Source organism: Capra hircus, chromosome 6, assembly GCF_001704415.2.
Source record: "Capra hircus breed San Clemente chromosome 6, ASM170441v1, whole genome shotgun sequence".
Lineage (NCBI taxonomy): Eukaryota > Metazoa > Chordata > Mammalia > Artiodactyla > Bovidae > Capra > Capra hircus.
In genome coordinates this window covers 116,060,282-116,299,793 of record NC_030813.1, presented here as the reverse complement: position 1 = coordinate 116,299,793, position 239,512 = coordinate 116,060,282, and the positions used below count along the sequence as shown (strand labels likewise).

Sequence of the window (239,512 nt, the reverse complement as noted above, 5' to 3'; positions counted from 1 at the left end):
GCTCCGGAGGCAGGAACGGGTCCTGGTGGTGCCGGCAGCTAATTCCCCGGTACCCGTGGGAGATGGACAGAGAGGCCCTGCCCCCCAGCCCGGGGAGTGTGCCCAGAAAGGGGCAGGCATGGCACTGGAAAGCCGGAGGTTTTTCCAGGAAGGTGAGAGCAGGGGGCAGGCTAAGGGCCCCCTCCCTGAGCAGTTTTTCAGACGCTTTGACCCCTACCCTCACCAGGAGAGGGAGCGCAGCGCTGAGCTGCCGGGGGTCTGCACACCTGGGCCCTGCGCCACCCCACATGGAGGCCTGACTGGGCCCTTCGGCTCCTGGGGCCCGCTTTGAGGCCTGGCCCCCACCGTGCATGGACACAGAAGCTGGCTGGGGCCCGTCCCAAATGGGGCTGGAGGAAAGGCCTTGCGGGCCTTGGAAACATGCTGGAACTGGCCTGCAGCCCTGGGCCCAGGGGAGGGCCCGCCCGCCCTGGAGACCACGTCTCAGGAGGGTCAGTGGATCCAGAGACTGGTCTACCACAGCCAGGGCCAGCCGCGTGAGCAAAGGCCACGACCCACGAAGGCTCGGCGGCTGCCCGGGAGCCCCTGTCTCCACACCGGTCCTTGCAGCCAAGTGCTCCTAAGCTGCCGGAACACCAGGACCCGTCACCGCCTCAGGGCAGGGGGCGGGAGGTCTGGGAGGGGCAGCCTCCGGTCCGCAGAGTCTCCTTCCACTCCAGCCATCACTAGCACCCCCGAGTTCTCAGCGGCTGCGGGACCCGGCAGAGCCTCCTCAGCGTGCCCCTCTCCTTAGGCTGGGGTCACAGTCCCGTCCTCGCCCTGGCCCTGCCCGCTTGGGCTTCTCACTGGCTCAGAAGCCCCACCACATGTCTCTCCAGAAACCTGAACTTTCTCCTCTCCCTTATGAGCTCCTAGGCACCCCTCAGCACCCCATTCACATATCGCCACCCGTGGTGAAGATGTGCGCAAGGATCGACCGTGCTAAACGGTTCTTGGGTTTCAATCTGCTGTTTCAATCACAACAAGAGTTGTGATCCAGAGACAGACCTGCTCAAAGACCACGAAGCTTTTTAAGCCTCGGCTTCCACAGGTTCTAGAATTCAACAGAGCTCAGCTCTACTGTCTCATTCCATTGGACAGTAATAGACGCCTCAGTGGCACTCATGAGGCAGGTTACCGTGGAAGAGAGCCACCTGGGCTCGGGGAGGAGGGTCAGCCTCTTCATCCCCGAGGAGCGTTTCCCGCCTGTGGGACCCACTGAGGCCCAGGCTGGGGTCTAAAGTCCTTGACCACACACTCCACCAGACCCCGGAACTGCACGGCACCATGTCAACACAATGAGGGAAATAACAGTCGCCTCCAGGGCTCACAGGGAAGTCCTGAACCTGGGCAGAAAGTCTGTGTTTATGAAAGCAATGTCAAGTATCAGTTTTTCTCCTTCCCCCGCACTGCGGTCACATTGGGGTGCTGCCCTGGGACACACTCAGCCTGGAGGGACTTGGTAAAGGGATCCCTGCTGTGCCTGATGTGGGCACTGAGAGAGCACGTGTGGATGTGTGCGTGTGCGTGGATGTGTGTGTCTATGTATGTATGGGTGTGTGTGTGTGTGTGTGTAAGTGTGTGTGTGTGTGTGTGGGGTGCATGTGTATGTATATATGTATATGTATGTGTGTGGGTGTGTGTGTGTGGATGTGTGCATGTGCGTGGATGTGTGTGTCTATGTATGTATGGGTGTGTGTGTGTGTGGTGTGTGGGTGCATGTGTATGTATATATGTATATGTATGTGTGTGGGTGTGTATGTGTGTGGGTGTGTATGTGTGTGTGGTGTGTGGGTGCATGTGTATGTATATATGCATATGTATGTGTGGGTGTGTGTGTGTGGATGTGTGCATGTGCGTGGATGTGTGTGTCTATGTATGTATGGGTGTGTGTGTGTGTGGTGTGTGGGTGCATGTGTATGTATATATGTATATGTATGTGTGTGGGTGTGTATGTGTGTGGGTGTGGATGTGTGTGGGTATGCGTATGTATATGTATATGCGTGTGTGTGTGTTTAACGGCACCTGGGCAGGAGGGCTTTCCTCCCCTCCCCTCTCCTACTGTCCTGGAGCTGGAACATTCTGAAAACAGGATGACCTGAGGTGATGATACACGTCAAGGAGGAGCAAGAGAGCCATCCAAGGCCTCCCCGTCCAGAGAGACCTGGATGGAAGCAGTGAAGGGAGGGGCAGGGTGGAGGATACAGAGAAGAGGGTCCTGGGGTGGGGAATGGGCACCCCACACCTGCCACAGAGGGCTGCCTGTAAAGGTGGACACTGGAAGAGGCACTTGCATTCTGCATTCCAACTGAAATTAGCCTAGAATCTTAGTCAAAATAGTCACAACTTTGGGTAGGAAATAGGTTTTGAAGTTCATCCAATTCCAATGCGTGCTTTTAGCACCTCAGCTTTATTTTAATGGTGTAAAACCATACATGTGGGTAAGTGACATTTAATTCCCAAGCTTATTGTTTTTTTTAATATTGATTTTAACTCCAGTAATCAGGCCGTGACTGTCTCATTTCTCAGGGAACTTTAAAGGTGGGCTGGACCAAGTCTTTTCTCATCAAATCCTTTACAGGCAGAAATGAGATTACACGAGGAGATTCAAATTCCATAATCCCATCAGACACACACTGGTTCAACACTCTCAGTCACTAGAGTGGCTTAATTGACATAGATCCCAAATGTGTGCTAATTGAAATATATTCTTTTCCTGCCTTTAAATTCTGATTAAAGCCAGTCTCCTAAGGATTTCTGCTAAATCATGCTCAGATGGCTTTGTTTAAAGTACAGACCCATGTGGCAGGTTTTGTTGGTTGCTTTTCAATCTTCTCTATTCCTTCTTCCCTGAGTACAAAACTCTGATTTTTAGTTGGGTCCATTGTTGCCTAACTGAAAGAGGACATTTCTTAGCCTTCCTGGCATCTGGGTATGGCAAGAAGCGGAAGCATCTTGGAGACTTCCAGAAAGTCTCCTTGTAAGAGATGGGCATACACTTCCTCCCTTTTCCATCTTGCTGCCTGGACTCAGGAGGTGATGGCAGGAACTTAGGAAGCAATTCTGGACAACGAGGAAACATGCAAAGATGGCAGAAGAGCAAGTTAGAGGACCCCAGATCTCCCTGATAACTTTTGAGGGTGTCATATCTCCCATGATTTCCTCCCCATGGGCCTATTTTTGGGAAACATTAATAACCTTGTCTGGGTCACTATGACGTTTTGCATAAAGCTGAACCTAATCCTAACTATTGGGCTTCCGTGGTGGCTCATGGTAAAGAATCTACCTGCCAATGCAGGAGACTCGGGTTCGATCCCCAGGGAAGAGCACCTGGATGAGGAAATGACAATCCAGTATCCCTGCCTGGATAATCCCAAGGACAGAGGAGCTTGGCGGGCTACAGTCCGTGGGGTCACAAAGAGTCAGACATGACTGAGTGGCTAAGAGACACTAGCACTTAACAGGTTCTCAGATTTTTTTTGATTGTTTTTATGGATGCAAATTAGGGCACGTTTGGGGGAAGTAGTGAATACGGGAGAATATCTTCTTAAAAAGTATATCTTGTTGAGATTATTTAAAAAAAAGAAAGCACTGTTAACTTCAATCAAGGAGTTGGGAAGAAGAGGAAGTTAGCGAAAGCAAGACGGGAAGCAAGAAAGAACTAGCCTGCAGATCTAGGGAAGTGCAGGTGGGAGGTGCCGGTGCTGAGCGGACGCGCTTTGCCTCACTTTCATGCTGCCCTACTCCGCGTACCTGTTAGGCCCCGCCGGTGCTTTGGAACCTCCCATTTTCGCCACCGACCGCCGCACAGCGGTTGCCAGGGTCGGCGGACGCGAGGGGGCTCGGGAACAGCAGTGAGTCCCGCCGCCTGCCCTTGTGCTCCGCCTGGACCTCTCTGCAACCCCTTGGGCAGGAGCGCTGCTGGGATGCAGTTGGACCTTCGTCACCTAGCAACCACTGCACGCTTCGGAGCCGTGGGCGGGAAGACTACAACCCCCAGAATACACAGCGCGGCAGATGTCGCCCCATTCAAGGGCCCCGCCTCCTCGCAATGCCCATCGGGACTTGTAGTTCTCGGCGCCGCAGGGCGCGCCGGGTCGCCGGCGAGGGAGCGCGCCTCGGGCGGGGCGCGGCGCGGCGCGCGGATTGGGCAGCCTCCGCGGCTCTCAGCGGGGCCGGGGGCTCGCAGCGCGTCGGCGCATGTGTGGCGCGAGCGGCGGTGGCCGGTGGAGGCGCGGGGTGTCAGTGAGCGGGGAGGCACCGGCGCCCCAGTGCCCGGTCCGTCTGCGCGTCTGTCCGCGGGTCCGCGCCGCGCGCCGCTCTCCGAGCATCTTCTGGCTGCGCACCTGCCCCGCGCACCTGCCGCCCGCCCGCCCGCCCGGCGCCCCAGGGTCCGCGCGGGACTCCGGCCCGGCCCGGCCCCGCGTCCGCCCCGCGCCGTACCCGGGGCCAGGCGCAGCGCTGCGGAGGTAAGGGCCGCTGAGGTCGAGCCGGGCCGGGCCGGGCCGGGCCGGCGCGGCGATGATGAACAGGTTCCGAAAGTGGCTGTACAAACCCAAGGTGAGCGCTGCCGGGCAGACCCTCTTCCCAGTCGGGACCGGCTTCTCCGCGGTGCCGCCGACACCTCTCCCGCTACTCGGCGACTTGCAAACACGGTCGCCCTCCCCTCCCCCCGACTTGAGCGGGTCCCCCCCCTACCCCGCCTGGTGCAAACCCCTCCTGCTCTTACCCTCGAACCCGGGTGCATTCGCTGCCGCGCCTGCCGGCTGCCAGTACCGGCCCCTCGTGCTTCCCAGTCGGGTCCTGCGTGTGCCCAGCTCGCACCTCGTGGTGGCCGGCACGCAGCCCGAACAGACCCCCCCTCCTACTTCTGGGTTCCGGAAAGACCTCTCCAGCCCCCCTCGCTGCAGCGGCGATGACTCCTGCGTTCCTCTTCTGCGCCCCCTCCCCGTTATCCTGGACCCGGAATGTACCTCCCACCCGCTTCCCCCTCCGCCCCTGCCTCCCCGCAATCAGAAACGGACCCTCTCTGCGTTTCCTCCAGGTTCTAGAGCGGGCCCTCATATCTGTGTCTTTCCCGGGGCCCGGAAGGACCCCTCCTTGCCTGTGTCCGGAGCGGGTCCCCATCCCACTTCCCGAACCAGGACCGATCCGCGCCTGACCCACTTGGCGTGCGTATCCTTGTCCCGTGCCCACCCGCGTGCCCTGAACCCAGGGGATGCTCCTGCCCGCCGGCGGAGGGTGAGTGCGCCCGGGGCCGCAGGCTCGGAGGGGATGGCGACGAGCTCTTCCCGGCGCGGCGCCCCTCCCTGGTCGTGGGTCGGGGTCTGGGCAGCGTGCCCCGCGCCGCCCTCGGCGGCTGCGCCAGTCGCACTGCGGGCGCTGCGTCCCTCGCAGCTCGCCCAGGGCTCGAGTTCGCTGCGGCCGGAGCTCGTCGGAGTGCGGCGGTGCGCCCGAGCCGTGCGGAATCCTGGGCGCACCCTAGACTTCCCGGGGCCTAACGCTGGGGGACCGGTGCCGCGGTAGGGCCGGGGCGCTGGGGTCTTGGCTCGGGGGCGGGGGGGGGGCGGCTGGTTCTTGGTCGGGGTGGTGCCAGTGGTCATCTCTAGGCGCCTCGGACATCCACAGTGGGGCTGAGCGACCACAGGGACATCCTCACCCCAAGGCTGACCACTTCTCTGGATCTGGGTTTTTTGCCCCCCTCCCCCACCGGAGGTCGTATCTCAGGGTCGGGGGAGGGGGCGGTGCTGAGATCTGTGGTCTCCTGGCGCTCTTTTGGGGTCAGCCGCCGTCTGTTGGAGGATGGGCACCCGAGGTCCGGCCGCGAGTTCAGAGGCCACAGGGACTCATGCGTCATCGCCCGCGGGGTCGCCGTTGGGTTGAGAGTGCCTGGGGCCACCGCTTGCTTGGCCTTGGACTCGCCCGGCGGGAATTCAGGTTCTCTCTTGCCCGTGGCGGCTGCAGCCCTGCTCCTGCTCATCTTCCCACCTCCCTGTAGGTTCGCAGCTGTGTTGGCTGCTTGCTGGGGGCACCCTGGTGCCTCCTGGCGCTGCCCCGCCGTTTGGGGCCTCCCTGCCCTTGGCTGCCTCCCGCCTAGCCCTCTTCTTACTGCAGTCCCCCCACCCCCACCCCCAGCAGCGGCTCTGATCCTCCCGGTTGGTGCTGTGTAGGTGGCCAGGGGAGGGGAGCCGCCTCTGAACACGATTTCTGTACAAGGAGTGGCTTTCTGTTTGTGTGACTTCTGTCCCCAGTTAAGGAAAAACCAAATAGACTTTCAGAAGGTCACTTTGGGGGTGGGCCCCAGAACCGTTTTTCACTGGGCACGGGTGAGACGGGACAAGGTATGGTAGTAACATTCTGCTGTCTCTGAAAACACTTTGTCAAGGATCCTGTTCCCAGGCGGGGCGGTGGAAGAGGCCTTGTTTCCAGGGTTGCTGCTGTTGCTGTTGCCCATGGGCTGCAGCACGCCACGCTTCCCTGTCCTTCCCTACCTCCCGGGTTTTCCAGGGTTGCCTGACTGTAGCATATTGTTGGAAGAGATGGGAAAGCAATGTGGACACTCTGTTTCATCGGCAGCTGAATAATTCCAGTGGCCCTCCCTGCTTCAGTTTAGGGAAAAGTCTTTACAAGTGGGAAATGTTTCTGCCCTTGAGATTGTGCCCCAGAATTGAGAGTTGAGTCCCGAGTTTTCCCTCTCTGCAGGCAGCTCTGCCCTTCCAAAGCCAGCCCTGGGGCTGGGCAGGGTCAGGTGGAGAGTTCGTGAGTCAGCCTGCGCCCGAGGAGAAGTGGAGGGGGGTGTTTCTTCTGGTCCCGCTCCTCCCCTCAACGTGGTGTCTCAGTCTGTTGTCTGACCCTTGGACTCAAGACATACCTCCATCTGAGATCTTTGTGTTTGCCCTGAGGCTGATCAGCCTGAGCGTGGCAGTCCCTTGTTGGGCTTCTGTCCTTGGGGTTAAATATCTTGATTATTTGAAGGGTTAGAGGAGGTTAGGTCACCCCAGTAGCTTTTCATTTTTCAAACCAAAGCTATTTTGGCCTTAGACTGTGAACTGAAGTTCGTGCTTTCCCTCCCTTTGGCACAAGCAGCAGTCGGTTCTGGGAGATTTCTGGGCCTGGAAGGGTTGAAGTGTTAAATGCTAGGTGTGGGGAGGTGTGTCTGAGAGAGGTTGCTGCCTGCCGTGAGGGTTTTTTCCACCATTATATTTGGATAGATATGAGAGTTTTTTCCACCATTATATTTGGATAGATATGAGGGTTTTTTCCACCATTATATTTGGATAGATATGCAATTCAAACTGAATTCTTGATTTAATCCCTGCTTTGGTTTAAAACTGAACACTGAGCTTCTTGTTCATCACAGTGCAATGGAAAACATTCTGAAACCAAAAATACTCGTTGTTCTTGTTCCGAAAGGCATTTGGAGATGCTTTAAAATATTCTTATATGATGCTTACAATTTTTGATGTCTGAATCTTGAATAGCTACCTAAGCTGAATGACAAGTCAGACCAACCTGATGTATACGGTAGTTATTTGCAGGCTCTCATTCTTCCTTCTTTATTTTCTTTAAGGTGGTCTTTTAAGCACTACTGTGGTTTTTCTCCATGGAAGGTGTTTAGGATTTCTAAGGTCTTTGCTTTTGCTTAGGGAGAAACTTCCCAAGAAAGAGTTAACTCTAAGAGCGTGAACTGTCATGGAATACCGGGTCTTCATTTTCATCAGCAATCTGCACACTTGTGTTTCCTGCTGGGCTAGAACTTTCTCCCTGTCCCTGGTGACTGGGCGGGGGGGAGGCCCCGGCGTGGGTGCCGGGCCTGACCAGAAGACTCCTGGTCTCCTTGGCCGTCAGGGAGCGGTGCTCAGGAGGCACGATTTCCCACCCTTGGGGAAGAACAGATCAGCGGGTGGGTGGTGTTGCCAGGTGGACGGGGATTCCCACGCTCCGCTGTGTGCCCCACGAGGAGCTCTCGTCTGCACCCCCAAACCATGTCTAGGGGGTGGCGTCATTAACTTTCCTTATCCCCCCTTCTTTGTGGAGAAGCAGTCCTTGTAAATACACAGCTTTCCTGAGTGAGTTTATCTGGAAACTTCCTGTCAACATTCTGGGTTCCGTTCAGGGATGAACTGGCCTTTTCCAAGAGAAGCTGAGAAGCCTGCTGGGTGTGTGCGGTTTGTGAAGGAAGCCCTTTGCGGAGTTGCGGTCTGCCTGCTGCGGGGCTGGCGGGCAGGGCACGGGGGGTTGTGTGTGAGGCTTCCCACCGTGGCTGTTGGCCCAGCCGGGTCTCCGTGGGCAGCTGGGCATCCATGGCCCCGCCTGGGGCCCCTCCCTGTTTCCAGAGTCCGGGCCCCCCGGCTGTGGGCCTTGGGCATGGCGCTGCCCGGTAGGGGCTGTCACTCTGCCCCTTGACCCCCAGGTGGAGGGGGTCCTGCAGGTATCAAACCAGCCGGCCCCAGGGCTAGGACAGCCCTGGGCTTGCATCTGCACGGCCCCCGTTGTCCACAGACATGAGCAGCCAACTTGTCCCTGGGGGCTCACCCCCGTGGTGGCCAAGAGTGAGGGCACCCCCACTGGCAGCAAAGCCTCAGGTTCAGAAGCGTGGCGTGAGGGGTCACAGTGGAGGCGAGTGAGGTGGTGGTCTTCCCGTGGCCTGAGTCCTGCCGCCCCGGACTCTGGACAGGGACGGGAGCGTGACCATGACCGTGGCCGTGGCCGCGGCCGGGCGCCCCAGCAGCATCTCTCTGTGCCCCACTCGGAGCGCAGCGAGGCCACAGACGGGCACGGACGCAGCTCCAGGGCTCCGGACGTCAATGCTGACTTCTAGCAGTGCTGACTGCTAGCTGGTTCTTTTCTAGCTGATAAATTCTGAGCATCCAGCTGCGGCTACAGCCGTCGTTGGAGCGGCAAGTCTGTCTCCCGGGAGGTGGGGGCGGAGGGAGCTGCTGGAAGGCCAGGTGGTCTGCCCTGGGCAGTGGGGGCCGGGCCGGGAACGGGGCTCCCGAGTCCCGGAAGGATGCCCGGCGGTGCTGAGTCAGAGCGCTGGCCGGGCGCACCTGTCTCTTGTCCCTGAGTTCAGAAGGCACCAGGCCCCGCCCCCACCCCTGGCTCCGGCCGCGCCCCCCAAGAACCATCCTTCTGATGCAGGCCAGCCCAGGCACACAGGAGGGCCCGGGAGTCCGCTTGCCAAGGAGGCTTGTGGCACCCACGTCGGGTCTGGTGGGGGACTCAGTAGGAAGCTCTCGTCTACTCCCCAGGCTCTGTTGCCCTTCGTCTGTGGCTACGGGTGAGGGGGGCACGTGGGGGCCGCACACGCCCAGCCTTGTGCTGCCGGCGTTGGCGGGGGGCGGGGGGGGGGGAGAGGCTGAGCTGCGTCAATTTCTGTGCCCGCTCTGTGCCAGCTCTGAGGTCATCGCTCAGGGCTCTGCGCTTTACCATCAGTGCAGCGGCCTGTTTACGGGAAGCATATGATACGGTTTCTGTTAAATGGGCGAGTCGCAGGCAGGGAGCCTGAGGCTTCGGCTAATTGCTGTCTGGCCTCGGCGTCCAGCGGGCGGTGGTGGGGTGTGGGCAGGGGGGTGGGGTGGGGGGGCCTGGGCCTTGGTGTACTGTCCCCCGTGAATGGGAAGTGCGTCGAGTGATTCCGTTTGCCCCCTGCTGGAAGGCGGGTGACGTCAGCAGGGCCTCTCGCTCAGACTGCCTGGAATCCCCAGAGCACCAGGCAGGCTAGTCCTGGCCGCGTGCAGGTGCCCGTGCGTGACTGGGCGGTCATCTGCCGGTTTCGGAGGCAGAGTCTTGTCGGGGCTGATAAGCTCGAGCAGCCTCGGCCCTGCAGGGTTGCCATGTGGCCACAGAGGTGGGCACAGGTGAGCTGATTCCAATTCAAAGAAACATCTGCAGTGTTGTGGGTGTCGGGATCCCTCCCGTGTTTACCGCCCTCGGTCTTTGCTGCCCGCCTTGGCTTATGCGTCTCCACAGTGCTGAAGCCACAGATGGGGTGGTAGGCACCTCACTGCCCCGCCCCCCCAGCCCTGCCTGCAGTGGGGGGAAGAGACCAGATAGGTGGAGTCTGAGGGGGCCATCTCTGCCTGAGGCTCACGGTGATGGCTCAGGAAGCGACCTCTGCCATTGTAGGTGGAGCTCGCGGGCAGGGTCGGAGGTGCGGGGTTGAGACAGAGCTCTGTGTGGGGGACTTTGTCGGGTCCCAGAGGCCCGCATGGCTGCTGGGTACTGCTGCCGGGTCACTCTGAGAATGAAGCTTCTCGACAGGTGCCCCTCTTCCTTTGGGTGCTCAGCTTTGGGGAGGAGACCCTGACTTGCTCTCCGGCGTCCTGGGGTCTGGTTACCTTCACCCTCCCCGGTGGGAGAGACGCTGCCTGCTGTTTGGGTACCCCTCCCAGGTGAGAGTCCAGGGGCTTAATTTCAGCCAGTGTGGGCCTCTGTGGGGTCCACCGTATCAGGCCTGACCCCAGACCTCCTGAGCTATCATCCCGTGGAAGTGGCCCGAGTCCCCGTTCCCTTGGCTGGAGGCTCAGGACCCAGTAGAGGACCCCAGAGGCGTGGGAAAGGGAAGGAGTCCGGCCCGGGGGCTGGGCGTGAACGATGCCTTGGGGTAGGTCTCTGTTGCTGAAGGCTCCGAGGCTTTGGGGGCGCTGGTTAACAATTAGATCATCCTAATGCAGCCTTTCTTACACGTGAGGTTAACTTGCTGGAGCTATCACAGGGGCTAGGATTGAACTTAGGTCTCTCTGACCCCAGGCCTGGAGCCCATATGCACCCCATCCTGAGCGGTGCCTTTCCTGCAGGAGTGAGTTGTAACTGTCATCGGTTTTTGCGTGAGTCCCATTTGGTGAAACAATTACTTTTGTACTTTTTACACTTGGATTGCAAAGGAACTTGGGTATTGATGGGCAATTCAAGTGTTTGAAGGAGGAAAACAAAAATGAATGGATTTTTTTCCCCCAATCTGAATAGATTAAGCAAAAGTAGAATAGAGCATTTCATGTTATGGTAATTTATGTAGAGTAGTTGGTTAAGATGAATGGAATATTTTTTTCCTTTTTACAGTAAGGATTTTGAAGCTCTTCCATTTCTCATTGTCTTGTGCTGGGTGGGGACAGGGATGTTGTGGACACTTCACGGGGGGCTCCCTTTGTGGCTGAAGGGGGTCTTTTGAGCTCCGCATGTTGTTCAATCGCTAGGTCGTGTCATGTCCGACTCCTTGCAACCCCATGGACTGCAGCATGCCAGGCTTCCCTGTCCTTCACCATCTCCCGGAGCTTGCTCAAATTCGTCCACTGAGTTGGTGACACCATCCAAACATCTCATCTCCTATAGTTCCTGTCTCCTCCTGCCTTCAGTCTTTCCCAGCATCAGAGTCTTTTCCAGTGAGTTGGCTCTTTGAATCAGGTGACCGAAGTACTGGAGCTTCAGCTTCACCATCAGTCCTTCCAGTGAATATTCAGGGTTGATTTCCTGTAGGATGGACTGGTTTGATTGAGCTCTGCCTGGGGGCTCTGTAAGTCTCTGCTGTGGCGGGGTTTGTTCCAGCCAGCGCTTTCCCCTTGACAAACCAGCCCCAACCATGGGGGTATAGTGGCTGGGTTCCTGGGGGAAATGGATTAGCATGCCCACTGTGGGGGTGATGTATTTAGAACAGTCATTTTTTTTTTTCCCTTGCATTTTCAATTTTTGAGTATGTTTTCAGTTGCTTCTAGGGATATTGTAGTTAATTTTAAAAAGTCCAAGAGCAGAATCTGCTCCTCGATGTGGATACATTTAAGGATTGCACAGTGTGTTCACAGTGGCATGAGCAGCCAGAAGGTGGAAGCAGCCCAGATGTCCACCAGCAGTGAGCAGGTGAATACACTGGGGTTCGTGCCCACAGTGGAGTGCGATTCAGCCACGAAAAGGCATGAAGCACCCAGAGCAACGTGCGTGAGCCTTGAAACCCTGATGCCGAGTGTAAAGAAGCCAGGCCCAAGAGGGCGAATAGTGAGTGATTCCATGTATGTGAAATGTCCGGGAGAGGCAAGCCCACTGAGACAGGAGGTGGATCGGTGGCTGCTGGGGTGGGGGGCGGGGCGTGAGGAATGAGAGCCTGAAGGTATGGGGTTTCTCTGGGAGGCGGTGGGAAAGGTTTAAAACTGGAGCATGGGCGCACAAATGCCTCTGGATCCCACAGTTTGCGTGATTCCTTGTAGTTGTATGAATTTCACTTAAGTCGAAGGAAAGGGATTTTTGGAGTTTTTTTTTTTTTTTTTTACGAATTGTATTGAGATAATCAAGGGAAAAGGTGTTTTGCAGCTGAACAGAAAGATGCTCGGGTCCACATTTCTCAGGGGGGCTTGGTGTCCTGGGCCCCCACGGCTTCCGGGTCCCCACTGGCCAGCGCCCGTCCAGCTCTCCCTGCTGGTGGTGTCGGGGGTGGCAGCCACGTGCCCCGGGGGGTTCTCCGAGGAGGGGTGAGTGGACCAGGGGTCAGCAGGGAGGGGCAAGGAGCCTGTGGGGCCGAGGCTGGGTCAGATGCTAGGGTCATTGGTGCTCAGAGTCACCTGGGTACCCGGCGGAATAAAGCAAGTTGTCCCAGAAGGGCCTCCTGCTGCCCCGCTGAGGCGGAATTTGCTGTAAGAAGTCGCGAAACTCCTGAGAAAGTGGTTCCCCCTGAGCAAGGATCAGAAGTAGCAAAGGTGTGGAATATTACTCAGCCATAAAAAGGAACGCATTTGAGTCAGTTCCAGTGAGAACTGACGAGATGAACCTAGAGCCGATTATGCAGAGTGAAGTAAGTCAGAAGGAGAAAGACAAATATTGTGTATCAACGCATGTACGTGGAATCCAGAAAGACGGTACTGATGAACCTGTTTGCGGGGCAGCAACGGAGAGGCAGACACCCAGAACAGACTTGTGCACAAGCCGGGGAAGGAGAGGGTGGGAACAGTTAGAGAGGCGCGTTGAAACATACCCGTTACCACGTGTAGGACAGGGAGCTCATGGGAAGCTGCTGTGCGATAAAGGGAGCTCAGCTCGGTGCTCTGATGACCTGGAGTGTGGGACGGAGGTTCCGGAGGGCGGGGACACGTGTGTACATAAAGCTGAGGTGCGTCGTATGGCAGAAAGCAACACAGCACTGTAAAGCTATTATCCTCCAATTAAAAATAGATTAAAAAAAGAAGACGGAATGCCTGGGCTCACAGGACCGTCACGAGAACAGTCCAGGACCTGCGGGAGAGCACAAGGCAGCCGAGACTTTTTAATTTAAAACATTTTAATTTTTTTTTTTTTAAGCTATGTGATCCTAGTTCCCCAGCCAGGAATTGAACCTTTGCCCGCTGCAGTGGAAACACAGAGACTTAACCAGCAGACCACCAGGGAACTTCCGTGAGCCTCTTTAAACCAGAGCCAGAGGAAGCTCCCAGAATGAGAAAAGGCAGTCTTTGGGTTAAAAAGCAAAGCCGAGGCCCACCCAAGGAGTGGGTTAAAGGTTGGAGGGGGTTGGTGAGCTGGCGGGTGGTTGAGGAGGTCACCCAGCAGATGACCTGGGAAGTGGGCAGCACCCTGAGAGGCTTGGGGACGCAGAGGGCAGGGTGAGGGGTTCCAGGTGCACCTGATGGGGCTTCCGGGACGAGAGGCTGGAGAAAGGGAGGCTCTTGTCTGCCCGTGTTGGTGGCGTTCAGGCTCCGTGCTGCACGCGTCCTAAGCAGCACGGGCGGTCCTGAGTGCCGCCTGAGTGAGGAGCTGACTCACGGTGCTGAGTGCACGGCACGTGGGGGACTCCTCGAGAGGACAGTGGGCGGGGCTGGGCCCCAGGCCCAGACGCGGGGGTGGGGTTCACGGGCAGGGACCTCGTTGGGCCAAGGGAGCTGTGGGGTGCAGGCAGAGTCCCCGCAGAGTGGGGCTGCCATCCGCAGAGCAGAGTCAAAGGGACGCAGTTTTGCCCGAAGACAAAAAGGTGTCCGCCCCCCATCCTTGCTGCAGAGATGTGCTCTCCAAAAGCAAAATCAAAGTCAGCAGGAGGGAGTGGGAGGCGAGAAGCAGTCAGATGCGCCAGTGTGGGGGCAGGCGGGGGGCCCGGCTCCTGGGAGCGGCCCTGAGAACCCGTGAGGATAGATGATCTGGACTGACGCCTGCTGGCCGGCCGGACACACAGTGCAGGTCGAGGCTGCTGTTCTGGCCGCCTCTGGGCTACGAGCTGAGTGTGTGAGTAAGCTCGATAAGCCCTCCATGTTAGTCACAGACGGGGGAGCTCCAGACCCAGAGAGGGAAGAAAGAACACAGACGATGGGGCCCATCCAGCCGCAGCAGGAGAAGAGGGGAGAAGGGACATAAAAACCAAGCAGTGAAGCTGCAGCAACCGCGGCAAATTCCTCGGAGTCTGAGCTCTGTGGAGGAGCAGGTGCCTCAGGCCTGCCTGAAGGAGGGTCCAGCGGTGGGGGGCTTCTACCCCGGCTGAGAGCAGGCCCAGGGCTAAGCGGCCCGTGCAGAGGTGGGGAAGGGGGCCCCTAGAAGTCGGCTCCCGGAGCTTTGCCTGCAGGCGGGGTGTTGGGAGGCCTTAGGGAAGGGATGAGGCAGGGCGGGACTGGGCACAGAGGACACTGGGCCTAGGCGGGCTGGCCCTTCTGGACGGCTCGTCTGCCACCCTGGACAGGTGACAGGTGCCTGGGAGGGGCCTCCTCGGCGGAAGCCACCCTGGGTGCTGAGGGTAGGCCCCTCGCTCCTGGAGGTGCGTCTGGGCACGGGACGAGGCAGGCCCGTCCTCACCTCCATCCATCACCTCTTCTTCTGGAAGAAGGGCCACGCTTGCTGGGTGGACAGACCGGCTGTGTGAGCCCGGGGGCAGCTCAGGGTCCTTCTCTCCCTGTGTCTGAGGTCATCACAGGCAGCTGTGAATGTCGCAGAAGCGGTCACACGTGGTCCTGGGGCTGCTGCCCCGGTCGGGACCCGTGAACGTGGGGGATGGCTTAGCCCAGGACCTCCCACCCCACCGTCAGGAGTCTGGGGACCGTCAGGAGTCTGGGGACAGTCAGGAGTCAGGGGACCGCCAGGAGTCTGTCCCGCACTCCCCACCCTGGTGGGGACTCTGCTTTGTGGATCGGAGTGGAGACGGGCCCAGGATGTGGGCTCAGGCCCCTGGGGCCCCCTCAGGCCTCCTCGCCCGGGGGGTGACAGACGCGCTCACTGTGGGTTGTTGTTGCCAGGCTTGGTGCTCTGGCTGAAGAGGAGGCCCTCAGAAGCCCCCGGGGCCGCCTGCCTCCCAGGCCTCTTGGGCTGGGCTCCCAGGGACCTGGCCAGGTGGGGCCAGCAGAGAGGACCCTGCCAGGATGCCCACTGCTTGCGTCTCTGGTCAGGGGACACGAGGTGCCACACAGGCGCTCACGGTGGCCTGTTTCCCCGCATCAGCCAGGCTGGTGCCTCGGGCATCGCCTCCCCTGACAGGGCACCTGTGCCCGTCCAGGCAAGCAGGTTGGGGCTCCCTGGGACCGTGAGGATGCCGACCAGCTGTTCCCAGTCGGGGACACCTGGAAGGGACGGTGGGGGGCAGCCACGTGGCCGAGGCCTTCCTGGCACCCCACCCCACCTCTGCCGCCCTGGCAGCCTGTTGCCGGGTGTTTGGAAAATGCTCTGAGGGAACCAGAGGCCCCCCAAGGGACAGTGCTGGGATCACACGGCTCTGCACCCTGTGGTCTCATGGCGGCACTGCCTGGCTGCCCCTCCTTATTACCCTGCGGGTCCTGGGGCCACCCTCCTGCCCGCTGCCCTCTGCCCAAACCAGGCACAGGGCCTGGCCCACCTGCCCCCTCTGCCCCCGTGCCCCGCCATGGGCTGCTGGCCATGGTTGGCGTGTGGCCTGTCTAAGGGGCTCTGGGGGGGTCTGGTCGGTCCACGCCAGAGTGCTCCAGATCATTCTAGAGCCGGGGACTGTTGGGTCTCACCCTGCCTCCCCCTGAAGACAGCCCCAAGAAAGGAAGGCAAGTGGCGGTGTTGCCTGAGACACGTCCCCCACCTTCCCCATGCAGGACGGCCTGGAAGGGGCCGGGACATGGGGCTCGTGCCCCAGAGACCCTGACCCAAAGCTGGAGGGCCCGCGGGCTCCCCTCAGGGCTTTCCCAGCCATGCGCTTAAATCCGGCTTGTCGATGAGGCCTGCTGTTGTTTCTTGGTTTTGTTAATATGTCTTGTTTTTCTAAAAGAATGTGGTGACATTCACACAGGGTCCAGTTCAGTGCAGACTCCAGCTTCCCTGGTCTCCAGAATGTTCCCCGGAATCCCTGATGGAGGCTCTCTCCTGCCCCAGCCCCTGGTCTCCAGAATGTTCCCCGGAATCCCTGATGGAGGCCCTCTCCTGCCCCAGCTCCCCTGGTCTCCAGAATGTTCCCCGGAATCCCTGATGGAGGCCCTCTCCTGCCCCAGCTCCCCTGGTCTCCAGAATGTTCCCCGGAATCCCTGATGGAGGCCCTCTCCTGCCCCAGCTCCCCTGGTCTCCAGAATGTTCCCCGGAATCCCTGATGGAGGCCCTCTCCTGCCCCGGCCCCTGGTCTCCAGAATGTTCCCCGAATCCCTGATGGAGGCCCTCTCCTGCCCCGGCCCCCGGCAGCCTCCAGGCTGCTGTCTGTCTCATGGATTTGCCTGCTCTGGACGTTTGTATAAGAGGAGACCCGCCACCTGGGGCCTCTCGCGTCTGACTCGCTTCACGGGCGTTTCATCTGGGTTGTAGCCCTTGTGAGAATTCCCTTTGCAAGGACAGGTCACGCTCCATTGTGCGGCTGGCCCGCCGCTGTCGGTCCGTACATCCCTCCGTGGACTTCGGGCCGTCTCCAGCGTTTGCCCCTCGGAAGGCTGCCACGAACTTCCGCCGGCGTGTTTCCGTGTGGACGCGAGTTTTCGCTCTCCTGGGCAGGTCCCAGGAGCGGAGTCGCGGGTCAGGCAGCACCTCTGAGTCTGCCTCTGTGAGGAGCTCCTGGGTTCCCTTCCCCGTGTGGATCTTGGCCGGTGGAGGGTCGGGGGTGGAGGCGGGGGCAGGGCCTGGGTGAGCCCCGAGGCATCCAGACTGGGGACGGACTGTGGCAGGCCTGGAGAGCGGGCTGTCCCCACGGCGTCCCCCACCTCCCTGTGCCCGTCACCCAGGGCAGACTCCTTGAGATTGCGGGCCTGGCAGTCCTCTGAGGGGCTGTGGCCTGTCCCCCACACGGCCTGAGGCCTGCCATGAGCCGAGCCCACGTGGCGGGAACCCTCCTCGGACGCGCACAGAGGGTGCCGATGCTCCTTGGTGTGCCTAGGCCTTTCTCGCGCCGGCTGCACACCCCACGCCGGGCACAGTTACACGGGGTCCCTGGGTGGGGTGGCCATGTGCTTGGTGGGGGTCCCGGGAGCTGGTTGCAGCTGAGTTAAGAGTGGGGCTGCTCCTGAGCTGTTGTTGCCTCTGCTGGCTCTGGACACAGGGTAGTTTGGGCTCTGGTGAGGGGCGGAGACTGCAAGGAGATCCAGCCAGTCCATCCTATAGGAGATCAGTCCTGAATATTCACTGGAAGGACTGATGCTGAAGCTGAAACTCCAATCCTTTGGCCACCTGATGCGAAGAACTGACTCATTGGAAAAGACCCAGATGCTGGGAAAGATTGAAGGCGGGAGGAGAAGGGGATGACAGAGGATGAGATGGTTGGATGGCATCACTGACTCAATGGACGTGAGTTTGAGTAAACTCCAGGAGTTGGTGATGGACAGGGAGGCCTGGCGTGCTGTGGTCCATGGGGTTGCAGAGTCGAACACAACTGAGCGACTGAACTGAACTGACCTGAACTGGGGGCGGAATCCTTGCTCCGCATCTGGGTCTGGCCAGAGCGGGCTCCCTCTCAGGAGAAGCTGGGACCTTCCTGCGGGTGCCCGGTGGGGCAGAGGGCAGTGGGTGCTGGGGATCGGGGGCAGTGAGGGGCGCCGGGAGGGTGGGGGCAGGCACTCAGCACCCTCAGAAGAGAGTGCTGCACCAGCTCAAGTGCCACACAGAGTGGGTGTGTGGGGCACGGTGAGAGCCAGACGCAGTTCCCTGTCCTCAGAGGGACGGGACAGGGCTGCGGGCACGCCGGGCGGGGCAGTGCAGTGTGGGCAGGGCAGGCAGGGGCTCCTGAAGGCCGCAGAGGATGCCTGGGCAGGAGCAGGGGCCGCGGCTGGAGGCCTCAGTGTGGAGGGCCGGGCCTGAGGCCCAGACCTGCCTGGGTCCTAAGAGCAGGCTTACAATCCTCCACGTCTGGGGGCACCGGCGCCCCTGGGCATTGTGGGATCTACATGGCCAGCCCCTGCAGGTTGGACGGTGTCCCCCTCGAGACAGTTCAGGCCCTGACCCCTGCACCCGTGACCAGGATCTTATTTGGAGGCAGGGTCTTTGCAGACGATCTGGTGAAAATGTTGTCCTCAGGGTGGGGCCTGCGTCAACAGGACTGGAGTCCCTGTGAGAAGGGGACATTTGGGCGCACAGGGCACTCGGGGGTGGGGGGCATGTGAATGAAGACAGAGGCAGGGATGGGGTGATGCTTCCACATGCTAGAGATCACCAGGAGTGCCCCAGGCTCGGGGGGAGAGAGGGAAGAGTCTCCTCAGAGCCTCGGGGCTGAGCGCACCCACCTCCATCTGCACACCTGGGTTTGGTGGCCTGAGCGGGTCACAGGACCCCAACGGCGAGATTGCGCAGAACCGGCCGGGAGAGGTGGCCGAGCTCCGGGCTGGTGCACCCCGCCGTGCGTCGGGAATTCCTGCTCACGCTAGCTTCCCCAGGGCTCTGGGTTCAGCTCCTCTTCGGTCCCAGGCATCCCCATAGCCTCCAGCCTGGGGACTCCGGGATCCCCAGGCTCCCGCCCCCAGCCCTGTCCACCCCCACCCCCCATAACCAGGAGCACCCGAGCAGAATCTGAGGAGTGGTGGTTTGGGGCTGAACAGGCGTCTTCAGGGACCATTCACTGGGCATCAGCGGAGTCCTTGGCTCTGCCAGGGGCTGCCCACCCAGCCACATCGGCCAGCACGTACGTGGCCCCTGCAGCCCGGCCCACGGCGGCGGCTCCCCAGGGGGGGTCGGCTAATGCCTTCACCTCCTGTCGTCTGCCCCCTCAAGGTTCCCCCCAAACCCCTTGTGAAAAGTCCCTCTCAGTTCAGAGCTAGGATTCACCGTGGGGAGGGGGACGTGTACCTGTACACCTGCTCCCCCAGGTGGGACACACCTGGCTGTGCCTGGCCTGCCTCCCCGAGGGGACCGTCCCACCCCTGCCTCTGTGCTGGCATGTCGCGGCAGCCCCCAGGCTCTTTGGGGACAACACTGGGCATCGGTCCATCAAAACAAACAGCTCTGACGGGCTGCCCTGGGCTTGCTCCCTCCAGCCAAGCCCGGGGTGACTGGTGACCTCCGGGATGCTCCTCCAGGGCAGTTTGGGACACCCAAACGTTGCCGTGGGGTCACAGCTGCTCAAGCCCCCATGTTTGAGTAAGTGCAAAGAGATGAGTGGCATGTGAGTATTTTATCACCTGGTGAACGGAGATCATTTTGTGTCAGTCTGTGCTTCTAAATGTTCTGCAGTTGACCAACAACACCTAAACACACTTAATCCCAAGACCCTTCCAGAGAAGGCAATGGCACCCCACTCCAGTACTCCTGCCTGGAGAATCCCAGGGACGGGGGAGCCTGGTGGCTTGCCATCTATGGGGTCGCACAGAGTCGGACACAACTGAAGTGACTTAGCAGCAGCAGCAGCAGCAAGGCCCTTCTCGTGGATGAATGAATTAACCCCACAGCCCTTCACATGGATAAAGGACGTGCAATCAGGTCATCCTACCAGTGGTTCTCTGAGGCCTTTGAAGGCTCTTAAGGTCTCTGAACCGTGGCGGTGGGGGCGGAGGGGGTGGTACAGGGCTGTGTGCCCCCCTGGAGAAGCCAGCAAGCTCTTGTGGAGTGGCCAGGAACCCGAAGGCTCCAGCCCCCTCGGTTAAGCAGATGCTAAGTGATGAGGCAGAGCCCCGTGCACTGCCTGGCAACCGCCCGGGAGCACCTCCTTGGGGCTCTCTTCTGGGGAGGACGTTCCCGGCGCTGCGTCTTTGCAGGCACCGGCCTGGCCCGCTTCCTTCTACCCTGCCCCGAGAATGCCTGCACATGAGTGAGGGAGACAGGGAGCAGGGAGCCCTCTGAACCGTCTCAGGATGGTAGTTGAGGTGATCGTTGATTGACTCAGCAAACATTCCTTGGGTCGGTACTGGTCCTGGCCTTGGCCTGGGACTTTGGCGGTGACCAGGGCCACGAGGCCCCTTGTGCAGTTCTTTCCCACGGGGGATAAAGCCGGCTGCCTGGAGTGAATGGTCAGGGGTTTTGTCTGCGTCAGAGGGTGGGAGAGCTGAGCGACCTGCAGCAGGGGCCCCTCCCTGCGCTCCTGCGGGATCCCGACGGCTTGCCCTCCCGACGGCTTTGTCTCCCAGGAGGTCAGAAATCGCAAAGAGGCTCTCTGAAGCCGGTCTCCTGGCTCCCGGGCCTGCAGGGCCTGCAGGACAAGGCCGTCCAGCCTGGGCCATGGGCTTCCTGAAGCCGCCCTGCAGAGGCTGGAGGCTGAGGGCCTTCGTGGAACAGTGGCTCAGTGTGTGGGACTCTGCGGGTCTCTGCACATGACCCCACAGGTGTGACGTCCTGGAGTCTTCCTTCCAGACACCCTGACCCTGGGAGGTTGCCTCTCTGGACTGCATGCTGACCAGCAGGGGGTCTTGGGGATGACCTCAGCAAAGGGGGCACTGAGCGCCCGAGAACGGATGTGAGCCAGCAGGGGTCCCCTCCGTCCGGTGGGGCTGCAAAGAGGCTGTGACTCAAGACCCTGCGAGGAGAGTCAGCACCTGCTCCCTAAGTCCAGGCTTTGAAAAAGTTTTTTTAAACAAACAAACAGACAACTTTTAAGGGGCTTTATTGAGGCAGGCTTCCCCGGTGACTCAGTAGTGAAGAATCCACCTCCGACACAGGAGTCACAGGAGACGCGGGTTCCATCCCTGGGGCGGGAGGATCCCCGGGAGGAGGGTATGGCAGCCCACTCCAGTGTTCTTGCCTGGGAATCCGTGGACACAGGAGCCTGGCGGGCCATGGTCCACGGGGTCGCAAAGAGTCGGACACGACTGAACTGACTTGGCACACACAGTGTACTTCATGCCAATAACCTGTACTCCTAAAACGGGTTAGGGTGGTAAATTCTTTGTTATGTGCATTTTGCCGCAGCTGGTATTTCTTGAAACACTGGCGGGACGATGGAGCGGTTGTGCGTCTTGGCTGTGGGCTGGACCCACATGCGGGATGGGTGTGCACAGCCCTCGTCACACTTGCAGTGCGCGGGTGGATGGAGGGCAGCTGGGATGGGCAGCCAGCCTCTGTCAACATCCCGGTGGCTGTGGGCTCTGCGGTTCAGCCGGGGTCCCTGCCAGGGCAGGAGCAGGTGAAGGTGCGCCCGACCGTCTGTGCATGTGAGTCTGTAAGGTCCTGAGACCGAAACAGCGAATACAAATAGCGACTTTTAAGCGGCTTCTTGGAGGTGTGATTGGTGGACAGTAAACGCACGTGTTTTAAGTGGGTGTGACACCTGTGAAAGGGTCTCCACGATGAAGACGGTGTGACTATCCCCCCAGGGGTCCCCCCGCCGTCCTGCACCCCCCAACTCGGTCGCACCCCCACCTTCACCCCCTGCAGACTAATGCTGGTCTGCTTGCTGTCACTGTAGAGCAGCTCCAACTTTCTATAAGAGAGGCCCGTCTAAATAAGCACAGCTTCCAGGGCCCCGGAGCCTGCCGCGGGGTGTGTGGGGTCTTGCAAAGAGGAGCAAGAGGAGCTCCTAGAAAACCTTTTCAGTGACAGGACCTTGGTCGGGGGTGCCGCAGACTGAGGAGGGTCCCCCAAGCTCTCGAGGAGCCCTGGCCCCAAGCACGGCTGCGTTTGGAGGTGGGCCTCTTGGAGGCCATTAACGACAGATGCCGTCCCAAGGAGGGTGCCGTCCAGCCTGCCTGAGGAGCTGTCCCTGCGGGGCACACACACCGAAAGCCAGGCCGCGGGAACTGGCCGTGCTGGTGCCTTGACCCTGGACACCTGGCTTCCAGACAGTGGGAAATAAATGTCTGCCCTCCAACTGCCGGCTCTGTGGTCTTCTCTTGTGGCTGCGGGGGACTGATGGTACAGCGGCTGAGCGATCTCGCCCCACTCCGGCGCCCCCAGAAGGGAGGCAGCTCGTCTGGAACACACTCCTCGGCCCTGTGCTGGGACGGCCTCTCTCCTTGGGTCTCCCTCGTTCAGCCCCTGCGTGGGGCCGGGGGTCCAAGAGACGACCGCGTGCAGGAGGCCGCTGGGCACTCACGCAGGAGTGCTGGCTGTGTTCCCTCGGCCCCCGCGGGTCGGGTCCACCCCGGGTCCAAGGAGGAAGGCAGAGTCCACCTTCAGATACAAGCAGAGGCCTGGGCACAGGGAGGTGGGGGCCCGGAGCACTGTAGGCAGCCCGCCTCTCACACCGCCTGGACCCCACCCCCTTACACACTAGATCCGATGGCCCCAGCTTATACCCTGGGCCCAACCCTGTTACACACTGGCTCCCACCCCCTTCTACACTGGATCCCACCCCCTTACACACTGGATCCCACCCTCCTTACACACTGGATCTGACCGCCCCAGCTTATACCCTGGGCCCAACCCCGTTACACACTGGATCCCACCCCCTTCTACACTGGATCCCACCCCCTTACACACTGGATCTCACCTCCTTACACACTGGATCTGACTGCCCCAGCTTATACCCTGGATCCAACCCCCCATTATACACTGGCTCTCACGCCCTTACTCACTGGATCCCACCCTTTTCTACACTGGATCCCACCCTCCTTACACACTGGATCTGACCGCCCCAGCTTATACCCTGGGTCCAACCCCCCATTATACACTGGATCCCACCCCCTTACACACTGGCTCCCATCCCCCTTGTGTCCTGGATCTCACCCCACCCTTTGGACTGGATAGTCACCCCCTTTGCCTGTCCCAGGTTGCCCCCTGTCCTGTCCCGATCTCCCCCAGTCTTCTAGGTCATCGTCAGAGGTGACAGACGGCGGTGCCTGTCCTGGCGAGCTCAGTGAGCACCCAGGAGGCGGCGGGCGTGCCCTGCAGCCAGCCTGTCACTGCAGCTATTCCAAGCGGCCATCGATGGGCGGGTGGACGGCAGGTGTGGTAGGTACACACACGACTCAGCCTTGGCCAGGAAGCGAATCCCAGCACCTGCCACAGCGTGGGTGAATGTCTGTGTCACACTGAGCGAAGTGAGCCTGACACAAAGCCACGCCCTATACGATTCCTCTTACGAGAGGCGGTTAGAGCGGCCAGACTCCTCGAGGTGGAGGAGCAGGGTGGTTGCCAGGGTGGGGAGGGCGGGGGATAGGGGTCGCTGTGTGACCGGGACGGAGCTCCAGTTTCACAAGATGAACTGCCTGGAAGGGATGGTGGTGACGGCTGCCCAGCAAGGGGAGCGCACTTCATGCCCCTGACGTGCACTCAGAAATGGTTAGATGAAGATCTTGTGTGCATGTTGCTGCAATTTAATAAGTAATCAAAGTGTTTCTGGGGGACAACCCCTTCTGACGCCTCCCCTGTTCCTCGCAGGAGCCCCTAAGGGGCTGCAGCCTCCTCCTGCCCGTGGCCCCCACCCACCCCAAGCTGGTCTTAACACAGCAGCCAGAATCTTTTTTTTATATTATTTGTTTGGCTGCACCAGGCCTTAGTTGTGACTTGGGAACTCGTGGTTGTGGCGTGTGGGGTCCAGGTCCCTGACCAGAGATTGAACTGGGGCCCCTGCACTAGAGCATGAGGCCTTCACCACTGGACCGCCAGAGAGGCCCCTGGAATCGCCTTTTTAAAAATCACTCATTGGAAACCTGTATGCAGGTCAGGAAGCAACAGTTAGAACTGGACATGGAACAACAAACTGGTTCCAAATAGGAAAAGGAGTACATCAAGGCTGTATATTGTCACCCTGTTTATTTAACTTATATGCAGAGTACATCATGCGAAATGCCAGGGTGGATGAAGCACAAGCTGGAATCAAGATTTCTGGAAGAAATATCAATAACTTGAGATATGAAGACAATACCACCCTTATGGCAGAAAGGAAGAAGACCTAAAGAGCCTCTTGATGAAAGTGAAAGAAGAGAGTGAAAAAGTTGGCTTAAAACTCAGCATTCAGAAAACGAAGATCATGGCATCCAGTCCCATCACTTCATAGCAAATAGATGGGGAAACAATGGAAACAGTGAGAGGCTTTATTTTTGGGGGGTTCCAAAATCACTACAGTTGGTGACTGCAGCCATGAAATTAAAAGACACTTGCTCCTTGAAAGAAAAGCTATGAGAAACCTAGACAGCATATTATAAAGCAGAGACATTACTTTGCCAACAAAGGTCCGTATAGTCAAAGCTATGGTTTTTCCAGTGGTCATGTATGGGATGTGAGAGTGGGACTATAAAGAAAGCTGAGCGCAGAAGAATTGATGCTTTTGAACTGTGGTGTTGGAGAAGCCTCTCCAGAGTCCCTTGGACTGCAAGGAAATCCGACCAGTAAATCCTAAAGAAAATCAGTTCTGAATATTCATTGGAAGGACTGATGTTGAAGCTGAAGCTCCAATACTTTGGCCACCTGATGAGAAGAACCGACTCATTTGAAAAGACCCTGATGCTGGGAAAGATTGAAGGCAGGAGAAGGGAATGACAGAGGATGAGATGGTTGGATGGCATCATCTACTCAATGGACATGAGTTTGAGCAAGCTCCAGGAACTGCTGATGGCCAGGGAAGCCTGGCATGCTGCAGTGCATGGGGTCACAGAGCTGGGCATGACTGAGTGACTGAACTGAACTGATATATCTGTGAAACCATTATCGTAATCTATGATATAAATATATCTATCACCTCTAAAAAAAAAAAAATAAATAAATAAATAAAAAATAAAAATCACTCATTGTTGTGGCCGTGCAGGGTCCTCGCTGCTGCGTGTGGCCCTCCGAGTGGGCCCCTCATCACTGGCTTCTCCTGTCGCAGGCTTGGGCTCCGGGGCTCCAGGGCCGTCCCTCGGCTCAGTTGCCCTGTGACGTGTGTGGTCTTCCCGGACCAGGGATCAAGCCTGTGTGCCTTGCATTGCAAGGCAGGTTCTTAACCACTGGACCACCAGGGACGCCCCGGAATCATCTTACACACGGTTCTGATGCCGCTCTGCCCGGAACCCCTGCCACCCATCTCAGAGTAAAGCCTGCGTTCCCGGGGGGTGGGGGTCAGGAGCCCCTGAGGCCTCTGAACCCGCAGCCCCCGCAGCCCCCCGCAGCCCCTCTGGGCTCAGGCAGCTTCTCCCCTCTGCCAGGACGGCTCCTCTCTTCTCGATCCCCCCTCCCAGGTCCACCTCCCTGGAGGCCCTCTTTTCTGTCTGACCCATGGCTCTCAGTGGGGTGATCTCGACTCTTGGGGGATGGTTGGTGGTGTCTGGAGATGGGTTCTTGTGTTTACAACATGGAGGGGGCGTGTCCTGCTGGCCTCCAGTGGGCGGCAGATGGGGGCGTGGCCCAGCCTGGAGCAGTGCACAGCACGCTCCCCACCACCCCGCTCACAGCAACCCCGGCTCCCCTCCAGGGCCCCTACCCTGCCGGTCCTCTGGCACGACGCGATGGGTATGTTCCCTCCCGCGGCAGCACCTTCGCCTGGTCTGGCCTGGCGCTCACGGTGACCTTGGCTCCAGAACACCTCAGGTGGAGGTGACTCACAGGAAGGCCTTGCTTCCCGCCCCCAAGTCCACGACGAGGTGTCCAGCCCAGCGCGAGGGGCCACCGAGGCTGAGCCTTGGGCCTCAGCATGGATGCCCCTGGCCAGTCCCGCCGCTCAGCCTGAGCGCCTCAGTTGAGCTGGGAAAAGGCTTCCTTTTGGTTTTTCCCCCTTGTCACCTGTTCTTGGAAAATAAGCCATATAATTAAGCAGTCCTCATGAAGTGTTAGGTGCACTGTCTGGATTCCTCCTTTATTAGACTGTTAAAATCTGGACCAGAGGAAGTGGCGAGTGGGAGCAGCTCTTTTTGGGGTGCGCGTGACCTCAGACATTCCAGGCTGGTCAGAGAATATGGATGATTCCTTGGAAACGGGTCTTTCCAGCCCTCGGACAAAAGGGGCTTCATGCCAGGGGTCTCCACTGTACCCGCTGTGGTTTTGTTCCACTTCCAAGAGAGAAGAGAGGCCCTTCTCCCTTGGATGAGGTTGGGTTTTGATTGAAAAGGTCAGAGAGGTCAGGAGGCTGGCCTTGACCTTGGCTTTGGAGAGATCTCTGGCTCTTCCACTGCAACTATGCTGACGTCAGAGCGCAACACCTCTGACCTGGACCCTGTAATCAAAGTGTGTACACCCAGCCCGTGACTGTCCCCAGGACTGCAGACACCGTGTGCCAACGTCCGGACCCCGGGCCCCTCCATGTGAGGACTGTGAGCTGGACACACTCGCCCCTCGGGGGCACAAGCTGGAGCTCCGTTGCAGCCCCACCACCTGCTGAGGACATGCTCAGCACCCAAGGGTCCTGGGGCCAGAAGGCCCGTCCTCAGCAAGAGCCACCTCCTCCCATTCGGCTGCCACGAAGGTGTCCTCTGCAGAGGGGCTGGGCAAGGTGGTCCCCAGATCTGCGGCCTGGCTGCAGGGCGTGAATGGGGGTGACCCAGAAACGCTGCCCGTGGCAGGCAGAGTCTTGGCCCCCGCGGGCGTCCGCATCCTGGGCCCCAAGCCTGTATCTCAGGTCACGTGCCCAGGTGCAGGGAAGGCTGCAGGTGGAGCTGAGCTGCGATTGGTTGGCCTTAAAGTGGGCCCAGGGTGACTGCGGGCCCTCCTGGTGGAAGCCGACCGAGGGCCGCAGGAGCTGTGCCCACGGAAGGAGGCGAGAGACTCGTGCCGCCGGCCTCTGAGATGGAGGGATGGGCCTCGGGTCAGAGAGAGCGGGGTGTCCAGAAGCCAGGATGTGACAAGCCAACAGCCAGTCCCCAAATACCGCAGACGCGTGACGTCCTTTCTATAGAGTTAGGAACGACCGAAAATGCACTTCAGGGCAACAGATGGCAACGACAGGCTGCGCTAAAGGGGCCGTGTGAGCCGGCACCTGGGGCGCAGGTAGCTCTGTGGGGCCGTGCTGCTCCCTGCCTGTCGGGCGCTTCCTGCGCGACTCAGAGTGACTACTGGGTCACTTAACTTCTGTGCAGAGTGGAGAAGCAGCCCATTTCCAGGCCCCGTGTGGCCCGTGGCCCGCCTCCTGGAGAACTGCAGCCCGGGCGTGTCGCAGAGCAGGTTTCGGTCGGCGGTCTGTGGGGCGTGTTCTGGCCTTGAGATGGGAGGTCCAGGCGCCCGCCCTCAGCCTCCGGGGCTCTGCCGCGAGAACCCATCGACTCCTGGGGTTGGGAGGACACCTTCGGTGGCGAGAAGTGGACTGTGGTTGTTTTAGAGGGAGATGGGGAAAAGCCTGTCTGTTTTGCCTGCATCTGCAAAGGGATAATGCTTTTTCTTCCCCGGGGACTTGGGAGTGACTGTTCGCTGCACTTCTGGGATCCCTCCGGCTCAGATGTCTGCCAGGTGGTTCTCCGTACGCTTGGGCCAAAGTCGTCTCCCCTTCTGTGGCTCAGCGCCGGGTGGGGACGACTGGGTGTGAGGTTGACGGTGGAGTGAGGAGGCAGGGCCCCTTTGACGGTGTTCGCTTTGAGTCCTGTTAGGGACTGAGAGACGGGAGGAAAGGCTACCCTGGGTGCAGTAGAGCTCGGTTGCGTTTAGGGGACTTTGTAAGACGGAAGGTCATCACGATGCTTGGTGGTCCTCCTAGCAGCCCGCAGGTTACTCTCCTCTGTGAAGGCTTGCCTGTAAACCCTGGCCTTGAATAGCCCTTTCCCAAATCACACGTGGTCCACCTGATCAGGAAGAAAAATGTAAAACTGATGTACTTTTTTGAGAGTTCTGCCTATATTATACCTCTCAGTCATTGTTCCCTGATAGCTCAGCTGGTAAAGAATCTGCCTGCAATGCAGGAGACCCTCGTTCGATTCCTGGGTCAGGAAGATCCCCTGGAGAAGGGATGGGATACCCACTCCAGTATTCTTGGGCTTCCCTGGTGACTCAGTGGATAAAGAATTTGCCTGCAATGTGGAAGACCTGGGTTCCATCCCTGGGTTGGGAAGATCTGGCTACCCACTCCAGTATTCTGGCCTGGAGAATTCCATGGAAAGTATAGTCCGGTCCACTGGGTCGTAAAGAGTCGGACACGACTGAGCGACTTTCACTTTCAGTAACCTCTTATCTGCCAGGGTGCGGAGGGCCTGCCCTGGGGAGACCCCTGGCCAGGAGGCTCTGGGCTGTCACCCCCACGGGACTGCATGGGGTTTGGGAAGGAGGTTCCAGGCACATGGGGGGCTGCTCCGCTGGTTGGCCGCCCTGGGCTCCTTTTCTGCCTCTAACATTGACTTCTGTGGGGCGACTGTGCTTGGGGTCATTGTCATTAGGAGTTGACCTTGAGAAGCTAACTGGGAAATGAGCATTCTGAAAGCTTTTAATTTGCCTTTCCTGATAGGATCCGCATTTAGTGTGGTCGTAATTGCCAGTTTGTATGTGTCTGGATGTCTTAAATTTATGCTCAGGCTTTGGAGAGAGTTTCCGGGAATGGCGCTGTCAGATAAATCAGGAGGCCAGCACAGGGCCCTGCGGCGTCGACAGGGCCCCAGGCAGGTGGGCACCACGGCTTTGTCGGGTCCCATCCTGGCTGTGCTCACAGAAGTCAGCGATCTGTGTCCAGGAGGAGGGGGTCCGAGGGGCCTCTCTCCTGAGGACTTCTGCTGATGCCAACACCCCAACTCCGTTCCTGGGCAGGGGAGGTCCTGAGGGGGGAGCCAGTGACCCCGACATGACGGCACGTGCTGGACTCTCACAGAGCTGTTCTCATTACAGCAGCCATGAGAGCTGTCAGCTGGGGCCTGGGCACCCCCCTCCCCCAACAAGAAGGGGTCCCGCCTCCCCCCACACAAGAGAGGGATCCTGGCCCCGGCGCTTTGTTGTGAGGGGTTCTCTGAGGATGGCCGGCCTATCCCGACCAAGGCCCGGATGGATGCTCCCAGGATCCCAGCAGACCCCTCCCCAGGGGCGTCTGGGGAGGATGCAGGAGGCAGGCAGGGGGGCCCAGCGGAGAGCTCATCCCAGGAGGGGTGGACCCAGAGGAGGAGAGGGAGGGGGAAGGACTCAGGGGCAGAAAGGGGAGGGGGCCACAGGGGACAGAAGGGGGCGCGGAAGCGGGGCTGAGGGGCAGATCAGGGAGGAGGCGAACCCAGGAAGACCCTCAGGGAGGAAACGGGAGCAACCCTGGGGTGGGGGAGCGGAGAGTATGCTGAAGTGGGGCCCAGGGCCGTGGGGAGGGTTCAGGGAGGTGAGGCCCTTCCATCCCGCCCCACCCCCCGCCAGCCGCAAGGGCCTCCAGACGCTGCGTCTTCCTCCGGGCTAGGTCCTTCCTCTGCCTGGGCGCCGGGAGCTGTCCAGTGCCCCTGCTCTGGGTCTCCGGCCTCAGGGGACTCTGGTGGCCACCACTCCGCCGTGTCTGGTCGGGGACTCTGAGCCCCCTCCAGCCCCTGGTCCCCACAATTTCTGTTCAGATGAGCCTGGACTTTTGTGGTGCTGGGGAAGGTGGGAGGGGTCCCTGCCGGCTCCTTAAAGGAGGTTAGGAATTTATGAGACAAAGCCGTGAAGACTCAGGAGTGTGGTGGCGGTGGTTTCGTCGCCAAGTCGTGTCCGACTCTCGCGACCCTGTGGACTGCAGCCTGCCAGGCTCCTCCCTCCATGGGGTTCTCCAGGAAACAGCCCTGGAGTGGGTTGCCATTTCCTTCTCCAGGGGATCTTCCCAATCCAGGGATCGAGCCTGGGTCTCCTGCACTGTAGGCAGATTCTTTACTGACTGAGCTAGAAGGGAAGCCTTAGGAAAATAAGCCATAAAGACGCAGGGGTGTAGAGAGACGTGCCTCTGTCCTGGAGTAAGGTGTGGGGTGACAGGCCGGAGGCGGGGGAGGCTGCAGAAGTGAGATTCAGCACCACAAGAGCTCCACAGCGTTTCTCACGGAGAAGACGACCATCGAATGGAACCACGGGTGACAGAGAGCACGTGTCGGTAATGGTGGAGCAGCGAATCGCTGGCTTTAGTGATGAGCAAAAGCTCCCACCCGCGGGGACGGCAGCCACCCAAATCCAGGAAACAGCAAGTGCTGGCGAGGACGCACAGAAGCAGGAACCTGGGCCCTGTGGGCGGGGGTGTAAAACGGTGACGCCACTGTGGAAACAGTATGGAGTTTCCTTAAAAACTAAAACCAGAGGTACTGTGCGGTCCAACAATTCAAATTCTGGCATCTCTCTTAAAGAAAGCAAGGTCTTAAATGTTTGTAGATCCAGGTTGATAGCAGCATTGTTCACGACAGCTAAGATATGGAAACAACCCACGTAAGTGTCTACTGATGGGTGAAAGAATAAGCCAAATGTGACCCACCCACACAATGGAACATTGTTCAACCTTAAAAAGGAAGGGAGTTCTGACACCTGCAACAATGGGGATGAACCCTGAAGGTGTTAGGCTGAGTGAAATACGCCAGGCACAGAAAGGCAGATACTGTGGGATTCCAGTTTTGTGAGGTATTTAAACTCATAGAGACAGGAAGTCAAATGGTGGTTGCAGGGGGCTGAGTGGAAGGGGTAGTGGGGAGTTACTTACTGTTTAATAGGTATAGAGTTTAAAGGTCCGTCTAGACTGAAGTGACTTAGCAGCAGTAGCAGCAGCAGTCAAAGCTACGGCTTTTCCAGTGGTCATGTATGGATGTGAAAGTTGGACCATAAAGAAAGCTGAGCACCAAAGAATTGATGCTTTCAAACTGTGGTGTTGGAGAAGGCTCTTGAGAGTCCCTTGCACTGCAAGGAGATCCAACCAGTCCATCCTAAAGGAAATCGGTCCTGAATATTCATTGGAAGGACTGACGCTGAAGCTGAAGCTCCAGTACTTTGGCCACCTGATGGGAAGAGCTGACTCATTGGAAAAGATCCTGAGGCTGGGAAAGATTGAAGGCAGGAGGAGAAGGGGACGACAGGGGATGAGATAGATGACATCACTGACTCAACGGACATGAATTTGAGCAAGCTCCGGGAGATGGTGATGGACAGGGAAGCCCGGCATGCTGCAGTCCAAGGGGCTGCAAAGAGTTGGACACGACTGAGTGACTGAGTTGAACTGAACTTCCGTTTATGGGAAACTGTCCATTTAAACATCCGCTGGATCATGGAAAAGGCAAGAGAGTTCCAGAAAGACATCTATTTCTGCTTTATTGACTATGCCAAAGCCTTTGACTGTGTGGATCACAATAAACTGTGGAAAATTCTGAAAGAGATCGGAATACCAGAACACCTGACCTGCCTCTTGAGAAATCTGTATGCTGGCCAGGAAGCAACAGTTAAAACTGGACATGGAACAACAGACTGGCTCCAAATAGGAAAAGGAGTATGTCAAGGCTGTATATTGTCACCCTGCTTATTTAACTTCTATGCAGAGTAAATCATGAGAAACGCTGGACTGGAAGAAGCACAAGCTGGAATCAAGATTGCCGGGAGAAATATCAATAACCTCAGATATGCAGATGACACCACCCTTATGTCAGAAAGTGAAGAGGAACTCAAAAGCCTCTTGATGAAAGTGAAAGAGGAGAGTGAAAATGTTGGCTTAAAGCTCAACATTCAGAAAACGAAGATCATGGCATCCGGTCCCATCACTTCATGGGAAGTAGATGGGGAAACAGTGGAAACAGTGTCAGACTTTATTTTGGGGGGCTCCCAAATCACTGCAGATGGTGACTGCAGCCATGAAATTAAAAGATGCTTACTCCTTGGAAGAAAAGTTATGAGCAACCTAGAGAGCATATTCAAAAGCAGAGACATTACTTTGCTGACAAAGGTCCGTCTAGTCAAGGCTATGGTTTTTCCTGTGGTCATGTATGGATGTGAGAGTTGGACTATGAAGAAGGCTGAGCACTGAAGAATTGATGCATTTGAACTGTGGTGTTGGAGAAGACTCTTGAGAGTCCCTTGGACTGCAAGGAGATCCAACCAGTCCATTCTGAAGGAGATTAACCCTGGGATTTTTTTGGAAGGAATGATGCTGAAGCTGAAACTCCAGTACTTTGGCCACCTCATGTGAAGAGTTGACTCATTGGAAAAGACTCTGATGCTGGGAGGGATTGGGGGCAGGAGGAGAAGGGGACGACAGAGGATGAGATGGCTGGATGACATCACGGACTCGATGGACGTGAGTCTGAGTGAACTCCGGGAGATGGTGATGGACAGGGAGGCCTGGCGTGCTGTGATTCATGGGGTCGCAAAGAGTCGGACACGACTGAGCGACTGAACTGAACTGTCCGTATAAAATGGCTAAGATGGTACATTTTGTTTTGTGTGTTTAACCACAATGACTGCTGAGGGCCAGCCATCGCATCTGCATTCCAGTCCAAAGGGAGGAGGAGAGAGGAAGGCAGGCTTGCTCCCCCTGCTGTTGGCCCTTGGCACACACTGGGTGGAGACGGGGCAGGGGTCTCCAGGTGAGCGGGAAGGCGGTATCCGTCTCCTCTGCCTCTGTTGAATTAAAACTGTTCTTCTGGAGCTGATTCACACATCTGTTTGTTCACACATCCTGAACTGGTCTCTCCGCCCACCCTCTGTGGCCTCCCTGGCTTGGGCTCTTTCCTAGTGCACCCGCCACCCTGCTGACCTCGAGTGGTGAGCTCCGGGCCCCGTTCACGTGACCCCACCCCTGACCTCACGCTGCATTGGCTAAGGTTGTGGTGACCCCGGGCCCCACCTGTGGTCAGCCTGAGTGGCGCCCAGCGTCTGTCCACGCTTTTGGTGGGACGCTTTCTGGGTCACGCTCCATCTAGAAGGTCCAGGAGCTCAGAAACGTGCTTTTCTGCAAAGCCTGCTTCATGTTCCCTGATTAAAGTGTTTCCTTCCAGAAAGTTCCCTCCACCAGCAGGGCAGCCTGGGCCCCTCAGGGTCTCTCTGAGGACCTGCAGAAGGGCCCATCAATGAGCCACTCTGCCGGAGCGAAGCCTGCAGCCCGGGGTTCCTCCTCTGACGCAGCGAGGGCCGGACTCAGCTGGTCTCTGGTGCGAGGTTCTGGACGCAGATGTCGAGAGGGTCAGTGGGGGGCGACCAGTCGCCTGTGCGGGGGAGGTGCTGCAGAGGCCGAGCAGCCACGATGCACGTGGCCGCACCGTGACGCCGCCTGTGTGCGCTCCACACGCACAGAGAGGCCTGTCCGTGTGCCTTAGAGACGGAATGTCCAGGGCCCAGACGCCCGGAGCTGGGCCAGAGCCTCTCCCCGAACTCTGTGTGGCCGGAAGGCTCGTGCGTGTGAAGGTGACTTGTCGTCTGCAGGTTCCGGCCCTTCCTGGGTGTCAGGATGGACACCTACCTCCGGGGGGGGGGGCGGTGACCGGGACCGTGTCCTCCTGGGGACCTCGGGTTCTGCTTCCCTGGCAGCCAGAGTTCGGGCCATTCCTGCCACGGGCACCGTGCCCTTCCAGCCAGTTCTGCTCCGAGTCTTCGCTGCAGCAGAACTGAAGTTGCTCAGTCGCGTCTGACTCTTCGTGACCCGTGGACTATACCGTCCACAGAGCTCTCCAGGCCAGGGTACTGGAGTGGGTAGCCTTGCCCTTCTCCAGGGGACCTTCCCAACCCCTGGAATTGATCTGGGGTCTCCTGCGTTGCAGGCAGATTCTTTACCAGCTGAGCTATCAGGGAAGCCCTCAGCGAAACTGAAGGAGGCAGGGGCTGCGTGCAGGCTCATTTTGTCGCTAAATGTCGACAGCTGCTCTGCCAGCCACCGCACCCTGTCCTCTCGTAAACCGTAGCTTCGGACTGGAGCTGTGGACTCGGTTTTCCTGATTCTCTCAAGAGGAGGAGAGGTCTCCGAGTTTGAGGTGCTGGGATGGGGGCATGTGCCCCCAGCTCCCCCTGGTCTGGCAGGACCTGGGGCTCTGAGATAGTCTTGTTTCGGTAGTGAGGAAACTGGGGTCCCTTGTGGCTATTCTTTGACTTTCGAGGGTCCTCCCTCTTCCTGGAGGTTCCCCAGGCCCACGACCCTGTACAGCAGCTTGCTCTCTGCACCAATATGGACATTTTCACGGGTGATCGAGTGTCTGCAGCAAGGCTGTGCTTCTCCGGGCCCAGCCATCCTAAGATGCCCTCTGCCCATGTGACCAGCCCTCATCCAGCCCCTTGTCCTTGTGGGACGGCCCAGTAGCACCCCCAACGTGATCCAGAGCTTGCCGAGCCAGCTGGTCAGGTGGGGCCCGGGGGCTCTGGGGTGGCTGTCCGCCCCATGGACCCCTTCCCAGCGGCTCACCAGGACATCCTGGAGCCCACAGGTCACCAGCGCAGACCTGCCCCTGGAGGGAGAGCCCTCCACTCGGAACTCCTTGCCTGGCTCCTGGCTCCCTGCCTCCTGGGGTCCAGGGTGGGGTGGGTAGGGGTAGATGGACCCCACCGTCTGATTTGGTTCCGTGTGTCGAGTAATCAGGATCCATGGTGCTCCTGGGGATTTAGAGACTGCGGCTCTAAAGGCAGCTAGCTGGTCCACCTGGTCCTAGGAGGCAGGACGGAGGAAGGGCTGGGGCCGGGATGAGGGGGGCCGTGGGAGCTTTCTGCCATGTGCCCAGCCTCCTCAGACCTCGCGGTCACTGCGCAGAGGCCGTGTTGGAGTCAGTCCTGGGGGAGCGCAGAGGGCAGGTGGGGCTCCTGAGCACGTGCAAGGGCCGGGGGGGATGGGGCCAAGCTCTGGCAGATAGTAGAGGGCAGGGAAGCCTGGCGTGCTGCAGTCCGCGGGGTCGCAGAGTCAGCCATGACTGGGCGACTGCACAGCAACAAAAGCTGCTCTGGGTGACCTGTGGGCAGGGTGGCCCGTCACAGCCGAGTTAGAGTCACTGCCATTTTTTCGGATGAATCGAATACGTCAGTGTTTTTGAGGGGTTCTCTGGGGAACGTGAATTTCTGCCGAGCTATTAATATATGCATTTTGCATTTACCGCTGTGTGGGTTTGAGAAGTTCTGCTTGGGGTCTGGGGTGATTAAGAATTATGTTCAGTCTTGGAGATGTTTGTTTTCCTCTTTATATTTTTCAGAACATCTGTACTTTTTACAATCAATAATATTTAGAATTGTTCTGTGTCGAATACACTCTGTCAAGGGCTTCCCTGGTGGCCAAGCGGTGAAGAATCCGCTTTTGCATTTGCAGTGCAGAAGACCTGGGTTCGATCCCTGGGTCGGGAAGGTCCCCTGCAGAAGGAAGTGGCCACCCACTCCAGTGTTCTTGCCTGGAGAATCACATGGGCAGAGGAGCCTGGTGGGCTGCCGTCTGTGGGGTCACAGAGTTGGACACAACGGAGCGACTGAGGCATGCCTACTCTGTCACGGCGTGTCATTCCTTAGGCGGCTGGAGCCTGAGTTGCTGGAATTTTCTAGTTCACCTTTTGGTAAATGGAGATGCCGCCCATCAGCCACCCATCCAGGGCCTCCGGTCTCTGTTGGGGGGCTTCTCTGAGGGAGTCACTGACCGGGGGAGCCCCGAGGGTTGGCCCCAAGTGAGGGTCTTCTGTTGCCCTGGTGTGGCTCTGCCCCGCCTCCGCTGCAGGGGCCTGGGCTGCCGGGGGCGCTCCTAGAGGCCTGGCGGCCTTGGACGCTGCGTAGGTGCTGGGCCCGGGCGGCCAGGCTGGCCAGTCTCAGGGAAGAAGCTCCAGGAGGGTGGGTTTCGGGGATGGACGTGGGCTCCGCTGCCCAGCGCCCCTCCCGCAGTCACCAGAGCCTGTGCAGCCCTGGGTGGGGTGGGGGGCAGCGTGCAATGCCAGCCAGAGGCCACGCCGGCCTTCCTGAGGTTTATGTCTCAGACTCAGTCACTGGGCAGTGCCAGGCCAGCCTGCTCACGCCTGCCTCCCGGGGCACCCGTCCGCTCCTCCTTCTCACGTCTTGCCCTCAGGGACCCAGGGAGGCCTGGGGCCTTTGGGCACAGCCCTGGGGTCTGGGGCGTGAGGGCAGAGGCCTGGAGGCTTGGCCTAGCAGGGTGTGCAAGGCGGCGTGTGCAAGGCGGCGTGTGCAGAACAGCCAGGTGAGGGGAGTGGGCCGGGGCTGCGTGTGGGGGTGGGGGGCAGTGGTGTTGGCTGAGTGATGGCAAGAGGGTGGCTCAGGGTGGCCAGGGGCATTCGGGGGGCAACACGCCGAAGACACAGCCCCTCGGGCTGGCTTGGGCCGCTGTGCTGGGAGGGTGGGAAAGGGAGTCCCGGGCCCTGGGCCTTCCTCTGTCCGCGCTTCCTCTTTTTAACTGGAGTCTGCTTGGTGCCTGGTGTTGTGTAAGCCGCAGGTGCGCGGCGCAGGGCTCCCGAGCTCTACAGGGCGTGCTCCGTTTAGCCATCGCAGAGCATGGCTGTGTTCTCCGCACAATGCCTCCTCACAGCGTGTTTCACGCGTAGCCGTTTGCACCGCACCCCCACCCCTGCGATCCCCCTCCCCGCTGGTGACCGCCAGTCTGTTCCCGCGTCTGTGAGCCCGCTCCTTGTTTTGCTGTGATACCTCCTTTGTTTTCATCTTTTTAGTTTCCATATGTAAGTGATATTTATCGTACGGAGCGTTGCACCAGTCAGTGAGAAGTATGTTGTCTTTGTCTGACTTAGTCCACTCAGCATAACCCTCCAGGTCCATCCATGTTGTCGCAAACGGCAAGATCTCATTCCTTTTTTGTGGCTGAGTAATATTCCGCTGCACATCCAGACCACGCCCTCTTTACCCGCTCGCCTGTCGACGGACACTTCAGTGACTGCCAGCTTGGCTGCCGTAGATAATGCTGGAGTGAACACGGGGGCACATGTATTTTTTCTGGTTTGTGCTTTCATGTGTTTGGATATATAACCAGGAGCAGAACTGCTGGACCCTACGGTGGTCCTACTTTCAGGTTTGTGAGGACCTTCAAAGGGTGGAGAGAGCGCGGACATGATGAGTGCGTGGCCTTCAACTGCAGTGTCCTGTCCCCTCCCTGAGCCTCTCAGGTTCTTGCCGACTCTGCCCCTGAGCATTCTCGCTGACGCCTAGGCTGGGCCCCCAGCCCCCTGTGACTGCCCTCTGTCCCACTGTGCGCTGTCTGATCAGGCACCCGCTGAGCTGATTCTGTCATTGGGTACGTTGTTCACTCGCTCAGTCGTGTCTGAGTCTTCGTGACTCCATGGACTGCAGGGGCCAGGCTTGCATTTTCCAGAGTTGTGTATGAATGGGATTGTATATACTCCAGTCTGTTTGGGGCTGGCTTCAAGTCAGCCTCGATACCGTAAGACTCACCCCTGTGGTAGAACGCGTCAGTCACTCGAGGGCGTGTTCACCGTGTGGACGGACCGCCGCCTGTTTGTCTCACGCAGTGGACGTGTGGGTTGCTTCCACCTCTGGCTGTTACACATGAAGCCGTCCTGAACGTATGTGCACAAGTCCTTGTGTGGATGGGAGCTTTCACGTCTCTTGGGACAGCTGGGCATAGAATGGCTGGTTCGTCTGGTCAGCGAATATTTAACTCTTTGAGAACCTGCCACCCTGTCTTCCAAAGGTTGGGCCGCTTTGCACCCCACCCGCCGCGTGAGGCTCTAGTCGCTCTGCGCCACCGCCAGCACTTGGGTGGTGACTTTCTGAACTTCAGCCATGCCGGCAGGTGTGAGGTGGTAGGTCACTGCGGCCTGAATTTGCTCTTTCCCTATGACCACGTATTGAGTGTCTTTTCGGGTAGGTCTTCTTTAGTTAAGTGTCCAAATCTTTTGCTCATTTTAAAATCCAGTTGTCTTCAGACTGCAGTGTGAGAGTTCCTTCTGTTTCCTCCAAAATATATGTGTTTGACAAATATCGTCTCCAAGTCCATGGCTTGACTTTTCATTTTCTTAACAGGATCTTTTGAAGAGTAAACTTTAGAATGTTGATGAAACCCAGGGTATTTGTTTGTTTTATAGTTCACGCTATCTGTGAACTATTTAATAAAGCATTGTCAAACCCACAGTCACGGATTTCCTCTTTGGGGTCGATGGTTCTGCGTGTGATGAGTAAGGTCTGAGGACCGTTGCTGATGGTTCTGCGAGTGATGAGTAAGGTCTGAGGACCGTTGCTCTGCACATGGCTGTCCAGTTGCTCCAGCACCACTTGTTGACAAGATGCTTTTTTCTCCATCGCGTTTCTTTGGTGCTCTTGTCAAAAATCAATCGGCCAAGTCTGTGTGGGTGTATTTCTGGATTCTCCGTTCTGGGGCGTCCCCAGGCACTGTAACAGCCCAGACCATCCCTCTCTCTACCGACACCCCCGCGTGGGTGGGCCCTGACTGGGTGCTAAGCACAGGATCCCCAAGGGCAGCACTTACAGGGAGGATGTAACCAGCTCAGGGGAAGGAGAGGCCGCCTTGTGACGCTGAGTCTGTGTCCTGGGAGAGGCGCACTGCAGCCATCGAAGGACGAAGGGACTCCTCCCCGTCCTGCTCCGGAGGGCCCCGTCCCGCCCCGACTTTGCCGCCTTCTCACCCGAGCCCTAGGTGGACGTGGGCTGACGTCTTGTCCCAGAGGCTCTGCCCTGCCTGCCTTTCAGATGGCCTAGCACTTAGGGTCTGCCCCGCCAGGGCTGGGCGAGTCTGGTCCCCTCTGGGGAGGTGGGGTGGGCACATGGGAGGGGCAGAGCAGAAGCCCAGGGCTGCTCAGCTTTTGCTACTGTTGGGGGTTCATGTGAAGAGCTTTAATTGTCCCCTGTTGCTGAAGGGAGTCGTGTGTGTGTGTGTCTCTCTGTGGGTGGGGCAGTGTGTGTATATGTGTGTGTGTGTATGTGGGGGGGCAGTGTGTGTGTATGTGTGTGAGTATGTATATATGTGTGTGTCTCTGTGGGAGGGCAGTGTTTGTGTGTATCTATGTGTATGTGGGGAGTGCAGTGTGTTTATATGTGTGTGTGTTTATATGTGTGTGTATGTGTGTGGGAGCAGTGTGTGTGTCTGTGTGTGTCTGTGTGTGTCTGAGTGTGTAGGGAGCAGTGTGTGTGTGTGTGTTTATATGTGTGTGTATGTGTGTGTGGGCAGTGTGTGTGTCTGTGTGTGTAGGGAGTGGTGTGTGTGTGTGTTTATTATATGTGTGTGTGTATGTGTGGGGGCAGTGTGTGTGTCTGTGTGTGTCTGTGTGTAGGGAGCGGGGTGTGTGTGTGTTTATTATACATGTGTGTGTATGTGTGAAGGCAATGTGTGTGTCTGTGTGTGTAGGGAACAGGGTGTGTGTGTGTTTATTATATGTGTGTGTGTATGTGTGTGGGGGCAGTATGTGTGTCTGTGTGTGTCTGTGTGTGTAGGGGGCAGTGTGTGCATGTGTGTGTGTCTGTGTGTGTCTTTGTGTGGGAGTGTGTGTGGTTTTACCCTGACTTGAGAAGCTGCATCTGAGCTATTTCCCCACCGACCCCATCCTTGTTTTTTGGGTTTTTCTGAGCAGACTCCCAGTTGCTTCTCTTCTGCCATATGTCAGAACATCCTGTAAAAATGCATAAAAGCCAGAGGCCCTTGCTGGGCTCCACTGCAGTTAAGTTTTACCCTCTGGTGGAACAGCATGTTGGTGAGAACAGGTGCTCTGTCAGGATGGCTATGTTTAAAGCATGGGGACAGCTTGCTGTCTGTGATCCGTGCCTCTAGTGACGAGCACCCTGTGAGTCAAGTGCCTCTAAGTTTTATTCGCATTATTTGCTAAACCGAGCAGCAAGCGCAGTTTAGAGGGAGACTCTGCCCGGGGCGCGGGGTGCGGGCGCCGGGAGTCCTTGAGCGGCCTGGAGGCCCGAGCCGGCCTCCCTCTGCCCATCCCCCCAGCACCCTAGATCAAACCTCCGCGGCTCTCCAGCTCCAAGTCGCCCCCCTTCCCTGCTTCCCTGTAGGAAGTGGGATCCAAAACCTCAGAGGTCTGACCAAGAAGAGCCAGACTCAGAATCTGTGTCGCGAAGGCTTTCCCGTGTCCTCAGCAAGACCCCTGTGCCCGCTTCAGCGGAGAGCAGGCCCCGTGTCCTCCCGTGGAAGCACCTGGAGCTCTGTGTGCCGCCCAGAAAGGTCGGAGGGACAGATTCCGGTCCTGCAGGGGCGCGGGCCATCAGAGGGAGGCCCTCAGAGCTGCAGGCCGGGAGGGAGCAGGGACAGCCGCCAAGGAACACCTCGCCACCCTGAGCAGACAGCGGGATCACAGGGGAGCGCTCAGCAGGCCCTCCCGCCTCCCTGTGGCTCAGCTGCAGCCCTGGGCCCAGGCCGCCTCGGTCCTGCGGGTGGGTCCCCTGAGGAGACGGAAGGCTTGTGGGAAGGGTCCAGGACCTGGGCGGTGTCTGTTCTCTGAGGCACCGGGGGCGAGGGGCACGTGGGGAAACGCACCGGCCCAGGCGTGACCCAGGGCACGTGACCCCGCCTGCAGCCTGGCAGCGCTGCGGGACCCAGGACACCGCGGCGCATCCAGCAGGGCCTGGGCGAGCGGCGTTTGGGGAGCTCTGAGTGGGCAGACTGCAGAGAGAAGCAGGGCTCACAGGGCCCCGGGCTCGCGGGGACCCCTCTTCCCTGCCTGTGCTGAGGTGCATCTGGGCGTGGGGACGCTGCTTTCCGGTCCCATGGCTGCTTTGCCCACAAAGTAGGTGGCTGGGAATAGCAGGAATGTAGCCTTCCGTGGTTCGGGAGGCCCGAGTCTGGAAGTGAGGTGTCGGGAGGGCTGGTCCCTCCTGCAGGCTGTGAGAGGGAGTCTGGTCCTTGTCTCCGCCCGGTTCTGGGGCTGCAGGTGCCCCAGGGCCTGCAGACGCCTCGCTGCCTTCTCTCCCCCATGGCCTCTCCTCGCTGTGTGTCCCCTCCCCTTGTAAGGACACCTGTCTCAGCAGGTGGGGCCATTCGGTCATCCCGGATGGCCTCATTCCCAGGCCCTGACCTACCTTCCACCTGCTAAGGCCCCTTTTCTCAAAGTGTTAGTCACTTAGTTGTGTCTGTCGCTTTGCGACCCCATGAACTATACCCCCAGGCTCCTCTGTCCATGGAATTCTCCAGGCAAGAATACCGGACTGGGCGGCCACTCCCTTCCCCAGGACATCTTCCCAACCCAGGGACCACAGGGGTCTCCTGCAGGCAGGCGGATTCTTTACTGTTAGTCTATGCAGTCGTGTTCGACTCTTTGTGACCCCGTGAACTGTAGCCACGCCCTGCTCTTGGTTCCTCTGTCCATGGAATTCTCCAGTCCAGAGTACTGGAGTGGGTAGCCATTTCCTTCTCCATGGGGTCTTCCCAATCCGGGGATCGAACCCACGTCTCCTGCATTGCAGGCAGATTCTTTACCATCTAAACCGCCAGGAAGCCCCTCTGTAGAGCAAGTTGGATCCTAATCCTGATGGAACTGCCACGCTGCCCATCCACACCTGCCCGCAGCTTTGGTGGGGTCACGTGGCTGCTGCAGAGTGGACCCTTGTTCCCCTAGAGGAAGGCTCCATTTAGACCGTGCGTTTGTTTACATGACTGTGAGAGAGCAGATGTGGTCAGTCTCGAGAGCGCCTCAGCCCCTCCACTCACGTGCGGACAGATGACGGGAGGAAAGAAGACGCACAGACAGACAGCAGCAGGCGGAGGGCGCTCCACGGCGTCAGTCACCAGGGGGACGCAAGTCCAAGCGAGACAGCGCTTCACACCCCCGAGGACAGCTAGAATCAGAAGCCAGATGGCAGCTCCGGGTGGGGAGGACGTGGAGAAATCGGACCTCCCACACTGCTGCTCCGTGATCAGCTTTACTGATGTGATGGACGTGAAGCTCACGTCACGAGCTGTGATCGACACGTGTCACGTTTGGGGTATTGCACGAGGACGTGGCTCCCACACGTCACAAAATGGTTATCACAGTCAGTTCAGTGAGCATCCATTTAAAGAGTCTCTTGATGAAAGTGAAAGAGGAGAGTGGAAAAGCTGGCCAAAATCTAAGATCGTGGCATCCGGTCCCATCACTTCATGGTAAATAGATGGGGGAAAGTGGAAACAGTGACAGAACTTATTTTCTTGTGTGCCAAGATCACTGCAGGTGGGGACTGCAGCCACAAAATTAAAAGATGCTTGCTCCTTGGAAGAAAAGCTATGACCAGCCTAGACAGCACATTAAAAAGCAGAGACATCACTTTGATGACAAAGGTCCCTAAGGTGTGGTTTTTCCAGTAGTCATGTACAGATGTGAGAGTTCGACCGTAAAGAAGACTGAGCGCCGAAGAATTGATGGTTTCCAGCTGTGGTGTTGGAGAAGACTTTTGAGAGTCCCTTGGACTGCAAGGAAATCAATCCAGTCCATCCTAAAGGAAATCAACCCTGAATATTCATTGGAAGGACTCATACTGAAGCTGAAGCTCCAATACTTTGGCCACCTGATGCAAAGAGTCAACTCACTGGAAAAGCCCCTGATTCTGGGAAGGATTGAGCACAGGAAGAGAAGGGGCCACCAGAGGATGAGATGGTTGGATAGCATCACTGACTCGATGGATATGAGTTTGAGCACATTCTGGAAGATGGTGAGGGACAGGGAAGCCTGGCGTGCTGCAGTCCATGGGGTCGCAGAGTCGGACACGGCTGAGAGACTGAGCAAGTGTTTATTTATCATGCTGTACACCACAGCCTTAGTGCTTCTTTTTCTTATGATGAGAAGCTTGTATCCTGCGAGCACCTTCCTCCAGTCCCCCCTCTGCCATCTGTATCTCTGACAACAGGTCTTGTGTTTTTTTCCTTGAGTGTTGTTGTTTTAAAGCATATACCCTGGAAGCCTTCTTTTAATGCACTTATTGGCTGTGCTGGGTCCTTAGTGGCGGCATGTGAACTCTTTGTTGTGGCAGGTGAGCTCTAGTCCCCTGACCGGGGATCAACCCTGAGCCCCCTGCATGGGCAGCACAGAGCTCAGCCCCCGGATCCCTAGGGAAGTCCCCCTCTGTCTGTTTGTGAAGTACAACACTATTTCAGTTCCCATTACACAACACGGTGATCTGACATTTCAAAAGGGTCACCAGGATGAGTCTAGTTGCTGGGGCGGGGCGAGGTGGGGTGAGGCAGGGTGGGGTGAGGTGGGCAGGTGTGTCCCCGTATAAAGACATGACACCGTCACTGTTCCCTGCGCGGGTTAATCTTCTGCTACAACCTGTCCCTCCCAGTTGCCCTTGCTTTCTCTCTCCTCTCCTCACCCCTCTTCCCTCTGGAAACCACCCGTTTTCTGTATCTATAACTGTTTCTGTTATGTTATGTTTGGTCACTTGTTTTGTTTTTTAGATTCCACATTTAATGAAATCTTGCAGTATTTGCCTCTTCTCTGCCTGACTTAACCTCATGAAGCATAATACCCTCTGCTGCTGCTGCTGAGTCGCTTCAGTCATGTCCAACTCTGTGCAACCCCATAGACGGCAGCCCACCAGGCTCCCCGTCCCTGGGATTCTCCAGGCAAGAACACTGGAGTGGGTTGCCATTTCCTTCTCCAGTGCGTGAAAGTGAAGTCGCTCAGTCATGTCCAACTCTTCACGACCCCATGGACTGCAGCCCCCCAGGCTCCCCGTCCCTGGGATTCTCCAGAAGCATTACTGCCTTCTCCAGTAATGCCCTCTAGGCCCGTCCATATTGCCACGATGGCGAGATTCCGTTCTGGTGGCCGAGTGCGGCTCTGTTGTGCACACCTGCAGCGTCTTCACCACTCGTCTGTGGATGGGCACTGAGGCGGGCTCCATATCTTGGCTGTTGTAAACAGTGCTGTGATGGACACGGAGGCGCAGATACCTCTTCAGTGTTTCCATCTTCTTCAGATCAATTCCCGGGCGTGGGATCACTGCATCAGGCAGCTTCATGTTCTGAGGAACCTCCGCGCTGTTCTCTGTCATGTCTGTACCGATTTTCGTTTCCATGGAAGTGCACGAGGGTTCCCTCTTCTCCACACCCTTGCCAGCGCTTGTCACATGTACCCTTTTCGACAGCCATTCTGACAGCTGCGAGGTGGTGGCTCGCTGACGCCATGATTTGCGTGTCCCTCATAGTTCCTGATCTTAGCATCTTTCCATGTGCCTGTTGGCCGCCTGCATCTCCTTTATGGAAAAATGTCTATTCGGATCCTCTGTCCATTTTTCAGCTGTTTTTTGATGTCGAGTTGTATGAGTCCTTGGTATATTTTGGATACTCTCTCCTTATCAGATTATCACTTGCAAATATCTTCCCTCATTCAGTGCGTGGCCTTTTCATTTTGTCGATAATTTTCTTCATTGTTCAGATGCATTTTAGCTTGATGCTGTCTCATCTGTTTATACTTACGTTTCTTTCCCTTGCCTGAGGAGACAAATCAAAATATTTCCATATACATATATATATATTACTAAGACCGATGTCAAAGAGCGTCTGCCAATGTTTTCTTTTAGAAGTCTCATGGGTTCAGGTCTTGCATTCAAGTCTTTAGTCTGCTTTGAATCTATTGCTGTAGGTGGTAAGAGAGCGCGGTGCGGTTCTTTGGACTCTGTCGCTGTAGGTGGTATGAGAGCGCAGTGCGGTTCTTTGGAATCTATCTCTGTGGGGCGGTTCTTTGGACTCTGTCGCTGTAGGCGGTATGAGAGCGCGGGGTGGTTCTTCTGCATGCGGCTGTCGAGTTCTCCCAACGCCATTTACTGAAGAGGCTGTCTTGCCTCCCTTATCATAGATTAATTGCCCATTTAAGTTTGGGGTCATTCCTGGGTTCTCTGGTATGTTCCATTGATCTGTGTGTCTGTTTTGTGCCAGGACAATGCTGTTTTGATTAGTGTAACTGTGCAGTATAGTTTGAAATTAGGATGCATGACAGCTCTAATTTTTTTTTTTTCTTTCTCAAGATGGTTTTGTTATTCAGGGTCTTCGTGTTTCTATACAAATTTTAGAGTCATTTGTTGTAGTTCTGTGAAAAGTACGGTTGATACTTTGATAGGGATTGTATTGAATCTGTAGATTGCCTCGGGTAGTCTGGTCATTTTTACCATATTGATCCTTTCAGTCTCTGAGCATGGCAGACCTTTCCATCTGTTTGTGTTATCTTCCGTTTCTTTCCCTAGTGTCATAGGTTTCTGAGTACAGATCTTTTACCTCCTTGCTTAAATTTATGCCTAGGTATTTTTTTCTTTTTGATGAGATTGTAAACGGGATTGCTTTCTTAGTTTCTTTCTGGCAGTTCCTTGTTAGTGTGTAGCAACGCAATAGGCTTCTGTATGTTAACTCTATATGGCAACCTTGTTCTTACATCTTTGTTAAATGGTGCAGCCAAATAATCAGATTTTCAAAAAGTCTAACATAGTTACTGTATGACTGGCACTGTATGGAATCCCACTTTGGTTTATTCCCCAAAGAGCTGAAAACATATCCACATAAAAACCTGTTTGTAGCAGCATTCTTCACAATGGCCAACGCAGAAACAACCCAGACACCCATCACCTGACGAACGGATTAACAAAATGTGGTCCATCCACGTGGTGGAATATTATTCAGCCTGAAAGGACTTCCCTGGTGGCTCAGACGGTAAAGCGTCTGTCTACAGTGCGAGAGACCCGGCTCAATCCCTGGGTTGGGAAGATCCCCTGGAGAAGGAAATGGCAATCCACTCCAGTATATTGCCTGGAAAATCCCATGGACAGAGGAGCCTGGAAGGCTACAGTCCATGGGGTCACAAAGAGTCGGACACGACTGAGCGACTTCACTTTTAAACAGGAATGAAGTGCTGACGCGTGCTGCCTCATAGAGGAACCTCGCAGCCATGCGGAGCGACAGAAGCCAGGCGTAAAAGATCAGAGCTTGCACGGTTGCCGTTAGTTAAATGCCCAGAACAGGCACCTCCATAGCCATGGTGGGTTAGGAGGGACTGCTAGGAATGGGGGTGAGGCTTCTCTGGGGGTGATGAAAAGATTCTAACTTTAGTTCCTGGTGATGATGGCTGCTCTGTGAAGATACTAAACCCCGGCATTGCATACTTTGATCAGGTGGATGTTATGGGAGGTGAGTCATGTCTCAGTAAAACTGTTTCTAGAAGCCCAAATCATCCTCTCTGCAGAAGGGGTGGCAGGGCTTGTCCCCCACCCTGCTGGAACTGCCTGTCCACAGACCCTCCCGGAGCAGCGTCACCCGAGCCACCCGGGTGAGGCGTCGTCAGAGGGTCTGTGCCGGGACACAGCAGCCACCCTGGGTTCCCAGGTCCTGTGTCCTTCAGGGAGTGATCCAGAGTAGTGCGCTCCCCCCGCCTCAGTTCACCAGGGGCCCCGTCAGTGCTGGCTTCCACTGACGTCCTCTCTCTTAGGTGCTCCCATGGAGCCCTCTCCGGGGATTCCATGTTCCTCCCCAACCAGCGTGTTCCTAGGACCCAGGCAGGAAGGGCCTCTCCCAGTCCACTTCACACCAGCCCGGTGCGGGGACGTGCCCAGGACAGGGGGACGTACCCGGGGAGGGCTCTGGCCTGGCCCGGCAATCCTGAGATCAGGGTAACCACCTGCAGTAATCCACATGGCCCAGAACCAGGGATCCCTGTTCCGGACTTCTGATTGCTCCTCTGATTAAACAAATAGGTTCAATTCACTTGCATTATAATTAAGTCATCTCAAGTCCTTTTTGAAGGAGAGAAATAATTCATAATAAGCAGTTTAAATTCCCATTTCCCACGAGTGGATTTCCATCCGTCCTAGAAGTTGAGAAGACCGCAGCCTCTCCGCGGCTGTTTCCCGGGTTGCTGTCAACCAGGTAGGGCTTTTCCCCGCAGCAGGGCGCGGCCCCGTGTCGCCCTGAAGGCCCAAGGCTTCTGGGACAGTGTCCCCTGGCTGTCAGAAGAGAGTGAACAGACTTGATTGGCATGCTAACAAGTTCATTAGGTAATAAGTCTTAAAAATAAAATGCTTTTTAAAGAACCTGAAACCTATTGAAATTCAAAGACGAGCTCTCCTGCACTTTGAAAGCCCAGCTATCAGACGCCGTTTGTTCGCATTGGTGCCACGGGGACCCCCCTCCGCCCCGCAGGGCAGTTGCCACCCCGGGCTCCTTTCTTCTGTGGTTACGGAAGAGCTTCTTTATTACCCACTGCAGCGGCTGCGGTTAAATTTCCTGTCGTCTGTATGTATATACAACACCCGATTGGGAGTTTTATCTGAGAACGCATTCTCCTTCTGAAAACCGTCCTCGAGACGCTCAGCCATCTCCAGGCCTTGTGTCTGCACGTGCCACAGCCAAGGCCCCGGTGGGCGCCTGGGGTGTTGGCAGGGCCCCGAGCCCAGCTGTCCCCCGGAAGGAGGGTGTCCAGCACGACGGGGCCACCTCATTCTGGCGGGACCAGACCAGCTTCCTCCAGGGAGGGGCCTGCTTCTCTGGAGCCAGTTCTCCTGTCGGGGAGGGGGGTCGGCATTATCCAGGGGCCCTCGCTGTGCCACACGGGCAGGGACCCTCCGCGGGGGTTCTCCTGAGGCGGGCTGCCCTCCAGAGTGACCCACGGCTCGAACTGCCCCTCCGAGCTGGCTGCGGCTTTCGGCCGGGGGTAACACTGCCTGGAGAGACAGCAGGGGCGGGGAAGCGACTCACTGGGTGTCTAAACTGGTCCGGGAATTGAAAGCTTTCAGGGCACGTGTTCAGCAGGCCGTCTAGTGGCCGCAGAGGCCTGGCCTTGCCGCAGGGCCATCGGCGGTCGGCTCTGCGGAGGAAGGTTCTCTTGTTCAGGCGCTCGGTCGTGTCCCACTCTGTGGCCCCGTGGACTGCAGCAGGCCGGGCTGTAGAGGCGGTGACCTGACCCCAGGTACGGGTCCCAAGAGTGAGCAGGGGCTGGAGGCCCAGCCACAAGGCCCTGGTGGAGGAGCCTGGATGGGAAGGCTGGCAGCTGGGTGCAAGTGCGAGCAGGGTAGCCAGCAAAGGCAAGGGAGCGGCAGCAGCGCGCGCCCACTGGGGCTCCCGGTCCGCTGATGGTGGCGGGTGATGCGGCTGGGGCCCTGACGCGCCGCTGTGGACCAGGCCAGCCTCGAGCAGCGGGGTCACGGCTGCCCGGCACCCCCAGGTCCTGGGGACGGAAGGATGTGGTAGAGACCCGCGGAGGGCCTGGCTCAGTGTTTGTTTGGAGGCAGTGAAGGGTTTCCGGTTGGTGGCCCGTGGTCGGTGGCTTTCCCTGACAGTCTCGTGTGGCCTGGGCAGCTTCCCCTGAGCCCAGGGCCCGAGGGCCAGCGGGCTGCAGGAGGCCCCGCTCGGGGAGCAGCTAGACTCTGTGTTCACGACCTGAGGCTCTTCTCCGCTTTCCCGGCTACGCTCTTGTGTTCAGGCTTGGCAGAGCGGGGTATAAGGCTTTGTTGGAGGCCTGGGCTGGCCCCACCAACTCTCACCCCTGAGCTGCCTGCCGCCTGTCCAGCTGCAGCCCACCTGGGGAGCCACCGAGATCTGGAAGGCTCTCCTCTGCCCAGCGTGAGGGTGGTGGGGGTCGTGTGGGGTGTGGTCTTGGGAACAAGGGTTTGGAGCCCAGCTCCTGTCCTGGGGCAGCTGCTGGGGGGCGGGGGCTGGCTGCTCTCCATCGCCGGGCTTGTGCTGGGGGTGCGAGGGGGCTGGTCCTCTCCGACCTGGCCACGCTGCTGTCCTGCCATCTGTCCCCTCTCCTCCCCTTCCTGGAGCTTGGCTGAGACCGTGCTGCCGTGCTGCAGTGGCCAGGCACCCTTCTAAGGTTTCCCCGCTGCAGCGTTTGCTTCCCACTTGGGAAGCGAGAGCCACGGATCCGGTCCTGGTTCCTCTTTCCCACGCGGACCCCCGAGTGTCCTTAGAGTGAGACCTGGGCTGACCGCCGGCTCTGCTGGGCCCACTGAGGTGACCCTGGCCGTTAGTTTGCTTCATCTGGGTTACTATCGGGCCACCTCACAGAGGGTCTGGTGGCACCTACTGGGATACAGCCGGCGGTCTGCCCGGGGCTGGGGGCGCTCACGGTTCAGGCCATGTTCTGCCCCGGCCCAGCTGGCCAGCCTCACGCAGCGTGGGTCCCTCCAGCATCGTCCCATGCCTGGCTCAGACAGGCACTTGAGGGCAGGGCCTCAGCTCACACACACCCCGGCGTCCACGCCCACATCCCACATCCCCAGCCTGCATCACAGAACAGCTGTTTGAGTGACGGATCATCCCATCGGCTTCACAGAATCGGTTCTGAACTGTCAAGCTTGGCGCTTCGGACTGGCTCAGTCACTGCTGTGGTTCTGTGTGTTTTCTCTTGCCTTCTCGGAGGCTGCTGATTCACTACTCATCTAACCGCCTAAGTGCTATCTTCGTGAATTTTATTTTTGTCCTGTAACAGTGAAAGCTGTCACTGCTATGAATTTATTTTGAGAAAATATTGACATCGTGTGCCAAGAAGACTTCCTTATTGGGCTGTATTTTATCCTCTCATGGTTTTAATTTCAAGGTAGGGTGAGCACTTCTTCCTGTCCGTATCAACTGATTCTCTTTGCCGTGGACACTTTACTCAGGGACATTTGAAAGTCTCATTTAAAATTTAATGGTAAGCGTTGCTGAATGAGGCCGGCTGACCCAGGTCGGAGAGAGCAGTATGTCTGTCCTCTTCTGCGCTCTGCTTCCCTGCAGTCCACAGTCCTGCCTCCAAGCTGGCCTGAGGGTGACCCTGCCCTGCTGGACCGATGTAGGTCTGAGCGATGAGCCAGGCTAGAGATTGCTGTGTTCGCTTTGTTCTCTGCATGCTTAGAAATGAAAGTATGGCACCAAAATGTTCTTTTGGATCCCGTTGATCAGCACAAATTGAATCGTTGACGTTGTGTTCATTCATTTCCTGGACCCCTGCCCGGAAGTTTTGTCTTCACAGCATTTGGGTCTCCCGGTGGCATCGGCAAGATTCTCCCGCCGAACCTTGGCAACCCGAGCCCCCCGGGAACTCTTTCCATCTTTCCAGTTCTGGCTGCGTGTTGTGGCCTGCGGGATCTCAGTTCCCTGACCAGGGGTCAAACCCGTGCCCCTGCGCTGGAAGCACGGAGTCCTAACCAGTGGGCTGCCGGGGACGTCCACGGAGGGGAATTTTGATTCTTTGCTGGAAATCATCCCTTCTGAGGGGACCGGAAAGCTATCTTGGAATATAACTAAAATTTTAAAATCACACAGGCCTTCTGTGTTTCAACAAAATAATTGCTAGCTTAAGAAATATTTTTTTCTGACTTCTCTGATTTCTTCAGTGCGCGCACGTGTGCACACGTGTTGTGCACACCTCTCTATTTTTGGTGATGGTCAGCACACTCGTAGCTCTGGTCTCAAGGTCTTTGCTGTACTGGAAGCAAAGCGTGGTGAGCCCAAAGGGCTCGTCTCGGTGCTCCCACTCCCAGGCGACAGGGTCCGCTCCGTCCAGGCCGTGCTCCCAGGGAGAGGGGAGGCCGGCTTCGGAGGATGTTTGTTGCTCGTGGTCATGGAGGTGTTTGGCCCACCCAAGTCTGGGGGGCTGCTGGTTGTGGTCCCTGGTACCGTGTTGCCGTTTTCTTCCCTGCCTTTCTCTGGGCGGGCGGCCCTCCCCAGCGCCCTCCTGTCTTCTCCCTTATGTGGGTGCCTGCCACGCCCTGAAGGTGCCAGGTTAAACCCTGGCTGGGGGTCAGAGGACAAGCGTGTCCCTCCCTGCCCCCAGCTTCTGAAACCAGGAGGAGGCCCCGGGGTAGGAAGTGGGTCCAGATGGGCCGTAATGGACGGATGTGGGCCTGGGGGGCTTGAGACCAGGGTGGTGGGGAGCGTGTGTGAGGGTGCCGTCCGGGCAGATGCCCGCCTTCCAGCCCCTCTCCTTCTGGTCAGCACAACAGGAAGGGGGCAGAAATCCACTGCCAGCCGCTGACCCCACCCCAGTTCCCCTCTCATCACAGAGGGGTCCCTGGTGGGCATCCTGGGGGAGTCAGCTGAGCCCACGGAGGGGACCAGGGAGTCAGGGGCACCGGGGGCCCGCAGGGTGGGGTCTGGCCGGCCCTGGTCAAGGCGTGTCCCCTGTTCTGCATTCTCAGCAGTGGGTGCTCAGGCGCCTTTGCTGGGTAGGGGGTGGGGGTGAATCCCCGATCTCCTGTGAAAAGTCCCTGGGGGGGCCTCTCCCTGGTCCTGATAACCAAGACCCCTGCTTGGAGGAAGATCCACCCGGGAATGGGCCACACTGGGGGAGGGGCGAAACTCAGGCTCCATCAGCCAAGCAGAGAACTGAGAAATCACAAAAACAAGTTACCCTGTGTTCAGCAGACTGCAGGGCATAGTCACGGGTAGGCTGATTCCCAGGCGGAAGAAGGAGGGAGCAGGGGCTGACCTGCTGTCCGGCCTTCACTCCTGTCTCTCTGTGATCACGGAGGGCCCTCTGGGCTGCTCCAGAGCTGGCTAGGACCCCTTCCGTGAACATGTCCTCACCCTGCACTCAGATCAAGGGGACACGCCCTCGGCCCCCGGGCCGGAGGGAGACCATGTGGAGGCCTGTGGTGGCCGGGAGCGTGTGGGCAGGACACACGGTGGGTGCCGGGCTGGAGCCAGGGGCGGGCAGGGGAGCAGGTGGCCCGCAGGCCGGACGGAGGCGCATCGAGACCAGGGTCGGAAGGGCCCCCTGGGGTTCCGTGGGAGCTGAGCCTCTGAGAGGAGGGTGTCCCCCTCAAAGGCCCGCTCCTCCTAGTGTCGTGGAAGCCGGGCTGTGGGCTGGGGGTGCTGGGGGTGCTGGCGGGGCTGGGCAGCAGAGCCAGCCCTCTGTTCAGCCGCTGCCTTCATGGCCTCGGCTTAGTGTCCGGAGTAAAGCTCCTTCCTAAGTGAGCCCACTGTCCTCGGCCCCCAGCACTCCCCAGCCCCTTGTCTGTGATCACCCCCCCCCATGCACACAGGGACGCAGGGGCCCGTCAGGTGAGGGGGCCACACCCGGGTGTCCACTCACTCTGCTCTCCCCACAGCGGTCGGACCCGCAGCTGCTGGCACAGTTCTACCATGCGGACGAGGAGCTGAGCCAGGTGGCCGCCGAGCTGGACAGCCTGGACGGGCGGAAGGACCCCCAGCGCTGCACGCTGCTCGTCAGCCAGTTCCGCTCCTGCCAGGTGAGGGGCGGGGACAGCGGAGGGGGCGGGCAGAGCTGCTGAGGAGGGCCGGGCTCACGGGCCCCCTCCAGGGAAATGGGGGGGGACGGAGGGCCCTCAGGGGGGCTGCCCCAGAGCTGGCGGGTGGCGACCTCCCTGCTGCAGGGTCCAGACTGACGGTCGGTCCAGGCCGCCCTGCTGGGGATTCCTATGGCTCAGCAAGCATGGCTTCACCAGCCTGGCAACTTCCATTCCAGAGTTACAGAGCCTGCTTAGCCCGCCGGTCCACGCCTCTCCACTTGGGGAGGTGGGGGCTTGGGCGTGCGTCCCAGATCACAGGCGGGTAGGGTCCCCGAAGGGTTTCAAGCATCACGGTTCTTATAGGAGGAGCACACCCTCCTCTGTCATCTCTCAGGAAGGGCCAGGGCCCAGGGCCACGGGGGTCTCCCACCTGGCTGGCCCCTGGACAGCCTGCTTCCCCAGCGGAGGATGGCCACAGTCCTTGCAGCTTGCTGAGCCCTGCCGGGCAGGAGGCCGCTCTCTGCCCCTCCCCACCTGGCCCGGCTCTCCTGGCAGGGGGGGACTTGCTTCCTGGGACTCTTGGATCCCAAGCCCCGCCGGGCCTGCTCACTGCATGTTACACAGACAGACCAAGTAGGTGAAACTCAGCTGGCACCTCGCAGAGCCTCGGCAGGAAAAGCAGAGAGGGAGGTCCGCCCTGGGACTGGATGCAGGCGAAGCAGCTCAAAAAAGGTGGAAGAAAGTCATAAAAGTCGGCTAAAGCACCTCACAGTCACACGGCAACACCAGAACCTTCCACGTCTCACACACCCTGAGGACCTCCGGGTCGGGGTCCCCAAGGCCACCCCGGGTTCCAGCAGGAGGACGCGTGGACCAGGCACATGGGTCCTCTCGGCTCCGATCCATCACAGCCAGAAGCTGCGAGGCAGAACCAGCAATGGGAAAAGGCCCAGTGGGGGTCGGGGTGGGGTCCAGGGGAGACGGGCCCCAGCTTCCAGAACCCCGTCCCGAGGACACACATGGACCCACAGAGACACATGTCCCCAGGGAAGCTTGTCACAGACTCAGAGCCGGGGTTGTTACTGGGGGCCGGCCCTGCGGGCCCCTCTGCTGGGCAGACACTCAGTCCAGCCCCAGGGGGGAGGGTGTGAGCACAGACGGAGCAGGCAGGCACTGCCACAGTGGGTGGTGGGGGTGCTGGGGGCCCTCCCGACACCCCAGCTCCTGGACGCCAACCCACACGTGGGCCTCTCGGAGGACGGCAGTCAGGCCCGCTGGGAGGACCCCTCTCTGCACAACCGCATGGCCCCAAGTGTGGCTGAGGCCCCCCGGGCCCTGGCTTAGTACTCAGCTGCCCACTGAGGAAACAGGACTTAGAAGAGCCGCCAAAGCGAGCCTCCCTGTGCGAGCTGCCCCTTCATAGAGGCCCGGCAGCGTCGCATGTGGCTGGCCCCTTACTGTGGCGCCTCTCGTTGTCGGGGGCTCCCGCAGCAGTGAACTCCTGTGAAGCTCAGCTGGTCACAGGGGGAGTGATTTTCATCTCTAACGCCTCCTGAGACAGGCGTTCTGCCCTCTCCAGTTTTCATCGAGGTCTCACGTTCTGCTTGTCACGATGCCACTGGTTCATCCCCTCCATCGTTCCGTGGCGCTTCCCCGCAGAGGTGCCCCTCTGCAGAAGGCGGATGATGGCGCGGGGGGGGAAGGGGTGGGCGTCTGCAGTCAGGGAGGGGTTTGGACAGAGGCTGAGTACCGGGAGGTGCCGGAGTGACCACAACACACGTGAGATAAAACGTGCCGGCCTGGCGGAGGGGCCGGTGGCAGCACGCCCTGCCGGGCCCCCGCGTGGCCTTGAGTCAGAGCCCTGTCACCCTGGGGGGGGTCTCCCAGCTCCAGATTTAGCTGGTTCCCGTCCAGGTGGCTTGGTGGTGAGGAATCCATCTGCCAGTGAGGAGATGTGGGTTTGATCCCTGGGTCGGGCAGATCCCCTGCAGGAGGGAATGGCAGCCCACTGCAGTCTTCTTGCCAGGAGAATCCTACGTACAGAGGAGCCTGGCAGGCTGCAGTCCAGGGGGTCGCGGACTCGGACACTGAGCAGGCACGCGCTTGCTCTTCCCGCTGGCTTCTTCCCCGCCCCTGATGTTCCCAGCATCCGTGCGTCAGTTCCCGGAGCACATGGACGCCCCCGGACGTGCCCGGAGGTCACGGCTTTCTCAGCCGCGGGCAGGGGCTCGGCCCCTTGCCCGGGGTGCCTCAGGCTTCCCAGATGCCATCACACCAGGTGCCCTGCACTCAACGGGGGCGTCTGTGCGGGGCCTGCAGGACAGCACTGGCCCAGCCTGGTTCTGCTTCCCGGGGGGTCCTGGGGGTCACATTTTCCTAATTCTTTACACGCCTGGTCATTTTTCTATTGGATGCCTGGCATTGGGAATTCTACCTTGCTGGTAGCTGAATAGTTTTGTTTTTCTGTTAAGCTTTTGGAGCTTTATTTTGTAATACAGTTTGGTTGCTTGGAAATGGTTTGATCCTTTTGGATCTTTTTTTTTTTTTTTTTTTAAGATGTTACGCAGCTTCAGAGCTCTGTTTATTCTGGGGCTAAGAAGAATTGCTACCGGGTACACCTGGTGTTACTCAACGCCCTGTGATCTGTGAGCATTTCTATGCTGTGGGGCCTGTGCCCCCTGGACCCTCAGGGAGGGGCCTCCCCGCGACTGTCTCCCCGGGCAGCTCACTCACCTCCGCTACTCTGTCCTCTGGATTCTGGTGGCCTTGGCTTCCGCAGACTCTCGGTTCTGTCTCCCCATCCTGGGCGTTTGCTGGGCTCCGCCTGGTCCCCTCTGTCTGTGCCAGGACCCGAGAATTCCCTCCAGGCAGTGCGCTGGGCAGTCACAGCTCCCTCCTCCTCTGCTCCTCTTCTCCCTGGGATCGCGCGTTGCCTGATGTCCAGTGTCGGGAGAGTCCTTGTCTTGCTTCCACCCTTATCGTGTGAGGAGGTGGTTTTCATTCCTGTTACTCCTTCTTGGCTGGAATCGGATGTCCCAGCAGATATCCCGTGAGGAACACTGCTCTAGCTCTGGGGACCCATCAGCGTCCCTGGGTCCCTCGGCGGCTGTTTACTGGGACGTCCTCAGGCAGCTCCTGTCCTGGGCTGGGCAGTGGGGAGCATCCCCACTAAAAGGCCACACGACTTTGGGCAAGGGCTTGGCTCCCTGGCCCGCAGTACCCTCTGGTGTTTCCCGGGCACTTGCTGCTGGTTTTGACATTAGTTTTTTGTTGGTTTGTTCAATCGTGAGGCAGGGACCTGCCCACCCAGAGAATCTTTAAAAAGAACTGACAGTGAGACGGCTCAGTGACGGCTGGGTTTCATTTTCATGTTTGATGCATTTCTTCTTATGCTGCCTAATTTCCTTCAGAGTTTAGCACATCACCTGTTTGCATTAGAAAGCCACGCTTCCTGCTCAGTCTTCTGCCTGAGGAAAACGAAGCTCGGGCCTCAGGGGAGGGGAGGGCTGAGACAAAATTGCCCAGGGCGAGACTCAGTCAGTGCCGTCTCTCTGGAAACCAATCATCGGAGCTGATCGCAGCTCACACTCGGCTTTGTCGTGCTGCCTCCAGGCATGGCTTACGTGCCACATGGTGACTGCGTTATTCACGGAAAATTAGAAGTGACGTAAGCATCCAGCAGAGGAGGCAGCAGGGAGCTGAAAGGATGGGGCGTTCGCTGGGATCTTACGAGGCTCCCCACCACAAGCTGGATTTGTGGGAAGTCATAATAATGTGTCCCAACAGTAGGCGACAGCAGCGTGCGGAATTACGCACACAGACAATCCCAGCGGACGGGAGGAAGCCCACGGGGACGAGAGCAGGGAGGAGGCGTGCCACCTCCAGTCTCTGCTCCAAGGACACTCCCCGCCCCTCTGCTCGCCCGGTTCCGATTCCTGGGATGGGTGTGCATTCATCTCACCCCTAACAAATCACAAAGAAACGGAATTTGCAACATTCTCGTGATTCTGCTGAATGACCGGCACACGTAATGACCAGCACATGCATACAGAACAGGATGGTTTTGAGAAAGCACTGGGATGCCACCTAAGATTCAGTAGAGCAGGTTTTTGGAACCGCGCTTGCAGGTCAGCCCTTAGTGACCCTCAGTGACGTCGGTGGCCATATTGCCATCAAGCCGAGGATGATGCAGGCCGAGACTGTCAATCAAAGCAGCACAGAGAGTAGGTGCTGAAGAGCCTAAGAGCGTCTGTCCACCCAGTCCGGTTCAGTCGCTCAGTTGTGTCCGACTCTTTGTAACCCCGTGGGCTGCAGCAGGCCAGGCTTCCCTGTCCATCACCAACTCCCGGAGCTTGCTCAAACTCATGTCCATCGAGTCAATGATGCCATCCAACCATCTCATCCTCTGTCGTCCCCTTCTCCTACTGCCCTCAGTCTTTCCTAGAATCATGGTCTTTTCCAAGGAGTCTGTTCTTCGCATCAGGTGGCCAAAGTATTGGAGGTTCAGCTTTAGCATCAGTCCTTCCAGTGAATATTCAGGACTGGTCTCCTTTAGGATGGACTGGTTGGATCTCCTTGCAGTCCAAGGGACTCTCAAGAGTCTTCTCCAACACCACAGTTCAAAAGCATCAATTCTTTGGCACTCAGCTTTCTTTATAGTCCACCTCTCACATCCATATATGACTACTGGAAAAACCATAACTTTGACTAGACAGACCTTTGTTGACAAAGTAAGTCTCTGGTTTTGAAAATGCTGTCTAGGTTGGTCATAACTTTTCTTCCAAGGAGCAAGCGTCTTTTAATTTCATGGCTGCAGTCACCATCTGCAGTGATTTTGGAGCCCCAAAAAAGTAAAGTCTGTCACTGTTTCCATTGTTTCTCCATCTGTTTGCCATAAAGTGATGGGACCAGATGCCGTGATCTTTATTTTTTGAATGTTGAGTTTTAACCCAACTTTTTCACTCTCCTCTTTCACTTTCATCAAGAGGCTTTTTAGTTCCTCTTCACTTTCTGCCATAAGGGTGGTGTAATCTGTGTATCTGAGGTTATAGATATTTCTCCCCCCAATCTTGATTCCAGCTTGTGCTTCATCCAGCCCAGCGTTTCTCATAATATACTCTGCATTTAAGTTAAATAAGCAGGGAGACAGTATACAGCCTTGACATACTCCTTTCCCAATTTGGAACCAGTCTATTGTTCCACGTCTGGTTCTAACTGTTGCTTCTTGACCTGCATACAGATTTCTCAGGAGGCAGGTCAGGTGGTCTGGTATTCTCATCTAAGAATTTTCCACAGTTTGTTGTGATCTACACAGTCAAAGGCTTTGGCGTAATCAATGAAGCAGAAGTAGATGTTTTTCTGGAATTCTCTTGCTTTTTCTATGATCCAGTGAATGTTGGCACTGTGATCTCTGGTTCCTCTGCCTTTTCTAAATCCAGCTTAAACATCTGAAAGTTCATGATTCATGCACTGTTGAAGTCTCCCTTAGAGAATTTTGAGCATGACTCTGCTAAAGTGTGAGATGAGTGCAATTGTGCGGGAGTTTGAACATTCTTTGGCGTTGCCTTTCTTTGGAATTGGAATGAAAACTGACCTTTTCCAGTCCTGTGGCCACTGCTGAGTTTTCCAAATTTGCTGGCATATTGAGTGCAGCACTTTCATAGCATCATCTTTTAGGACTTGAAATAGCTCAGCTGGAACTCCATTACCTCCACCAGCTTTGTTTGTAGTGATGCTTCCTAAGGCCCACTTGACTTCGCATTCCAGGATGTCTGGCTTGAGATGAGTGATCACACCATTGTGGTTACCTGGGTCGTGAAGATCTTTTGTGTACAGTTCTTCTGTGTATTCTTGCCACCTCTTCTCAACATTTGCTGCTCCTGTTAGGTCCATACTGTTTCTGTCCTTTATTTCGCCCATCTGCTTCCCTGCTGGCTCAGCTGGTAAAGAATCCGCCTGCAGTGCAGGAGACCCCGGTTTGATTCCTGAGTCAGGAAGATCCACTGGAGAAGGGATAGGCTACCCACTCCAGTATTCTTGGGCTTCCCTTGTGGCTCAGCTGGTAAAGAATCCGCCTGCAGTGAGGGAGACCTGGGTTCGATCCCTGGGTTGGGAAGATCCTCCAGAGAAGGCAAACGCTACCCACTGCAGTGTTCTGGCCTGGAGAATTCCATGGACTATACAGTCCATGGGGTTGCAAAGAGTCAGACATGAGTGAGTGACTTTCACTTTCACTTTTGCGTGAAATGTTCCCTTGGTATCTCTAATTTTCTTGAAGAGAAAATTCTAATCTTTCCTATCTCTGCTAAGTCACTTCAGTTGTGTCCGACTCTGTGCGAACCCATAGACGGCAGCCCACCGGGCGCTGCCGTCCCTGGGATTCTCCAGGCAAGAGCGCTGGAGTGGGTTGCCATTTCCTTCTCCAACGCATGAAAGTGAAAAGTGAAAGTGAAGTCGCTCAGTTGTGTCCGACTCTTAGCGACCCCATGGACTGCAGCCCACCAGGCTCCTCCATCCATGGGATTTTCCAGGCAAGAGGACTGGAGTGGGGTGCCATTGCCTTCTCCGTTCCTTTCTCTAGTCTTTCCCATTCTATTGTTTTCCTCTATTTCTTTGTATTGATCACTGAGGAAGCCTTTCTTATCTCTCCCTGCTATTCTTTGGAACTCTGCATTCAGATGGGTGTATCTTTTCTCCCTTGCCTTTCGCCTCTCTTCTTTTCTCAGCTATTTTAAGGCCTCCTCAGACAGCCAGTTTGTATTTTTGCGTTTCTTTTTCTTGGGGATGGTCTTGATCACTGCCTCCTGCACAATGTCACAAATCTCCATCCATAGTTCTTCAGGCACTCTATTAGATCTAATCCCTTGAATCTATTTCTCACTTCCACTGCATAATCATAAGGGATTTGATTTAGGTCATACCTGAATGGTCTAGCGGTTTTCCCTACTTTCTTCAATTTAAGCCTGAATTTGGCAATAAGGAGTTCATGATCTGAGCCACAGTCAGCTCCTGGTCTTGTTTTTGTTGACTGTATAGAGCTTCTCCATCTTCACCTGCAAAGCATATAGTCAATCTGATTTCGGTGTTGACCATCTGGTGATGTCCATGTGTAGAGTCTTCTCTTCTGTTGTTGGAAGAGGGTGTTTGCTATGACCAGTGCGTTCTCTTGGCAAAACTCTGTTAGCCTTTGACCTGCTTCGTTTTGTACTCCAAGGCCAAACTTGCCTGTTACTCCAGGTATCTGCTGACTTCCTGCCTTTGCACTCCAGTCCCCTGTGATGTCAAGGGCATCTTACTTTGGTGTTAGTTCTAGAAGACCTTGTAGGTCCTCATAGAACCGTTCAACTTCAGCTTCTTCAGCGTTACTGGTTGGGGCATAGACTTGGATAACTGTGATATTGAATGGTTTGCCTTGGAGACGATCAGAGATCACTCTTGTTTTTGAGACTGCACCCAAGTACTGCATCCTGGACTCTTTTGTTGACTGTGATGGCTACTCCATTTCTTCTGAGGGATTCCTGCCCACAGTAGTAGATATAATGGTCATCTGAGCTAAACTCACGCATTCCAGTCCATGTTAGTTCGCTGATTCCTAGAATGTCGATGTTCACTCTCTCCACCTCCTGCTTGATTACTTCTAATCTGCCTTGATTCGTGGACCTGACATTCCAGGTTCCTGTGCAACATTGCTCTTTAGAGCATCGGACTTTACTTCCATCACCAGTCACACCCCCAGCTGGGTGTTGTTTTCTCTTTGGCTCTGTCTCTTCATCCTTTCTGGAATTATTCCTCCACTCTTCTCCAGTAGCATATTGGGCACCTACCCACCATCTGTCCACCCAGGAATTCCATTTCTCCAGCTCTGTCCTCAGAAATGTGTGCATAGGCATTAAGAGAGACACTTGGGGCTGTCACCGTGGCCGAGGCTGCAGGGAGCCGAGGGTGGGTCCGCAGGGGGCGGTTCGGCCATCACAGAGGGCGCCGCACCGTGCCCACGGGGACTGACGTGGGAAGTGGCCCCTGTCCTGTGGCGGGCGCACTAGATACCTGGCCGTGGGGAAGAGGAGGCAGGCAGGTGGTCCTCCCTGGGTGCTTCTGGGAAGGCTGGGCTCCTTGCGGCGCGAGCCAGGCAGGCCCCAGGTGCTGCCACGTCGCCGCCTCACCTCCCAGCACACCGGGCTTGCTTCTCGGATTTGCCCAGCAGTGCTGCTAAGCCGCCCGCTGGAGCTGTGTCCTAGCACCCTCCCTGCTTCTGTTTCAGGACAACGTGCTGAACATCATTAACCAGATCATGGACGCGTGCATCCCCCAGGACCGAGCCCCGCGGGACTTCTGCGTCAAGTTCCCTGAGGAGATCCGCCATGACAACCTGGCCGGCCAGCTGTGGTTCGGCGCCGAGGTAGCCCAGCCGTCCCTCCGTGCCTGGCCCCCGTGGACACCTGCAGGTGCAGGGCGTCTCCTCTCCCACGGGTGGCAGATGGTGCTGAACCTGCTCCCCTGAAACTGCACACGCAAATACAGACATGAGGTTTCACGTGTGATTTCTGTGAGGCTCTTAGGCCCCCAGGCATGTGAAAATGGTTCTCTGCTACAGTGACACTCAGACAGCACTGCCCCCCAAGGGGCTGTTTACTCCTGCCCGGGCCGGGGAGCTGCACCAGCCCGCACCGCCGCCACCACCCACGTGGCCCCTCAGATCTTGGTCTTCAGCGCCCAAGGAGGCGCCTGAGGCTCTGGAGGGAGGTGCTCCCCTCGACCCCAGGCAGCACCAGCCTCGCTCTGTGCAGCGGTGTCAGTGGGAGCCCCTCGCCCGGCCCCTCTCTCAGGATGCTACCACATGCCGTTCCCCCACCCAGCTCTCCAGGACTCCCATGCGCCCACTTCCCTGCACACTGCTGGCCCTGGGCCTGCCTGCTCCCCCATCTCAGTCTGTCCCACCAGCTCCTCTGAACCGCCTGGGTGGGGTGTCCCTAGTGGGGACGGCTCCAGATGGTGGGGGTGGCCTCAGGCAGGCTGTCTCTTCCCCTAGCCTCAGTTTTCACCTCTGCAAAGTGGGTCCCAAGGGCGGGGGCAGCTGTGGGGGCCGAGAGGCGAAGCAGGGAAGCTTTGTGGACACCAAGTGTGGGGTGTCTCGGGGAGCCGGGGGCAGCTCCCGGGCCGTGGGCCTGGGCCAGAGCCAGAATGGGGTGTCTGCGGGGTGTCTGCGGGGCCGGGGGCGGGGCGGGGAGACAGGGGTCACATGCCCAGGAGGGCCCCGTGTGGAGCCGCAAACCCAAAGGCATTTGTTATCACGGCTGTGCACCTAAGAAATCAGGAGAGAGCCGGTGCCCAGAGAGGAGGGGGAGGGTCTCATGGATGGGAGGCGGGGGAGGGGCTCGGGGGCGGGGCTCGGGGCGGGGCTCGGGGCGGGGCTCGGGGCGGGGCTCGGGGCGGGGCTCGGGGCGGGGCTCGGGGAGGCCACGCCCCCACCCGCTCTGGCCGACGTGTGGCCGCGGCCTCCCGGGCACGAGGGGTGGCCTGTCCCGGCGTCGCCGGGGTGGGGCGTGCTCCGCGGGCGGGCTGCCCTGACCCCTCCGCCGCCCGCAGTGCCTGGCTGCCGGCTCCATCATCATGAACCGTGAGCTGGAGAGCATGGCCATGCGGCCGCTGGCCAAGGAGCTGACCCGCAGCCTGGAGGACGTGCGCGGGGCGCTGCGCGACCAGGCGCTGCGGGACCTCAACACGTACACGGAGAAGATGCGGGAGGCGCTCCGGCACTTCGACGTGCTGTTCGCAGAGTTCGAGCTGAGGTGACCGGAGGCCGCCCGCGAGGGGTCGCGGCCCCGGCCTGCTGGTGGGGGAGCCAGCCGTCTGCCGCGGAAGACTCCGCGAAGGGAGGCGCCCTCCCCGGCTGGTTGCGGCCGTCGGGGGTGGAGCGGACCCCTGGGGTGGGTGGGGGTGGGCACGGCGAGGGGAGGGGCCAGGGCAGGCGGAAGAACGCAGGGACACCCCGCGTCCTGCTCCCACCTCTGCCCCTGGCGCCCCCCACAGCGGTGAAGACCCCGGGGCGGTCCTGTGGGTGCAGGTCATCCACCGCCCCCTCCCCACCCAGCGCGTCTTAGGGCTCCCACCCGGACACCGCCCGAGCCGGGATGAGGTGGCTGCTAGGGTCTTGCTGGGCCCCCAGCTCCACGGTGCGGAGAGCCCCCTTCAGCTCAGCGAGTCTGCAGACGACAGGGCAGGGCCCCCTTCCCCCCACCCGCCCCGCCAAGGGCCCTGGAGGGCCCGGGACTGTGGGGACTGGGCTGCAAGATGTTCAACAGACACAGACACGCTTGGGGTTCAGGAGACGCAGGAGGCCCCGCCCGTCCACCGCGGTGCGGGTTAGCAGAAACTGACTTGTGATGCGTGGGCGGAGGAGGAAGTCACAAGGTTCCAGATGGTTCTCTAGGGAGCGGGGCCCACACATGAGCTTTCTACCTTTCTACCTCCCTGTCTGCTCCAGGTTCCCCAAGTGAGCTGTTATTACAAGAAAGGCCAGTTAGTCACTTAGGAGGAAGGGAAAGCGTCCTCACCTGGGGAATCCGCGAGTCCTGCTCCGCAGGGGCCTGGGTCCCTCACTGGCCCTGGGTCCCTCGCTGGCCCTGGATGCACGTGGTCACTCCCTCGTTCCCTCGAGGCAGGGGAGCCCTCTCAGAATGAGCAGTGGCAGCTCCAGGCCGGCTGCGCCCAAGGAGGGAAGAGCTTCGGCTGAAAACAGGAGCGGTGATGCTGGGGCCCTGTTGTGAGCCCTTGAGAGGCGGCAGGGGGCTGCAGTCAGAGGGACCCCGTTTGGTTGTCTGTTAAGCCCTACAGGGCTCGGAGACACGGCCGGGCGCCCGGGGCTGGCCCTCACCCCGTCCCTCTGCCCGCAGCTACGTGTCGGCCATGGTGCCCGTGAAGTCCCCCCGGGAGTACTACGTGCAGCAGGAGGTCATCGTGCTGTTCTGCGAGACGGTGGAGAGGTGAGGCCCCTGTGACCCGGGGGCCCAGTGCTCCCGCCGCCCCGACCTGGGGGAGGGCTGCACCCGGGAAGGGCGCTGTGTCCGTGTGCCGCGTCCACCAGCCCTGGCTGCCTGCCCCCAGCCCCACAGTCCCGTTTCTCTGGGCCCGGAGGGTCAGTCCAGCAGGTGAAGCTCGCAGGGGCCCGGGGGGCTCCAGGCTCAGCCCGAGGAGCCAGGCTCCTCAGCTCCTCACCTCCTCACCCTTCTCCTCCTGCTCCTCACTTCCTGTCCTCCACTCCTCTCTCCACCAGGCCAAGATGGAGCCCCTGTAGGCTGGGTTTCAGGGGTGATTCATCGGTAATCTAAGCATGCCTTGTTCGGGGGCAGGGGTCAGATCTGAAGTCAGGGTTTATGAATAAACTAAGATTGAACCTGGAATATTCCTCATATCTGACTAGTGCTTTGCTGACAGGTAAGCTTTGAACTTGCCTAATATCACATCATTGGAGAAGGGAATGGCAACCCACTCCAGTACTCTTGCCTGGAGAATCCCATGGACAGAGGAGCCTGGCGGGCTACGGTCCATGGGGTGCCAAAGAGTCGGACACGACTGAGCAACTAAAGACCAACGATGCCACATCGTGAGTTTGTTAAATTTTTGAGACAGATTATTCACTCTTAGGCGTTGATAGATATTTCAAATCAGCAGTCGGTCAGACGGCAGGAAACCGTTGGTTTTGAGCACGCTGGTGCGTGCCTGCCCATGCGTGCAGGGACGCCAGCTCTGTATCCCTGGAGGCGGGTGAATGCAGGAGAGCGGTTGCTGCTTCTCAGGGGCTGTTGCTGGTTCAGGGCGGCGTTCCCGCAGTACCTTTACTCTGCGGTGTCGGATGGCAAGCTGCCCCCACCAGCCCCCCTTGGCGGGCACCTCTCTCATGCTCCCCGCTTCTGTCCAGCAGTGGGTCAGGAGGTGGGAAGGTAGGGGAGGCCAAGGGGGAGCTGGGCCTCTGGGAGCGGGCTCGTGCAGCCGCTGTCCTCCGCGTGTCCACGTGTGAGGCCCGCGAGGCCGCCCTCCCAGCCCCGCCTGGCCGTGGTCATGCCTGCTCCCTGTCTCCTCCCCGCCAGGGCCCTGGGCTTTGGGTACCTGACCCAGGACATGATTGATGACTACGAGCCGGCCCTCATGTTCACCATCCCCCGGCTGGCCATCGTGTGGTGAGTGTCCCTCACGCTGCCCCGGGCGGTCGTTTGCAGAAACCCAGGGGTGCCAGGCCCCTCTGGGTGGTGCTGAGTGGTGCTTGTACCCTGACGGTGGCCGTCCACCCGCCCCGGAGCAGTCACCAGGCAGGCCTGCCCTTGTTCCAGCAGACAAGGAGCCAGGTTTTCCAGGCGCACCCCCTCACCCTGGTGTGGGAGGGACCCCCAGCCTCGATGGGGGGACAGGTGAGCATGTCAGCCACGGGCAATCCCAGCCTGGGGAGGAGGACCTCAGGCACAGGGGACCAGCAGGGGCTGTGGGAGCCGGCTTTGCAGGGACGAGGGGCGAGGCGCCCCTGTCCCTGGGGAGGATGTGACGAGCTTGTCTGGACGATCCGCGGGGTGGCTGGGAGGTGGGGCCCGCGGGCTGAAGAGCAGGGGTCCTGGTGGTGGGACAGGAGCACAGTGGTGAGGGCTGGGGAGCTCCAGGGCAGGCCTGCGGGCTCGCGGCCTCGGAGACGGCAGGGCAGCACGTGGGTTCAGGCCTAAGGACTCGGATGCGGGAGGCGCGCGGTCTCGTGCTGGGCCTCTCGAAGCCAAGGTCAGAGCTCAGGTGTTCTGGGCTTGGTCCACGGCTGCGCACCCACACCTGGACACCCAGATGGAGACTGCCTGCCCTCCCGCCAGGTGAGGGACTGGGGACAGCTGGGGTGCCGGGAGCCGAGGCCACTGGCAGGTGTGGCCATCGGTGGACTGGCCCGGGGAGAGTGGGGTGGACACGTGGGCCAGGACCGGTCCAGGCACAGGCTGCGGGGAGAACCTGCCGGGGGTGGGGGCTGAGCAGTTCCCGGGGCCCGGCCTCTGGGACATAGGGGTGTCCATAGACTGGACCACAGGGGCCTAGATGGGTCATGTGCCACGTGCAGGACCGGTGGGGAGCGAGCTGGGCAGACGCCACTACCCGGGGATCTGGAGCAAAGAGTCTCATGTGCCCTGGAGTACAGGGAGGACCTAGGCGATGAAGACCCAGGAGGATGGGGGGTGGGGGGTGGGGGGTGGGGGGCGGGGGGCGGGGCTGGCACCCAGGGCTTCAGAGAAGCCTGAGCAGCTGCCTTGGGATGCGTGGCGTCTGCCCCCGCCACACCTGCGGCTCCCCTTGGGCTCGCGGTGTGGCCTGCACCTCGCTTTTCCTGGCCTCGCTGCCTTCCCCCTGCAAGGTCTTGACGGTGGTCTTGTGGGAAACCAGACCCTCCCAGGAAACTCTCATCAGCTCCCACGGTCTTAGAGGGAACCTTCTCTAAACCTGGAAGGAGGCCTTTAGGCAGCCTGCCCGTCTAAGGTAAAATGAGCGTGTTGAACAGAAGCGCATGCTTCTGGGTCGTACAACCATCACCACTGATTTCAGTGACCGTCGTCTCTGGAAAGAGATCACCGACCCCTCGGCCGCCACCCGCATCCCCATCCCCCTGCCTCTCCGGAGGTTTTCCGATGCGGGATGTCTCGCCTAAGTGGGATCTGGCTCACTTTTGTGTCCCCGCCACTGGCCTGTGTCACGGAGCAGTGTCCTCCCCGCTAGTCACCCAATGTCCTTGGTGCCTGGCAGGTGGCAGCACATGACTTCCTGCAGAATTTCATTGTATTGACCTAGCAGGACACAAAACACGTATTTATGAAGCTTTTTCACTGAAGTTTTATTTTTAATTTATAAAAATTTGGTACGGAGGTATGTATCCAGAATTAAAGTGTGAAAGTGTTAAATCAGTCGTGTCCGACTCTTTGCGATCCCATGGACTGTAGCCCGCCAGACTCCCCTGTCCATGGGATTCTCCAGGCAAGAATACTGCAGTGGGTTGCCATTCCCTTTTCCAGGGGATCTTCCCAACCCCAGGGATCAAACCTGGGTCTCGTGCATTGCAGGCGGATTCTTTACCAACTAAGCCACCAGGGAAGCCCTATCCAGAATTTAAGGATTGGTTAAAAGTCTTGGGACTTCCCCGGTGGTCCAGAGGTTAAGAATCCCCCTTTCAATGCAGGAGAATTAAGACCCGACATGCCACAGAGCAACTAACCCTGGGTTCCCCAAACCCACCTTTTTCTCTGTCTGTTTTCCCTCTGCTTTTGTGCTGTGACCAACACATTTTCCCACGAAGTCAAGGTTCTGTCTTGGGAAATTGTTCCCCAAACACCACTAATTGAGCCACCGCAATCTGGAAAGTCTCGCCCAGTCTATGCAGTGCCCCTGAAGGACCCCGTCCCCACCGCCAAGGGCCCAGCCCTGGGGTCAGGGCTGCCGGGCGGGGGGGGGGGGGGCAGGCTGGGCCTCAGTCCCAACTCCTGCGTGTCTCTGCAGTAGGTGGTTTCAGGGCCAGTTCTCACCAGCCGTGTGTCTGTGTCATGTTTAAGCACAAGTCCGGTGTTTCCGGGCTTCCCCGGTGGCTCAGCGGTAAAGAATTTGCCTGCAAGGCAGGAGACTCGGGTTGGATCCCTGGGTCAGGAAGATCCCCTGGAGGAGGGCATGGCAACCCACTCCCATACTCCTGTCTGGAGAATCCTATGGACAGAGGAACCAGGTGGGCTGTGGTCTGTAGGGCTGCAGAGTCTGGACACGACTGAAGCGACTTAGGATGCCAGTGTTTCCACGTTGAAGGAGGCAGATTCAGCAACAGACTTCGATGCTGAGTTATCTGATGGCAGCAGAGACGCGTGCAGACATGTGTTATGATTGTTATGATCTCTCAAACGAACGCAGGCTGACCTGCTTTGAAAAGGGATGAAACCTGGGTCACCTTCACTGCTTTTTCCTAACTTATTTACAATTCGAGCTCAGAGGGAGTCGCAAGTGGGAGCAGTCTGGGCCGGCCATGGGGCTGAGGCCAGGCTGGCTTTGTGCTTGGATGCAGCGGCCTCGTGGTCTACGCGGACGGACCCCTGAACCTGGACCGCAAGGTGGAGGACATGTCCGAGCTGTTCCGGCCCTTCCACACGCTGCTGCGGAAAATCAGGTGAGGGGGAGGGCGGTGTGTGCCCCTGAGCCCCTCAGGGCTGAGACCGATCCAGGGCTGACAGTGAGCTCTCTGGATGAGTCTGGTCTTGCTTTGCCCGCCGATAGCTCCAGGGTATGCGTTTCCTCCGGGCACAGCTTCAGAGCGTGGTTGCCTTTGCACTTCTCTATGAAGCTGATTCTTTGCCTTCTGTTCACTGAAAGCCCCGGCGTTGGCCTCCGTTCACCTCGGGGGTGCTGGCGCCTTCACCGTTGGCTCCGCTGTTGGGAGCTCCCTCTGACCCCCACCCCTTCTCCCCCACAGAACAGGTGCTTGTTCTCGGCCCGTAGCCTTCAGGCCCGCACACAAAAGTCCTGTCCCAAGACAGCAGCCACCCTGGCTGACGGTGTGGACGCCATGTCCCCCTCTGGTTTCTCACAGAAACGCCTCTGTGACTGAGTGTCTCTGTGAAACCGGGGTGGTGCGGGGTGGACAGGGCCACACACGACGTCCCCCTGAGCCAGGCCGCCCCCCACGTGCGCTGGACTGGGGCCCAGGCACGGGCCTCCTGCTAGTTTTCTGACTGGTTTAGGGGGTATTGACTAGTTTAGGGGTGTGGACTGGTTTAAGATGTGGATTAGTTTAAGGGTGTTGACTAGTTTAGGAGTGTTGACTGGTTTAGGGGTGTTGACTGGTTTAGGGGTATTGACTTTTAAGGTGTTGACTAGGATGTTGACTAGTTTAGGGGTGTGGACTGGTTTAAGGTGTGGACTAGTTTAGGGTTGTTGACTGGTTTAAGGTGTTGACTAGAGTGTTGGCTATTTTAGGGGTGTGGACTGGTTTAAGGTGTGGACTAGTTTAGGGTGTTGACGAGTTTAGGGGCGTGGACTGGTTTAAAGTGTGGACTAGTTTAGGGTGTTGACTAGTTTAGGGGTGTTGACTGGTTTAAGGTGTTGACTGGTTTAGGGTGTTGACTAGAGTGTTGGCTATTTTAGGGGTGTTGACTGGTTTAAGGTGTGGACTAGTTTAGGGCTGTTGACTGGTTTAGGGGTGTTGACTGGTTTAGGGTGTTGACTAGGGCTGTTGACTAGGGTGTTGACTGGTTTAGGGGTACTGACTGGTTTAGGGGTGTTGACTGGTTTAAGGTGTTGACTAGTTTAGGGATGTTGACTGGTTTAAGGTGTTGACTGGTTTAGGGTGTTGGCTAGTTTAGGGGTATTGACTGGTTTAGGGGTGTTGACTGGTTTAGGGTGTTGGCTAGTTTAGGGGTATTGACTGGTTTAGGGGTGTTGACTGTTTTAGGAGTGTTGACTGGTTTAAGGTGTTGACTAGTTTAGGGGTATTGACTGGTTTAGGGGCGTTGACTGGTTTAGGGGTGTTCACTGGTTTAGGGTGTTAACTGGTTTAGGGGTGTTGACTGGCTTAGGGGTGTTCACTGGTTTAGGGTGTTAACTGGTTTAGGGGTGTTGACTGGCTTAGGGGTGTTCACTGGTTTAGGGGTGTTGACTGGTTTAAGGTGTGGACTAGTTTAGGGTGTGGACTAGTTTAGGGGTATGGACTGGTTTAAGGTGTTGACTAGTTTAGGGCTGTTGACTGGTTTAGGGGTATTGACTGCTTTAGGGGTGTTGACTGGTTTAAGGTGTTAACTAGTTTAGGGGTATTGACTGGTTTAGGGGTATTGACTGGTTTAGGGGTGTTTACTGGTTTAGGGTGTTGACTGGTTTAGGGGTGTTCACTGGTTTAGGGTGTGGACTAGTTTAGGGGTATTGACTGGTTTAAGGTGTTGACTGGTTTAGGGTGTTGACTAGAGTGTTGGCTAGTTTAGGGGTGTTGACTGGTTTAAAGTGTGGACTAGTTTAGGGTGTTGACTAGTTTAGGGGTATGGACTGGTTTAAGGTGTTGACTAGGGCTGTTGACTGGTTTAGGGGTGTTGACTCATTTAGGGGTGAAGCGCTCAGTTCTCCTCAGTGAACAGTGCCTCCCCTGCCCTGAGGCTCACTCTGCCCCTTCTCGCCGCCCCCCACCCTCCCAGGGTGGCCTTGGCACCATCTGCCATCCTGTGGGCATGGTGTCCTGAGGGCCTCCCTTGGCCTTCAGCAGTGGGTCCTCCAGCCAGCAGCCCTGACCTCGACCCTTCCCCAATAAGCTCGCTTCAGGTTGGATGGTGCCCCCAGCAGTGGTGGCCTCTGTGAGCAACAGGGCCCAGCTGAGGCTCCTGTGGGGGTGGGTCGGGGGGCTGTCCTCTGAGGCTGTGTCCCTGCCACACTCTCCCTGGCCCCATCTTGGCGGACCCTGAGGTCTTTCTCCTACCATCCCTGGTCTCCGAGAGGCCACTCTTCCCTAATTGTTGGTCTGGAACCCCAGGGACCCCTGCCACACTCTCCCTGGGCCTGGCAGGCCTTCCTGGCTCAGGGCAGCTTTCCTCTGCTGGCCTTCTTGCCATTCGCCCCGTCAGGAGCCAAACGCACTTTGAATCCAGGCAGGGAGGAGTGACCTGGGAGGCCCAGGGGTGTCAGTGGGCATCCTGAGCAGGACGTGACCCTGGGCCCAGAGGCTGAGTCCCTTGCCCTCTCTGGGCGCTCAGCTGGGAGAGGAGACAAGGAGCAAGGGGAGAGGGTGGACGATCCTAGGCCAGGAAGGGAGGAGCAGGCCCTGGATGGGCAGTGGCCGTGGGGGAGGGCGGACTCATGGGGTTGGGGAGGGGCCAGGTGCTGGGGACTCTGGAAGGGCAGAGTCCAGGGCCTCAGTATGGGCAACACACTCGAAACTCTAATGTGCGTGATTGGGATCGGAAGGAAAGAACAGAGAAAACGGGCAGTTTGCTGAAGCTGTATTCAGAGAAATCACGGCCAAGAGTGTTTCAAAACTGAAGAGAAATCTCTGCCCACAGATTCAGGAGACTCAGGAAAACTACACGCAAGATGGACAGAACACACACCTGGGCGTATCACAGCAAAATGGCTGAAAACGGAGAAAACCCTTGAACACAGCCAGAGGGAAGAGATGTATTGCTATGAAGCAAATATAGATTGACAGCTGTCTTCTCAAAAACAGTGGAGGCAGGCAAAGAAATGATGTATGTTTACAGTGCTGAAGGGAAGAAGCTGACACTCAGAATTTTATGGCCAGGAGAAATATTCTGCAACAAATAAGATGAAATAGTGGGCTATTCAGAAATACAAAACTAAAGAAATTTGTTATCACCAGACTGCGCATAAAGAAAAACTAATTGCAGTTCTTTCGACAAAGGAAAAAATCCCAGATGGAAATATGGGTGCACAGGAGAGACTTAAGACCTTGATGTGAATTAATATAAACGAATAAGGGCTGTACAAAATAATTATAATGTCTTAGGAAGTTTGACTTATGCATAGCATAGTTTAACATTTGAAAATAAAGTCAATGTCTTTCTATATTGATTTTTAAAAAGGAAGAAAAACCAAATCATTTTGAAAGTTAGAGAAAAAGAATTTGAAAAATTCAACACCTATTTTAATCAAAACATCTCTTAGCAAATTAGGAATAGAGTGAAATTTTCTTCATCTAATAAAAGATACACTCACACGTATGCACACACTTATGAAACGGGACGCTTCCCTAACACTATATAGAAATTAACTCAAAATGGATCAGTGATCTAAATGTAAGAGCTAAACCTACAAAATGATGAGAAAACAGGACATAAGCCCATGGCGTTACGCTCGGCAGTGGTTTCTTGGACGTGACGCCAAAGTCACAGGCAACAAAAGAAACAATAGACGCGCTGGACTTGGCGAAAATTTCAAGATTTCGTGCCTCGAAAGACACTACAACAGAGTGAAAAGGCGGCCCACGGAATGGGAGAAAATATTTGCATATCATGTATCTGATAATACCTAGAATATGTAGAAAACTCCTAAAACTCGACACCAGGAACAGCAACAAACAAACAACCCAATTAAAAATGGGCAAAGGGCGTGACTAGACATTTCTCCAGAGAAGATGACAAATAAGCACATGAAAAGAGGCTCAACACGACGATTGTTAGGGAGACGCAAATCCAAACCTCACACCCGTGAGGAAGGCTACTATCAAAACAAGACAAAAACTAGAAAGCAGCAAGCGCTGGTGAGGGTGTGGGGAAACTGGAACTCTTGGGAACAAACCACTGGTGGGAATGTCAAATGGTGCAGCTGCCGTGGAGGTTCCTCAAAATACCAAAAGAGACCTACCATGAGATCTGGCAATTCCTCTTCTGGCTTTTTACCCAAGAGCATTGAAAGTAGCATCTTGAAGAGATATTTGTACACTTGTGTTCACTGCAGCGTCATTCACAGCAGCTAAGATGTGGAAGCAACCGTTGACAGGTGAGCGCGTAAGCACGGCGCGCTCCAGCCTTACTCCGGGATGTTGTTTAGCCTTGAAAGGGAGGGGATTACAGCAGGTGCATGACAGGGATGGACCGTGAGGCCATGCTCCGCGACATGAGCCCGTCACAGAGACGGTGCGCGATCCCACTGACACAAGTTCCCCTGCGTCCGCTAGGTGACAGAGACGGAAAGCATAAACGGTGGTTGTCTGGGGCTGGAGGGAGTGGATAATGTCTCATGGGGACAGAGGTTTAGTTTTACAAGATGAAGCGCTAGGGGATGGAGGCGCAGCAATATGAATATATTTAATACTGCTGAAAATGAAAGTCGCTCAGTCCTGTCCAGTTTTGCGACCCCATGGACCACACAGTCCATGGAATTCTCCAGGCCAGAATACTGGAGTGGGTAGCCTTTCCCTTCTCCAGGGGAGTCTTCCCAGCCCAGGGACTGAACCCAGGTCTCCCGCATTTCGGGCGGATTCTTTACCTGCTCAGCCACCGGGGAAGCCCTGGCGAACACCACTGAATTGTCCCTTAAAACGGTTAAGGTTGGTAAGTTTCATGTTACATGTATTTTATCACAACAAAAAAATTTAATGTTATTTACAATCGTGTCAGTAACTGTTAATCACTTAAGCATAAACCTGAGATGTCTGAGACCTCTACTGAGAGTTACAAAATGTTTTTGACCGCAAATTTTAAACACCTAAGTAAATAGCTGCTCCATCTTCAGGGAGTGGAAAACTCAATGCCAAGAGGATATCAGTTATTCTCAAATTAATCTCTGAGTTCAATGAAACCTCACACAAAATCCCAGGAGGCTTTTTCTTTTGTGGAACTCGACAAACTAATTCTAAAATTCACATAGAAAGGCACAGGGCCTGGAATAGCCAAGAAAAAAAAAAAATTGCTGGAAAAAAAGGGCAAAGAAGAATATCATTGCTCTGTTCCGCTCTGAGTTGCATTTGGGTAGTTTCCACAGGTGGGGAAGGTGACGGCGTCCACTCCAGTGCTCTTGCCTGGGGATCCCAGGGATGGCAGAGCCTGGTAGGCTGCAATCCATGGGGTTGCTAAGAGTTGGACACGACTAAATTACTTCCCTTTCACTTTTCACTTTCATGCATTGGAGAAGGAAATGGCAACCCACTCCAGTGTTCTTGCCTGAGAATCCCAGGGACGGGGGAGCCTGGTGGGCTGCCGTCCATGGGGTCGCGCAGAGTCGGACACGACTGAAGTGACTTAGCAGCAGCAGCAGTTTCCACAGACGGTGCTGGTGTGACCAAGCTCATGAACATACGTGTGCATTTCTGCTGAGTGTCCTTCATAAAACAAGGGCGCAGCTGGAGACAGTCCCTGCCATAAACTGTAGTCATGCTGGCAGAAGCGCAGTGCGCAGGGCCTTTGACGGAACAGAGGGTGGAGAGCGACCAGCACACCCTTCATGCCAAGGGTGATGGCAGGACCGTGGAGAATGGCTGGCTTTTTCCAGTGCACAGCCGAACCAGTAACATCCGCACGAGGAAGAAGATCCTTAATACACTCACATGTGCTCACTTGCTCAGTCATGTCTGACTCCTTGTGACCCCATGAACTGTAGCCCATCAGGCTCCTCTGTCCATGGAATTTTCCAGGCAAGAATACTGGAGTGAATTGCCATTTCCTTCTCCAGGGGGATCTTCCCAACCCAGGGATTGAACCCGCATCTCTTGCGTCTCCTGAATTGGCAGGCGGATTCTTTACCGCTTGCGCCATCTGGGAAGTTACTACACTGGGGAGTATGTCAATTTTAGGTTGATTGCAAGCACAAAGGTGAAAAGACAACGCTTTCAGAGGGAGAAACTGGGTACATGTTTGTGCTCTTCGAGCAGGCAGAGACTCCTTCAACAGGGCACAGAAACACCGACCACGGAGAGACACATGACATATTCAGCCTGACCGAAATTAGAAACTGGAGTTTGTTCAAAGGCACCGTTAAGAGTGAGAAGGCCGCAGAGCTGGAGACGACGCCCAGTGAAGAACCTGGATCCAAAATTACACAAAGAGCTCCTGTCAATCGGTAAGAAGAGTTAGCCCAACAACAATGGGTGGAAGTCCTGAGCAGGCACTTGAGAGGGTCTCCAGGGGTCGGTCGGCATGCGGACGGGGCACGGCCTCCCGAGTGAGCAGGCTAAAGTGATTGGAAGCCACAGTGAGGAATGCGCTGCGCGCTCAGCAGAGAGGAGGACGTGGAGACTGAGTGCCCTGGGCTCTGGGCGGGGACCTGCTCTTTACTCGGCACCCTGGCTTCAGAAACGCACCCCCGCGGCTCCCCGGACAGGGGCTCAGAGATGCGGGTCCCGCAGCCAGGACCCTTGGGGTGTAGAACAGCTTCAGAGGAGACCTGCGGGGCGTTTCCACCGGGAGAAACGGAAGGGTTTACGACGACTACACGTCTCAGCAGAGAGGGCTGCCAGGGCTGGCGCGGCGAAACAGCAGCAAGTCCGATTGAATTTGAATTTCAGATACACAGTAATACTTTGTTACAGGAAACATGTCCCCAGTGGGGGCCATTTGGGACATACTTACTCTAAAAACTATTCATACACTTTTTAAGTGTTTGTTGGGACTTTCCTGGTGGTCCGCTGACTTAAGACTATGGGCTTCCAATGCAGGGGGCCTGGGTTTGGTCCCTCGTCAGGGAACTAGATCCCACAGGTCTCAACATCCCGCATGCTGCACCAAAGATCAAAGTTAGCCACAACTAAGACCCAGCATAGCCAAATAAATACAAATAAACTTTTTTCAAAAAAAGCCACTCCTTTTTTAAAAAGCCTTTGTTGTTTCCCTGAAGTTCCAATGTGACTGGGTGTCCAGTGTCTCTTCTGGCGCCTCCTCACACATCCAGCACCGGCTGGCAGCCTGCCGCGCAGGCTGCGGAGCAGTGCGGAAGGTAGAGGTGGCGGGCCCGGGAGCAGGGCGGGCCACGGAGTCCATCTGCCTGCAGAGAACAGGTGTGATCACTGCAGGGGCCGTGGGGTGGTCACGGCAGGGAGTGACGGTGGGGGAGGGCCGCGTGGGGGCTCCTGGGAGCACGGTGAGCGCTGTACTTCTTGATCTGAGTCCTGCTTGCAGAGTGTGTTCAGCTTGTGAAAACCCACAGCTGAGCGGCTCTGAGACCTGGGGCCTGTAGGACCCACACTGGGCTCATCCCAGTGGGTGGCATTAGACCCACTCCACCTCGAGTTCAGTGCCGCTTCCTCCAGGGAGTCTCCAGGTTTGCTGGCGCCTCCTGGTGGGCACGTTCTTCTGCTGCCGCCGCTGCCGTGACTGTATTTCCATTTTCGCTCCTATCTGTTTGTTGTCTGCGTCTTCCTTACGGAACTCACATGGGCAGGGGCCATGCCAGTCTTCCTATGTGTCACCCTGGGCCTGGCACAGAGACAGTGCTCAGGAGTATTTGTTGAACCAAAGGATGAAAACCTATGTTAAACCACATGTATCTTTTTACTAGCAGAAGGTTTTACTAATGCAGTTACCACTGAGAATCAGGGCTTTCTTGTTTTTCAGCAAGAAGCTTCAGAATCTCATTTTTAAGGAAGAGCGAGTTCTAGAATCATTCTGCCACCCCAAAGGACTGTTGTCCGGACCGGAGGCCCCTGAGACCCTGGAGGCATCGACACCTTGCGGGGATCACTGCAGGCACCACTGGGGACTGGCGGGGGGTCGCTTCAAGGACCCTCACCCTTCCTTTGTGCCTCGGCCCTTGTAGGGATTTGCTGCAGACCCTGACGGAGGAGGAGCTGCACACGCTGGAGCGGAACCTCTGCATTTCCCAGGACGTGGAGTTGCCAGTCCGGGCCGATGCCCCGGCGCCCCCGGCCCTGGCCCCGGCCGAGCCCAGACGCGCGGACGCGGAGCTGGCCTGCTCGGTCCAGAACGACGACCAGGAGCTGGAGCAGCTCAGCCGCCTGGTGCACAGCGCAGGGGACGCCATGGCCTCGCTGCTGTCCCCGCCCAGCGCCGGCCCGTCCCCCGCCCACAGGCCGGGCGCGGCTGCCAGCCCCCGCGGGCGGGCGTCCCCGGGCCGCGCGCAGCTGCCCCCCGCCGGCGACGAGGAGGAGGGGAGGGTGTTCTTCATGGAGGACGTGGACGGGGCGGCCGAGGCCCCGGGCGGCGGCGTCGACCCCCAGGAGACGGGGGAGGGCCGAGAGGCGCGGGTCGCCTCGCCGGCTTCGGCCAAGCGGGAGGACTCGAGCAACAACAACAGCGCCGAGGGCGCCGCGCTGCGGGCGGCGGCCCCCACCTCCTGCCCCTGCCTGGACTCGCGGCCGCAGCTGGACGGCTGGGAGGCGGGCGCGGAGCACGCCGAGACGGCCGAGCTGATCGCCCACCGGACCGGGGGCATGAAGCTGTCGGCCACCGTCATCTTCAACCCCAAGTCGCCCGCCTCCCTGGACTCCGCCCTCGCCCACCCGGGAGTCCCGGGAAACGGCGGCCCCGCGGCGGCCGAGGGCACGGCGGGCGGCCCGCACAGACTCAGCGCCACGGCCACCAACTGCCTCCTGAACTCCTGCGTCTGCTGCGCGGGCTGCGCGGGCGCCGGCGAGGACGCGGCCGCCCAGAGTCTGCGGGGCAAGTGCGGCTCGGGCGGCGTCATCCGCTCCGCCAAGGTGGGCGCCAAGGGCTCCGCCGCGGGGCCGCTGGAGGCCCTGCCCGCGGGCGCCCCGGACCCCGCGCCCTCCGAAGACGCCCCCGGCAGGCCGGAGCCCGAAGCCCCTGCTTCCGACAAGTGCCTGGCACACAGCTCAGGGCCCCCGGGGGACGCGGCGCACAGGCTGTGCGGAGGGGTTGACGGCTCGCGCCAGCAGGAGGAGGCCCCGCAGGAGCAGCCCCCGCCCCCGGCGGGCCCCAGGTAAGGGCCGCCGGCCTCATCCTCTGCTCGGTTTAGCGGCGTCAGGCCCTCCTGCGGCGCACGCGCCCCTTGAGTCCCACCGAGAGGTGTCGCCAGGGGCCTAGGCCGCCTCGTTTCTGGCCTTACCGGCGCCTCCCGGCGAGTGCGGGCAGCGCCAGGCCTCGGTCAGCCCCTCCGCACGGCTGTGCCCGGCGTGGGCCCACGGCCCGGGGCCTGGCGCCCCCCTGACTGGCGCCACTGCCCCCTGGCCGCAGTTAGCTGCACTAATTCGCAGCCTGGGCATGTGGCCCCGGGGCCGCGGTGGGATCCTGAGACCCGCCCCTGCCCCCAGCAGACCCTCGGCAGGGTTCCCAAGGGCCCCTTTGTCTCCTCCTGCGGCTACTGAGCAGGCGAAGCGGGCGGGCTGGGCAGGAGGGGCCCTGGCACCCACACGCCTTCCGTCCCCACGACACAGCCTGGGCTTCGACTGAGTGGAATAGATCCAGCCAGCATGGCCCACGCCCACCGTATGCCCCCCATCCTGGGCTTCAAGGAAGGAGGTGCGGGGGGCCCAGCCTGAGGTCCACACATGGCCATCCCTCTGCCCTCTCGCAGGAGCCTGGCCCCGAGGCTCCCATCCTGGCTGCACTGTGTCTGACGGGAGTTGGGGGGTGGAGAGGCCCCCACCCGCGGCCGTGGGAGCCGTGCAGGGAAGGAGGCTGGACACCAGGGGAGGGGTCTCTGGGCGCAGGGGCAGACACCCGGTAGGCGCCCCTCCCTAGAGCTGCAGGTCCTCCCGGCAGCGGGCAGTGGGCTGGCAGGACCCCGGGGGTCAGGGCCGCTCTCCTCTCTTCCCGTGCGGAACTCTGCTCCTCCGTGCCAGCCTTTCCTTTGTGGGCATCACCCCCCCAGCCCCTGGCAACCAGGAGTCTACTCTGTGGCTCCGTGCATTCGCCTGTTCTGGACGCTCCACAGGAGCAGAGTCACTCATCGTGTGAGCTTTTGTGCCCAGCTTCCTTTGCTGAGCATCGTGTCGTCAAGGCCCACCCTGTGAAGGGCTGTCACGGGTGTCCGGGCCTGCTTCCCGTGGCCGCCTCTCCTCCAGGGGGACCGCGCTGGGCTCGTGTGTCTGGGGCATGTGCTGTGGTCCCTGCCTGGGTGTTGTGAGTGCTGTTGCTGCGACCGCGCTTGTGTGCAGTCGTGTGAGTCGGTTCTCTGGGTGTCCTCCGGAGTAGAGCCGGCGCCTCACACGGGCCCTCTACGCTCCAGGGTGCTGTCCCCAGCATCTTTCATAGCCTGGTCGTGTGGGAGGCTCCTGTTTCTCCACACCCTCACCGACATGTGTCATCTAAGATGTTTTTACCAGTTCTTTTGACCTTTCGGGCACATCCCTCTAGAAGATAGAGCCGAGCGACTGCTTCCGAGTCACTTGACGTCATTCTGTCTGTAAAGTCATGCTCCAAATCTTACCCACAATAGGTTAATTTGTTCAGTTTGGCATGAGACGTAGAGATATTCCCATTTGCATTTCACTTTATAATTATGTGAAATGTTTGCATGGTTCCCAGACAAATTTATAAAATAAGTTATACCCAGAGAAATCTGTTCCTCCTTATTCTCCCCCTGCTCTAAAGTTACCGTTTTCAAATTTTTTACAGCTTATAAAAAACAGAAGCAATGATGTATATACAGAGAGAGACATACACACACACACACACACAGATATAGACATACACACACAGACACACAGAGACATAGACACACACATGCACACACAGATAGTGTTTTCCCCTCCTGTTCTTTGGCAGAGGGCCTCATCCTTCCCACTGTGCTTTCCTGACCCTCTAGTCTGCAGGCCCATCCGTGACAGTTTCTAGAGACAGCCTCGTGGTCACTTTTGGCCACGTGGGACTGCACCGTGTGGCTGGATCACCGTGCAGTCAGGCCCTGCTGTTTCTAGTCTCGTTTCTACAGACGGCGCTGCAATGAACAGCTTCTGATGAGGCCCTTGTTTAGGGCCAAGCCTGGCCTCATCGTGTCCAGTGGGACAAATTATTGTCCACGACCCAGGGACAGTGTCCTCCCTTGGGGCCTCTGACTCAGTGGCCCAGAGCTGATCGGTGAGTGAATCGTTTTTTGCAAGGGTGATATGAAACCATCACAGATTCTTTGACACGACACACGGACCTTTCAGTTTCTGATTCCCCCCTTTTCTTGCTCTGTGTCTAGGTCTGGAATCCCCTCCTGTTTTCCTGACGTGTCCCATCCTGGACACTTCTCATTCACGCCTCCCGGCAGCTCCCAGACCTCCCCTGGCTTGGCGCAAACGTGGAATTCTGCCGAGCTGAGAAGAGGAACCTGCCTCCAGGGAGCCCTCGAGAGGCACTGCCATCTCCCAAGGAAGCGTTTCCTGCAGATGTTGGAGCCTGTGGGCCGCGGAGATAGGGGCCGGTGGGCAGGACCGTGGACAGCGACGCCCGGGTCCCTGTGCTGCGCCGGGAATTGAGTCAGCAGGTGGCGCCCATCCCCGCCGCGGGCGACCGGGCATATCATTCATTCATGTCACAGGCGGGCGGCTGGATGACTGAGCCAGCTGCGGGAGAGGTGGTCTGACCTCGTGGAGCGTGATCTGACTCGAGTGGTTGGGACAGAGACAGACAGACACAGGCGATCACCCTCTTGGCAGGATCACTAGACGTCAGATGCCGAGGTTGCTGGTGCCGCTTGGTGGTGGCAGTGCCGTCTGAGTGCAGCTCCTTGTGGACGGGCTCGTGTCTGCCGCGGGTGACCCCCTCCCCCCGGCAGAGGGAGAGACGGAGCCGCGAGGAGGCCGGCACCCCGCTTGGGTCCAGGGCGCCGGCCAGGGTCCCCTTGACCCACCTGAGCGAGAGCCCGTCAGCCCAGCGGTGTCCTCCTCCCTGGTCGTCCCTCGGCCGGGACGAGCCGTCGTCTCAGGTTGACCGTGAGGCCGGCTGGTCCACCAGGTGCCCCTGTGGCCCTGCCACGTGCGGCAGGACGAGTGACCTCGGGTGCGACCTCGGGTGCGGCCCCGTGTGCGAGTGAGGCGGTGCAGCCTCAGGCCGCTGTGCCACCTTCAAGCAGGGCTCCCTGAGCCACGGCCACCCCTCTGCTTTCAGGACCAAGCGCCCAGTGGCCGCCCGGAGCGTTGTCTGCCTCTCAAGCAGCCCCCGGCCTCTGGGTGGAAGGGCAGGGCTGCCGGGGAGCAGACACAGGCCCGCAGGTGGGTCCTGGAGCAAGGCCCAGGCCAGGAGGACCCCACACGACCCCCAGCCCACTCCACACAGGCCAGTTCCCCTGCTGCCCAGGGCAGGGGACGGTGCCCCTGGCACAGTCCTGGGCAGAGTGTTCCAGAGCCAAGTGTCTTTCAGCTCTTCTCTTTCTACGCCTTTTTCATACCCTTTCAGTGCTCAAAGATTAACCTTAGAACTCAGCACGTTTAAAAGCTTGCTATTCTCCATCTAGACGCACCTCCTCATCCAGAACCTTCCACATCCTCGAGCCAGCAGGAGAGCTCATTGTCTAGAAGATGGAAACTCGCCCTGACTCAGCTCTGCTCCATCTTTTCTGTGGACACTTCACTAAAGTGCGCTTACAGTCTTCTGACTCCTTGAAGGGGCTTCCCAAGTGGCTAAGGGGGCCAAGAGTCTGCCTGCAATGCGGGAGGCACAGGAGACTCAGACTGGATCCCCGAGAGGGCAGGACCCCCTGGAGGAGGCCGTGGCGGCCCACTGCAGTACTCTTGCCTGGAGAATCTCACGGACAGAAGAACCTGGTGGGCTGCCATCCACGGAGTGGCAGAGAGTCAGACACAACTGAAGCGACCAAGCACACACGCCTTCTTGAAAGAACATCGACTTTCTTGTTTCCGATTGTGATTGTGGCCCATTGTGGTTCATTGTAGAAGCTTATGGAAACATAAAAAAGAGTAAGAGCAGGAAATAAAAACCGTTCCAAATTGGATGATGAGCAGTTTTATTTTTTTCACTGAATATTATCTTATGATCATTGATCTGAAAAATTCATTAAAATGCAATATTCATAGAATTGTACTCTGTCATAAGGACACGTAAATTGTTTCCGTGTTTTATCCATGTGCGGTTAGCCTGTGGGCCCTCTCCCTAAGATCCTGCCTCTGCCTCTTGGAACCGGCCATTAGCCGTAGAGTCCCCCCCGCGAAGGCAGGGCTGCACCTCCCTTGGCGGTGACCGTGCCCCGCGGCGCAGCCAGGACCCCCAGGCTGCCTGGCTCTCTTGGGAGGCAGAGTGGAGTCGGACGCTCTGGTTCCTTCTCTCTGGTGGTCGTGTCCCTGCGTGCTTCCTCCTGTCTCTTCTGCAGAGTGACTTCCCGCTTTTTACCTGTTTGGAAGTTGGGCTTCCTTCTGGCTGGGGTCTTTGCTGCAGCTAGCTTTCCCCAGTTTGTTGCTTGCCCTTTGGCCTTATTTGTTGATGCCATTTAATACTAATTTTATGTATTTATTATTTATTTTGGCTGTGCTGGGCGTCTGCTGCTGCGCGGCCTTTTCTCTAGTTGCGGAGAGCGGGGACTGCTCTCCCACTGCGGTGCGAGAGCTTCTCCTTGCGAGGGCTCCTCCTGTTGCTGAGCACGGGCGCTGGGTCTCGCAGGCTTCGGTCGCGGTGACTCACAGGCTCAGTATCTGCGGTTTTAGAGCGCAGGCTCAGCAGCCGTGGCTCCCGGGCTCCAGAGCGCAGGCTCAGCAGCTGTGGGTCCAGAGCGCAGGCTCAGCAGCTGTGGGTCCAGAGCGCAGGCTCAGCAGCTGTGGTTTTAGAGCGCAGGCTCAGCAGCTGTGGGTCCAGAGCGCAGGCTCAGCAGCTGTGGTTTTAGAGCACAGGCTCAGCAGCTGTGGCTCCCGGGCTCCAGAGCGCAGGCTCAGTATCTGCGGTTTTAGAGCACAGGCTCAGCAGCTGGGGCTCCAGAGCGCAGGCTCAGCAGCTGTGGCTCACTGGCTTAGTTAGGCCAGAAGAAGATCCCACGTGGGATCTTCCCAAACCAGGGTTCCAAACCGTGTTTCCTGCATTGGCAGGTGGGCTCTTTACCACTGAGACATCAGGGAGGCCCTGTTGATGTCTTGATTTCTAGATCCTTTAGTTAAACTTATGAGCACTCTAGAGCTTCATGTCCTCCACCTCTCCATTCCTCTCCACCCCAAGGCTGGGGAACATTCCCCCCACGCCTCCCGGCTCTCTGGGTTTGCCTCTGCTCTCCTCTGAGTGGTGAGAGGCCCAGGCTGGTGTGTCTTCTGGGGCCATCTGCCCCCCCCGGAGAGGGTGGGGTGGTCGGGGCTGCCGCCGTCGTAATGCACAGACAGGCCTGCTGGGTGTGGGCCAAGGGCCGTGGCGCCCCCGGAAGCCCGGGTCTGCCCTGCGTCGCTCAGGCCCGTGGCTGTTGGTGTCCGTCCTCCCTGCTTGGGGCGTCCCTGGCGGCCCTTTGAGGTGGAGCGACGGGACTCCGGCAGGCAGGCCTCTGGCCACGTGCTCCTCCCTCGCTGTGTGCGCGGGTGGCCGAGGGTGGGCCCTGGGGTCGCCTCCCCCGGGGCCCTGTCGGCCCTTGGTGCTTCCTTGCGGACGGTGGTCCAGGGAGGGAGGTGCCCGTGGGCTGCTGGTCACCCGCCTCCCTGAGCCTCAGTTTCGCCATCTACAAACGGCTAATAGCAGTCCCCAGTGCGTGTGGCGCCGTGAGGAGGTGCCATAAGGGACCCATCCCTCGTCCCTCCCCGTCTCAGCGGCCTGGTTGCGTGTCTGCGTCGCTCTCTGCCGTCCTGTGTCTTCCCCCCGCTGGGCTCCTCGGGCCAGGTCCCTGGCTGCCAGCCGTCCTGACCGCCCTCCCCGTGCCCGCCCAGCCTCGCTGCTCCCTGGCCTCGCCTCCACTTCCTCTCACCCCCGAGCGTGGTGACAGCAGGACAGGGTGACCGACATGTCGCCCCAGCGTTTCTCCCGAGCAGACGGCTCTGCACCCCCACAGTGGGTGCCGTCTTCCTCTTTCCTGCGGCCTGGGTCCGGGTGGGGACCGCAGGGGCCTGGGGGTGCCCTGGGTCCACCCCTGAGCAGTGGTGACTGCAGAGAGGAGGCCGTACGCTGAGTACCCCGGAGCCACTGGCCGCTTCCCCACACAGAGGGGACTGCTGTGTGCCTGTCCCTGGGAGCCCTCCCCGAGGCCCACGGCTGCCCTTTTGACCTGCTGGGTCCACGCATCGCTGAAGCCCCTTTGCCTCCGGCAGAGGGAGTCATAGCCTCACATCAGGGCCACCGCTGTCCACTGGCCCCTGCGGCCTGGAAGGATGCGCTTCCTTCTCCAGCTTCCGGTGCTGGCCGTTGGGGCTGTGGGGGGCATGTCCTGCACCCAGGGTACAGGGCGGGTAGCCCAGGCTTGGCACGGTGGACACAGGGCCCAGCCTGGCCTGCCTGACTGCTCCATGAGCCGGGGCTCGGGGGCACGGCCTGGCCCTGCCCACCCCTTTGTGGAGGGGGGACCACCTCTGAGGTGTGGTGACAGGGTGGGCCCGGGTCTAACTCCAACCAGTCCTGGAGGCTGTGTGACTCTAGGTGCCCCCTGCCTGCCCACTGCCCGGTTCCCTCCCTCCCGGGCCTGCACATCACTGCCGCCGGGTCACAGAGCCGCTCTGGGGCTGGGTGGCAGGCCCAAGACTGGAACCCACGGTAGCTGTCCCCGCCGCCACACGGAGCCCCGGAGTCTCCCACCCACGTCCTGCCTCTGGAAGCAGAAACAAGAACGATCGAGCAGTTTAAAAACAGAGGAGAACCTGGAATTAATGAATTGAAAACCAGATTAGGCCTTGTGATGGTCATCGAATGAACTGTTCGCAAATGCAGGGACCCCGAGGAGGGGAGCCGGGGGGCGCTGGGAGACTGGGGCTGCCGCACATGCAGCAGGTGGGTAACTACTGGCAGCTGTGCAGCTCGGGGGCTCCAGCTCATGCGCTGCGGTGACCCGTCCTGAGTGGGAAGCGCCTGAGGGTGAGTGGACATACGTGTGCACGTGACTGACCCCCTTTGCTGTGCAGCGGAAGCCAGCACGAGGCAGTGACCCGGCGATGCTCCAACAAGAAACGTTTAAAAACCACTGGTTCCCAAGTGACGGGGCCTTGCTGGCCCACCTGGGGTGAGCGCGCGGAGCCAGGCTGAGTGGGCAGGGGGCCCGAGGGGCAGCGCTGGATGCAGGGGTCCCCGGGAGGGGCCTGTCCTTCTCCTAGACGGGGCCTCCCCAGTGTCTGGCTTTCTAACTAAATCGCAGCCAATGGCTCTGGGCCCGGAGGCAGACCTGGCCTGGGCCGTGGCCACCGTGGGGGGCCAGGGCTGAATCCAGGCCACCAGGACGGCTCCTGCCAGCGCTGGCCTGGGAGACCCCTGGGTTCATGCAAGGCTCCTCCCGCCAGCTGGCCGCCTCCTGGCGCCCCAGACCCTGATGGAGGGGCCCCAGGCAGAGCAGAGGGGCGAAGGAGGGCAGACGGGAGGGAGGGGGTGGGGGCCCCCAGGGGGCTTTGTAGGGCAGGTTGGGGGACAGGTCTTTTCCAAGAGGAAGCCTCAGCGTCAGAGGCACCTCCATGGAAGTGCAGTGGGGACACGGCCTGGTGCTTGACGTGGTTTCCAGCAGCTTTACTGAGATGCAACCGTCATTCGATTGACTGCGGCGCACGAGCGCCCACTGCTCGGCGTGGCCAGGCCCGTGGCCCAGCACTGCCCCGGGCTGCGGGGGCCGTCTCGTGCCCCGGGCTGCGGGGGCCGTCTCGTGGCAGTGGCGGTGGTGGTGTGCGTTTCCTCGAGGACGCGTGGTGCTGCGTCTTTCCGTGAGCTCGCCAGCCCCGGCCTGCGCTCTCTCGTGTTCTACGGTGAGCATCAGCGTGTGTTCTTTTGCTGTGCCTCTTAATTTGTTGTGTCCTTACTGAGTTTTGAGAGTTCTTTCTGTTCAGTTCAGTTTAGTCGCTCAGGCGTGTCCGACTCTTTGCAACCCCATGGACTGCAGCACATCAGGCTTCCCTGCCCTTCACCAACTCCTAGAATCTACTCAAACTCATGTCCATTGAGTCGGTGATGCCATCCAACCATCTCATCCTCTGTCGTCCCCTTCTCCTGCCTTCAATTTTTCCCAGCATCAGGGACTTTTCCAATGAGTCAGCTCATCTGGTGGCCAAAGTCTTGGAGCTTCAGCTTCAGCATCAGTCCTTCCAGTGAATATTCAGGACTGATTTCCTTTAGGATGGACTGGTTGGATCTCCTTGCAGTCCAAGGCACTCTCAAGAGTCTTCTCCAATACCACAGTTCAAAAGCATCAGTTCTTCGATGCTCAGACTTCTTTATGGTCCAACTCTCACATCCATACATGACCACTGGAAAAACCATAGCCTGGACTAGATGGACCTTTGTTGACAAAGTAATGTCTCTGCTTTCTAATATGCTGTCTAGATTGGTCATAACTTTCCTTCCAAGGGGTAAGCGTCTTTTAATTTCATGGCTGCAATCACCATCTGCAATGATTTTGGAGCCCCCCAAAATAAAGTCAGCCACTGTTTCCACTGTTTCCCCATCTATTTGCCATAAAGTGATGGGACCGGATGCCACAATCTTAGTTTTCTGAATGTTGAGCTTTAAGCCAACTTTTTCACTCTCTTCTTTCACTTTCATCAAGAGGCTTTTGAGTTCCTCTTCACTTTCTGCCATAGGGTGGTGTCATCTGCATATCTGAGGGTATTGATATTTCTCCTGGCAGTCTTGATTCCAACTTGTGCTTCTTCCAGCCCAGCGTTTCTTATGATGCACTCTGCATAGAAGTTAAATAAGAGGGTGACAATTGCTTGTATTGTTGGCTTCAATCTGCTGAAGTTTCGTTTAGGACTTTGCACTGATCGTGAGGGGTGCTCGGCAGCACTTTTCTTTTCTTGTGATGCTCTTTTAAGATTTGGGTATCAGAGTGATGCTGAGTTCATTGAATTCTCCACAAGATTTTGTGTGGAAGTGGTATTATTTCTGCCTTGAATATTAGGTAGAATTCACCAGTGATGCCATCTGGGGCCCCTGGGAGGGCCTGCTGGCCTTGTGAATGGGGGTGGCAGCCACGAGGGCCCGGGAGGGGAGGCCGTGGGGGGCGGAGGGCCCTGGGACCCCAGCGCGTGGGTCTGTGCTTGTGTTTGGCGGAGCACTGGCTTAGTCTCCAGTCCCGTGGGGCTCCAGTGGGAGGATTGCAGTTTGCCGTTGGTCTATCATAGGCCAGGCACAGTCCCCTGCGGGGCGCTATCCCTGGTCCTTGCCAGGGATTAGCAGTCATCTCCATTTTAAAGAAGAAAGCGATGAGGCCCGAAACCATCCAGCGAGAGACGGCATGTGAGCAGGCCCGCAGTGCGCTCGAGTGTGGTACTCGGAGGCCTCTGCCGTCCCGGGGGTCACGAGCACGTGCCATCGTGTGAGGCCCGAAACCATCCAGCGAGAGATGGCGTGTGAGCAGGCCCGCGGTGCGCTCAGGTGTGGCACTCGGAGGCCTCTGCTGACTCTGGGGTCACGAGAATGTGCCGTCGTGTGACCCTGGGGCCCACACCCACTGTGTCCATCAGCCACCCCGCTGGGTCCTGCCCGCCGCTCTCTGTGTGCGTGCGGCCATCCTGGCCCCTGCCCAGGGCCGAAGGGGCTGACCAGCCTCCCGGGGGGCTGGGGGCTCCGGTGGTGTGGGCCCCTGACTCCCCTCCCCGCCCCTGGACGGACAGACAGGTGCCCAGGGGCCGCTGCTGGCCGCAGGAAGGGGACGACGGCTCTGCTCGGTCAGTGGGCAGTCCAGCCGGACGACTTCCAGTGCTTTCCCACGACGATGGCCTCTCCTTAACGTGCGACACACCTGGGATTTCACTTTTTAAATCTTTTCGTGGAAAACTGAAAGATGAAAAAACTGAAAGTGAAAGATGAACAGGATTTATTTTCAAAGGAATACACAGAGAATGCACAAATAAATGACCACTTCTGAGAACCCGAGCTCTGGCGCAACGTTCTAGAAATGGGTTTGAGACCCTATGCGGAACCAGGTCTGGGTGCCGTCAGGGCTGGGATACGTCACTGGGGTCGCGGCCGGTCCTCAGAGGAGGTGAAAGTTAGGGCTTATTTGGGTGGAAAAGCTCACCATCCTGGACGGTGAGCCCTCGAGTCATCCTGTGCCCCGTGGTCTGTGCTCAGAACTGGAGGAAACAGGCTTGGTCTCCGGCACCTGCGCTTTCCTGGGGGGTCGTCACCGCAGTTCTGAGCGGCCCCCGCCCCCTCCTGGATCGGGGCCCCCAGGCTGGGTGGCTCCTCCGTCACCCCAGAGGACGCAGGGCCCAGGCCAGGGGGAGAGAGACCCCCGCAGGCGCCCTGTCTCTGAGTCACATGTCCGGCCTGCTCGCTTCTTTGGACGCGTCCAGAGGCTCGCAGGTTCGGCCGTGTGGTGTCACGGCTGGAGCAGCTCGCGTTGCTATTGGTTCTTCCAGGTGTGTTTTCTCGTATTCGGTAGACCCTTAGAACGTCAGGATGACAGCGTTCTGTTTCTGTCAAAGGCTCTTTGTTTTTTTCCCCTCTGACAGTGGAATCGGACACTTGCCGTGTGTCCCTGCCCAGGGCGCGCTTCGGGAGGTTTGCTGCAATGCCTTTGACTGTGCTTAGAGACACAGGCTGGACAAGGCGCTCAGGGTTCATGTGACTGTCTGGAATTGCACAATATCTTGCTACCAGAAAAACGATGCTTCCTAGTGATTCAAACCTCAGGGGAGCTGTGACCGGGGATCTGTGCTGCCCTCTGTAAAAGACAGCGGCGGGAAACGGCTGGAAGCCAGCTGGGCATCGGTAGAGCATCAGTACGCAAGGCGCCAGGGTTCCTACATCCTGGCGAGCGGGAGGACCTGACGCTGAGTGACTGTGCAGGCCGCGGCGATGGGAGTGCAGCCTCCCCGGGGCGGGGGGCGGGGAGCCCTTGGCTGGCCGGCGCCCCGCGCCTTCACCCTCGCCGCTCCCAGCTGCCATTCCTCTGCCTCGGGGGCTCTGGCCACGTCCCGCCTGCACCCTTCCTGCCCCCATCGCAGATGCGAACTGCTGGGCGCCCGCTGGCCTCTCAGCTCTGCCTTTAATGCGTTTGGCTCTAGACTGGGCTCTTGGGGCCCACACACAGGGCCTGATTCTTCCCTGGGACCCTCTTCCGTCCCCAGCCTGTCTGTCCAGCAGCTGCCTACAGAGGACCCGTGCCCTTCCAAAAGAGTGACCACCCTGGGCCGTGTTCCTGGTGTTCCTGGTCCCCAAATAATGCCCATCCGCTGGCCCCTGGGGAGCAGGCTGCCCCAGCCAGGCCCCAGGCTCAGCCCCCAGGTGTGGTCCCGGGCCCAGCCTCCACTGTTCTGTTCGCTTGCTCTCTGTGGCCCTTCCAAGCCTCACTGGGTTCCCTGTGGGCAGCACTTTATTGATTTTTCTGCCTCAGACCAATCTTTTTATGGAGCCTTCGGCTCTCTTTCCATTCACACACACACACTCACTCACGCACTCACTCACACGCACACACGCCCTACTCTGCAGAGCAGCTGGAGGGGGCGTGGGTTGGAGGCTGCAGTTGCGACCTGCCCCAGCCACCACCCACGGGCCAGCCTTGGCTTCAGTCTTCTGGGCGAGTTCACTGGCCTCCCTGTTTTGTTTATTTGGAGTCTGGGTGGGGTCTTCCTTGCAGCATGTGGCCTCCAGTTCCCTGAGCAGGGATTGAACCGGGGCCCTCTACACTGGGAGCGTGGAGTCTTAGCCGTGGACCCCCGGGGGAGTCCCAGACTTCACTGCTCTCTCAAGACATAAGATGAGCCCGGGCTTCACGGCTCTCAGAGCTCCGCCCATGCTCAGGGCCCCGCCCCGGGCTCCTTGCAGGTGAGCTGCGTACTGACCTACTGCTGCGGCACCTGGCTCAGAAAGGCTTCTCTGGGGCCCCAGAGGGTGCTGTCCCTCCACTAAGACACAACCTCTGGGCCTCAGGAGGGCTGCGGCGGCACCTGCTGCAGGCGCGTCCTCCCCTCAGCCTAAGCGCGTCTTCTGCTCCCAGAAGTAGTGCTTGATCTTAGAAGCACTTTGGGAAAATACCAACTTATTCATAGTCGTGCTGCTCAGATAAAGGTAATAGTAATGCTTTGGGTTGACTATATTTTGCAATACCTCATTTATGTGCGCGTGATGGCTCTAATTTTTAAAATGCTATCTTTTTATTGACTGTTTCAGCATTTCCAGCATCATTAACTATCCTTCCTGGACACCTCTGACCTAATTTACTGAATCAACCCACTGTTGATGGGCCTCTAGCTTGAGCTATTTCTTGAACATGCCTTTGCTAAATGATTACAAGGAAAACATCTTTTTATTCTTTTTAAAGTGCACAATTCAGTGGTTTTTAGCGCATTCGCAGAGTTGGCAAACGCCACCACTGTCCAGTCTCAGAACGTTTTCATCACCCCATAAGGAAACCCCACATACTCCCCCAGTAAGACCTCTTCAGTCGGTGGCAACCATTAACCTACTTTATGTCTCCATGGCTTTGCCGAGACTTTTCTAGACTTTTCAAAGAAATGAAATCATACAACAAGTGGCCTTTGTAACCGGCTTCGGTCACAGCTCAGTGTTTTCCAGGTTCGTCTACGTCGTAGCACCTGACGGCCCTTCATTCCTTTCTGTGGCCAAACATTAATTCCTTTGCACGGCTGGACTACGTTTTGTTGATCTGTTTATCAGCTGGCCGACATTTGAGTTGCTTCCATTGTTAGGCTAGTATGTGTGAACATCCGTGTATAAATGCTTGTGTGAATCTATGCTTCAGTTCTCCTGGGTAGCCACCTTGAAGTGGAATTGTTGGGTCATTCAGCCCGGGGAACTGCTGACCTGTTTTCCAGAGTGCCTGCAACATTTTAGGTTGTCTCCAGGAATGCACGAGGGCTCCAATTTCTCCAGATCTTCACCCACACTTTTTTCTGTTTTCTTTTAAAATTATTATAGTCATCACGATGGGTATGAAATGGCACATTATTGTTTTAATTTGCATTTCCCAAATGACTAATGACATTGAGCATCTTTTCATATGTTTACTGGCCATTTATATAGTTTTCTTTGGAAACATGTCTTTTCAGATACATTGCCCATTCTTTAGTTGGGTGATTTATCTTCTTCTTCTGTTGAGTTGTAAGAGTCCTTTCTATATTCCAGGAACTTATGCACTCTTGACAGACACATGCTTTGAAAAAGTGTTCTTGCCATTCTGTAGAGTTTTCCACTATCTTGATGATATCTTTTGAAGCACAGAAACTTTTAATTTTAATTTTGGGGTGAATCTATGTTTCAGTTCTCCCGGGTTGATACTCAGAGTGGGATTGCCGGGCCACACCTCACAAGGAACTGTTCATATTTGTCTTCCGTTGCTATGGTTTTCATGTCACACCTAAGAAATTATTGCCTAATCCAAGACCACAAAGATTCATGTTTTGCTGTAAAAGTTTTAGCTCTTACATATAGTCTTTGATCTATTTGAGCCAATTTTTGTATGTGGTGTAACGTAAAACTTCATTATTTTGCATGTGGAAATGCAGTTTTTCCAGCACCACTAAAATTTTCTATTGAGGTACAGTTGATTGACAATATTCTATTGGCTTCAGGCGTATAACATAGCCTTTCAGCATTTGTATAGGTGATTGACAATATTCTATTGGCTTCAGGCGTATGACATAGCCTTTCAGCATCTGTATAGGTGATTGACAATATTCTATTGGCTTCAGGCATATAACATAGCATTTCAGCATTTGTATAGGTGATTGACAATATTCTATTGGCTTCAGGCGTATGACATAGCCTTACAGCATCTGTATAGGTGGTCCTCCATTTAGACTTGTTATGAGATGCTGGCCGTGTCCCCTGTGCTGTGCGATACACCCTTGCGGCTCGTTTATCTTCCGTTTAGCAGTCTGTGCCTCTTGACCCGCTGCCCCATCTCACCCCCGTCTCACCCCCGTCTCACCCCTTCCCATCTCCCTCCCCCCGCTGGTGGCCGCTGGCTCGCTCTCTGCACCCAGGACTCTGCTCCTGTTCTGTGCTGTCCATGTGTGTGTGGAGTTCTTTGGGTCCTGCACCGTCGCTGCATATTCACGCATTCTCGTGGCGTAACGCCTGCCCGGTCATCCGTGCCGCTGGAACTGACACGATTTCATTCTGTTTTCGTGGCTGAGTGGCATTTCGCTTTCTATCTGCTTTGCATCTTCTTTGTCCATTCAGCTGTTGGTGCGCACCTCCGTTGCTTCCGCATCTTGGCTGTTCTAAGTGATGCTGCTGCGAACACTGGACTGCGTGATTCTTTTCTGATAAGTGTTTCCAGATTCTTCAGGTGTATACCCAGGGGTAGAACTGATGGAGCCTATGGTTGTTCTGGTTTCCATGTTGCGAGGAACCTCCATGCCGCTTTCCACAGTGGTTGTACCAAGTTACACTCCCATCAGCAGTCTAGGAGGGCTCGCTTTTCTTCCCATCCTTGGCAACACTTGTTATTTGGGGTCTTTCTCATGATGGCCATTCTGACAGGTGGGAGGTGGTATCTTTGGTTTTGATTTTCATTTCTCTGATGATTAGCAACATCGAGCATCTTTCCGTGTGCTTTTCATCTGTATGTTTTCAGGAAAACATCTGTTAAAATCTTCAGTCCATTTCCTGGGGTTTCCTTGTTGGCTCAGTGCTAAAGAATCCACCTGCTAGTGCAGGAGACCTGGGTTTGATCCCTGGGTCAGGAAGATCCCCCTCTTGCCCAGGAAATCCCATGGACAGAGGAGCCTGGCAGGCTATAGTCCATGGGGTTGCAAAATAGTCAGACACAATTTAACAACTAAACGACAGCAATTTCTGATCCATTTTCTAATCCAGTTGTTTATTTTTTTACATTGCATTGTATGAGCTGTTTATATATTTTGGATACTAACACCTTATCAGCTGTATCATTTGCAAATATTTTCGCCCATTCAGTTGGTTATCTTTTCATCTTGTTAGTGGTTTCATTTGCTGTGCAAAAGCTTTTAGGTTAAGTTGGTCCTGTTTATTTTTGCTTTTCTCTCCCTTGCCTTGGGTTTTGGTGGTCATTCAGGCATGTCTGACTCTTTGCAACCCCCTGGACTGCAGCATGCCAGGATTCTCTGTCTTCTACCGTCTCCTGGAGTTCACTCAAATTCATGTCCATTGAGTCAGTGATGCTATCTAACCATCAACGGATCCAAAAACTATTGCTACAGCTTATGTCAAGAAGTGTTCTGCTGATGTTTTCTTCTAGAAGTTTTTTAGTTTCCAGTCTTACAATTGGGTCTTTAATCGATTTTGAGTTTATTTTTGTGTATTGTGTGAAAAAAATGTTCTATTAATAATTTCACTTCTTTATATGTAGCTTCCATTTTCCCCAGCACCACTTAGCGTAGAGACAGTCTTTTCTCCATCTCAGAACCATCTTTTGAAAAGGCCATTCTTTCCTTACTGGGTGACCTTGACAGCCTTTGGGAAGATCAGTCGGCCGCAAACTCCTGGGTTCATTTCTGGCCTTGCAGTTTTACTCTGTTCTCATGGTTCCCATGCCAGTGCCGGCCTTGTTCCCTGTTGTTAAATTACACGTCATGTGAGTCCTCCCACTTTGCTTTTTTTCTTTTTCAAGATTGTTTCAGCTGTTCTGAGTCACTGCATTTCTGTATGAATTTTGCGATCAGCTTGTCAATTTCTGCATGGAAAAGGAAATTTTTTTTATATTTTGATATGGATTCCATTGAACATATAGACCAGTATTGGGAGTATTGCCATGTTAATGATATTAAGTCCTCAACCATGAACATAAGCTGTGTTTCCATTTATTTAGGTCTAATTTATTTCAATGATGTTTCATTGTTGTCCATAACTCTTATGGAAAAATGCATCAATAACCTCAGATATGCAGGTGACACCACCCTTGTGTCAGAAAGCGAAGAGGAACTGAAGAGCCCCTTGAAGAAGGTGAAAGAGGAGAGTGAAAAAGCTGGCTTAAAACTCAACATTCTAAAAACTAAGATCATGGTGTCTGGTCCTATCACTTCATGGCAAATAGATGGGGAACCAATGGAAACAGTGGCAGGCTATTTTCTTGGGCTCAAAAATCACTGTAGATGGTGAGTGCTGCCATGAAATTAAGATGCTTGTTTCTTGAAAGAAAAGCTATGACAAACCTAGACAGCTTATTAAAAGGCAGATAAATCACTTTGCCAGCAAATATCCATGTAGTCAAAGCTATGGTCTTTCTAGTAGTCACGTATGGATGTGAGAGTTGGACTATAAAGAAAGCTGGGCACCACAGAATTGTTTCTTTTGAGCTGTGGTGTTGGAGAAGACTCTTGAGAGTCCCTTGGACTGCAAGGAGATAAACCAGTCAATCCTAAAGGAAATCAGTCCTGAATATTCATTGGAAGGACTGATACTGAAGCTCTAATACTTTGGCCACCTTATGTGAAGAGACAACTATTGGAAAAGACCCTGATGCTGGGAGAGATTGAGGGTAGGAGGAGAAGGGGACGACAGAGGATGAGATGGTTGGACAGTATCACCGACTCAATGGACATGGGTTTGAGTGAACTTTGGAAGACAGTGAAGGTCAGGGAAGCCAGGCGTGCTGCCATCCATGGGGTCACAAAAGTCAGACATGATTTAGGGACTGAGCAACAAAGGGTGACCTGAATGGTGCTGATATATGATATCTGTATAGTGTGTGTGTGTGCATGTGTGCATGTGTGTGCACGTGTGTGCACGTGTGTGCATGTACGTGTGTGCACGTGTGCGTGAGTGCGCGTGCGTGTGTGCCTGTGTGCGTGTGTGCCTGTGCGCGTGTGAGTGTGCATGCGTGTGTGCATGTGTGTGTGTGTGTGTGCGTGTGTGTGTGCGTGTGTGTGTGTGCCCATGTGTACTCAGTCAGTCAGTCGTGTCCGACTCTTTGTGACTCCATGAACTGTAGCCCGCCAGGCTCCTCTGTCCATGGGATTATCCCAGTAAGAGTATTAGAATGGATTGCCATGCCATCCTCCAGGGGATCTTCCCAACCCAGGGATCGAACCCCGTCTCCTGCACTGCAGGCGGATTATTTACCGTCTGAGCCACCTGGGAAGCCCTATATATATATAAATAAATATAGTATATATTAATAAAGCTGTTACTGTTAAAGACCCAATTATATTAAGATATGGTAGCAAATAAAAAAAAATCTTACTTGCATTTGCTTCAAGAAGATTTAAATATTTGGAATAAATGTAAGAAAAAAAAATACAAGAGTTACAGTCAGTTCAGTCACTCAGTTGTGTCCGACTCTTTGCAGCTCCATGGACTACAGGACACCAGGTTTCCCTGTCCATCACCAATGCCTGGAGCTTGCTCAAACTCGTGTCCATCAAGTCGGTGATGCCATCCAACCATCTCATCCTCTGTCGTCCCCTTCTCCTACTGCCTTCAATCTTTCCCGCCATCAGGGTCTTTTCTAGGGAGTCAGTTCTTCCCATCAAGTGGCCAAAGTCTTGGAGCTTCAGCTTCAGCATCAGTCCTTTCAATGAATATTCAGGGCTGATTTCCTTCAGGATTGACTGGTTGGATCTCCTTGCAGTCCAAGGAACTCTTAAGGCTTCTCCAATATCACAGTTCAAAAGCATTAATTCTTCGGTGCTCAGCTTTCTCTATAATCCAACTCTTACATCCATACATGACTACTGGGAAAACCATAGCTTTGACTAGATGGACCTTTGTCGGTAAAGTAATATCTCTGCTTTTAATATGTTGTCTAGATTTGACATAGCTTTTCTTTCAAGAAACAAGCGTCTTTTAATTTCATGGCAGCAGTCACCATCTGCAGTGATTCTGGAGCCCAAGAAAATAAAGTCCGTCACTGTTTCCATTGGTTCCCCATCTATTTGCCATGAAGTGATGGGACTGGATGCCATGATCTTCGTTTTCTGAATGTTGAGTTTTAAGCCAATTTTTCACTCTCCTCTTTCACTTTCATCAAGAGGCTCTTTCATTTTTCTTTGCTTTCTGCCATAAGGGTGGTGTCATCTGCATATCTGAGGTTATTGATATTTCTCCCGGCAACCTTAATTCCAGCTTGTGCTTCTTCCAGCCCAGCATTTCGCGTGATGTATTTTGCATATAAGTTAGATAAGCAGGGTGACAATATACAGCCTTGACGTACTCCTTTCCCAATTTGGAACCAGTCTGTTGTTCCATGTCCAGTTCCAACTGTTGCTTCTTGAGCTGCATACAGGTTTCACAGAAGACAGGTAAGGTGGTCTGGTATTCCCATCTCTTGAAGAATTTTCCACAATTTTGATCTGCATAGTCAAAGGCTTTAGTGTAGTCAATGAAGCAGAAGTAGATGTTTTTCTGGAATTCTCTTCCCTTTTCTATGATCCAACAGATGTTGACAATTTGATCTCTGGTTCCTTTGCCTTTTCTAAATCCGGCTTGAACATCTGGAAGTTCTTGGTTCATGTACTGCTGAAGCCTGGCTTGAAGGATTTTGAGCATTACCTTGCTAGCATATGAAATGAGTTCATAACTCTTGCTGTACATCTGAAACTAACACAACATTGTAAATAAACTATGCTTCATTTTTTAAGTATTAAAAATATATACTATAAAAGTGTACAATTTGATGTAATTCTTAACCTGTTGTGTTGATGCCAAATCCAGCAATGCTATTGGCCATTTAGACTTCAGTTCCTTTTCCTTTGCTTTCCCCTGTCCTAAATCTCTTTTCCTCTACTTTTTAATTTTGGCAAAATACATATAACACAAAATTTACTATTTTGACAGTATTTAAGTGTACAATTCAGTGACAATATGCACGCTCACAATCTTGTATGACCATCACCACTTTTTCCAGAAGTCTTTCATCATCCCAAACTGGAACTCTGTCCCCACTGAACCTGTCCTGCCCTGCCCCCTGGCACCCACCGTTCTGTCTCTGTGGACTTGACTCCTGTAGGGACCTCGTGTAAGTGTCCTTTTGTGACTGGCTTATTTCACTTAGCATAATGTCCTAAAGGTTCATCAGAATTTTATTACTTTTTAAAGCTGAATAATGTCCCCCGTGTGGCTGGGCCGCATTTTGTTTGCCCAGCATCTGTTGATGGGCGCTCAGGTTTTACACCTTTTGGCTCTCGCGAATAGTGCTGCTGTGCATGTTCGTGTGTAAGCATCTGTTTGGGTTCCTGCTTTCAGATCTGGGTGAGGCTGCAAGCTGAGCCGGGGGGTGTTGGCGGACGTGGACCCTGGACAGTGACGCTCACCCCATTTCCTTACTCAGCTCCCAGGGAGGGCACAGCCAGGCTCACACCCTCAAGTGGAAAGCCAGGGGCTTCGTCTCGGGGACGAGGCAGGCAGTCTGGGCAGGGAGGGCTCTCGGTCATCACGAGGGTCTTAGCAGAGCAGGGCGCCAGCCTCTCCGGCACCTCCCGTCACTCCTCCATGCTCTGGAGAAGCATGACGCACTCAGAGACGGATGTTCCCGTTGCCCGAGTGTGCCAGTCAAACGCACCCCTATTTGTCTGGGGAGGAGACCCCGAGAAGCCAGTCTGGGCCCCTTCCCCTGGCCCCCTGCACTGAACTCCCAGGCGCATCCTGTCTCCGAGCTTCCTGGTGGTTGGATGCCAAGAGAGGTGCCCCTTAGTAAGACACCATTTGGCTGTGCACCCATCTCTGCCGTTTGTAGGGGGGGACGCCCACGTCCACGAGGGGCCACGGCCGCTCTCCCATCGCTCAGGCAGGCCGTGGCCTGACGCAGTCGCAGTGGGCCATCCTCCGTGGCTGCTGGATTTTGCTGGAACTTCCAGAGCCGCCCCGCAGATGCTGCCATGTGGGCAGTTGCCCAGGGTGGACTCTCAGGCCCTGGCTGACCTCGGGCTGGGGGTTGTCAGCTCCACGGTATGGCTTCGGGGCCTCTCCCCATGGTCACTGGCCGGTTCACTCCCAGCAGCCACGCAGGGGCCCCCTGCCTCACCCACCAGGGCCTCTCTCTGACATTGGGATCCCGTGCATTTGAAGCCGGCCTCCAGCCTGAGAAACCCCAAGTTCCCCGCAGAAAAGCGAAAGCGGAGATACTGCAGGCCCCCGAAGGCAATTGTTAAAAAATTATAGTGAATATTTTTGGATAGATCAAAGATTTCGCATCCATGAAACCAGAGAGCAGGAAATGAATTCGGTAGTAGTGGACCCGATCAAACTTTTTGGCCAACCCAATAAAAACTTAGTAGCAAAAATGTCAAGGGGAAAACTGGGGTCGGGGGGAAAGGAGGAAATTTCCCAGAAAGCAGGAAAAACTGACAGGGGTGAAGGTGAGAGGGACATTATTTTAAGGACTGGAAGGCCAGCTCATGCACCCCCTGCAGCCGGGCGAATGGACACCCGGACAGTCCAGCCTCAGCTGCGGCCGCTACTTGGGGCCTCGGGGTGACCCCTGAACAACAGAGCTAACAGCGCCTGCGGCAGGGCCCCTGGGCTGGGGCTGGGACGTGCACGGGGGCCGGAGGGCTTGTCTAAGTTGGAGACCCGAGATCTGAACCTGGAGGGGCTACGCTCCCTCTGGAGGCTCTGGGAGGGGGTCCTTCCGGCATCTTCCAGCCTCCGGTGGCTCTCGGAGTCCCCTGGCTTGTGACCTCGTCTCCACGATCTCGTGTTGTGGTCATTGGTCCTCCCCGCCCCCTCCTACTAAGACTCCTCGCCTCGGGTTAGGGCCACCAGAGAAGCCAGGACGTCCTCTCCAGGTCCTTGGCTTGGGGCTTCCCTCGTGGGCCGGCGGTTAAGAATCCGCCTGGCAGTACAAGGGACACTGATTGGATCCCTGATCTGGGAAGGGCCCCCACGCCGAGGAACAAGTGAGCCCGTGACCCATGACTCCTGAGTCTGTGCTCCGGAGCCTGGGAGCCACGACTGCTGAAGCCGGAGGTCCCAGAGCTCACGTTGCACAAAGGACGCCCGCCCACGGCCACTAGAGCGCGGCCCTCAGCACAGCTGGAGAAAAGCCCGCCCGCACCCAAGGCCCAGCACAGCCGCAGAAATGAGAACCCTTACCTCGACTGCAAAGACCTTTTTCCAACTAAGGTCCCGCGGGGTTCCAGGTTCGGGCGTGGACAAATGTTTTGGGGCCCGCCAGCCCCTGCAGAGGGTGTGAGTGGGGTGAGGACGCTTCCATAGGACGAACTCAGCCACCGGTGTTGGACCTGGGGCTCACCCAGGTGCGGGGTGGGGGGCCCTCCAGGCAGAAGTCTTGTCCCCCCTTGCTTCCTGCAGCCAAGCCCCTGTGTTCCCTTCTCTGTGCAGCGGCTCTACGGCTGATCCCTGCTCCCCAGACACGAGCAGCCCCGAGTCGGCGCCCATGGCTGTCAGAGAGAAGATGCGCTCCCGGTTCCACGGCAGCCACGACCTGGTCCACCGCCTGTTTGTCTGCATCTCAGGTGCCCCGTCGGGCCCCGGGGTGGGCACGAGCTTGGGGGTACACAGGGTTGGGCCCCAGGCTGGGCATGGGCTCGGGGGTACACGGGGGGTGGGCAGGCTGCAGGCAGTGGCTGGCACGCTGCAGGAGTCTCCCCAGGAAGGTTCGGGTGCGGGCCCTGCCCGGGGTCCCTCACCACGTCACTTCCTTGCCCCGAGCTCCGAGAGGAGCCCAGCCAAGAGGTGGGCGTCGTGTGTCCGCAGGTCCTCCTTGGTGTGGGGGTGGGAGCCCAGGCCGGGCCCCAGGGCCCTGGCCACCCACCCGCGAGGTCCTGTTCAATCTGATGTCCTGACTGATCCTGTTTCCTTCTGTCCCCTGAGTGAGGGGGCAGATGACTGCTTCATCTCCTCAGATTCAGAGGGGCATGAGCGCGGCGTCTTTTTCGCTGTCTCCCTCAGTTTGTGCATTGTGAGCTGGTGCAGGCATGTGGTTTGGAAGCGTGGCTGTGCGGTGGGGTCTCGCTCCCCGCCGCCGGCCTGCCTGCCTGCCACCCCCTTCTCCGGGGGAGGCTCAGCCAGTGCCCCTCCTGCAGCCTTGTCCCCCACCTGGCCCATCCTCTGGCCCCAGGCCGTGGGGTGGAGCAGCGGGGGCGCAGCCTGTGGATTGGCAGGCGCTGCAGAGTCGGGGTCCCGGTCTCGGGGTGTGACTCTGCACTGTCCAGGGCCCCAGGCAGGGCCCCCACCCAGGCCAGGCTCAGGGGTGGCTCTGAGCTTCCATTTGAACATCTGGCAGAACCCGCTGCAAATCCACGGGTCTGTCTTGCGGTCTGGGGAGCAGCAGGCCCAGCAGGTGCCCAGCAGGGCTGCTGACACAGCAGGAACCCTCCAGAACCGCTGGCCACAGCGTCGGCGCGGTGACAGGCCCCGGGCCCTGGGGGGTGGGGGTCAGGTGCAGTCACCCCCTGGCCTTGCTGTGAACGAAGCCCCACCTGCCCTCGAAGAGCTTTTCACTGAGGAGGGCTGAGCCCACCTGACTGAGGGATGAGGAAACCTCGGCCCGTGAGGGTGGGGGCAGCCCCAAGGGCCCCCTGTCTGGGCAGGTCCCCAGAAGGGCTGGCCGAGGTGGCCATGATGGGGAAGGAGCTGCCACGGGGGTAGGCACACTTGGGGGCGTGGAGTCGTCCCTCAGTGAGGAGCCAGAGCCCTTTGGTGGCCGTGGCTGAGACCCCCAGCACAAAAGCATGAATGGGACTAACTGCTGCCTGGGGTGGGGGGCCCTGCGGGGTCGTGGGCCCGTCCCCTCCTTCCCTTGCCTCCTGAACTTGGCTTCTGCCAGAGGGACCCTTGGGCGGGGGGGGAGTAGGGGGCCGCTTCCCACCCCGGCTCATCCAAGGACGAGCTGGTCCCTGGCCCTGAGCCGCAGCGGCTCAGCAGCCAGCAGGCGCCTCCCCTGCCCTCCCCGCGTCCCCCGCAGGTGTGGCCGACCAGCTGCAGACCAACTACGCCAGCGACCTGAGGAGCATCCTGAAGACCCTCTTTCAGGTCATGGCCACCAAGCCAGAGACGGACGACAAGGAAAAGCTGAAGAAGGGTGAGTGCCGGCCAGGCTCGGAGGCGTGCCACCCCCACCCGGGGATGCCTCGGAAACCTGCTCTCCCGGGCCACCTAGCTTCTTGTATGACCACACCCCGCGGCGGAAGCCCCCAGCCAAGCCAGGCTGTCCGCTGTGGGGTGGAGGGCACACCTCGCAGGCCCCCCGAGGCCACTGCCAGGAGCAGCAGCAGCGATCGCGTAGCACGCTGGCTGGGCCGCCCAACGGCGAGGACGGTTGAGGAGGCGCGGTGCCCTTCCTTGGACAGACGGGACCCAGTGGTCCACAGTCGCTTCTGCAGAATTCTGTCTGTCAGAGCAACCAGACGCCAGCCCACAGTCCTGGAGGGGACACGGGTCCCACTGCTCCAGGAGGAAGTGGCCCTTTGTGACCTGCCTCATACCCGAGTGTGCACTCACTGAAGCGTGCGCGCGTGCGCGCGCACACACACACACACACACACACACACACACACTCTGAACAGTCATCTGGGGAGGGAGCAGGGGTCAGGCAGGGGACGCTGAGGTGAGGGCCGGGTGGGGTCCCAGCGTGGGGGAGGGGCGCCACCCCTGCTGGCTCCCTCTCTTCGGGGTTGAGGCTCCGGTTCTTGGCAAGCGGCCCCCCATCCCCGGGGCTTCTGCTCAAGAGCGACCAGGCAGCCGGCCCAGGCCCTGGGGAGAAGTCTGTCTTTTGTGCCCACCCAGCTTTGCCTCCCGAGGTCCATTCTGCTGGGCTGCACCGCCCCCACATACCCGGGGATTCTGCCTGGGGCTGCCTGGACCACTGCTACTCAGGAAGGGCAGTGACGTGGGCGCCTCTGCAAGCAAGGAGTGTGGGCCCCAGGGCCCGGGCCAGGCCTGGTCCACTGCCCACGTCAGGGCCACGGTCCAGGGGGCCTGACCACACACAAACAGTGCACGGGCCCGAGGCCAGCTGCCCACGTGGGGGCACTCAGATGGACAGGCTCCCGGGGTCGGGTCAGCACCCTGCCTGCCGGGCAGTGGGTGAGGGCCCCGGTGACCCCCTCTGTGGGCGGGACTGTGCGCTGGGGGCTGCCCTCCGCTGGCCATACCCAGGCATACCTCCCGGGCACGAGCGGTGGCCCGTTCAGCCCAGTGGCCACATCTTCTTCCAGTCACCCAGACCCTGCGGAGCGCGGCCCTGGAGGACTGTGCCCTGTGCCAGGAGACCCTGTCATCCTCCGAGCTGGCCGCCAAGACCCGAGCTGGAGACTTGGAAGGTGCGTGAGGGGCCGGGGCCTCCCCTCTGCTCTGGCCTGCAGGCTGGGGGCAGCCCTCCTCCAGTGGGGGCCCCCCACCAAGGCCGTCAGGACTTGTGGCTCTCAGGGCAGGGCCCGGGAGTCCCCAGCATCCTCACTCTCCTCCTCGAGTGAGAGTCAGGATTTACCTGTTGGAGCTGGCCTCGTGGCCTGGCGTGACCCCAGGAGCCGCATCACTGGGAGGGAAAGGGTGGACAGCGTGAGAGGAGGCCTCACTGGGGTGGGGGTGGGGCGGTAGGCGGGAGCCAGAGCAGGGGCCCGGAGGGCAGGGTGGGAGGGGCGGGGGTCTGCAGGCAGCAGACGGGGGAGGGCAAGTCCTCGGGCGCAGCTTGGGGAGGAGGGGCCGGAGACGGGGGCCGGAGACCATGGTCTCTCCTGGGCGAGTGGCCTCGCCGGCGCCGCCGCGCTCACGGCTGGTGCAGGGTGGGCACCTCATGTCTGGGGTGTCTCCCTGGACAAGGTGGCTCCTCCCAGCGCCTTCAGTCCCCGCCCCCCGAATTCCAGAGCAGCCGCCCAGGGGCTCTCTCCAGTGAGCGCCTAGAGAAGGGAAAGGGGGTGAGACCAGTCGTGGGGGGCCGGCGCTGCACCTGTAGGGGGCGGGGCCAGCCTCGGGGCGGGGCCATCCCCGGGGCGGGGCCAGCCTGGTCTCCGGGAGACGCCCTCCCTCGCATCCCCTCCCCCAGCTCCCTTGACCTGCTCTGGAGCCGGGTTGGGCGGGGCTGCGGGGGCGCCTGAGGCTCCAGCAGAGCCTTGATGGGGAGGTTGACAAAGGGGGTTGATTTCTTTCATCTGTCAGCCCCCGTGTTTGCCCGAGGACCCTGCCAGACTGGATGCCGGCCGGGAGAGGCTTGGGAGAGGGTGGCCTGGGTGCACCTCGCCCTGAGTCTTGGGGCGACCTGCAGGCTGCTGCCACAGGGGTCCGATCCAGGCGCCTGGCCAGCAGTCCTGATACCTAGCCAGTAAGGAGCCTCTCGAGGACCGGAGGCTCCTGCATACCACCAGCCTCCGACCCCCGCCCCAGCCCACCGGCCCTCACTGCCGCCCCCGGCACCGCTGCCTCGGGCTGACCTGTCCCCCACTGTCATTGTCACAGACCCGCCCGAGTGGGTCCCGGACGAGGCCTGCGGCTTCTGCACCGCCTGCAAAGCGCCGTTCACAGTCATCCGCAGGAAGCACCACTGCCGCAGCTGCGGGAAGGTAGGCGGGTGGGCGGCTGGGGCTGCCACCTCAGACATCCCGGGGAGCGTCTGCACACCCCGCGCCCAGGTCCAGGGGTCAGGACCGATGCTCCGGGGCTGGCGAGGACTTAGGAGTCCTGTGCAGAGAGACACCCATGAGCCCTGGGCCCTGCTCTGACTTGGCACAGGGTGTGGCCTTGGGCTTCCCAGGTGGTGCTGGCGGTAAAGAACCCGCCTGCCAATGCAGGAGGCACGGAGACCTGGGTTCGATCCCGGGGTCGGGAAGATCCCCTGGAGGAGGGCATGGCAACCCACTCCAGTATTCTTGCCTGGAGAATCCCATGGACAGAAGAGCCTGGTCCATGGGGTCAGCAAAGAGTCTGACAGGACCGAGCGCCCTAGCACGCATGAACGTGGCCTCGGGCACGCAGCCACTAAGTGCGATGGTGCGGTGGCCAGTCCTGGGTCCTTCAGACCTGGGGGTCTGGTGGGGGCGGAGGGTCTGAACTGGAGCCTGCCGCAGCCTTGGTGTAAAGCCAGGACCCCCTTCCTCAGCCTGGCCTCTTGGTCAAGACCTGCCCCAGGTTTTCCTGAAGGTCCTAGCTCCGCGTTGGGGAGCGGGAGAACCCCGGGTGGGAGGAACGTGCAGGTCGGCCGGCCAGGGGGCGCAGGGCTCTGCTCCCGCCCTTGCTGGCCGTCCCCCCAGGAGGCGCAGGGCTGCGGAGGGCGCTCACTCGGCCGCGCGCTCCCGCCTCCTAGATCTTCTGCTCGCGCTGCTCCTCGCACTCGGCGCCGCTGCCGCGCTTCGGGCAGGTGAAGCCGGTCCGCGTGTGCACGCACTGCTACATGTTCCACGTCACGCCCTTCTGCAGCGACAAGGCGGGCGTCTGACCGGGCCGCGGGCCGCGCCGCGCCGGGCTCCCGGGAGGGGCCCCCGCTGCCCGCCCCGCCTCCGCCACCCGGGCGGGCCGTCCGCTGGCCGGAGGGGCTTCGCCGCGTCTCATCTGCCTGCTGGCCCCGCCCCTGCGGGGGCTGCGGGCGCCGGGACTCCAGAACTCCAGTGCCTCCGCCCCCCGCCTGCAGGGCCCTCTGGCCCGGTGCAGGGCCCCACGGAGGTCAGCTGCAGCCAGCGCGGGGACCTGGGGTGCCAAGCCCGGGCCGGGGTGGATCCCGCTGCCTCGCTGAGACGCCGTCGGAGGCTCAGCCGTAGCGGAAGGTCCGCTCTTCCTGGGCGGGTGAGAGGGGCCACTCAAAGCAGCCGCACGGCTTCCCCCATGAGCTGGCCGAACGGGGAAAGACTAGGCTGTCCTCTCTCTCTGCAGGGCTCTGCGCCCACAGCCCTCCACCCCCTGCTCCCCTCAGGACCTTGCCTAAACCACATGTCTCATTTCTTGTTGGAGAGGGGGCGTGCAGAGCAGACCCTGTAGTCCTCTGGGCAAGCGGCCGGCCCCTGCTGTGTTCTGCCCACCTTGGTCCTCCAGCTGATGGGGGGCGGGGGGCACCAAGCAGCAGGCAGAGGTATCCCAGCTTCCGAGGCCAGGGCGCTCCAGGGGGCTGAGGACCCCAGTGATGACCTCTTGGCTGCCCTTACTCCCATCCCTCTGACCCCCTGGGACCCTGGCCCCAGAGTGGCCCCAGGCCCCAGCACGGACACCTCCTCAGGCTTAAATCTCAGGCTTCACATTGCAATGATGATTGCAGTTTTATTTTTAGAGAGATGACACCTACTGCTTCTTTTATAGCATAAAATCCAATTACTGTTTGACAGTGGAATATACACGCACAAAAAAACAGCTTGTGTGGGAGAAGAAAAGTATATAATGGAGGGTATATTATGTATTGAGATTATTTTTATTTTCTAAATGCTGTAATTCAAAACCATTTCCATAAATCTATTTAAGGATTGCAGACACTCTTATTTCTCGTGTGAGCATGGATGGACTCCTTTTTCTTTGTCTGGGACGCGATGGGGTTCTTGCTGAAGTGTGCTCTCCTCCAGGAAACGAGGAGGGCTTCTGGACTCCTGGGACAGTGGGAAGGCAGGACGTGGCTTGCCACCGTCCCCCAGGAGAAGGGTGACCACCCCCTCCTCCACCCCATTCCACTCCCTGCGATGGGCTCCAGCCTCCCCCACTGCGCACCCATCCTGCCCAGCACCCCAGGCAGGCCAGCAGACAGGTGGACACCCACACGGGGCGGGGGCACAGGAGAGGAGAAAGACTGTTCGTGTCCTGGAGGCTGGTGGTGGCGGGAGGACCACTGGCAGCATATGGGAGGGCCAGGGCTGGGGTACACCACCCTTGGTCGGTGGGTCTGGGCTCCTCCAAGGCCCCTGCTGCAGCCTCCACTGGCCACCAGGGGGCACCCTACCCACCGCCTCCTCCCCACTGGGGCCTGGTGGCCAGGGCGTGGGAGCTTAGAGCCCTGCTTGCAGGGGCTGTCCCACTGTGGTGGGCACTCCAGGTCGGAACAAGGCCCCCAGCACACACGCACCCAGCAGCCAGGCACTTGTTCTCAAGGAACTGCAGGCAGGTGGAGAAACCAGAGAGGGTCCTGGCCCAGCAAAGATCACAGGCTGGGCGGGCCTCACCCTTAATGGCAGCGCAGAGTGGGCAAGAGGGCTCCTGGTCAAGCTGGGCACTTCAGACCACCAGGGCTGGGGGTGGGGGCTGACACCATGGAGGGGGAACTTCCCGGTCATTCCCAGCTGTTCCTGTTCTCGGGACTCTGCAGAAGTTGGGGGCCGGTGTTGTTCAGTCACTCAGTCGTGTCTGACTCTGCGACCCCATGGACTGCAGCACACCAGGCCTCCCTGTCCATCACCAGCTCCTGGAGCTTGCTCAAACTCATGTCCATCGCGTTGGTGATGCTATCCAAGCATCTTCTCTTGTCATCCCCTTCTCCTCCCGCCTTCAGTCTTTCCTAGCATCAGGGTCTTTTCCAATGAGTTGCCTCTTCACATCAGGTGGCCGAAGCAGTGGTGCTTCAGTTTCAGCATCAGTCCTTCCGGGGGGAGGTGAGCGGGACCCAAAGTTCTGCCCTAAGCCACCTCCATAACCCAGAGTCCTGGAGGCTCTTGTCTGCTCTTAGGTCCACCAAGAGCCACCTCCTGGGCACCCCCCACCCTCCTTGGCCCCCATCCTCACACTCATTTTCAGAGCAGAGTCTCAGACTTGTTGCAGGAGTCAGTGAACCTCTCAGAACCTCTCCTGTCTGTGAGACCGGGGAGAGACAGATTCCAGGCTGGCACAAGCTCAAACTTAACCTCAGCCCAAAGGCTTAAAAACATGCGGCCTGGGTTCTGCTGGTGTGTTCGTTTCCAAGAGTTCAGCGCGGGTCAGGGGCTGGGTCCTGCACCCGAACTGGGCAAAGATGAGCACTCCCACATTCCAGACCTGGCCTGCCCTGGGGGGTCTGCAGGTCTGGGGGCTGAGCAAGCTGGGCCTTGCGGGGTGGGCAGGATGCCGCTGGAGAGTGGGATACCAGAGCTACACAGACACAGAACAGCCCAGTTCGAAGTGGCGAGGGTCCCGGTGAGGGTGGAGTCCAGATGGCGAACGGGGGGTCACCCCAGGCACCAAACACTGGGCTTCGAGCAGGGGAGGACACAGTCAGATCTGTGGTCTGGACACCTTGTGGGGAGGACGAGTTGGGGGGGCAGACCCCAGGGCCCGCACTGCTCCATTGCAGGCAGTAATGCAGCGTAATTGCGGTCGCTGCTTTGACCTGGCTGTCTCTCCACCTCGTCACTCAGGACCGCCTTGAGCCCTACAGGCTGTGAGCTGAGCACCCTCTGATCGAGGCGGCTCAGGGCGTGCTTGCCCGAGCCTGCCCGGCTGCCCTCTGGGTCTAGAAGCCGCTGGATGCCTGGGGGCCTGGGATAGGGGCTCGGGCCCTCGGAGCATCCAGTTGGACACTGTGTGGCCTTATGATGGTGTGTAGCAGCCAGGGCCAGATGAAGGCCACCTGCGCGTGTTCTGGGAAGCCCAGAAGTCTTCCTGGAAGAGGCGGGGACGCAGGCCAGAAGGCCTAGGCCAGAGAACGCAGACAGTAGGGCTGGGAGAGGGATGCTGGGGTGAGCCCTGAAGCCCCTACTGTCTGGGAGAGAGTTGCCGTCTGCTCCAGGCTCACGCTCCTCAGGGCTCTGGGAAGAAAGGGCCTTGGAGGTAGCTGGCAGGGGCCGAGGGGCGGCAGTAGGGCTGAGCTGGGCACAGGTCCTGCGCCCCCAGCCTGGGCCCAGGCCCTGGGAGAGGAGCAGGCTGGTGGCCCTGAGCCGCCCGCGGCCACACCCAACCCCGCAGCGGGCACCTCAGTCTGCACCACCTCCTTCCTTCGTAGGTTTTTCCCCCTGAAAGAAAGTTTAAAAGAAAATCTTACTGCTTTGCTTTTGGACATTTTTGGGTATTTAAGACAATCACCTGTACATTGTCCAGGGGTCACTGAGTATGGTTGGAAAACTCTGTAAAGAGAAACAAATATACCCCACAAATTGTTCACAAGTATAATGAGCTTCTTTCCTTATTTTACATTTAAAGCTGGCATGGACACCATGCTGATGAGGCAGACATCTGGTTCATCCTCATGCATCTTGATTTTGCTGTCTTTTGGTACGCTGGGGACAAGGCTTTCCCTAGTGTTGAACTCTTTCGCAGTCCCGCCGTGCCCTTGCCCGGGTGGCTGCGCGCCCTTTTACGGAACTTGATGCTGACTGCGACTAACCAGGCCCCGCGCCCATCTCCCTACGTGGAGCGTGCGGACTGAGAGGCGCTTGTGGGCTTCCCTGGTGGCTCGGTGGCAAAGAATTGCCCGCCAGTGCAGGAGACGCGGGTTCGGTCCTTGGCTCAGGAAGAGCCCCTGTGTCACAGAGCAACTAAGCCTGCGCGCCGCGACTGCCGAGCCTGCGCTCGGCGAGAAGGGAGACCACGGCCGCGAGAAGCCCGCCCACCGCACCTGCAGAGCGGCCCCCACTCGCCACAACTGGAGGAAAGCCCACGAAGCAACGAAGACCAGGCACAGCCAAGAAGTACAAAGATCTCTAGAGAAAGAAGCGCTTGCTGATTTGGGCCTGATGTTCGTGTCTCTGCCACTCCTGACCCTGCCCTGCGCCTGGCATACTGCCTCCCAGGGCTTCCCATGTGGCCTTCACCGCACCCCATAGCAACCTGAGGCCGCTACTGCCAACTCTGGTTTATCGCTGGGGAGACCAAGGCTTGGAGAGGTTTAGGGACTTGGCCAAGGTCTTGTGGCCAGACAAAAATCTGGGGTGGCTTTGGGGGAGGGGCCAGTGACGGAAGCCCCCGGGGCTCGCCCCTGGTCCTGGCACACAGCGGGCGGCTTGCAGGCTGACCGCCGTGCTGGACTGGGCATGGCCCTCCAGCCCCTGACAGATGACCCCAGAGCTCATCTCTGTCTCCCTGCGCTTCGGTCCCTGTTGGAACCTGCCACCGCCCGGGGTCTGCACTGGGCTGGGGGAGGGCGCCAGCCCTGACCGCTCACTCCCAGCCTCCTCCCCCGAGCACTGGGCCTGGGGACACTGGGGGCAGCAGGACTCCAACCCAGTGACCGAGGGGGCGAGAGCGAAGGCAGGACAGGGCCTGGCCACCCTGGCGGTGTGAGAGGGTTCTGGAGGGGGAAGGGCCGCACACACGGTCTCCTCCTGGGGCAGTGCTTCCTGACGCTCTTCTGAGAGCCACAGGCATGTCCCCAGTGTGTGTGCTGGCTGAGGGCTGGGTGACAGGCGCCCTTAGACACTGGATCCAGGGCAAGGGAGCTGGGGCCCGGTCAGCATGGGAGAACTTAGGAAACAGTCTTCCCGAGGGGTCCTTCCCTCGCAGGATCCTGGGGGTGGCGAGTTCGCCAGCCTTTCACAAGCTTCCCCGCAGGACTCCTCCTAAGGTCCTCCAGTGCCCAGAGAGGGGCGTGTAGTTCTCATTTCAGAGGTAGGGAAGCTGAGGCAAGGGTGGGGTAGTGGACGAAACCCGCCCAACAGACCCCTAAGGCCTCCTGGACTCAGGCCCCGCAACCTCTTCCTGAACCCCCCAGGCTAGGAGCCCTGAGGTGAACTGGGCTTCTCCTAAGAGCAGCGGGGGAAAAGAGTTTGGAGGAAGGGGCAGGGAGAGGGATGTGGGCTGGGGGGTTGCCGCTGGGGGCCTGGGAGAGGGGAGGGGAGTTGGGGTGGGTAGGAATGGTCCAAGGCCTGTCTTGGACGCTAAGTGAAGGAAAAGGGTGGGGGCCTGGACTCCCAGGGGGAGGAGGCCTCCAAAGCCTGCTTCCTCCCTTCCAGTGTGGCCTCGGCGGGGCGCACTCTGACAGGCTAGGTCTCTTCACAGAAGGGGCAGGGAGAGCTGGCCAGGCGTGGGAGATGGGGTAGGCCAGGAGGCTGATGGCCCAGCCTGGGCTCAGAGAAGGCTGCCTGGAGGAGGTGACTGGGCCCTGCTGGAGACCTGCTCTAGGGAACAGTCCCAGGGTGGCACCCTGCCATCCTTGGACCTGGGCCAGCCAGCACCGACCCAGGGCAGCCCTCAGTGCCTACATTGCCCCTTCCACGGGGCAGGGGGGTGGCGCGCATTGAGGCTTTGCGTGCAGACACCTGACGGGTCCCGGGCAAGGCCACCCCATCCATCCTCCCCCTTGCCCCAGCACCCTCAGCTGGCGGCCTCGGACTCTCCCAGGGGAGCTCTGGACTTGCTCACAGCCGCAGGTCTGGCCGTGTGGGACCACTTCTCCTGCTGGCTCTCTCCATCCCTCCATCCACTGCTCAACACACGTGGCGTTGTGGGGCTGTCCCCCGCCCCAGCCCCACAATGGGACCCCGACGCCTCTGCCCACACCAGTCGGCCCACGTCCCCATCCACCGTTCACTGTGCGGGGCGCCCAGGCAGCGTGGACCCCGCGGGCACGGGGAAGTGGTCCGTCCTGGGTGTGGCTGAGGGTGGGGGTCCCCCAAAGGCCTAGATGTAGTCAGTGGCGCAAGGTGGGGACCACGCGCAGCCCTGCAGTCACATCTCTGCCCCTGTGCTGCCACTGTGGCTCAGAGCGCGCCCCAGGCCCCTCAACAGGAAGGAGGTGGGGGCCCAGCAGGTGCGGTCACACCGGCACACGTGCAGCTTCAGGGCTGCAGCCAGCAGCGCATCCCTCACATAACCAGGGGTGGCCTGACCTTGCAAACACCGAGCGGTAAGCCAGGGGTCCCGCCTCCAACCCCCAGAGCCCGCGATGCACCCCGGCCCTCCTTTACCCTGCACAGCCCTGGCTGCCCCCCAAACTAAGTGGAGGGCCCAGCACTCTGCGCTTGCTAGGGGTCCGCCCTGACCCTGGGGCGACTGTGGAGCAGGGGCAGGAAGGGCCAGAGCTCACATCCAGGCAGTGTTTTGCGTTGCGTTTTCACATTGCCCGCAGCTTGCAGGGTCTCCATCCTCAGCGCAGGGGCTGCACCTGGACCCTAGGCAGTGACAGTCAGGAGTCCTAACCTCTGGAATGCCAGGGAATTCCCTGGAAGTGCTGTTTTAATGTCCACGCAGGGCTGTCTAATGCCAGTTTCCAAGTTCCTCGCTGGGGTGGGGTGGGGGTAGGCACACCTTCTTAACCCCCTCTCTCAGATCAAGTTGCGCTGGGTCTGGAGGTGGTTTGGTCCCCATGCTCCTGTGTCACCAGCCCTGGGTCACATGTCTGGCAGCACTAATCATTCTGTTGGGAATGCTGGGAGACCCTGGCAAGTCCTCAGGATTCCCAGTCTTTCTGCCTGTAAACTGGGGATGTGGAAGCCCAAGGAAATGCATACATACAGTCACTAGGTCCTGGGACTGCACGTGCTTGAGTTTTAGTGTTTGCTCTCTTTCGTTGGCAGCAGCACTGGGGAATCCAGTCATTTATACCCCACTCTCCAGCCCGAGGGCCCCGCTTGCAGGAGCTCCCAAGCCAACAATCTCAATAACCTCTGAGAGGGAAAAATCAAGTGAGAATGAGGCCCATCTGGGGCTGCCCCCACCCCCAGGCTGCCAGTTCTGCTTCTGTGGGCCAGCTTAGAGTTAGGGGTCATTAGGGCCACCCGCCAGCCAGCTGGGTGCTCGATGAGAGCTCCCCTCCCAGGCAAAGCAATTTTCTTCCCTAGAAAGCGCTTCCGTGGCCAGAGGGGACAAGCGCTAGCCTCTAGGAATGTCCCCACCCTTTGGGCCAGACGTGATCACGAAGTCCTCTACTCATGGGGGCCCGTCTAGACTGTGGCGGCAGAGCGTTACCCCCTTTTTCTCAGATTCTTCCTTCCGCCCTAGGGTCCACTGGGCGGCTCTGAGGGACCCCTCCTGCCGTGGGCCTCAGTTTCCCCACTGAGATCCTCAGGAAAGCCTGACCGTTAGGCTCAGACCGTCTATGCCCCTCCTCCAAGCCCAAGCCTTTCCCGGGGTCACGCTGTGTCTGGCGGGGAGGGTTGTCGTTGTTTTGCAGCTTCAAGGAAGACCCCCGAGGACACCGCGAGGACCCGAACTTCCGCGAAACCAGTGCGGCAGCAGGCTCGGGGCGACAGGTTCCTGCGCAGAGGACGCGGACCAGCGGACTGGCGGACCGGCGGGGTGTCCGGATCGCTCCCCGAGCCCCATCGGACACTCGTGCGGGGACCGGACGGAGGGCGGCCCAGCCGCGCTCCGCTTCCTCTCGGCAACGCGTCCGACCGCGGCGCCCTCATTGGCCGCGCGCCCCGCGGCCGACCATTGGCTCCGCCGGCCCTACTTTACATGGCCCGCTCTGGGCCAATAGGCGCGAGGCGCCTACTTAACATGCACGCTGGCCTCCAATCAGCGGGCGCGGGGGCCGGGCCCCCACGTGCTGTTGCTAAGCTTGGGCTTCTAAATTGTTACTACCGCGGCGGGCCTATCCGAGCGGAGCCTCGCAGCTGTCAACATTCTCGGCCCCGCCCGAGGCTTGCGGCCGGCTCCCATTGGCCCCGGCCGGGCCCAGGGCCCGCCCCCGCCGCCCGAGCGCAGGCTCCCATTTGCTGCGCCGGCCGCCGCTCGCCCTTATGTGTCAATTTGAGGGCCGCGAGGCGAAGGGGTGGCGGCCGAGCGCTCGGGGAGTCCGCGGGCGTCTGGGGAAGTGGGGCCGCCGGGCGCGCGGGGCGGGCGGCGAGCGGAGCCGGCCGGGCAGCGGCCGCCGCCGTCCCGAAGCGCGCACGCGGGGGGCGGGCAGGCGGGAGGATGGAGCTGAACTCCCTGCTGATCCTGCTGGAGGCGGCCGAGTACCTGGAGCGCAGGGACCGAGGTAGAGCCCCGCGCCCCTTTGTGCGGCCGGACCGCGGGCGGGCGGGCGGGGCCGGGACCGGGGGCCCGCTGACCGCGCCGTCTGTCCGCAGAGGCCGAGCACGGCTACGCGTCGGTGCTGCCCTTCGACGGCGACTTCGCCAGGAAGAAAACAAAGGCGGCCGGCCTGGTGCGCAAGGCCCCGAACAACAGGTACCGCCCCCTGCTCGCGCGCGCGGCGTCCCCCTCCTCGGCCCGGGCCGCGGGGCTTTACGCCCCTCGCCCGCCCTGGAGCGCGCTCCCCACCCCGGGCCCGACCCTAGCTCGCGCGGCCCGGTGGCCGGCCTGGAGGAGGAGGCGCCCGGGCCGCCGCAGCCCCGCCCGGCCGGCCGCGCCCGCCCCGTCGCCATCTTCCCCGCGGGCCGCGCCTCCTCGGCCTCTCGCGTAAACAGTGCCACGCGTACAGCGCCCGTCGCCCAGGGTCTCCTCCCGGGGCGGCTCTCCTCCCCAGGCTTGTTCTGGACTTCACGGCGCGGGAAGAAAGTTGTCAGGGGCGCAGGCCGGCGCCCCCTGGGTCTGGGGAAACTGAGGTTCGGTGCGGAAGCAGCGTGGGGCCGTTGGCCCTGACCTCTGCCCGCCGCGGGCCGGTGGGCTGCATGTCCGCTGAGAGCAGAGCCCGGGTGCTGGGCCAAGTGCCCCCAGGTCCCCGGGGTCTGCAGGCTGGAGGCCCTGCCCCGGGCCCCCGGTACCTCACACGGTGGCCACCGCTCCCACCCAGCCTCCTGACCCAAGTGAAACTCCAGCGATCTGTGCCGGGGTCCCTGTCTTTTGGGTCAGAGGCCCTTTTCCTAAGGGGCCGGGAGAGGCTGCAGGCTGGTGTACTGCAGGCTGGCCTGGGACCCAGGCCGAGGAAGCCCGAAAGCCCGGGTGCACGCGTCTGGGTGGGGAAAGGAACCCTCAGCTAGGGCCCCCTGGGGGACTCCACTCTCTGGCTGCCCTGGGGGCCGCAGCACACCTGGCGGTGCCCAGCGGCCCATGTCGGTTCTGGCCCATGTCGCCAGGTTGGGAGCTGCACTTCCAGGGGGCTTGGGGGCCTCTTGGCAGAGGGTGCGGCTCATTCCTGTGGCCTGCTCGTTCTTGGGAAACAGAAAGGCTGGCACAGGGACCCATCTCCTGTGACGTCCTGGCGCCCTGGGCCTGGCAAGAGAGCGGCGAGGTCTCCATCTGTTCTAGCTGCACATGCTTCTGCGTCCCAGCCCCGGGTGCCCTCCTGGGGACTTTGGGGCAGGGCGTGTGCGGGTGGAGGGGCAGCAGCGCCTCAGGGCTCTTCGGTGAGCCAGCTAGGCCCCCGCTGTTGGTTCCCACTGTCCCAAGCGCCCTGCCACCCATGGAAAACTTTGGGCGGTGACTTTTCAGTCCTCTGGCTCGGATACCCAAAGCCAGTAACCAAGAGCATAGCTAGGGCTCTCCTGCACGTGCTGGTTAACGGCCACCCAGCCCCATGAAGGAGATGTTATTTTTATCTCTGGAGCCGAGGAGAGGGCGGCACAGGAGATTGAACCATTTGCTAGGGCCACCCTCCCGTCTCTAGGGCTCCTGTTCCGAGGTGGGCCCTCTGCCCCCAGCACTCTGCTGGGGTGGAGACCTCGAGGGCACTCGGGAGTGACCCAGAGGGCCTTCTGAGGCAGGGTGCGCCGCCCTGCTGCCCCTCTCGGGGAGCCCCGTGCTTTAGTCACCCCAGGGCTCCCAGGACGCCCCGCCTGGCTGTCCTGGCCCAGCAGGGCATCGGGCAGCCCAGACCAGCGGCCAGGGTGGCTCAGGGCACAGGATGCAACGGCCTGACCTGGCGGGGCAGCTGCACGCGTGCAAGGCCTGTGCCCTCCTTAGGTGGGGGAAGGGGTGGGCACAGAGGGGACCAGGATGAGGCCTGGGAGGTGGAGCAGAAGGGCAGTGCGTGGAGGGGGGATACGGTGACCCCCACCATTGCTGGGGCTACTGGAAGGGGCATTAGTTCAGCAGGAGGGCACAGGAGCTGGCCCCTGGTCAGGGATCCAGTCCTATAGGGAGGTGGGCACAAGAGTGCTTCCTTCCAGGGGTTAAAGGGAGGAGCCAGTGGTGATAGCAAGGACCCACCTAGCAGGGCCCTAGGCAGGCAGTCCCTCCCCTCCCCAGGCCACTGTGATCCTGGGACCCAAGTGACAATCTCCCCACAGGGCTCTGCAAGCGTCGGGGACGAGGGGAGAGCTTCAGGAGGGCTTTGGCCCCCTCTGTGTGCCCAGGCTGCCCGAGCAGCGCTGCCTCCGTCCGTGAGGGTCAGGCCACCAGGCCCCTCGCCGAAGGACACTGGCCGCCCCTCACACCCCTTACGAGTGAGCAGACCCACAAATCCGCAGCGCCGGGCTGCCGTCCAGGCCAGCAAGGAGCCTGACGGCTGTGCCCCCGCCCGCCAGCCCTGGCAGAGGTTCGGAGGCGCCCTGCCCAGCCCATGTGATCAGCGAAGCCCTCGAGGCCCTGGAACGTGGAGGTTCTGAGGCTCCACAGGGCGGCCTGGGAGCCAGCTGCCCGGGTGGGAGGAGAGGAGGCCTTGGGCCCGCGGGGCTGTGCTGGGACCCTGAGCCGTGGCAGGTGGCAGGGACAGGCCGGACGGGTGAGCCCATGGGGTTGGGATGGGAGACACCTGACCCCGGGCTCCCGAAGCAGGAGGGTGAGGGTGGGTGGGCAGAGGTGGCGGGGCTCCGGGAGAGAGCGGGGCGTGGGCCCGGGGCCCATCTGGTTGGGCTCCGAGGTGGCCTGGGTCCTCTGCCCACTCGTGAAGCTGCCTGGGGAGCCTCAGGGCCCCAGCTGGCCTGCCGCCTTCCTGCCTGGACGCAGAGGGTGGCCTGAATCCGGGAGCTTGGTTGCACTGCCTGCGTCCCGCAGGGCATTACCACGGCCCTGCCCTCTCTGGTGCTTAGACTCTGTGCTTCCATCCTAAGGCAGCAGGGTTTGGGCAGCAGAGGGGGCCGCTGGCCCCAGAGATTCCGGTCCTCCCAGGCCTCAGCCCTGCAGGAAAGCAGAGGGCTGGCCTCAGTCTCCCCACCAGCCCAGAAGCACTCATGTCTCAGAGGCTGCCTTCTGGGCTGATACCCCCTGGCCCAGGACCACTCTGCTCGCCGGGCATCCCTCTGGGAATGGCGAGCTGTGAGCCTACGGTTCTGTGAGCCGGATGGGGTGGGGCGGTGCCCTGGCTGGTGATGCTGGGCCAGGGTGCATAGGTCCCCAGGCTTGGCCTCTGTGCCTGCCGGCCAGCACTTGGCCTTCTGTGCCAGCCCAGGTGGCTCCCAGTGCCCCCCTGGCCTCGGGGAGTGGGCAGCTGAAGACGCAGGTGGCTCGGTGCCCGGCCGCCTTGGGAACAGAGGGTGGTCAGTCCCAGGGCCGGCTGCTGCTGCTCCGCTGGCCTGGCCCACGGCTCTGGAAGGGGCCCAGCCCCTCCTGCTGGCTGGGCACCCTGGACACGGCAGCACCCCTCTGTCTCTTGGTCACCGGGGGTGAGTTTCCCCAGCTTCCAGTCAGCCGCTGCTCGCCTGCCCCAGCCCTCGCCTTCCTGAGGCCCAGACCCTCCCTGTGACGTCTTCAAGGTCTCCGGACCCCCGGGCGGGGCCTGCACCCCGGCGCCCTGGTGGTGGGCAGTGAAGTGAGCTCTGTCTCTGTTTCTCCAAACAGGTCCTCACACAATGAGCTAGAGAAGCACAGGTAAGCGGCCTTGCCTCACCCCCCCATGAACCTCCTGGCTCATCCCACCTCCCCTTCTGCCGCGGGGGTGTTGCAGCCACCCCTCACCCCCTCTCCCTGCCTTTTGCCTCCCGGCCTGGCTCGGCACACTGCTGGGCGGGCCCTAGTCCGGGGAGTGCAGGCGGCTGGGCTCTGCTCCCCGGTTCTGCTAAGCCAGATGACGGAGCTGGGGCTCCAGGTCCTTCCTGCCCTTGGGAGCTCAGCCTGCGGGATCCAGAAGCAGGGGGTCTGTGTGGAGGGTCAGGGACTTGGGGTGGAGCCCTGTGTGCTGTGTGTCAGTGAGGGCCGGCTCCCTGGAGGAGGAGCCCATCTCTTCTTGGGTGTGCGAACCCTTCTGGGAGCAGCTTCTTAAACCTTTATGATGCTGCCCACCTACCAGGAAGGTTTGGCCCTGTCGGTCTGGGGGCCCCGGGCGCCTTGGGGCCTGACTTCCAAGGAGTTCCGAGTGGTCCTGTCCACTGGCGGTGGGGTGGGCGGCCAGGGCCTGGCCACGTGGGCCTGGTGGGAAGCTCTGCCCTGGGCAGGATCCGGGGGAGGCCTGCTTCATGCCCACCTGCTGGCCACAGAGCTGGGCCCGCTCTGGTCCTCCTCTGAGGAGCGTGGGGCCTGTGGTGAGGAGGGCAGCACGGTGGCCTAGAGAGGCAGCCTCCCCAGCCCCGATGAACTCCAGGCCCTGTGCCCTACGCTGGCCCTCCGCTCCCTGGCTGGCCCTGGCCTGCGGTCCGGCTGCAGGCCTCCCTCTGCAGGGGGAAGCAGGCCTGGCCAGGCTCGGCCTCTGGGACAGGTGTCCTTGTGACCAACCCCAGCAGGACCGACAGGAGAGCCATGCGTGTGTCCAGGAGCCCCGGACTCCCCGGGGACGTGAGCGGTAGCTCTCTCCTGACCTTTGCTTTCATCTTCGGACGGGCCGGTTCTTCCCTGCTCTCTCGGCCTGGAGTGGGGTGGGGCTGGGGGTCTGCACGCGAGGTGGGCAGTCGCAGCTCGCTCTGGAGCTCGGCTGGCTCTCCGTGTGTCCCCACCCCCACGCCTACGCCCACAGCAGCACCAGCTTCCGCCCCCTGGGATTGGAGCCTCTGCTGGGCAGGCGCTGAGTGGGGACAGGACACCGTGTTCTCTGGAGGAGCTGCGCTTCCTGGATCGCTCCTGTGCATTTGGGGGGTTCCTGAGAGAGCCCGCCTGGCCCCGGGTGGCTCCCCAGCCAGAAGAGACGGCCAGGCTTGACTGGGGCCTGGAGCCTGGGCCCGTGGGGTCGGGGGTGCCCTGGGGAAGGCTTCCTGGGGTGGTACCTGGAGAACAGCCCCTCAGCACAGACAGAGGGGGATGACGACGGAGGAGGGTGAGCAACGACATGGCAGCCGGAGGAGGAGGCGGACGAGGGCTGGCCTTTGACCCCTGCAGCCACCCCTTGACCCTGGCCTTGGCTTCAGCCTCCTTCTCCCAGAGCCAGGCCTGAGGCTGGGCCCTTGGGGGCCCTTTTGAGACAGGGGTGGGGTGGTGGGCAGCCTGGGGTCTTCGTGTGCCCCCCTGCCCAGCCCAGCGCAGGGGCCTCTGTTCCTGGCTGGCCCGAAGGCAGGCGTGGTCAGCTCTGAGGAGCCCAGGGTCCTAGAGCGGGGGACTGTGTGGGGGACCTCAGCTGTGGCTCGGCCCGTGGCTGCCTGGGGCTGGTGCCGGATGCGCTTGGCTGCTGGCCACAGGAAGGGCCGCCTGTTGTCCCCGGGAAGGCAGGAAGCATCTGGGGGTCATCTTCCCTGGATGCTGGCTTCCCTGGAGGTGTGCCACCTTGGGCCAGTGGGCTTCCGCTTCCCAGACTTCTGAGCCAGCGGCCCCTCTAGCCCACCCAGTCTGCCCTGCTCCTCCTCTGTCCCCTCCCCAGAGACAGCAGGTCCAGCCAACCTTCCAGGGCCAGAGCTCGGCTTCTGACCCCGGTGACTGGGCCGCAGTGGCTCAGCTCCAGGCTTTCGCTTTTGTAGGGGAGAGGGGGTCCTCGATACCCCACAGTGGGGCAGTCCCCACCCGAAAGGCCAGCCTGGGGCCCTGGGTGGAGCCCTGCTCACCTCTGTCTCCCTAGCGTGGGTGTAGTTATTTGGCTCCTACGCGTGGGTCCCTGCATGGGAGGTCTGCAGGGCAGCTGCCCCCGTCTGCCTGGTGCAGCCCCACCAGGCCTTCTGCCCCCTCACAGCAGTCAGTATAGGGAGACAGGGAGAGCGGGCTGCTTGTCCCCCGTCTCAGGCCCCGAGGGTCTGAGGGTCACTGTCCATGTCGCCTCTGCACTGGAGCCAGGTCTGGGGCACTTCAGAGGGCGGCCACCCTGTCCCTCGGGCCCGGGGCACCTGGCGAAGAGCGGGGCTTTCAGAGACAAGCTGGTAGGGCCTGTGTCGGGGGCTGAGCTATGGGCAGGAGCTGCCATTAGCAGTAAGCAGTCGTGCGGGTCTGCCTGCCGGTCCACACTGGGTTCCTGCAGGAAGCGGCGGATGTTCAGAGCCAGGTGCAGCCGCAGCGCGCTGGCGGAGGGCCTGGCTCTGGAGCAGCTCCTGAGGCGGGCTGGGCCTACCCCAGTGCTGCCCGGCTCCTTGGCACATCCCTCTGGCTCCGAGAGGTGGGGGGAGGCCCGCTGCCCACAGGGATAGACACTGGGGCCTGCCCAGGGCCCCACTGCTGGCCCTGTGGCCCAGCTGGATGCTCCCTGTCTGGGGGCTGGCTGGACAGTTCATCCTGAGTTGAGCATGGCATGGCTGTAGCCAGCGGCTTCTCCTTGTCTCTTGACTTTTTTCTGACTTCTAAAGAACTCTGTTCGTGGACGTCGTGGGCAAGCATGGACCCCCAGCCCCCATGCCCCACCCCAGGGGCAGCATCCTGGGCAGCTGGGTGCCGAGCCTGCCGCCCTCTCTCACGTGGCCCTCGGGATGGGAGCGGAACCTCCACCCGCTATTTCGTAACTCGACTTTGTCCCCGACGCCCGCGTGCAGTCTGCCTGTGTCCTGGGCGCCCACGGGGTGCTTCGTGATGGCTCTCCAGGAAGCGCAGACGGTACTGCTGCAGGGTTGGGTCGGGTCTTGTGGGTATGGAGGTGGAGATGGATTCATGGGGCCAAATTCTGGACCTAGAAATGCTGGTTGAGGGTTGAGCCGCCTTGGTGGCCCTTCAGAACTGCCACCTCACCAAGGAGGCCGTGAGTGCCCTCTGGGGAGCCCAACAGCGAGTCACGCCTTTTCTACGTCAGCCCACATCAGCACCTCCTGGGCGAGTCCTTTATAGGCCGCGGTGAGGCGGTGTCGGTTTTGTTAGGTCAGCCGTTCACGCCCTGCAACTTGCCTGAGTGTGCCGCCTGCCTGCTTTTGCGCAAAGGTGCTCCTCTTTTTGTCGTTGACGTGTGCGAGCTGAAGACGTCACCAACACTAACTGCTTGTCTTGTGTGTGCACTGCAGATATTCTCCTGCTGTTACTTGTCTTTCACCTGTGTTTTTTCTCCCTTGTACAAATGTGTCTTTCCTTGATTGTAAAAGTAACATGTGGCTTTTTAGCACAGAGAACCTGGAGGATAGAAAAGGACACACAAAGCCACGCCACGTGGAGACGCGCGCTTCCCACTCTCCTCTCTGTCCTGTGGAGTCTCGTGTGCGGTTACCGCTCTATTTTTCGGCTGTTTCTTGGGTCGCTTGTCACAGGCTGCTCTGTCTGCTGACACGCCCGCTCTGCTCGTGGCACGGAAACGTGGAGTACCCTCCGATGACGTGGTTGCCTCTGGGTGGCAGAACATGGGGGGTCCTTTTCATTCACTTTTTTTCCTTTGGATTTGCACCTTCTGGTTTTCCACAAAAGATGACGTACTGCGTGTGTACTCAGATGGTGGATTGTAAGCATGGCCATTTGCCTGAGTGGACGGGGAGCCCCACTCGTGAGCTGGCTGCAGGTGGCAGGTCAGGAGGCCCCAGGGGTCTCACAAAGTCGTGCTTGTGCGTGAAGCTGTTCACTGGGGCCTGAGGCTGTCGGGCTGTAGGCCTGCTGTGGGCCCCTCTCACAGCTCCGGTGCCCACGGCCCTGCTCCGGGTGGCCTGGGGACTGAGCTCAGCCTCAGTCCCGTGTTCTGGATGTTCTTTCTAAGGTCAAGCTCGAGTTCACCTGGGGAACTTTAGGCCCTGCTGCCTGGGGCTGGGGTGCCAGCTGGCAAGGGGCTGGTCTGCAGGACGGTGATGTGTGGACGTGGATGACTGGCCCTGGCAGCTGGGTCAGCCCTCCCCCCATGAGGTGGGGCTGTTATCACGATGGTGGGGGGGACTCCTGTGCCCTCTGTCTCTGCACTTTGGGGCCCCTCTCTGTCCAAGGGACGTGGCCATCGTGGCCCACTTTCCTTCCAGAGTCTGAGGGAGACTGGCTTTGGAACGAGGGCGTTGAAAGGTGGAGCTGCCAGGGTTGGCGCCCGAGGAGGGGGTCGTGTGTGCTGGGTCTGACGATGGCGGGGCAGCGGGGCGGCAGGGCCTGGCTGGGGTAGGGCATACCTGCCCTCGTCCCTCTCCTGAGAGTGTCGGCTGAGCGGGCAGCTTGGTTTGAAAACCACTTGGGTGGCCTGCAAGGCCTCCAGTGGGCACGTGGACGTAGCAGAGGCCCCGGCCATCAGCGTGCTTTGAGGGTGAGCCTGGCCGCCCGCCCCTGACGAGAGGAGCTGGGGAAGAAGGGCGCTTCCAGGTCATGGCTCCTCGCCCGAGGCCCCAGCCTGGGCAGATGCTGTTGGGTCTTAGGGTTTCGTGAGGAGACTGCGTTCACCTGCGTGGACACAGGGCCAGCATCTAGGGCGAGGAGGTTTCTGAAGGGCCCCGGACGCGGGTGTGGGGCTTGTCCGTGGCCTTCCCCGATGCGGATGGACTCACGTTGCCATGGTGATGAGAGTGCCCAGGGAGCACCCTGTGCTTGGCGAGGCGGGGGTGGAGAGCTCGTCAGGGGCGTCCTGGCTTCTCCCCCGAGTTGTCTCCATGAGGCTTCTGGGCCCCACCGTGGAGCGAGGGGACAGCAGGGGAGCCGGGGCTCTCGGAGCCTGGTGGCAGCACTGGGGCCCCAAGGGCCGTGCTGGCCCCCGTCCACTGGGGCTTCTGGTGGGCTGTGGGTGCCAGGGGGCTGGGGGCGCTGCCAGCTGGGCTGGGAGAGGCACCCGGAAGCGGCCCTGGGCAAGCAGGTCTGTGCAGAAATCTGCTAGCCCCCCACCCTCCTTGTCCCCTGAGCCCTCAGTCTGTTCCGCTGACCTGCCCCATGGGCCGAGCTGCCTCTGCTTGACCCGTCATGTCTTTGGGTCTTTCAGACGAGCCAAACTTCGGCTCTACCTGGAGCAGCTCAAGCAGCTGGTGCCCCTGGGCCCGGACAGCACCCGCCACACCACGCTGAGCCTCCTGAAGCGCGCCAAGATGCACATCAAGGTGAGCAAGGTGCCTCCTCGCGGCTCCGCCACCCTGGGGAGGGGCCCCGGGGCCTGAGGATGGCTGTGGGCCGCCCGGCAGGGGCTCCACGGGGGCTCGTGGTCTCTGGTGGGTGAGGAGCTCAGCCGTGGCGGGTGCAGGTTGGGTTCTGTGGGGCGTGGGTTGGGGGGTGGGCTATAGATTGCCCCCTAAGGCCCTGGCGTGGGAAGAGGCTCTGGCAGGCATAGGGGTTGGTCTCCAGGAGCTGGCATTGGGGTGTGGACTGAGTGAGACGTTGCCAGGGGCTGGCCCTCGAGGCCTTAAGACTGCACGCCTTAAGATGGGGGACCTTGAGGTGGGTGAGTTCAGTCCTTCCGCAGGGGCCCCCGATGGTGTGGGTGTGAGCTCCTCCATGCAGGGTCTCGAGGGGACTCAGCTGGTGCCCCGGGGCCCTCACGGAGAGGCCGCGGCTCTGTGCCCTGGGAGGTGTGCAGAGGGCAGGCAGGCATGCGGCCGCCAGATTGTGCAGGCAGGGTGTCGTCTGAGTTCGAGTGCTCCAGGCCCGCTCGTGACTTGGTTTGGTCAAGCTGGCTGGTGGCCGTGGGCCTTCTAGAGGTGGTCAGCAGACGCAGAGCAAAGGGCTGGGGCTGGGGGGCTGGGGGCTGGGGGCTGGGGGCGGTGAGGAGGCGTGCATCAGGCCTTTGGGTCTGCCCAGGCTGGCTGCCCTGGGGCACACCCCCCACCCCCAGGCTCATAGCTCGGCCCCGCCCCCCCAGAAACTGGAGGAGCAGGACCGGCGGGCGCTGAGCATCAAGGAGCAGCTGCAGCGGGAGCACCGCTTCCTGAAGCGGCGCTTGGAGCAGCTGTCGGCGCAGAGCCTGGAGCGCGTGCGCACCGACAGCACGGGCTCCGTCGTCTCCACCGACGACTCGGAGCAAGGTGGGCCTGGGCTGGGGGGCTGGGGGGCTGGCCGGCTGGCAGCTGCGGGGTGGGGGCGGCACTTACTCGAGGTGTGGCCCCCGGGACGGGATGAGGAAGCTAGGCCGGGTGCCCCGAGGGTCAGGGACAGTGGAGGGCCCTTCGTGGGCCCGGCGCTGACCCGCCCCGTCCGTTCTCCGCAGAAGTGGACGTCGAGGGCATGGAGTTTGGCCCCGGCGAGCTGGACAGTGTGGGCAGCAGCAGTGATGTGGACGACCACTACAGCCTGCGGGGCGGCGGCTGCAGCCACGGCAGCTTCGGGCCCCCCTGCAGGCGGCCCGGCCGCCCTGGCCTCTCGTAGGCGCTGCCCTCCCCGCTCCTCGGCCCGCCCGCCCGCCCGGCCGAGCGCATCGACCCTCTGGTCCTTGAAGCCTCTCCACGGGCCCACTGCTGTGCCATTCTGGAAGCTCCGCCGCCGCCCGGGCTGCCCGCCTGCCGGTCAGGGCCCGCCGCGCCGCCCGCTCCTCCCACCCGGGCAGGGACCCCTTCGGGAGGCGGGGCCCAGCTCCCACATCCGGGAGTGCAGCGTAGCCGCCCACCGCGTGTTCTCAGATGCCCAATCATTCCAGAAGTATTAAATGTCATTGCTGCAAACCTCGGCGGGCGCCGTGTGAGGGGCTTAATGACCACCACGGGGAGCTCGGACCCCAACCCCGGATCCCAGCAGAAAGGAGTGGACCGAGGAAGGAAGCGTGGCTCTTCGTCCATCCGTCCATCTGTCTGTTGGTCCACGTAGGCTCCTGAGGCGTGGACGGAGGGATCCGTGAAGGGCGGGACTCGGGTGAGCACCCTGGGACCGTGGGTGGGCGGCAGCCTTTGCACCTGCAGGCGTCAGGAGCCAGGGCTGGGCTTCCGGGGGGGCTGCCAGGCTACCCCACCCTGATTTGGGCGGCTTCTGCTCTGTTCTTAGGACCCTCAAATGTGCACACGCACGCACCTAGGCACACACGCCTGCTCGCACACACATGCATACATGCAGACACAGGTGGTCACTGGACCCAGAGGGCACACGTCCTGGGGCCTTCAGGGGTCAGTTGGGCAAATGCCAGCCCCTGGCCTGTGCCTGGTCCCCCCTCCCACCCCCAGCCCACCTGCCCAGACTGCACAGGGCAGGCACTCCTCCCAGCGGGGGCTGGGAGTCGAAACCACTGGGTCCTCAGAGGCTCTCTCACCTGACTTTAAAACACCACCAAGCAAAATGTCGCTGCGTTTCTCAGGGGCCCAGAACAGGGCTCCCGGGAGAGAAGCTTTTCCCCCAAAACGAAGGAGAAACACTTTTAAAGAGAAAGCGCTCTGCTGACTTGGCCGCTGTCGCTGTGTGCCGCCTATTTCCTGTACGAGATTTTTTCTACTCTATTTTCCTAGCCGTTATCGCGTCCTTGTTTGCTGAGGGGTGGGAGCGACCCAGCGTCTCAGGGACTCGTCCGTCTGTCACCGTCGTCCAAGTGTGCCTTGTGCCCCGTGTCTGGCCCCACCCCGACCGCCACCACCAGCATCTCCCGCGTGGCTCACGGGACGCCCCCAGGTGCCCTCCTGGCCCTCTCCCTGCAGCCAAGCCCCCTAGGAGCGAGACTGCCTGGCCAGGTTGGCCTGGGGGCTGTGCGGCGGCAGGGTACTGTTCTGTCTCCCAGCGGGAGGGGCTGTGACCTGTGGTCCTCCTGACCCCCCTCCCCCGCTGCGCAGTCTGACCTCCTAGGGTCTGGGGTGGGGGGGCGCCGCTAACCCGAAAAGTAGGTTCCTTCCTGTACCCAGCTTGAAGCCTCCCTTCTCCCCACCCTGAGCAAGGACTCCGGATGTCAGACACTGGCAGCTTCTGAAGACAAGCGTTCACCCTGCGTGGACAGGCCTGGGCATTAGGAGGCTTCTCCTGGCCTTTTGTCCCCAAGGCGTCGTCCCCGGGGAGCACACAGCAATATTTGGGTGGGGGGCTGTGGGCCGACTCACAGTACTGTCTGCCCCTCTGTCTTGTGCGTTGTAGCCAATTTCCAGATTGCGGCGGGGAGGGGGTGGGGAACTTGGTCTACCCCAGGAGGGTGGCCTGCTGAGGCACAAAGGGGTCCTAGGAGACAACTCTGGCGCAGAACCTGCCCCCCAGGGGCCTGGGAGGGTGGTGGGGAGCAGGCTCGAGGCGGGGCCGTGCAGGCGGCTGGGGCACTGCTCCATGTCGTGGCAGTTGCAAGGCAAGCTGTGCTGTTGGCGCCTCCTTCCGCTCCTCTCGGGCCCAGCGTGGCCAGGGGGGCTTCCCATCTGCCTGAGCTCATCCACTGAGCGTCCTCGCAAGGACCCCACACCCTCGGAGCAGGGCAGGATCGCCCACAGTTAAGAGCCTTCCTTAGGACATGCACCTGCAGGCCCCTGGGGAGCTCTGTGTTCTGAATTCTGGAGCACCAGCTCTCCCGCCACCCCCATCCTCACCCGCTACCCCCGGAGGTGCTCTGCTCTGGCTGGCAGAGTTCTCCCCAGGTGACCATTGTGGCCTCAGCTGACCTTCCTGGCCGGGAGACGCTCAGCCTGTGACTTTGCAGGCCATGGTTCCCCCAAGGACGGGGGGGTGGGCGGGTTGGCCTCACTGGCCACCCAGGTATGCTGGGGCCCCAAATGTCACTCCTCGCCACCGGCAGATGCCAGTGAGGGTCTGTGCTGGAGCTGCTCACGTGCCCTCCCCTCCCTGGCCTCCTGCACTGGTGGCCAGGGGGGCCACAGGGTCATTAAGAGCAAACCTGAGTGTCTTGGGGTCTGTAGAAAGCAACTGGGACCAGAACAGGGCCCGGGGTGGGGCTTGCCTGCACCCTTCCTCCGTTTGCCCTCATGCCCACGTGGCTCTTGGTGTCTGAGATCCTGGAAGCCTGGGCTCGGGTTTGGGTGCACCCCCTCACGGCGTGAGGCAGCCCCCGCGCCTCGTCCCAGGCTCCACTGGCTGGGGAGGCCGTAGGAAGCCCCCCCCCCCCACCGGTGCGTCCCTGGCCGTCCCCATGCAGGGCGGGTCTCAAAGCGTGGTGCCCAGCTCGCTTCCCTGGCGACGGGGCTGTGCGCCTGCCTGGTTCGGTCTTGAAGGCCCCCGTCTCCTGTGGGGCTCCGGGCAACCCCATGTGCTGGGTGAGGCAGGCTTCCCCCACTTGCCCACCCCCGTCTCTTCGGGGCCAGCTCACCCGGGCCCCCCCACTGCGTGCATGCAGGACTCTGACCCCACACCTACCCAGCCATGTCTTGGACACAGGGCAGGTTCCGCGCCAGAGTAGGGGATCAGGGGATGCCGCCCAGGGGGCCTGGTGCTGGCCGAGTGGGCATGTAACAAGATCCTCGCTGGAAAGAGAGGGCCGCCCTCCCAGCCTGTTCACCGGGAGGGACTGTGCTGTGCCGTTCTGTCTTTGTAACATAAATACAGATTTTTATACCTCACCTCTCTGTCTTCCCGTTCTTTCCACCCCCGTGTTGGGCTTCCCTCCTCAGTCCCCTGGGCGGCCTCGGCGGTGCTCACCACCGTATCGGGGCCTCGGCTTTCTGGGGGACCCTGCAGACCACGGGCCTCCCCTTCCCAGGAGCCGGCCTCTGGGACCAGTGGACGTCCCCTGGAGGCGAAGGTGGGGCTGAGGTGGAAGCCATCCCCCTGCCGTCCTGGGCCTGTTTGCCAGGTGGGAGGTCTTGCTGCCAGCCTCAGACTCGGCCCCTGGGGCTGGGGCACTGCCCCGGGACAGGGGGGCCCTCAGGGCATCCCGGGCCGGCCAGCTGAGCGCGCCTCAGCCGCCGCCCTGTCATGTGCCCTTCGTGCATGGCGGCCACTGGCTCAGGGCAGCTCTGGGAGAAGCCCCGGGACCTGGCCTCGGTGTCTCCAGAACGCCCTGTTGTGCAGGTGGGGGTGTGAGGCCCCAGCAGAGGCACCCCAGGAGGAAGAGCCCCCCCCCAGGGGTGGAGAGCTGGGGTGGGGCTTTCCTGGGAACCGGCCTGCGATCCCGGCTGGCCGCAGCCCAGTGAGGTGGCTCCCTGAGGTCTGCGGGCAGGTGAGGGGCGCCTGCGGGAGGGGATTTGGAGGGACCCCTGGGGACTCTGAGTTCCTCCTCCGTCCCCCAGCAGAAAGCAGTACTCCGGCCTCTTGTACTGGGCAAGTCCCTGGGGGCACCTCTAGTAGAGAAGAGAACCCTGCCAGGAACACAGCTGGGGCCTTGAGCCACCAGCACTTGGGCTTGAATGAGAATGCGGATATCTGAACTCCAACTGTTACTATTGAGTTTAAATCACTACCACTTTTAAAAAAAAATTCTTAATTTTTTTGGCTGAGCCACACAGCATGTAGGATCTTAGTTCCCCAACTAGAGACTGAACCCGCTCCCCCGGAATGGGAAGTGTGGTCCTAACCACAGGACCACCAGGAAGGCCTTCCACCTTTTACTGAGGGCATGAATGCTTCAGGTGATTAGTGCTGAGGTCCTCCCCCGGCCTGTGTCACAGGAAGCCCCGTCTCAGGCAGGGTGCCTGCCTTCCTCGGGTCACCTGCCGGAAGGTGGTGCCCTGTGACCTGACCCTAGCCCTCTGGGAAGCCTCCACCACCGGATGCCTTGAGTTTATAGCCAGGCCCCCTCACCCCACACCCAGGCGGGCCACCTGCCCATGCTCTCCTTGGCGGCCAGAACAGCCTCCGGTGGTTTTTCTGCCCCGTTGCCTCCAGGATTAAACCCAGCTGCCTGCCTTCTCCCCATCCATTCCTGTGCCTTCGGCTCAGCCCGAGCCCACCCCGGCCCCGCTCTGTCCCTCCGGAGCCCACCCCGGTCCCGCTCTGTCCCTCCGCGCTCCCCTCTGTTCGAAGCTCGATCTTCCTGTCAGTTTTTAAGGCCGCGATTTGGCCGCCCAGCTCGGTGCTCGTCTAAGCTGGTTGCTCAGGCTGGTCACTTCTCTCCTTGCCCAGCGCCTTGCCAGGCAGGCCTGCAGGGCACTAGCCCTGGCGGGATCTCTTGCCCATTTAGTCTGCAGTGGCTCTCGCCCACTCCTTCCTCGTTGCCTCCTCGGCCTGTCCTGATGCTCTTTACCGGACCCCAACCCCCCTCCAGGCCCCCGGTGCCCCAGCCCCACCTCCAGCAGCTCCGGCCGGGGGTCATCTTGGTCAGCGCCTCACCCCCACCCACTCGGGAGTTTGAGGACTGAGTTTTCCCGGGTCACGTGATTGTCAGTGATGGTAAACAAGCTGGCTCTCCTCCCACCCGCCCCCAGCCCCACAGCGTAGGGCACGCGGATGGTGTTCTGGCCGGAAGGAGCAGGAGAGGAGGAACGAGAGCCAGCTTTTGTTCGGCTGGATGTGGACACTCCTCTGGACCCGTGTCCTCTGGCCGTCCGGCTCGCTCTCTGCATGGGACACCCCCTGCCTCTGTCTCTTGCCATCTGTCACTTTTGTGACTGCAGGACGGAGCTTCGCACACTGTGTGTCACTTCCCACTCGGAGGGTGGAGTCCCGCCACCATCACAGAAAGCTACATCTGAGAAGAGACCACCTTCAACGTCAGACTGCAGTCTGACGCCTCTGAGAAGTTGTCCGAAACCCAAAACACATTTTAATATCAATAGGAAAAAAAAAATAAGATTCTCATTGGAAGGAAGGAAACAACAAACTTCGTTTTGGTCTGTTTAGTCCAGCCGGGTCTCAGACTTTATCAGGAAGAGTCGTTCCCGGTCCCCTTTACCTTTTGCCTCCCTGTGCTGTGTGCTTGTCACTCGGCGGTGTCTGACTCTCTGCCACCCCGTGGACTGTATGGAGCCCACCAGGCTCTGCTGTCCACGGCCATTGTCCAGGCAAGAATACTGGAGTGGGTTGCCATGCCCTTCTCTTTGACTCCCTCAGTTCAGTTCCCTTAAAACCCCAGATGGTTTTGATTGGGAGGAAAGAAAGCTTGTCCTGGAAGTAAGTGTAGCACGCTCGCTTTCATAAATTCCAATGCAACCTCAAGTACGGAAATGCCCTAATGTTTCCAAGGAAAACTCTTTAGTCTGAATAGTTAAACCTATAGTATTTTCATTTGTACTCAGTGGACTAATACCATTGTGATTTTTACTTTATATTTTAATGTTTTTTTGGCGCCAGGAACATCTTTCAAGCAAATGACTAAGGTCAGCAGTTCGAAGTTATGTGGGGGATTTGTGGGCCCAGGGAACGACTCAGGAGTCACTCAGAACAGTGGGGTTCTAGTTCAGATCAGCGTGCTGGGGTCTCACCCTCCAGTTTCCCAGGGATCTTTCTACAGAGCAGCCCTTTTCTTTCTGTGTCTTTGCTTCAGTCTCCTCTTGAGTTCCTCCTCCCAGTCTATAAATATCCCCAAGTTCCTCCCATCGTAGGACCCAAACCCTCCCCCAGCGTTGCATCCCCCCCCCCCCCATCTCCAGTTCTGCTGCTTTCTCTTGCTCTCCCTCAATCTCTGCCTCCAAAGCCTCCACTTCCTCCGGGTAAGGCGGCCCAGCGCCTCTCCCCGCCCCATCCCCACGGCTGGGCGGGGAGTCTTTCAGGTCTCCCCTCGCCGCCGGGGGCGTGTGTGTGTGTGTGTGTGTGTGTGTGTGTGTGAGATAAAAAAGTAGAACAAACTCTTCTACTTAATTCAAAAAAGAATTAATAAATAGGTTCAAGTCCAAATTAAAATTCATGGTATCTGCCCTGGAACATTATTCCTTTTCTTCTTAAAAAATATTAAGAAAAGTTATCCGGAGAGACTTCTGTCCCGCCAATGTCACATTAGACTAGGGCGTTATCGAACAAGCCACCTTAGGGCCATTTGATGCTGGCGTAGTGATGACCAGGGCCCCAGCCTTGCTCATTGACGTGTTAATCTGTAGAAGATTGGTAAGTAAAACAAAATTATTTGTGTCTGGTAGAGATGCAAATACGTTCTGCCCGATACAAATGGTAACCTCAGAGTTTTGCTTCCCTGGACTGTGTGGTGCCCACCAGATTTCCTCCAACGTGGAGGTCCCATTTGAGCCCCGCTCCTCGCGCCGACTACACACCCTCCGTTTCTGGCATCCTGCTTTAAAACCCGTGCTCCATCTGTGACACACAGCCACTCGACGAATCAAACAGTTTCGACTTTTTTAAAAGTCCTAAGTTGAAGATGGGATTGTCTGGTGAAGAGAAGGCTTGGGAACGAAGTGCTTCTGGAAAACAGCGTTCGTCACAAGAGACTTCGTCCACGCTCACTCTGGACGGCAGCGCGGCCCCCGGGCCCGCGGAGGACCGGACGCCCCGGCCACCCGTCGGGCGGGCGACAGGGCGGAGCCGGCTCTGCTGCGCGCTCCCGACCCAACGAGGCTGAGACGGAACACCGGCTCCCCAGAGGAGGCGGACTGAGGCCCGCGAGCACGGGATAACGGCGGCGTTCCCCTAGGAGACCGCCGCTGAGGCAGGGAGCCAATCAGCTCTCTCCCTGCTGGTAGACGTCAGGCCGGGCCCCGCCTCTTCCGATATTGCGCCTGCGCAGGCCGTCGCCTAGCGGCCGGGTCTTGGTCCTCTGCGCGCGCGCGCGAGCGGTCCTCCCATGAGGCCTCGCGAGGTTGGGCGGCGGCGGGCTTCTGAGGGGCGCGAGCCGGGCTTCCTGAGGTGAGCGGCGCCGGACTCGCAGTTCTCTCAGGCGGGCGGTGGGACGGTGGGAGCGGCGCAGGTCAGCGGCTGCGTCTTCTTGCCGGGCGCCCTTGGGGACGTCTTTCGGGCGCGCGAGTAGTTTCCCGCGCAGCGCAGTCGCGGTCCTCAGGGCGAGGGGGCGGGGGCAGCGACCCGAGAGGCTGGGGACTCCAGTGCGGTCGGGGGGCGGCCGGAGGGACGAGGGGCGCGGCGGCGGGAGACTGAGGGCCCCAGTGCGGTGAGGGGGCGGCGGGAGGGCCCGGGGCGCAGTGCCCGGAGAGGCGAGGGGCGCGGCGGAAGACTGGGGACTCTAGTGCCGGCGGGGAGCCGGGCTCTCGTGGGGTTTTCGAGGCGAGGGGCGCGGCCGGAAACGGGGTCTCCAGCGAGGGTGGGCTGTGGCGGGGGGCGCGGCCCTGCAGGCTCTGCTGGGACGCGGGGGGCGCACTCCCAGCCCCGCCGGCCGGCCGGCACCCGCGTAGTCGGTTCCGTTCAGTCGCTCAGTCGTGCCCGACTCTTCGCGACCCCGTGGGCTGCAGCACGCCAGGATTCCCTGTCCAGCACCAGCTCCCGGAGTTTACTCAGACTCGTGTCTGTCGAGTCGGTGACGCCATCCAACCGTCTCATCCTCTGTCTCCCCTTCTCCTCCTGCCTTCAACTTTTGCCAGCGTCAGGGTCTTTTCAGATGAGTCAGTTCTTCGCATCAGACGGCCAAAGTATTGGAGTTTCAGCTTCAACATCAGTCCTTCCAGTGACTGTTCAGCACTGATTTCCTTTAGGAAACCCGCTTAAGGTTTGTGCAGTTTGTCGTCGGGCCGACTGGACCGCCTCTGTGGACGAATATTTTATCGACGCGCACACCGATCGTTCATCGCTGAATGACACAGAATCGCAGAGTGCCGCAGATTACTGGGTCCCTCCTCTGAACCTCTCGTTCCCGTCGCTGGCGTTCGCAGCGTGGATTATTCAGTGGTCCCTTTGCTGAAAATAACAAACGCCTGAAATACCTTTAAGGACTGCTCAGTCCTTTGGTTCTTTTCAAGTCGGCGGTGGTTCTTAAGCCTGGTTTTCTCTGCACTAGGTTGGTCGTGTCTGACTTTGCTTTTTGCGTGAATGCGGCTGCTGATTGAGTCATTCAGGTAAATATTCAGTTGACTCTTCCTCAATATCTGACCATATTTATTTCTGTCTTGGAAAGGACAGGGAAAAGAGGCTGTTAGTCACGTGACAGCGTGGATATATTTAGATCCATCTGTTTTGAATTAAAAACTGAATTGCTGATCTATAAAATGTATCTTAAACCATGTTACCTTTGGAAAAAATAAGATTTTCTTGTTAATTAGCCTTTCATTACTGTTTCAGTGTTCTGAGTAATACTCTAATTATTTCTCTCTGTCAGATTTTTCAGCTACAACTATCTCTGGGTTAGATAGTTCCCGAATATCTTGTGATATTTATCTGTATAATACTGTAAAAGATAGAGTCGCCTTATTTGTGGTTTAATACTTGGTTTCTTTTTCCCCTCCAGGATAAATTATTATAGATTCTAAAAATATTTTTCCCCCTTCTCTATGGACTTAACATAAAATTAGTTTTGTATGTAGTTGGACTTATTTTCTAAATAGCAACACCGTTAAAGCCTTATCAGTTACAAAATTTTGGGTAGTTAAACCATGAGCTGTGGAAAAGAATTTGTGGAAACATTAAAAAAAATAGATTATCCCAAGGCTGATATTCTTAATGGGGAAGATTTTGACTGGTTGTTTGTTGAAAATGAACCGTTTTTGAAGTGGTTTTGTGGGAACGTGAATGAACAGAACGTATTGTCTGAAGAGGAATTGGAAGCTTTTAGCGTTCTTCAAAAATCAGGCAAGCCCATCCTAGAAGGAGCCGCATTGGATGAAGTTCTTAAAACCTGTAAAACTTCTGATTTGAAGACACCTACCTTGAATGACAAAGAGCTAGAGAAATTAGAGGATGAGGTTCAAACTCTGCAGAAATTAAAGAACCTAAAAATTCAGCGACGTAATAAATGCCAGTTGATGGCTTCAGTAACTAGTCACAAATCTCTGAGGTTAAACGCTAAAGAAGAAGAAACCAATAAAAAGCTGAAACAGAGTCAAGGAATTCTAAATGCTACAAATACCAAGATCAGTAATGAACTTCACACTCTTAGTGATGGAGTTGCAAAGTTAATGATGTTCTTCAGACGGTCTGATTTGGGTCAAGGAACAAATCCACTGGTGTTCTTATCTCAGTTTTCATTGCAAAACTATCTAAGCCAAGAAGAGCAAAGTACAGCAGCATTAACCTTATATACCAAAAAACAGTTCTTTCAGGGTATACATGAAGTAGTTGAAAGTTCAAATGAAGAAAATTTTCAACTTTTAGATATGCAGGCACCATCTATTTGTGATAATCAAGAAGTTCTTGAGGAGAGACGGCTAGAAATGGCTAGGCTGCAGCTGGCATACATTTGTGCTCAACATCAGTTAATTCACTTGAAAGCAAATAATTTGAGCCTTAAGTCAAGTATAAAGTGGGCAGAGGAGAATCTTCATAGCCTCACTAGCAAGGTAAGCGTGAGAAATGAGACTGGATTCATATTTAAGTTGTTGTTAATTATGAAATAATATTGGGAGATCCCCTGGAGAAGGGAATGGCAACCCACTACAGTATTCTTGCCTGGAGAATTCCATAGGAGGAGCTGGTGGGCTATAGTCTGCTGCTACTGCTGCTGCTAAGTCGCATCAGTCATGTCCAACTCTGTGTGACCCCATAGACGACAGCCCACCAGACTCCCCCGTCCCTGGGATTCCCCAGGCAAGAGTATTGGAGTGGGGTGCCATTACCTTCTCTGGGGCTGTAGTCTGTGGGGTTGCAAATAGTCAGACACGACTGAGTGACTAACACATGCTGATAGTAAAGTACTTTAGAAAGAGGGATGTAATAAGTAATTACGTTTTATTTTCTGTTCAGTGTTTAGTTGTGGTATGTTACTGTTTCACACAAATAAATCTTAGTGGAGGGCAGAAATAGTAATTATAACCCAGCCGCGTTATCTAGCTCATTTTCAAAAGTACTCCTGCATTCTGTGTTGGTTCATACACAGATAAGGCTGACATTGTCTTTTTCATGAGGAATGAGCCTTATTGCTGTTATGGGTAGTCTGCCTTATTTGCTCTGACCAGAGGATGGTGCTGATGAAATCCAGTTCAGTGGATTGAAACTCCTGATTGTTTTTTAAGAATGTACAGATGTATTAAAGATATCTACCTGCACTCTTGAGTAGCTTGCTTTCCTGGTCATGTAACCAGTAAATAGTTGAGTAAAAAGAACAGCTTTTCTGAAGCTAAATACCCAGAATTGTCACAAACTTCAGAATGATGTGTGAAGTCCCGTCATTTTGTAGAAGTTCTAAAGTCAGCAAGCAGGGTGGGAGACTAGCTACTGAGATTATTTTAAGAAAAGCATAAATAGCATGCATGAGCGTTTGATGAGTAGTGTGGTGATGGGTGATTTTTTCTTAAGACAAACCTGACCAAAAAATCTCTGTTTGGGTAGCCATTTATGTGTCTAGTATTTTACACAGTAGTGATAGCATCAGAATCTAGCAATTCATAATGAAACCCTTGGTTTCATCTTCACTGTGCCATTTTAAACTGTGATTTTGGCTTTTGTTAATACGAAACAGGTTTCTATTAGTGAGTATGTTACCTGATAACCTAAAACGGAAAGTGAAAATAATTTAAAAACTATTCCTACTTTGTATTTACAGTTTGAAATGTAATTGTTTTCTTTGTGTAGGCTCTTGGCAAAGATAATTTGGATGCTAAAATTTCTAGCTTGAACAGTGAAATTCTGAAACTTGAAGAACAAATCACTCATATGAAAGGCAAAATTTTGCCTGCTGTGGTGAAAGAGAATGCCCAGTTACTGAATATGCCGGTCGTAAAGGGAGATTTCGACCGACAGATTGCTAAGCAAGACCGTCACACAGCAAGACAAGAGGTAGTTTTAAATCAGTTGATAAAGCAAAAGGCATCATTTGAACTTCTTCATTTATCGTATGAAATTGAACTGAGAAAGCATTGGGACGTATATCGTCAGCTGGAAAACTTGGTTCACCTACTTAATCAAAGTAATTTGATGTTCCACCAGCGATTAGAAATGCTAACAGATCCATCAGTATCTCAGCAGATAAATGCAAGGAATACCATTGATAGCAAGGATTATTCTACTCATAGGTAGGTTTCTTTGTTTCTTTAGCGAGTAATTATTTTTCTGTTTGTTTCTGTTAAGTACTAGAGTTTGAACTAAAATTGTGAAAGTTTAAAAAGTTCTTTGCACTTCATGTTTGGTGTTTGTATTTTTCCACCTTTCTGTTATGTGGGTCTGTGTTTATTTTAATTTTTTTTCCCAGTTCCTCAGTTAATTTAATTTTTAAAATTTTTTTAAAATTGAAGGCTAACCTTTTTCATTTATGTTAGATCTAGAAGTAGCTGGTTTAGAGGTGAGGTGGATGGTTTGGAGAATTGAAAATATACAGTACAAGGCCTTTATTCATGTTTGGATGCTATTATTTAGATACTTTTAGATTTGGGGCAGGAGGCTGACTCTAGCAAGAAGTTTGAATGCGTCTTGGTATATATCAAGTATTGCTGAGCAGAGAATTGATTGCATTTGGAGAAGGTGGCAGTAGAGAGGAAAGAAGACTTCATTTTTCATCTAGTCGGGTGAATCAGTAAGAATGACTGCTAGCTTCCGGTCTGTTCTGGATGTCTGAGCAATTAATGGTATGGAGATACTGAAGATGAACAGCTAAAGTAGTAAAAGGACTCAAAAATCTGGATTCTACTGCTCCTTTTTCTGTAGACTAAAAGAAAATCATCTAATACTTTTTATTCTTATTAATGAAGTGAAGAGCATGGATAGGGTGACGTCATTGCACAGTTTTAGAAGGTGGCATTGACATCATGATTCTGTGTGAATGGGGCCCCCTGGAATTGTGTATTCCACAAGAACAGAATCAGCCTTGGGCTTGAACTGGTTTGGGGCTTCCTTGGGGCTCAGATGGTAAAGAATCTGCCTGCAGTGCAGGAGACCTGGGTGTATATCGATCTCTGAGTGTATATCATCTCTGGGTCCAGAAGATCCCTTGGAGACCGGAATGGCTTCTCACTGCCATATTCTTGCCTGGTGAATTCCATGGACAGAGGAACTTGGCAGGCTACAGTCCATGGAGTCACGAAGAGTTGGGTACAACTCAGCGACTAACACTTTCACTACTTTTCACTTTGAACCAGTTTCAAGAAGACTAAGAAAAAGAGCAGATTCTTTTTGTCATATATGTGTAGAAGGTGCTGCCTCACGTTTTTCCGTTTGTACTGTAGGATTTTTCTGCCATTAATGTTTGAAGTATTAAAATGGCCTCTTGACTCATTAGGAATTTGTCAAGCAAATGTAGACATGACTGGAGTAGCAAGTTTACTGTTAATATTTATGTAGCTTGTATTTTCAATTTTTCTCTTTTAAGTCTACCACAGTCCTTTAAAATTAGGTAGATGTTAAGACGTGAAAATTAAATCTCAAAGGTTGACTTGACTTACGTCTTACATGACAGCTAGCACTCAGACCTAAGTCTTCTGTTTCAAGTTCTTTGCCATTTCTGCTACATCATAGTTGTGTTCTGTGAAAGAAGTGTTTTCTGAAATGTACTTTAATTGAAGTAGGTTAATGGCAGTTAAAATCAGAAAGAATTTTATGTCTAAAATGTGGAAGATGGGAAAACTGGGGAATTCAGATACAATAATTAGAATATATATTTCTGTAATGAGATAGTATTGTAGTTGGAAAGTTTTTAATTGTTTGATTAATATTTACAAATTGTTAGCTTTCCCAAAGATGCCCCAATATATAGTGTTATAATTTTGAAAACTGTACTAAAGAATTTTTTCTAATTTTTATTTCCACATTATAGGCTTTATCAACTTTTAGAAGGAGAGAATAAGAAAAAAGAATTGTTTATAACCCATGGAAACCTGGAAGAAGTAGCTGAGAAATTAAAACAGGATGTTTCTTTGGTACAAGAGCAGTTGGAAGTATCTGCTCAAGAACATTCTTTGTTTCTGTCCAAACTAAACAATGATGTGAACATGCTTTGTGAAGCTTTGTATCAAGGAGGAAATCAGCTTTTGCTTAGTGATCAGGTAGGTGCTTACCATGGTAATTAAAAATGCTTAAAAAAAAATAATGTCAGGCTCCTCTGTCCATGGGATTTTCCAGGCAAGAGTACTGGAGTAGGGTGCCATTGCCTTCTCCGATGTTCATTGTGAAAGATACTAAAGAAAATGTTAACATGAAGAAAATATTACCCCATTTCCCTAATAACATTTTTTAATCTCATTTTTATTCACATATAAATGTATTTTTCAAGTAGTTTTGGTCAAAGTTTTTAAAATTTGTTTAATATTTCAGATATGAACGGATATATAATGTTTATGGTAAGAATTAAAAAAAAAATAAAATCATCCCTGTATTTTTTTCACCTATTTTAACACACAGAGGATTGCTCTTATATCTTTAAAATCCTGTGTACCCTTAGGAGTAGCAGCTCCTTCTGATAGCATTCCCCTCTCTTTTTTCAGGGAGGAACTACTATGCTAAGTTTTGTCATTTGCTTTCTTTTATTTATAATACAGACTGTGTGTTATTTAGTTTTGTGTTATATATACTTCAGTAACTTGCTTGTTTCTTATTATGATTTTGGGTTTCATCCATGTGGATGTTTGTAAAACTTAGCTCATGTATAGTTTTCTCTTCTGTATAGTTAGCATTCCTTTTGTGAAATTCCACAGTTTAATTACCTGTTCTGTTGACAGACATTTAGATTATTTCCAGTTTTTGCTGTTGCAGTTCACACTGCTGTGGATAGCCTTGTCACCTGTCTTACGGATGCATGTCTCTCTCTCTCTGTCTCCTCACAGAGGAGTGGAGTTGCTGAATAACAGGTTCTGTTTTATATAATACATCAAACTGACTTTAGAAGTGGTTGTACCATATTGTATCAGCAGTGTTTAAGAGATGCTCTTTTACCATATTTTTTCATCACATAGTGCTATTTGCATTTATAATTTTCTCTCACTCTGCATAGATATAAAATAGCATCCCGTTGAGGTTATGATTTGCATTTCTCTGGTCATGGCGGTTGAGCCCCTTTGGGTAGGAGCTCTTGTACGTATTTCAGATGCCAGTCGTTTGCCAGTGGTGTGTGTTGCATATGTTTGCTTCCTATTTGGGTCTTCTTTTTTTCTTTTTTATTGTTACCTGTTAGTTTGTTTTTGACTTTTTTTTTTTTTTTAAGATTTCAATTCTGATGTAATTTATCACTCTTATGCTTTGCCCTTTTTTATAACTGTGAAAGTTTGCCCTTAACATAGTCATGACAGTCCCTTTTGCTTTATCTTAAAAGTTTATGCTGTTCTAGTTCAGTTCTTTAATCCACCAGGAGTTTATGACATGAGAAGTAGAGTTCTAATTTTATTGTTATTATTTCCCCATGAATAACCACATTGTCCCATTACCGCTTACTGAGGCATCCACATTTAACATCGGTATCTTTCTGGTGAAAAGACCCTCATACATTAAAACACATACAGGACCCTCCTTGAGTGTCTCTCACCTTCATGCATGTTCCTTAGATATTGAGAGCACTGCCAGTTCTGAGCCATAAGCCGGGTTCAGAGTCTGTTTTGGAGGACGAGATGGTTGGATGGCATCACCAACTCAATGGACATGAGTTTGAGTAAGCTCTGGGAGAAGTGGTGAAGGACAGGGAAGCCTGGCGTGCTGCAGTCCATGGGGTTGCAAGGAGTTGGACGCGACTGAGTGAACAGATGATTCCTGTCTGGACTGTGATTCTAGCCAAGGGCTCTTCCTCTCTGGCCGTCCTGACCTTAAGATCCTCGGTGTCCTTGGTTCATTACAGACAGTCTCCTGTTGGACGGGCTACCTTCTGTGGACCTTGGACTTTGCCACTCGTCTTGTCAGTGTCAGGAATCATGGATTCTGTTTTTCCAAGATCAGCGATTGAGTATAGCGGCTTTGGGCTCTCTTACCAGTCTGCATTGTTTTATGGACTTGTGGTCTTTTAAAGTCTCGTTGTCCCTTTGTTGCTTTTAGGGAGCTTTTGGGTTTTGTTTTTTGGTGGTGTTGCTGTGCTGGGTCTTCCGTTGTGCGTGGGCTCTCCCTCGTTGCGGTGAACAGAGGCTCTTTAGTTGGGGCACGGACTCTCTCTTTGCCCCGTGGCATGTGGGATCTTAGTTCCCTGACCAGGCATTGAATCTGTGTCCCCTGCGTTGTAAGGCGGATTTTTAATCACTGGACCACCAGGGAAGTCCTAGGAAGATTTTGCTTTGTTTGATTCTTTAAATACTTCATTTCACTTTTTACATTTTTTCCTATGGAAGAATTGATCTGAATAACTACCTTATCTTTTCTTGAAATAAGACAGCTTATGATTAATTTTTTAAATAATTTTTTATTATAAAATATACAAAGTGTAAAATTTACAATTTTAACCATTTTAATGTGTGCATTTACGATGACGTTAAGAACATTTGCAGTGTCGTGCAGCCGTGTCACTGTTTACTTCCAGAACTTTTCTCATCCCACATGGGCTAAACTATGTGCCTGTTAAATATTAATTCTCCGTTACTTCTTTTCCCCATCCCTGGTAATCTCTATTCCATTTTCTGTCTCTATAAATTTGTCTACTATAGGTATCTTATAAAAGTAGAATCATATAATAATATTTGTCCTTTTGTCTTTGGCTTATCTCAGCATAATATCCTTAAGTATCATCCATATTGCATCAGGTGTGAGAAGTTTATTCCTTTTTGGTGCTGAATATTCTGTTGTGTATATATACCACATTTTATCCGTTCATCTGTATTTTATCATCACATTTTATCTGTTTAACTGTTCATCTGTTCATAGACACTTGAGTTGTTTACACCTTTTATCTGTTGTATATAATGCTGCTATGAATGTTGGTGTGCAAGTATTTAAGTCTCTGTTTTCATTCCTTTTGGGTATATGCCTACGAGTGAATGCTGAATCGTGGTAAGCCTGTGTTTAACTTTTTGAGAATCTGTCCAGCAGCTGTTCCAGGGTTCTAGTTTCTATATGTCCTCACCTACAGTTGTTATTTTCCCTTTTAAAAAAGTATATAATAGTCATCCTCGTGGATATGAAGTGATACTTGTGATTAGTTTTTTAAAGTCTCCTATTACTGATTCTGTCTTCTTGATCTTTTAAATAATTATGTAAAAATCCTATGATGGTGGATTTGAAATTTTCTCATTATAGTTCTATCAGTTTTTTAATTTATATTTGAGTCTGTTTTATAAGTTACATCCAAGTTTAAAATTGCAGTGAATTATTATCCTGGTAGATTTAAATTGCAGTGATTTAACTGTTTAGCATTATATAAGGGTCCTGTATTGTGCTTTTTGTCTTAATTTTCTCTTGTCCAATATTAATATTCCTGTGCTATTTTCTTTTGGTTAGTATTTGCAAAGTAGATGCTTTTTTCCTTTACTTATATATCTTTTATATTTTCCTTTTTATTTAGCATTATGAAATAAACATTTCCATGCTATAATAATTTTAATCTTAATGCTCACAATACTCTTGACTTAATCACTGCGCCATAACTCCTATGACCAGCCACCATCTGGATGAACTCTTAGAGACATCGTAGGACCGCGAGGCTTCTTGGGTCATGCACTTAAGTTTCTAGCGCTCGATGCTGCCACGTTGCTTTTCAAAGGGGCTAACCTGCTTAAAATGCCACTGGCTATTTGAATGTCTGCTAGATACCATTTACCATATGATGCAACATAATTTCAGGAGTTTCTAAGAAAGAAAAAGCTTTTTCATTTAAACTGACACAGTACTTTCTTATTTAGAATTTTTATTTCATACCTATTAGAAAATATCTTTTAGGTGTGATAGACATAGGTTTTTATCATATTCCTTAGAAATATACATTAAAAGGAAAAAGCCAATTAAAATGATTAAGGTATTTCTGAAACTTCACATTCAGTGTCCATTTCTATGTTATCTCTTGACTCAGAGTATTTTTTGTGTTTTTCCACACTGTACATAAACAATGTTGGTGATGGCAAAAAACTTACTGTTAGTTGATAAGTCGTTTCTGACTCTGCAACCCCATGGACTACGGCACACCAGGCTCCTCTGTCCTTAGCTCTCTCCCGGAATTTGCTCAAATTCATGTCCATTCAGTCAGTGATGCTATCCAACCATCTCATTCTTGGTCTCCCACTTCTCCTGCCCTCAATCTTTCCAGCATCAGGGTCTTTTCCAGTGAGTTGGCTCTTCATATCAAGTGGCCAGAGTATAGGAGCTATAGTTTCAGCCTCAGTCCTTCCAGTGAATATTCACAGTTGATTTTCTTCAGGGTCGACTGGTTTGATCTCCTTGCTGTTCAAGGACTCTCAAGAGTCTTCTCCAGCACCACAATTCAAAAGCATCAGTTCTTCCGCGCTCAGCTTTCTTTATGGTCCAGCTCTCACATCTGTACATGACTACTGGAAAAACCATAGTTTTGACTATATGGACTTTGATCGGCCAAGTGATGTCTCTGAATTTTAATACGCTCTCTAGGTTTGTCATAGCTTTCCTTCCAAGGAGCGAGGGTCTTTTCATTTCTTGGCTACGGTCACCATCTGCAGTGATTTTGGAGCCCAAGAAAATAAAATCGGTCAGTTTCCATTTTTTCCTCTTCTATTGCTATGAGGTGATGGGGGCTTATGCCATGATCTTAGTTTTTTGAATGTTGAGTTTTAAGCCAGCTTTTTCACTCTCTCACCCTCATCAAGAGGCTCTTTAGTCCCTCTTCACTTTCACTGATAAAATGTGGTCCACTGGAGAAGGGAATGGCAAACCACTCCAGTATTCTTGCCTCAAGAACCCCATGAACAGTATGAAAAGGCAAAAAAACTAAATGACCTAATTTTAAAATGGGCTAAGGACTTGAATAGACATTTCTCTAAAGAAGATATATAAATGGCCAACAGGTTTATGAGTAGTTGCTCAACGTCACTAATTATCAGAGAAGTGCAAAGCAAAACCACAGTTGAGATATCACCTTACACCTCTTATAACTATTATCAAAAAAACCAAAAGAGTAGTGTTGGTGAGGATGTGGGGACATTGGAACCCTGGTACATTTTTGGTGGGAATGCAAAATGGTGAAGCTACTGTGGAAAACAGTATGGAATTTCCTCAAAAAAGTTAAAAATAGAACCACTGTATGATCCTGTGATCCTCCTCCTGGGTATCAAAGGAGATAAAAGTAGGATATTAAAGAGATGTCTCCACTCACGTGTTCATTGCAGCCCTACTTGTAATAGCTAAGCTATAGAAAAAACCTGAAAGTCTGTCTATGGAGGAATGGGAAAAGAAAATACAGTAGTATATACATACAGTGAAATAGTATTCAGCCTTAAAAAAAACTGCAAAATACCACATGAATGAACCTTGAGGAGATTATGCTAAGTGAAAATAAGCTAGTCTCAAGAAAGAGCGCATGATTCCACTCACTGTGGCCTATCTAAAATAGACTCATTAGAAGCACAGAGTACAGTGGTGGTTGCCAGTGATGGAGAGTTGTTAATCAATAGATATCGAGTCTCACTTAAGGCACAGTGAGCAGGTCCTAGCCATCTGCTACAGGACGTTGTGCTAATAGTTACCAGTACAGTGTTGTGCCCTTGGATTTGTTAAGAGGGGAGAGCTCATGCCATGTGTTCTTAACCACAGTGCGAATTAGAAAATTGGTGCCGGAACCCCTGGTGTTCCGGTGGTTAGGGCCCCACGCTTCCAGGGCAGGGCCGTGGCGTTGGTCCTTGGTTGGGGCACTAAGATCCTGCAAGTCTTGCAGGGAGGGGTATTACATATATGATAGAGTGCTTATGCATGTCTGGTGAAGAACAGTTACACGATGCTCTTAATTATACAGTGCCTGTTGATTTCAGTTATATTAAACTGTGAGAGAATCCATTGTAAAATCACTAAAATATGGTGATTTTACTATAATGTCATTGGGTATCATTATTTTATGTTTTTCCCTAGTCCAGTGAGATATAAAATGTCATCCATATGAATTTTAACTTGCATTTTTATTAATGAAGTTGAATATTTTTCAGTATTTGTAGTAGTATTTTAGTAACTATTAAGATCGTTAGTATTGAAGTTAAAGGTGAGATATTTCTCATTGTTTTCCAGTTTACAGGGTTTTTCCTCAGAGACCACTTACTGTAGATACTACTTGATTTTTATTATTATTATTTTTTTTTTTACTGTAGTTTAAGAAGTACTGCTCTTTGGAGCTGGCATTTATGACCTGTGAAGCTAGTACTCTTGAACTTGTACATTAAAATCACCAGGGAGCCTGTTTAAATGTGGCTTCTGGCTTTGTTGCAGAGTGACTTAGCGTGGAGTGAGGTATAGGAATCTATTCATAGTGAGCATCAGGAGATTACCATACTGTGGATCATTCTGAGAAGTGGTCCAAGGCTGAGGTATAGTTATAGCTACAGATTGTCTGAGAAATTATAGGAGTAGAAAGCATGGTTAAAAAACCTAAGCTGCTTTTAATGTTAAGAAGTGAGGAATTTCAGTTACTAAATGTGGGGGGTCCAAAATGTTTAGGTTTTTGAGAAGAATTACATGGTAAATCAGCATTGTTGAATGTTACATGTAATTCCATCTTCTGTAACAGTGTGAAAAAAGAAAAATCGAGATTAAGACAATTATTTTATATTGGTAATTGCTTCATTTCAAGATTTTATCAGTACCTCTGATGTCTAGAGTAAACAGGTTAGGCTAAAACAAGGTTTGATTACTTTGGCAGAGTGTTAAGTTCCATGAAGGAAATGGTATTCTTTTTTTTTTTTTTGGTGTTCATTTTTATAGTTGTAGACTCTAAAACAGTGCATGGTATGAGGTAGGCATTCAGAATACTTGTTGAATGTATAAATATGCAGAACAGTTTACGTATCAAATACTCTTCAGGGGGTATGAGTTTGCTTTGAAGCACTTAAACTTGCCTTCAGGAGTTGTTTCAGTGGATCTTACATATTACATAGGCTTTTTGTTAATCCTGGATTTTTAATTGAGGTTCTTTTATTGTTGAGGTTGTGGGAATAATCATTATATCATTTAGATTCTTCCTGTGTAAATTACATTTAAGATTTATGATTGGTGTTATGAATAGAGATTTTGAATTAAAAAGCATTATTATTTTCCTTTTAGGAGTTAACGGAGCAGTTTCATCAAGTTGAATCTCAGCTAAATAAACTAAATCATCTTCTTACTGATATTTTTGCTGATGTGAAGACAAAAAGAAAACTGTTGGCATCTAATAAGCTGCATCAAGTGGAAAGAGAATTATATGTATATTTTTTAAAAGATGAAGATTATCTGAAAAATATTGTGGAGAATTTAGAAAACCAATCAAAGATTAAGACCATCGGTCTTGAAGACTGAAAATCGCCAAAAATGAAATCGTCACTGCATGTGCTTTACGTATTAGGAGAAGAATGCAGATAATAAACGTCATGAAAATTTTAAGCTTGAGGTCGATGAGGTCATTTAATGAATTTTGAGTATTATATCAATTTGGTTTATTTCTTATATGTTTGTTCAGAGTACCAGTGCTTTTTATAACTTGAGAATTTGCTTTGTGGCGCTTATTCCTGGTAACTTTTTAAAAAAAAAATTTATTTTTAATAGTTGTTTTACATAATTTTGTTGTTTTCTGTCAAACCTCAACATGAATCAGCCATAGGTTTACAAAAATCCCCTCCCTTTTGAACCTCCCTCCCATCTCCCTCCCCATCCCACCCCTCTTGGTTGATACAGAGCCCCTGTTTGAGTTTCCTGAGACATAGAGCAAATTCCCGTTGGCTATCTGTTTTACGTATGGTAATGTAAGTTTCCATGTTACTCTCTCCATACATCTCACCCTCTCTTCCCCTCTCCCCATGTCCATAACTCTATTCTCTATGTCTGTTTCTCCACTGCTGCCCTGCAAATAAATTTTTCAGTACCATTTTTCTAGATTCCCTATATATGCATTGCTGCTGCTGCTGCTAAGTCGCTCAGTCGTGTCCGACTCTTTGCGACCCCATAGATGGCAGCCCACCAGGCTCCGCCGTCCTTGGGATTCTCTAGGCAAGATCACTGGAGTGGGTTGCCATTTCCTTCTCCAATGCATAAAAGTGAAAAGTGAAGGTGAAGTCGCTCAGTCGTGTCCGACTCTGCGACCCCATGAATCGCAGCACGCCAGGCCTCCCTGTCCATCACCAACTCCCGGAGTTCACTCAAACTCATGTAATCTGAAGTCAGGAAGGTTGCTTCCTCCAGCTCCATTCTTCTTTTTCAAGACTGCTTTGGTTGGTTGGGGTCTTTTGTGTTCCCATGTGAATTGTGAAGTTTTTTGTTCTAGGTCTGTGAAAAATATCATTGGTAATTTGATAGGGACCACATTGAATCTGTAGATTCCATTTAGTACTATAGTCATTTTCACAGGATTGATTCTTCCCACCCAGGAGCATGGAGTATCTCTCCATCTGTTTATGTCATCTTTGATCTCTTTCATCAGTGTCTTATAATTTTCTGTGTGCAGTTCTTTTGTCTTCTTCCGTAAGTTTATTCCTAGATATTTTATTCTTTTTTGTTGTAATGGTGACTGGGAGTGATTCCTTAATTTCTGAGTTTTCATTGTTAATATATAGAAATGCAAGTGATTTCTGTGTATTGATTTTGTACTCTGTGACTTTGCTAAATTCACTGATTAGCTCTAGGAAATTTCTGATAGTTTTCTGTGTACAGTATCATGTCATCTGCAAACAGAGCTTTACTCTTCTGATCTGGGTTCCTTTTGTTTCTTCTTCTTCTCTGATTGCTGTGGCTAGGACTTCCAGAACTATGTTGAATAATAGTGGTGAGAGTGGACACCCTAGTCTTCCTCCTGATCTCAGGGGGGATACTTTCAGTTTTTCACCGTTGAGAATAATGTTTGCTATAGGCTTATCATATATGGCCTTTACTATGTTGAGTTAGGTTCCTTCTGTGCCCATTTTTTGAAGAGTTTTAATCACAAATGGGTGCTGAATTTTGTCACAGGCTTTTTGCACACCTATTGAGATTATCATGGTTTTCATCTTTCAGTTTGTTAATACGGTGCATCACATTGATTGATTTGCACATTGATTGATTTGCACATGTTGAAGGATCCTTGCATCCCTGGAGTAAATCCAGCTTGATCATGGTGTGTGAGCTTTTTAATGTATTGTTGAATTCTGTTTGCTAGTTTTGTTGAGGATTTTTGCATCTGTGTTCATCAGTAATAGTGGCCTGTAGTTTTTTTTGTGTTGTCTTTGTCTGATTTTGGTATCAGGGTGATGGTGGTCTTGTAGAATGAGTTTGGAAGTACTCCTTCTGCAATTTTTTGGAAGAGTTTTAGAAGGATAGGCATGAGCTCTTCTCTAAATGTTTGACAGAATTCTCCTGTGAAGCCATCTGCTCCTGGGCTTTTGTTTTTTTGGGGGGAGATTTTTGATCACAGCTGTGGTTTCAGAGCTTGTAATTGGGTTGTTCATAATTTCTGTTTCTTCCTGGTTCAGTCTTGGGAGATTGAACTTTCCTAAGAACCTGCCCATTTTATTGCCCTTTAGTTGTTCATGACAGTCTCTTAGAGCCCTTTGCATTTTTCCATTGTCTATTGTTACCGCTCCTCTACCATTTCTAATTTTGTTGACTTGATTCTTCTCTTCTTTTCTTGACAAGTCTGGCTGAAGGTTTGTCAATTCTCTCTTCTCAAAGAACCAGCTTTCAGTCACACTCATCTTTACTATTGTTTCTTTCACTTCTTTTCGTTCGTCTCTGCTCTGACCTGCATGATTCCCTTCTTTCTGCTAATTTTGGAGGGCTTGTTCTTTCCCAGTTGTTCTGGGTGTAAATTTAGGTTGTCTGTCAGGTTTTCTTGTTCTTGAGGGAGGGCTGTACTGCTGTGAGCTCCCTCCTGGATCTGCTTTGCTGTGTCTCATAGGTTTGGATGTGTCATGTTTTCATTGTCATTTCTTTAGAAATTTTTTGGTTTCCCTTTTGATTCCTTCAGTAACCTGTTGGTTACTTAGAAATGTATTGTTTCATCTGCATGTGTGTGTGTGTTTTACAGTTTTTTTCTTGTAATTGATACCTAGTCTCGTAGCATTGTGGCCCAAAAAGATGCGTGATATGATTTCAGTTTTCTTAAATTTACTGAGGTTTGATTTGTGACTCAAGATGTGGTCTATCCTGGAGAATGTTCCCTGTCCATTTGAGAAGAAGGTGTATTCTTCTGCATTTGGATGAAACGTCCTGAAGATTTCAGTGAGATCCATCTCATCTAATACATCATTTAGGACTTGTGTTTCCTTATTAACTTTCTGTTTTGATGACCTGTTCATTGGTGTGAGTGGGGTGTTAGAGTCTCCTACCATTCTTGGGTTACTGTCAGCTTCTCCTTTTATGTCTTGTTAGTGTTTGTCTTATGTATTGAGCTGCTCCTATGCTGGGTGCGTAGATATTTACAGTTGTTATGTCTCCTCTTGAATTGATCCCTTGGTGATTATGTAGTGTTCTTCCTTATCTCTTGTAAAATTTTTATTTCAGGGTATGTTTTGTCTGATATGAGGGTTGCTACTCCAGCTTTCTTTTGCTTTCTATTTGCATGGAATATATTTTCCCATCCTCTCACTTTCAGTCTGTATGTGTCTTTAGGTCTGAAGTGGGTTTCTTGTAGACAGCGTATATATGGGTCTTGTTTTTGTATCCATTCAGCCAGTCAGTGTCTTTTGGTTGGAGCATTTAATCTGTTTACATGTAAAGTAATTATTGATGTATATGTTCCTATGGCCATTTTCTTAATTGTTTGGGGTTTGATGTTGTAGATCTTTTTCTTATATTTCTTGACTCTAAGTCCCATTAACATTTGTTGTAAAGCTAGTTTGGTGGTACTGAATTCTGTTAACTTTTGTTTGTCTGAAAAGCTTTTGATTTCTCCATCAATTTGAATGAGATCCTTGCCAGGTACAGTAGTCTTGGTTGTAGAATTTTCCCTTCCATTGCTTTAAATATATCCTGCCATTCCCTTCTGTCTTGCAGAGTCTCTGCTGAAAGAGCAGCTGTTAATTGTGTGGGGTTTCCCTTGTATGTTGCTTGTTGCTTTTTCTTTCTTTGTGTTTAATCTTAGCTTGATTAGTATGTGTTTTGGCATGTTTCTCCTTGGGTTTATCCTGTATGGGACTCTTTGCATCTCTTGGACTCGATTGACTATTTCCTTTTCCATGTTGGGGAAATTTTCAACTCTAATCTCTTCAAAAGTTTTCTCATACCCTTTCTTTTTCTCCTCTTCTTCTGGGACCCCTGCAATTCGAATGTTGGTGCGTTTGATACTGTCCCAGAGGTCTCTGAGACTGTCCTCAGTTCTTTGCATTCTTTTTACTTTATTCTGCCCTTCAGAAGTTATTTCCACCAATTTATCTTCCAGCTCACTGCTCGGTCCTTCTGCTTCAGATGTTCTGCTCTTGACTCCTTCCAGAGTGTTCTTAATTCCAGTAGTTGTGCTGTCTGTATGTTCATTCTTTAATTCTTCTAGGTCTTTGTTAACTGACCTGTGCATTTTCTCCCTTCTGTTTTCAGGGTTTTTATCATCTTTACTGTCATTATTCTGAATCCTTTTTCAGGTAGTTTGCCTATTTCCTCTTCATTTATTTGGACTTCTGTGTTTCTGGTTTGTTCCTTCATGTGTTTCTCTGCCTTTTAATTATTTTTTTAAACTTACTGTGTTTGAGGTCTCCTTTTCCCAGGCTTCAGGGTTGACTTCTTCCTTTTGGTTTCTGCCTCGCCAAGGTTGGTGCGGTGGTTTGTGTAAGCTTCGGGGAGGTTGAGATTTGTGCTGAGGTTTTTTTTGTTTTTCCTCTGAGGGAAAGGCTGAGTGAGGTGGTACTCCTGTCTGCTGATGGTTGGGTTTGTGTTTTTGTTTTCTTTGTTGTTTGGATGAGGCATCCTTCAGGGTGCTCCTGGTGGTTGGGTGATGCTGGGTCTTGTATTCAAGTGGTTTCCTTTGTGGGAGTTCTCACTATTTGATACTCCGTAGGGTTAGTTCTCTGGTCGTCTAGGGTCTCGGAGTCAGTGCTCCCACTCCAAAAGCTCAGGGTTTGATCTCTGGTCAGGAATGAAGATTCCACAAGTGGTTTGTTATGGTATTAAATGAGATTAAAACAAATAGACAAAAATGAGAAACCAAAGATGAACCCCAGACAAATGGCAGTTACAAAATCAGGCAAATAATAATGAAAGTAATGGAATATGCGCATATACACACACCTATAAGCAGAATCAAAGCAGCCCAACAAAGATAAAGTACAGTAGGTTGACCTGGCAAGCCAAGGAAGCCGAACATTGATCTAGTTAAGAACAAACTAGGTAAAGCACAAGCTGGGAAACGGAACTAAGCAAGGGGGCAGGTGGGGGATAAAGCTGTGAAAGCAGGACTAACGAGTGTGTTGAGAGGAAAGAATAGATACACAAAGTTGAGTGGAGGTGGGTAAGATTTATATACATCAGTGATCAGCTGCAAGGGGAAAAGAACAGTAGGGAAAACAAAGGGATAAATGTAGAAAAAATAATAGGTTTAAAAAAAAATTCAGACCTGCAAAAGCCCAGTGTAGAGGCAGAGGTTTATAGCAGCAATAAAAATTGGATTTTAAAGAAACCTCAAAAGCTTATTAGATTTCACAGTGCCAATAACAACTATATTGGGGGTGGGGGGGGGGACGGGAGGAAGAAAACAATTTCAAAAGAAACTACAGAATGAGTCAAAACAAGAATAATACGTGTTTTTCTCAAGTCACAGCTGTCAGCGTCCTTTCCCTCTGGGAGTCACAGTCCGCCTCACCTCCCTCGGATGCCCTCCAGAACTGTGCTGGTCTCTGGACCTGCTGTGGGGGCAGCTCAGACTCTACTCTGGTCCTGCTCCTGTGTGTTCTTGCCTCCAGTGTCCACAGCTATCAGTGTGTCTTCTGTGGGAGCTCTCAGTGTCCTTTTGTGTATTCCATAGACAGTCTGCCTAGTGGCCCGTGTGGATTTAGTCTGCAGCTTGTAACAGCTGGTGGGAAGGTTTTGGGTCTTCTTTCTTAGCCATACTGCCCCTGGATTTCAGTTGTTTTATTTCCACCTCTGCAGGTGGGTCGTCCACTGGGGTTTGCTCCTGAGGCTGCTCTGGAGGACTTGGGTCTGTCCCAGTGAGGGCCAAGTGTGGAGGTGGTGCAGCTGCTTGGGTTGCAGGAGTTCTGGCAGCATCATGTACCGGGAAGTTGGCAGGTAGGGCAACAGGAAATACAATGCTCTAGGAGGGTATGGCAGCCAGTATTGGCCAATACACTGCAGTATTCTTGCCTGAAGAACCCCCGACAGAGAGGCCTGGCAGGGCACAGTCCACAGGGTGACGAAGGGCTGGACACAACTGAAGTGATCCGACGTGCATAGACGCAAGACTTTTGCCTGTGGCAGCTCTGCCCCAGTGAGGGTTGATTGTGCAGGCGGTGCAGGGGACCCTAGCAGCGCCAAGTGTGCAGGGACACGGACTGCCTCAGCCGCAGGGGTTATGGCCATGTCAGAGTCTCTTTTTCAACCCTCTGGTAGCTGGCAATCAGAAGTCCTTTTTGGGTAGTCTTTCTCCATAGCTCCGCCCGTTCAGGCACTTAGAGGGCTCCCTTGCCTAGGGTAAAGGCAGAGGAACCGAAGGTCAAATGGCCAACATCTGTTGGCTCACTGAAAAAGCAAGAGAATTCCAGAAAAACATCTGCTTTGTTGTTTATGCCTTTGAACTGTGTAGATGACAGTAAACTGTGGAAAATTCTTTGAAGCGATGGGACTAGCAGACCACTTTACCTGCCTCCTGAGAAATCTGTATGCAGGTCAAGAAGCAACAGTTAGAACAGGACGTGGAACAACAGACTGGTTCCAAATTGGGAAAGGAGTATGTCAAGGCTGTATATTGTCACTCTGCTTAACTTATATACAGAGTACATCATGCAAAATGCCAGTCTGGATGAAGCACAAGCTGGAATTAAGATTGCCGGGAGAAATATAAAAAATCTCAGATATGCAGATGAGGTTAAAGCATCTGCCTGGAATGCGGGAGACCCGGGTTCTATCCCTGGGTCAGGAAGATACCCTGGAGAAGGAAATGGCAACCCACTCCAGTACTCTTGCCTGGAGAATCCCATGGAAGGAGGAGCCTGGTAGGCTACAGTCCATGGGGTCGCAAAGAGTCGGACACGACTGAGCGACTTCACTCACTTCGCTTCCACCCTTATGGCAGAAAGTGAAGAACTAAAGAGCGGCTTAATGAGGGTGAAAGAGGAGAGTGAAAAAGTTGGCTTAAAACTCAACATTCAAAGAACTAAGATCATGGCATCTGGTCCCATCACTTCATGGCAAATAGATGGGGAAACAATGGAAACAGTGACAGACTTTATTTTCTTGAGCTCCAGAATCACTGCAGATGATGACTTCAGCCATCTGAAGTCTAAAAGACGCTTGCTCCTTGGAAGAAAAACTATGACCAACCTAGACAGCATACTAAAAAGCAGAGACATTACTTTGCCAACAAAGGTCCATCTAGTCAAAGCTATGGTTTTTCCAGTAGTCAGGTATGGATGTGAGAGTTGGACTATAAAGAAAACTGAGCACCAAAGAGTTGACGCTTTTGAACTGTCCTGTTGGAGCAGACTTGAGAGTCCCTTGGACAGCAAGGAAATCCAACCAGTCCATGCTAAAGGAAGTCAGTCCTGAATATTCATTGGAAGGCCTGAGGCTGAAGCTGAAGCTCCAGGACTCTGGCCACTTGATGGGGAGAACTGACTCCTTAGAGAAGACCCTGATGGTGGGGAAGATTGAAGGCAGTAGGAGAAGGGGACGACAGAGGATGAGACGGTTGGATGATGGCATCAGCGACTCAATGGACATGACCTTGATCAAGATCTGGAAGGTGGTGATGGGCAGGGAAGCCTGGTGTGCTGCAGTCCATGGGGTTGCAAGGAGTTGGACATGACTGAGCGACTGAACTGAACTGAGGGATTCAACGTTTCTGCAGGACAGAGCTCAGCAGTGCTTTGACTTCAGTGTGACTAAATATATTGTGACTGACTCAAATGAAATTTCAAAATTCTGTGAAAATGATTGCTCAGATGATGTATAACACTTTTAATTTCTTAGGCATGAAAATGCTTAAATGTTGGATTGTATTGGTTGGGATATAAGTGTAGTATTTAGACAATTAGAAATTATTTTAGGAGTTGAGGCAAAATAATTCGAAAGAGCAATATTGCATAGGAACCTGGAATGTCAGGTCCATGAATCAAGGCAAATTGGAAGTGGTCAAACAAGAGATGGCAAGAGTGAACGTCGACATTCTAGGAATCAGCAAACTAAAATGGACTGGAATGGGTGAATTTAACTCAGATGACCATTACATCTACTACTGCAGTCAGGAATCCCTCAGAAGAAATGGAGTAGCCATCATGGTCAACAAAAGAGTCCGAAATGCAGTACTTGGATGCAATCTCAAAAACGACAGAATGATCTCTGTTCTTCTCCAAGGCAAACCATTCAATATCACAGTTATCCAAGTCTATGCCCCAACCAGTAACGCCGAAGAAACTGAAGTTTAACAGTTTAATGAAGACCTACAAGATCTTTTAGAACTAACACCCAAAAAAGATGTCCTTTTCATTATAGGGGACTGGAATGCAAAAGTAGGAAGTCAAGAAACACCTGGAGTAACAGGCAAATTTAGCCTTGGAATGCAGAATGAAGCAGGGCAAAGACTAATAGAGTTTTGCCAAGAAAATGCTCTGGTCATAGCAAACACCCTCTTCCAACAACACAAGAGAAGACTCTACACATGGACATCACCAGATGGTCAATACCGAAATCAGATTGATTATATTCTTTCAGCCAGAGATGGAGAAGCTCTATGCAGTCAACAAAAACAAGACCAGGAGCTGACTGTGGCTCAGATCATGAACTCCTTATTGCCACATTCAGACTTATATTGAAGAAAGTAGGGAAAACCGCTAGACCATTCAGGTATGACCAAAATCAAATCCCTTATGATTATACAGTGGAAGTGAGAAATAGATTTAAGGGTCTAGATCTGATAGATAGAGTGCCTGATAAAGTATGGAATGAGGTTTGTGACACTGTACAGGAGACAGGGATCAAGACCATCCCCATGGAAAAGAAATGCAAAAAAGCAAAATGGCTGTCTGGGGAGGCCTTACAAATAACTGTGAAAAGAAGAGAGGTGAAAAGCAAAGGAGACAAGGAAAGATATAAGTATCTGAATGCAGAGTTCCAGAGAATAGCAAGAAGAGATAAGAAAGCCTTCTTCAGTGATCAATGCAAAGAAATAGAGGAAAACAACAGAATGGGAAAGACTAGAGATCTCTTCAAGAAAATTAGAGATACCAAGGGAACATTTCATGCAAAGATGGGCTCGATAAAGGACAGAAATGGTCTGGACCTAACAGAAGCAGAAGATATTAAGAAGAGGTGGCAAGAATACACAGAAGAACTGTACAAAAAAGATCTTCATGACCCAGATAATCATGATGGTGTGATCACTCATCTAGAGCCAGACATCTTGGAATGTGAAGTCAAGTGGGCCTTAGAAAGTATCACTACAAACAAAGCTAGTGGAGGTGATGGAATTCCAGTTGAGCTGTTTCAAATCCTGAAAGATGATGCTATGAAAGTGCTGCACTCAATATGCCAGCAAGTTTGGAAAACTCAGCAGTGGCCACAGGACTGGAAAAGGTCAGTTTTCATTCCAATCCCAAAGAAAGGCAATGCCAAAGAATGCTCAAACTACTGCACAGTTGCACTCATCTCACATGCTAGTAAAGTCATGCTCAAAATTCTCCAAGCCAGGCTTCAGCAATACGTGAACCATGAACTCCCTGATGTGCAAGCTGGTTTTAGAAAAGGCAGAGCAACCGGAGATCAAATTGCCAACACCTGCTGGATCATGGAAAAAGCAAGAGAGTTCCAGAAAAACATCTGTTTCTGCTTTATTGACTATGCCAAAGCCTTTGACTGTGTGGATCACAATAAACTGTGGAAAATTCTTCAAGAGATGGGAATAACAGACCGCCTAACCTGCCTCTTGAGAAACCTGTATGCAGGTCAGGAAGCAACAGTTAGAACTGGACATGGAACAACAGAGTGGTTCCAGATAGGAAAAGGAGTACGTCAAGGCTGTATACTGTCACCCTGCTTATTTAACTTCTATGCAGAGTACATCATGAGAAACACTGGACTGGAAGAAACAAGCTGGAATCAAGATTGCCGGGAGAAATATCAATAACCTCAGGTATGCCGATGACACCACCCTTATGGCAGAAAGTGAAGAAGAGCTAAAAAGCCTCCTGATGAAAGTGAAAGAGGAGAGTGAAAAAGTTGGCTTAAAGCTCAACATTCAGAAAACGGAGATCATGGCATCTGGTCCCATCATTTCATGGGAAATAGATGGGAAAACAGTAGAAACAGTGTCAGACTTTATTTTTCGGGGCTCCAAAATCACTTCAGATGGTGACTGCAGCCGTGAAATTAAAAGACTCTTACTCCTTGGAAGAAAAGTTATGACCAACCTAGATAATATATTCAAAAGCAGAGACATTACTTTACCGACTAAGGTCTGCCTAGTCAAAGCTATGGTTTTTCCTGTGGTCATGTATGGAAGTGAGAGTTGGACTGTGGAGAAGGCTGAGCGCGGAAGAATTGATGTGTTTGAACTGTGGTGTTGGAGAAGACTCTTGAGAGTCCCTTGGACTGCAAGGAGATCCAACCAGTCCATTCTGAAGGAGATTAACCCTGGGATTTCTTTGGAAGGAATGATGCTAAAGCTGATGCTCCATTACTTTGGACATATCATGCGAAGAGTTGACTCATTGGCAAAGACTCTGATGCTGGGAGAGATTGAGGGCAGGAGGAGAAGGGGACGACAGAGGATGAGATGGCTGGATGGCATCACGGACTCGATGGACATGAGTCTGAATGAACTCTGGAGTTGGTGATGGACAGGGAGGCCCTGCGATTCCTGGGGTCGCAAGGAGTTGGACACGACTGAGCGACTGAAGTGAACTGAGCTGAACTGAACCTATTTATCAGTTATTACATCAAATGTTTCTTGATGGCCTGGTTTATATGTGACCTGTGTTACATACTAAGTAAGCTTTATGGAGGCAAGGGATTTAGACACTACTTCCAAGAAGTATTACTGCTCCAAGAATGTGTTACTTGCTTGTTATTGTGGAATGCCTATCTAACATCTATACATTTTAAGTGGTTCTATAGAGGTTTTTTTTAGGTGTAGCCGTCAGAAAATTGGTATGTTTAGGTGACAGATGGGCCTTGACAGTTTCTATAGTTCATTGAACAAGTATGTTTTGCTTGTTATTATATTTGTATGTCATTTAGCACTTTGTATTTATTAAGTATATCTTAATATGCTTGAAAAATCTGTAACAATAAATTTCATCTAAGGCTTTGCTATTCACTCCACACAAGTGACCTTTTTTTTGTTCCTTTTTTCCCCCTCTGCCCTACCTTGGAATCAAGAATTTACTTGAAATTTTTCTTCAGTAATGCCGAAAAATGTCACCTGCTTTTCGATTCCTGGGACAGCAAATTCTGTTTGGATTAGTGCCAGATCCACTAGATGTATGAACAGCTACTTGGTGGTGTGGACTGCCCCTCTAGGCCTTCACCTGCTGGGCCCCGGGGGCCAGTATCATTGAGCCGGGCAGGTGAAAGGATGTCAGGTTATGCGTCTGTCATAATAGCTCAAGTCAGTTAAAAGTAATTTTTATGTTACTAGATTTGTATGTTTGAAGACTATAACCACGGTTTGTTTCAAACCTCAGGAAGTAGGAAATATTTGAGTATATTGCTTGCTTCAAAGTTGGTTACCTAGGAAATGCCAATACATTCCTACCATATGGTGTTGCCATAATACCCAATGGAGCGTCTGAATGGTTTGTTTTCTTCTTAACTATCCTATCTGTATTATGAGGACAGTTGATACCTATTTGTTATAGTGGTGAGTATAGTAATTTTTATGAATGTCTTGACATAAAAACTTTTACATGACTTATTTTGAAGTCTCAAAATTAATATGTGGGTATTATGTTTATCTTACGTTTAGGATTCTATGAAAATGGAAAATTATGAGGCGTTTGTAGGCTCTGACCTCTGTAAGATACCACTGTCCAGTGCTGCGCAGAAGATTATGTCTGCTATGCATTCAGGTGGTTTAGTGGAATCTGAGAACTGGAGAGAGAGTGAAAAGAGTGAGTAGTTTTTATGAACCTTCATGTTTTTTGCTACCTTGAATTATTCTTAAGACCGAGTTTTGAAAATCATCGACCTTAAAAATAAGTTATTTTACTAGCAAAAATGAGTTTGCTCGAGAATAGCGGTTTTGGACAAATATGCAATGCAAAGGCCAAAGGCAGGTCTAACGAAGGAGAGGAATGCTATTTTATAGAGAAAAAGGTGGATGTCGGGAGGGGTTGTTCTGAACCAAAGTCCAGTGGAGGAAAGAGTTCAGAGTGGGGACGGTTTCTGCCTGAGTTGCTGGGGTGGTGACTCCTTGTAGGAGATGCTGCTGCTGCTAAATCGCTTCAGTTGTGTCTGACTCTGTACAACCTCACAGACAGCAGCCCACCAGGCTCCCCGTCCCTGGGATTCTCCAGGCAAGAACACTGGAGTGGGTTGCCATTTCCCTCTCCAATGCATGAAAGTGAAAAGTGAAAGTGAAGTCGCTCAGTTGTGTCCGACTCTTCGTGACCCCATGGACTGCAGCCCACCAGGCTCCTCTGTCCATGGGATTTGCCAGGCAAGAGGACTGGAGTGGGGTGCCATTGCCTTCTCCGGTAGGAGATGCTAGGCACATGTCTTCCTGTGGGGACCTGTGACTGGTTCTTCCTGTGACTGGTTTTTAGTGGCACTGCTCAGGAGCTCCCCCTTCTGGCCTCCCAGCTCCATTTTAGTGAAAGTGAAAGTCGCCTAGTTGCCTTGGACCCGGACTGCAGGAAACTATACAGTCCCTGGGATTCTCCAGGCCAGAACACTGGAGTGGGCGGCCTTTCCTATCTTTAGGGGGTCTTCCCAGCCCGGGGATCGAACCCAGGTCTCCTGCATTGCAGGCGGATTCTTTACCAGCTGAGCCACAAGGAAAGCCCAAGAATACTGGGGTGGGTAGCCTATCCCTTCTCCAGCAGATTTTCCCAACCCAGGAATCGAAACGGGGTCTCCTGTTTTGCAGATGGATTCTTTATCAACTCAGCTATGAGGGAAGCTCCCGTTTTAGTGAGGTTTCTCCTTAATTTTCAGAAAATGAAATGTAGCAGAGTATTTTATAGAACTTCATGTCGTGCAGGGAAGTTTCTGCCTACAAATGAAGGGAGCCCAGCCCCCCTTGCTTTTCAGTGATGACTGAGCTGCTGCTCACTGAATTTTACATTTTCTTAGCCCTTACTGCTTTTAAAATGTAACACACCCTTCCTTGTTTCAGGCATTTCTGCCAGACATTCCCTTAAAATCTGGACCAGATGTTCAAGTAACCTCAAAAGAGAGGGGCTCTTTCATAGTGCCCATCCAAGTGGGCTCTTTAGCTCTTGGGTCATTGAACCTGTATGTGCTTGTAGTTCATGGTGGAGAAGAGAAGTGGTCTAGACAGTATGTATATTATGCCACTGTGCATGTGTGTATGCACTCTTAACATGGCAAAGGTCAGCGGGTCTGTGATGTGTGTTTATGACGTGACGCAAAAGTGAAAGCACTGGCGTATCCTCACAAGTGTGACTGAAATGGTTGAAATACCAGGGTTTGTAATAACAAAGCAATTTTTATTTAAAATTGTAAATATGGGCCAATAATTTGTTTTTTGCTTCTACAGCGTAGGTAATAAGTGAGTGAGATATAATTAATTTCATGGAGATGAAATAATTGAGAAATATTGAGAAACAGTACAAAAGCTGTTATAAGTGTAGTTTGTTGATTATACGAAGATACTCTGAACATTTCCACCTGTTGATAGCCACGTGTCTGTTGCCCCTCTTTACAGAAGTCACTAATGAACCACTAAGAATCTGGGGGTGTGGACTATGTACCCAGCCACTGATAGTGTTTTAGGGGGAATGTTGGTGCTTGGGAAGTAAATAAAGTTTACATCAAACGTCAGAGAGACAGCTTTCTCCTTTACCCTGTATACTTGCTCTCCAAAATGAAAGAGCAGTGTGCGCTCGACAGAACTTGAAATACCCCTTCCTTCAAAAACTGGTAAGAATAATAAAACGCCTCTGGAATCTATAATGTGAGTCTCTGTCGAGAAAAATGTATCACAGTCAGCCCATCTCATGAACTGTCTTGCCATGCTCTTAAAATACCTTGCTAAATCCTAGTTTTCATAAACTTATTGAGATGATAAGGCATTACTTTTCTGTCAAGTGTTCTTGGATTTGGAAAAAGGGTAGAATTTTCACAAAGGTTTTGTGTCTGTTGCTGTGTAACACTTACGATGAACTCAGTGACCTAACACACATTTGCTATCTCATAGTTTCTGTGGGTCGTGAGCCTGAGCACAGCTCAGCTGGGTCCTGTGCAGGGCTACTGTGCGGGTATCAGTCAGGGCTGGAGGCTCATCTGAGCCCTGAAATGGGGAAGCATTCGCTGGTAAGTTTACATGGCGGTAGACTCTTAGGGGAGGGTCTCAGGTTCTTGGTGACTGTTGGCTAGAAGCCACCCTCGGTTAATTTCCACATGGTTCTCTCCTCAGGCAGCTTTGCATTATGGCAGCTTACTGTTTCAAAGAGTGCAAGAGAGTGACATTACAGTCTTATGTAAGGTAATCACAAACATTCTGTCACTGTTGCTGTATTCTTTTGGTTAGAAGTAAGTCCACCCACTCTCAAGGGGTTACACAAGGGCATGAATACTGGACGATGGGGGTCATGGGACCACCTTAGAGTCTGTCTGCCACAGAGTCCCGCCAGTTTCATTATTTCACGTAACTCTGAAAGTTGGATTGCTGATGGGTTATTGATAACTGATGCTGAACCTGAGTTGATTCCTGGACTCTTGCCACATGCTGAGCTGCTGTGTAAAATCCTTCTCCTTTGTAAGTAAGATATTGTAAATCAGAATTTCATTTCTGAATGCCCATCTCATACCAAATAAATATCAAAATTGAACTCAGAAATCAATGGAGATAAACTATTAATATTTGTTTTTACAAAATTAAATTAAGTAAAACCAAACAGTGTTCTGTGTCACTTTGGGATCTAATTTTCTGATCTGCTAGACCAACTGAGGTATACACGTCCAGTAAAGACTGGACTGTGTGTATCCTCTTGCAGCAAAGTTAGCGTTTATTTTAAAACCCTTTGTGGTAAAACAAACAAACAAAAAGATGCAGAAACTTAAAATACAGCTTAATGAATTAATACAAAGAGAACACCACGTAACTACTACTTACTTTGCCAACATCTCAAAATTTCCTTCTGAATTAAAATTCTCTTCCTGCTCAAAGGTAACCATTCTTGTGGTATTCATTACTCATCGTCCAGCACGCCAGAGTCCATCCTTCTCTTCAGAAGCACACCATCAGAAGACGTACGTGGCTCAGTGTCCTTGCAGTCAGGTGTGGCCAAGTAGCAGCTTCCTATCTGTAGGGTGCGCCATTGCCAGCGTAGGCCTGAAGACATCTGACTTGCTTCCTAGCTAGTCTCTTCCCTTTCCTCCAGTTAGAACCTGAAATGACTCCATTCCATCCTGCAAATGACAAGCGTCCTAGAGGACTGTGGCCCAGCATGCTGGAGGGGCCCCAAGTCCAGAGTGTCTTCATGAGACAATTACTCCACCAACGGAGACCGCTCACCTCAGAACAGGAGAGAGAAATACACTTGTTGTTAGGCCATTGTATTGGTGGATCTTTTGTGACTGTGGCTTAGCTTCTTACTGCAACTCATATACCTTTAAACTAGATGCGAAACTGAGTTCACCTGAGTTAAATTTGGCTTCCCTGGTGGCTCAGACAGTGAAGAACCTGCCTGCAGTGTAGGAGTCCTTGGTTCAGTCCCTGGGTCGGGAAAAATCCCCTGGGGAAGGAAATAGTAACCCATTCCAGTATCCTTGCCTGGAGAATTCCATGGACAGAGAGGAGCCTGGCAGGCTACAGATCACAAAGAATCAGACACGACTGAGCAAGACTTAAATTTATATTGTTGTTTCAGTGTTCAGTAATGCCACTGAGAGCATTTGAGAAACTCTGGAGGAGAAAGATTTTCCAGGGTGATTTCAAGGTTGCCAGCTGGCCTGGTGCTATGGATAGTACTATGCATTTGATTAAACATGTATTTATTTGAGTACATCTCATTTTGTCTAAGTACCTGTAGAAATCAAATAACGTTTTCTACACCACCCTTATGGCAGAAAGTGAAGAAGAACTAAAAAGCCTCTTGATGAAAGTAAAAGAGGAGAGTGAAAAGGATGGCCTAAAGCTCAACATTCAGAAAACAGAGATCCTGGCATCCGGTCCCATCACTTCATGGGAAATAGATGGGGAAACAGTGGAAACAGTGTCAGACTATTTTGGGGGGCTCCAAAATCACTGCAGATGGTGACTGCAACCATGAAATTAAAAGACGCTTACTCCTTGGAAGAAAAGTTATGACCAACCTAGATAGCATATTCAAAAGCAGAGACATTACTTTGCCAACTAAGGTCCGTCTAGTCAAGGCTATGGTTTTTCCAGTAGTCATGTATGGATGTGAGAGCTGGACTGTGAAGAAGGCTGAGCGCCGAAGAATGGATGCGTTTGAACTGTGGTGTTGGAGAAGACTCTTGAGAGTCCCTTGGACTGCAAGGAGATCCAACCAGTCCATTCTGAAGGAGATCAACCCTGGGTGTTCTTTGGAAGGAATGATGCTAAAGCTGAAACTCCAGTACTTTGGCCACCTCATGCAAAGAGTTAACTCATTGGAAAAGACTTTGATGCTGGGAGGGATTGGGGGCAGGAGGAGAAGGGGACCACAGAGGAGGAGATGTCTGGATGGCATCACTGATTTGATGGACGTGAGTCTGAGTGAACTCCGGGAGTTGGTGATGGACAGGGAGGCCTGGCGTGCTGCGATTCATGGGTTCACAGAAGTCAGACACGACTGAGCAACTGAACTGAACTGAGCTGAATACATATTTATCCAAAATCTTTTTTAACTTAATAGAGCTTAGAGGTGAATTTTTTTCTAGTAAAATAAGAATAGTTTCATAGACATTACAAATGAATACTGACTATGCCAAAGCCTTTGACTTTGTGGACCACAACAAACTGTGGAAAACTCTTTTTTTTTTAAATCATTGAAAATGTTTATTAATTTTCATGTAATTCTTCTAATCCTGAGAGAGACATGAGGACATTTGCTTTTTAAATCTCGTGGGATTTTTTTTTACTCCCTTAAACAGAATCTCCGACGGCCTTGAGGCTTGCTTTAAAGCAGAGCCTGAACAGAGATTGGCCTGAGAGGCAAGGAGCGTCCGAGGGTTGGGGAAGACTGGGCAAGCAAAGCACACAGCCCAAGACACCCTGGCGAAGGCTCCCTGAGCGCCCCGCACGGTGGGCAGCCCAGCCCTCGGTCCTTCTCGGGTGCATTCCTCTATTGGCCTTTGCAGTCTCGTGTCGCAAAAGAACAAGATGAGCGCAAGGCAAACGGGGGTGGGCTGGGAGCACAGACGTGTAGTGGCCTTGAAAGCAGCTCTCCCTGAGTCTCCAGAACCTGCCATGGGTAATGAGGCAGCCTTTGAGGAGGGGGCTGCCGGGTGGGAGGGTTTCAGCAAGTGCCGACGAGTGCCTTGAAACCGACTGGCTGAACGCCTTTCCTCCCAGGCCTCTGTGGCCTGGGATCACTCAATTTGCTCAGTTCTTGCTGCCCACCGCTTGCTCGCTCGCTGCAAGGGAATGCATGCTTAGAGAGACGATGCTTCTGAGGTGGTACCCGGCTCTGGGCGCAGAGGACCTGGGGTGGGGAATTCCGGGGACCACACTTTCCTGTGGTGGGAAAGAACCAGGGAAACAATGGGGGCAAGGGCAGCCAGCTAACAAGGGACCTTTGACTCTGTCCTTTGTACTGGGGAGTGAATTTGCACATCTCAGCTGGGAGAGTCTCGTAGAACTGGTGCTCCCTGGGGACGAGGGGCTTGCACAGGGTCGTCTCGTTGAAACGGAGCACGCAGGAGTGCCCCCCGACCTGGTGGACAAAGGGCTCCAGCCGGATGCCCTTGTCACGGGGCTCCATGTCCATGGCCCTGAAGGCTGGGCTCATCCTCCAGGTGCGGGCAGCAGGGAGAAGAGGGGGCAGCGGGGTCCAGTAGCCAGCGCGTCTGTGAGTCCGTCTCTCTGGCCTCAGCTCCGCGGTCGTGTGGGCCAGGATGCTCTGCTGCCTCAGCCCGGTCCCGCGGAGCTTCCTTCCTATTGTTCTGTGGAGAACTCTTAAAGAGATGAGAATGTCAGACCACCTGACCTGCCTCCTGAGAAATCTGTATGCAGGTCAAGAAGCAACAGTTAGAACTGGACATGGAACAACCGACTGCAAATTGGGAAAGGAGTACATCAAGGCTGTATATTGTCACCCTGCTTATTTAACTTATATACAGAGTACATCATGCGAAATGCCAGTCTGGATGAAGCACAAAGCTGGAATCAAGATTGCCGGGAGAAATATCAATATTCTCAGATATGCAGATGACACCACCCTTATGGCAGAAAGCAAAGAAGAACTAAAGAGCCTCTTGATGAAAGTGAAAGAGGAGAGTGAAAAAGTTGCCTTAAAGCTCAACATTCAGAAAACGAAGATCATGGCATCTAGTCCCATCACGTCATGGCAAATAGATGGGGAAACAATGGAAACAGTGACAGACTTTATTTTCTTGGGCTCCAAAATCACTGCAGATGGTGACTGCAGCCATGAAATTAAAAGACCCTTGCTCCTTGGAAGAAAAGCTATGGACAACCTAGATAGCATATTCAAAAGCAGAGACATTACTTTGCTGACAAAGGTCCATCTAGTCAAAGCTATGGTTTTCCCAATAGTCGTGTATGGATGTGAGGGGTGGACCATAAAGAAAGCTGAGCACTGAAGAACTGATGCTTTTGAACTGTGGTGTTGGAGAAGACTCTTGAGAGTCCCTTGGACTGCAAGGAGATCCAGCCAGTCAATCCTAAAGGAAATCAGTCTGAAATATTCATTGGAAGGCCTGATGCTGAAGCTGAAGCTCCAATACTTTGGCCACCTGATGCGAAGAACTGACTCATCAGTAAGACCCTGATGGTGGGAAAGACTGAAGGAAGGCGGGAGGAGAAGGGGTCAACAGAGGATGAGGTGGTTGGATGGCATCACTGACTCGATCAACATGAGTCTGAGTGAGCTCTGAGAGTTGGTGATGGACGGGGAAGCCTGGCGTGCTGCAGTCCATGGGGTTGCAGAGTCAGACATGACTGAGCAACTGGACTGAACTGAACAAATTAAGTTTAAGACTCCTCAAGGCAATTATTTGTCAAAATCCAATTCATTAATGTGAAGTGTCTCTTTATTTCTACCAACTAGTGGAAATCTTTGCAATTTCAAGCACAGAGAACATAAAGCTAAATGACAAAATAGATATTTTTATTATTATTTTATTCTGGTCAAGAATATATAGATAAACATTTTTTAAATTTCTATTAAGTAAATATAAAATCCTTATGTCCAGTCACTTAGTATACCCCTGTACCCAAGGCAGTCTACAGACTCAGTACCATCCCTATCAATTACCCTTTTTCACAGAACTCGATGAAAAAAATCTTTAAAGTTTATATGGAGACACAAAAGACCCTGAATAGCCAAAGCAGTCTTTCTTGCCAAAGCAAAGAAAAATAGCTGGAAGAATCAGGCTCCCTGACTTCAGACTGTGCTACAAAGCTACAGTAATCAAAACAGTATGGTGCTGGCTCAAGAACAGAAATTCAGATCAAAGGATCATGAAAGAAAGCCAAGAAATAAACCCACGCACCTGTGGTCAACTAATCTGTGATGAAGAAGACAGTGCTGTGCAGTAGAGGAAGGACAGGGTCTTCAACAAACGGGAAAACTGGACGACTACAAGGTAAAAAAATAAACTAGAACATTCTTTACCACCATACACAAAAATAGACTCAAATGGGAGTAAGACCTAAATGTAAGCCTGGATCCTATAAAACTCAGAGTAAAACAGGCAGGACACTGACATAAATTGCAGCAACATCTTCATGAATCCATCTGCTAAAGTTATGGAAATAAAAACAAAAATAAACAAATGTGACCTCATTAAATGCAAAAGCTTTTGCGCAGCAAAGGAGCCATGAACAAAAGCAGCCAGGACTTCCCTGCTGGCCCAGGGGCCACGACCCTGGTACCGGGGGTGCAGGTTCGATCCCTGGTTGGGTCGGGGAACTGAGACCCACATGCTGTGAGGCCTGGCCAAAAGGCAGAACATACATGAGAAGACATCCCACAAAACGGGAGAAAACGGTTGGCAAGTGATGCGGCTGACAAGGGATCAGGCTGCATTCAGGTTTAGCTCCAGTTTCCAGAAACAGTGTCTCCCGGCTTCGTCCTCTACTTCGCCTTTGCTCTCACTCCTTCGTGTGCGTCTCTCGAGTAGCGCAATGACTGCATTTACAAGGCTCTGCTCAAATGAGGCTTCATTACCAGCATGCCTTACTGGAAGTGAACTGCACTGGTTCATTTGCAACTCAGAGAATTTTCTGTGCTGAAATTTTTGTTTATTTGCATAATGCTTTAACTCTTTTTTTTTTTTGGGGGGGCTCTTTCAGTTCAGTTCAGTTGCTCAGCCGTGTCCAACTCTTTGTGACCTCATGAACCGCAGCACGCCAGGCCTCCCTGTCCATCACCAACTCCTGGAGTTCACCCAAACTCATGTCCATTGAGTCGGTGATGCCATCCAACCACCTCATCCTCTGTCGTCCCCTTCTCCTTCTGCCTTTAGTCTTCCCCAGCATCAGGGTCTTTTCAAATGAGTCAGCTCTTTGCATCAGATGGCCCAAGTATTGGAGTTTCAGCTTCAGCATCAGTCCTTCCAATGAACACTCAGGACTGATCTCCTTTAGGATGGACTGGTTGGATTTCCTTACAGTCCAAGAGTCTTCTCCAGCACCACAGTTCAAAAGCATCAATTCTTTGGCGCTCAGCTTTCTTTATAGTCCAACTCTCACATCCATACATGACTACTGAAAAATTGTGCTCTTTGCAGGCAGGCAAATGTAGTCTCATCTTTGAGGCTACAACAAGTGGTCTGATCTGTAAATTTCAACTCTTACTAATTTGTAAGAACTTTCTACAAACATAATACATGTATGAAAGACTTAACTATTTCTATTTACGTTATATTTTCCTCAATGTTTCTGAGGGTCTTTTTTGTTGTTGTTTGTAATAGTTTAGAAAAAGTTGTTTGTTTGTTTTTTTAAACAAAAACTGAAAACAAAGTCCATAATCCTGCATTAAATTATTTTTACATATTTACACACATTCAGAGTGAAAGGGTTCATATGTACACTGTTGTCTTAATTTAGGCGTTTTCGTTGTTTGATAAACCAGTCTCCCCCTATCGCCACCCCATGTTAATAACTTAGCTTATGCCTTTTATGCTTTTTTTCCTGTTTCTATGACTCTAAACTCCATGCAGGGGCCTGGGCTTGAGCCCTGGTCAGAGAACTGTACCTCACCTGCCACAACCAAGAGCTCACTCGCCACAGCTGAAGACTGCGCAGGCTGTAGTGAAGACCAGAGACGCTGAGTGCTGCAACTATGGCCTGACGCAGCGAAATAAGTGACCCACCACACACACACGCACGCACACGCAGACACATGCACACAAACGCACACATGCACACAAACGCACACACACACACAAACAGCGCGCGCACACACATGCGCGCGCACATGCACACACACATACACACGCACACACATATACACACGCACACGAACACGTACACACAAACAGCGCGCACACACATATACATACACACGCACACACATACACACATATACACACACGCACACGAACACGTACACACAAACAGCGTGCACACACATATACATACACACGCACACGCACACACACAAACAGCGCGTGCACACACACATATACATACACGCACACGCACACACACAAACAGCGCGCGCACACACACATACATACACACACGCACACACACAAACAGCGCGCGCGCACACATACACACACGCACACGCACACACACAAACAGCGCGCGCACACACACATATACATACACACACGCACACACATGCATGCACAAAGCTGTAGGTGAAATACGGATTACACACGCGCGCACGCGCAGCTACAGGTGAAATACGGATTACACACACGCGCGTGCGCGTGAAGCTGTAGGTGAAATACGGATTACACGCGCGCACGCGCAGCTACAGGTGAAATATGGATTACACACACACACACGCGCGCATGAAGCTGTAGGTGAAATACGGATTACACACACACATGAAGCTGTAGGTGAAATATGGATTACACACACACGTGCGTGCGCGCGAAGCTATAGGTGAAATATGGATTACACACACGTGCGCACGCGCAGCTATAGGTGAAATACGGATTACACACACATGCACGCGCGAAGCTGTAGGTGAAATACGGATTACACACACACATACACGTGCGTGCGAAGCTGTAGGTGAAATACGGATGGCAGCAGTGCAGTGAAGCTTTTACTCAGGTGACTGGTTGGGTTTATCAGTGGAAGCAGCTGTCCAGGCTGCTGGGCAGTCTGTGTTTTTGGGAAGTGGAAGAGAATGGCCTGATGGCTGTGGCTGTGTGCCTTGGGAGGACACAGAGGCTGAGGGTGATTCATCAGCAACTAAAGGCTGAATGTGACAGCTCGCCTGCCAGCCCGTAAAGAGGCGCCCTGCAGCCCCAGGCCTGCGCCCGGTCAGGCCGGTAGAGCTCCAGAGCAGGCTGGGCTCTCACCCCAGGCAGGCGTTTTGCCTTAAGGTCAGGGCCTTGATCAGGAAGAGGGGCCTGACCCTGAGAGGCAGGGTGGGGACGTCTGGATTGGTGCCTTCAAATCTTGACTCCCGGGTGCTTCTGGGACATGCTGAAGTAGCTACTCCTCTGTCAAAGGCCAGCCCCTTCCTCTCTGCCCCCACAGGAAGATGCAAGAGGGCTCTGCCTTTAGAAGTCATACGTTCCCCCTCAGGAACTGCCTCCTCCTTGTCTTTTGGCCATTGAGTCATGACATAACCTGGCCAAGGTACCAGGGCCTGTCAAGGGAGTGGATGAGACTTGGGCTGGCCAGGGCACAGAAACCGTGTAGGCACTGGACCAGCGAAAGTGCAAAGCGTTACTGACTAGTAATGGGATCAGTTGCCGAGAAGTAAAGAACTCTGAAGGTTACAGTAACAGCAGACCCGGGAGCAGCCACCTGAGAGAGTATGGAAGGAAGGGACATACCTGGAATGGCTTGGCTGAGTGATGCCCACCATCTGGCCATGTGCTGTCCTGGAACAGGCCGCTTGGGCTGCTGATGGAGTGAGCAAGGGGCTGGGGTGGAGGCTGCCTGCGGCATAGTGCTCCCACGCCCCAGGGCCTGCCTTGCTTCACCTCTGCTATCCAGCCTTCCAACTTCAGACCGAACGCTGGGTCCCCAGTAGCACCAGACTTTGAGAACAGTCCCTGGGGGCTAGCTTGCAATGCTGATCCTCTTGGAGAACAGTCACCTGGGGGCTAGCTTGCAACGCTGATCCCCTTGTGCCCTCAGAGGTGCTGAGCTTTGTTTTGACTAGAATCCACACATGTTCCAGGCCTGGGTTTGCATTTCCCACACACAGGACCTCAGTGAGCTCTGTTCTTCAAGGCTCACAAGAGCATTTGACCCACTGACCTGCAGTCCTGCATAGCACTGCCCTGGCCATAAGGACCCACCTCTACGGCACAGGGGCTGCAGCTGGCATGTGATCCTGGGACCCACGGGCTCTGTCACGGCCGCACGGGTGGTGCAGTGATGGAGTGGTGGGTAGCAGGTCAGCTCCAGTAACCTCCAGGCCGCAGTATTCCCTGGATGTCAGTGACCGTTGCAGGAGGCAGGGTCCCCAGGGGAGATGGTTAAGGACACTGGGACCCAGAAGGTGGCAGCGGGAGCAACCCTGCCCAGCATCGCTCCCAGAACCCCCTCAATAAGTGTGTTTTTCTCTCTATGTTTCTGGGTTCTGCAGGTTTAGTCTTGACTCCCCAAGGTAAATTTGCCAAAGGCATAGGAAGAATGCCTTTCTTCAAGCTGTAGTTGCTGCCCAGTCATTTCAAGTTTCTTATACCAAGACACTGGCGGGCCAAAGACGTACTCTCCATCCTACGAGGGGTGACTTCCTGTTACCAGGAGTCAGGGCTGCCGTCACATAAAGGGGACAGGAAAGCATCTGCTTGAGGCCCAGGTGATGTGATTGGACACCCCCTGGTCCACTGTCCACGTCTGACGGTAAATGCGGTGGCCGTGCCTGAAAAGGGCATGACGACCAGGGACTTCACCTCTCAGGGATGAGGGTTTAGGTCATGATCAGACGAGCTACCAAGACCAGCAGAGGTGCCCAGCCAGGGTGAGGGGCCCTCAGGATGGGTGGTAGAGAGGAGCAAAGATCTGCAGCTTTGAGACTGGCTGCAGGACAAGGAGGCTAACCTTGCCCTGAAGTTCCCCCAGGAGGAGGCCCAGCGGAGTCCCGAAGGAACTGCTCCCAAACACGTCTGAACTGCGTGTCTGGTGATCGTAGTGAGGACTAGTGAACAGGGGTACCCAGAGCCTCCTGCTTATCATCCCAGCTACTATTGGCAGCACAGCCCCTCCTGATGGTTGCCTCAGCTGCAAAGAGCTTCTTTTCCCAAGGGCACACTCCTTTCCCAGGAGCAACCAGGTAGTGACTGGTGGGTGCAGAGGTTGACCCTCCTGGGGACAGTTCTGTAGAAGCATGCCAGGTCCAGAGCAGGCCTTCATAGCAATTGCATCAGTCCTTCACTCCCCTACAGACATTGATCCTGAGAGTGAGGATCAATGTCCTCATGCAAGCCTTCCTCTCAAGGTCAGCCTCCCAGGGACCAGACCTCTGCCAGTGTATGGGTATACGTACATAAATGTCATTTAAAAAAAACGAGATCACACTTTCACAGAGCTCTGCATCTTCAGGTTGACTAACACAGCTCACTGTGTTCGGGGCTCTGTGCTTCACGGTGCGGACGCTACATGATTGACTCCTCCACTACCCCCTTGATGGCTTTTGCTTTGCTTTCAGTCCTTTGCTATAACGCCTGACTGTCATAAATGTTTTGGCTTAAACCTGTTTACTGTTGCATCTATTTCTATGAAATAGATAGCCAGCAGTGAGGCGGTTTCATTAAATGATTTATGTATTTTATACCTCTTTGTTTTTGTTGAGGTTACAACACACAAATACCCAGTACATCTATCCTAAGATCATAGCTCAAAATTTCACGGACTGAACACCCCTGTAACCTTCACCCAGATCAGGAAACAGAACACTGGTCGCATCCCTGAGGCCCACCTTTGGTCCCTTTGGGTTTGTCCTTTTCTCTCCAACTCCTGAGACTTATGTGTGTGTTTTTAATGTGTTGACACTTTGCTTTCCAAAAAGATCCCAGGCCGCACTCACCGTTTGCGATGGCCCACACTTTGTGGAGTGTGCTTCTCTCTGAATATGAGTAAACCCACTTCTTACCTATCGCTTTGTCCCTCACTGAATTCTTCCTGTGATGAGACATCAAGAACCTGAGCTTCATTAGGTCCTGAAACCAGAAACCTGCTCCACGAACTGTCAGAAGGTATCAGCTCTGAGAACGTAAAGAGCATGATCTTCCTCCTGAGGGAGCCGATTCCAAAATTCCAGATGACCTCTAGAAGTTTCCTGGAATGTCTGGAGAAGCAAGCTAAAATACATGACGATAATGTGACTTTACTGGAGGATCTCTGCCAGAAAATTGTGCCGAACCTTATGGAAGAGATAGATAAATATAAAAGAGAGAAATGGAATTTAAAACCAGATGCCTCAGGTTGCTTTCACGCCACGTAAAAAAGCAGTATTCTGTGGTACAATACTCGTGGTACAAGTATTCTTTGCACCGCAGGAGGAACTGTGGCCATGGGAGGCAGTTTTGATCGGCTCTTAGACTTGAAAGACCCTGGGGTCGTAGCTTCCAGCCTCCCACCCGTCATGGAAATCAGTGGCAGTCCATTCTAGTGATGAACTGTTTTCTCACACACCCACACACACCCCCACAGAAAGGTCCGAACTATTCACATTTTTACCAGTGAGGAGTGAGACTGCCTCTTCTCCGTCTCCAAGTATATTTAGCTTGCGTTTCCCTGACTACTACAGAGTTTGAGTATCACATCGTGTTTGTTTGCTTTTTGGAATTGCTATTTTGTGTGTTGCCTCTCTGTGTCTTTTGCTCATTTTCCGCAGAATTTTTCATTTTTGGTCAGTGTAATTTGTTGTCTAGTATAAATATTAACTGTTGGTCTTTTTTGTCCCATTACTTTTTCCAATGTATTATTTTCTTTCAGAAGTGGTGCTAATTGTCCTTTCCCTGTTTACTGATTTATCCTTCTCTACTGAACTGAAATATGATTTTCACTATATATTAAATTCTCATAAGCCTTGGGGTCAGCTTCTGGATTTTCTACGCTGTTCTAGAGGTCTTCTTGTCTACTCCTATTCAAATACCTTGTATATTTGATCACAGTGGCTTTATGGTATGTTCTGATAATCTGGCAAAGCAAGTCGTCTTCAATCTTTTTTTAAACTTACCTAATCAAACTGATCACATGGCCCACAGCCTTGTCTAACTCAGTAAAACTATGAGGCATGCTGTGAGTCATGGTGGAGAGTTCTGACAAACGTGGTCCACTGGAGAAGGGACTGGCAAACCACTTCAGCATCGTGCCTTGAGAACCCCATAAACAGCATGAAAAGGCAAAAAGATGGGACACTGAAAGATGGACTTCCCAGGTTGGTAGCTGCCCAGTATGCTACTGGAAAAGAGTGGAGAAATAACTCCAGAAAGAATGAAGGGACAGAGCCAGAGTAAAAACAGCGCTCAGCTGCGGATGTGACTGGTGATAGAGATAAAGTCCAATGCTGTAAGGAACAATATTTCATACGAACCTGGAATGTTAGGTCCCTGAATCAAGGTCAATTGGAAGTGGTCAAACAGGACATGGCTAGAGTGAACAACGACATTTTAGGAATCAGTGAACTAAAATGGACTGGAACGGGTGAATTTAGTTTGGATGACTATTATGTCTACTACTGTGGGCAAGAATCCCTTAGAGAAATGGAGTAGCCATCATGGTCAGCAAAAGAGTCTGAAATGAAGTTCAGTTCAGTTCATCCGCTCAGTTGTGTCTGACTCTTTGCAACCCCGTGAACTGTAGCACGCCAGGCCTCCCTGTCCATCACCAACTCCCAGAGGTCACTCAAACTCATGTCCATCAAGTCGGTGATGCCATCCAGCCATCTCATTCTCTGTCATCACCTTCTCCTCCTGCCCCCAATCCCTCCCAGCATCAGAGTCTTTTCTAATGAGTCAACTCTTCGCATGAGGTGGCCAAAGTACTGGAATTTCAGCTTTAGCATCATTCCTTCCAAAGAACACCCAGGACCGATCTCCTTTAGAATGGATTGGTTGGATCTCCTTGCAGTCCAAGGGACTCTCAAAAGTCTTCTCAACACCACAGTTCAATTCTTCGGCGCTCAGCTTTCTCAAGCAGTACCTGGGTGCAATCTCAAAAACGACAGAATGATCTCTGTTCGTTTCCAAGGCAAATCACTCAATATCACGGTAATCCACATCTATGCCACAACCACTAATGTCGAAGAAGCTGAAGTTGAATGGTTCTATCAAGACCTTTTAGAACTAATAACCCAAAAAAGATGTCCTTTTCATCATAGGAGACTGGAATGCAAAAGTAGGAAGTCAAGAGATACCTGGAGTAACAGACAAGTTTGGCCTTGGAGTACAAAATGAAGCAGGGCAAATGCTAACAGAGTTTTGTCAAGAGAACACACTAGTCATAGCAAACACCCTCTTCCAACAACATAAGAGACAACTCTACACATGGACATCACCAGATGGTCAATACTGAAATCAGATTGATTATATTCTTTGCAGCAAAAGTTGGAGAAGCTGTATACAGTCAGCAAAAACAAGACCGGGAGCTGACTATAGCTCAGATCATGAACTCCTTATTGCCAAATTCAGACTTAAAGAAAGTATGGAATACCATTAGATCATTCAGGAATGTTCTAAATCAAATCCCTTATGATTATACAGTGGAAGTGACAAATAGATTCAAGGGATTAGATCTCATAGAGTGCCTGAAGAACTATGGACGGAGATTCATGACATACAGGAGGCATTGATCAAGACCATCCCCAAGAAAAAGAAATGCAAAAAGGCAAAATGGTTGTCTGAGGAGGCCTTACAAATAGCTGAGAAAAGAAGAGAAACTAAAGGCAAAGGAGAAAACAAAAGATACACCTATTTGGATGTGGAGTTCCAAAGAATAGCAAGGAGATATAAGAAAGTCTTCCTCAGTGATCAATGCAAGGAAATAGAGGAAAACAATAGGATGGGAAAGACTAGAGATCTCTTCAGGAAAATCAGAGATACCAAGGGAATATTTCATGCAAAGATGGGCACAATTAAGAACAGAAATGGTATGGACCTAACAGAAGCAGAAGATATTAAAGAAAGAGGTGACAGTTCACAGTAGAACTGTACAAAAAAGATCTTCACGACCCAGATAATCACGATGGTGTGATCACTCACCTAGAGCCAGACATCCTGGAATGTGAAGTCAAGTGGGCCTTCAGAAGCATCACTACGAACAAAGCTAGTGGAGGTGATGGAATTCCAGTTGAGCTATTTCAAATCCTGAAAGATGATGCTGTTAGAGTGCTACACTCAATATGCCACCAAATTTAGAAACCTCAGCAGTGGCCACAGGACTGGAAGAGGTCAGTTTTCATTCTAATCCGAAAGAAAGGCAATGCCAAAGAATGTTCAAACTAATGCACAGTTGCACTCATTTCACACTCTAGCAAGGTGATGCTCAAAATTCTCCAAGCAAGGCTTCAACAGTATGTGAACTGAGAATTTCCAGATGTTCAAGCTGGATTTACAAAAGGCAGAGGAACCAGAGATCAAATTGCCAACACCTGTTGGATCATCAAAAAAGCAAGAGGGTTGATGGTTTTGAACTGTGGTGTTGGAGAAGACTCTTGAGAATCCCTTCGACTGAAAGGAGATCCAACCTGTCAGTCCTAAAGGAAATCAGTGCTGAATATTCATTGGAAGGACTGATGCTGAAGCTGAAGCTCCGATAACTTTGGCCACCTGATAGGAAGAACTGACTCCTTAGAAAAGATCCTAACGATGGGAAAGATTGAAGGCAGGAGAAGGGAACGACAGAGGATGAGATGGCTGGGTCGCATCACTGACTTGATGGACATGAGTTTGAGCAAGCTCCGGGAGCTGGTGATGGACAGGGAAGCCTGACATGCTGCAGTCCATGGGGTTGCAAAGAGTTGGACACGACTGAGTGACTCAGCTGACCTTCTGGGACTTCCCTGGTGATCCAGCGACTGAGTCTCTGCCTCCCAGTGCAGGGGATAGGGGTTCAGTCCCTGGTCAGAGAAGCAAGATCCCATATACTGCACAGCATGGCCAACCCTCTGTCAGAAACAAACAAAGCAACTTACTTTCTCTATTTTCAGACATTTAAATTTCCTATGTACTTTGAAGTGTTTTCTTTTTTCAGTTAAAAGAGCCCTGTAGGGCCTCTGATGGGAATTGCATTAAATTTATATTTGGGAGAATTAAATATTTTGTTCCTATCTCAATGCTGTGGTTTTCCATTTGTATAGATCATGCTTTATGCCATTTTGTAAGATTTTAAGTTTTCATCATTGAGTGTCTTGTGCCTTTCTTATTAAATTAATTGTAAGTGTAACTTCTCTATTGTAAAGGAAAGGTTTCCCCCATTTGCACTTGTTGGTTATTATCATTGTTATAGATACTTGAGTTATGTTGTCTGGGATTGAACCCAGTTCCATCACTTCCTGTCCAGCCCAAGCTTGTTAAAATCTAAATGAGAAGTTTATGTGCTTTACTGAATCTCTAATGTTCTGTTACACAATTATTCCATCTAAGAATTTCTTCAAACTTTTAATACATGCAAGCTTTCTGTAAAATATTTAACTTGGCTTTTCAAAATCAAGTATTCAAATGCTCATACCAAGTGATACTTTTCGGTAAACATTTCCTGGTTACATAGATCTGTCTCCACTTAACTCGCAGATATTTTGCCTAAATGTTTACTGCAGTGGTAGTATGTCTTTTGTTTGTAAATTTTCTTACATTGTTTCAGTTAAGTAAGTGATGAGGAAATGATTATAGAGGCTATTTTCAATGTTTAGTTTATTATGTGACTTAGATTTTAATGTTTCCTTGTTCTCTTGTGTTTCCTTTCTGTGTCTTTTAAAGCTGCAGATGTCGTAGACAAATTCAGTGTTAAGTGTTCAGCACTACCTGAAGATGGAAAGACTCAATCACTGGAAAAAGAGGTGAGTCTTTGCAGATACGAGTAATTCTAAACAGATAGCTTTCACTTTTTCAACGAATATTTATCACGTGTCAACCATATGCTGGGCACTGCGGATACAGTGGTTAAGAAACAAAAGAAGTCCTCCTCCAGGAGCTTATAGTTTTCTTGTATGAGGGGACGAGAAGGATAGAGAAGCGCAGTATTTCTCCATGACTCGGGGAAGCAGTGTCACAGTAGGAGTCAGGGCTGAGTGCTCTGGGACCCCTGCGGAGACGCTGACCCAGTTTTCGTGCTGGCGCGCCCTGCTTTTCTCTGGTGGTGGGAGAGGAATCTGGGACACCTTTCTGAAGTGTGAGCGCTCCGAGTTGAGGTCTAGGAAATGGTCTGTCTCAATATCCTCACCTTTAGAGAGTGGGGAAGGACTTTGGGATAATTTTTTAGGTTAAGGGAAGAAGAGTTGGAGCTTTGGGGTAGTGAAAATAAAGAGCAGTTCAGAAAAGAAGGGTATAAAATTTACAGTGGGGCCTCTCAGGTGGCTCAGTGGTAGAGAATCCACCTGCCAAGCAGGAGACACAGGTTTGATCCCTGGGTTGGCAGGATCCCCTGGAGAAAGAATTGGCAACCCACTCCAGTATTCCTGCCTGGGACACCCCACAGACTGGGGAGCCTGGTGGGCCACAGTCCATGGAGTCACAAAGAGCTGGACAGGACTTAGTGACTAAACGACCAAAGTTTACAGTGGGCGAGGCATGTGGTTGAGCGTGGAGGAGAGATGAGAAGAGGTCGTGTTACCAAGACCTCAACTGTGAGTCAGTGGGGGAGGTGGCCTAACAGTTCAGACCGTGGTGGTGGTTCTCGTTCGGTCCCTAAGTCGAGTTCAGCTCTTTGCCACCCCATGGACTGCAGCAAGGCCGACTTCCCTGCCCCTCCCCGTCTCCTGGAGTTTGCTCACGCTCCTGTGCGCCGAGTCTGTGCATCGGCGAATGAGTATCCCACTAGATCGAAACAGGAAGGATGTTGCTGCTGAGCTGCAGTGTTTTAAGAAGTTGAGTAGGTAGAGCTGTGGTGATTTTATTTTCTCTGTAAATGGCCTTTGCTTGGAAACCGTCAGTGGTTCATCCTCAGTCTTGTACTCGTGCTCAGCACATCCCCCTCCACGGCATCTCCTGTCACACGCGGCCCCGGCGCAGGGCTGAGCTGGGAGGCCTTCTCCACTAGCCCCTGTCTTTTCCAGCCCAGGGTGCAGCCAGGTGCTCCTGCCCGGGTTGAGAAGAGCCACCGCTCAGGAAGACGCGCCACAGCTCTTTAGGAAGTTGGGTCGCAGTTGATGTGAAGCCATGTCCCCGCTTTACCTTAGATGGGTTTTATCAGATTCTACTTTGGTTTATAGACCTGTCTGACGAATCCATATTCTGTGACATATTTTCCATTTTTCTGTAGAATCTTCATTTGCTTACGAGCCAGCCGTCAGGAGTTTCCACCAAGTTCTGTCCTCAGTCCTCTGGTATGAGAGTCACAGATCAGCTGTCTGCCGACCAAAACCAGAAGGGTATCAGCTCAGCGGCTCCTTCAAGGTGTTCAGTTCCACAGTGTGACCAACAGGCCTCGGTTCTACAGAAAATGGAGCGTAAAAGGAAACACCTCCCAAAGGAAAACATAACCAACGAAAACAACAGAGAAAGCACGAATCTTACAGGAAACCATGTCTCATGTAACAATTCATCAGCAAAAACAAGTAAACTTGTGATATTGGAAGAAGGTGCTGGTGAGGTCGAAACCTACCTCAATTCCAGGCACCGAAAGGCATTCACAACTGATTTCTGCGACATCAGACACTTGGATGCTTTGGAGCAAAGCCGGCTGACCGAGATGCTCAAGCAGGCAGCCACCGTGGTGGTGACTCTGCTGTATGAGGACGGCTCCACCCAGCTGAGAGCTGGCCAGGTCGGTGGATGGGGTTGGTCGTGTTTGTTTCTGTTTTGTAGGCACCGTGAAGCAAACCCGTTTTCTTAGTGTCTGATTTTGCTGGGAGAGCTGGCAATAAGGGCTTACGCCTTCCCCCTCCCCCAGTGGTGAGTGACCATGCGCAGCTCTCAGCAGGGTTAAGAGACTGCCCAGTGTTTCCAGGTCTCTTAGACCATTTCACGCTCCACCAGCAAGTTCTCCAGTCCAAGTTCTCCTCCTCCTTGTCAGCACTTGTCTGACTTTTCATATTTTAGCCATGTTCTTGTGTGTGAAGCGGTGTTTCGTTGTGTTTAAAATACTCATTCACTTATGTATTTACTCGGCTGCACCGAGTCTTAGCTGCGGCACGTGGGATCTTTCTGTGTTGCGTCCTTGGGGATCTTCTGTTGCGTCATTCGGGATCTCCTGTTGCGTCATTCAGGATCTCCTGTTGCGTCGTTCGGGATCTTTTGTTGCGTCATTCGGGAATCTCCTGTTGCATTATTTGGGATCTCCTGTTGCGTCATTCGGGAATCTTCTGTTGAGTCATTGGGGATCTTCTGTTGCGTCATTCGGGATCTTTGTTGCGTCATTCGGGGATCTCCTGTTGCGTCATTCAGGATCTCCTGTTGCGTCTTGGGGATCTCCTGTTGCGTCATTCGGGATCTTTTGTTGCATCATTGGGGATCTTCTGTTGAGTCCTTGGGGATCTTCTGTTGCGTCATTCAGGATCTTTCTTTGTTGCATCATTCGGGATCTCCTGTTGCGTCTTGGGGATCTTTGTTGCGTCATTCGGGATCTCCTGTTGCGTCATTCGGGCTCTCCTGTTGCGTCATTTGGGATCTCCTGTTGCGTCATTTGGGCTCTCCTGTTGCGTCATTCGGGCTCTCCTGTTTCGTCATTCGGGCTCTCCTGTTTCGTCATTCGGGCTCTCCTGTTGCGTCATTCGGGATCTCCTGTTGCGTCATTCGGGCTCTCCTGTTGCGTCATTCGGGAATCTCCTGTTGCATCATTTGGGCTCTCCTGTTGCATCATTCGGGATCTCCTGTTGCATCATTGGGGATCTCCTGTTGCGTCATTCGGGATCTCCTGTTGCGATGCATGGGCTCTTGAGCTGTGGCGTGTGGGCTCAGTAGCTGTCGAGGGCAGGCTTGGTTGCTCTGCGGCGGCGTGTGGGATCTTAGTTCCCGGACCAAGGTCGGAACCGAGTCTCCTGAGTTGCAAGACAGGCTCTTAGCCACTGGCCCTCCAGGGAAGTCCCTCAGTGTGGTTCGAGCTGCATTTCCCTAATGACTGGTGGCATTAGGCGTCTTCTCGTGTGCTGGTTGTCTCTTTGCGTGTCTTCTTTGGTGAAATGCCAGCTCTGGTCTTTTGCTCAGTCTTTAAATTGGATTATATGTGTTTTATCTTGGACCCGTAAGATTTCTTTATATATTCTGATACATGTCTCTTGTCCGATATATGGTTTGTAATTCTCCAAATCTGTGGCTTGTTTTCAGCAATTTCTTGATGACTTTTTTGTGGTGTTTTTTTTAAACTTTATCTGTTATTTTTGGCTGTGCTGGCTCTTCATTGCTGCACTAGGCTCTCTCTCGTTGCGGCAATCAGGGGCTCCTCTTCTCCGAGATCTGCGGGCTTCCTGTTGCTGTGGCTTCTCTCGTTGCGGAGCTCGAGCTCGGGTTCCAGACTCACCAGCTTCAGTAGCTGTGGCTCATGGACTTAGCCGCTCCTCGGAATGTGCGATCTTCCTGGACGAGGGATCAGACCCGTGTCCCCTCTGTTGGCCGGCAGATTCTTAACCATTGGACCCCCAGGAAAGTCCTTGATGGTGTTTTTAAAACACAAAAGGTTTTTTATTTTCGTTGATTCCAGTTTGTCAAGTACTTCTTATATTGCTTGTGCTTTTGTTGGTATATTTAAGGATGCGTTGCCTATCCCAGGTCATGAACGCTTTACCCTATTTTCTTCTAAGCATTTAATTTGAGCTCTTACATTTAAACCTGTGATCCAGTTGAGTTAATTTTTGTGTGCGCTGTGAGATAAGGGCATAAATCCACCCTCTTGGGTGTTGATACCTAGTTTTCCCAGCGCTATTTGCTGAAAAGACTGTTTTCCCACTGAATTTTTGGGGCACTTTAATAGAAACTCAGTAGATTGCAAATGTTAGGGTTTACTTCTGGACATTCACAGATGTATAGAACAGTCTTTTGGACTCTGTGGGAGAGGGAGAGGGTGGGATAATTTGGGAGAATGGCATTGAAACATGTATAATATCATATGAGAAACGAATCTCCAGTCCAGGTTTGATGCAGGATACAGGATGCTTGGGGCTGGTGCACGGGGATGACCAGAGGGATGGTGTGGGGAGGGAGAGGAGAGGGGTGTTCAGGATGGGCAACACGTGTACACCCGTGGCAGAGTCATGCTGATGTGTGGCAGAACCGGTACAATATTGTAAAGTAACTAGCCTCCAATTAAAATAAGTAAATTTAAATGTTTAAAAAGTTCTTTAAAGGTTGATCTATACGTCTATTTGTATGCCAGTCCAACACTGTCTTGATTATTTTAGATTTATAATAAGTTTTGAAATTAGGAAGTGTTTCTTCTTTCTTTATCTTTTTCAAGATTGTTTTGAGTATTCCGGGTCCTTTGCATTTCCATATAAATTTTAGTGTCAACTTGTCAGTTTCTTCAAACATCCAGCTGGCATTGTGGTGCCATTGTTTTGAATCTGTGGGTTAATTCTGAGGTTTGCTGCCAACCCAGGCCCCTGGACTCTTCTATCAGCAGATGCTGATAAGAGGCCAGACGAGAGTCTCAGGCTGTACTGGGCTTGTGCTATAGCACACGGGGGCAAGAACAAGAGACAGGTCCCCTCAGGGCCCTTCAGTGGGGCAGCCACGGGGCAGATCCTGTGGGCTGGGCAGGAGGTGTTACTTAGGGGGATCTGTCCACCCCCTTGCTGGGGCCGTGTGCAGCGATCACACGCAGTACCCGGCTTTTGCTCCCAGCACCTCAGAAATGGCAGTTTGATTCTGGCCCGTTTGTATCCGATCGCCCATAATGGTCCCAACTTGACCGCGTGCGCAGTTATTTTTAGTCGCTTGCAGTTTCTTCGTGTCCTGTCGCTCGAGGAGGCTTTGTCCAGGTGCAGCACTCTTTCCCCTCTGGGGGATCCTACACCCCTTCTTAAGGGTTAAAGGGCCAAGGTCTCTCCTTCTGGAGGTACTTCCTGCTGAACTGGGGCCGCAGACTCTACCCCTCTCGAGAGGCGTAGAAGTCCCTCGCTGAGTGTTCCAAGGACCAGTAGGGACCTGGTCACCGTCCTTGGGAATGGATTGAAGCCCTTGCGCCATCAGGAGCCTTACCTGAAGATGTTAGAGCCTGGAAGACACAAACTTGACCTAAAGGTTAAACGGGGCCAGAAAGGAGAACAACGATAGCCACTAAAGGGCTTAGAAAGGGGAGGAACCAAGTTACCAAGTTAACTCTTGACCCAACAGTGGAGGCAGTGTTGCCTCTACCCAGACTGTGAAGCCCCTCTGCTTGGGTGTATGTCTCCTGAATAGTAACCTCTCGCACTGACCCAGCTGCGTCAGGAAGTACTGGTTATGTGCAGACTGCCTTGCTCTGCTGGAGGGTAACCAGGAGCTCCGTGGTTATCAAGAATTACATGAGCCAAAGAAGAAACAGAGGTCTTAGGGTCTGTTAAGTCTTGCCCTGTCTGTTCCATTACACGAGCAGGCTGCTTGGTGAGAGTCCTGAAGTTACTTCCTGAGCGGCGGAGCACCCCTCTACAGGGCTGCTGGTCGCCCGGTTGGCAGGAGCCCATTCCTGGCGCACTCTGGGTTAGGTGATGACCTGGGCGAGCCCCACCGAGGGTGAAAATCCCTCTCATTCCTGTGATTCCCGTTGTGCACTCCCCTATGACGTGGATGTTATCGGTGCACTTGCAGGCCGTAGTTCTGTTGGAAAAGGATGGGACCTGGCCGTAACTCCGCAGCATGTGGCGGTTTGGGTGTCTGCAGAGGAAAACAAAGCCGTCAGGGGCTCAGATCAGAATGGCTGTCTGACTGTTGTTAAGAGTGCACAGTCCCTGAAGGACACCGCTATTGCTAGTGAGTACGTGGTGAGGGGTCAAAGGACCATTATGCTGGGGATTCAGATTGTGTAGCCTTACGGTGGCCTTAACCAGATGGCTCGTGTGTCACGTTGCCCGCCTGGTCAGTGGCCGCAGTGACAAGCCAGACCCCTGTTTGGTCCATATCCCACAGGCAGGTTGAGCTGATGGACGGGTGGGTGGCACGTTTCCGTCCCACCATCACATTCCCCTTTCGTGTTGTTCAGGGAGCTGGGGCTACACTTTGAAGCAGGGCCCCCGTGGGCGAGCTTGCAGGTACAGCTCCTTCCTGGGTGAGAGGCGGGTACCTGGGGGCAGGGCAGGGTTCTTGAGGCATGTGAAGCAAGTGCCGTTTATGCAGTTTAACCTAGTGCACCCCACATCTCACGTCCCGCTGTGTGGGGGAGTCAGGTTACAGCGCTGGAACAGGCTGCCAGAAGGCGGCAGTGTGACCAGCAGAGGCCAAGGGGCTGGCAGTCGTCCCGACTCAGACTGTTGATTCGCAGCGGAACTGACAGGTTCAGAGGGAGTGCGAGGGGCGGAGTGGTGGCCAGCTGGGGGTATTGACGTCATGTCCAACATTCTCCTTGGTGTTCCCCTCGCGATATGGTTCTGGTGATGTTGACAAGCGAGTTCCCCAGCCATTGTTCCCTAAGTCACGGGGACTAGGTGGCAGATAGAATATCAGAAGCGTTCTTATGGTTGAGTATTTCCCTGGCCCCTCCAAGACAGCAGAGCTGCCTCCCTGGCTGGGGTGGCTGAGCAGGCTGGCAAAACGCAAGCAAGGATATGAGAAAAAGTAGCAAGTGGGAGTCTGGCCCACCACGTCGCCTTCTCCTCGTCTGTTGGTGGTGCTTGTCTGACCACGTGTCTCAGGTCCTCCACTGGCTTACACATGTGTTGCTCCTCCCTTGCAACCTGCGGGCTTTGGGGAGGTAAGAGCTTCGGTCTGGACAAATGTACCCGGCGAGGTACCCTTTGTAGTTTGACAGCAGCGGGGGCTAGCGGTACTCTGCTGGGGCCCGTCCACTGCAGCCAGGGCTAGTTTTGGGGGGATGCCTCCTTCTAGGTTGGGGTATTTTTTTTTTTGGGTCAGTATCTTTTTAAAAAATATTTGTTAAAAGGTTATTTATTTGGCTGTGCCAAGTCTTACCTGTGGCCCACAGGATCTCTGGTCTGTGTTGCGGTGTGTGAGAGCTCCTAGCTGCAGCGTGTGGGGTCTAGTTCCCCGACTGGGGACTGAACCTGGGCCCCCTACACTGCGAGCACAGAGCCCTGGTCCCCAGGGTTCCTTTGTGGAGGGGCCGCCCCTTCAGCTGGGTTTTAGTGGGAGCTTCCAGTGTCTTGTTGGCAGAGTCCTGCGGTGCCTTCTGAACTTGGCCTAGACTAATGACGTATCGCAGGGTCTGGCTCACCGCCTCGTCTGGTAGGATGTCGGTAGTAAGAAAAGGCCTTCCCTGGGTCATTTCACATGGGCTAAGCCTCAGATCACTCCTGGGGGCCACATGGATCCTGAGGAGCACAGTAGGGAGCAGACTGGCCCAGGGTCCCCCTTCAGAGCTTCGTACAGGGGGTTGCTATAAGGTCATGATTTGGAGTCCAGATGCGACAGAACCCAGCCATCCCGAGAAAGCCTTGGAGTTGGAGATAGTAATGTGCTAATTGCTGTCTTTCAGTCCACACCCCAGGCTCCTGTTCCTGCTGAACCCGTTGTTGGAGAAACTTTGTTGTTGTCTGAGCCTTCGTTGGAGAAACTTTGTCTCCCCTTTCTGCCAGAAGATTAGGACCGTAGCAGTATTCTGATCTGAGTCTTGCTCTATCTCACTGCTTACATCTTTGTCTTCAGTATATTGTGATGGAGTTCCATTTTTCAGGCTTAGTTCCCTCAGTTCTTTGGCTAACTCGTTTCTTTAAAAACGGAGGCCATTCTGAAGACCCTGCAGAAGCACTGTCCAAGTATCTTGGGGAGCCTCCAGGGGGTCAGGCCCCTCTGTTCACAAGCAAAAGGGCATTGAGAGCCTGGATGTAGCGGATACAGAAGCATGCGTCTTTGGAGCCCAGAACAGAGAAATACTGAGCACTCCCTGGCACTTGGGTGAGGAGGTGTGTGGGTTTGGTACTACTGGTTAAATAGGGATGACTGTCTAGTCACTGCCCTTAAGTCTTTCACAAAGCAATGCTCCCTGTTAGGCCTCTGGACGGTGGGTATCAGGGTATTGCAAGGAGATTGGCAGGGCCTAATGAGTCCCTGTGTTAGGAACTTGGTGAGCAGCTGTTTTACCACCCTCAGGGGCTTAGGCTTTAAAGGATATTGTCTCTTCCTGGTATCTTTCCCCAGGCTTTAATCTTGTTTCCATCAGGGCTTACCCTTCCTGGCACTGAAGTATCCCATACCACAGAGTTCTCCTGTTGCTTAATTTCCTGGGGAATATTTTGATGACCAGCAGGCAGGTCATCTGGAGCTACCAAGAGATGCATTCTGTTTGAATTCCCTATCTTCTTGGACTTCATTCTGTCCTAAAAATATACTAGTTCCTAGTTTATTTAGTGAGTCTCTTCCAAGGAGGGGGGCAGGACTTCCCTGCCTATACAAAAAGGAGTGAGTGACAAGAGGCCTGACTGACTCCAAGGGCAAGGGGAGGCCTGAGCCACCGCACCTGTGGCCGCCCGCCAGCTCCCGTCTCAGTCTAGCCACAGCTGGAGCTCGGCCAGCTGGCCAAGTCGGCGCGGGGCAACCAGCTCCAGCGTCTGCCAGACGTTTCGTTCTCCTGCGAGCCGCATCCTGGATGACCCGAGGCTCCCCTGGAGTAATGAGGATGGATCGAATAGGATCCTGAGACAGGCTGGCACCCCATCCCCACCAGCAAGTGTCTGTGAATCTCTAGAGCATCCGGGAGACTCCGATTCACCGGGAACGGGGGCCACCACGGGTGGCCCTGTGTGCTTTCCACAGGAGGGTGCCCAGGACGTTCCCTTTTCCAGGGCACCGTTCCGGTGCTGGGGAAGCGCAGACGCTGACTCCTGCCCCGGTGATCCCTGGGCAGCTGCTCCGGCCTCCACAGCTGGCTAGGGTCCTCTCGGTGTGGTAGGTGGATCGAGGCAGCTAGGAGCTGTGTTTTCTTAATTAGTCTCCCGTCCCTGTTGGCTTCCTCTGCCACGTCCCAATTGTTATAGACCTTGAAGGCCTCCTCTGCCAAGGTTGACAGTGGGGTTTGGGGCCCAGCCTCAAGCTTTTGTAACTTCCTCCTGATATGGGGGGCACGCTGAGTGATAAAAGGCACGGCCAGTAGTGACCTCCCTTCTGCAGACTCAGGGTCGGTATTGGTGTACTTCCTGAATGCCTCTCACCCGGCTCTGGAAGGTTGCTAAGTCTTTACCTTTTTCCTGTGTGGCCTCTCGGGCCTTATCGTCATTTGCAGGCTTCACCCTTCATTGCTCCTAATGAACAAGCAGCATAATGTCTCATCCTGGCCTGGCCCCCTGACCCTCACAGTCTCCACGGGAGTCCTGCTCTGGGGCTGTAGCACTGGTGGCCGCGAGGCTGTCTGCGTGGTCCCTGGCCTTTCTTAGTACGCACTCCTCGTCTGGGGTGCAACAGTGGGCCAGAATAACTGTGATTTCTGCCAGGTCGGGGAGAATGTCAACCCCAGCATGGCAAATTCATCTCTAAACTCATCAGGGTTCCCTGAGAACCTGCCAAACCTCTCCTTACAGATTCCTACATCCCCCATCAGAAGGAGATATACACTCTAGTAATTCTCCCTTCTGTCAGCTACTTCCTGGAGGGGGTAGAAGCCTTATGGTGTGAAAGTGGGGCTAATTTTGAATCTGATCATAGCCCCACTGGGGACAGCACTGGGGCTCTGGTTTCAGGGTCCCTGGGTCGAAGGGGTAAGGCAGAGGCCACGGGCTGAAGGTGGCACTGAAGAGAAAGGAGTGGGGGCATGAGAAAGGACCCTCATGCCAGCGACGAGTTGGCAGTTGAAAGAGGGGATCTGTGAGAAAGTCTGTCTCCCAATCTTTTGGGGGCAAAACAGAAACAGAGGCTGAGCACACGGCAGGGATCCCTGCAACCATGGTCTGGATACAGTTTCACAAAGCCCTGCATGTGAGGGGCCTCTCCCCTTTGGGGCGCTCCTTACAGTATTTTTGTCCAGTTGTAAAATGGTGTTAAAGTTAAGGGGTCCATTCTGGGGCCGCTTCTTCTGATCAGCCAAGGCATATTGCCACCAGCTGTGTTGCAAAAGACGATTTTTAAACCATCCAATTTCAACTGTCCCCAGTCTCTAAGAACGTAACCCAGAGAAGAATCTTTGGGGGGCATTTCCCATGTTTACATATAAATCTGACGGTTAATGCCTAGAGATCCTGAGGCTGGATAAAGTCCTCGAGACCTGGCATAAGAAAACCAAAGGTGAGATGACAGAGGAGATCTCAGAACTCTGTTTTCCATGATTGAAAACACAGAACAGAGAAATATTGAGAGGTTGTGTGAAGTTCACCCCAGCCGATGCCTTGGGGGTAGAGGTGTGGATGAAAGACGGAAGGAGAAAGAGCTAGGAGAGAAAGCCTGCTGTTCCAGCCCGCCCCTCTGTGGGCGTCCGTTCAGGCAGTTCCCATCGGCCCTGCTCTTCCACAAGGGCCAGTGGAGGCAGGCACTCTGCCCACCACTCATTGGGGCAATCGTGCCAGTGGGTCTCGAACCCGCAGCTGGGACTTTAACCCAGGAGAAAGAAGCTGAGAAGTCTGTGATGACCAGGCTTCCAGCCACTACATGATATGAGGCTTGAACCTCTATCACTGTCAGAAATCTCCTCTCAAGGAATCCTCACTGGACTAGGGTCTTCACGGTAAGAGGCCAGCCTCTCCCACCTCTTGTCACCTGTCAAGGCAGACCAGGGCCAGCCTGAGGGGGCATGGCCTCACTAGCTGAGAGGGGTCAGGCTGCATTTGCCTGGTGTTTGCCTTCTCAGAAGGGTGTGACAGAGCATGGGAGAGGACAGAGGAAGAAGTGGAGCGCGAGGGAGACCAGAAGAGGGAAAGGGGAGGGGAGCTGCGTGAGCACAGTGAGGCCCCGGGGCAGTGAAGGCGGATGTGCCGAGCACTGTGACCCTGAGCAGGGATGCAGGTGGCTGCTCGTCAGCTGCCTCCAGCTCCACCAAGTGGACCACGATCCTCCTCAGAGGGACAGGAAAGAGGGGAGGCCCATGGGTCCCAGCAGAGTCGCCAAAATCATGCTCCCATCCCAGGCGCTTGGACTCTTAACCGATAGAAATGATAGGAGGCCAGATGGGAATTTCAGGCAAGGCTTTGCTGGGGCTTGTGCCGCAGTACAAGAGAGCAAAAACAAGAAACAGTTTCCTTGCCTGCTCCCTGCGAGGGCCTTCTTGGGTCCGAATGTGGAGCAATGGTGGGCGGTGGGTTTGTGGGCTGGGCAGGAGGCATAGCTTCGGGGCCTGTCCACCCCCTTGCTGGCGCTGTGTTCAGGATCATGTGCAGTACCCTGCTTCTGCTCCCAGAACACCAGAAAAGGCAGTTTGTTTGTGGCATCTCTGTCTCCTATTGCTCATAATTGTCCCCACTTGCCGATGCCCGCAGTTATTTTAGGCACTTATAGCTGCAGTCCCAGCCTTTCTGGCACCAGGGACCAGTGTCACAGAAGACAATTTTTCCATGGACTGGGACAGGTTTCTGGTTTCAGGATGATTCAAGTGCATTACACTTATTGTGTGTGTTTATCTCTATTATTATTGTTACATTGTGATATAGAATGAAATAATCATACAACTCAGCGTAATGCAGAATGAGACCATCAGACAGTAGATTTTCCTAGGAGCACGCAGCCTAGATCCCTCACACACTGCTCACAGTACACTCCGCGCCCCTGTGAGCGTCTGATGCCACTGCTGGTCTGACAGGAGGTGGGGCTCAGGTGACGTGAGCAGTGGGGAGCAGCTGCAAGCACATTAGAAGCTTCGCTCGCCTGCCTGTTGCTCACCTGCTGCCGTGCGGCCCCGTTCCTAACAGGCCGTGGACCGGCACCAGCGTGTGGCCCGGGGGTTGGGGACCCCTGACCTATAGTCTCTCTGTTTCCTATTGCTCAAGGAGACATTTGTCCAGGTGCAGGTACGCTGGTATGTGCCCAAGTCCCAGCCTAGCTCAGATTTGCCATCTTGAAAACAGTATTGAATTTTCTGATTCATGAACAAGGGGTGTCTTTTCATTTATTTGAAAGTTCAATTTCTGTTAGTAGTGTTTTGTAATTTTCAGGGTAGTATATAGATCTTGCTTTACCTTTCATTTTTGAAAGGCATTTTTATGGGATAAAGAATTGTAAGTTAATAGGTTTTTTTCTTTCAATAGTTAAAAATGTCATGCGACTGTCCTCTAACTCGCTTTCTCATAAGAAATCTGCCTTCACCCTTATCTTTGTTTCTGTCTAGACAAAGTGTCCCGCTCCCCCTTCCCTAGCTTCTTTTAAGGTTTTCTCTATATCACTGGTTTTAAACAATTTGATTATGGGACTTGCTGTAGTTTTCTTGTACTTGGGGTTTACTGATCTTTTTGATTCTGCAACTTAGCTTGAGAGAATTGACATTGAGTTTTATTGTCGTTAAGCATGGTGTGTGTCTCTTTTCTGTAGGTCTTCTCGGATTTCTTTCATCAGTATTTTATAGTTTTTAGTACACAGATCCTATACACATTATATTGATTTCTAAGTATTTAATTTTGGGGACTAGTTATTATAAATGGTAATTACTTTTTTAAAACGTTTGCTTTTACGTGTCCATTGTTAATGTATGGAAATATAACTGATTTTTGTGTTTTGATCTTGTATCCTGCAACCTTGCTTAGCTCACATATCCCTTCCAGGAGATGTTTTATTTTGTAGATTCCTGTGGGTTTTCTACACAAATATTTGTTTTCTGTAAACAGGGATGGTTCAGTTCTTCCTTTCTTGTTTATATGTCTTTTATTTCTTTTTCCTGCCGTACTGCATTAGCTAAGACTTCCATTATGATGTTGAATAAGGAGGAGACCAGATTTAGAGAGTGAGATGTTTTGGGTTTTGGCCTTAATTGTCATTAAAGGAGGTGTTCACTTACTGATTTTAATTTTAAGCCTTTTCTTTCTGCTTAATTATAAAATATGACCAATCTTTCTTGAACAAATGCGTGATTCATGCTTGATCTTGTAACTTCATTTTATTGTGTATTCACAGGCTCTGGTTTCCTCTGTTAAAGGCATTGTGATGTTACTGAGGAGCCATCCAGAGGAAGGCAGCAGTCCTCTGACCTCCCCAGCCTCCGACAATGTTCTGGAGGACACGCCCAGTGATCAGTGTATCTACATAAAAACTGAGCACTCCCCTATCTGGGGCCAAGAGCAAGAGGCACATCATCAATTTGCCAAGTAAGAAATCTTCTGTAATCACCTTAAATCCGATTCACGCGCTTCATCCTAATTAAGAGTTTCCCAAGCTCCAGTTTCGGTTATTTAAAGTTTCAGAATTTTTGTGGAGCACATGAAATGGATCTAAACGACAGAAACCGCTACAAACACTGGCCCTCTCCCCCACAAAGAGCTCTGAAATGGAGGGACCATCCGCAGGCGCCTGCTCCAGGATTCGAGCCAACACTGCAATGAGAAGTCGGCAGGAAGAGCGGCATGTTCAGGAGCAGAAACCCTCCGTCGCTGCTGGGGCCCTGGCTGAGCTCCTCAGGAGACTCGCTCACTCACTCACGGCCCTGGAAAGCGGCCTCTGCCTTCAAGCAGTGGATGGTCCTCAAGGCTGCCAACCTATCGCTAATTTCAAAGTTTCACATTGTGCAAATAGACAAGAGACGTCTCACTTGTATCTGCCTTCTAAGAGTCTCAGAATCTCAGAACAGGCAGGGATGCCCAGCTGCCCCTGTTCAGCCCCGAAAAGTCCCCTCGTGGGCTGGAGTCTGTGCCCCTCCTTACCATCTCTTTCCCGTATTGCCAGCCTGACTCACTTCTGGTTTCGGTGGGGGCACCCCCTGCCTGGGCACCTCGCTGTCTGAGCCCAGGTCAGCTGGGCGCCCTGAGAAAGCTCCCTGAAGCCACTTCCCTGGAGAGGCACCCGAGGAGGCTCCGGGTAGGAAGGTGGGGACCTGGTCCTGGCCGGTCCTGCCTGAGTCGGGCTCACCGGGCTCTGGGTGAGCTTTAGGCAGCTGTTGTGTGGGCTCCGCCTGCCGATAGTGGCGCTCTAGGCCCGGAGTGCCTGAGGCGCTGGTCCAGCCTGTATTCCTCACACCGCACCCCCACAGGCATTTCCTCTACAGGGGCCACTGCTGCACAGGGCACACGTCAGCAAAAACTGCTGGGCAATCTGAGGAACGGGACTTATCACTCACAAGCCCTGGCACGCCCAGGGCCACACAGAGGGGTTATAGGGAAAGAAAGAGAAAGGGCATGCATAGACCTGGGGCTATGCCTTTTTAGAGTTTGAAGGTGGGGTGTCTAGGGTTTCCAGGAGTCACTCTTTTTTGGCCAATTTAAAGCATCAGAGCAGGAATTAGGGCACAGGAAAGTTGAGGAGCTGTGTCACTCACGAAGTCAGTTATCTGCTTGCCCAGGGCTTTCTGGAAGGACCTGGTGAGGAGCTGTGTCACTCACGAAGTCAGTTATCTGCTTGCCCAGGGCTTTCTGGAAGGACCTGGTGAGGAGCTGTGTCACTCACGAAGTCAGTTATCTGCTTGCCCAGGGCTTTCTGGAGGGACCTGGCGGCTCAGCTGGTAAAGACTCTGCCTGCAGCTCAGGAGACCTGGGTCCCATCCCTGGATCAGGAAGATCCCCTGGAGAAGGGAATGGCGAACACTCCAGTATTCTTGCCTGGACAATCTCATGGACAGAGGAGCCTGGCGGGCTACAGTCCATGGGGTCACAGAGAGCCAGACACGGCTGAGCGGCTGACGCTCACCCACCCACTCTGGAAGGAGCTTCGCCTGGCTCCTTCTCTGTTTGTTTTGCCCTGCAGCTGAGTAGCACAGCTGGTAACATGTCTATTCAGGATGGACATCTTTTGAAATGGACGCCTCAGCAATAAAAGCTTAATGTCAGGCATGTACACCACAGTGAGAATCAGACATTTGACAACACAGCACTCTGCTCCCAAGAACCCATAACCTTTTTATGTAGCTTTTTTTGAAAGAACAATCGGGCAGTCTGTTTCTATGGCAGACCTCTGTGAGAGCAGGGCCCTAATGTTTGGACTTCCTTTTCTGAATTCTGGATTTTATATCCTGTTCCACATTCCTGGACACAACTGAGTGACTTCACTTTCACTCTTCACTTTCATGCATTGGAGAAGGAAATGGCAACCCACTCCAGTGTTCTTGCCTTGAGAATCCCAGGGACAGGGGAGCTTTGTGGGTCGCACAGAGTCTGACACGACTGAAGCGACTTAGCAGCAGCAGCCACATTCTCCGCTTGAACATCTGACAGTCACTTAAGCGCCGATCCTCCCTCTGCTTTTTGTTTTGCAGATATGGCAAAATTGACTTAGAAAACACACTGTGTTTTAGCCACCTTGTCTCAGAAGTTACTCTCTTTGTTGTGTGTCCTGTCTTAAGCTAGAAATCGCAGCTAGGTTGTGCCTTTTAGTGGGAGAGATTATAGTTGTTAGCTGGCCTCATTGAGAACTTCCGAGTTTCCAGCTACAAGAGCACCAAAGTGGGAGAGAACTCCAGGAGCCCCAGCCGCTTCTCCTCACACGCCCTCCAGGCCCAGCAGCCCAGGCCTGACGCTCTGCTGTGGGCAGTGGCCCTCTTCAAGGGAAGCCCAAGTGAAAGCACACGAGAAAGTGCAAAAAGCCTAAAAACGCCTGCTTGCAGAGTGAGCAGAGATAACTGGGCTCCAGCTTTGCTTCTTCCTCAGCCTCATCCAGAGACCCTCGCTGATGTAGTAACAAGCAGTTACCATCAGTTCAGCTCAGTTCAGTCGCTCAGTCGTGTCCGACTCTTTGCGACCCCATGAGTTGCAGCACGCCAGGCCTCCCTGTCCATCACCAACTCCCGGAGTTTACCCAAACTCACGTCCATCAAGTCGGTGATGCCATCCAGCCATCTCATCCTCTGTCGTCCCCTTCTCCTCCTGCCCCAAATCCCTCCCAGCAGCAGGTCTTTTCCAATGAGTCAACTCTTCGCACGAGATGGCCAAAGTATTGGAGTTTCAGCTTCAGCATCAGTCCTTCCAATGAACACCCAGGACTGATCTCCTTTAGGATGGACTGGTTGGATCTCTTTGCAGTCCAAGGGACTTTCAAGAGTCTTCTCCAACACCACCTTGGGCCCTGGCAGCAGCAAGATCAGGTCTCAGACCTCAGCGTGGCCACGTCTCAGTTGTGGAAAGCTGGGGAAATTGTCTCGCCCTTCCAGGCCTCGGTTTCCTTATACTCTAAAATGGGCGTGTGCTCTGTCGTGCTCCGTCGTGTCCGACTCTGTGACACCATGGGCTGTAGCCCTCCCCGCTTCTCTGTTCATGGACTTTTCCAGGCGAGAATACCAGAGCAGACAGCCATTCCTGCAGCATAATGGGTCTAGTGCCTGCCTAGCTGGGTATGACGCAGCTTCAGTGCAGCAGTCCCTGTGAGTGCTTAGTGAGGCATGCGCACGTGGTAAGGACTTGATAAACATCAGCTGTCATGAATCCCATAATCAAGGAGCTCATGACTGAGTGGGGGCAAGGTAAGTTACCGTGTCACGGACGTGGTCCTGGCTGTAGCAGATGTGTGGCCAGGAGGACTGAAGCAGGGGGCCTGGAGTGTGAGAGGGCGTGGCGTAGTCTGGTGATGGAGGAAGGAGATTCCAGAGTGGCAGAGCGCAGGCTGGTGGCGGGGGGCGGTGCTGGGAGCACAGGCTGGGACTGGCAGGGAGGAGTCCAGGGTGCGCCAGCTCTGCTCAGGGGTTGGAGGGTTAGTCTGCAGGCGGTTGGGCCTCATCCAGGAACTGGCTCTGAAGAGCCGTGTGAACTTGACTTCTTTGTGTCTCGGCTTCATCATCCGTAAAATACAGATAATAAGTAACACCTACCTCTGTCAACCAAAAAATAACACAAGAGGGTGCAAATAAGTTTATTTGGGGCCTTAAGAATTGCAATTCAAGGGACAAAGATTCAGGTAACCCCAAAAGAGTGTTCTGGGAAGAGAGTCAGGGTCCATGAAAACAAAAAGCCATAAGGGTGTTACAAGTTGCCTGGCGAGGGCTCTCCTGGAGCCCAGGGGTTAGGAGACTGCCTGCTTGTGCGGGGACACCGGTTGGATCTGTGGTCGGGAGATCCCACACGCCTCGCAGCAGCCAAGCCCGTGTGCCCCGGCTGCTGAACCCTAGCTCTGGGGCCCACGCGCCCAGGCTGTGCTCTGCAACAAGAGGGGCCACCGCAGGGAGAAGCCAGTGTCTCACGGCGAAGACCCGGCAAAACGGGAAATAAAGAAAATTTCTTTAAAGTTGGCTGGCAACTGTGACGGCCTCTGATACAACCCAGAAAACGCTTGTCCTCAAGGAATCACGAATTGTTTCAGAGTAGAGGTCCGAAAGGTAGACAGGGGGGCCCGGGTTCCAGCAGGCATTCTGGATATCGTCACCAGGTCGAAAGGTCAGCTTCCATCCAGGCTGCGTCGCCCCTGAGTCCGCCTTCCTCAGGGGCCTCCAGGCTCCGTTCTGGGGACTGAGCAAGACCAAGCCATTTCGACTTTCCTTGCGCACCCCCTAGGATTTGAGCTCATCTGAGGCAAGCTTGCAGAAGACGGCTGCCCGTAACACTGCGCAGGTGACAGCTGCCAGTGGAGCAGCTTCGGTATTTTTCCAAGATGGGAAGTTTCAGGCCAGCCTGTCTCCCAGTGAGCGTCTTTTCATTTTCCAGGAATGTGCTGCTCGAAGTACTGAAATGTAAACGCCCCGTTATTTGCTTTAACGCAAAGGATTTTGTGAGGACAGCGCTGCAGCTGATCGGTGATGATGGCGGTTGGAAGTGTGGTACGTCTTAGATTTATCATCTCCCACAGATGTAACTGTCCCACAGCGACTCCTCCTGGGGATGGGAGCGCGGTGAGGACTGCCGTGTGGCACAACTCAGATGCTGAGGGGAGTCACCGCTGCTCGGCATTACCCATGCAGGCAGCAGCACGCCCTGAGCACCAAGAGGCACTTTCCCTCTGTTTTACATTATTAGAGTTTTTTCAAGTATATATTACTTGTGTGTTTACAATAGGGAAGAAGTAACCTGCAGCTTGGTAGATGGATTTATTGTCACCACAAACAGCTGTAAACTCTCTGAGAATTTAACTAAAGCCAGAGTGATCAACATTAAAACAGTATCAAGCACACTTTTATCTTTTATTTAACATTAGAAATAAGAATGTTAGAAACCTTTTTTTTTTTTCTTACTAGATGGACAGATATGTAATAAAGCAAATATAGAAAGAATGTTCATCGTAGAGTCTGGGTAGCGGATACATGAGTATTCACCGTGCAGCTCTTTTCAAACTGTCTGAATGTTTGAAAATATCTATAGTAAGATGGCACTAGTGGTAAAGAACCCACCTGCCAACGCAGGAGACGTAAGAGACGCAGGTTTGATCCCTGGACTGGGAAGACCCCCTGGAGGAGGGAATGGGAACCCACTCCAGTATTCTTGCCTAGGAAATCCCACGGACAGAGGAGCCCGGTGGGCTACAATCATCCATGGGGTCACAAAGAGTCGGAAGCAACTTAGCATGCACGCAAGGCGTTGGAAAAAAAAGTTTATTGTACAAAATTCCCAACACAATATAAAGTACCTGTGATAGAGCAAGCGCTATTTGGTCTTTATCTCTGGTTCGTGGCTCTCAGCTCCCAAAACCCAAGCCATGTCCAGGGTGCTGAGTGTCCTCCATGTGCTAATGAGCACTGGGGGCTGGAGGCAGCACGGCTTCAGGGCGGGTGGTCAGCAGAAAGAGGAGGCTCCACTGAGGACTGGAGCTTTCAGTCCCACCCGCCACCTCCATGAAGGGAAGATGGGCTGGAGAGCAGTGACTTAGCCACACCGAGGTGATGACGCCTCCATAAAATGCCCTCCTGGTGGGATTCCAGGTGGGCAGCCCAGGCGCTGGGGCGGGGAGGCGGCGTGTGGAGGGGGTGTGGAGCTTCTGTACCCCTGCCCCGTGCCCTGCCCTGTGCACTCTTCCGCCTGGCTGTTCCTGGGTTGCAGGCTTTTTAATAAAGAGATGTGAGTCGACAGGCTGCTTGCAGCAAAGGCTGGGCCCTGAGGAGGGCGCGTGGGAGCTTCCCCTGGCTTACAGCCCTGTGGCGGGAGGCTCAGCAGGCCCGGGGCTGGGGGCAGGTGCCTGCGGTGGGGCCCTCCGTGGAGCTGAGGCTTGAGCTGCAGGGTCAACTCGCTGCTGGGAGTTGTGGGCGCATGGCTGCGTCTGCAGAGAACGGCAGGCATGTGCGGGACACAGCAGCACCGCTTCGCCCAGTCTGAACGGTTTCCAGCTCTGTCCAGTCTTCTTTCCCCACTAGTTCCAAACCTCTGTCACCTGCGTTATTTGGTAGCACAGCCCAAGCATCACATTCAGTTCAGTTCAGTTCAGTCACTCAGTCGAGTCCGACTCTTTACGACCCCACAAATAGCAACACACCAGGCCTCCCTGTCCATCACCATCTCCCGGAGTTCACTCAGACTCACGTCCATCAAGTCCGTGATGCCATCCAGCCATCTCATCCTCTGTCGTCCCCTTCTCCTCCTGCCCCCAATCCCTCCCAGCATCAGAGCCTTTTCCAATGAGTCAACTCTTGGCATGAGGTGACCAAAGTACTGGAGTTTCAGCTTTAGCAACATTCCTTCCAAAGAAATCCCAGGACTGATCTCCTTCAGAATGGACTGGTTGGATCTCCTTGCAGTCCAAGGGACTCTCAAGAGTCTTCTCCAACACCACAGTTCAAAAGCATCAATTCTTCGGCCCCCAGCCTTCTTCACAGTCCAACTCTCATATCCATACATGACCACAGGAAAAACCATAGCCTGGACTAGACGGACCTTAGTCTTTGCTTTTGAGTATGCTATCTGGGTTGGTCATAACTTTCCTTCCAAGGAGTAAGCGTCTTTTAATTTCATGGCTGCAGTCACCATCTGCAGGGATTTTGAAGCCCCCCAAAAATAAAGTCTGACACTATTTCCACTGTTTCCCCATCTATTTCCCGTGAAGTGATGGACCAGATGCCATGATCTTCGTTTTCTGAATGTTGAGCTTTAAGCCAACTTTTTCACTCTCCTCTTTCACTTTCATCAACAGGCTTTTGAGTTCCTCTTCACTTTCTGCCATAAGGGTGGTGTCATCTGCATATCTGAGGTTATTGATATTTCTCCTGGCAATCTTGATTCCATCTTGTGTTTCTTCCAGTCCAGCGTTTCTCATGATGTACTCTGCACAGAAGTTAAATAAGCAGGGTGACAATATACAGCCGTGACGTACTCCTTTTCCTATTTGGAACCAGTCTGTTGTTCCATGTCCAGTTCTAAGTGCTACTTCCTGACCTACATACAGATTTTGCAAGATGCAGGTCAGGTGGTCTGGTATTCCCATCTCTCTCAGAATTTTCCACAGTTTATTGTGGTCCACACAGTCAAAGGCTTTGGCATAGTCAATAAAGCAGAAATAGATGTCTTTCTGGAACTCTCTTGCTTTTTCGATGATCCTGTGGATGTTGGCAATTTGATCTCCGGTTCCTCTGCCTTTTCTAAAACCAGCTTGAACATCAGGGAGTTCATGGTTCACATATTGCTGAAGCCTGGCTTGGAGAATTTTGAGCATTACTTTACTAGCATGTGAGATGAGTGCAATTGTGCGGTAGTTTGAGCATTCCTTGGCATTGCCTTTCTTTGGGATTGGAATGAAAACTGACCTTTACCATCCTGTCCACTTTAAGCCAACTTTTTCACTCTCCTCTTTCACTTTCATCAAGAGGCTTTTTAGAACTTTCTGCCATAAGGGTGGTGTCATCTGCATATCTGAGGTTATTGATATTTCTCCGGCAATCTTGATTCCAGCTTGTGTTTCTTCCAGTCCAGCGTTTCTCATGATGTACTCTGCATAGAAGTTAAATAAGCAGGGTGACAATATACAGCCTTGACGTACTCCTTTTCCTATTTGGAACCAGTCTGTTGTTCCATGTCCAGTTCTAACTGTTGCTTCCTGACCTGCATACAGATTTCTCAAGAGGCAGGTCAGGTGGTCTGGTATTCCCATCTCTTTCAGAATTTTCCACAGTTTATTGTGATCCACACAGTCAAAGGCTTTGGCATAGTCAATAAAGCAGAAATAGATGTTTTTCTGGAACTCTCTTGCTTTTTCCATGATCCAGCGGATGTTGGCAATTTGATCTCTGGTTCCTCTGCCTTTTCTAAAACCAGCTTGAACATCAGGATTAGTCACATTGCTGAGCCTTGAGAATTTGAGCATTACTGCATGTAGATGAGTGCAATTGTGCGTAGTTTGAGCATTCTTGCATTGTTTCTTTGGATTGGAATGAAAATGACCTTTACAGTCTGTGGCACTGCTGAGTTTTCCAAATTTGCTGGCATATTGAGTGCAGCACTTTCACAGCATCATCTTTCAGGATTAGAAAGAGCTCAACTGGAATTCCATCACCTCCACTAGCTTTGTTCATAGTGATGCTTTCTAAGGCCCCCTTGACTTCACATTCCAGGATGTCTGGCTCTAGGTGAGTAATCACACCATCGTGATTATCTGGGTCATGAAGATCTTTTTGTAGAGTTCTTCTGTGTATTCTTGCCACCTCTTCTTAATATCTTCTGCTTCTGTTAGGTCCAGACCATTTCTGTCCTTTATCGAGCCCATCTTTGCATGAAATGTTCCCTTGGTATCTCTAAATTTTCTTGAAGAGATCTCTATTGTTTTCCTCTATTTCTTTGCATTGATCGCTGAAGAAGGCTTTCTTCTCTCTCACTGCTACTCTTTGGAACTCTGCATTCAGATGCTTATATCTTTCCTTTTCTCCTTTGCTTTTCGCCTCTCTTCTTTTCACAGCTATTTGTAAGGCCTCCCCAGACAGCCATTTTGCTTTTTTGCATTTCTTTTCCATGGGGATGGTCTTGATCCCTGTCTCCTGTACAATGTCACGAACCTCATTCCATAGTTCATCAGGCACTCTATCAGATCTAGGCCTTTAAATCTATTTCTCACTTCCAGTGTATAATCATAAGGGATTTGATTTAGGTCATACCTGAATGGTCTAGCAGTTTTCTCTACTTTTTTCGATTCAAGTCTGAATTTGGTAATAAGGAGTTCATGATCTGAGCCACAGTCAGCTCCTGGTCTTGTTTTTGTTGACTGTATAGAGCTTCTCCATCTTTGGCTGCAAAGAATATAATCAGTCTGATTTCGGTGTTGACCATCTGGTGATGTCCATGTGTAGAGTCTTCTCTTGTGTTGTTGGAAGAGGATGTTTGCTATGACCAGTGCATTTTCTTGGCAAAACTCTATTAGTCTTTGCCCTGCTTCATTCTGCATTCCAAGGCCAAATTTGCCTGTTACTCCAGGTGTTTCTTGACTTCCTACTTTTGCATTCCAGTCCCCTATAATGAAAAGGACATCTTTTTTGGGTGTTAGTTCTAAAAGGTCTTGTAGGTCTTCATAAAACTGTTCAACTTCAGATTCTTCAGTGTTACTGGTTGGGGCATAGACTTGGGTTACCGTGATATTGAATGGTTTGCCTTAGAGAAGAACAGAGATCATTCTGTCGTTTTTGAGATTGCATCCGAGTACTGCATTTTGGACTCTCTTGTTGACTATGATGGCTACTCCATTTCTTCTGAGGGATTCCTGCCCGCAGTAGTAGATATAATGGTCCTCTGAGTTAAATTCACCCATTCCAGTCCATTTTAGTTTGCTGATTCCTAGAATGTCGACGTTCACTCTTGCCATCTCCTGTTTGACCACTTCCAATTTGCCTTGATTCGTGGACCTGACATTCCAGGTTCCTATGCAATATTGTTCTTTACAGCATTGGACCTTGCTTCTATCACCAGTCACATCCACAGCTGGGTATTGTTTTTGCTTTGGCTCCATCCCTTCATTCTTTCTGGAGTTATTTCTCCACTGATCTCCAGTAGCATATCGGGCACCTACTGACTTGGGGAGTTCCTCTTTCAGTATCCTATCATTTTGCCTTTTCCTACTGTTCATGGGGTTCTCAAGGCAAGAATACTGAAGTGGTTTGCCATCCCCTTCTCCAGTGGACCACATTCTGTCAGCATTGCGTTACCTATCTGTAATATTTCAATCAGATGAGTGAAAGATGAGGATTTCATTTTCCAGATGACACTGGCATCTGGCCCTAAAACAGCCGTGAACTTTTCATACCATTAGCTACCCAGCCAGCGTTTGTGCTCGCCCAGTGGTCTCTAAGTAGCTCTGCGTGCTGTGTTTCTGCAGTTTGGTTGAATCGGGATCCGCACAGGCCTCAGGGCGGCCCCGCACCCGGGCTGGTGTGATGCGCCTCTCCACGGCTCAGGGCGGCCCTGCACCCGGGCTGGTGTGATGTGTCTCTCCAGTTTTCTTGTGTCTTCTCTCCCTCTGTGTCTTTTCTCGCCGTCATTTTTTCATTGTTGGCAGACCAGGGTTTCCCCGTGGGATTTCTCTTTCTTGTCTTTTAACATGTTCTCTCTCATCTGTTTCTTCTGTACTGAGACCCAGGGGCCTGATCCGCTTCAGGCTAGAGTTTGGGAGTGCAAGCCTGGTTCATAGTCGTCCGGCATGCCTTAGCTCTGGAAGCGGGGTATCGGCTGTCCTTGTCCTAGTCAGGAAACACATGAGACCTGGTTGTAATGCTTGGTTGTTCACCTTTTCTATGGTATTTGAATTGTTTCTGTGGTTTCATAGGTTGAATCTTCTCTGTCTTTCATACTTGTCACATTAGAATCCATTTTCAATCTCTTCATTTTTCAGTTTAAAAGAATTTCCTTTTTTTATCTTGTTTTTAAACAGACTTAAGACATTATCTATTGCACTTATTTACTTTTGTATATTGCCAGTTTCTTGTTGACTATGAGGAATACCCCTCATAGTCAACAAAGGAGTCTGAAATGCAGTACCTGGGTACAATCTCAAAAATGACAGAATGATCTCGATTCGTTTCCAAGGCAAACCATTTAATATCACAGTAATCCAAGTCTGTGCCCCAGCCACTAATGCCGAAGACGCTGAAGTTGAACAGGTCTATGATGACCTGCAAGACCTTCTACAACTAACACCCCCAAAACATATCCTTTTCATCACAGGGGACTGGAATGCAAAAGTAGGAAGTCAGGAGATACCTGGAGTAACAGGCAAGTTTCGCCTTGGAGTACAAAATGGAGGAGGACTACCAGTTTTGCCAAGAGAACACACTGGTCATAGCAAGCACCCTCTTCCAACAACACAAGACACAACTCTACACACGGACATCACCAGACGGTCGATGCTGAAATCAGATTGATTATATTCTTTGCAGCCAAAGATGGAGAAGCTCTATAGGCAGCAAAAACAAGACTGGGAGCTGACATGGCTCTGATCATGAACTCCTTACTGCCAGATTCAGGCTTATATTGAAGATAGTAGGAAATACTGCGAGGCCACTCAGGTGTGACCCAAATCAAATCCCTTAGGATTGTACAGTGGGGGTGACAGATAGATTCAAGGGTTAGGTCTGACAGAACATCTGAAGAACCATGGATGGAGGCTTGTGACATTGTATAGGAGGCAGTGAACAAGACCATCTCCAAGAAAAAGACACACAACAAGGCTAAATGGTTGTCTGAGGAGGCCTTACAAACAGCTGAGAAAAGAAGAGGAAGGCAAAGGAGGAAAGGAAAGATATATCCATCCGAATGCAGAGTTCCAAAGAACAGCAAGGAGAGATAAGAAAGCCTTCCTCAGCGATCAGTGCAAAGAAATAGAGGAAAACAATAGAATGGGAAAGACTAGAGATCTCTTCAAGAAAATTAGAGATACCAAGGGAACGTTTCATGCAAAGATGGGCTCGATAAAGGACAGAAATGGTCTGGACCTAACAGAAGCAGAAGATATTAAGAAGAGGTGGCAAGAATACACAGAAGAACTCTACAAAAAAGATCTTCATGACCCAGATAACCATGATGGTGTGATCACTCACCTAGAGCCAGACATCCTGGAATGTGAAGTCAAGTGGGCCTTCGGCAGCATCACTACAAACAAATCTAGTGGAGGTGATGGAATTCCAGTTGAGCTATTGCAAATCCTAAAAGATGATGCTGTGAAAGTGCTGCACTCAATATGCCAACAAATCTCTAAAATTCAGCAGTGGCCACAAGACTGGAAAAGATCAGTTTTCATTTCAATCCCAAAGAAGGGCAATGCCAAAGAATGTTAAGACTACTGCACAATTGCATCATCTCACACACTAGCAAAGTAATGGTCAAAATTCTCCAAGCAAGGTTTCAACAGTACGTGAACCCAGAACTTCCAGATGTTTGAAATGGATTTAGAAAAGGCAGGGGAACCCGAGATCAAATTGCCAACATCTGTTGGATCATAGAAAAGGCAAGAAAGTTCCAGAAAAACATCTACTTCTGCTCTATTGACTATGCCAAAGCCTTTGACTGTGTGGATCACAACAAACTGTGGAAATTCTGAAAGAGATGGGAATACCAGACCACCTTCCTTACCGGCCTCCTGAGAAACCTGTGTGCAGGTCAAGAAGCAACAGAACTGGACATGGAACAACAGACTGGTTCCAGATTGGGATAGGAGTACGTCAAGGCTGTATATTGTCACCCTGCTTGTTTAACTTGTATGCAGGGTACATCATCTGAAATGCTCGACTGGATGAAGCTCAAGTTGGAATCAAGATTTCTGGAAGAAATATCAGTAAGCTCAGATATGCAGATGACACCACCCTTATGGCAGAAAGCAAAGAGGAACTAAAGAGCCTCTTGATGAAGCTGAAAGAGGAGAGTGAAAATTCTGGCTTAAAACTCAACATTTAAAAAACGAAGATCATGGCATCTGGTCCCATCACTTCATGGGAAATAGATGGGGAAACAATGAAAACAGTGAGAGACTATTTTGGGGAGGCTCCAAAATCGGTGTAGATTTTGATTGCAGCCATGAAATTAAAAGACACTTGCTCCTTGGAAGAAAAGCTATGACCAACCTGGACAGCACATTAAAAACCAGAGACATACATTACTTTTCTGACAAAGGTCCATCTCGTCAAAGCTCTGGTTTTTCCAGTAGTCATGTGTGGATGTGAGAGTTGGACCATAAAGAAAGCTAAGCACTGAAGAATTGATGCTTTTGAACTGTGGTGTTGGAGAAGACTCTTAAGAGTCCCTTGGACAGTAAAATCAAACCAGTCAATCCTGAAGGAAATCAGTCCTGAATATTCATTGGAAGGACTGATGCTAAAGCTGAAGCTCCAGTCCTTTGGCCACCTGATGTGAAGAACGGACTCCTTGAAAAAGACCCTGATGATCGGAAAGATTGAAGGCGGGAGGAGAAGGAAACGACAGAGGATGAGATGGTTGGATGGCATCACCAACTCAATGGACATGAGTTTGAGCAAGTTCCAGGAGTTGGTGATGGACAGGGAAGCCTGGCATGCTTCAGTCCATGGGGTCGCAAAGAGTCAGACACAGCTGAGGGACTGAACTGAACTGATTGCCAGTTTAGTTTTTATTTCAGAAATGGTTTTTTGGTTTTACTTTGCTTTCCTGAATTCTTTTGTCTATTTATCAAGTTTTTCTTTTATTAAGTCACCTAATCTCTTACATATTTCTAACTGAGCTCTTCATTCTCATGCTAAGTCACTTCAGTCGTGTCTGACTCTCTGGACTATAGCCCTCCAGGCTCCTCTGTCCATAGGGTTCTCCAGGCAAGAATATTGAAGTGGAATGCCATGCCCACCTCCAGGGGATCTTATCGACCAAGGGATCAAACCTGTGTCTAGCAGGCGGGTTCTTTACCACCATAACTTCTATCATTTTCTTGATTTTTCTTAGCTCGTTCACAGTCTGCTTTGTTGGAGCTTCCTTTCCAATACCTGACGTTCTCCCTGGTGTGGGCCCTGTCCTGGTAGCCTCAGTTTATTAGTTATAAGAGTTTGTAGGGAACAGTCCCCAGACCATTCCAGTGCTGTCAGACCTTTCCCAGGGGTTTTCAAAAATATTTGTTGATAAGAACCCTTAATTTTGGAATACTAGAGCTTTGAAAGGCAAACAGAATGAAATCGTGTGGCTGGGTCAGTGTTGGCAGACACGGTTATATGAAGTCCTGGCAGCTGACGGGTGGCAGGCAGTCGGAGTGCTGGCTGATTTGCTGTCCCCCAGAGTTCCGAATCTGTCAACACGGGTGACGCCCAGCTAGCAGAGAAATAGCGACGATGCTGGCTGCTTGGGCAAATAGAAACCTCTTAGACTGCTGTGATTTAAATATGCCAGAAAGCATAATACTTAGTGTGATGTGATCTAAGGCTACAATTTTATTTAAAGACCAGCTCTTTGTCTTTGTAAAGCACACTTCGAAATGTTGTAGTAACTTCAGAGAGCGATCCCTCAGGATTGCCGGACTTGTCTCTTAATTTCAGTCCCCCCATCCTTTTATTACTCCCACTCCAGGTCCAAAGGACTCTGGTACTAAAATATATTAGGAAATATCACTTTTTTTTTTTTTTTTAAGAAGCACCTTCAAGATTTCTCTGGTGGTCTACTGGTTAAGACTCCAAGCTTCCAACACAGGGGCATGGGTTTGTTATGTGGTCAGGGAACTAAGACCCCACATGCGGCGCAGCACGGCCAAAAAAACAAAATAAAAATTTAAAAAGTGCATTCATGTGTGTCCCACGGCTACTTCCAGTAATCTTTTCTCCCAGTTTTCAGACAAGAAGACTACCAGGTGCGGGGTGATGGGGCCTCTCAGGCTCAAAGCGGCCTTGCACCGAATTTCTTTGCGCACGTCACGTGCAGCACAGCAGCTGTTTTGCAGGGTTCCTCCCAGCAGGGCCCTGCACAGATCACCCCACGCCTCCTCCTCCTTTCTTGAGACTCGGGAAACTGAGACCCCAGTGCCGGGTCAGGGAGGCTGCCCCGCAGGTGGTGGAGGAGGGGAGACTTGGGAAGAGTGAAAGGGGGGAGATGCGTGGTTGAAAAGAGGCACATGGGAAAGAGAGAGGGTCCAGGGCAGGGAGGAAAGTGAGGTGAGGCGGCACGGGCGGGCTGAGGCTTCCGGCTGCCGTCTGGTCAGCACCACTGAGAGTTAGTTTGGGATGGATTCCCCATGGAGACTGGCTGTGTGGGACCTGGCTGGTGGAGACCACTCTTACCAAAGGCTCAGCATTCTTCAGGAGTGACAGCGTCACTTGTTGCTTAGCTCTGTGATAGGAGGGGATGGTAGGACTGTAACTGCTAATGCGAACCTTGTTGGTGTTGTCCAGTTGCTCAGTTGTGTCTGACTCTTTGCAGCTCCATGGACTGCAGCGCAGGAAGCCAGGCCTCCCTGTCCATCACCGTCTCCTGGAGCTGGCTCAAACTCCTGTCCATCGAGTCAGTGATGCCGTCCAACCATCTCACCCTCTGCTCTCCCCTTCTCCTCCTGCCTTCAATCTTCCCAGCATCAGAGTCTTTTCCGATGAGCTGACTTTTTGCATCAGGTGGCCAAAATATTGGAGCTTCAGCATCAGTCCTTCCAATAAATATTCAGGCTTGATTTATTTTAGGAATGACTGGTTTGATCTTCTTGCTGTCCAAGGGTTTCTAAAGAGTATTCTCCAACACCACAGTTCAAAAGCATCAATTCTTCAGTGCTCAGCCTTCTTTAAGGGCCAACTCTCACATCCATACATGACTACTGGAAAGCTATAGCTTTGACTATGTGGACCTTTGCTGGCAAATTTATGTTTCTGCTTTTTAATGCACTGTCTAGGTTTGTCATAGCTTTTCTTCCAAAGAGCAAGCATCTTTTTAAAAATTTCCCTGGCTGCAGTCACTATCTGCAGTGATTTTGGAGCCCAAGAAAATAAAATCCCTCTCTGTTTCCATTGTTTCCCCATCTATTTCCCATAAATTGATGGGACTGGATTCCATAATCTTCACTTTTGAATGTTGAGCTTTAAGCCAGCTTTTTCACTGTCCTCTTTCACTTTCATCAAGAGGCTCTTTAGCTCCTCTTCGCCGTCTGCCATAAGGGTGGTGTCACCTGCATATCTGAGGTTATTGGTATATCTCCCAGCAATCTTGAATCCAGCGTGTGCTGCATCCAGCCTGCATGTGCTCTGCATATAAGTTAAATAAGCAGGGTGACAGTATGCAGCCTCGTCATGCTCCTTTCCCAATTTTGAGTCAGTCCATTGTTCCATGGCAGGGGAGAGTACTTGTTTTTCCTAGCATGACTGACTGACCTTTCCCTCTGCAGTTGCTGACTTTGTAGGGCTAGATCCCAGAATTGCTGCGTGGCTCATAGATCCGACTGATGCCGCACCCTCTTTTGAAGATTTAGTGGCAAAGTACCTGGGAAACCCCACCACACTTGCAGTCAACAGCACGGATGGAAGTTCCTCCAGAAAGACTGTGGTGAGTTGTTATGGACCTTAATACAACCCTAATTTTCCTCTAAGAACTTTTTCTACTTCATGGAAAGCCCACTAGTGAAAAGAGCATTTCCAACATCCACTTTTACTTGCTTGGCAGAAATGCCTTCTGGTAGAGGATGCTGAATAAGGGTGGATGACTTCTCTCCCTCTGTGAAGCTGTCCCTGGGAGATGCCATTCACGGCCTGATTCTCCTAAATGTGTCCTTGGTGTCAGAGGGTCACCCGCTCTGTGAGCGGACAGCTGCTTGTTGAAATCCTTTGCTCTGGAGGCTTGGCCCCCATGGTGAAGGCCTGGGGCGGCCAGTCCTCGGTCCCCGTGGGGAGAGTCAGAGAGGCTGCTCAGGTTTGTCTCTCCAGGCCCCTCTCTCTTGTTGGGAACCATTGTCTGCAGAAGCAAGGGTGCGTGCAGCCCTGGAACCCTGCCCGGAGCCCGGGGCGAGGGGCACCTGATGTGCTGCACCACAGGGCCAGGAGGCAGCCAAGCCGGAGCAGCGCCCGCGCCCTCAGCCGCTCTGTCCGGGCTCCCCGGCTCTCCGTTAACAAGCGCAGTTCAAAGCACGGCTGGAAGGCCAGGCAGGCGGCCACGCGAGCCAGCCCTGCACGCCGGGCTGAGCTCAGGACGCCGTGCGGGGCATTTGACCCTACAGACCCGCTTGGCGGGGTGGAGTCGGGGATCTGTGTTGGGTAGAGGCTTGGGTGGAGTCGGGGATCTGTGTCTCGTAGAGGCTTGGGTGGAGTCGGGGATCTGTGTTGGGTAGAGGCTTGGGGTTGGAAACAGAGACCCTCGCTCTCCCTGAGCCTAAATGGATTTGTCCGAGGAGTGTGGGGCAGCTGAGACTCAGAGGGAACGCAGGGCGGGCTTGTCTAAAAGGGATTTGTCAGGGGAGTGTGGGGCAGGTGGGACTCAGAGGGAAGGCAGGGCGGGCTCGGGAAGCAGCAGCCAGGCAGCTCTGAGGACCCAGGCGGCAGGAGCCCGCGGCCCCGGGCCAGCCGTGAGCCGTGGCCTTCCCTCCATGCGTGACTTTGGCCCGAGATCCGCAGCTTCCGTGCTCAGAGTCTCCTTTCTACCTCTGCGCCACATGTTTGCCCCTTGGCAGGGCAGCAGGGCGTGGAGATGAGCAGCGTCCAAGGCCCATGCTGCTGGGCGCTGCTTCCCCAGACAGAGGCTGGGGCACTGCCGCTGGGGGAAAGAGTGGCCCCCGGGGTGTGGTTCCCCGGGGTGCTCAGCCCCGTTCACGGAGGACGCCGGTGCCCAGGGCTCGTGTCTGCCCCTCGCCCAAGGTCAAGTCGAGGCCAGAGTGCAGCCTGCATTCCTGACTCTCAAGGGGCGTTTTTCCTGGTGCACACATGTACACACATGTGCACACATGTGCAACTTAGAGGTGGGAGTGGCTTCAGGAGCAAAACACTCAGAGGAGGTGCTTCCTCCCTGATGGAAGCCAGGGAGGCCCAGCCGCGCGGCCCAGGCACCCTGAGTGCCCTGGCTTACGGTTCCCCTGGGAGGCTCTGCCCAAGGCCTCGTCCACACTCGGCAGAAAGGAGGCGGCCTGGGAGGGACTCGAGCTTGTCCAGCGGCGTATCTGTCGTGGGAGCACGTGGTGAGGGCGGGGCGAGGAGGGCCCTCTGCTCTGCAGGGTCCGGGGACACAGCGTGAGACGCAGGAGCGGGAGAGCACGGAAACTGAGGATGGGTCCCGCGGGGCGGCGAGACCGCGTTGGAGAGAAAGACGATGACCTCCTCCTGGAGGAGAGCAGGTGCGGCCGGCTGGGCTGCCGGGGCCTGAACACCGCCACGGGGCTTGAGCTGGTCCTGGGGAGGCCGCGCAGGCCAGTGCTGTGCGGCAGGCAGCATGTTCAGGCGGTGGGCCGGCCATGTGCTGGGCACAGCCGAGACACGGGCATGGACGTGCCCGAGGCTCCGGCAGAGCCAGACCCGGGGGCTGCACGACCACTTCAGGGTGCGTCATGGGGAGGGGTCTCTGACGCTGCGTCTGGGCACCCAGAGTCCTCGGGCCGTGTGGCAGAGAGGGGTGCAGTGGGGACGCCAGGCCTCTGGGAGGGAGCGGCTGTTGGACTGCGTGCCGGGGCTGAAGCTCCCCCGACCCTCGTTCCGGACTCTGGTTGGTCCACCTCCCAGCGGCTCTGTGCATGTCTGGGGCAAGGGTGGGTGGCAAGTGTGGAGGCCGAGACCAGGAGACCAAGTCCTGTTGTCTCTCCCACTGCGTGATCTTTGCCCTGGACCACTTAGCTTCTCTGTGGCTCATTCCCTGTAAAATGAGGGCAGTGGGGGTGGAGGGAAAGTAAGAAAGCAGTAGGGATCTTGAGCTTGCTCAAGAAGAATATTCCGTGGTATGGGGCTGCTCTTCTTGGGGTGATGGGTCACAGCACCAGGGTGCAGTCTCTGTGGAAAAGCTGTGGCTTCCTAGAGCGTGACAAGCGTCGCTCCCAAACGTTCCTAACTGTTCATTCTTTTGCTTTTTTGAAGAATCAGACTGTCCGTGCGAACCTGAGGGTGCTCCACAGACTGACGATGCACCTCTGCTCCCAGCTGCAGGCAAGGCGCTTCGTGGTAGCTTCACTGCCTTAGGGGCTGGCCTTCGTCCAGGCGCACAGGAAGCACGTCCCCGAGGGCAGGAGACGGGAACCTGGGCGTCACTCACTGGAGGACTCTACAGATGATGAGACCTGACTTTTTAAATGTCCTCTATAGGTTGACAACAATTGTAACATTGTTTTTAAAAAAGATTCTGATTCAGTTGGAACATTTCCAACGCTGCAATTAACGTAAAAGCTAAGTTCATTTCAGCTCAGCTCAGAGGCTCATTAGGAAGCAGAGGTCATTTGAAGGACTAGTCAGGAAGGGTTGAATGAAGGGACCAGGCACCACAGCAAGGGCAGGAGTCGGGGCCAGCACGGGACAGAGCGCCTGGGCGGACAGGCAGTGGCCGGCAGCTTCTCCACCCCTGGCACTGAAGGGCAGGCTCTTACCGGGGCCCCGGAAAGGCAGTGTCCTGCAGGGGCCGCTTCCCTCTCCTCCTGCCCTCAAATGGGCAAAGCCAGCTTGAGAGCAGAGAAGGAACCCAGCTGATGTGGCCCAGAGGGCTTCAGCCCTTCCTCCTGTTCTGAAATTAAAGTGGGAAACTTAAACCACAAATACCTAAATCACACTGTAAAATGAGAAAGATGAAAGGAAAGTGGGGACGGAACCTGCCCTACCAGATATTTCCGAATATTCCCATTTGGGCTGGGTATTAATATTGATCATAAGATAGGATACTTGACGGAAATAGGAGTTTTAACCACGTCACCCAGGAGAGCTGCTCAGTGAGATTAAGCGGGCTGTGCAGTGAATGCGGGCAGAAGTTACCGGTTCCAAAGTAAGACGATGTCGTTTCTTCCCCTGAAACAGGTTTGTGGTTTATGGCAGCTCTTCCGGACTTTGGAGCTTCCTCTGATACCGATTTTGGCAGGTAAGCTACCGGGAAGGTGAGGCAGCCCTCTTTCCAGAGTTCTCTGTTCTGTCTGGGACGCCGGTCTTCTCGTGACTTAGTTTGGGGTGGGCGGTGCCTCATATGGGCGCCTAGGAGCGGCAAACCCTTAGCTTCCCCTTCGTCCTCTGTGACGAGAGGATGTGGCGTGCGCCGCCTCCTGGTCTAGAAGGACGCTGGCGTCGGGGTCACGTGGGAGCCCCTCTGAGCTGCCTGTTCTGCAGGCGCCCTGGCCAAGGGGCCAGCGCCCTCCTGACTCCCGCACCCCCGAGAGCAGCAGCGGGGAGAGGGCCTGTCTGCAAGTTTCCCGTCAGCAGCTGTCCTGGTCCTGGAGTGCTGGACCCTCACACTTTGTGAGAAGCCCCTGGAAGGGCTGTTTTGGGCCCCCCGCTGTCCTTGCTTTTAGCCTCCAGCCCATGGTGTCCTGCTGGGCACCTGGGAGAGCAGGGCCTCGCACACAGCGCTGGAGCCCAGCGGCCGGGCCGCCTCCCCACCCGCGGTGTCCCCACACACACCGCCGCTGCCGTGGGCTCCCGTGCCGACGCCGGGGGACGCTGCTAAGCCTGCACTGTCCTCGTGGTCTGTGTCAGGGGGGGAGGCTTGCTCCTGGCCCTGCAGTCTTTCTCAGAAATGACTCGCTGCTGCTGCTAAGTCGCTTCAGTCATGTCCGACTCTAATGCGGTACAAACGGTATCTGCTTTGGTGTTTGAATCACAGTGATGGAAAGCCACCGCATTCGGGTGAACAAGGAGGAGATGGAGCGGACGTCAGCGCTTCTCGGGGTGAGCGCATCTGTCAGGCTGCCCGCGGGTGCTGGCCCTTCCCTGCCTGGTGGGCAGCTCCCAGCCAGCCCTGAGTGACTGGCCTTTTCTTCCTCACTCGGCCCAGCCTGGGGCACTGTCGCCCCATCTGACTCCTGCAGGGGATACCACACTTGGAAAGAGCTGAAGCAAGACCATAGCTGGTGCCCGCCCCATGTGGACGTGTGCTGGTTTAGAGAGCATCACTCCTTAGTGAGTGAGGGCAGGTCATGGGTTTCTTGGATACTTTTAAAAAGCAAAAGCAAAGTTTTCTAACTGTAAAAAATAGAGGGATGCATAAAGATGAAAAGGATGAGTTAAGGGTTCCACTTAAGTTATTTTAAAGTTAATATTTTAAAGAAAACTCCAGAATGACCATCACCCAAGTCAAAGCTGAGAAGGCCCAGAAACCCTGCTGGCCCTTCCCTGTCAGAGCCCCCTTCCTGACTTGGCAGTCCTTCAGCTGTCGAGATCCTTTACAGTTTTCCATTTAGAAGCTTGACAGTATAGTCGCTTTCTCTCAGAAGGAGCTGTGGGTTAGCCATCGTGTCTGGCTTCTCTCCCCGTCTCAGCTCCTAGTCCGTGCCCCTTTAGCCGTCGTGTCCGGCCTCTCTCTCCCCATGTCTCAGCTTCCGGTCCGTGCCCCTTTAGCTGTTATGTCTGGCTTCTCTCCTCGTCTCAGCTTCCGGTCCGTGCCCCTTTGGCCGTCGTGTCCGGCCTCTCTCCCCGTCTCAGCTTCTGGTCCGTGCCCCTTTAGCCGTCGTGTCTGGCCTCTCTCTCCCTGTGCCCCTTGGGTCTTAGCACTCCACTGCATGCTCCACCCCAGTGTGATGGCAGCAGAGTTGTGTCTGGCATCACAGGCCGTGCTGTGTCCCTGAGCATGTCTCCTGGGGCCGTGGGCACATGCCCCCCGGGTCCGAGGCGCCCTGAACTGCTGGCGCAGCTTCGTCAGACAACACTGAATCGCTTTCCAAAGCCGCAGCTGCATGAAGGGCCTGACCTGCACTTCCTCCCCGGCACGGGTCCCCCGGACTCAGTGAAGACGCAGTGGTATCTCATTATGATGTTGGTTCCTCGTGTCCTGATTACTGGGGAGGGTGAATAGCTTTCATTTCCCTGTTGGCTGTGTGGAGTTTCTCCTTGGTAAGGGATCTGCTCAGCATTCTTACCCATCTGTGTATTGAGGGTTCTGGCTTCCACTTTCTGATTTATAGAACATCGAGATGTATTCTGGTTACAAGCCTGTTTCCCATACCTTCATCCTCTATGTCTTACCATTTCACTCTCTTAATGTCTTTTGATCAATGGACTCCTTAATTTTTAATTTTATCAATCTTTTTCTTTATGGTTAGTGCTTTTTTGCATCCTGTTTAAGGAATCTTTCCTTTTATCGAGTTCATGAAGTCTTCCATTACGCTTGAAGTTATTTTCATTAGCCTTTGCATTTAGGTTTATAAACCTGGAACTGATTTTTTTCTCTTTATGTACTTTTTTAATTGAGAAGGAAATAGCATGCAATGAATAACAGACATCTTTTTAAATTTATTGTGATAAAATACACTTAACATAAAACTTACCATCCAAACTGATTATATCTGCAGAAGTGAAGTGTTAGTCATTCAGTTGTGCCCAACTCTTTGCAACCCCATGGACTATAGTCCACCAAGCTCCTCTGTCCATGACATTCTCCAGGCAAGAATATTAGAGCGAGTAACCATTCCCTTCTTCCGGGGGATCTTCCCAACCCAGGAACGGAGCCCGGATCTCCTGCATGGCAGGCAGGTTCTTTACCCTCTGAGCCACCAGGGAAGCTCTGTAACTGCAGAGTGCGATGGTAGGAAGCGTCCGTCTTGTTCTGCAGCCATCACCAGCTTCCGTCTCCATCACTGTCTTCGTCTCGTAAAACTAACACCTGCAGCTAGTACACAGTTGCTTGCCGTTCTCCCCCCTCCCAGCTTCCGGCAGCCACCACTGCTCTTTGTCTGTCTGTGATTTTGTGGACTCTAAGTCCTTCACGTATGTGGAGTCATAGCCTGCTTGTCTTTCAGTGGCCGGCTCGTTTCACTTAGTGTGTCCACGGGTTCATCCATGCTGTGGCGTGCTGGGGAATCCCCTTCCTTTTGGAGGCTGATTCTCCACTGTACGTGCCTGCCACCTTCTTACTATCTATCCACCTGTAGAGGGATGCAGCCTAGGTGGCTTCCGTACTTTATGTCTCTCTTTATGCCAGTGGAGAATGGAAGCGACTTAGCTGTTATTAGCTATTGTAAATGTGGGCTCTGAAAATAGGTGTACAAATACCCCTTTAAGATCCTGCTTTCAGTTCTTTTGGACATATTCCCAGAAGTGAATTGCTGAATCTTACGGTAATTCTGTTTCTAATTCTTTGAGGAGCCGCCATGGTTTCTCCAAAGCCCCTGTACCATTTTACGTTCCCACAACAGCGCGTAAGGGCTGCGGTTTCCCACATCCTCGCCAACAGATACTGTTTTCCGCTCGTTACTTTCTTTGACAGTAGCCATCCTAACGGGTGTGAGGTGGCATCTCGCTGTAGTTTCGGTTTGCATCCCACCAATGATGAGTGATGCTTAAAATCTTCTAATGTGCTTACTGGCCGTTTGTACATCTTCTTTGAGAAATAATGTCTATTCAAGGCCTTTGCCCATTTTTGGATTGGATTTTTTTCTTATTGTTTAGTTTTGGATATTAATTTTGTATATTTTTGGATATTAATCCTGTATCAACATGATTTTCATATATATTTGGATATTAATCTGTATATATTTTGGATATTAATCCTGTATCAACATGATTTTCATATTTTTTCTCCCATTCCGTGGATGGCCTTTTTACTCTGTTGATACTGTTTTTTAAAGTTAAACACTTCTACCTAATCATTATTTTTTAATTTATTTATTTTTAATTGGAGGATCAGTGCTTTACGATGTTGTGTTGGTTTCTGCCATATACCAACGTGAATCAGCCAGAGGTGTACCTGAGTCCCCTCCCTCTTGAACCTCCTCCCCACCTCCCACCCCAGTACTGTCTTTTGATGCACAAAATTTTTAATTTTCATAAAGTCTAATTTAAAATATCTTTCTTTTCTTACCTGTTCCTTTGGTGCCATATCTAAGTGATCCTTGCCAAATCCAACGCTGTTAGACTTTTGTCCAGCTTTCTTCTTAGAGTTTTATTATTTAAGGTCTTTATTTAGGTCCTTGACCAATTTTGAGTTAATTTTTGTGTATGATGTTAAGTGAGGATCCAGATTCATTTTTATGCATTGGATACCCAGTTTTCCCAGCACCATTTATTGACAAGACTGTCCTATCTCCACTGAATGGTCTTAGCACCTTGTCAGAATCATTTGACCATATATGCAAGGGCTTTTTGCATTTCTTTTCCATGGGGATGGTTTTCATCCCTGTCTCCTGTACAGTGTCATGAACCTCCATCCATAGTTCATCAGGCACTCTATCCATCGGATCTAGTCCCTTAAATCTATTTCTTACTTCCACTGTATAATCATAAGGGATTTGATTTAGGTCATACCTGAATGGTCTAGTGGTTTTCTCTACTTTCTTCAATTTAAGTCTGAATTTGGCAATAAGGAGTTCATGATCTGAGCCACAGTCAGCTCCCAGTCTTGTTTTTGCTGACTGTATAGAGCTTCTATACAGTCTGCTTTCGGTGTTGACCATCTGGTGATGTCTATGTGTAAAGTCTTCTCTTGTGTTGTTGGAAGAGGGTGTTTGCTATGACCAGTGCGTACGCTTGGCAGAACTCTATTAGCCTTTGCCCTGCTTCATTCTGTATTCCAAGGCCAAATTTGCCCGTTACCTCAGGTGTTTCTTGACTTCCTACTTTTGCATTCCAGTCCTCTATAATGAAAAGGATATCTTTTTGGGTGTTCTAAAAGGTTTGTAGGTCTTAAGAGAACTATTCAACTTCAGCTTCTTCAGCGTTACTGGTCAGGGCATAGGCTTGGATTCCTGTGATATTGAATGGTTTGCCTTGGAAACGAACAGAGATCATTCTGTCGTTTTTGAGGTTGCATCCAAGTACTGCATTTTGGAATCTTCTGTCGACCATGATGGCTACTCCATTTCTTCTGAGGGATTCCTGCCCGCAGTAGTAGATATAATTGTCATCTGGGTTAAATTCACCCATTCCAGTCCATTTTAGTTTGCTGATTCCTAGAATGTCGACATTCACTCTTGCCATCTCTTGTTTGGCCACTTCCAATTTGCCTTGATTCATGGACCTGACATTCCAGGTTCCTATGCAATATTGCTCTTTACAGCATCAGACCTTGCTTCTGTCACCAGTCACATCCACAGCTGGGTATTGTTTTTGCTTTGGCTCCATCCCTTCATTCTTTCTGGAGTTATTTCTCCACTGATCTCCAATAGCATATTGGGCACCTACCGACCTGGGGAGTTCCTCTTTCAGTATCCTATCATCTTGTCTTTCATACTGCTTTTCATACGAAAAGCAAAGGAGAAAAGGAAAGATATAAGCATCTGAATGCAGAGTTCCAAAGAGTAGCAGGGAGAGAGAAGAAAGCCCTCCTCAGCGATCAATGTGAAGAAATAGAGGGAAAGAACAGAATGGGAAAGACTAGGGATCTCTTCAAGAAAATTAGAGACACCAAGGGAACATTTCATGCAAAGATGGGCTCGATAAAGGACAGAAATGGTCTGGACCTAACAGAAGCAAAAGGTATTAAGAAGAGGTGGCAAGAATACACAGAAGAACTGTTCAAAAAAGATCTTCACGACCAAGATAATCACGATGGTGTGATCACTCACCTAGAGCCAGACATCCTGGAATGTGAAGTCAGTGGGCCTTAGAAAGCATCACTACTAACAAAGCTAGTGGAGGTGATGGAATTCCAGTGGAGCTATTTCAAATCCTGAAAGATGATGCTATGAAAGTGCTGCACTCAATATGCCAGCAAATTTGGAAAACTCAGCAGTGGCCACAGGACCGGAAAAGGTCAGTTTTCATTCCAATCCCAAAGAAAGGCAATGCCAAAGAATGCTCAAACTACTGCACAATTGCACTCATCTCACATGCTAGTAAAGTCATGCTCAAAATTCTCCAAGCCAGGCTTCAGCAATACGTGAACCGTGAACTCCCTGATGTTCAAGCTGGTTTTAGAAAAGGCAGAGGAACCGGAGATCAAATTGCCAACATCCGCTGGATCATGGAAAAAGCAAGAGAGTTCCAGAAAAACATCTGTTTCTGCTTTATTGACTATGCCAAAGCCTTTGACTGTGTGGATCACAATAAACTGTGGAAAATTCTGAAAGAGATGGGAATACCAGACCACCTGACCTGCCTCTTGAGAAATCTGTATGCAGGCCAGGAAGCAACAGTTAGAACTGGACATGGAACAACAGACTGGTTCCAAATAGGAAAAGGAGTATGTCAAGGCTGTATATTGTCACCCTGCTTATTTAACTTCTATGCAGAGTACATCATGAGAAACGCTGGACTGGAAGAAACACAAGCTGGAATCAAGATTGCCGGGAGAAATATCAATAATCTCAGATATGCAGATGACACCACCCTTATGGCAGAAAGTGAAGAGGAACTAAAAAGCCTGTTGATGAAAGTGAAAGAGGAGAGTGAAAAAGTTTCCTTAAAGCTCAACATTCAGAAAACAAAGATTGTGGCATCTGGTCGCATCATTTCATGGGAAATAGATGGTGAAACAGTGGAAACAGTGTCAGACTTTATTTTTTGCGCTCCAAAATCACTGCAGATGGTGATTGCAGCCATGAAATTAAAAGACTCTTACTCCTTGGAAGGAAAGTTATGATCAATCTAGATAGCATATTAAAAAGCAGAGACATTACTTTGCCAACAAAGGCCCATCTAGTCAAGACTATGGTTTTTCCAGTGGTCATATATGAATGTGAGAGTTGGACTGTGAAGAAGGCTGAGCGCCAAAGAATTGATGCTTTGAACTGTGGTGTTGGAGAAGACTTCTGGACTCTTGGAGTCCCTTGGACTGCAAGGAGATGCAACCAGTCCATTCTAAAGATCAGTCCTGGGTGTTCATTGGAAGGACTGATGCTGAAGCTGAAACTCCAATACTTTGGCCACCTCATGTGAAGAGTTGACTCATTGGAAAAGACTGATGCTGGGAGGGATTGGGGGCAGGAGGAGAAGAGGATGACAGAGGATGAGATGGCTGGATGGCATCACCAACTCGATGGACATGAGTATGAGTGAACTCTGGGAGTCAGTGATGGACAGGGAGGCCTGGTGTGCTGCAATTCATGAGGTCTCAAAGATTTGGACACGACTGAGCGACTGAACTGAACTGAACTGCAAGGGTTTATTTCTGTGCTCACTATTTTATGAGTATGTTTGGTTTGTATGTCTACTTTATGCCAATGGAAAATGGAAAGCATGCTCAATTGTGTCTGACTCTGAACCCCACAGACTGTAGCCCAGCAGGCTCCTCTGTCCATGGAGTTTTCCTGGCAAGAGTACTGGAGTGGGCTGCCTTTCCTTCTCCAGGGGATCTTCCTGACCCAGGGACCAAAGCCTCATTTCCTGCATCTTCCACAATGCTCGCTGTTCTGAGCTACCAAGCCTCTTTATGGCAACACCACGGTTTTTATTACTGTGACCATGTAGTAAGTTTTAAAAGCAGGAAGTGTGGGTCATGCGATTTTGTTCTTCTTGGTCAAGATTGTTTTGGCTACTTGGTGTTCCTTGAGACTCCATATGAATTTTAGGGTGGATTTTTCTATTTCTGAAAAAATTGTCTTTAGAATTTTGGCAGGGGTTGCATTGAATCTGTAGATCACTTTGACGACCTCTTAATATGCTGCCTTCCAATCCGGGAGCATGAGACGAGTTTCCACTTATTTCCATCGTTTTGGGTTTCTTTCAGCAGTGTTTAGTGGGAAAGGATCTCCTGCCAGTGCAGGGGACGTGGGTGTGACCCCTGGATGGGGAATATTCCCTGGAGAAGGACATGGCAACCTGCTACAGCACGCTTGCCTGGGAAGGCCCATGGACAGAGCAGCCTGGTGGGGCTGCAGCCCACAGGGTTGCAACGAGTCAGACACGACTTAGCGCCTAAACAACAACCACCTGCTGTAGCTTCCACCGTGTAAGCGTCTCTCCTTGGTCAGGTTAATTCCTGCACATTTTACGCTTTTCGATACTGGCGTGAATGGAATTGCTTTTGTAGTTGCCATTTCACGTTGTGTGTAGAAATGAAACTGACGTTTGTGTTGACGTTATATCCTGCTATTGTGCTGCGTTCAGAAAGTTCTAACCATTTTCCGGTGGAATCTTTAGGATTTTTCTGCGTATGAAATCATGTCATCTGCAACCAAGGATAATTTTACTTCTTCCTTTCCAATCTGGATGCCTTTTATTTCTTTTTCTTGCCTAATTGCCCTGGCTAGAATTTCTACACCATGTTGCATAGAAGTGGTGAGAGCAAACATCCTTGCCTTTTTCCTGACCTTAGGGAACTCTTTCATCCTTTCGCCACTGAATATGATGCTTGCTGTGAGTTTTTAATCTTTGACTTATTATATTGAGATATTCTTGTTCCATTCCTAGTTTTCTGAGTGTTTTTTATCATAAAAGGGTTTTTATCAAAAAAGCTTTTATCACAGTGTCAAACGCTTTTTTTTGCATTGTTTTAAATGATCATGGAACCCCCCCCCATTCATTCTGTTTTTGTGGCATATTATATTGATTAATTTTCATATGTTGAACCATCCTTGCATTCCAGGAATAAATTCCACCTGGTCATGGTGTATAATGCTTGCAATATACTGCTGAATTCTGCTTGCTAGCCATTTGTTGAGGAATTTTGTATCAGTGTTTATAAAGGCTGTTGCTCTGTGGACTTCTTGTAGTGTTTGTCTGGCTTTGATATCAGGATAATTGCTGGCCTCAAAGTGAGTTGGGAAATGTCGCTTTCTCTTCAATTTGGGGGGAAAATTTTGAGAAGGATTGGATTAGGTCTTCTATAAATGTTTGGTAGAATTTACCACTGAAGCCATTGCATCCAGGGCTTTGTTTATTGGAAGATTTTTTATTTGATTTCCGCTCCTTACTAACTATAGCTCCATTTTTCTATTTCTCCATGATTTAGTCTTGGCAGGTTTTGTGTTTCTACGGATTTGTTCCATCTAGGTTCTCCAATCTGCTGGTGTACAGCTGTTCATAGTGCTCTCTGATAATCCTGTTTATTTCTGTAAAATTGGTAGTAATGTTTTCACCTAAATTTCTGATTTTTGTAATCTGAGCCTCCTGTGTCTTCTGGGTCTAGCTGGCTAAAGGTTTGTCAATTTTGTTGGTCTTTTTAAAGAGCCGAATCTTGGTCTCACTGGTTTTCTCTATCGTTTTCATATCCTGCATTCCACTTGAGTCTGCCTCTTACTTATTGCTTCCTTCCTCTGCTGTCTTTGGGTTTAGTCTGCTCTTTTTTCTAGTTCCTTCATTTGTGAAGTGAGGCTATTGAGTTCAAGTCTTTCTTGTTTTTTAATATAAGCATTTACAGCTATAAATTTCCTCCTCAGCACTGCTTTCACTGCGTCCCGTATGCAGGTATGTTGTGGTTTTGTTTTCATTCATCTCTAAATAATTTGTAAATTCGTTTTTTATTTCCTCTTTGATCGTTTGCTTATTTAGAAATGTGTTGTGTAATTTACACAATTTTGTGAATTTTTATTTTTCCTTTGGTTATTGATTTCTAACTTCAACTTCCTGTGGTCATGTCATATTTTCTATGATATCGATCTTTTAAAATCTCTTGAGACTCAGTGGCTGAAAATGTAGTCTACCTTGGAAAATGAGAATACCCCATGTACGTGTCATTGTTGGGTAGAGTGTTAGGTGCTGTCTGTTAGATCTGGTTGTTTTTATTGTTGTTTGAGTCTCCGTTTCCTTACTTACGGGTTTCCCAGGTGGCTCAGTGGTAAAGAACCTGCCTGCACTGCAGGAGCCCTACGTTCGTTCCCTAGGTCAGGGAGACGCCCTGGAGAAGGGGACGGCTGCCCACTCCAGTCTTCTTGTCTGGACAATTCCATGGCGATGCAGTCCATGGGGCTATGTTGTGGTTGTTGTAGCCATTACTGAGTGGGATAGTCAAACCTCCAGCCGTTACTGTAGAACCACTGTCCATCTCTCCCTTCAGTTCTGTTAGTTTTTCTTCATGTATTTTCACGGTCTATGGGTATTTTAATGTGGATGCTTGTATTGTTACGTCTTCCTGCTGCATCAGGAATAGCGTATCACCCTTGGTCTCTTAGAACCACTTTTCATTTGCGTTCTGTTTTGTCTGATACTAATGTAGCCACCCTTGCTGTGTTTTCATTACTGTTTGAATGGAGCATCTTTCTCTGTCCTTTCCATTGCAACCTGTTTACATCTTTAAAAGCAGTCTCCTGCAGACAGCATGTAGTTGGACCGTGTGTTTTTATTCATTCTGCCCGTCTCTCTGTCTTCTGCGTTTCTTCTGCCCATAGAGAGAGGAGGTGAGGGACTCGTAAACTCAGCGTGTCCTGCTGCTCTGCCCAGCAGTGTGTTCATCAGCTGCTTCACAAGCTGCCTTTGTCTCTAGTGTGGGCCTGCCGTGCCCCCGCCCCTCGCCTGGGTCTCTAGTGTGGGCCTGCCGTGCCCCCGCCCCTCGCCTGGGTCTCTAGTGTGGGCCTGCCGTGCCCCCGCCCCTCGCCTGGGTCTCTAGTGTGGGCCTGCCGTGCCCCCGCCCCTCGCCTGGACCGAGCACCCGTCCGTGTGGTTGTCAGAGCTGCTCCCTCTGTTGGGAGGGAGGGCCCTGCATCGCAGTCGGTGGCCGCCTGCAGTGTGGACCTGAGTCTTCTGCCTCGGGGTCCCAGGCGCGTCTCGAGCTTACGGGGAGATGCTGGGTCCCGTTGCTGGTCACAGTGCTGCTGGAGAGTTCCTGCTGCCCCTCCTTCTGTTTGGTGAACGATTACTATTTTTACTTCTTCCAGTTTGTCCCCTTGGATCCACCTCACTTAGGAGACTGATTGTGTGAGCTATTCCATCACGAGTCAACATCTGTGTTTTGTAATCTCTCATTTCGGTGAATTATGAAGTGTTATTTTTGTTGTTCGTACAAGATCTTTTGCTGAGCATTATTTGATGCACTAATCAAACCATCTTGAACTGTGGACACTGTTGGTAAGATTGTGTTTGTTGCTTTCATAGTCTCGCCTCAAGGAACTGGAGCGAGAAGCCCATTTTGTTGCAGGAGAACGGTTTCTTATCACGAGTAATCATCAGCTTCGAGAGGTAAAGCTGAGTTTTGGTTCTTTGGTAGAACATGCTTCCTATTCATGGGTTAAGGGGAGATTTATTCTGAGTTTATGAGCATTATTCTATGTGGCTGTCTGAAAAGTACGTAGGTGGCTCGTGTTCTTTCTCGCTGAGATTCATCACTTCAAGGCCCCTAAATCCGAGAGCAGAACCGAGTCAGGACCTACGCATTTGGGAGCACCTGATCAGAGGCCAGCTGCTGGCCTCTGTGATGGTGACATGCAGGTCCTCTGAGGGCTAGGACCGCTCGCCACGGGCCGTTGCCTCTGTTGTAGATCCTGTTTGGCAAGCTGCGGCTGCACCTGCTGTGCCCACAGGACGCGCTCCCCACGACGGGGCTGCGGAGACTCCCGTCCACGTCGGAAGCTGTGGTAAGGTTCGACAGTGTCCCCTTGCTCTCTGAAAGAGCAGCACATCCACACGGCAAGCGAGTCCCTCTCAGCCCCTGGGCTCCTCGTGGTAGATGAGCCTGCAGCAACCTCCACAGAGCAATTCCATTCAGTCATTTCCTTCTGTAGCAGGAGAGGGGTCCCTGCCCCAAGGTTGCCCTTCAGGCTTTTACGGTACAGTTTTCCAGTGGCAGTAAATTAGGTTGATTTCCTGCAAAGACAATTTGATGGACTTTTGTCCTGAAAACCAAATTCTTGACCATCTGGTCATGACCTCTCAGTGTCATTCCCTCGTAAGAGACTGGAAATAGGGGGAGTCATCACTTGCCTTCTTTCCCCAAGCTCACTTTAGAAAGTCTGGCTGTCCTTCTCTTGGGAGGAGTGCGTTTCTAAGAAGACGGAGGCTAGGGAGACGTACTCTGATTCAGTGGCAGAGAATGAGTAGATGTCCAGAATCCAGGAAGTGGCGCCCGCAGAAGCCTGCAGGGAGGAGGTTGGCAGCTCGGCGAGATGACCTGCGTTGCTCCTGCACGTGCCGCCATGCAGGCCCCGGTCCCTCTCTGCGCCTTGTCCCGCTCGGACTTTGTAGCCGCGGAAGGTTTCCTTCCAGACTGCCCTGTGCATGCTGCCCCTCCAGCCCCCACCTTCGGTTCACCTCAGCCCCGGCAGAGCTGTGTGCTTGCTGACCGTCCCCTGACCCAGCCCTCAGTGGCTGGACAGCAGTTACCAAGGGACCCCTCCTCCCCTTGCCCCCAGAAGGACCGCTCCCTGGTGGGACTTGACTCTGCCCCCTGCCTGAGTCATCCCCACCCTGGTGAGCAGCCGCCTCCTGTGTCCTCAGAGCCGGCAGTGACCCTCCCTTGCTGCTGATGCACCACATCCGGGCAGAAGGGTCTTTTAAAGCCCGAGAAGTCACAGTGCTGCCCTGCCTTCGGCTCTCCACGGCACTCAGAGTGAGATCCCGGCTCTCTAGTGTGTCCACCGCCCACGCCTGGGGGTCTGGGCCCAGTCCTTCCTTCTCCGCCTCATGCCACACTCCCAGCACCAGTGAGCACACTTCCCACAAGCTCCCTCCTCAGGCTGGAGGCTCCCTGTGGGTTTTGCTCAGCTGGCTTCTGACTGTCAGCTGAAGTACTGCTTCTAGAAAGACCTCCTCGTCACAGATGCCTGTCAGGCCCCCGGTTGCAGCCACTTCCTTCACCTTGATTTGTTTTCTGCTCACACCTTGCCATGCTGGTGGGAATGTAAATGGATGCAGCTAGTGGAGAACCCTATGAAGGTTCCTTAAAAACCTACAAATAGAACTACCATTCGACGCAGCAACCCCACTCCTCGGCGTACACCTGAGAAAAGCGTAACTGGAAAAGATGCATGCACTGTGGTATCCATTGTGACACTATTCACGGTAGCCAAGACACGGAGGCACCCTAACTGTCCATCCGCAGAGGGATGGGCAAAGACGACGTGGCCCGCGTGCACAGAGGGAGACCGCTCAGCCATGAAAAAGAGCGGACGGGGACTTCCCTGCTGGCCCTTGTGGTTGAGACTCCTGGCTTCCACTGCAGGGGGATGGGTTTGATCCCTGGTTGAGATACTAAGATCCCACATGCCGCATGGAGCAGCCAAAGAATAAAAATATGCAGAAGTCATTAAAAAGAATTCTTTTAGGAAAAGAATGCATGAAATACTGCCATTTGGAACACCGTCGATGGACCTAGAGATTACCATACTGAGTGATGGCAGTCAGACAGAAGAAGACAAACGCCATATCACTCATGGAACCTACTGCTTTAAAAATGATACAAATTACCTTAGTTATAAAATAGAAACAGACTCACAGACACTGAAAGCACACTTATGGTTACCAAAGGGGAAAGGGTAGCAAGTGAGGAATAATCAGGACTTGGGTGAATATACATGTACTACGGTACATAACATGGCATCCGGTCCCATCACTTCATGGCAAATAGATGGGGAAACAATGGAAACAGTGAGAGACTTTATTTTGGGGGGCTCCAAAATCACTGCAGATGGTGACTGCAGCTATGAAATTAAAAGACACTTGCTCCTTGGAAGAAAAGCTGTGACCTACCTAGACAGCATATTAAAACGCAGAGACGTTACTTTCCCAACAAAGGTCCATCTAGTCAAAGCTATGGTTTTTCCAGTAGTCATGTGCAGATATGAGAGTTGGACCATAAAGAAAGCTGAGCACCAAAGAACTGAAACTTTTTAACTGTGGTATTGAAAAAGATTCTTGAGAGTCCCTTGGACTGCAAAGAGATTCAGCCAGCCAATCCTAAAGGAAATCAGTCCTAAATTTTCATTGGAAGGACTGATGCTAATGCTGAAGCTCCAACACTTTGGCCTCCTGATGAGAAGAACTGACTCATTGGAAAGATCCTGATGGTGGGAAAGATTGAAGGCAGGAGGAGGGATGAGATGGTTGGATGGCATCATTGACTCAATGGACATGAGTTTGAGTAGGCTCTTGGAGTTGGTGATGGACAGGGAAGCCTGGTGTGCTGCAATCCATGGGGTCGTGAAGAGTCAGACAAGACTGAGCTATTAAACTGAACTGATATATAACACTGGGGAAGGAAATGGCAACCCACTCCAGTATTCTTGCCTGGAGAATTCCATGGACAGAGGAGCCTGGTGGGCTGCAGTCCATGGGGTCCAGACAGTCGAACATGGCTGCGTGACTAACACATATATATAACATAGATGACCGACAAGAACTCCTGTGCATAGCACAGGGCACTGTACTCAGCATCCTGTGATAGCCTATATGAGGAAAGAGTCTAAAAAAGAAGCAATAAATGTGTGTGAGTGACCAGATTACTGTACACCTGGCTCTAATGCAACACTGTAAGGCAACTATATGCCAATAAGATTTTTTGAAAAGAAAATAAACTTGCCTAGTTACTTGTTTGCTATTCCAGTAGGATGTAGGTTGCACAGATCAGAGACTCCACCTGCCTTGTTTGCGACGTCCCCAGAGCCAGATGGCCTAGAACTAGCCCTTACTGGGGCTGTTTGTTCACAGAGTGTGGCCAGGGCAGGGAGCAGGACCACCATGCTGAAGAGTCTGGGTGGGCTTCAGCGCCACATGGCAGCGTGCCCTCGAGCTCCAGGAGTGGTGCGACCTGAGAGAGCCATAACTGTCCCCTCGGGCTGCACCCAAGCTGGGGGTCTCGGCCTGATTTATTCTGTGTCCAGGCACCCTCTCCCTCTCCTGCGTTGCTCCTCAACTCTTCCTGACAACCAGCAGCAGAGGAGGAAATGTGCTTCTCCCCTGTGCCGAGGTGTTTTCCTGTGGATGGGATGAAGACAATGCCCTGCAGCTTTCTTCACAAAGACATAGTCAACATGAACCATATTCCGCTAGCCTTGCTGGCAAATAGATGGGGAAAAAGTGGAAACAGTGGCAGAATTCACTTTTCTTGGTCTCCAAAATCACTGTGGATGGTGACTACAGCCAAGAAATTAAAAGATGGTTGCTCCTTGGAAGAAAAGCTATGGCCAACCTAGATAGCATATTAAAAAGCAGAGACATCACTTTGCCAACAAAGATCTGTCTAGTCAAAGCTATAGTTTTTCCAGTGGTCATGTACAGATGTGAGAGTTGGACCATAAAGAAGGCTGAGCACCAAAGAATTGATACTTTTGAATTGGGGTGCTGGAGAAGACTCTTGAGAGTCCCTTGGACAGCAAGGAGATCCAACAGTCAATCCTAAAGGAAATCAATCCTGAATATTCATTGGAAGGACTGAAACTGAAGCTCCAATACTTTGGCTATCCGATGTGAAGAACAAAGTCAGTAGGAAAAGACCCTGATGCTGGGAAAGATTGAGGGCAAGAGAAGGGAACCACAGAGGATGAGATGTTGGATGGCATCACCAACTCAGTGGAAGTGAGTCTGAGCAAACTTTGGGAGATAGTGAAAGAAGGGCAGCCAGGTGTGCTGCAGTTCATGGGGTCACGAAGAGTCGGACATGACTCAACAGCTGAAAAGTGAAGTGAAAGTCACTCAGTGTCTCCAGCTCTTTGTGACTCCATGGACTATGCAGTCCTGGGATTCTCCAGGCCAGAACACCAGAGTGGGTAGCCTTTCCTTTCTCCACAGGACATTCCCAACCCAGGGATTGAACCCAGGTCTCCCACATTGCCGGCGGCTTCTTTACCAACCGAGTCACAAGGGAAGCCCAGGAACACTGGAGTGGGTAGCCTATCCCTTCTCCAGCGGATCTTCCCAACCCAGGAATCGAACCAGGGTCTCCTGCATTGCAGGCAGATTCTTTACCCACTGAGCTATCAGGGAAGCAACAACTGAACAACTTACTTAACTGGGGAAGTCATACTATTCTGTACATTTAAAAAGATGACTCTTCTCTGGGTAACACGTGCACATGATTCCCAATTGAAAACTGACTCCTCTGCTTCCCTTCTCCCTTCCTGTCCCCCATGCCTGCCCCGTCCCCCAGCACTGAAAGGGGTGTAGACCAGTGGTGAGACGGACGGCCTAGATCAGCAAGGAAGGGTGCAACTGTGAGCTTAGGTGTGGTTTTATTAGACCTTGTTTTTAGTTTCAGGTTCACGAGAGAGCTGAGCAGAAGGTACTAGAAGTCTCATATACCCCCTGCCCCTCTGTAACACACAGTCCCCCTACCACCAGCATGCCCCACCAGGGGGTACGTTTGTTGCAGAGGATGAGCCCGTCATGACACGTCATCGTTCCCAAAGTGTAGTCTGCACTGGGGTCACTCGGTGTCACGTGGGCTCAGAGACGTTCGGCGACAGGTGTCCACCGTTGCAGCATCGCGCAGAGTGGTTTCACCACCCTAAACGTCCTCTGTTCCCCCTGTTCACCCTCCCCTCCACCCCGGCAACCACTGTTTCCATAGCTTTGTCTTTTCCAGAGTATCATATAGGAGTTAGTTATTATGTGGCCTTTTCAGATTTGATTCTTTCAGCTAGTGATATGTGCTTAAGGTTCTTCCATGTCTTTTCAGAGCTCATTTCTTTTTAACAGAGTCCTATTCCATCTATTTACCTACTGAGGGATGTCTTAGTTGCTTCCAAGTTTTGGCAATTATGAATGAAGTTGTTTAACACTCATGTGCAGGTTTTCCTGTGGATATAAGTTTCCGTCTCATTTGAGTAGATAATTTCTGGATGGTTTTGTGAGAAACCACCAAACTGTCTTCCAAGGTGGCTGCACCATTTGCATCCCCCCAGCAGTGACAAGAGTTCCTGCTGCCCACGCCCTCGCCAGCACGTGGCGGTGTCCGTGTCCTGGATTTTGACCAAGACCACCCTTGGGGCTTCCGTGGCCATCCAGTGGTTAAGATACTACACTTCCACTTCAGGGCACGCAGGTTCAAGCCCTGGTTAGGCAGCCAAGTTCCCACAAGCCATGTGCCCAACAATAAACAAGCGCAAATTAAAGGTAGAAAGAGTGCCCTTGCAGCCGGTTGGAGAATGGAGGGAGCCCACTAACAGGCCTTGGCTGTGGCGTGGGCTCCGCTGGCTCCGTGTGCAGGTGCCGGTGGTGAGGTTGGGGCAGGGCAGACACGCCCAGAGCGTTTTGAGAGCAGAAGGGTGCTTCTGTAAGTGTGAGCTCACGTGAGTGTGAATGTGAGTGATTCCTGGTTATCCTAGTTCTGCACCTGAGCAGGTAGAGACGGCCGCTACCAGGAAGAACCAAGGGAGAAGCGGTTTCCTGGGCAGGGGCGAGGGGTGAAGACAAATGTGGGCACAGCTGTTGACACAGAGCAGCTGGGTCTGTGAGGAGACGGCTCGTGCAGGAGGTGCTCACTTGGACGTCGTCGCCCTGGGGGTCAGCCCTCCACGCTGGCAGGAGCTTTTGAGAACCCCTCCTGCCTAGACCCTCGACTAGGCCACAGAATCAGAGGCCGGGGGTGTGCGGCCCAGTCCCGACAGGCTTTTGAAGCTCTCCCACTGAGTCCATAAGCAGCCCGTACCGATAACCACAGAACTGAACGCTGAGAAACTGCCACATAGGGGTCAGAGAGAAGAGGCGCCAAGCAGAGGCTGCGGATTAGCCAGAGATGGAAAAGAACGTGGTGCCTGGAGCCAACAGAGGGAGCGTGTGATGAAGCGCTCGCAGTGACCGAGGCCGTCACTCTGCCTCTGACAGTCACCCGGCGCGGCAGGGCTGCATCCAGAGATCAAACACTCCATTCTCCTCAAGCGTGCCCAGACAGCTCGACTGGAGACATGCAGGGAGCCTGCGGTTAGAGTTCTTTCGTGAGTAAAGTATCAGGATAAAGAGAACGAGCTGATCTTAAGCAGTGTTCGTGGCCGCCTGTTCTCATGCGCTTTGATCCCCCGAGGGACGGCTTCTCTAAGAAGCTGCAGTGCTGGGTTGCACGGAGGCAGGACTCCTCCCGGGTAGAGCCTGCACAGGGGACTCCAGCGGTGGCCCTCCCGTTGCGCCCCTGTGGCTGGCCCGGGCTGTGTGTGGTCAGTCGTCTGCGAACAGAGCAGCACGGCCCTGGGGCTCACACCAGGGCCTCGCAGCTCTGTGGCCAGTTCTCCCCCAAAGGGACTCGCAGAGTCAAAGTGATCCTGATTCCCTAGCAGGACTTTTTGGTACAAACTGGCGAACCCAAACCCACATTTATATGGAGATGCCGAACGCTAGAAGAGCCAAGATGATCTTAAAAGCACTGCTGAGGGCCTCAGTCTGTTGGCTGTCAAGGTCCATCATAAAGCAATTGAGACTGAAAGTGGCTCGGCTGCGTCCAGCTCCTTGCAACCCCACAGACTAGAGTCCATGGGATTCTCCAGGCCAGAATACTGGAGTGGGTTGCCATGCCCTCCTCCAGGGGATCTTCCTGACCCAAGGATCAAACCCAGGCCTCCTGCGTTGCAGGCGGATTCTTTACCACTGAGCCACCAGGGCAGCCCCTCATTGCAAGGACCAACCTTAACACCGGATATTGAACAAAGGGAGCCCCACACAAAGAACACGTATCCTATTCCACTGATAGGAAGTTTAAAAAGTGGTAAAGACTGGTCTTGCTGGAGGAGGCCAGGGTGGTGGTTACCTCTGGGGGAGGGACAGAGACCTGTGTGGGAACCTGGAATGTTCCCTCTGGCAGTACCCAGGCATGTTCCCTTTGTGATAATTTAACAAACCTAGTTCATGGGATCTTGTACTTTCTGTATGTTGTACTTCGACTTTAAAAATTAAATTGAAAACGCGTAGTCACATCCCAGTGTTGCCTCCCCAGCTGGGTGCCCAGGTAGCTGTGTCTCAGGTGTTGGGTGTTCCGAAACTGTGGAGTCACGCAACTGTAGGCATTTTCCTCATTTACTCCTCCGCATGGTACTTACATGCCCTGGGTTTCGATTTCAGGGATTCAGATCTCAAGAGGAGTGTTCCTTCCGAGCTCGTGTGAAGTGCCTTTCGCTCCCATGTATACAGAAATGACTCTGTTAGGGGATTAAGACTATACACTTGAGTAACTGGGTTTGTTACAAGTCTTCATCTTGGAAAGTGTGCTCAAGATAGGCCATGCGTTATCAGGACTTTCTCCATCTGAAAAGGAGTGTTAAACTGTTCAAATTAAGCGAAGGAATTCTGTTGATGATATTTATTCTTATTTTTTAGTTAAATGCTCTGCAAGACCTTCATCCATTACCCAAAATAATTTTGGAATACAGGCAGGTAAGTTAGATTTATTTTTTCTGTTAGTATGTTGGTAAAAAAGGGGGCCCGCGTGACACCCAGAATCATCACGGAGGTAGCCCTGACCGCATCCTGAAGGGACAGTTTGTTCAGGCTGACCTCGTGCAAGCCCGGCTTCCTCTGCGTGGAGGCAACGTTCCTCGCGCGCCGGCCTGGCGCCGTGTGAGTCAGAGGCCTCCCCGGGCTCACTGGCTGCTGAGCACACCCCCGTTTCTAGCTGCCCTCCCAGCCCGCCGGTTTCTCCGTCGTGCCCCTGGCGTCTGTGCCCTCACGGCGGTTGCTGCCACTCGGCGTGGTGGTTTGCTGCTGTTCCTGTGAGGGCTGGGCAGCCGGAGGGGTGGGTGACGGTCGCCCCTGAACTAAGAGGCGCCGCGGCGACCCTGGGTGACGCTCCCGGGTGACGTCCCCGTTCTCTCTGCAGCTTTCCTGTAAAAAGCATCGTTAGGAGGAGCAGGGTGACATCTTTCTCTGTTGGCTGTCGTTGTTTGATCCTGGGCACCACACAAGGCCATTTCAGGGCCTCCTGGGGTTACCTGAGGGGACAGGCAATGAGCCACACCCAGCACGCTGAGAAGCACGGCTTTGACGCTTGTTCCTCGTTTAAGCGCTCAAACAGAGAAAGTGACCGTTTCTGTTTTACGATCTAGGTTCACAAGCTCAAGTCCACCTTTGTAGATGGCCTGCTGGCCTGCATGAAAAAGGTACCAAAGCTTAAAAATATATACATGTAGTGACTGGGAACGTGAGTCCCTTAGACACGAGTGCAGATACAAGTAGAATCTCTGTAAATAGTCTAAGATTCTTGAACCTGTGAGCCACAATTTTGTTATCATTCTGCTCTACAGCGTAAGTTGACATTTCACCTTAAAATCTCGTACTTATGTGGAAGCTCGGCCACCGACCACATGCTCTTCCGCCTGTTGCCGCGTGTCCTTTCCGCATTCCCTCGAGGGGGATGTTGTTTCAGTTCACGCATGAGAAGGCTGCAGTCCGAGGTGCTGTGGCTTGCATGAGGCTAATGGCGAGGGACAGCCCCCGCCCGTCAGGGGAGGGCAGCCCCTCCTCACGTCCACGCTGAGCCCCCCACGGCACGTCAGCCTTTGCACCGGTCGGGGAGAATCTCGGTCACCCTGACCACGTGTGGGAGTCCTGTAACCCCGAGGACCCTCGGGTTGGGAGTTCAGGGCCGTTGGCTCGGGTCTCCAGGGCAGCGCTCTGAGAGCTGTGTGCTGTAGGCAGAGACTGGGGGGCCAGCATGTGGGTGCCTCCACATGGCATCAGAACCTAAACCGATTCTTTCCCACTGATCAAGGGCGCCGTATCCTCCACGTGGAACCAGACGGGCACCGTGAGCGGAAGGCTGTCAGCGCAGCACCCGGTGAGTCAGCGCTGGGGAAGCGCCGTCTCTGTGAGGGAGGTTTCGCCTGGATGCGCGGCTGCCGGAGCACCTTTTGTTTCTGAAAGGAGAAAGAAAAGAAAGTGAAGTCGCTCAGTCGTGTCCGACTCTTTGCGACCCCATGGACTGTAGCCTTCCAGGCTCCTCCGTCCGTGAGATTGGCTTGCCATTTCCTTCTCCAGGAGATCTTCCTGACCCAGGGACTGAACCCAGGTCTCCCGCACTGCAGGCAGAGGCTTTGCCGCCGGAGCCACCAGGGGAGATTCTGAAAGGAGACCTCGTCCTGCTGGACCGTGTGGTTTTCTGCGTGTTAGTCCAGCTGTCACTTACTTAGCACGAGCTTAGTTTGGGGGGACTCGGTGGGGGATCGGACTCGTAACCCTTGGCCCTGTGGTCCCAAGCTGGTCTGCCTCACTCTCTCCACCTGCTTGCCCGCCTTGGTTCATCCAGGCTCTGGTTGTACCGGCTGAGGGGTGGGAGAGCACCCGCACACCCTTCTGGAAGCGTAGGCTCCTAACTGGCAGCTTTAACGGAACAAAAGCCTTGCTTGCACAAGGAAGCTTCCGAACATGGTCTTCTGTGGATTTCATTCCCAGCACCTCTTGGGCTGAGGCCCCTGCTTCTTCGGTGGGAGGGGGGCGGGGGGAGAGTGCAGCTGAGAATACAGAATTCTGTGTTCGGCTCTGGCTTTCGACATGGAGCCTGCAAAAGTGCTCGGCGGAACGAGGAAGTGTCAGGAACGCCCGCCAGAAAGTGCTGTTTTTTTTTTTTTTTTTCCTTTCAGAAGCTTCCCTTTAAATATCAAGACTCAGGAGTGTATTTTTCAGAGTTTATAATGTAAGGTATGCAGGTATGCTATACGGACAGGTCCATTTCACAGGGAGGCATGGGAACTCCTCGCGGCCTTGGAGGAAGTGCTGAGAGGGAGGCAAGCACCTCCTCCAAAAGGGCCTGGCTGGGCCCTCTGGGGGAGAAACGCACAGAATCCCAGGGACGGGGGAGCCTAGTAGGCTGCTGTCTATGGGGTCACACAGAGTCGGACACGACTGAAGCGACTTAGAAGGGGGTAGGCTGACACAAGCTGCAAGCCATGAGGCTGAGGCTTGCTTCTGGCCCAGAAGCCTGGGAGAAGGCAGTGTTTCCAGGAGCTCCAGGCCAAGACCGGGCATGAGCCTTGGGCAGGAACCCGAAGTGGCTCTCCTACCACGACTCCGTAGGCCCTAAGGGCCTGAGTAAGGGCTGGGCAGTCCATGGTCCCTGGGTCCCAGGTCCCCTGGTGTGGAAATGCAGGACTACCATGTTTGTCTGGTCTGAACAGGTCACGGTGGGGGCTGCAAAGTGGACAGTCCAAGGCCCAGTCCAGGACCTGCGTTTCAACAGATCAGCAATGTCAGGCAGAGCCAAGGCCAGAACCAGGTCGGCAGGGAAGGGGCCGTTGGATGTTGGCCGTGGTGTGACAACTGGCTTCATCAGCTGAAGCAGTGAGGGCAGGTAGCCCGAGGCTGCTGACGTGGGTCCCACCCCTTCCTGATACTGTGGGTCTGTAGGCTCCTCCGCGCAGATGCTACCCGGACTGGGAGGGGCATGACTGAGAAAAGTCAAGGAGAAAGGCTGGGCTTGGAGGACTGTCCGTCCTCTGCTGGGCGGTGCTTCCCCCCACGTCTAAACTGGTGATGAAAACACCGCTAGTCCACGTGTTCATCCAAATACCTTCAGTTGCAAGTGTCAGCAAATCAGACTAAATTGACCTCAAAAATCTCAGCATACCTGACTTAACTTCAGGGAAGGGCTGGCTTCAGGCAAGGTTTGATCTAGCAGTCAAAGTCATATGGGCAGTCCAGCTTCTGTCCCCCATCTCCCAGCCTCTTTCTCAGCATCTTAGCAGGTCTTAGGGATACCAGCTTAGTTTCTCTCCAATGGAAATGAGCAGTGTCTCTCCATGCCCGTTCCATGAAAGGAGGAGGAAACGCCCTTTGCAGATGCCCTCGGCAAGCATCTCTTTGCGTCTCTGTCTGGAATAGCCACTGGTCATCCTTGAGCTAGTCGCCGTGGCCAGAGGACAGGCTCTGCTGGCTGATGGAAAGTGGGGAGGGGGACCCTCGTGAAAATCGGAGTGCCGTTTTCTAAGGAAAAGGAAAAAGAGCTGCGAGGCCCAAAGCAAGTGGCAAGGTTATGGTATTTTTCATGTTCTTAGCAGAAATAAGGGTCACAAATTTTAAATCTACTACATACGTTTAATTTAATCAACGTCTCTTTGAATGCACTAGAAAGGGATACTTGTTACTTATCTTTTTGCTTCTAGTAGCGGATGCTCTAGTCTGCCCTTCAGTGTGCCAGTTGCTCTTACATTGTCGTTTGGTGAAGAGTCTCAGGAACTTGCCTTCAGGCTCAGACTGTGCCCCAGGAAGAGTCCTGCTCTCCCTGTCCAGTGTTTAAGCCCCGTGCTCATCTGTGCCTACCGGATGTCACAGTGGCTCGTTTGGAATAATCTAGTCTTGCTCTTTCCATTGTTGGTGTGTGAATTTTTCAGCTTTGCTTATGAATATCCCTCCCACGTGATAACATTTAAGTGAAAGTTGCTCAGTCTTGTCCAACTCTTTGCAACCCCATGGACTATACAGTCCTTGGAATTCTCCAGGCCAGAACACTGGAGTAGGTAGCCCTTGCCTTCTCCAGGGGATCTTCCCAACCCAGGGATGGAACCCAGGTCTCCCACATTGCAGGCGGATTCTTTCCCAGCTGAGCCACCAGGGAAGCCCAAGACTACTGGAGTGGGTAGCGTTTCCCTCCCCCCAGAGAATCTTCCCGACTCAGGAATTGAACCGGGGTCTCCTGCATTGCAGGCGGATTCTTCCCCAAACTGAGCTATCAGGGAAGCCCTGATATCACTTAAATATCTATCAAAATATTTACTAGCAAGATTCTCATAAGTTAGATAATTATGGCTAAATCTGCACCATTACTTGAACTCAAATGAGATTTTTAAACCTCTGTATTTTGTTATTTTAGTGACATTACTTTCCGTCTCTTATTTGGAATATAAAGGCCTGTCGCTTCATGGTCCTTGGACGAGTCACAGCCTTTCTGCGCACCTGCCTTCATGGGGCCCTGGCGGGTGGAGGTGATTAGGGGCAGGTACCACCAAGCCGCTCACACTGCTGATTTTTGTTCTATTCAAACTCATCTTTCAAAGCACTAGTTGTGACCTGCAGCTGAACAGACCTTCAGAGGCAAAGAGCCGGCCAGGAGAGGAGCCTGTTCTTGGAGTCACGCTGCCCGACCCCCGTGGCCGCACTCGGCCCAGCCTCCCTCCTCTGCTTGGCAGAGGCTCAGGCTCTCCCTGGTGGCCAGCGCTTGGCCCCGCTCCAGGCTGCCCGCGCTGTCCCCCTGGCTGGTGGGCCGGGTCTGTCCTTCCTCCGCAGGCAGCTCAGGCTCCTGTTCCCGTGGGGGCGGGACTGATCCTTCCCCAGCCCCCGCCTCCTTGCTGCTCTCCCCAGCCCCGCGGCCCTCCCTCCTCTGGGCCCCCTGCACACGCCCCTTCCCCACCAGTAGCTGCCCACTCACATGCTCAGACTCTCACATCTCTCTTTACTTAGCTCTCCTTCAGACCTCTCAAAAAAACCCCACCGAGTCGCAGTCCGTCTCAGACCCCTGGTCCCTCAGGCAGGACTGCACGTCCTGAGCACCAGCTCGCATGGGGTCCGCCTCCTGGTCTCCTCTCCTCTCCCCGCCTCCTCACCTCCCTCCATTCCCCCAGCCTCCTGGGCCGCAGCCTTGGAGCCTCTCAGGTGCCTGCCAGATGCTCTTCAGGCCCCTCTGCGGCCAAGGCTCTCAGGCTGAAGTCTGGACCCCGCTCCTCCGCCCGCCTCCCTTCTTGCGTCTCCTCGCTCACTCCCAGAACCGCGGAGCTCCTGCCCAGCTGACCGAAACCTCTGCCCTGGTGGAGCCTGGGGGTGGAGGGCCCGAGACCGACAGCAGACACGCTCAGCTAGCCGCAGTGTGGGAGGTGGTGAACCCTGGAGAACGCAGCGCAGGGGCGGGGCGGACCGAAAGCGCGGGACAAGGCAGCGCTCGGGGCAGCGCCGCGGGGGGAGGCGACAGCCGAAGGGAGCCCGCTCCTGGGGAGCTCGGTTCTTCATGGACCCCAACAGCCCCGGCGGGCGTCCCGCACAGCGCTCGGAAGACTGGGGAGCAGCTCCGCTGCAGAGCAGGGCAGAGGAAGCCGCGGCCCGCCCTGCGTCATCCGAGGGCGCTGCGGTCTCGGCGCCTGGGCTCCCATCGCCTCCGCGGCTGCCTGGAGCGTGGAACCTGCGCGCCGATGCGCCAGCCGCAGTCCTGAGCAGCGCGGCTACCTTCTCCACAGGTCAAACCGGACCCTGTTTTTGGCATTTTGCTAAAACAACTGCTGACATTCTGATAGATGCCCAAGGAGAGACCTCAGATGCCACCTCTGCACCTCGCCTGTCGCTGAACGTGGACTGAGGGCTGTTAGCACTGCGTTCTTCTAGATCAGTTCTCTGATTTTTCTTACACGCGCCTGAGTCCACTGTGAAGACAAATGCGGGCGAGTGCCCCGTCGTCACACACCACCCCCCCCCTGCCCCGGAGCAGCGGGCAGACGCTGAGGAAGGGACTCGCTGCGGAGCCCAGGCACTTCCCGCAGGGGATCTCAGTGACCTGGAGACTCTGGCGGGGTCTGCCACACAAAGGACTCGGAGGTGGTTTTCATTCATTTCAGTGTCCACATTAACAGCAGAAAATGTTATGCCCTACAGGAGAATGAAGTCCCACTTGCTTGCAGTTTCCATCGCTTGGGCACCTTTCCAGACAGTCCTCCTGACATGTGGTCGCGTCTGTGTGCCCACCATGCTGCACCCACTCTGCAGTGTCCCCGAGGCTCGTGGACCTGCCCACAGCCCGGTGGACCCGGGAGAGGGACATGGCCACCGATGGCGGGAGCCAGGTCTCTTGTGTTGGAGTAGGGAGGACTCTGGAGTGATCCACGTGGTGGTGGACAGAGCTGCAGGCAACGGGGTGGACTCCCGTTTACCTCCAGGCAGACACAGGTGGCCACACGCAGATGCCTTTAAACATACACGTCTCCTTGTTCTGTCAGCCTAGAGCACCCAGAGCAGTGACACCCCGGCAGAGAGCACACTCAGCACCCAGACCTCACGCCCGTTGGATCGTAGAAAAAGCAAGGGAGTTCCAGAAAAACATCTACTTCTGCTTCATTGACTATGCTAAAGCCTTTGACTGTGTGGATCAAAACAAACTGGAAATTTCTTCCAGAGATGGGAATACCAGGCCGCCTTGCCTATCCCCTGTGAAACCTGTATGCAGCTCAAGAAGCAACAGTTAGAACCAGACATGGAACAGCAGACTGGTTCCAAATTGGGAAAGGAGTACTTCAAGGCTGTATATTATCACCCTGCTGATTTAACTTCTATGCAGAATACATCATGAGACCTGCCAGACTGGATGAAGCACTAGCTAGAATCAAGATTGTGGGGAGAAATGTCAATAACCACAGATATGCAGCTGATGTGAAGAAGGCTGAGTGCTGAAGAATTGATGCTTTTGAATTGTAGTGTTGGAGAAGACTCTTGAGAGTCCCTTGGACTGCAAGGAGATCCAGCCAGTCCATCCTAAAGGAGACCAGCCCTGGGTGTTCTTTGGAAGGAATGATGCTGAAGCTGAAACTCTAGTACTTTGGTCACCTCATGCGAAGAATTGACTCATTGGAAGACTCTGATGCTGGGAGGGATTAGGGGCAGGAGGAGAAGGGGACGACAGAGGATGAGATGGCTGGATGGCATCACCAACTCGATGGACGTGAGTCTGAGTGAACTCCAGGAATTGGTGATGGACAGGGAGGCCTGGTGTGCTGCAATTCATGGTGTTGCAAAGAGTCGGACACGACTGAGCTACTGAACTGAACTGAATGGCAGAAAGTGAAGAGGAACTAAAGAACCTCTTGATAAAGTCAAAGAGGAGAGTGAAAAAGCTGGCTTAAAACTCAACGTGCAAAAAACTAAGATTATGGCATCCAGTCCCATAATTTCATGGCCAGTAGATGGGGAAACAGTGGAAACAGTGTCAGACTTTATTTTCTTGGGCTCCAAAATCACTGCAGATGGTGACTGCAGCCATGAAATTAAAAGACACTTACTCCTTGGAAGAGAAGCTATGACAAACCTAGACAGCACATTAAAGAGCAGAGACATTACTTTGCCAACAAAGGTCCATCTAGTCAAAGTTGTGGTTTTTCCAGTGGTCATGTACGGATGTGAGCGTTGGACCATAAAGAAGACTGAGTGCCCAAGAATTGGTGCTTTCGAACTGTGGTGTTGGAGAAGACTCTTGAGAGTCCCTTGGACAGCAAGGAGATCCAACCAGTCAATTCTAAAGGAAATCAACCCTTAATATTCATTGGAAGGACTGATGCTGAAGCTGAAGCTCCAGTACTTTGGCCACCTGATGCGAAGAACTGATTCTTTGGAAAAGACCCTGATGCTGGGAAAGGTTGAAGGCATGAGAAGAAAAGGGTGGCAGAAGATGAGATGGTGAGATAGCTTCACCAACTCAATGGACATGAGTTTGAGCAAACTGCAAGGGATAGTGGAGGACAGGGAAGCCTGGTGTGCTGCAGCCCATGGGGTCACAAAGCGTTGGACACGAGTGAGTGAACAACAACAAATCCTGTTTACAGTTGCATCAAAAATAATAAAACACCTATGAATAAGTTTAACAGAGGAAGTGAATTTGCACATCCTGAGAGGCAGCCCCTTGCTGGCTGGGTTCCGCCTTTGGCTGCTGCAGAGCTCCCTGTCTCTGTCCGCACCAGCAGTGCCCACGCCACGGCTGACCTCCACTCCCCTCCCCTGCCTCTGTCCTCTGCGCCGATGCCGTCGGATCAGTGAACACTCTCCCCAGGAGTCAGCTTCCTCAGGACACCACCCCTCTCACTTCATCTCTGGCTCTGCAGACAGAGGGCTGTGCTCAGAAACTCGATTTCAGAGAGAGCAGCCTAGAAAGGGGAAAATAAAACAGTACCTGTCCAGGGGAGAATGTAGCAAACACCGTTTCAGAGCAAGGCCGACGACAGCAGCGATGGGTCACGCCAGCAGCAGGCACCCTTGGCCTGCTGGCAGGAGGAGGGCGCTTATCTCGGAGGCCTCCCTCCCCAAGCCCACAGCCCTGGTCTAAACAGGAGAAAAACAGCAAGCAGGTCCCAGCTGAGGGAACCAGACGACTGGACGTGATGTGGGTCCTGGGTAGGGTCCTGGGGCAGAAAAAGGACTCCAGGTGAAAACTGGCGAAATCGGAATCAAGTATGGAATTGGTAATAATGTATTGACGCTGGTTTCTTAATTGTGTCAAATGCCCTAGAAACGTAAGATGCTAGCAATATAGGCAACCCAGTGAGGGGCCTGTACTGCGTTCCTAACTTTTCGGTAAGACTGTTCTACAGTAAAACAGTTACTTTTATTAAAAAAAATTACCTTGATAGAAGATTATATTTATAGAGTTTTTTATGTTCTCCATCAAAAGATTCTGGTTCTATCTTTAACAGCCGATTTAATTTTAATAACATCTCTAGACATATTTAGGACACTTCATTAAGGCAGTTCTGATTGAAAGTAATTTACTTTTTCTTATTTGGTGATTGTACCTTCCTCTAGTCTCTAGGTAGCATTAACAACATTTTTATCTGGCTTGTTTTAAGATTAACTTAAGGGAACTAAGCCTTAAACTCTTCTTTCCCTGCAACTTGACAGTGAAAGACGGTGTTCAAGGTTGAGGTTCTCTGCCAGAGTCAGATGCCAGAGCCTCCCTTCTGCTAACTGTGGGCAGAGTGGCTTCCGTGTAATAACAGAAAAGAAGACGCCATTTGAGATGAGTGAAAGTTGCCTGGGAATTGAGCTCACGTCTATCAGCCGTGGTGGGGGAAGAAAAAGCTATACCCTTCAAGCCCCTTCTTAGCATGCATTCTGTCATATGCTCAAAGGACAAAATATGCATTTTAACTTTCCTTAAAATGTTCAAACTACAGACTATTATATAGTGTGCTGTAGTGTATAAAGTGCGCTGTATGGGTTAGATTTTTAGTGAAGTTTCTGTTATTTTGGGGGGGCTTCCAAATTGGTGCGGTGGTAAAGCTTCCGCCTACCAACACAGGAAATGAGAGACCCAGATTCATTCCCTGGGTTGGGAAGATCCCCTGGAGTAGGAAATGGCAACCCGCTCCAGTATTCTTGCCTGGAAATTTCTATGGACAGAGGAACCTAGCGTGCTGCAGTCCATGGGGTCACAAAGAGTCGGACACCACAGTAAGCACTCACTGTTATTTGATTATTTGTTATATTGTAAAACATAAAAAGTAGCGCTTAATTATTTAAAAGTTTCCTTTATCTTTATCTAAAGGTAATCACATTTCTGCTTTCTCAGGACAAATAAGCTTCTTTATCCCTCTTTCCATTGGTAAAGCAACTTTCATTAAGCTGAAGTTTTATGGGCTGTGGAAGGGAAATGATTTTAGGAGCCGAGTCCTTGCTTGCCGGATGAACTTACACCAAGCTGTGCTCACCAAGAGCTTTTAGCCGAGCACGTTTAGTTACAGTCTGGTCCGATCCTAGTTTGACATGCTGTTAGTTAGAGACCATATTCTATTTTATACAACTACAGAGCCTGACAATACTCAGAGTGAGTTAATTTTGTAGATGTTCTTCAGAGAACATCTACAAAGTCTCTTCTACATCTTCAAAGTCTCTTCCTAGAAAATTGAAATGTTTTAATATGAAAGAGTGTTGGACTTTGTTGAATGCTTATGTCCTGTTGTGGTGGGGACGTGTTTTTGTCCTTTATCCTACTAACCTGGTGTACTATATTAATGTTTTTGGTTTTTGGTTTTGTTTTTGTTTTTTTGCATTTCTGAGATAAGCCCCCATTGGCTGCGTACAAACCCTTTTTGTCTGTTGCTAGTTTCAGCGTGCTGATGTTGACTGAGGCTCCTTGTGCCTGTTTGTGGAGGATGTTGTATTTGGTGTCTGGTCTTAGCATCAGGATAACCCTTCATAGAGTGGGTTGGCAGGCCCCTCACTCTGCCATTCTGGAAGTACCTTTCATTGCTAACTTTTTTTGAGAGTTCTTTTTTTTTTTTGGCCGTACTATGTGGCACGTGGAATCTAGTTCCCTGAACAGGGATTGAACCCATGACCCCTGCATGGGACGGCAGTCTTAGCCACTGAACCACCAGGGAAGTCTGAGAGTCTTATGTTTTGAATCCAACGTGATTTGCAAAAAACAAAAGTAAGTTTGATGGAGCCCAGTTTTTCATTTTCTTTATGGACCATTCTGAAGGGGTATATCTAAGAATTCTTTGTCTAATGCAAGATTACAAAGATTTTCTCTTAAATTCTCCTCTAAAAGTTTTAGAGTTTTGCATTTTACGTTTATATTTATAATCCATAATTTATAGAATCAGCTTGTTGATAACTAAGAAAAATACTGCTAGTATTTTAATTAGGATTGTATTGAATTTATAGATCAGTTTGGGAGTCATTGGCATATTAATGTTGAGTGTTCTGATCCATGAACATGGTATATCTTTCCATCTATTTAGGACTATTAATTTTTTTTATCAGGATTCTGTAGTTTTCAACATACAAGTTTATACCTGAATGTTTTGGGGGTGCTGTTATTAATATAAATGGCATTGTTTGTTTAATTTCAGTGTCTGATTACTCATTGGCACTATGTAAAGATTGAATTGATCTTTATATATTGACTCTACATCAATACTTTGGTCTACCCACCCAAACTGTGTTTCAGTGTTAGTTGTATTAAGTATTGGTACACATATGCATAATACATTGGCGTTAGTTATTTTGTTAGTGTTTAATGAAGTGCGGCACATTTTAGGGGCTTCCCTGGTCGTCCGATGGCAAAGACTCTGAGCTCCCAATGCAGGGAGCCCAGATTCCATCCCTGCTCAGGGAACTGGATCCCAGATGCCGTCCCTGAGAGTTCAAATGCCGCAGCTAAGACCTGGGGCAGCCGAATAAATAAGTATGTCTTTAGTTCTTCCAGTTTAGTGCTGCCGACCCATCTCTCTCCCCCTCCTCAGGCGTGCGTGCTCCGTCATATGACCCATGGACTGCAGCCCACCGGGCTCCTCTGTCCATGCGCTTTTCCAGGAAAAATACTGGAGTGGGTTGCCATTTCCTTCTCCAATAAAAAATATATATATTTTAAATGTAGAACATTTTAAATACTGTTAAATGATTCAGATTAAGAGAAGATATTTCAGCTAAGGCAGTTTCCCCTTTATTATTCGCAGAATATCCAAGGTATCTCCAAGCACCCAATTCAGATAACTAAACCTCAAAATTTTAAAGGTAACACATTTCTTTTTACTTCACAAAAATCTTGAGCAACGTTTTTTTAAAAGCCTGGAAATGTTTGTAATTGTTTTTCTATCTAAGTAACTGCTTTTCTTTCCTGAAGTTCTCCTCTGTGTTTGCGTGACCGGGATTTAAATATACACTGAAAAATAAAACCCAGCTAAAGTGGCACAGCCCCTCCCCTCTAGCGGTTTCTAAGTGAAAATGGATGAAAAATTACCACAGGGGAGTGGCTCCCCTCCCACTGCCTCTCCCCAACCAGATTCACAACAGAGAAGAGACAGAGAGACAATGGAGCTGGCTTTTATTAAGGTCTGAAAATTACTGGACGTGTTTGCAAAACGTAGTCACGCTCTTCTTTCTCTCGACCCACTCCACTGCCATTCTGGTGATGATATTTCTAAACGAGAAAAGGTCAAGTCTGAACAAAGCCAGGTTCTGTGTCCCGTTCCCAGTAAACTCCTGCCCCCTTGGCTTCGGGAACTGCTGCTTCCAGAAGGTTGAAGCCAAACAGCGAAGCGCCATGAGCTTCAGTAACGCGCACGTTGTTGTACGTGAACAGAGCTCCTGGAGGTGGGCAGCAACTTGGCCTCCGCCAGCCCTTCACTGCACATTCCGTGGGAGACCTTCCCCGAAGGAGGCCTCCTGTCGGTGAGGCGCAGAGGGTCAGTGTCTGACCTTTTTTTCACTAAGAATTCTAGACAGAACAGGAAATTTTAACAGCAGAAAATCTAGTTAGCTTTCAGCAGTCTTATGCTGTTTTAAAATTGCATTAAGAAAAAGCAGGAAAATATTCTTCTGACTTCCAAGTGATGTTAAAATAACTGTGTGTGAGGAATAGCTATGAATCAGCTCACGATCAGCTCACCAAGTGCTCTTGAACTCATAATGATTCAGGTGACGAGGACGTACTCAGCATCTCCCCAAGGACGGCGTTTGTTTCATCCGAAGGCCACAGCTTCCTGGCAGCAGGTACGCGCCAGCCACAGTAGACACGCCGTGTCACTGGGGCGCACGTTACGTGTTTCACATGTGCAAATGCTTAGAAACTGAAGAATCCGAAGGTGCTTACAGAACTCATCCTTGAAGGTAAACCCTGAGGCAGATATTTGTGCAAAGCCGAGGTTTCTCCTGCGCAGTAGACGGGAGCAGCTCTGCCTCCTGGGCTTCTTCACGTGACTGCATCTAGAGCCCAGATTCCCTGCCAGGCCCCCTCTGTCCCGTCCCCCTGGTGCCCCTTCCCGCGCGCTGCAGCCATGCTGGTCCCACTGCCCTCAGCCCTGCCGCCAGCCCCGCATGGGGACTTCTCCCCACGTGTGGTCTTGCTGCCTCCTCCAACCTCCTTGCCTCTGCTACCTCGTCCCTTTCTCGAGGACACGTCACAGCAGCAACCTCCCCAACACACTCACTCTGGAGCCTCCTCCTCTCGATCTGTCTTTCCCGTTTCATTGCTCGCCTTCCAGCACACCGAATAATTCACCCAAACCGTCTCCCTCTCCTCGAGTAGAAGCTCCACACGGGAAGGGACCGTCATCTGTCTTGTTCGCTAGCGTACCCCAGGCACAGAGCCTGGCACAGAGAGAGCCCTTTCTGAACCTCTGATGTTCTGATGACTCGATCAATGAGTGCGGCCCCCTGGAGGCCTTGCCAGCCTTACAGAAGAGGTCTCACGGACTCTTAGCCCCAGGGATGGCGAACAGCCCAGACGCCCAGGGGCCTGGCAGCTGGGAGGTGGGCGTGCCGACCTTGATTCCCCATGGGAGGGGAAAGTGAGGTCGCTTGGGCTGGGCGGCAACAATGAGGCGTGTGTGGATGGGTTCTGAATTAACACAGAGCTCTGTCTGACAGACTTTTCGCAGATTGAATTGCGCATTCTTGCACACTTATCTGGGGACCCAGAGCTTTTGAAGTTATTCCAGGAATCTGAGAGAGATGATGTATTTTCCACCCTGACTTCACAGTGGTAAGATATACGCGCTCATAACAGTATCAGACCCACAGGAATGCAGGCATGACTTTAAAAACCCGAAGTTGGTCCAAACCTGTTTTCAATAAGAAGTTATGATTTTCTCTAGAAGTTAATCTTTTTGAAAAGAGCAGAGAGCTAGGATGCCAAGCGTCTCCTAAGTATGAAGGAGGTGGTTGTTCTTCAGCTCCAGAAGGGGCGTCGATTGCTGAGGAATGTACCAGAAATATCGAAAAATCAAAAGTGAAAGTCACGCGTGCCCTCCAGATGGGTGTCAGCCGGAGAAGACAGAGCCCAGGGCCTGCAGGCAGCCTGGTGGCGACCCCAGCGTTGGGCCCCTGCGCCCTCGGCTGCTGTTTGGGGGAAAACAAGCCTGCACTTAACTCCCGTCCTTCTCACTGCCGGCTCGCTCTTGCTTTCTCGTTTGCCTGCCTAGGCTTCTCTTCTTTCAGT

General features: G+C 53.5%; 4 protein-coding genes and 1 long non-coding RNA gene across 9 annotated transcripts; all 5 read left to right on the top strand.

Moving 5' to 3' along the window:
• On the top strand, nt 4,490–104,848 carry ZFYVE28 (zinc finger FYVE-type containing 28). Of its 2 annotated transcripts, XM_018049829.1 has the most exons (13): nt 4,490–4,599; nt 52,027–52,167; nt 60,428–60,565; nt 61,753–61,955; nt 63,060–63,149; nt 64,254–64,343; nt 67,226–67,327; nt 75,403–76,545; nt 97,893–98,026; nt 99,478–99,594; nt 100,730–100,834; nt 101,967–102,070; nt 102,811–104,848. In XM_018049829.1, the coding sequence occupies exons 1-13, from the start codon at nt 4,561–4,563 to the stop codon at nt 102,940–102,942; spliced, it is 2,538 nt and encodes an 845-aa protein (XP_017905318.1). In that variant the 5' UTR covers nt 4,490–4,560; the 3' UTR covers nt 102,943–104,848. The 2 variants fall into 2 exon arrangements, with proteins under 2 accessions (XP_017905318.1, XP_017905317.1); XM_018049828.1 differs by lacking the exons at nt 100,730–100,834; nt 101,967–102,070; nt 102,811–104,848 and having other exon boundaries at nt 99,478–100,061.
• LOC108636242 lies at nt 78,273–80,501 on the top strand. Its single transcript, XR_001918226.1, has 2 exons — nt 78,273–78,644; nt 78,754–80,501. It is a non-coding gene; the product is annotated as an uncharacterized LOC108636242 (long non-coding RNA).
• On the top strand, nt 111,098–124,813 carry MXD4 (MAX dimerization protein 4). 2 transcript variants are annotated; one of them, XR_001918225.1, is made up of 7 exons: nt 111,098–111,303; nt 111,395–111,494; nt 114,984–115,013; nt 120,343–120,457; nt 121,213–121,375; nt 121,558–122,195; nt 122,780–124,813. XR_001918225.1 is itself a non-coding variant. In XM_018049826.1 (6 exons), the coding sequence occupies exons 1-6, from the start codon at nt 111,240–111,242 to the stop codon at nt 121,713–121,715; spliced, it is 630 nt and encodes a 209-aa protein (XP_017905315.1). In that variant the 5' UTR covers nt 111,098–111,239; the 3' UTR covers nt 121,716–124,813. The 2 variants fall into 2 exon arrangements, 1 of the variants encoding a protein (XP_017905315.1); XM_018049826.1 differs by having other exon boundaries at nt 121,558–124,813.
• On the top strand, nt 128,877–142,661 carry HAUS3 (HAUS augmin like complex subunit 3). 3 transcript variants are annotated; one of them, XM_018049824.1, is made up of 6 exons: nt 128,877–128,984; nt 130,084–130,141; nt 130,531–131,578; nt 132,810–133,249; nt 134,983–135,211; nt 142,344–142,661. In XM_018049824.1, exons 3-6 carry the CDS (start codon nt 130,676–130,678, stop codon nt 142,575–142,577), a joined length of 1,806 nt encoding a protein of 601 aa, XP_017905313.1. In that variant the 5' UTR covers nt 128,877–128,984; nt 130,084–130,141; nt 130,531–130,675; the 3' UTR covers nt 142,578–142,661. The 3 variants fall into 3 exon arrangements, with proteins under 3 accessions (XP_017905313.1, XP_017905314.1, XP_013820316.2); XM_013964862.2 differs by lacking the exon at nt 128,877–128,984 and having other exon boundaries at nt 129,710–130,141; XM_018049825.1 differs by lacking the exons at nt 130,084–130,141; nt 130,531–131,578; nt 132,810–133,249 and having other exon boundaries at nt 128,891–128,984.
• Nucleotides 174,335–226,774, top strand: POLN (DNA polymerase nu). The gene is made up of 12 exons (XM_018049930.1): nt 174,335–174,828; nt 186,171–186,361; nt 190,832–190,944; nt 202,395–202,552; nt 205,057–205,125; nt 205,981–206,041; nt 206,777–206,841; nt 217,075–217,158; nt 217,458–217,553; nt 225,214–225,270; nt 225,939–225,992; nt 226,604–226,774. The coding sequence occupies exons 1-12, from the start codon at nt 174,391–174,393 to the stop codon at nt 226,772–226,774; spliced, it is 1,557 nt and encodes a 518-aa protein (XP_017905419.1). The 5' UTR covers nt 174,335–174,390.

What these genes read in the sequence shown, in the direction of transcription:
- POLN (XM_018049930.1), top strand. Translation starts at nt 174,391, where the DNA reads ATGAGAGTCACAGATCAGCTGTCTGCCGACCAAAACCAGAAGGGTATC. An exon ending in TCTGATACCGATTTTGGCAG is followed by an intron (nt 206,042 to 206,776) that starts GTAAGCTACCGG and finishes TTTGAATCACAG; the next exon opens with TGATGGAAAGCCACCGCATT. An exon ending in GGACGTCAGCGCTTCTCGGG is followed by an intron (nt 206,842 to 217,074) that starts GTGAGCGCATCT and finishes TTGCTTTCATAG; the next exon opens with TCTCGCCTCAAGGAACTGGA.
- ZFYVE28 (XM_018049828.1), top strand. Translation starts at nt 4,561, where the DNA reads ATGATGAACAGGTTCCGAAAGTGGCTGTACAAACCCAAG. An exon ending in CCCCGGCTGGCCATCGTGTG is followed by an intron (nt 64,344 to 67,225) that starts GTGAGTGTCCCT and finishes GCTTGGATGCAG; the next exon opens with CGGCCTCGTGGTCTACGCGG. An exon ending in ACGCTGCTGCGGAAAATCAG is followed by an intron (nt 67,328 to 75,402) that starts GTGAGGGGGAGG and finishes CGGCCCTTGTAG; the next exon opens with GGATTTGCTGCAGACCCTGA.
- MXD4 (XM_018049826.1), top strand. Translation starts at nt 111,240, where the DNA reads ATGGAGCTGAACTCCCTGCTGATCCTGCTGGAGGCGGCCGAGTACCTG. An exon ending in AATGAGCTAGAGAAGCACAG is followed by an intron (nt 115,014 to 120,342) that starts GTAAGCGGCCTT and finishes TGGGTCTTTCAG; the next exon opens with ACGAGCCAAACTTCGGCTCT. An exon ending in CACCGACGACTCGGAGCAAG is followed by an intron (nt 121,376 to 121,557) that starts GTGGGCCTGGGC and finishes CGTTCTCCGCAG; the next exon opens with AAGTGGACGTCGAGGGCATG.
- HAUS3 (XM_018049824.1), top strand. Translation starts at nt 130,676, where the DNA reads ATGAGCTGTGGAAAAGAATTTGTGGAAACATTAAAAAAAATAGATTAT. An exon ending in AAGGATTATTCTACTCATAG is followed by an intron (nt 133,250 to 134,982) that starts GTAGGTTTCTTT and finishes TCCACATTATAG; the next exon opens with GCTTTATCAACTTTTAGAAG. An exon ending in AGCTTTTGCTTAGTGATCAG is followed by an intron (nt 135,212 to 142,343) that starts GTAGGTGCTTAC and finishes TTTTCCTTTTAG; the next exon opens with GAGTTAACGGAGCAGTTTCA.